Consider the following 288,358-nt stretch of genomic DNA (forward strand, 5'->3'; position numbering starts at 1 on the left):
AATATACGATGCAAAGCGAAGATGGGTGGGTCCTGTAGTCCGCAGGCAAGTCAATAGGTGGATAACCTGCATCCGTGACTGGATTCCCAGAGACCACAAGTGACTGCTGGGCAGATCAAAAATGCTCTGGGCCAATCCCATGACAAAACTCTTTGGCCAGAAATGGAAAGAACGTGCTCGCAACAAAATAGAATGATGTGGTGTCAACTTGTATTAGTGGAGGGATGGACTGACAAAGGTGAGAATTAAAAATAATAAAATAATATCTGCAAAAAGAACAGGAGTACTTGTGGCACCTTAGAGACTAACAAATTTAAGGAAGATGATGTCTGTCTGTATCTGTACGAGTTTTTTCATGAGGTTGATGGATTTCCACGCCATACGGCTAAATGCAGTGCCACAAGTACTCCTGTTCTTTTTGCGGATACAGACTAACACGGCTGCTACTCTGAAAATAATATCTGTTGAATCTCACTCTAATGAGTAGTTTTGTACCAGGATTAAATTTGTACCAGGATTAAATTTGCCACTTTTAATTAACAAGTTTATGTTCCAAACTCATATTTCCTTTATTTATTAACACAATCCCTAATGGGCGCGCGGGCGGGTGCTCAGGCCCCCAAGCTCCCAGTTGTCTATGCCCATGGTGTAAATAGATGGGTTTTCTAATTGCTAGCCCAGACATCTCAACCTAGAATCTGTAGGTTAGATCAGGGTCGGCTCTGGCTTTTTTGCCGCCCCAGGCAAAAAAGCCTCCGGCCGCCCCCCCCCCCCCCAGGGCAGCAGGGGAGGGCGGCCGGAGCCCCGGGGGGAGGGCAGCAAGCCCCGGCCGGGACTCCGCTCTCCCCAGCACTCTGGCCGCCGGGGGGAGGGCGGCGAGTCCCAGTCGGGGCTCCGCTCTCCCCGGCGGCCAGAGCACCGGGGGGAGCGCAGCGAGTCCCGGCCGGGGCTCCGCTCTCCCCGGCGCTCTGGCCGCCGGGGGGAGGGCGGCGAGTCCCGGCCGGGGCTCCGCTCTCCCCGGCGGCGAGTCCCGGCCGGGGCTCCTCTCTCCCCGGCGGCGAGCCCCGGCCGGGGCTCCGCTCTCCCCAGCGGTCAGAGCGCCGGGGGGAGGGCGGCGAGCCCGCTGCGGCTCTGCTGTCCCCAGCAGCCAGAGCGCCGGGGGGAAGGCGGCGAGCCCGCCGCGGCTCCGCTCTCCCCGGCGGCCAGAGCGCCGGGGGGAGGGCGGTGAGCCCCAGCCGTGGCCCCGCTCACCCCAGCGGCCGGAGCACCGCGCTGCCCCCCCTCCAGGTGCCGCCCCAAGCACAAGCTTGGTGGGCTGGTGCCTGGAGCCGGCCCTGGGTTAGATTGTGTTCTCTTTCTGCCTTATACATCAGGCCACTTTGGCAACAGAGATTTAGTGAACAGATCTGTTGATTTTACCTGAGCCAAGGAAGAATCTTATTTGTTGTCCCAATGTTGCAGTGGCTCTGCAGTGCTAAAAAGTACCAAAATCTTATTTTTGAAAGCAATATAAAATGCTAGAATTCAGAATACACACAGGTATCAGAGCTGTTGAACAGTAACTCTTCTGGCTGCAATGGCATTGCAAAGGGAAAACAAATGTTGCCATAACCTGGTGAAACTTGACTCCCTCACAATCCACAGGATGAATGTATAGGAATGACTGATTGCAGCTATTACTTCAAAACTTGTAGGTAAAATAACTGAAAATCATGGTCTTCCTTTTGAGTTTTTATCCTGCTGTCTCAGTAGATGTATGTGAACAGCTCCCATAGTTTAGTTTTCACATGCACATCAGTATAATAAGTAATATTATTTGGCACTTATTAGCACCTTGATTTGAGGATCTCATCCTGCTTTTCAAAAAAAGTATTGACATAGGCATTCTTTCCTTCAGGCTTTGGATAGTATCCTTCCCCTAATGTCTTTTCTTTATAGACGGACAAACTATACATCTTGGTTTTGTAGGCAGGCTTGTGTCAAGAATTACATAGGGATATTGCAAAAGCAGGAAGGGGGACCAGCGATCAGAAACGTACTGCTTAATCATCTTAATGGCACCGTGCTAACAATGGACTAACCTGTAAATCTGTGGCTGGGATTCAATTACAGGGCCCTTTTGCTGCAGCACTGACTGAGCCATACTGATTTTCAAAATGGAGCTCAGCACTGGATTAAGCCTTCCCCGTTCTTCCCGAGGGACCCCTTTAGCTGCTACAAGAGAATGTTCCTATCGTCATAGTTAACGTACACTGCTGCTGGGATTGATGCATGGACTGAGATGGATCTTGGCCCTTTACCTGATCATGAAATGCATTCAGATCAGGAGAATGACAAGTCTCCACGTGCAAGTCTTGGAAAAGTTCCGCCGCACTCATCCAGAGGCCATTGGGAAAGCATACAGGCTGCCCCTTCTACCTCTCCGGACACAGCTATCGGACTCGTGGTAAGACACAACCCGGCCGTCCCAGACACTCATCAGCACGAGGGGAAAGAACAGCTCCATCATGACAGCTCCATCATGGCATAACAAAATGGAAAGGAAACTTTTCAAGTCCAGGGGCCACTTGCCAAAGGCTCAAGCAACAAACTGCTGGTGAGTTCGGTATAGTTTCTATGCGTGACAAAAGGTCTCAAGCAACAGTATGGCCCTGTGGACACGACACAGCTTGCCAATATTTCCAAAAGGCGCTCTTCCGACGGGGAGAGCGCTCCTGGGTGTCCTCAGCTGAACCGATTCACCCCGATCAGCAGCTCAGCTTCCGGCCTCCACCCTGGAAGCCAGATGGGCTTTGTAACTTCCATCTTCCTAGTGCAACCTCCCACGCCCAACAAGGTGCGTTTGAGTTACGCCGCTACCTTCCTATCCTCGCTCCCCCAGGGCAGGCCCGCCGCCCTGCTCAGGAGTTGCCGAAGTTATTGTGCCAGCAGGGGTTAGGCTGCAGGAGAAGTTAGGGAGGCTGCTTTTTGGGGTGGGGGGCGTGCAGCGCTCCCGGGCCGCCTGCGTGGTGCTGCTGCATTGTGGGGGGAGGGGGGCTCTGCGGGCGGAGTGTGGGGTCCGTGCGCTGCAGGAGGTGTCACACGCAGTCCCCCCGCCCTTGCAAGGCCAGCCCGGGTTGGCTCCCTCCGAGCACACAGCTCCCCCGGCTCCCTCTCTCCCCGCTGCCGAAACGCCGCCCCCGCCGATTCGGCGCAGTGGCTGCTTGGCGCCCAGACGGGACAAGAGGGGTCAGTGTCGGGCGCAGGAGCTGGGACAAGAGCGGCGGCAGCAGCAGCGGAGCGGAGCCCAGCGCCAGGCTGCCCGGCCGCTGCTGCCTCCAATGCCATCACAGCAACAAAGAGCGCGCTGAGGAGCGGGGAAGAGGCGCCCGGGCTCCACCAGCACCGAGGGCAGCGGGGGGAAGATGGCCAGGAAGGGGGAAGCCGCCACCTCTCCCTACGGTAAGCCCTCCTGCCCCCCGCCGCCGGGAAAGGGGCGCCAGGCTGAGCGGGCGCTCGGTGCATGCGGATGGGGCGAGCCGGAGCCTCCGTCTGGCCTGTTTACATCGCGGCTCCAGCAAGAGTTTGTTTCCCTCGGCAGCTCCTGGGGGCTGGGCCCCCCGACTCCCCGCGCGGAGCGAAGGGGCTGGGGCTCCCCTGCCTGCCGCTTGCGCGGGGGGCCAGGGGTTTGGGAGCAGCTCCCTCCCCGCGGCGCGGGGGGCTTGTTGCTGCCTCCTCGGGGAGCTGGGAAAGTTGGGGCTCGGTGGGCGCAGGGCTGCGGGCGAGCGGGGGCCACAACTCTTCGGAAAGCCGCCTGCTCCCCGGGGCCGGAGCAGGTGCATCGCCGCCACTGGGCTCGGCTCTGGGGTCTTGTCTGGGGCGGAGAGGTCCGAGCATCTGCTGCAGGGAGCTGGCCTTGGGCAGGAGAAGGTGCACTCGGCCGGGGGTGCAGGCGGGTGCTCAGGCTAGGGGGGATCCGGAGCCCAGGGTTGGGCGGCGGGGGAGGGGGATTGGCTTTGGGGAAGGTGGTGTGCTGGGGAGGGGAGCTGGGGCTGGAGCATTGGATTCGGGTTGGAGTGTTGGGCGAGTGTAGACAGTATTTTGGAGCTGGGGGTGCGGGGTTGTGTACACAGGGTGTGTGTGGGGGGGGTGATGTGGCACTGGGTGGCTTCGCAGTGTTCTGATTTGGGGCGTAGGGGGAGTACTGGTCTGGACAGGAGGTGTAGAGCCTGGAGCCGGTGTACTGGGACTCAGCGAGCAGCTTGTCTCCTTGCCCGAGTCCTGCCAGCCGAAACGTCGCTTCCTCCAGCAGAAGGTCACCGGGGGGCACAACTTTATCTCTGTGCTTGAGCGCTGCTTTAATTGCTCCTGAGTAGCTAATTCATTTGCAGCAGAAGACAAGGTTTAGCAGGCTCCTTAATCCGTTTAAAGGCGACTCCATAAAACCAAGTGCAGTTTTCCTTTTACAATTATGCATGAGATTTCCATGGCAAAATATTTCCCTCTTTAATCTGCAGACTGAGCAGAAACCTCTTAGAAACAAGCCTCCTTTTCTCTGCATCCCAGTGGGCAGGTCATACTCACAGATAATTTACACTAAGGGGCATACATGGAAATAAAACTCTTGCTTTGGTGTAATATGCATATTGTGTGACATGGCTGTAACTCAGAAAACCCAATTTTATGATTTAAGAACATAAGAATGGCAATACTGGGTCAGACCAAAGGTCCGTCCAGCCCAGTATCCTGTACTGACAGTGACCAATGCCAGGTGTCCCAGAGGGAGTGAACCTAACAGGTAATGATCAAGTGATCTCTCTCTCCTTCCATCCATCTCCACTCTCTGACAAACAGAGGCTAGGGACACCATTCCTTACCCATCCTGGCTAATAGCCTTTAATGGACTTAACCTCCATTAATTTATCTAGTTCTCTTTTAAACCCTGTCATAGTCCCAGCCTTCACAACCTCCTCAGGCAAGGAGTTCCACAGGTTGACTGTGCGCTGTATGAAGAAGAACTTCCATATATTTGTTTTAAACCTGCTACCCATTAATTTAATTTGGTGGTCCCTAGTTCTTATATTATGTGAACAAGTAAATAACTTTTCCTTATTCACTTTCTCCATACCACTCATGATTTTATATACCTCTATCATATCTCCCCTTAGTCTCCTCTTTTCCAAGCTGAAAAGTCCTAGTCTCTTTAATCTCTCCTCATATGGGACCCATTCCAAACCCCTAATCATTTTAGTTGCCCTTCTCTGAACCTTTTCTAATGCCAGTACAGATGCTCCCCGGGTTACCCAAGACCTGACTTATGCAAATTCGCACTTATGGAAAAAGTTCCATAAACCAGAAATAGGATTTCTGAGTTGTGGAAATTTTTGCGTAACATATGAGTATATGTTTCCGACTGATGCAAAATTCGAGTTATGCAAGGCTTTCCGGAATGGAAAGATTGCATAAGTTGGGGGGCGTCTGTATATCTTTTTTGAGATGAGACCACGTGTGTACGCAGTATTCAAGATGTGGGAGTTCCATGGATTTATATAAGGGCAATAAGATATTCTCCATCTTATTTTCTATCCCTTTTTTAATGATTCCTAACATCCTGTTTGCTTTTTTGACTGCCGCTGCACATTGCTTGTAAGTCTTCAGAGAACTATCCATGATGACTCCAAGATCTCTCTCTTGATTAGTTGTAGCTAAATTAGCCCCCATCATATTGGATGTATAGTTGGGGTTATTTGTTCCAATATGCATTACTTTACATTTATCCACATTAAATTTCATTTGCCATTTTCTTGTCCAATCACTTAATTTTGTGAGATCTTTTTAAAGTTCGTCACAGTCTGCTTTGGTCTTAACTATCTCGAGCAGTTTAGTATCATCTGCAAACTTTGCCACCTCATTGTTTACCCCTTTCTCCAGATCATTTATGAATAAGTTGAATTGGATTGGTCCTAAGACTGACCCTTAGGGAACACCACTAGTTACCCCTCTCAGTTCTGAAAACTTACCATTTATTCCTACCCTTTGTTCCCTGTCTTTTAACCAGTTCTCAGTCCATGAAAGGATCTTCCCTCTTATCCCATGACAATTTACGTAAGAGCATTTGGTGTGGGACCTTGTCAAAGGCTTTTTGGAAATCTAAGTACACTATGTCCACTGGATCCCCCTTGTCCACATGTTTGTTTGACCCCTCCAAAGAACTCTGATAGATTAGTAAGACATGATTTCCCTTTACAGAAACCATGTTGACTTTTGCCCAACAATTTTATGTTCTTCTACGTGTCTGACAATTTTATTCTTTACTATTGTTTCAGCTAATTTGCCCGGTACTGATGTTAGACTTACAGGTCTGTAATTGCAGGGATCACCTCTAGACCCCTTTTTAAATATTGGTGTTACATTAGCTATCTTCCAGTCATTGGGTACAGAAGCTGATTTAAAGGACAAGTTACAAACCATAGTTAATAATTCCACAGTTTCACATTTGAGTTCTTTCAGAACTCTTGGGTGAATGCCATCTGGTCCCGGTGACTTGTTACTGTTAAGTTTATCAATTAATTCCAAAACCTCCTCTTGTGACACTTCAGTCTGACAATTCTTCAGATTTGTCACCTACAAAGGGCGGCTCAGGTTTGGGAATCTCCCTAACATCCTCAGCCGTGAAGACTGAAGCAAAGAATTCATTTAGTTTCTCCAAAATGACTTTATTGTCTTTAAGTGCTCCTTTTGTATCTCGATCGTCCAGGGGCCCCACTGGTTGTTTAGCAGGTTTCCTGCTTCTGATGTTCTTAAAAAACATTTTGTTATTACCTTTGGAGTTTTTGGCTAGCTGTTCTTCAAACTCCTTTTTGGCTTTTCTTATTACATTTTTACACTTGCAGTGTTTATGCTCTTTTCTATTTACCTCACTAGGATTTGACTTCCACTTTTTAAAAGATGCCTTTTTATCTCTCACTGCTTCTTTTTCATGGTTGTTAAGCTACGGTGGCTCTTTTTTTTTTTTTTTTTTTTAGTTCTTTTACTGTGTTTTTTAATTTGGGGTATACATTTAAGTTGGGCCTCTATTATGGTGTCTTTGAAAAGTGTCCATGCAGCTTGCTGGGATTTCACTCTAGTCACTTACCTTTGTGGAGTAAAACTTTATAACTGTATCTGTTTAATCAAAAATTGACAATTTGCGTTATTCACACTGAGGCCCTTAAGGACCACAGCTGGTTAGCTTTCCTTCATGGAAGTGAATGGTAACCTGAACAAGCACTTGATCCATTAGTGCTTCCCCAGTAGTGGGTGTTTTGCCTGAGAAAGGATTGCAGGATGAGTCTAAGAAAACCAAGGAATTGTTTGCAGAAAGGGTAATATAAACAAACCTCTGGGGGGGGGAGGGGGGGACCCTCACCAGAAATCAGAGAACTTCAGGGAAGAAATGTTATATGTTTCCAAAATATTGACTAATGCCTCTGAAGTTATTTAACTCCTCACAGGGCCTGATCCAGGGAAGTCAATAGTTTTGCAGTTAACTTCAGTGGTAATAGTCTCCAATGCGTAGAAAAGCAGATAGAAGGACACTCATCTGAAGGATCACAGAAACACAGTATTTAGATGTGGGAAAACAGCTGGTAGATAGAATTCATACTCCTGTAAGTGCAGCATATAATTCCCTCACTTATAATCAGGAAAGCTCTGCTTTGGAAAGAAAACTTGGAAACTGTATTGTTATCACACAATATTGTTTTAGCTTCATTTTTAAAATATGTTACTTTGGAACATCTGCTGTCCTTTGGCATGATACTGTTACCTTTATTTACGTGGAAAAATGCATTTGGAAAAATTTCTTGTATTTCAACTTGTAATTTGTCAAAACTACAAATTGAAATATACTAACTAGAAATATTTGCTGTTTTAGCAATTTCACATTCATCATAATTTTTTCTTTCTTTTATCTCTCCGTTTGCATGTGCTTATTTTCTTAGAGGTACTATTTAGCATGTGCCTCCTAAGGAGTCATTGGAAATAATTACTTGGGTCTTTTATAATGAAGAAAAGCGAATTTGAATTAATCTTTCTACCTTACTGGCCTTATACTATGAAATAGTGCAATACCTTCTAAATTCAGGATCTGCAATACTGTATGCTTCTACGTGAAATTGCTATAATAGTCACTCACCATCTCGATTGTTTTTTCTGACTTTGCTAATAGTTGGCTATTTACCTTCCCACTAATATTTTTTGAAGGAGTAGGTGCCCTTAGGCTCTTTTCTTGGAACCCTACTTCACCAGATCACTGTTGTTTTTACCATTTTATAAATGACAGAGGCAAACCTTTCTCAAAAGCTTCGATCTATTGACTTCTGGCATCAATTGAATGCCTTAAAAGAGATATCTCAAGTCAGATTCCTGGCTGACAGCAGACTGCAGGCTCCCTGGACAGCTTATTAGCTGTCTCTCTCTCTCCCGCTGAGCTAACAAGTTCTCTAACTGATGCTGGGTTACTAGATTTGGATTGGCTGATGGAAAGCCAAGATACTGGACAGTGTCTGGATGGCTATTGGAGTGAACATAGCTGGATAAAAGGCTTTAGTAAACATGTAGACTTTTTTTGGGTGGAGTTGAGGGCATCTCTTCTAAAAACTACAGTACATCTTTTTAGCCATATTGTTTCTCTGCATGCGCATGAAGGGACTAGAAGATCATCCTTGAGGCAAGCTGCTTATTAGCTTTCTAAATCTAGGTAATAGGATTCATTCTTCCCTAGAACAGCTGTAAGCTTGCGACAGAGAAATGTGATTTCTTGCCCCCAGAATGGAGAAAATAGGAAGGGTTTATCAAGAACAGTGATGCTGACTTTATCAAGGCTCTCTCTTCAGCAGAGATTTTTTTTTTTTTTTCAGTGTGAAAGGGAAATAACTGTTCCCTCAGGAAAAAAAATAAAAATCTTTCAGTTGCTATCTTCCAGTGGAAAGATATCAAGATGAAATGGAATACAGGTTTTCCATGTGTAAAAGAGCAATTACCTCCCATCCCCCCCATACTTTGGTCTGGTGTTGGATCATCTCAGTAGAGAAGATTGCCACTGGAAATGGAAAAACAAAGAAATTCTTGAGCACTGGCTTTCCCATCATAGCTTAATATTGAGGTTTTTTTAAATAACAATGAGAGAGCTTTTATTTTTATAATAAATTACTCACCTCTGTCACTTGACTAATTCTTGTTCTTGTTGAAACCAATGGCAGAACTCCCATTGACCTCAGTGGTGCAGGACTAGGCCATTAGCAATGCCAAAATTATGTGTTTGTGCCGTCACCGTTATTTCCATAGTAACTAATAGTGAAATAAACCCTAGATTATAACATCACTGAAGAAATGGTCTGGGGGAGGAGGATACAGAATTTAAAAAAATCTTGTTTGACAATATTTTAGTAAATAGCATTGATGAGAGGAGATACATAAATAAGGGCCAATCTTTATTATTTTCACCTTGAGTTAGCCCTCTTTTTTTCCTTTTTTTTTTTTGCATCTGCAAATGGCAGGGAACAAGTCCTCTGAGGCAGTGACTGTCGTCTTTGTTATTTGTATGTAGCCTAGTTCAATGTGTCCTTGATTGAGGTTCTTAGGTGCAATCATAATGCAAATAAATATTATTAATAATAATTTAGGTTGGTTACATATGTAAAATCTGCTTGCTTCTCTAAATCACACCTAAATTTCACTTTCAAAGTGCCTCTGCAGTTGTGTCTCAGCACCAAAAGTACTGTACAATAAACATCACCCTGTAGAATCTTACAAGACATCTTAGGTCATCTAGTTCATTTCCCTGACAATGGAAAATTGATCCTATTGTACATTTACTATTCTTTCCCGTGGTTTTAGAGTTCCAAAGTCTAATAGACATCACTATCATTACTTTTTCTTGAGATTCAGACTACATATTCTCTTTAATTTCATCCCATTACTAGTCATACCTATGTACTACCCGAAACAATTCCTCTCCCTTTGTGGTATTTACACTTCAACAGGCAGGTGCCAGGCACTTCAAGGCGGAATCTTCCATCACCTCTTAATTCATACTTGGCCAACTTCAAATATGATATAAGTGAGTACAATTCCACTGACTTAAATGGATTTGAACATTATAAATTATCTACATTTGGTCCATTTTATAAAGGGCTTCCACTGTGTATAGTATGTCAGATCAATCAATAACTCTTTGGATACCACTGCAGTACATAAGTTCAAAGAGTTCATACATGACTGAATTTTTCTAATTTGTATTGACTTAATAGAGGTTATGCCCAATGGTGGGAGAAGAAAATTCAAAAGGTAGAACTTACTTAGTGTCCTGTTGTTTAATTAGTTTATTATTGCGGATATTTCTTTTTGAATAAGAACGTTCTCCCTTAGTACCTCACTTCATCTTCTGATTGATCCTTTGGTGAAGTCTTGATCCTGCATGTGTTAATATTTCTCTCTCTCTATCAAAATGAATTTAGGCATTTAAACTTCACTGTAGGATCAAGCAAGAGTAGCATATGGATTTTGAGGACACAAATGTTTGTTCAAACTGACATTTATTTTATCATTAATAAAAGTAGCAAAGAAAATTATTAAAAAAACCATGAAAGATAATTAGATCCAAGATTTTTTAATTGTTTTGCCCCACTATGAAATTCCACGTTGAAGAATCTAAATGTTATTTTAGCATAATTATTTTTGGGTGGGAACATGAAAACATTATTTAATACAATCATATTGAATAATTATTTGGTATCTCTGTTTATGTGTTGCAAACTTTATTCATGGTAATATTGTATTAGTGTATTCATTGAGATAATTAAAAGCAACCATTTAAAGCGCGCTCTCTCTCTCTCTATGTGTGTGTATGTGTGTATATATATATATATATATATATATATATATATATATATATATATATATATATATTACACACACTTGCAAATCCATATAATACTAAAATGTCTGATCTGATTACAGTCTAGTGAGACTAACATTTATAGTAATAATTCAAAGAAGAGGAAATAAGTTGCAGACTTTAAGTGCCTTATTTTCAACTATACCTTGTGTTTTAGAGAAGTTAGGAAAGATAACTTTACATTTGTACATAGCTGCTTCCTTTTGGGGTCTTTCAAGAGAGAAATAACCATATGGTAAATGCTGTTAAATTTAGTGGACTGAAATATTTTGATGATTCTTGGCAGAGAAATACTCCCAAAGCCAAATCCTCATCTCGTGTAAATCTGAGTAGCTTCATTGAAGTTTGGTCTCCCGGTCTTTATATATGTTGTGAGCAGCTAATATCTAGAGATGTCTGTCTTTTCCTGCACTTGAAGTAATGTAGAAAGAAGATTAAAAAGCAATCCAAGGAAAAAATATTGCTAGGTTGCATCTTTAGCAGACATGGCATTACTGTAACATAATATTTAAAACAGTCTGCTCACTGATTCATAATGGGACCTTTTCTGTACAGTCCCTCTAATTCCCATTAGCCAATATTGTTTATAAAATGCCCAGGAAATGCCATTTTGGTTGCAGAGTCAGGTGGTAATGTCAGAACTTTGCTACTGTTGGGCCTGGTCCTACTCCCATTGAAGCCAATGACAAAACTCCCATTGACTTAAATCGGACTGGATTAGACCCATATTTCTCTCTTTTTTGGGGGGGGAGATTATAAAGAAGGATTTTTGGTGAATTTTTGAATAAATGCAACAAAATCAGCAATAGCTCTTTAACACCACAGAGTTGGTTTCTGTAGTAGTGAGAAAATCCTTTTTTGTTTTTGTTTGTGTCCTGTGCAGTCTTAGTCCAGTTCATGACAATTTTGTTAACATTTTCAGAATACCATAACTTTAAAACTTTTCTGAATTTTACCAAATCTATCGATACCCTGGGATGAGTCATGCCATATGACACTCCAGGAAGATAGTTATGTTTGGGAAGTTGCAGGGAGGGAATAGAAAATTGGACTCCTAGTATGATATCATCAACTAATTGAGCAGCTACTGCAATTCTGTAATGCTTTTAATAGATGGCTAGGGGACTTAACCATCTTAATCTTCAGTGGGGATGGGGGAAGGATAGGGGAAAGGAGGTGTATGTCCACGTTGCTCAAAAGCATTACAATTTACCTTAAAATTCGGTTACTTTTTGGAGAAAAAATGTTTTGTTCCTAGCTGACCATGTGTTTTTTATTATATACATTATCCGTGTCTCTCTATGAATTCAACAATTAACCCAATCCATGCTTCTAAATGAGAGAGTTGTAGATCGTGAAAGTTCTCACAATAGGAGGAAATATGGCAACAAAATTAATATAGAAAAGTGGGAGTCTACATGGAAGGAGAACTAACAGTTTAACAGGTGCCTCGGCAGTATCGTGAAATAGTGTACTAGACTTTCACCTCTGTGATGAAACTTTGGACAGTCACAAATGAAACTTTGATTTCCTATTGCAATTTTGCCTATTTATTAAAAAAACAACAACAACCAAAAAAAAACAATAAAGTTGTGTTATCTGCTCAGGAGAGTTTCCAGACTGGATTAATGGTGGTGTTGCAGTGCAGGTCATAAATAAGGTACATGTGGCAGAGCTATGCGGGGACCCTCACACAGCACGTGCCCACACAATACATGGCTCTAGCTGGAAGTTACTATCATTTCAGTTTCATAAGCATTAAATGAACTCTCACATGGGGCGGGGGGGTGGGGAGGAGAAATCACAAGGCCATAAATTATATTGGATGTGGGTTTGCTGATCCTTAAAATTAACATAGGGATCTTACTCATATCTGCTATAAATATGAGAAATGCTTAATCTCAGAACAGGATTAGGCCCTACATTAGGAGACTGACCCTAATTAAGACGAATTAACTATTAGCTGGCTGCAAATTCTGAGAGTACTCATTAATTTTCTTGTACCATGGCTTTGTAGCTGACAGATATATTATTTAAACTATGGAAATTCTACCCTTGGTTGGTTTTCTTGTGCTTATGTATTCCAAAGTATAGAAGTATGGAGCATCATTCACTGAATAATCTACATTATCTAGAAAGATTTAAAACTAAATATCAGTTTTTTTTCATGTTTTGCATTACAGTTTTGTGGCTCAAATTTGCACCCCTTACAGTCAATAGGGAATTGTCAGAGGCTTCAATGAGAGCAGTATTAGACCCTCGATTATCCTATTTTTTCCCCCACGTGAGTTAAATGATAGTATTGAAAAAGACAACAAAATTAAAGAGACAAATCCCTCACAGAACTGTGTGAGATTAGACACAATGGATTGCAATTGCTTTTTAGAGAGATTAGTCTATTGTGTAAATATGTATTTCAGGACTGTTTAAAGTATGGATTATGTAAATACGTATTTAAGGACTTTAAAAATGCATCATATTGACATAGCCTACTATAATAGGGTATCATGTAAATATGTGTCTAGGGAATTTTAAAGACGTATTATGTTAGACTATTGTGAATATATGTATTTTTAGGATATTTTTTTAAATACAGATTATTTACCCAATAGAATGTAGAAACTTTTTTAAAGGCAATATTGTTTATCATGTAAATGCATAGTGAGGGCAATTTTTGAAACTTTGGTTACTTGATAACTGCAACCTTTTTAGTCTATTGGGCAATTGTGATATTTCAGGAATTTTTGTGTCACTGTCAGTGGTATCTTCATGGCCTTTATGGATACTCATTATGGCCCTGATCTTGTAAATGGTTAAACACATTGATAACTTTATGGGAAAATTCACATGAGTAAACTTCAATGAGACAACATCCCTGAGTAAAGCTATGCATGTATATACGTTTTTGTAAGATCCGGGTGCAAAAGAATTCTTGATATGGTACAAATAATAGCATAAATAACTTATTTGCCACATCAGACAGCATCTCAGACAGCAAACCTCTTAAGGCCAAATCCTGTTAGCTTTATTTATGACAACATGTCTGCTCATCTTGTTCACACCAATATCCTAGTTGAAGTCAATGTGACTTCTGATGGACCAAATCCTAAGAAGCACTAAGTATTGGATTAAGTCCCATGTAAGTAAGGAAAAAGGATTTGGCTAATATTGCAGAACTTACAGTGAGCCCAAATTATTTACTTTTGTTTCTTGAACCAAATTTCTTATGCTAAATTTCAGCCCAGATAAGTCATAAAAATTCTATGTGGAAACAACCTGGGCCTGATTCTGCCACCTTTGCTCAGGTTGAGTAGTGAGCACTTTACTCCACAAGCAGTCTCAGGGCAGCCATTCACAGAGTAAAGCTACTACGCAAACTGAAAAAGGGTGGCAGACTCACAACCCCTTGGACACTGGGATTTCCAAGTGGAAAAGCGGATGTAAACCTCATTACAATACACTTGCCTCGATATACAGGTAATGTACAATTCAGCTGTGGTGGGTTATTTGTTGCTTAGTGATTTGTCTCACCAGAGTAAGCACAACACCACTGAAAGATCTCCATCAGGAAAAAGAGGGTAATGAGCTAGATTACTTTCTGATGGAACAGACTTGTGTCAGAACTTGTTATATTAACATGCAGATATTAATACATATTGGGGGGGAAAATTGAATTCTCCCCTCCAAAATACTATTTAACTGTGATATACTGAAACAACAATCTAATATCTTTACTCCCATTCAGGTTTGATATATAAATTTGAGCAGTTGCTCTCCCTGCACACTCTCCCTATCAGTGTGGGTACATGATGATGTCACCACTCTGGAGGAAATTAACAAAATTGCAGCCGGCTAGGGCCTGCAGCATCTAATAGAACTCCTTGTATGATTAGCTCTTTGTATGGCATGTTTCAACCTACAGTGGTGGTCTTTCTCTGAGCTGTATCCCTCTGAATATAAGGGAATATACAGAAATGTCAACAGAGACATAACTGTAGCAGAGTTATAGTTAGTGCTGTTTTAATAACCCAATGGATTAATGGCAGTTCTGTCAAGCTTGGTGAATCCTTCCATTTAGCAATAGCTTAATTATTCTCCCTAGACTCTTTTCTTAACCTCCTGCTGAGATTTCTCAACATGACTGTTAAACATTTTATAGATCAGCCCCTAGTGAGTGAATCAGCATTTTGTTTGTTTCCAACACTATGATCACTTTTACTATTCAAGCTAGTACAAGGAAACTTACAAACAGATGTAATGACTGCCACTCAGACCAACATGATGATAATGCAGTAGTGTGACATAGAGCCTGACTGATTACTGCGTGGCATGATTTTACTGTCTGCAGTGTTGATGTGGCCGTGTTGATCCCAGGATATTAGAGGGACAAGGTGAGTGAGGTAATATCTTTCATTGGACCAACTTCTGTTGGTGAGCGAGGCAAGCAGAAGAGCTCTGTGACAGAAGTTGGTCCTATAAAATATTACTTCACCCACCTTGTCTCTCTATGATTTTACTGTGGTATACAGCCCGCTGTGGTCTACTCCTAGATAGTACATCAATATCTTTGTTTCCTGTTTTCCAAACCAGCTGCACATTAAAATGTAAAATAAAAAACAGCCCTGCCTTTCACCCTCTCCCACTCATACATGCAGTGTACTTGTGTTGTATATCTTTAGAAACCTGTTGAGAATCTCAAGACAGGTGAGGTGGCTCATTCATACAATGCACAGGGTGAAACTGACAGTGCATGATATATGCATTTCTTCTATGTGAAACAGGCATTAAAAGAAGAATCACCTTTTTCCAGAATCAGTTTCTCCAGATAGATGAAAGAGTCCTCAGATTTTACTTTTTTATTTCCTGGGCAGGGAGTGAGTCCTCTGAACACTGTTTCTTCCCCTTTTATTCTTTTTTGTAAGGCCCCACTTAACAGCAATTCTGCTCTAAACAAAAGAGGGCTGGACAGTGGTCTCTTCAGAGTCCATCAGCTCAGCTCTCTGTATGGTCCCAGGAGATGGGGAGGATTGTTAGTGAGGTTCTCCCTCTCAGAGCCTGAGCTGTCTGGCTTCAATAGCTTTCCTTGCCCCAGCCAGAGTGAGGAAAAAGGGTTAATCTCTGGACATAAACTCTGATTCGGTGGGTAGCAGTGTGTTTTGTTACCACTAGCCCACTGGACAGGCTTGCTGCTTAAAAATAACAACAACAACCACACCACTGAAAGAGAGAAGCTGGGCCATAAATCCTCATACAAATGGAATGCAGTCACTGTGGCATAAGGGTGCATCTTCAGGAATAATGGTGGATTTGTCTCATTTACCTCTTCTGTTATCAGATTTTAATAGATGAAAGTCAATGCTCTTGCATTTCTAGGAAGCCAAGGTTTTGAAGCCTTACCTGGATTTACATTTGGCTCAGGTCTTGTGCCATGGCTGAACTCTTGTCTGCCTTCCACACCTAGCATTGCTAATAGTTTCAAAATAGAAGAGTGCACTGCTCTACTTGGAAAATGGATAAAGCAATTTTTTTTAGACACAGAGAGTGTTTACTTCTTATCAGCGTCACTACAGATGCAAAGTGTTTCTTGAAGACCCTGCCCTTTGAAGCAATTGATGTGGTTTTAGCCATACTGTCTTTTCAGTTTTCCTTTGCTGCTTATCTTTTGTTTGTGTCCTGTTACAAACATGTATTCTTAGAAATAATAATACATAGCATTTAGATGCTGTTTTTATGTTTAAACACACTGGCCAGATTCTGATCTTGGTTACACTGGTGTAAATCTGGAATTACTCTCTTGAGTGACTCTAGATTTACACCAGTCTAGCTGAGGTCAGAATCTGGCTAATTATCTGGTTAATCTGAGGTGAGAGCAGGGGTTTGGGAATCAGGAGACTAGATTCTTTGTCCTACTCTATTATTGGATTTCTGAGTGTGGGTTTCCCCTCTGGTGATGTAGGGAAAGGAATACACCTTTACCCCGATATAACACGAATTCGGATATAACGTGGTAAAGCAGTGCTCCGGGGGGGCGGGGCTGCGCGTTCCGGCAGATCAAAGCAAGTTCGATATAACGCGGTTTCACCTATAATGCGGTAAGATTTTTTTGGCTCCTGAGGACAGCGTTATATTGGGGTAGAGGTGTATTTACCAAATTTTGTAAAATCAAGGAGGCCTGTGGAGGAAAGATGCTGTGTACAGTAAATGCAAAACATTGTGAGTAGGATTTTCAAAAATGTTCAACGTTGGCTTAACTCTGCTCCCATTGATGATAAAACTTCTTTTGACTTCAATGGGAGCAGAGTTAGGCTAATGATAAGAGCTTCTGAAAATCCCACCTAATGGATATAGGTCATAGGAAACCACCCACTTCTCACTTATATTTCTGTATACATACAATGTAGCATCTGTGTATTAAGCTCTTGCTCATACAGCTACTTTCAGTTCAACCAATTCTGTTATTGTAGCCCTAATGCTCTAAATAGTTTGAGCCCAGGAATGCGAAAAAAACATATTACCTAGACTTTTTTCCTAGCAAATCTTGGTTTTAAATTTAATTCTCATTCAGGGTTTGTTTTTAATGGTACTTTTCTGAAAAGGGGAGGCTGTTGGTTGCAGTAGTTTTGGTCATCTGTAAAATCAACTGTATAGCCTTAGCAAAAGTCCACACTTGCACCATCTTCAGTGGAACTCCTACATGTCCCTTTGGCTGTGAGCTAAGAGCCTGTTACTGATATTGTCACAATAGCAACAAATATCTTTGAACACTAAGAATACCTAATGACTAATCAAAACATTTTGCAACAAGCTTACTGGCCATATATAGCAAACGTTCAAAATGAAATCCTGCATGATAGCTGTTGTTGGAAATGTAGGGTATTAATTACGTTTTCAGAAATGGTGCACAGTTCATGGATGCTTGTACCTAAAGGCTGCTATTCAAGATAGGTTTAGAGATAAAACAATTTGTTTTATTTATGATAGGTAATTACCTTTTGTTTGATACTATTTTGAACTAATATATTCAGTTTAGTCGGTGTGCTGAACATCTCTTTCCAGTACTTTATTTCTGTTATAGTGTTACTGTTAGTAAGCAAAACACTAGCTAGTTTCATGGTGGCCTGAACAAAATCCCAGGACTAGGAGTGTTGTGCAGGGGAAGTGTCTTGGGCTAGTTATGAATCTGGATGTAGTGAAGTAGAATGAAAAGTCTGAATTGTTTTAGTGCATTATGATGGGGAAGTTGCAATTCTCTTTATTAGAAGCTGAAGTTCGTTATAAAGTTATCCTGTAGAGAAAAACTTGGCTTTACTTATGTGAGGGGTCTACTGAAGACCCACATCTGCTGGGGTATCTACAAGACTAACTGGCTGATAATGGCAAGGTTGGGGGATACTTAAGGACAGTCTATATATCTTTCTACTTTAAAAAAGAGAGAACCCATTTTCAGGATATGGCCAATGATCGCCATCTGGCTATTTTGCTTCTATGTTCTACCCTTTACTTCTCTCCTCTGTCCCTCTCCTTGTTTTGCCTTTTTAGAATAAGCTTTTTGCAGCAGGGATTGTGCCTTCTCTTGTGTTTGTACAGTGACCAGCAGATTATAGATGCTACTGGAAACAAATAACAAATACTACAATCAGATGTGAAATGCGGTTTGTTACAATAAATTGGCTTTAAATGGCAAAAGCAAGTGCTGAATTACAACATGGAGGTGCTGCTGATCCAAGAATAGTTATTTTGAATAGACACCCAGAGCTAGATTGTGGCATTTAACCACAGTTCTAAGTTGGTGCAGAGTCCTACTGCCCTAGGGGGAGATCCAAGACGGATGAGGCCTTGAGGGAGTTTTCTTGCTACCTCACCAGGGCCAAGGACAATCTGGTCCTAAGGTTTTCACTGAGGACAAATGTAACTAGATTTGAGCATCTCACCTATCAAAATGCAAACCTGTGTACTAGAAACTGCCTCATAAATAACCCACCTGTTCCATGAAACATTTCAGCTATAAAATCCATATGACACTGTTGCCTATTGTATCATGTGTGCTGATGCCTCTTAGACTGGAAGCTGCTACGGGATGAGGCCCTTTCAATGCTTATGCCACTATGCAGATAAATAATGTCAAAACTGGAATGGACAGCATTTCTTGGAGATGGCTAAGGACAGGGAGGAATTAACTTTGTCTTGTCTGCAGTGTGTTTCTGCCAGTCCAGTTCCCAGTATTTTCTAGCCTTTCTGTTTTCATTAGTTAATTGGCTTGCTTTCCTCCACGTTAGCCAGTTATGTGTCCTTATGCTTCAGTAGAAAGCATGTAGAGTAGCAAACACAGGGCTCTTATAGATAAATGTGGGTTGATTATGCTGCTTGCTCTTGTAATCAAATCATGCTCAGTAATCTATCTTCACTTGGATATGGAAGCACTCCGTTTGCTGTGCACTCACTCCTGAAGTGTAAAGGCACATAGCCATCCACAGCTGCTCAACAGTGAGTGTCTGTTTCTTCCTGTTGCTCTGGTACCTGTTCCAGAGACAGGCAGACATATAAAAGCAATTGCCTAGAGTATATTAATTGGGTGTTTTTTTTGTTTTTTCCTATCTGGATATTATGCCAAAAAAAGCCAGGGAGGCTGAGTATGCTTGATGAAGACTGTTATCCTAATACAATCAAAACAGAAGCATTGATCAGGATAACATAGCTTGAATTGATTTAGAACTATTAAAACACTTAAGCCTTCGGGGTGGGTGATTAGTCTGTCTCTGATGTTATCGGCAGGCTGGGTTTGAGGAAACAGGATTATTCCTGTGCTTTTTAGAAGTGAACCCTAACTCTGTTCTCCAGTTCTTTACCTATTTTATTTGTATTACTGCAAAGGCTAACCAAAGTGTAATATCTGATTTGAGCAATGCAGTGGATTGGTGGTTCCTAAACTTGATTATACCAGGGCTAGAAATCCACCACAGGCAACTGGTCTCCCTTAGCTGAACTGCAAATTCTTTTGCACTGGTTCCTATGGTACTTCAAAGAAAGTGCTGCCGGAATTGGCACCGTGGCACCTGGTGTATTTTTGCTGTAGGAGCTGGTGATAAAATGGCTGAAGAAAATTTTCTTGGGAGAAGGAGAGAATAGGACCATGGTCACTTAGATAAACGAATGTGACCTCCTTCGGGGTCATGGCCCACTACAGACTATGAACTGCTACACTGGAAAAAAGCAAACTAAGAGAGATGGGGTAATAATCATATGCAAGTACTTTCTAAGGTTTCAGGATTACATACCATAAATAAGATTTCTAATAAATAGATAATGGGAAAGACTGAAGTTCACCATAACCCACAAAGCTGCCACCTTCCCTGCCCAAAGTGGTGACTTCAGTCCACCTAATCCTAATAAATCACTCCTGTGCAATGCTCCACAGAAAGGTGAAAACCTGCAAGGCCTTTGCCAGAATACCAGACAGGGGATGTTCCTGCAGAACTTCAGATTTAGTGATCAATTTAATCCTGTAACAAGATTCAACATTATTAACCATCTAATCACACAAACTTCTAGATGCCATTAGTAGCCAAGAAATGTCCTCCTTGCCTTCTTTCCATTGCATCCCTATAAAATGTATTTTGCCTTACCTCCATGGACAACGGATTCCAAACACCAATTGATTAACTTCTGGGGCAAAAAGCCCCCCTGTAAATTTAATCTAAACATTTGTTTTAATTTTCTGGTATGTCCATTTGTTGTTTCCTGTCATTGTTCAATTTGAATATGTTGGTACCAAGCCTTTTGTGGTCCCCTTCTAGGTAGTTTATTCATTGCAAGAAAGCTTTTATCTTGCCTCTAGAATTTACCTTTTCTTATAATAACTACAACCCTGGGGAATATTTTTATCAGGGGAAATCCCAGCAGGGCATATAGCTGATGTAAAGGTTCTGTGTCATTCCTCAACAGGTCCTGTCACAGTAGGTCAGTAGGGGGCATGAGTGAAGTGCTGACTTGCCCCAGCTAATCCGAGCTGTTGACCAAAGCATTCTTAGGCCATAGGCACCAAGTACATCTAGGACAGCCCTGACTCTCCTCTGACTTTGACTTGTACTAGGGATCAAAGCAGCCCCAACAGCATCAAAATAATGGAGTTGCAGAGAGGCATAAAGTCATTTCTGCCCCCTTGGTACCTTGGTTAAGAAGAACTCAGATGCAGCAATGAATCAAGCCCCGTGAGATGATCGTGCCCAAACAGTCACTTTGACATTTCAGTCCCACTCATGAAGCTAAGATGAAGATATTAAAATGTCCCTCCTCATTGACCACAGCCAATTGCTAAGTCAAGGAACCATGGCCTAAAGGGAACAAAAACAGAACAATCCCACCACCAAACGTAGTATGTTGAGCTCTCCAAAGAAGGGAGAAATTCTCCCTTGGCAGGAAGCCCAGTATATATATCTATATATCTCCAACATGTGCATGATGGGAACATATTCCAGTCTGGGACTAAAATAACTTCCAGGACTGTAGTTGTGTATTAAGCATAAATTCCAGTGATCATGCTGTTGCCTGCAGGAAGGGGAGCTCTCATTTATGTGAGCTTCCCAAGCTTAAGACCATAAGAACGACCATACTGGGTCAGACCGATGGTCCATCTAGCCCAGTATCCTGTTTTCCGTCAGTGGCCAATGCCAAGTGCTTCAGAGGGAATGAACAGAACAGGTAATAAATAAGTGATCCATCCCCTGTTGGCCGTTCTGGCTAATGGAGGCTAGGGACTCTTCAGAGATGGTTTTGCATCCCTGTCCTTCCTGGCTAGTAGTCATTGATGGACCTGTCCTCCATGAACTTATCTAGTTCTTTTTTTGACCCCTATTATAGTCTTATCCTTCACAACATCCTCTGGCAAAGAATTCCACAGGTTGGCTATGTGTTGTGTGAAGAAATACTTCATTTTGTTTGTTTGTTTTTTAAACCTGTTGCCTATTAATTTCATTTGGTGACCCCTGGTTCTTGTGTTATGAGAAGGAGAAAATAACACTTCCTTATTTACTTTCTCCACACCAGTCATGATTTTATAGACCTCTATCATATTTCCCCACACCCCTAGTTGTCTCTTTTCCAATCTGAAAAATCCTAGTCTTATTAATCTCTCCTCATAGGGAAGCTGTTGCATACCCCTAATTTTTGTTGCCCTTTTCTGAACCTTTTCCAATTCCAATATAGATATATATTTTTTTGAGGGGGGGTGACCAGATCTGCATGATTCAAGATGTGAGCGTACCATGGATTAATATATAAGCTTCTACCTGATGTGGTGTGCATGTGTTTTTCTGTACAGCTTGATATGCAAAAGGAGGGAGAGATCTTGCTGAATCAGGTGGCCCATTGCAGAACCAGTTGTGTGCAGCTCCCGTGGCCTTGCACAAGTTTTTGTGCCATGAAGCCTAGAAATATTTTTAACTGAATTAGGGTCCTTCATAATCAATGTATTTTGAAATAATTGAATACCTTGAATAATGGCTCTGGTTCTTATTTGTACTGGATGGTACAGTACAACTAATTGGTTTTTCATCACTTGTAGTTTTCCATGAGAGTTAGGATTTCTTGGACGTGATCAGATTATTAAAAAGCAGCTGACTAACAAATAATGTAGTAATACAGTATTTATTTTTAGATTTTTGCAGCAGAATAAGTAGTTTTTGTGCCATTGCTTTGCTGGTAGCTGACAAAGGGCAACAAACTGTATCTGTGAATACCCCCTTCTGTTGGTTTCAGTACAATGTGATATCTGTGCTAGTATCTAGACAGCAGTTACAAATAGCAAGAAGATAATAAATGTTATGTCCTTGTGGCCAACACACTTGAACTCTTGTAATGTTTATCCCAGTAAATAATTTGAAAGAATGAGAGGGATTTGTAAAGTATTGCGGTTTGAATGTAGATGGTATTATTTCTTAGGAGCAAATGTTCTTTCTGGCATGCTCCCTTTAATTCTGGAAATAGAAAATTACTCTTGGACATAAAAGTAAAGAAAAGTTATAATCATGAGAAGTAGTTTATAGGTGGAAAAAAGTGATATATGTATACAGTGTGCATGTGCACATGCATACATCATCTGTATTTGCTTCTCATTTATGCAATTCAGATCCAGTAGAACCTTGCTAATTTGTACTAATGAGTGGGAGACCTTTGTGAATTACTGAATGTTGTGACAAGTAGAACACAGCAAATATTCCAAGCGGCCTACCTACCTGCATTGTGGGAATCCCATCTGCAAGAGACTATTCCAATCAGGTGTCTTAAAGCTCATTTTGCAATCACCAAGGCAAATTAGAAAAAAACCCAAAGTGAATGTTGTGCTGGTGAAAGGCGCTCGTCTGTTTGATTCCTGTGTAATGAGAACAGGAAAGACCTCCCTTTCTACAGAGCGGAGAGATTAAAAAAACAACCCACAGAGATCAGCTGAATGGTTTGGGACAATGAAAAACAAAACACGAACAGGAGTGGGTCACAGTTCAAAAAAGGGATACAAAGGGGATACTAAACAGAGAACTCCAGACTGCAGCCATTGCTTAAAAAAGGTGAAAGGGAGTCAGTAGACGCTGCCAGTGTTTAATTTGTAATGAAAACAGTGCTGGGGTTCAAGCAATTTTTTTACATTCATAACTGATGCAGCAAGCCCCAATGTGCCAGGACTATGAACGTTTAAGCCTAGAGGTGCTGAGGCTTAGCCCTGGCAAACCCTGACACAAATTAAGCACTGGACACTGCCCAAACGAACTGTCTGGCTATGTGAGTTGAAAAGTGGAAGTAAGTAGGCCCCACAATCCCAGCAAATCATACTGCCTCCATCCAGCTTCTTCATCCTGGGCCCCTAGATGGCCGCTTTGGCTAATGCAAGAGGAGGTTGATGAGGAAGTCTCTGGGTTTAGTGGGGCAATGGATAGGGTGTAGATTACCCCACTTTTTGTTTAAGTTCAGCTAGAACTTCAGTGAGATGTTCTGGAGGTGATGGAGAAGGGGCTGCAATCTCGAGTACTGGAGATAAGTGTGCATCAGGATAACCCTCTTACCAGAAAAAAGACCAATATTGGCCCTAGCTGGAGGGAGAGGAATTACTCCAGGGGAGGTGAGTGAATCTCATGTTTTTTGAGGGAGAGAGAGAGTCACAGTTATTGAATGCTTGAGGATGCTGCTTTGCCAGTACCAACCTGTGCAGGATGTGAAACAGATAAGGTAAAGGGCTTCTTCTGCCATTACCAATCCTCTGAACCATAGTAACCAAAATAAACAATATCCACATATGCTTTTGCAAACAAAGCTTTTAAAGATTTAAAACAGCTCTGGGGACTCATTCTTTCTGATGAAGGAAGCCAAGAACTAGTATTGCAGGATTTTGCTGATCGCTTGGTGTAAGTACCCTTTAGATCTGTGGATCCACTACAATTACAAAGTGATGGATTGCGGCTCCAAAAACACTATCTATTTTAGGGTTTGGGAATGACTGAAGGGGAAATAAATGGGGGTTTATAAGGAGGAAGATGCTGATGGAATATGGAAAGGTATCTTAGTACCTAATCCTGTGAATTGTTGAGCCCCAAAGGGGCATGCAACGAATTTGAAAGGTGGCCTTTAGCCTATTTACTTTGTTTTCTCAACCTTTTCTCTCTTTGAAAACAATCAACAGGCTTTTCTTGATCTGTGAAGTATGCTTCTGCCAGGAGATGGACTATGATATAACAAAACAACATCATGCACTTAATTTCACAGTGAGATTTTCATTATCTGCTCTAATGGGATGTGTTTATATTTTCAGGATGGTGGTGTGATTTAGTTAAAATGCACAAGATTGAATGAATTAACAAGTTAATACTTCTTAATTTCTCAGTTTGAAAAAAGAATGAAAAGAAACAGCCATTATTGGAATGTATTTTTATCAGAGTGGGTTAATAGGCTTTAAAAGAGCTGGAGATCAATAATAAAAGAGAGCAAATCATTTGAGATCACACCGTTGTGTACAATAATGAAATCTTTCCTTTATTATGCACTGTTATTGTTAGCATTAGAGGGCATCCTCAATTTCTGAAAAGTAAAGAGCTCAAGAGGGGTATTCTTCAATGCCTGGATTATTAATTACCAGTATATTTTATTCTTCAAAAGAGTTTTTTTTTCTTTTAAATAATAAAACCCTTTTTCACAAAAGGAGAAAATGCTTATTCAGTCAACTGGAGCTTTAGTGCATATTTTTCTGCAGAAATTTGAAACATGGCATCTGTGTGTCTATGCACAACAACAATTGTTCTCTGTATGTAACTGGATACGAAGGAGGGATTTAGGTGTGGAAATGCATAAAACCATATAATGCCACCAGTCTGCGGGCAGATTCCTATTGTTGGCAATCTAGTCTAGGGTTACCATATGTCCTCTTTTTCCCGGACATGTCTGGCTTTTCGGCACTCAAACCCCCGTCTGGGGGGAATTGTCAAAAAGCCGAACATGTCCGGGAAAATGGCGGCTCTGCTCCTCCCCTGACTCTTCGGCTCTGTTTAAGAGCCGAGCGCTATGGGCTTCAGGTAGCCCCCTTGCCTCTGGACCCTGTGCCCCCAGCCGGGCACTTCCCCTCCCGGGTTCCGGCGGCGCAGGGTCCGGAGGCATGGGGGCTGCCCGAAGCCCAAGCGCTACCGGCTTCATGGTTTGCCGGGCAGCCTCCAGACCCTGCGCCCCCGGCTGGGCGCTTCCCCTCTCGGGCTCCAGCTGCGCTGGGGAAGCGCCGGCCGGCCGGGGGCGCAGGGTCTGGGGGCTGCCTGGCAAACCGGGAAGCCGGTAGCGCTTGGGCAGCCCTTTCTGCATGGCTGGGAGTGGGAGGGAGGAGGGGGCGGAGTTGGGGCAGGGCTGGGGGTGGGGAAATGGGCGGGGCCAGGGCCCGTGGAGGGTCCTCTTTTTTTATTTGTTAGATATGGTAACCCTAATCTAGCCGGATTATGGAGTCAATAGCTGGTATTTATGTGGGATGTTATCTTTAAAAATACACTCTGCACTGGCTGTATGTCTGTTTGAAAGAGCAGTGAAATTAAAGTTACAGATCCCAACCCTCCAAACACTTCCACACGTGAGGGACTTCTTGAATGCATTACATTAAGTACATGTGGAGGTGTTTGTAGAATTGGGGCCACAGTGGCATAGTCTTTCAAAAGATTTGGTTTTCTTTTCCAGTACATCAGCAGAATGGGAGCATAGTGAATTTCAATTTATTTCTAGCCTGAATACAAAACAGAATCAAAGATCAGAGCTGATAACACAACAGGAGGAGAGCAGAGGCAGCATTTTAGAGAAACAGATGCACTGTTCCCAAATTACTGCCTGTTTTTTTTTTATTTTATTTTATTTTATTTTATTTTTATTTTTATTTTTTTTAAATCTTTTTAGTTGATACTGACAGCAGTTCATTAACATTAAGCTAAAAAGAGAATGGGAAAATATATTCCATGCAAAGGTTAGAAGCATAGTTTTAAGGCTGCTGATTTGAAGTTGCATATTTTCAAGTAGTGGGGTATGGGAACAATAGAGACCTAATGGAACTGGGAAAGTGAATAGGGGAATTTGAAAATCAAGGTTTGGAGTTTACCAAATGACATGAAAAATAAACTGGGAGAAGGAATTGCAATTGGAGCTGAACCAAGACTTCTGGGTTTTGCCTTGCAAAAGGTTGCCTCAGAATGTTAAATTCCATTGTGAAACTTTTCCTAACTTTGGCAAATGTCTTGAAGCATGCAAAACTCTTTATAAAACTTATTAATAAACAAATTATTTGAACAACTAAAAATGCCATCATTATTAGTGTATTGCTTGTGAGCAGAACCAATGTCTAGTGCTCAGAGCAAGACGAGGAGCCAGGATTCCTAGGGTCTGTTGAAAGTTCTGCCAGTGTGACCAGAGACAGGTCATTCTTCTGTGCTTCTGTTTACAGATTTGATTGATGAAACTAACAATAGTCTGTTATCCTACATAGTGCTGTAATTAAGCCTTGAAACACCAATCTGTAAAGTGCTCACATGAAATGCCCTATAGAAGTTTCAAGTATTATATAAATAATTTATTTATTATATTAATATAACTATATAAATATTTATTAGTAGTATAACTACTTACATTGTAAGCTCTCTAGAGTAAGGACCATCTTTTTATTGTGTTTGTAATGGAACCCTCATCCTCGATTGGGGCTTGCTGGTGTGACTGCTATTCAAATTATACACCTCCTAAGTATTAATAAAATAATAATCTATTAACTTCACTGACCAGTATTGGTAGGTATTGCATGACAGTCGTGATCTAGGCAAACATAAATATCAGTCCTGCAAACACATTAGTACATGCTTAATTTTATTACCATATGTAGTCATGGTAGTGAGGTTAAGCATGTACATCAGTCTGCGGGACCAGTTGTGATAATAAAGCTAAACACATGCATGAGTAGTACCAGGAACTTATGCACATGTCTGACTTTACTACTGTAACACTTCATGGTAATAAAGTTAAACATGTGCGTTGGTGTTTGCAGGACTGGGGCCTTAAGTCATAGCACTGCTGCGCCCCCTCTCTCTCTTCTCCCCCCCCCCCCCCATAAAACAAACAAATAAACCCAGTAACAACCTAGCAGCGGCACTGTGGTAGCAGAAAGTGAAGCTTGTAATGATGGGTATTACTGAATTATGTAGCAGAGAGAACTTTAGAATGGGAATGGAGGTTCCTCATGTTTATGCCTGTTCTACTTCCACATGCTGCTGTAAGCTGTGGGGGTGGGAGATGAGGTGGTCCACTGGCATGTTTGTTTGCTATTTTTGGCTCAGTCTGTTAAAATTGTTGGATTAATTCCATTACTAATAGCTTTTAAAAAACCGTAAGAACTAAAATCCCGTAGATGTTTACTAATTTGTGCACTCTGTTATCTGCACTTTTCCACAAACTGGTGGTGTCGCAATCTCTCAGCAAATATTTAAAAGAAGAGTGCTATAGTGAGGTCTCATACTATTAAGGCTTCATTTATTAATACTTTTACAAGAGATCCCACAGTGCATTTACTAGCAAATGTTGAAGTTGCATGTATAGTTAATACTAAGCTATGTTTGTCCAAATACATGAACAAGTACAATTTATGATGTCTGCTCCCTAACCTGTATTACTGAATTTTCTCACTTTGGCCAAAATCCTGTGCCCAGCAAAGTAACTGAGCTAGAGTTACAAGAGGGCAGGATTTTACCACCTGCAGCCCAGATGACTCCTTCAGTCTAATTGCTGGTGTAGCCTCCAAGGTCTTTGACCCTCTCTGGGGTGTGGGTGAGGAAAGAGTTGGACAAGGGATCTGCATAACTGCCCTCCTTTTGCCTGTCTGTTATCCTGCCCTGCCCCCACACAGCTGGGAGGCTCCCTCTAGTGCTAGCGCTGGGGCAGGATTTGCAGTGAGTTTTCCAGTTCCAGGCCAAGTACAAAGTAATTCTGGTTTCAGTAACAGCTGTCAGAAGGTGGAAGGACCATTTTTTCTATTCCTCCATGTTAGGAGGGATCAGGGCTGGATTTCCAATTAGGCACAGTAGGCACATGCTGAGGGGCGCCGGCATTCTAGGGACTCCTAAAAATTAAAAGTGGGTTAAAAGTTTTTTTGTTTTTGTGTTTTTACAGAAAACACAAAGGTCAGCTGTAGGCAGCGTGGGGGTGGGAGCCGGGGGGAAGGGGTGCTGAAGATGCTGTGCCTAGGGGCGTGTAAGGTGTATACCGAGGCCTGGGAGGGATACTGTCCATTATTACGTGATTTTCCTTTACAGTGTGTGGTTTTGGTTTGCTTTTAATCTCAGCCATATGCGCCGACTGCATGGGTGATGTGGGGCTGGAGCACCCACGGGGAAAAAAATGGTGGGTGCTCAGCACCAATTGGCAGCCCCCCTATCAACACCTCTCCCCCCAGCGCCTCCTGCCCACTGGTGGGCCCCGATGATCAGCACCTCCTTTCCCCTCCCCCCCACGCCTGCCACGGATCAGCTGTTTCATGGCATCAGGAGGCGCTCGGGGGAAGGGGGAGGAGCAAGGGTGCAGCGCGCTCGGGGAGGGGCGGGAAGAGGTGGGGGCAGGGCAGGGTTGGGAAGAAGCAGGGATGGGGCATTGGGGGAATGGGTGGAGTGGGGGCAGGGCCCAGGCGGAGCCGGGGGAGAGCACCCCCTGGCAAATTAGAAACTCAACCCCCATGATCCCTGCCCCTCACAAGTGCTTTTTTTAAAAGACAACAGCAAAGCCAAACATTCAGTCAGGAAGAGTGGACGGACTGACCTGTCTCTTTGGATGCTATATTTTACAAACTGTAGTGTAGCTTTCACTGATTCTTTAATTGCACTCCAATGGTAGCAATAAGTCTCCCCCAACCATCTGAGGGGAAAACATTCTAGCTGGGTGCTGCTTGCATCACTGACATAGGGGTGTCTCAGTAATCCTGATGGAGAACTTCTGCAAGAATAAAAAGAGGGGTAGGTGGAGATCTTAGTGGGGAGGACAAGTAGATTCTTGTACAGTAGTTGTTGCTATTAATGCATCTTTCTTTGTCTCTTGTTGTTGCTGCAGACTTTGCATCTGCGTTGCCTACTAGTCTTTTAAATAAAAAGGTGGTTGTCCAGATCTACAAAGGTATTTAGGCTTCTAAATTCCGTTGGAATTAATAGAAGTTAAGAGCCTAAATACCTCTGTGGATCTGGGCCTTGGTGCTAATAAAAGGGATACACCTCCAGCTTTGGTTTATCCTCTCCTCTTTCTCTATCCTCTTTCATTTTGGGAAATTTATACACTCCACCCCCGTTACTGTTTCCAGCTCTCCAAATCTGACACTATCTCCAGAACAAAAACTAAATAAAAATAGAAGAGCTTGGGGGAGAATAGAGAAAAAACATCTGGTGTCTTGTCCCATGTCCCTACGTCGCACCCCCTCATCATCTGCTCAACATCCTCACTGCCTAACTTGTCACTGTTTTGTTTGTGATCATTGATGGTCACATGGGTAAAAACATAATCATATTTAGGGTACAGGTTTCATAGCAAGCTGATTTTACTCTTTTACCTCCAGCTCTACATCCACTGTGATGCATAACTTTTATTTATAGGGAAAACCACTTTTTGCTTATGGCAAAACTTCACCAATGAAAAATGGTTGTTGGTAAACTTCTGAGCGCTCTCTCTCTCTCTCTCGTTTTGTTTTGTGTCTTTCATAAAACTGGCAGCCACATTTTAGCAGATTTTCTTTACAGCTGAAAATTAATATTTGCAAACCCTTCCAGGGTCTGTTGGTGAGTAGTGATATTTGAATCTGCAGGCAGAAATAATAAATATTTGGGTGGAAAAAAATCTGAGTACAAAAGTAGGCCTGGGAGGGATAGCTCAGTGGTTTGAGCATTGGCCTGCTAAACCCAGGGTTGTGAGTTCAATCCTTCAGGGGGCCATTTAGGGAACTGGGGTGTAAAAAACAAAACAAAAAAAAAAACTGGGGATTTGTCCTGCTTTGAGCAGGGGGTTGGACTAGATGATCTCCTGAGGTCCCTTCTGTCCCTGATATTCTATGATTATAGACCAGGGGTTGGCAACGTTTGGCACGCGGCTCGCCAGAGTAAGCACCCTGGCGGGCCGGGCCAGTTTATTTACCTGCTGACGCGGCAGGTTCGGCCGATCGCGGCCCCCACTGGCCGCGGTTTGCTGTCCCGGGCCAATGGGGGCGGCGGGAAGTGGCGCGGGCGAGAGATGTGGTGGCTGCGGCTTCCTGCCGCCCCCATTGGCCCGGGACAGCGAACCGCGGCCAGTGGGGGCTGCGATCGGCCGAACCTGCCGTGTCAGCAGGTAAATAAACTGGCCCGGCCAGCTAGGGTGCTTACCCTGGCGAGCCGCATGCCAAACATTGCCGACCCCTGTTATAGACCTTGATGTGGGTTATAAAAAGTAGATCAGGAAAGCTGCTAAGTTTGTTGGATTTCAGTGACTCAAGTAGCGATCAGGACAACAAACTTGCAGAATGTATGGAGGGAAAATCATGTTTCAAGAAATAGAACAGGCCTATTTTTTAAACTTAGTATGAGCAGAAAACACTCAATGCTATTCTAAACTGAATACTAGGAATAGAAATCAGTGATGACAAATAAGATTGAAATTTGGAGCATCTAGCTATTATCTGATGATCATAATACTATTTAATTTGATATACAGTACTTACTACTGGCTATGAAAACACCCACATTTTTGACATTGGGAAAGATGAGTAAGAGGGAATGTGAATTATGGTACAAAATCCTGCCTGAATTCTCTAACGAGTGGGACATATTTGAAGAGACAAAATTCAGACCTGGAGGTCCAAAATTCAACATTGTGTCCTTGTATCTGCATGTTGATTTTTATATGTATTTTGAAAACATCACTGCTTCAGTACTCCAACACAGGTTGGCTAGTTAGTAAGACAGGATTCAGCATGGAAGGTGGCTGGGTCTGGAAGTTCAATGAGTGAGGCAGAGGGTATATGGTAAATGAGACTGGGATGTTGGGTGAGGGGGAAATAACACATGAACATATAATTAAAGACTATACTGTATCATAACATGTTCACAAGATCACAGAGTTAACAGGCAGGCAGTCTTAACTTTAAGATGCCCTGATTTCTGAGTGCTATATTCTGCAACTTTAACATTTCTTTAATGTAATTTTTTTACGTAATGAAGCCAGGAGAAAGGTTGATGGCTGGAATTATTGATTAGACACGCTTCTGGGAGTCGAGCACTGCGTTTCTATACCTGGCTGCTACAGATTTCCTGTGTGACCTTGGCCCCTCTGTGTCTTAATATCACCCATTTGTAACCTTAATATATAATAACTTACCTACCTCCCAGGGAGTTAAGGCTAAATGTAGTGGTGGAGATCCTTGAATGGGAGGCATTATTTAAGAGCAAGATATTTTTATTAATTCACTGTATGACTCAGCCCCTCTTGTTTGTAAGTTTTAAAAATGAAAAAAGGAATATAAATGACTGTTGCTCAGTTCACTTATTTCTGCAATTAAAGAATTTCTTAAAGCATTGAGGACTTATTTTCATTAACATCTTAACTGTGTGCAGTGCTAACAAATGCTATTCCTTATCCATAAGGATCTGTTAGGAAATCACCTAGAGAATTGTATATTTCTTTGCAAACATTTAGGAATAATTTCATTAGTGTTTCTTTCCAGAAACCTGAACAAGTAATTATGCATTCTGTCAAAACTGTCAAATTCTCATAGATACTGAATTTACCGAGTTATAATGTGGCATAGTTGGATTCACTTGAGGGGAAAACAACTCTTAGATACAAAAAAGTAGTATTTACATAAGCATATATTCCTATTAGAGATTATTACAGTTATGGTTAAGATCAAATAATATTATAGCTTGTCGTGCAATATATCTTCAAGTCATGCTTGAATTTGATATTCTCTCTTTCTTTGTAATTCATACCATCTGTATGCAGAAAGTAGCAATTTTCTACATACAAAGTGTTAATCCAGAAATGGATTTTGGAATATTTAATTCTCTTCCTCAGTATCATTTGCTGTCAGTATGACAGAAGTCCTATTTTAGTTTGATGCCACATGGCCACCTACTGAGCATAACTGGTGGGCAACTAATTTTTTCTGATGGACATATGGACAAGCATGCTGTTGTTCTTGGCCACAAGATAACTCCTGTCTACCCTCCCACACTTACTTTGAAATGTGTCCTCCAATAGGTCCATAAAACAAGCCCCTAACTGCACCAGTCCATCCCCAGTTGGCTGCATGAATAGGTATCGTAGTTTCCGGCCATGTTGAGGTGCGTCCAAGCTCTTTGCGAGCACTATCTTCACTCCAATTAATCATGCTGCATTAATTGCAGTTTAAAGGGAGGTCCACGTTGTCTTTCCAGCCACAGGGTAAGTACTGTACTGCAATTGCAGCTGCAGCAGGGGAGAGAGGCTGGGGAAATGTACTGAAACATGACAAGATACAGGCTGCAAGGGGAGGATTAATGCATAATAAAACACACATTAAAATTTTAAATGTTTAATTAAAAAAATCTTAAATAATTAAAAAAAAGAAGTGGAAAAGGCCTGTCTGTGCCATTCTGTAAGCAGTAGGTCGGGAAGAACAGAAACACTACCATTGCATAGACTACATCTTCTTAGGAAAAATGTCTGGCTTGTTAAGCTAATTGAGTAATTTGAATGGATGAGCATTTGTAGTTGCTTCACAAGGTTAAAATTCAGGTTGCATGAACTGTATCTTCTTTCCACAGTCAACAGCTAATACACCTAAACTATCTTAATCAGAGCATTTATTTCCCCCCCACCTTTTCTGCAAAGTCTTAAATTCTAGACATAATTTGATCCCACTGTATATGTTTTTGATGTGTAGCTTCAGTATCTTTCAAAATACTTAAAATATCTTATTTATCTTCTTAAATAAGTGAATGGAATTGTGGCTGGGTGCCTGAGATGGACCATACTGATGATGCCACATTCAAGGCAGATTGCAAGAACTAGGGCAGACAATCCCCAATGATGGTGGTTTACTCTATAATTAGATTCACCAAGCCAGGCACAGACAAGCTTACCCAGTACCACACTGATAAACCAGAAGCCAAAACACAGTCCATTTTAGGCATTCCAGCCTTTGGCTCCCATCCAGACAACTCAATCTAATATAGTGAGAGGTTATTGAAAACCCATTTCACCATGTGTGAGGTTCTTTCTAATCGAAAAGGATGAGACACATCCCAGATAAAACACAGCTTTTGAGAGGAGAGTGACAGTTTTAGAAAAGTGTTTTAGAAGTCCCACCTTCATATGTGTTCCTCAGTTTCTTGGATATCTATTATGATTCACAGAAAAGCTTCTTTTTATTTGGGGCTATTTAGGATTATAGCCATAAAGGATTCTTTAATTTGACACTAGGATTCCCATAGTGAGTATTTTATAATGATTTTGCAGTTAATAAATTAATCTGAGAAATTTCAGTAGTCCGCTGACAATTGCTTAGTCCTGTGGTTTTCAACCTTTTTTCATTTGCAGACCTTTAAAAATTTTTGAATGGAGGTGCAGACCCCTTTGGAAATTCAACCTGTGGTCCGCAGACTCCTACCATAGAAGTCTTAGATTGAAAACTGACTAAACAGAATTCAACTATAAATGTTGCACATACTTGGCATGGCATTTGACGTAGTATGAGACAGGGTGCTAAACTGTGAGCTTCTACGGTAATGACAACACTTCTGGTTTTTGACCTGTAGATGGGGATATTCACATACTTTTCATTGATCAGAAAAATCAAATGCCTATTCTGGGATCTGAAACTTTATTTTCATAGTCACTTTTTGCAGACCCCTTAGATATAGTCTGCAGACCCCCCAGGGTCCATGGACCACACACAGTTGAAAATCACTGGCTTAGCATGTTTGCAATTCCTCTGGAACATTAATCATTACGTATTGGTGCTGAGACCTACAAATATACAGAGAATTGCTTTAAATCTTCAATCTGCGTTGGAATTATTGATTTAAATTTAATATTAGTGTTTGTTTACTGTAACCTCTGTTTATTGTAAAACAAAATTCTAGTGGACTCTGCTCAGATGTGACTAGAACTGACCGGACAATCTCATCTAAAGATGACTTCAAACCTAATCCATTTTCTGTGTGCTTTTTTGCTGAACCGTTAAGCCATACTAGTAATATTTGTTTTTGGACTGCTTTCCTGTTTCTCCACACTCGTTGCCTCCCTCACTGGTCAAAACTGCCCCAAAGTACATACTCTTAGAACAAATGTGTTGTGAAATGGATAAGTCAAAATCCCCCTTGCCCCCCGACATCCTTCCCCCCCTCCTTCCCCCCCAGGTCAGATCATCTCAAGTATCTAGCACTGTAATGGAGATACTGTGGGCTGGATGTCTCTAAGGGCAGGTCCAGGGCCGTTCCTAGCCATTTTGGTGCCCTACGCAGTCTCCCCCCCCCTCCCCTGAGCGACACAAGTTACAGCAACGTAAGTGCTGTCCACGCTGGCACTATGTCAGTGGGAGATGCTCTCCTGCCGATATAGCTTCCACCTCTCACGGAGGTGGAGTAATTATGTTGAGGGGGGAAAGCTCTCTCCCATCGGCATAGAACGTCTTCACCAGACTCGCTACAGTGGCACAGCTGTATCAGTGCAGCTGTGCTGATGTAGCACTTCTAGTGTAGACTGACCCTAAGTCATCTGTGTGCCTCCCCATTCCTGGGGCTGGCTGCATGCTGAAGCAATCTCTGGCATAATTTAGAGAAGCCACAATGCCTCCATCCTACTCCTGGGCCTGGCCTGCTACAGAATGCCTTCTTCAAAGACGGAGTGAGTGATGCAAGGGGCCATTGGGAATTTCCCTATCAGAAACTCTTTGGCTTCACTTGGGTGTCTGGAACCTGAGTGCACAGGCCTAATAGCAGGGTGAGGGAAAATGCATCCTAAGAAGAATTTACTAGGTCAGTGGCTCTCAACCTTTCCAGGAGTCTCATTTGTCTTGTGTACCCTCAAGTTTCACCTTGCTTAAAAACTACTTATATTTTTATATCTGATTTTGTAAACAAGAGTGTCACAGCAACTAATACTGAAAATTACTTACTTTCTCATTTTTAACCATATGATTCCAAAATAAATCAATTGGAATATAAATACTGTGCAGTAATTACATTTCAGTTTATATAGAGTAGTATAAACAAGTCGCTGTATGAAATTTTTGTTTGTACAGGCTTCACCAGTGCTTTTTATGTAGCTTGCTGTAAAATTAGGCAAATATCTAGATGAGTTGATGTACCCCCAGAAGATCTCTGTGTACCCCTGGTTGAGAACCATCGTACTAGGTGACACCCAATGCTGGCACAGAGACCAGAACAGTTAAAGAGTGAAAGACACAACAGAAGCCTTGTTACCAGTTCCAGGATAGGCAGTCAATGCTCACTTAATGAGAAGGAGGAAATGTATTGCTTAAAAGCATGAAGAAATAGATAACACAGCAGATATAGCTCTCTCTTTCCATATAGCTGTTTTTCTATTTTCTGGATTGTGAATTTTTTTCAAATTGTGGCTAGCAATGTGGTATATTTATTCTTTTAAACTTTGCAAAAGGCATAGGCTATTGTTCTTGCAATAAATAAATGAAGGTTGCAAAAGACTCATTATGTTTCATGACTATGTCCCACAATACCACGCCTACTTCTCTGTCTCTGGTTTGCATATCATAATGACTTTGCAAGAACCCTATTCAAGCACCGTAACCCTTGCAATTAAAATTGCTCATAAATATTCCCTTGTTAAATTAAATTTCTTATTTCTTTATAGCACTGTTAGCTAGATAGGCTACTTCACTGGAAAGAATATTGTGCTTTGCCATGCTAAAATCCCATTGGTCGTGATGTTGATCCAACAGATTTTTTTATTAGACTTTTGAGAGCATTGATGGTAGCTTAATTTCTCTTTGGTATAAGAACAATCATTAATCTAAGAAGCCCTAATTGCTGTATGAGATTAAAACTACAAGACTGAGACTTATGCAAATTTCTTTCTTTCTTTCTCCAAGATGTTTTTGGGAATTTGCCTTTCTAGACAAAATGTTAAGAATTGTTGATACTGATTTTTATCTTTTAATGTTTTGCTTTCTGTTATGAATACAATGTGATAGTTATTGATAAATGAAGAGAAAATAGAAAAAAAATCCCATTGGAAGGGTGGGAGAGCCTGGGCTTGCCCATGGGTGGGAGAGCCTGGGGTTGAACCCACTATGACTACAGGATGAGCCCCACCTGAGAGGGATCAGGTGATTCCCCTGTAAAGAGCAGCTGGAAACTACAGGAGGGGGGCGGGGAGGGGAAAGGGATGCTTAGAGGGAACAGAGACTATGAGGAATGAGCAGGCTCTAGCGATGTCCTGGGATTAAGACTCTAGTGAGGAAGGGCTGCGAGTAGCCCGCTAATACAGGAGAGACCCTGATTAGGTAAGGGAAAGAGTGCAAAAGCTCCTCAGGCGGGGAGACCTGGGAGTAGAAAGAGAAATGCTTGTTTGTGGGACTTTAATTTTGGACTTCCTGAGTTTTATTTTGAGTTATTTTCTGTTAGTAAATGCAAACCCCAATGAAGTATTTTGACCTCAGAAAAAGGGTGGAATCTGAGTATTGAGCCTTTTGAGGGAGAAGTTATTAACAAGGGTAGCCTAGAGACATTCCTGGCCAGGAGAGGGTACATGGGAGACAGCCAAACCCTGTTACGCAGGGGAAAAGAGGATCAAGGAAACGCTGTATCTCCTTGTGGCATTTCCATGTGTGCATCACAAGGTGAAAGATTTGGCGGGAGGGATCTGTGCAGGAGGCAGGGATGTGAAAAGAAAAGGGGAAAAGAATCTGCAACCCTGTGTATAAATCTCTTCTTTTGTGTTGCCCGTCATGTTGACTGTATTCATTCTACCCTATACAACAGCTGCATGGCTTTCTGAAGAGCTGTACTACTAATGGCCATGCCATGTCCTGATCTGCCCCATGTGGGAGTAGACTGCCTTTAGTGATACAACATTTGGGAGTTCATATTTCTAGTGTTTCTACCTGCTCCAGCTCTGGAAAGCTTTTTTTTACATGGGCAGCTTGTGGTTCTCCTAGCATAAGTGTAGGTGATAGAAAATGTTCCACTTGCACTTCAAATCCATTGGGCCTATTTCTCTGCTCTCTTGCACCAGGTGTAGTCATTTGCACCCGTGATATATGCCAGCATGTGCCAGCAATGCCCCTCTGCCATGTACATTGGCCAAACCGGACAGGCTCTACGCAAAAGAATAAATGGATACAAATCTGACATCAGGAATCATAACATTCAAAAACCAGTAGGAGAACACTTCAACCTCTCTGGTCACTCAGTAACAGACTTAAAGGTGGCAATTTTGCAACAGAAAAGCTTCAAAAACAGACTCCAATGAGAAACTGCTGAACTTGAATTAATAAGCAAACTAGATACCATCAATTTAGGCTTGAATAGAGGCTGGGAATGGCTGAACCAGTACACACATTGAATCTATTTCCCCATGTTAAGTATCCTCACACCTTCTTGTCAAACTGTCTGAAATGGGCTATCTTGATTATCACTACAAAAGTTTCTCTTAATTAGCCTCTTAGAGTTGGTAGGGCAACTCTCACCTTTTCATGTTCTCTGTATGTGTATATATTTCTCCTTACTATATGTTCCACTCTGTGCATCTGATGAAGTGGTCTGTAGCCCACGAAAGCTTTATGCCCAAATAAATTTGTTAGCCTCTAAAGTGCCATAAGTACTCCTGTTCTTTTTGCGGATACAAACTAACATGGCTGCTTCTCTGAAACCTGTGCAAAGTGAGTGTAAAATGCTAACAAATCAAGATGCAACAATTTCAACCATTTCACATTGGGGTAAATGACTTCTCAAGATGGTAAACACTGGAGAAATAGACCCATTATTGCTTGTCATGTCGTCTTTTAAGAATTGCTCCCTGTTATCTTGATAACATCCTTCTTTGTATTTGTGAATCACTATCGGCAGCCCCTCTGCCAGCTGTTCTCCAGTCTACACCTAGTTAGCTCTCCTTGTATATTTTATTTTCTGAATCTTTTATTCTGTTAGTTGAACTCTCTCTCCAGCTTGTGTGGGTAAGGAAGCCAACCTTGATAAGGTACTTTCTTGACAGAAATCTTATGTTGCCACAAATATTGTGGGCAGCAAAAGACTTCCAGGAAAGATGATCAAAATGCAATGAAGATAGGTCAGAGAAAGGACATGGGTGGGAGAGGGGGAGAAGGAAATTATTCAGAGATAAATTTATGTCCCCAAAGGAAAGGTGTATACTGAACAGCTATCAATACATCAGGATTATAAGAGGCTAGTCTGATGAATCAAAGATTAACACTCAATTATTTTTGGCAAAGAAATTACCAAAAGTACAGAAAAGTTAATAGGTTACGTATGAATGGAAGAGAGGAAAAATGACAAGAAAAGCAAAGGTGGAGGAGAAGAAATGCAGATAAGATTAAGAAAAAAGGCCTTTAATATTACAAGTACATGAGGCACGAAAGGTCAGTGAATGTGGAAGAGAGGCCTCTAATGGATAGACAGGTAATTTATTGATAGGGTATTGTAGACATTGATTTGGAAAAAAAATATTAAATGAATCCTTTGCCTCAGTGCTCACAAAGGAGAAGGAAGGAAGGGAGTAAAATGCCTAAAGCATGCAGGATTATAAAAGAATAGGTGGTCAGGAAATTAGAATGAAGATGCACAAAATTTCTGGGCCAGGTGGGATCCATTTAATAATTCTGAGGAAGGACTGAAAGAAATTAGAAGTTATTCAGAATGTCTCATGACCGCAAGGAGATAATAAGGGACTAGAAAGAAAATATCTATGTTTCAGGCAGAGTCTAGGGAAGATCCATGAAACTACAGTCTTGACTTTAGCATTAGGAAAATAATACTTAGTACTTTTCATCTTCAAAGCATTTTACTAATACCACACCTTGTGATAGAGGTAAGTGGAATTACAGATAGAGAGCTAAGAACAGGGAGGTTGTGACCTATTGGGACACTTCCTGGGGGTACCATCTGCCCTTAGTGTGAGGAAGCCTTGTCTGTGCCTGATGTGGGTCAGCTCCTCAACCCCGCTGGTCAGGGGCAACACAAACAGTCCCCTCTGAGCCTCACAGGCTAACAATAGGCACGCTCAAGCCCTCCAACTGTCTGCTTGGGGAGTCCTGCTCCCGTTCCACTGGATACTCGCAGTATTCACCAAATCACTGCTTCCAAAGAAACAGCACACCCCAGTTTACCAGTTCCACCTCCCATCACTGCTCTGCTTAACTCACAGCACTTAATTTGTTTATAGTGAAAACAAACATGTTTATTTAACAAAGCATAGCGATTCAATACTAGCAAGTAGAAATGTGGGAAACAAATTGTTCCATACGAAATAAAATCATAACATGCATGCTTGAGCATAGATTTAATCAACAAGACACTCTCATGTCTAGTAGAGTATTGCACATTCAAGATCCTTGCAGCACTTTACTCCAGGCTGGCTGTGACCATGAGACATACATGCTGTCAGTTTGCCTCCTAGGTGAAGGATTCAGTGTGTTTCTTTGCACTCCAGGGTATACCAGACCAATCCGTTGCCTTTATTCTTATACAGGACACCCTCTTGCTGTTTGTTTCTTCCTGTAGATTTTCTCTCTTGCAGATTTCACAGTCTCTCACTTTTTTCACACAACTTAGTCAACCTGTGGAACTCTTTGCCCAGGATGTTGTGAAGGCCAAGACTATAACAGGGTTCAAAAAAGAACTAGATAAATTCATGGAGGATAGGTCCATCAATGGCTGTTAGCCAGGGTGGGCAGGGATGGTGTCCCTAGCCTCTGTTTGCCAGAAGCTGGGACTGGGCGACAGGGGATGGATCACTTAATGATTACCTGTTCTCTTCATTCCCTTTGGGCCACCTGGCATTGGTCACTGCTCGAAAAGAGGATACTGGGCTAGATGGACCTTTGATCTGACCCAGTATGGCCATTCGTATGTTCTTAATTTGCACCAGCTTACTATGCAAACAGGCGTACAGTTTGAGGCACAAAAAACATACATGCCAGACAGGGAGGGACGTGTCAGATACCTCCTGCCTGAAAGGAACATCTCGGAGGTATGTCAGCTTCTGGTGACCTGCCTTAACTCCAAGATCTTAAGAGCACAATTTTCAATGAAGAAACATAACTCCTTAAATATTATCCATACATACATTTTGCAGTGATTATGACTATTATGCAGATATCAACCTAGGGAATCTCTGTAAAACCCTATGTACCCTCTGTAGGCCAAATAATGAATCAGTGTTCATCCAGTGTTCTGGATGATGGGATGGATTGCACCCTCAGCAAGTTCGCGGATGACACTAAGCTGCGGGGAGAGGTAGATACGCTGGAGGGTAGGGATAGGGTCCAGGGGGACCTAGACTAATTGGAGGATTGGGCTAAAAGAAATCTGATGAGGTTCAACAAGGACAAGTGCAGAGTCCTGTACTTAGGATGGAAGAATCCCATGCACTACTACAGGCTGGGGACCAACTGGCTAAGCAGCAGTTTTGCAGAAAAGGACCTGAGGATTACAGTGGATGAGAAGCTGGATATGAGTCAACAGTGTGCCCTTGTTGCCAAGAAGGCTAACGTCATATTGGGCTGCATTAGTAGGAGCACTGCCAGCAGATCGAGGGAAATGATTATTCTCCTCTATTTGGAACTGGTGAGACCACATCTGGAGTATTGTGTCCAGTTTTGGGTCCCCCACTACAGAAAGGATGTGAACAAATTGGAGAGAGTTCAGCGGAGGGCAATGAAAATGATTAGGGGGTTGGGGCACATGACTTATGAGGTGAGGCTGAGGGAACTGGGCTTATGCTGCACAGTTTTCTGTGCAATGCAAGACAATACAATTTGGGTTTGCACTCCAGAGGAGGAGTGCACTTGAGTACTGGGCAATTCCCTAGATGAGTCTTCCCATGCAGAGCTGATTTTAGTGTCTCTGTCTTTCTGCAGCTGGGTGTGTCCCTACCTGTGTGTGTGCTGGAGGAGGCTTCAGGGCCTGGCTCAGCAGGACAGTGTAAGGGAGTCCAGGGCTCGGTGGTAACCCAATACATCAAGTGGCACCCTGGAATGGGGGGGGGGGGGAGATAACCCATGACAATGAACTCATGTATATTAGAACTTTGTGCATTAGAAAAAAAAGATGCAGTGCATATAATTGTTGTATAGGAAATAGACTGTTGCACAAACAGTTGATCTACTGGGTTGATAGGCATGGTATATGGAGTGCTTTGCTTAAAGTGTGAGTCTGCGAAAATGGCAACTCCTTACTGAGCAGATGTACTCCCTGTGTGTGTTCATAGTCATATCTTCAGTGATGAAATAAGTATTCATTATTTTTTACTCCCATGAGCCTGGCAGAACTACCACCACCATTTGAAAGTGAGCTGGATTCTATTCAGGCTCCTATCTCATCAACAGAGTGTTCCCTAATGCCTGGTCTACACTTAAAAGTTTGGTCCACATGGCTACATTAGACAGGGGCAGGAAAAATCCGCACCCCGGAGCACCATAGTTTTGCTGACCTAGCACCCAGTGTAGACATAGCTGTGTTGATGGAAGAATGCTTCCATCAATGCTGCTGCCATTGCGTGGGGAGGGGATGCTTCTACACTAATGGAAAACCCTCTTCTATTGGCATAGGCTGCATCTACACTATGGAGTTATACTAGCATAGCTAGAGCAACCCGGCTATGCCGTATAGTCTCCACATTGTAGACATACCTTAAGTTTCAACTGCAGGGCTAAATTCTTCCCTGGCTACATCTTTGCAACCCTAGTGGGGTTCCATGGGTTTAACAATGGGCAGAACTTGGCCTGTAAAATGATTGATTGTGTACAGGTCAGAGAAAACCCAGCTTAATATTTTTTCAGGTCCCAAGCTGCACAATGGGCAGGTAGAAGAAACTTTTTTTTTTTACTAGTAAGCTGAAGAAATGTGATTGGGAAGCCACTGAGCAACAATAAGACATGGAGCCCAACAATGCCATTTTTTTTCAGTCCTCTTTCAGAAAAGAACTGGCTAAGACATGGCAAACTGAGTGACCTGTTGTATTAATGTTGATTGACTCTCTGGACCCATATATTCCAAGGCGTTATCATGACCCTAGAACTGCCCAACGTTAAACAGTTTTAAACGTGGCTCAGGCTTAGAATACAGAGATCTCAGCCTGCTTAGAATCATGGACAATATACTATTAAACATACTTTTTATTCAAGATGCAGGGGGGGGGGGGGGGGAAGAAAAATCTGCTAATGCATTTGAAATGTAAAGTATTAAGGCTTTTATTTTAATCATACTCCTTCTTCCCTTTGCTGGAGAGAGTTCCTTTTTTTTTTTTTTTTTTTAATAATGTTTGACAGTCTTTTAGATGATATTGAAGATGCTAATAAGTGTCCTTTGGGGGAAAAAGAGAAAAAGTTAGTTGATATGGGCTGGAGCTGTTTTTATTAACACCTGATCCCATTTCCTCAAAGCCAAAACGATACCAACTCATACAAAAGGGGAAAGAAGAGAACAGCAAAGACAAAGTGCAGCTTCTTTTTTACTTTTTGACTTTTTTACTTCAGCCTCACTGTTGGAAAGCCACAAACATAGCACATGGTTTTGTCAGCCAATCTGAGACCTCGCAAATTTGTACCAGCATCAGGCTGTTTAGGATATTGCTTTTAGCTGTTTTTTGTTTTTTGTTACAGGTATACAGCAATTTTGCAAATTATACAGTGTTTGCTGGCTAAGTCACTCTTATTAAACAGAAAACAAAAGGAAAGAGATAGGACAGTGAAAAAATAAGTTAGGGAAGGAAAAGAATGTGGGGGCGGGGAGAGGGAACAACAAAGTCTCAAATCCAATTTGGGTGTTTAGGATTTATCCAGGAGAGGTAGAGGTGTCATCTAGGTCCTTCTGTCTGGCCCAGTCTGGCCAGGACATCTTTCAGGATTAGGACAATGAAAGCCCAATGGTGTCACAATGGATCCCAGGGCCCCAGGAGAGGGCAGGGGTGATAACCATGATGGTGAAGCTTTCTCCTTGCCCTTCTTTCAGTTAGCAACTGTTGCATTTGCTTCTCCAATTTTTCCCATAAGACTTTTCTTTTAGGGACCCCAAAAGGGAGTGATGGACAGAACAGCTGATTCCCCTCATTATTTTGTTCACCACTGTAACGATGCTGGTTCTGGCAGGACCCAACTGAGAGTGCCAATTCAGGACAAATTGCTTAAAACAGGGCAGTTACAGCCCAAGGCTGGGGGTTTTCCACCTCTAAGGCAAATCAAACCCGCCAGACAAAAAGGACTTTGGTCTCACCCCATTGGCTAACCACAAGTCACACAAGCAATTCCCTTAGACACTCCAGTTTCCCAGTATCACCACCAGTGCCACTCATCCTGGGGACAAATGGTTGTGAAAACCAATACCCCAGTAAAAGAAAAAAGGTTCTCCTGATCCCAAAGGACCAAGCCCCAGACTCAGGTCAATATACAAATCAGATCTTACCCACAAATCACGCTGTTGCCAATCTTTTAGAATCTAAAGGTTTATTCATAAAAGGAAAAAGATATAGATGAGAGCTAGAATTGGTTAAATGGAATCAATTGCATACAGTCATGGCAAAGTCTTGGTTCTGGCTTGTAGCAGTGATAGCATAAACGGCAGGTTCAAATCAAGTCTCTGGAGTACATCCACAACTGGGATTGGTCATCAGTCCTTTTTGTAAAACTTCCGTTTGTAGCAAAGTCCCTCCAGAGGTATGAAGCAGGATTGAAGACAAAATGGAGATGAGGCATCAGCCTTTTATAGCTTTTTCCAGGTGTAAGAACACCTCTTTGTTCTTACTGTGGAAAATTACAGCAAAATGGTGTTTGGAGTCACATGGGCAAGTTCCTGCATACTTTGCTGAGTTACAAGGCGTATTTGCCTTCTTTCAATGGGTCAGTTGTATAGCTGATGGTCCTTAATGTTCCATCAAGCAGGCTAGGCAGAGCTAACACCAACTTGTCTGGGATGTCACCCAGAAGCATAGCATAAGTTTGAAATACAGACAGTATAGAGCCAATATTCATAACTTCAACTACAAAATTGATACACCCATATAGACAGCATAATCATAACCAGCAAACCATAACCTTGTCTTAGACACCTCATTTGACCCCCCTTTATACAAGATTTGGTGCCACTACAGGACTTTGGTTGCAACCATGTTCTGTATGGTCCCAGTTCAAATCAATAACATGTCAACCACTTAGGCCTAATTTCCTGTGCACCAATTCTGGTTTATTAATTTTTGGTCCCACACCTTTCTTGTTTACCAGGGATGATTTGTAAAAACAGTCCTTGAATTATACCAGTAAGCCTTTTTGTATGGATTAATTCAGTCTTTATCTCCCTTTTGCACCTTTTCCCATCAACACTTACTATTATAGGTTATTGTGATATTTTATGAACTTTCACTTACTTCTTACAGTTGAGCTCACAATTAGGGTAAATTTGTAGGCCCAATTATTACAATAGATCCCTCTGGCCAGTTAGGAGAGGTGTTAATGGACTCCAAATGGTCCTTGGCCAGAATCATAGTGACCATAACAAGATGCTTCAAAGTTGTTGGTGGAGCTATAGAAAAAAAGATATGGGACAATTGCAGAACTGCAACAGGAAATGTAAGGTTTTGCAAGGAAGGAAGGGGAAGGAAGTCAATGGGAGTTAAGTGCCTAAATGCCTTTGAGGATTTCAGTGTAAGAGGTTAGATGAGTATTTAGAAAACAGATTGAGGAATACAACTGCCTAGTTTTTATAATAGATACATTTTATTGCTGAAAAGAATGACACAGAAAAGCAAGGCAGATGGGAAAAACCCATAATTGAGACATGATTTTAGTGGTTCTTTGTAAATGTTGGGCACTATCCTTGTAAAAATATTTTCTCCTTTTTCTCACTTGAAATCAGGCCATTTGTCCCCAACATCACACGTACAGCTTCACCTAGGATGGTATGAACTGTACTCTCAGCTGCTTCTGTTCCGAACTGAAAGCTCAACTCCGGAGAAATTTTGCTGAGTCATAATTTGCAGAATTTACTCCCTGGAATGTTTCCCATGCAGAGAGGAACACTTCAAAGCAATCTTGGGCATGCAGCAGTATGGGCTTCAAAGAGCACATTTTAGGATTTTTTTTTTTTTAATATAGATGGTTGAGACTGTTAATTAATGCTAAAAATGTGAAGGTTTTGTATGCTACTGCTCTGATAGAATATTTCTGTAGCACTTTCATGAGGCTCAGAATTCGTTATAGATGCCAGAGGTAAGCACAGTGGTTTTCAAACTGTGGGTCGCAACTCGGAACTGGGTTGAGGAATGGAAGGCTCTGGGTCGTGGCGGCTCTGGTCCGCACCGCCGACTGGGCTGTTTAAAAGTCCCATCGACAGTGCTGCCCAGCTAAGGCAGGCTAGTCCTTACCTGTTCCGACACCATGCTGCGCCCCAGAAGCGGCCAGCAGCAGGCCCGGCTCTTAGGCGGAGTGGCCACTGGGCTCCGTGCACTGCCCCAAGCACCAGCTCCACACTGCCGACCAATGGGAGCTGGGGGGGCGGGAGCGGTGTCTGTGGGTGAGAACTGCGTGTAGCCACTTGCGCGCCTCCACTTAGGAGCCGGACCTGCTGCTGGCTGCTTCTGGGGTCCATGGTGCAGGACAGGCAGGAAGCCTGCGTCTGCACCTGCACTGCGCCGCTGACTGGGAACTGCCCGAGGTAACCCCGCACCCCAATCCCTTGCCCCAGCACTGAGCCCCTCCAAACCTGGAGCCCCCTCCTGCACCCCAAACCCCTCATCCCTGGCCCCATCCCATAGCCTGCATCCCCAGCCCAAAGCCCTGACCCCCTCCTGCACCCCAAGCCCCTCATCCCCAGCTCCACTGGGTCACGGGCATCAACAATTTTCTTCAACTGGGTCACCAGAAAAAAAGTTTGAAAACCACTGGTATAGCACACACATTTCCACCCCGCCCACCCCTGTACCAACATTTCTTAGTTACAGGTGGGCTAGGGAGCTTCGTATTTCTCAGCTGTGCCTTATTACTTGACCACACTGCCTTCTGTGGGCTGGGGGCCAAGGGCGCTTGGATTCTCATTAAGGTTCTGCCACAGACTCAACATGGGCCTTGGGAAGACACTTAATATCTCTGTGTGCCTGCAAAATGAGGGTCATGGTAGTTACTTAATATGGATGTTGTGCGTATTAATTAGAGAGGGCCAGATCCTGAGGTGAATTAAGGTAGTGCAGCAACACTAAAGTTAATGAATCTACTCTGATTTACACCAGCTGAGGAGCAGAAGGTCTAAGTATACCATGTGTTAATTATTATTATTGAACTAGATTTACCTCTATTCCAAACAAACCTGAAGTCAGAAAAGCTAGTGCATAGAGGAATAAATTATGCATTTGCAAGCCACTTGAGTCCAAAGGGCATTAATTCAGTGAGTTTAGGTGGTGTCAGTTGTTAAGGCAGATTGAACAAGAGGAGAGCTTGTACCAAGCCTGGGAGAGGACAGACAGTTCTCCCTCCACATGTAGCAGAGAAGAGGGAGCTGTGCCCCTCCCCCTTCTCTCCACACCTCATCCTTTTAAACTCTTGGCGGAGTTTCTGTTAACAAACCTCGCTTGGGATTTTCACTGTAGGGCAGTTTTAATTTCTGTCCGACTCCGAAAGAGCTGTGCTGAATGGAGACAGCCACTAATGTTATACTCACCACCTGTCCTGATCATGTGTCCTTCCTAATTGCAAAGTGACTCACTGCGCCCTCCATTTCACCAAATGAGAAACTGCATCGTGCTCCAATGGAGCACGCTTTTCATCACCAGACCCCTCTGCCAAAGTGGGATTTTCAAAACACTTAACGGAGTTAGGTGTCCACCTCCCATTGAAAGATTATGGGAGTGAGATGTCCAACTCGCTAAGGTGCTTTTGCAAATCTGAGTCTACACTAGCTTATGTAAGTGTAACGAGGGTGAATCTGGCCCTTGGTGTTTCTCGCTGTTAGTTACTATCTGCTGTTTAAGGTCAGGGATAATAATAAACAATGTTAACAAAAATCTAATGCTATAGAGAATTTTAAACATATTACAAAAACTTAATTCCCATATCACTTCAAGCTTCCTGCTCTCGCTCTCTGAGAATATTTTTGTGCTAAGCTCTTTTTCATCCATTTTAAAGGGTAGTATCTCCCATTTGGGTTTTTACAGAGTGGGAGCTATGGAGAGGTTAGATTAAATCACAAATGAACTGAATAAAGGGAGCAGGTTGTCTTTGTCACAATCACTTTTAGGGCTAATCACTGTCAGAGTGGGATTTAAAAAACCCCCGTGAAATTCAGAAAAAAATAAATCTGCTGCAGTGGCAGGTAATTTTAAAATTACACTGCCTGCCCCACTGACTTAGTTATATGCCTGATGGCAGAGAGAGTTAAACCAAGTCCAATTATCAGCAGCACCGGCCATTCTCCTAAATTAACAGAACTGTGGGATATCTTTCAAGAACATATTGCAAAAATGTAGGAGGGAATATGTTTATGTTAAAACTCAGTAATTTAGAAGCTCTGTGTGTCATTTATTTCCTTTTGTTTTTTCTTTCTGGACCCAGCTCTCCTTTTTGTCTGTTCTCATTAATGTGTGCTTCTGTATGTCTGCTTCTTTGATAGGGCAGCTACGCCACTTTTACTGGTGCTCTCTGTCACCTCTCATTTCTCCTTCTCTCTTCCTGCTCTCCCACTCCTTTCTGGCTGGCTCTGTCTTTTACCCATTCCCATTTTTTGGATTCTTGTCCCCCTCTATTCTTCTCTTTTCTCATGTTGGCTCCCTTCTCTGTAGCTGTCCTGTTTCCAGGGCCGGCTCCAGCATTTCTGCCGCCCCAAGCAAAAAAAACCCCCAAAAAACGGCGGCGGCCATGCGGGGGGGGGAAAGCCGCGATCGGCAGCGGCAGTTCAGCGGCAGGTCCTTTGCTCCTAGAGGAAGTGAGGGACCTGCCGCCCCCAAATTGCCGCAGGTGCCGCCCCTCTCCCTTGGCCACCCCAAGCACCTGCTTGTTAAGCTGGTGCCTGGAGCCGGCCCTGCCTGTTTCCCCACTTCCCTTCTCTGTTTATCTCTCATGCACCGCCCCCTCCTTTCTGAGTACACAGTTCTGTTAGGATAGCCAGTAAGTTTCATTGTGCAACCCACAATCCACTTACAGCAAGTGGCATTTGACAGCTAAAGAAGGGAGAGGAGGCAGCTACTGATGGATCGGCAACCAGGAAAAGGTATACGTCGTGGGGGGGGAGGGGAGTGGACATGGGCAGGGTCTCCAAAAAAAAAAAAAAAAAAAAATCATCCCTGCTCAAGAAAGTCCATGCCCTGGGAACTTTAATTGATAGGAACTTTGAGCTGTGAAAAATGCCCCGAAGTTTTAATATGTTCTAGCCAAAGGTGTTAGGGTGGCTAGGGTTGATACAGTTTGACTTTTCTATTTGCCTGGTACTAGTCTCATTTGTAACTAGGGTTATGAAAACCCTGCAGGGTTCAGTTTATGAAGAGGGTCAGGAGTGAGGGAGGCTGGTGCGGAGTTGGCAAGTCACTGAAACAGCCACAGATCATATGTGCTAAACCTTAGTAAGCCTGAGCTAAAGTTTGTGAAGTGACACAAAGCTCATTTTCAGTGGATTTTCATCTGATGCGAATGTTTTTGCTTAGTACTGGTTGTGTCAAGGGGTCTGATGGAAAAACTCCTTTCAGAGGCTCACATTCTGATGGGCAGCAGCACACATTTCTTCCTTCCTATCCCCAAGTTTTCCTGTGGCTTCCAGCCTCTACTAGCCTGGGGAACAAAGGACTGATATTCTGATACACTGCATGGTACTGCAGGTCCTCAGTATCAAGCCACTGAACTGCATATTGCTTACTAAGAGACTGAAAACACTCCTAATACTAACATGGGTTTGTTTTCCAGTTAGATCGCTGCTCCTCTTTAGCCATGCAAAAGCTATTTTACAGATGATGGAAAACAGTAACTCTAATTCTGTTCGTCAAACTGTGCACATAAAATTTTTAGACCTACCTACTGTGCTGCCTCCGATTTATACTAATACTTTGGGCTCTTCTTCCTAGACCGATGCAGTTTGTTTGGTTCAGTATATTTACTTCAAGGCCAATCAGCCTTTATTCATAATCAGACAATTAAATCAAAAGTCTGTAGTTGTTTTTGTCACACACATACTGAAATGAACTGCTTAGTTATTACAATCAGTGTGTTTTTTGCATTGATATGTGAGCGTTTGCAAATACGAATTACCTAATTAGGTACTATAAAAAATAATCCATCTCCAAATCAAACTCCTGTTAGTAGAGGAAAGAGATTAATGTGATTATCTTACATCAGAGAGGAAGCAAAGGAGAGGGAGAGAGAGAGAGAATGCTTTTACCATATTTTTAAGTATTGCTTTAGAGACTACGGGTCACATGATAATCAGTGTTGTTAATTCTTCACATGCCAGCTGCACTGACTCATCTTGAAATATAACACGTCCATAGAGATTGCTGTTACCCTCAAAGTCTTGGTGTGATGGGCAGCTGTTGTCTGGAAAGCAAGCAGGTGAAGAGCAGATCCGGCCCCCAAGTGCATGGAGATCAGCTTCTATGTAGTATCAGGCAACCTAGGTGTCCTCTAAAGAATTTCAGCTGCAAGCTTTCAGCTCTATCGAGGAAGAGGAAAACAGGCAGCACTAGAGAAAACAAACTAGTTCCAGTAAAATACCTCAGTATTACTTCTAATATGGGGCTGGGTGGTACAGCAGTTAGAAGAAGGAATGGTGTCTTTTTGACTCTGATCTCAATCCAGCAGAGTATTTAAGCACATCTATAATTTCAGTGGGACTACTCGTGCTTAGAGTTACATGCTGTACTGGAGCAGGGTCTCGGTCACTAGCTTGCTGCTAATGTTAGGCAAGTTGCTTGGTTTCTTTGTGCCTCAGTTTACCTGAAATGATAACAATGCTTATCTACCTCTGTGTATTAAGACCCTTTGAGACAGTCACATGAAGTGGGGCATACAAGTGCAATTTATTAATAATAATATCAGTTAAGAGCTTTTATTTGAATGAAACAAATTTCAGCCTCTGAAGAATACCAGGGATTCTTTTCATTTTATGAAAAGACAGTAAAGGCAGAGAACCTGATGGCGAAAATAATAATATTCCCATGTCTTTATTTAATGTATTTAATGGAAGATAACACTTGCTGTGGTGTTCTGAACTCACTTGTAAAATTTAGAAGGCATCCTTTAATACTAAGCAGATTCTTCCCTGAAGAGTTAAGATTTGTGAAAGCTCTGGGATTAATGAAGGTTGTCAGCAGAGAAATAGACGCTAGAGATCCAGGGGTAACAACAAAAACAGGCTTATTTTGGTTTGGTTTAGTTTGTTGATTTAAGATAAACTGTAATAATCCACTCTTAAACCAGAGTAAGAATGAGTGTCCACAGAGGGGTTGGTAGTGGTTTAACTAAATTGGTGTAAAAACTGATGTACGTTAAACCAGTGCAACTTTCTTGTGTAGACAGGAGGAGGTGAGACTCTATGCTTAGCTCATGGCTGCCCATAAGGAACTGGCATTATGCTCACAGAACCAGAGGAAGAGATGCATGGAAAAGTCACAAAAGGGTTGGGCTCTAACAGAGATAAACCCCAGACAGTACAGACAAGTAGACTGCAGTGAATGTTTGAATGAAGATAATGGTGTCATTTGAACGCACATGGACAGTGACTAATACAACTTTAGGGTTAACAATGGGGTGAATTCACCACGATTCCTTGGGATATACTTGCTAATCACTTTTGTACTCCCGGACTAGCTACAATCGTTATCTAGGGTTTGAATATCACCATGTCAGTTGCTAACATGTTTCTTTTAAAAAAGCAAATCTGCTAAAATATTCTGTTCTACTACTGTCTGGGCTTCTCTGCCAACTGTAAAGCTGCATATTGCTGCTGTGTTAATGTTTCTATCCAAATTACACTGATAATCCAGTTGTTTGAACTGGATGTAAGGACCCGAAGGTGCACATCTAGAAAGACCCCAGGGTTGTGGGAGCCCTGGATCTCTGACATTCCCTCCTCACCACCAAAGGAGATGTGCGAAGCACCATCTCACTAAACCTGTAGTCAGGCCCCACAGGAAGTTGTATCAGCACACCCCAGGCTTGCGGCCATCTGAATGGCCCACACTACTAGTTAAGCCTGGAAGCGACCTGGCTGGGCTGTCTGAACAACTCTGCAGGCTTCCTCCTGCTGCTGCCGCCACCATGTTGGACCCTGTTCTGTTCCTGCTTCATGCCTGATCTTTACCCCTTTCCAGTTCCTGGCCTTTCACCTTGCTCCTGACTCTGGCTCAACCCTTGGCATTTGGTATCAGACCCAGGTGCCGATCCTTAGCTTCGATTCCTGGTCCTGACTCCAGCTCAACCTCCTGGCTCTGGTACCTGGCAGCTGACTCTGGCACTCATCCCTCCCTTTTGTTCCCTGACCTGGACCCCTGCACTGCCCACTAGATCAGACTTCCTACGTCCTGGTTTCTAATACTGAAATTGTACATGCTCTGACCAAAGTAGTCTACAGAGCTGGAAAAGCAAAGGATTTACACTCCAGTTTCAATTAATACCATTCCTTACAACCCACATGCACAGATTGGCAGGTCATAGTTCTGGTGCGTCGAAGTGTTTTATATTTTAGCAGGAAATTAAAAAGAGTTTTGACTTGTATCAAACTGTTGTTTTCTTAGACATAGAAAATCTTTCTGTTGGGGAGTGGCTTTGAGTGGTTTTATTCATTTATTAAGTCAAATCTTAATGGCCCAGATCTTTGACTGCAGCCAATGAGTGCAGGACTGATACAGGACTGATACAGAAATGTCTCTAAGCTACTACTGTGCCTCCCCAGTCCTGAGCAAGCTGTGTAGCCTGGTCCCTCAGTGTAAGTAAGCCTACAGGCTGCTCTAACTTGTGCTGATTACAAGGGGCAGATACAGTGGGTGGTCGATCACTGGGTGTAGGGAAGTCCCTGTCATGCCGTTTTTCTCCTAGTCATGCCCCTAGGATTGTTGCAGGGATAGGGGATGGCATAGCCATTGCAATATAGCTCTATGCCGTTGGAGCATCCCCCGACAGTAAAGTTAATTTCCTGTCACTAGCATGCTTTAGGTCCGGTGTAATATGGGGAGAACGTGAGCTGAAATCCTTGAGAGAATATTCTTCTGATTGATGTGAGGGGTTTTGTATATGTGACTACGAATTCTCCGTTTGCTCTCAGATTTTTCTGAAAAACATTTTGTGCTCAGATACACTGTGCAATTTTTTTCTGAAAAAGATAGAAACTGACCTGGGTATCTAAAGGCAGGATTGGCTCCTTAATGTACTGTACCTTGGTTGTAATATACACTTCAGTTTTTAGTGTCTCTTAGATGCTGTTATGAAGCTAATTATGATCCTTTATTTGGGTTTTTAACTTCTTAAACTGATTACAGAGAGTATTACAAATAATTGAATGCTGGGTTTATTCATATACTGTACCATGCGTTAAAGAAATGTGATTCTTGTGAATCTCTATGGGTGGATGGAATTGTGAAATCCTTTTAGCTTGTATATTCTTCGGGGCATGCACTCTGCTTTCCTTTGTGTTTGTACAACACATTTTGGGTGCTATAATTATACAAATCAATAACAATCCTGCTATCTATATAAAATATTCTTAATTTTAAAATCTTTATTTGTTAGTTTTCATAGAATGAGGAATCTACAGCTGCTACAGACAATCACCATTCATTTATTTTATTCCAACTTGAGCTTCCATGATGCTCTTCTTTCCTGTTTCCCTTCCTAGCTTGCTGATTGTTCCTGTAGAGTTTTTTTTAGTGTAGACCTGGGCTTTCTCTCTGTGTTGCATCTAGATTTCCTGTCTTTGTCTCTTTCTCTAGGTCCTCCAGAGCCTAGCTTGATCCCCTCAATTTCCGAGTGAGTTTATCTGCTCTTACGGTTTCATGAACCACTTTTAGTCTCTTGACTGTCACATCTAGATCTCTGCCATTGGGCCTAGATCCTCAGCCCAACTAAGGGCCTAATTAGGGTTACCATACGTCCGGATTTTCCCGGACATGTCCGGCTTTTGGGGGCTCAAATCCCCGTCCGGGGGGAAATCCCCAAAAGCCGGGCATGTCCGGGAAAATCGGGAGGGCTGGGTGGTGCTCGGCCGGGGCCGGCGGTGCGGGGCCGGGGGCATGGTGCCGGGCCGGGAACCAGGGGCGCAGTGCAGTGCCGGGCGCGGGGCCGGACGGGGAGCTGGGGGCGCGGTGCCGGGCCGGGGTCCGGGCTGGGAGCCGGGTCGGCCGGGCCGGCGGGGAGCCGGGTCGGCCGGGCCGGCGGGGAGCCGGGTCGGCCGGGCCGGCGGGGAGCCGGGCCGGCGGGGAGCCGGGGAGCCGGGCCGGGGGTGCGCCGGGCCGCCGGGGGCCGGCAGTGCTGGGCGGGCCGGGGGTGGTGGGCCGGGGCCGGCACCCCAGGGCCCGAGCCGACCCAGGCTGGAGCCGCCGGGGGGGCTAGCCTGGGCTGCGCCTCCTCCCCCCCACACCCCCCTTACCTGCTTCAGGCTTCCCGCGAATCAAATGTTCGCGGGAAGCAGGGGAGGGGGCGGAGACTTTGGGGAGGGGGCGGGGTTGGGGAGGGGGTATGGGCGGGGCTGGGGGCGGGGCCGGGGGCCGTGGAGTGTCCTCCATTTGGAGGTACAGAATATGGTAACCCTAGGCCTAATTCAAAGCCTATTTAAGTTAATAGATTCCAACTAATGTCAATGGACTGTGACTCAAGCCCTCAGTCCTCTTTGTGCCACTCTGTCTGTCTACATCCTGGGGTAATGTGCTTTATGGAGGTGTGATTTCTAAAGCTTGCTAATATATTGCACATTAATTGGTTCAAAAAATCAACCCAATGATTGAAGCACCCCAAAATTAGTGGACGTTTTTGCATGTTTTATTCCTAATCTCGGTGTCTCTGTTCCCTCTCTATAAAATAGGAATAATGAAACCTCTCTGCCTCATTGGGCACTTGTGAAGATCCATTCACAAACGTTTGTCATGTACTCAGATAGCACTGTGAGGAGAGTCATGGGAAAGCCCACGAGGAAATTAGTAATTCAGTGCAGCAGATAAGACTTGGCACCACGCATTTTAGGGCCCAGTTGAGAAACTTGTTTAAGTGGATGTTCAAGTATGTACTTTAAAATTAAATATATTCTTAAAGTGCTTTCCTGAATTGCATCATAAATGAATATTGCAACAGTTGCTTCCTTCACTTAATACCATCCCTCTGGTGAAATAAATGAAGCAGGGTCTTGTGGGGGAAAATGGTATGTACTTTAAGATGGTATCAAATGCATATGCATAAGGGAGGCTGAATTAAAATTGCAGAGGCAACCTTAATTCTGACATTCCCTAATTTTCAGTGCTTGGCTTTTTAACCTGAAGTGTGTTTTAGAGGGGAGGGATTGGTATGGGATTTATATACATATACATCTTCTGTGTGTCTGTGTGTAAACATTATAAACAAGTCAATTGATTTTTCTTAGTAAGTCTAATTTTATTAAGTGTTCCTTCAGACACCAGCAGCATGATTCGTTGCCATCTGTTTCTCGGAGCCATGGCCTCTGACTAAGACAACAATTGATCAGATGGGAGAATTATTTAACAGGGTCTTTACTTAAAAACTTACAGCAGAAGTTATCTCTTGCCAGAAGAGCCATGTTGTGCAGTGCAGCTGTATAACAGTTTCTTAGTTACTGTCGGGAATGTGCCTAGAGCCTGAATAACATTTAGGGAGCATTGACGCAGCACACCTGTACCATGCAGGGGGTCTAGTCATAACAGAGGTTGGTGGTGCCTGCATGACAGGACTACACTGTGTTATAACCAGGGGTGGTAACACTGTTCCATAATAAGGTTATAACACGATTTGATCTTGCCCAGTGGGACAGGACCAAGTGAGGTTCCAATACACACCTCCAGCGTAATAAAGTCTGGGCCTTTGGGTTGAGGTTTTTGACTGGGACACCTAATACATTTTTCTACCTCGTATTTCACTTTAGATACAGACGGCTTCTGAAATATGTAAGTGTTAAAGTAGATTTACCTTAAAATTTACAAATGAAGGAAAAGGAAAAGATATAAAATGAGTTCAGGCAAGAATAGTAGTAATTAGTAAAAGTGCTGCTTTGAATTACTGCATAGAATTAATAAGCATAACAGGAAAAATTGACTATTTCTCTTTCTCATATTTGGGTGTTACAACTTTACTCCAAATGCTATTTAAAGACGTACAGTATGTTGGAAATAGACGTTAGACTTTGGCATACATTTGTCCAGATACAAAGGAAAATGTGTTTGTAATGTTTTAATTCTGTGTGTATTGAGTTTAACAAAAAACAGACGTTTGGGGAAATAATTAAACTGGAAATCAATAAACATAAACAAACAGTATCATTCACAGCTATACTGAAGCTCTAACTTCAGCCCTCCTGCAAAAGAAAATCACGGGGTGTAAAAAGGCGTTGCCTGAAAGCAATCCATTTGGTGTGCTCACATAAATAAAGTTCCTCCTCTTCCGAAGTGGTGGCAGGATTGGGGATCTGGGTATTTACCCGTTTCCTAAAGATAATATGCTTTTGTAGTATGCCACTGTGAAGATCCATGTTTATTGTATCTCAGTGACTTCCAGAGCAAATCTGCTTAGTTTAAAAAGGAAATATTTTGAAGGGATAGATATTTTATATCACTGACAGCCCTGATATAAATATATCACTGACAGAACTGTGATCTGAGAGGCAAGCTGGGTCCATTGCTTCCAGCACATATTCATTAGTAATAAAGCAGACCAGATCAGATCCTCCCTTACACTTGTGCAACTTTATTTCTTCCTGTTAAGGCCACAGTGATACCTGTGGCAGGTTTGCACATGTGTAACTCATTGGCACTTAGTAAGCTATTCTCTTTGCATATACATCTACCAAGCTTTATATTAGAATTGGAAAGGGTACAGAGAAGGGCAACAAAAATGATTAGGAGAAATGGAACAGCTTCCATATGAGGGGAGATTAAAAAGACTGGGACTGTTCAGCTTGGAAAAGAGACTACTAAGGGTGGGAGATATGACAGAGGTCTATAAAATCATGATTGGTGTGGAGAAAGTTAATAAGGAAGTGTTATTTACCCCTTCCCATAACACAAGAGTCATGGGGTCACCCAATGAAATTAATAGGCAGCAGGTTTGAAACAAATGAAAGTAAGTACTTCATACAACACACAGTCAACCTATGGAACTCATTGCCAGGTGATATTGTGAAGGCCAAAACAATAACTGGGTTCAAAGATGGATTAGATAAGTTTCTGGAGGATAGGTCTATCAAGGGCTATGAGCTTAGATGGTCAGAGATGCAACCCCATGCTCTGGGTGTCCTAAGCATCTCTCTGCCAGAAGCTGGGAGTGGACAACGGGGGATGGATTACTTGATGTTTGCCCTGTTCTGTTTATTTCCTCTGAAGCATCTGGCACCAAGCTCTCCCAGAAGCCAGGATACTGGGCTAAATGGACCATTGGTCTGACCCAGTATGGCCATTCTTATGTTCTTAAGAAGGATTAGCATCCGGCTTACTTTCAGCTCTTCAGCGCTGACAGGAGTGAAAACTTACTGTTGTAACTGAAGTTGGTAGATATGACTTTAATACACATAAGGTCTTGGGAACAGGTCTGTTGATTAAGAAAGCACCATTTTTACACAGTGGATCTATGCTTTAAAATATAATTAAAACTCAATAAAATGCTGAGGACAGCAAAAGATCAAACGACTGTAGATTTATATGCAATTATGTTAAAGTTTTATTCCTCCCACACATTTCCGTTTAGGAAGAATAGAATTGTAGTTAAAAAAGAAAAGAAAGGAAAAAGGCTGGCTGGTTGATGTAGTGTTCTCTAGATTGTAAAATTAAAACTGGATGGTCTTTAAACGTACAGGTAACTTTCAATTAAGTTAGGATTTATGTTGCATACGATTGTTGCTGATTCTTTATTTCAATATTTTAGGAGCAAACACATTTTTCTATGGCCAGGATTTCTGATAATCAGACTTGCATTGACTCTCTTAACCCCTCATATTTGGTACAAAATAGAACATCTCAGTGACTGTTCTGTCACTCCTTGTTTCCATGGATACTCCCTTTGAATGCAGTTATAATTAGCATGCTGTAGCCACAGTAGTTTGTCCTCTGAAAGAAAGAAGAACATCCTAGGGAGGATACGCTAAACTGTCAATGCCAGCACACTTAAACTTAAGTAATTTCCATGAACTATGAGGTAAAAAGTGTTCTGGGGCTCAGGAGTTTAGGTGAAATGTTAAACAAACCAGCTAGAGCCAGATAGACCAGCTACAGTTGTTGGCAATACTTGTAAATGTGATTTGGTGCCTTACAGAAGATAGGATCAATCTGAACCCCAAGTTCCCCTTGTCTGTCCCCTGGACTCTATGAATGGCAGTTTATGGGAATTACGTTCTGTTAGGGCTCCTGCAGTAGTGAAATAGTGATGAAGAGTACAAGACTACATTACAATGTAGCTAGATCATTTAAACAGCTATTAAAAGACATTGTTGTTGCATGACTGCTGAAAACTATCTATCAAAGTTTCAGAAAGTACAATTCGCCTTAATATTTTATTTATAGGCAATTTCTGGGTGCTCAACATGGTAGTGAGTACCTCAGAGGGGTGTTTTGAAGTAAAGTATTATCTCTATTTGTTAAATAGGGAAATTGAGGCACAGGGCAATTAAGTGACTTGTCCAGTTCATGCAGGGAAGTGTGTAGCAGAGTAGGGAACAGATTCCAGATGTGTTGACTACTAGTCCTGTATCTTAACCATATGACAATCCTTCTGCACAGAAGGCCCAATACTGTAAGATTCTGAATGCTCTTGGGTCCCATTGAGGTAAATGGTAGTGAGGGCCCTCAGAGGGCCAGTCCATAGCAGATCTGCTATAGCAGAGCAAAAGCTTTGGGGACCAGAAAAGGGCAAGCCTGAGGTTTACACTTCCTGAGTCATTTTCTTAAAGAGCAAAATCAGTTGCTTCTAATACTAGGTATGGTCAGAATTGGTTTTTCTTTCCTGCACGGATCAGACATTTCTTGCATCTTTCCTTGAAATTACCTCTGTGTATACTGATGGCTACATGAGTACAAGTTCCTCTCTAAGAACTCCCACTCTTTATTATTAAAAAGAGCTGACAGAATGTGGGAGTTCTTGATAGTTGACAAACTTCAGCTGTCTCATCTTGGGCCAAATTCAGTTCCTATTAAGTCAGTGACATGGCTGTCGTTTTCTCCAGTGGGAACAGATCTGAGCCCATTTTCTCATCTTTTAGAACTGAAGTAGAAATATATCCTTTACATTTGTATACCAAGTATTCTGCAGTAATGATCTCATTTCTTTTGTAGCTGATGGTGGCTTTAATGTAAACAGCATTATCAAGAATAAAGCATATTAAACTAAAAAGAAAAGTGCTTATGACAGTGGTCTGACTAACTTTTTAAGGTCCAGATGCTCACCCTATGTATATTAGTGGAGCTCCATTGAACGAATGGATCTATGTTGACTTATACCAACTAGCTTCTCTATGGAGATTTAGGGCCAGATGCTTAAAGGTTGAATAGGCTTCAACTCTAGAGTGGTCATTCCAGATTATGTTGGGATCATATTGTTTGGACAGAGTGGGATAGCTTTCACTGCAGCTTCCTTTGTTGTCTCTTTTAAGTGGCTGACTAGAGGACTTCAGTCTCTAGGGCTTCCATAACCACTACATTTTTCTTTTTAAAGAAAAAAAAATAATTTAAAAATATTCAAGAGCATAGAATTATTTATTTTATATTCCCTCTCGCCTTTCTAATTGCAATAAAACTTCCTTAGCTTGCCAACCAGTCCTTAACGTACACTGATTCACGAGCTCTCTAAAATACCAAGGGCTTTCCTTGCTGTTTCCAAAGAATAATATTGTATTACATTATTAGAATCATGAGGAACTGTAAACATTCACTTTACTTAACACATGCTGTAATTATAAAAGGGCTTAGGTGGAAGTGATCTTTCAAAATATTGCAACATGAATGCGAAATAAAATAACTCACTTAAGGGGAGATTTGAGTACACTATTTCTAATAGTATACCAAGCTCATTGGGACCTGAAGTCACTGTGTGTGTTTGAGCAATGAATCACATAATGGGGCCTCCATCTAGGTACTTCCATAATAACATGAAATGAAGGAAAAATAACTAAATGAGCCAGAAAGTTTGTCCAAAGAGGGCGGAATTGGTTGTAACATTCTCATTTAATTAAGTCCTTAGTTATAACTGCCAAACTGATTTTAGATTATATTTTAAAATGTTGTATTGGGGGTTTGTTAATTAATGGCTTTTGCTGTGAGCACTCGAGTGAAGCAGTAAACAGATTGTATAATAAATATATATAATATAATGTTTGGTCTTAATGACATGGAGCAGCAATGAGCTAAGCTCTAATTCATACTACTGTATTTCTTCAGGAAAAACTGAACAAGTCCTAGTTGATATTTCTTTAGAGATGACTATGTGTAGTCTGTTTGAGTGAAATTACACAAACTTAATTAACCAGTGGGCATTTCATGAACAAATTAAACAAGTTTAGGGCCAAATTTTACTCTTAGCTAAACAGGTTTAAATCTGTAGCAAATCAGTGGCATTCATGCATAACTATTCTTAAAGCAGAATCTGGCCTTGAGTGTTAAAACTAGATATGGGCTTGAATCTAAACACCACCTCATTTTAGGGTTGCCAACCCTCCAGAATTGTCCTGGAGTCTCCAGGAATTGAATATTAATCTTTAAGTAACGAAAATGTCATGTGATAAAACCTCCAGGAATACATCCAACCAAAATTGGCAACCTGACCTCAGCTTTTGATATGGATTTAAAACTCAGTGGCTTGGAGCCCATCGCTAGTCATCAACATGATTAAGTGTGTATGAAGTGGGTCTTTGGCTGGCTGGAAGAGAAGTGTTTGACCCTTTAAGGGTTCCCTGTGCAACTGGTAGCATAAGGGGAGGAAGGAGAAAGTTTACCTGGACAGAGTTGGGTAGGAGCAAGAAGCTGTTGGACCAGATTTGAGGGGGGGCACTCCCCTTTTTGCTGACTGGAAGGGGGGATGATATTTGTACCCTGTGCAGTCTCAGAGAAACTTCTTTCAGCTGGACCAGGTTGGCACCCATGAAGTCTAAAAAAAGACTGGCTTCCTTCATGAGCCACTATGGGCATCACGCTAGTCTCCTGTTTTTCTTCCGGGCCTGGGAAGGAATTTTGCCCTCACTGCCAGATTGGCTGAGATGGTGGTTGTTTTTTTTTTTGGCATTCCTGACGGTGAGTTTGGGACCTGGTGGCATGGGGCTGGGTTTTTAGGTTATAATGTTGCAATTTAGTGCATAAAGCTTGTGGTGGATGTCTAGAGCAGGTACTCGGTATGGAAGGGCTACCATTACTGGATATAATGGATTGGAAAAGGATGTAAAGGAAAAGCATTCCCAAAGGGAGCTGAGGAAGGGGATTTGGGGCTCCTACATCTGGCACAGCAGGGAGCTGCCCCCCTCCTTTTAGAACCCCTTTACCCCTCTTAAGAGGAGAGGACAGCATGGTCCCAACTATGGGGTGACTGGAACCAGAGGTGGGGATTGTGTAAATGTAGAAAGCAATGATGACCTGCACTATAGAGTTTATTGCCGGTTACTGGGTGCTCTCAGAATTCTCTCTCAGTCAAGAAAGTCTCTCAGAACACCAAGAATTCTGACACTCACTCACTCTCTCACTCTCACTCTCACTCTCACTCTCTCTCTCACTTCCTAGATAGGAGGACTCCATTTCTGCTCTGCTGTCCTCAGAACACCATCCCATGGTCGAGGAAGCAGAAGCCTTCCTGGCGATACCATCCACATAGCCATGCATTCACCTCCAGAATATGTTTGTATTACTTCAAGAGATTGTATTTCATTTTACTCCTCTCCCATAGTATAGAATCATAGGCCTCTTCACCAGGTCATTTCATCCCTCTCTTCCTCCCTCCACCTGACAAGGCAGGATTACTCCCAACAGAATATTTTTCTAGTGCATTGTCCCTTTCTAGTGTCAAAATATCCCATATGCTTCTAATTATTTTTTTTTAGTTTAACAATTAAACGGAGTTTCAAAAGTGAAAGTATAATGTCAGAAGATAACAACGTACTCTGCACAAGGCATAAGCATTAAGAGTAGGGACCAATCTATGAAAATATTTTCAAAACATTTGAGGCCCATATTTTAATCTATTTTTCAAATTAGGGAAAATGAGTTTTGCAGTAAGGCGACAAGCAAATTCAAGATTTAATGATTTGGTTCACATGTTAGATCCATTTGTTTGCTCTAAATGTGCTAGGGTTGCCAGGTGTCCGGCTTTTGACTGAATGCCTGGTCGAAAAGGGACCCTGGCGGCTCTGGTCTGCACTGCTGGCTGGGCTGTTAAAAGTGTGTTCGGCGGCGCAGCAGGGCTCTGTGCGGCTCCCGGAAGCAGCGGCATGTCCCCGCTCTGGCTCCTATGTGGAGGGGCAACCAGGGGGCTCTGCATGCTGCCCCTGCCCAAGTGCTGCAGCTCTCATTGGTCAGGAACCGTGGCCAGTGGGAGCTGTGGGGGTGGTGGCTGCAGACAAGGCAGTGTGCAGAGCCACCTGGCCGTGCCTCCTTGTAGGAGCTGGAGGGAGACGTTCCGCTGCTTCCGGGAGCTGCCTGAGGTAAGTGCATCCCGGATCCTAACTTTGATAGATAGTTTTCAGCAGTCAAAAGACATTATTGTTGCATAATAGCTGAGATTGTTTAAATGATCTAGCTACATTGTAATGTAATCCCCTCCTGCCTGCTTAACCCCTCGGCCCCAGCCCAAAGCCCCCTCCTACACCCCAAATCCCTCATCCCTGGCCCCACCCCAGAACCCACACATCCAGCCCAGAGCCTGTACCCCCTCCCACACCCCAACCCCCTGGCTCAGCCCGGAGCCCTCTTCCATACTCTGAACCCCTCGGCTCCACCCCCACAGCCCGGAGCCCCATCCTGTATCCCAAATCTCATCCCTGGCCCCACCCCCTACAGCCCACACCCCCAGCTGGAGCCCTCACCCGCTCCCGCATCCCAACGCACTGCTCCAGCCTGGAGCCCCCTCCCACACCCCAAACCCCTCACCCATGGCCCCACCCCAGAGCCGGCCCCCCCAGCTGGAGTCCTTACCCCCTCCTCCACCCCAACCCCCTCCCCCAGCCTGGTGAAAATGAGCGAGTGAGTGAGGGTGGGGTGAGCAAGCGACAGAAGGAGGGGGGATAGAGTGAGCAGTGGCGGAGCCTCAGAGATGGGGCAGGGCAGGGGTGAGGCTTTGGAGGAGGGACAGGGAGTGGGGCAAGGGTGTTCAGTTTTGTGTGTGAGTAGAAAGTTGGCAACCCTAAAATATGCTTTTTTAGGAAGTTGTTTAATTTCAGATTATTATACCTCTCTAATCTCTCCTTTTCATTGACAAAATAGTTTTAAAAATACCCAAACATATTAATTTAAAATTCTTAGTTTTAGTAGTGTGCTTAAGGCAGTAATGACTCCTACAACACTTTTGCCTGTCACTAGTTGTTGGTGCATGGTTCATTTTTCACTGCTGTGGAAGAAAGTGTAATAACAAAACTGAATGAGTTACATCCTATTCTTATTGAAATCAGTAGTAAAACTCTCATTGTAGATTATGTTGGGCTCCCACTAAAGAATTTTTTTTTTTTTTTACAGCCATATACAACTTTATTTAGGACTTTTCCATTTAACAATGTATAACTTTTTTTTTTTTTTTTTTTTTTTAAAAAGGCCCCATCCATTATGTTACTGCTTTACTACATGGCAGGATGTTGCTTCATTTAATGCTTTGCTATTAGCCTTGTTAAAATATTTTTTACACCTGTCATATCTAGCCAGAAGGGAATGTCGTATTTAATAATCTGTAGTTCTTGCTCCCTTCTCCTCATGGATTACTATGATGGAAGCCATTAAAGTTCATATTCCTGATTAAGTTGATATGAATGGTTTGTACATTTATTACAGATGGGATCAGTTGTAACAATCATTGCTCTTAATTAATATTTTAACTTTTAAATTGTGATTTTTGCATTTTGAGGAGTAAAATCTACAGGTGTAAAGAACAACTCTGGTGGTGTGGTGCGTGCTTACACTGTTGAAATAATAGACCTTCCACAAATCCCACTTCTGAGGCAGCTTACTCTAGTGTGATAAAATTAAACCATATATCTTATGGTTACAGCAGTATAGGAGCCCCAGAACAGAGAACATCAAAGAGGAAGTAACTCAAAGTTCTTCAAAGGCAGGTTTGTCTTAAGCATATGAGACAATACTAGAATCCTGCTTGGATATCTCTGGAATTGGATTGGTCTGCAGTGTTTGCATCCCTAATAGACTTGCTAGAACAGTTTGAGTCAGCAAAATCAATGCTCTAGGCTTGGTAGAGAGACAAGATGGGTGAGGTAATGTCTTTATTGGACCAGCTTCTGCTGGTGAGAGACACATGCTTTCAAGCTGCATAGAGCTTTTCTTCAGGTCTCGGATATGTACTAAAAGTGTCTAGGCTTGGTAGTCAGCTATATTATGGCAACTAGCTGGTACAGAGGGACTGAATTCCCATGGAAGATGTGTTGATTTTCAAGGGCTTAGTTTCAGTACTGTTTTTAAAAACTACTTTTTATAAGGCTTTGATTCCAAATACTCCTCTCCGGTTACAAGAACTTTTGATATACCTTCTGTAAAGCACTACTCCTGCTGTAAACTTCACATTATCTTGAGTGTGCTGAAAAATGCTTATGAGTGATTTCCACACAGAATAAAAAAACACCAAATTGAATGCAAAATAGTAATTCAATTCTGGGCCCCGGGAGGATTCAGGAAGGCATAAGGGGGAGCATAAGGGAAGATAGGAACAGGCACAGGTCAGGACTAGAGGGATCGGAGACTAGATTACTAGATCGCACTGTTGCCAGGCGGCGGCAGGTGTATGTGATTGGAGACTCTTTACTGAGGAGATTGGACAGGCCTGTGACCAGGGCGGACCCAGAGAACAGAAGGGTGTGCTGTCTCCTGGGCGCAAAGATACGCGATGTGGACCTGCGGTTGAAAAGGATCCTAAAAGGAGCAGGTAAGAACCCCTTGATAATCCTTCATGTGGGAACGAATGACACGGCTAGGTTCTCGTTAGAGAGGATCAGGGGAGATTATGCCAGGCTGGGGAAGACGCTCAAGGAGATAGAGGCTCAGATTATCTTTAGTGGGATTCTGCCCGTTCCGAGGGAAGGGCAGCAAAGGGCTGATAGGATTGTGAGGATAAATAGTTGGCTAAGGGAGTGGTGCTATAAGGAGGGCTTTGGGATGTATGGCCACTGGGAGGCTTTCGGGGACAGACACCTGTTCTCGCGGGATGGGCTTCACCTGAGTAGGGAAGGAAATAGACTTCTGGGAGGGAGGCTGGCTCATCTAATCAAAAGAGCTTTAAACTAGGAAGTTTGGGGAGACGGTTGGGAGATGCACAGTTAATCTCCACGCCAGATTCCAGTATGGAAAAGGTGAGTAAAAGGAGAGGAGACATAGCCGGGGAGATGAGATTGGACATAGGAAGGACAGGGGGGACGGACACAAGGAGGCCCGCAACATATAGTGCTGCTAATGGGAGACGGGCTAAACGACATACATTAGGGTGTTTATACACCAATGCCAGAAGCCTAGGTAACAAAATGGAGGAATTGGAGCTCTTGGTCCAGGAACTGAAACCGGATATCGTAGGAATAACGGAAACGTGGTGGAATGGCAGTCACGACTGGAACACAGGTATGGAGGGGTATGCGCTGTTTAGGAAAGACCGGAACAAGGGTAAAGGTGGGGGGGTGGCCTTGTATGTCAATAGTGAAATAAACTGTAAAGAAATAATAATGGATGGATTAGATAACACAGAGTCTGTCTGGGCAATACTCACACTGGGTAATAGGACTACTAGAGCCTCTCCGGGGATAGTGCTTGGAGTGTGCTATAGACCGCCGGGATCGACCCAGGATATGGATAAGGAACTATTTAATGTGTTTAGAGAAGTAATTACTAACAGAAACTGTGTAATTATGGGGGACGTTAACTTCCCGGATATAGATTGGGGAACAAACGCTAGTAGCAATAACAGGGCTCAGATGTTCCTAGAAGTGCTTGCTGATCAATTCCTCCATCAAGTGGTAACTGAACCGACGAGGGGGGAGGCCATTTTAGATTTGATTCTAGCAAGTAGTGAGGACCTTGTTGAGGAAGTGGTAGTAGGGGACAATTTGGGCTCCAGTGATCATGAGCTAATTCGGTTTAAAATACATGGAAGGAGTAACAGAATTAAATCAAAGACTAGGGTTTATAATTTTAAAAAGGCCAATTTTAACAAACTAAGGGGACTGGTAAGGGAAGTGGATTGGGCAAACGTATTAATGGATTTAAAAGCAGAAGAAGCCTGGGATTACTTTAAGTTAAAGATGCATGAGCTGTCGGAGGCCTGTATTCCAAAAAAGGGAAAAAGTTTACTAAGCAAGAGATTTAGACCGAGCTGGATGAGCGACCGACTCAAAGGGGCGATTAGGAAAAAACAGAAAGCGTTTAAAGAGTGGAAGAGGGGAGGGATCAGTAAGGAAATGTACCTAAGTGAAGTCAGAGAATGTAGAGATAGAGTGAGAAAGGCCAAAGGCCGTGTAGAGTTGGACCTAGCGAGGGGAATTAAAAGCAATAGTAAGAGGTTTTACAGCCACGTAAATAGGAAGAAAGCAAAGAAAGAAGAAGTGGGACCGCTGAAGTCTATTGCCGGAGAGGAGATTAAAGACAATCTAGGCATGGCGCAATATCTTAATGAATATTTTGCATCGGTGTTTAATGAGGCCAATGAAGGTATTAGGGATACTAGCACCACTATAGAGGGGCACTCGGGATGGGGGATTACCGTATCCGAGGTAGAAACAAAACTTGAACGCCTTAATGGGGCTAAGTCGGGAGGACCGGACGATCTACATCCGAGAATATTGAAGGAATTGGCGCGTGAAATAGCAGGCCCGTTAGCGATAATATTTAATGAATCTGTAAACTCGGGGGTGGTCCCGTTAGACTGGAGAATAGCTAATGTGGTTCCTATTTTCAAGAAAGGGAAAAAAAGTGATCCGGGTAACTACAGGCCTGTTAGTCTAACATCTGTAGTGTGCAAGGTGTTAGAGAAAATTCTGAAAGAGAAACTAGTGGAGGACCTGGAGGGTAGTGGCAATTGCGATAAATTACAACATGGTTTTACGAAGGGCAGATCGTGCCAAACGAATCTGATCTCCTTCTTTGAGAAAGTAACGGATTTATTAGATAAGGGAAATGCGGTGGACCTAATATACCTGGATTTCAGTAAAGCATTTGATACTGTACCCCATGAGGAATTATTGGTTAAACTGAAAAACATGGGGATCGATATGAAAATCCAGAAGTGGATAAGGAATTGGTTACTGGGGAGAATGCAGCGGGTTGTATTAAAGGGTGAACTGTCAGGTTGGAGGGAGGTTACTAGTGGAGTGCCTCAAGGTTCGGTTTTGGGACCCATTTTATTTAATCTATTTATAACTGACCTCGGAACCGATTGCAGGAGTGGGCTGATAAAATTTGTGGATGATACGAAGGTGGGAGGCGTTGTAAATTCGGAGGAGGACAGGGATATCCTGCAGGGAGACTTGAATGAGCTTGTGAATTGGAGTATCAGAAATAAGATGAAATTTAATAGTGAAAAGTGTAAGGTGATGCATTTGGGGATGACTAATAACAATTTTAGTTACAAGATGGGGACGCATTGGTTAGAAGTTACGGAAGAGGAGAAGGACCTAGGGGTTCTTGTAGACCGCAGGATGACTATGAGTCGACAATGTGACGTGGCGGTGAAAAAAGCCAATGCGGTCTTGGGATGCATTAGGCGAGGTATATCTAGTAGGGATAAGGAGGTCCTGCTTCCGTTGTACAAGGCGCTGGTGAGACCTCATTTGGAGTACTGTGTGCAGTTCTGGTCTCCCATGTTTAAAAAAGATGAATTCAAACTGGAACGGGTGCAGAGAAGGGCCACTAGGATGATCAGAGGAATGGAAAAGCTGTCGTACGAAAGGAGACTAGAGGAGCTTGGGTTGTTTAGTCTGACAAAGCGAAGGCTGAGAGGGGATATGATTGCTATCTTTAAATATATTAGAGGGATTAATACAAGGGAGGGAGAAGAATTATTCCAGCTTAGTACTAACGTGGATACCAGAACGAATGGATACAAACTGGCCGTGGGGAAGTTCAGACTTGAAATTAGACGAAGGTTTCTGACCGTCAGAGGGGTGAAATATTGGAACGGCCTACCGAGGGAAACGGTGGGGGCGACAGACCTGTCTGGTTTTAAGATAAAGTTAGATAAGTTTATGGAGGGAATGGTTTAATGGTAAAACATAGTAGTCAAGGAAAGCCAAGCAATGGTGGGTAAATAGTATAATGGCTAACGGGGTCGGGCTGGAGACTCTTGCCTATATGCTCGGGGTCTTACTGATCGCCACATTTGGGGTCGGGAAGGAATTTTCCTCCAGGGCAGATTGGCTGAGCCTCTGGAGGTTTTTCGCCTTCCTCCGCAGCATGGGGCAGGGATCTCTAGCAGGAGGGTCTCTGCCGATTGAAGTCACTAAAAACAGGATTGGGGACTTCAACAGCAGAGTCCAGGGAAGGGGTAGGAACGGTTTTATGGCCTGCAGCATGCAGGGGGTCAGACCAGATGATCATAATGGTCCCTTCTGACCTTAAAGTCTATGAGTCTAAGTGGTATTCTAAAGCTGAAAAGTACAGTTTGAATGGTTTATGAATAGCACCACAACAGATATTAAATTACAGTCCGTATAACCAGGAGGACTATGAATACTAGCTACATAACACACTTTTACTACCAGTTACCTATAAGGTTGAGCAAAATGAAAATCCATCATGCAGGAGCATGTTATGCTATACAAAGCACACGGATCTTTTATAGAGGAGAAGGCAAAAATGCCACATTTATTGAGAATACAGCAGTTAGCATTTGCTTTTCAGACACACACACACACAGAGACACAGACACACACTCCTGCCAGTTGATGTTTATAGTTACCAGTCCAGAGTCTGGATCAATCTAGTGGCCAGCCAGACTGGTCGCAGAGGGGAGCTGGGCTCTGTCGGTCGCGATCCAATGCTCCTGGAGTGTGGCAAGACAAATCCAAACCGCATGGCAAAGCATCCTGTTCTTACAGTCTTTTTTTCCTCTGTTGAAGTCTATGGATTTTGCTGTGTCAATCTCTGTTATCTTCTGATGTAAACATTCCAATACACCTCTGAGAGGGTCATCCGTCCTGGTTTCGATTCAGTTAATTTGTTTTGTCCTAGGGGTGCCAGCCTTACCTCAGGGTTGTCAATCTGCCCTTCCTTCATTATGGATGCGCATTGATAGTGTCCTTAAGTCTCTTCACTCCTCCTTCCTTGACCATCTGTCTATAACAATGGCCTTCACACCTTATCTTTTCCTGATGCATACATTCCTCATTCACACAAACAGTCTTTGACAGTTAAAGGTATACAGCAGTTTTTATGTTGAGCAAGAAAAGGCATTGTAAATTAAGCCTTCCTAAATCTTATAATCAAAACAATTTACATTGGGGCCCAGGCCTTCAACGTTCCTCTAATCTCCTTAACATAGACACAAAATAAGATCCTGTCTCTTACTTTCTAAACCTTAAAACAAAGAAATGTATATTTAACTAGAGTGCCTAATTTCTAATACATATAGGAAACCATAGTAGACATTATAACTTATCCTAAAACAAAATGAACAGGAGTACTGGTGGCACCTTAGAGACTAACAAATTTATCTGAGCATAAGCTTTTGTGGATTCTATGCATCCGAAGAAGTGGGATGTAGCCCACGAAAGCTTATGCTCAAATAAATTTGTTAGTCTCTAAGGTGCCACAAGTACTCCTGTTCTTTTTGCGGATACAGACTAACATGGCTGCTACTCTGTAACCTAAAATAAAAGGGTGACCATAATCAGTCATAAGGATTGTTCTGGTCTGTCATTCCTTTCTGCTATTCAGAAAGGGGTGGCTGACAGGATAAAATCAAATCATACATTAATTCTCATAGTACAATTATAAAATCCTTCTCCTACAAGCAGGCCTCCAGCACATATTGCACAGCAGGATTATAATATATATATGTGAAGGAGAAGAGTTTGAGACTCAAAATGGAGGAGGATTTGAGGGCATGTGATTTAGGAAAATGAGGAGGATTACAGGACATATGATACAGGAGGAAAGGGATTACAGTGCATGTGATGTTGGAAGACACAGATTACTGGAACATAAATTGTAAACCCTTACACATTTTATTTATATTTTAATCAGAGAAACTCCCTGGAGATCTGCTTTTTAACAAGGGACTGCTATCTTAACAGAACAGTCATTTTAGCAGAGTTAGAAAGGAAGCGTGTAGTCTGTTAGCTAAGGCATAGATGATGGAAATGTTATCATGCAATAACACATGGACACATGTCACCCTGGGGTGTTAATATCTCATATTCCAATGTAAGAGCCAAGAAAATCCTGCTTGTTAATTGCAGTTTTTTAAAAAAAATATATATATATACAGAAACCAATTATGTTGGTAAAATAGGATGGCTGTAAAATTGCTAGCTAATAGTGATTTTTTTAAAAAGATTTGAATAGATTACTGAACCCTTTGCATTATTTAATGTCTGTCCAGAATGAGTTTTTGCTTTTCCTCTCCTTTTTAAAGACAGTGGGTTAATGTAATGCTCAGGAAGGAAAGCCTAGCATACACAGGCAATGTGGAAGCTTCCCCTCACCACACTGCCAACCCAAACTGGCAAAGCCCTTTGCTATCCCAGTCTTCAGAGCTGAGACTGCATTACTAAACCATCACAATGAAGACAAATTCTCACTTGAGGCTACCAAACTTTATTTTAATGTACAACCTTCTCAAGATCCCAAGAGGTCAGACTGGGGTAGTGAGCTACTGATCTCTCATTTACTTAAGTACTGTATTTGGGGCCCAGTCTTGCAGCTGTTACTGATCTGAGTAGCCCTGCTCTGACCTCAATAAAACCAGTCTGAATCTGGGTTGCATGATCAATCACTTAGGGCCCAATCCTGCGAGGTGCTGAGTGTCTCCTGAAAAGTGCTAAGTATGCAGGCACCCAGGATTGGGTCCTTTATTAGCAGTAACTTCAATTAAAACTAAAGTATTCTTTAATTTATATCCCATAGGGCATCCTATGTCTTACTCTTATAAATTCCAATCCTTCCAAGCACTTAAGTACATGCATAACTTTAAGTTGCTTAAGTGCTTTGCTACATTTGGTTGGGGCTATAGGCTGATTCTATCCCCCAGTTCACCTCGGTGTGACATTGGATAGGTCATTAATGTACCTCAACCACTTGAGGAAGACGTCAGCCGAATTCAGCACTTGCAATAACCTGCTCAGAAAATTGGCTGGCTGGCTGGCTGAACCTGGGGTGTGAGCGCCTGGGCACTTAGAACATCAGCCTTTGCCCTCTGCTATTCAACAGCAGAATACTGCCCTCCTGTATGGTGTCACTTGTCCCACATGAGGCTGGTTGATGTAGCGCTTAACAAAGCGATGTGTATTGTTATTAGGACTTTGCATGCAACTCCATTGCCACCGTGGCTGCCAACACTTAGTAATGTAGTACCTTGCCATGTTCACCGTTAGAAGGCCTCTGTCATGCTGCTGTCCCAGATCCATGAGATCAGCAGCCAGGCTCTGCGCCACCCACCAGCTCACCTGTCTTCTAGATGCCCTTTATGGTCATCTGCCTGGCACAACTAGTGGTTGGCAATGACAGTTGTTAATCACTCGCTCGTCACTGACCCAACTATCCGTCCCCCAGGTTTTGATCTGCCAAGGCACCTCTGCCAAGGCATCTTGAACTGGTTTCAAATAGGACACGGCAACTGTGTGGCCAGTCTGTATACATGATGTTTTCAAATGTGCCGCGATGCAGCTGTGGTCAACTTCAGATTGTCGCATATCCTTGACGAGCGTCCACTGGCTTATTTCGATGTAGGGCTACCAGCTCTCCATCTGGCTGATAATGATGCCATCAAATGCCTGGGCATATTGCATATGCTCTGAGAGAGATCCCCCCTGATCTTGCAAACAAAGATGGAAATTACTTGGGTGCTGACATAACCCACTCTAATTACAATTTTTCTTTGGGACATTTATCATATGCGACTAAAGAAGTTCTGTTTCTTAAAAATACCTTTGAAGGCAGGGCATTTCCAATGGAAAATATATGGTGGCAGATTCAGCAGACAGTTATAAAGCTGAAGAGCCTATTTTGTTGCATTTATTTCTGCTACTGATTTCTAGAAAATTCTCTTGCTAGTTTCAGTACTTTGACACTGACTAGCAGCACTTCTCAGGTTTAAACTTGGTCAACTGTTGGGAGAGAGAGGAACTTAAGTTATACTTTTATCCTGCCTGCCCATGAGATTCTGTTTTTTTGTTTTTGTTTTGTTTTTATTTTTAACTGTGCATTAACATAAGCTTATCCCATATCTCCATATTCATACTGCATACATGTGTATAATCTGTTAATTTGTAGGGAGAAGTTGGAGGTTAAAGTAGAACTTGATCTTTAGGTATCCCATGCAAATATTAAGACTTTTAAGCTAATAAAGTAGTCCTAGTAGTTTCAGCCAGAAGTCTCTTTTTATATGATTTTAATATGATATTATTGCTTAATGTCTTCAAGTATAAGGGATTATATATAGTGCATAAAATTGAGACTGGGGCTATAAAATGCTAACTTTCTGTGACTTTTTTGTTAAGTGCGCTTTAAGATCATGAAGCATGTTTTATTTCTGAAGATGGGAAGGAAATGTCTGGTTCACTGATAGGAAAACAAGTTGTCTTTTTTTGTTTGTTTTGTTTCTATCTTATCTCATCTTTTTGTAGCTCATTTAAAAATATCTTTTAATTGTTGCATAAAAGAATAACTGTTCTTAAAATCTCCTTCCCCACTCTAGATTTAACCTGTTGGTCTGTTCTCTGGAGGTTTCTTCCACTGCAAGTCTTGTCTCTGAGAAGTGTATCTTTACTCAGGCTACATCTCAATCTGCTAACATTAATTGGTTCATCTAAACAGAGTTTTGCCATTAGACTTCAGTGAGAGCAGGACTGGGCTTTTCATGTCATTTGTGTACAAAGTTTGGAGAAGCTGTCAGAAGTGTTATGGCAACTCGGAGAAAGACTTTCTTCATGTCTAGATAATAGCAGTCACGAGCCTGAACCAGAATCTTAGATCTGACAAATCCCCACATTTTGTGTCTGGTTTTGTATTCCTCTGAATTTGGTTCCCAGTTTTGCATTTTCAGTCCATTTTTGATCTCACTGTGTGTCTGATCTCACTCCTACTAAAGTCAATAGCAGAAATCCCACAAAGGGAACAGAACTGGGCTGGATTTGTAAGCAGCTCTCTTGAACAGGATTTCTTTAGCTTTCCATTCATTCCATATTGTAGAAACAGCCAACATGGGCGGGTGTGTGTGGGTGTAATTTTCTCTTTACCAGTTCTATGCAACTTTGGGCTGGTCCACGTACATTTTTTTTTAAAGTGCTCTTACTATATCAGTTTAGAATCCCATAAACTTTTGAGAATAAACTATATATAAGCACCTTTATACTGCAACAATACTAGGGCAGTGTATTGCTTTAAGTATGTCAGTTTTTAAACTGATATAACAGTACAAAAACTGTTCAGACAAGCCCTATGTTGCACTAAGCAGACACTAATGTAATCTGTAAAGTGTTTTGCTTCCAAGAACACCTGATTATTATAAAATAGATGTAGTGCATCTACTTTGATGTCAAAAAGAAGATAGATCGTCACCCAGCAATGACTGCTTAAATAAGTAACACAGCATCTGCTGTTAAAAGAGCAGCTGACTTTGTGTAAGATTATAGCTCACACAGTGAACTTGGTATGAGGTAATGTGGATCCTTCTATGTGAGGTATGTGTGCAGTGTATACATTGAAAGGGTCCCTATTAGTATTGAGTGCACCATTCATGAGCGTTTTAAGACTTTATGTATAATGACATTATTTCCTAAACGTCATGATATTGGTAACTTGGTAGTTGTTTCTGTTATAAAATGCTAAAATGTTCATGTTCGGAAAGAAAACTTAAGTGATGTTGGAGTATTTAACTTTTAATATTCATATGCCCCAGTAACTGAGCCTAGTTGAAAGTTGAATGGCTAACTACGCCATACAACTTTGTCTGAAACAGCAGTTATGCTCTCAGGGGGGCTGCCTAGCCAGAGAATGGCAACTTTCACAAGCCATGTCTCATTTCTAAAAACACACAGTTCTGTTTAAATTCAGGCATCTGGTTCTGGGTGAATTTTTATAAAAGGGAAAAGAAAAGGTAGATTGAAGACTGTTTTTTGTTAGTGTTTAGTGAATGGAAAATCTTAGAAAAAGGATCAATTCTGACCATTACTCTAAAGGTTTTATTTGATCAAGCAGATGTTTAAATTCAAATCGGCCTGTGTTATCATTTTGTGAATATATTCACTGTTAGCCACATAGAGCTGCTATTAGTGTAAGACTGCACAGAACATCCTACAATAAATAGCAATGGATTCAAAGATGAAGGCAAAATAAATGTAGAGTGTGTTCTAATATGGCTGCCTATTAAAATATTAGACCTAATTAACATAATGTTACAAGCTCCACTTGTAACTACATGCCTAGCGGTTCAAGCACAACCATTCAGAGCTGGTGCATTGTTCATTGTAACCGACAATGTGCTGCACATGGACTATTCAGAAAGGCTAGTGCTCATATTCATGCAGTTTGTATGTGTTATAGAGACATTAATTTTAATACAGTTGCCCTCATTTTTAAGAACATCTGTTAAAAGAACAATAGACTTAAAAGTCCACACATCTCCAGGGAGCCATTATCTGCCTGTATGGTGGTAATTCTGTTTTTAGAGAACTCTGCCTGCTTATAAAAATATATTGAAATGGTAATTATCTAATAGTAGGTTATATATATATATATATATATAATATATATATATATATTTTACCCTTTAAGATTGGTCCATGGTTTTCAGAGCCTGATTTTCAAAATTGTGCACAACTGTGGATAAAAGTGCACATGCAATTGCATTCCTAATTTGCATGTACAATCACTGAGAGTGCACAAGCAGATTTATTTACATATTCAAATAGCCAGTACACAATTTGTATATGTAACAAATAATGGTAACCAGAGACAAAACTTGGCATACAGTTGTGCATATGAAATGGCATTTGCAAACTTTAAAAAATCAGGCCCCCTAAGAAAAGTACAGGGACGATAAAGGTCCATCCAGCCCAGTATCCTGTCTGCCAACAGTGGCCAATGCCAGGTGCCCCAGAGGGAGTGAACCTAACAGGTAATGTTCAAGGGATCTCTCTCCTGCCATCTATCTCCACCCTCTGACAAACAGAGGCTAGAGACACCATTCATTACCCTTCCTGGCTAATAGCCAGTAATGGACTTAACCTCCATGAATTTATCTAGTTCTCTTTTAAATCCTGTTATAGTCCTAGCCTTCACAACCTCCTCAGGCAAGGAGTTTCACAGGTTGACTGTGCGCTGTGTGAAGAAGAACTTCCTTTTATTTGTTTTAAACCTGCTGCCCATTACTTTCATTTGATGGCCCCTAGTTCTTTATATTATGGGAACAAGTAAATAAATTTTCCTTATTCACTTTCTCCACACCACTCATGATTTTATATACCTCTATCATATCCCCCCTTAGTCTCCTCTTTTCCAAGCTGAAAACTCCTCGCCTCTTTAATCTCTCCTCATATGGGACCCATTCCAAACCCCTAATCATTTTAGTTGCCCTTCTCTGAATCTTTTCTAATGGTTTCTAGTGTTCTTATAAGAGGATATAATTGTACTAACTTTAATTTAAATAAACTTGAGTTTTCATTGTGTAGTTCTATGGGAAGGATTAATTAGTCATTCTCTGTGTAATTGTTTTGCACTGCTTTTAGTCATGCTTGTGCCATAGGTTTAAGTAAGGGCAGAATTTGGCTTGTTCTATTTCTTCTCACCAAGTTTCCTTTTGAGAAGATTCCTACCCTGAGAGGCAAGATCTCTGAAGAAAAGAAAAGGAAGATGCAGAGGAATGCCAACTAGTAGTACACATGTGCTTATGCCATGCAAGAGAATGATAGCAAGAACTGGCTATTCTTATCATGTAATGCAAGGAACGGAGTCTGAAATGTAGAGAGATAAAAATTACAGATAAGAAAAATAAGTTGGTTGGTTTGAAACCTTTGGTTTTTGAGATTTTATTCTCAAACCAGTCACTGCATTAAAAATGACTGGGGAAAAAATGGGTAAAAGCATGTAGTCGCTTTCATGTTTTCACTCCTATGAAGGGGGACGTTGATCAGTGCTCAACACGCACTCCCCGTCAGTACCCGGCCTATGCCAGGGAAGCTAATGATCCAACCAGCGGTCCAAATTCGGTGATGAATCTGGTCATATGCCGCCTGAGGCACGTTGTGCATACGCTAAGAAGAAGACTCCTATGAACTGGAAATGTAATCATTTTGGAAAATTAAACATTACCGGCATGTATTATGGAGTAATAGGATACAAATGATGATTATAACCATTCTGCATCAGACATTCATGCACCATTTATCTTTTATGATGGCTAAAGTCTAATTTTCACAAAGAATCCCTACTGCTACAGCTTAGTGAGTAGGACCGAGGACAGGCAACATCAGGCATTCTTAGTCTAACTCACTTGTCATTAGAATAGCTAGACAAGGCATAGATGAGGTGTCAAGATTTTAGGGTTTCATTCCCAGTTCTGCTAGCTACTTACTGTCTGATGCTGGGCAAGTAAGTGAGGGCCAGATATTCAAAATTGTGCATTCACATTTGTGCACCAGGCTTGTACATGTAATTACTGAGATGCATTTGTGAATCAGGTAATCGTGCATTCAAATAGTTATGGGTGTGGCTGGCCATTTGCTGGAACAATTTTTCATTGTACATGTGCAAATGCAGTAATGACATATACATTTTTGCACATTTAATTGTGAAAATCTGGCCCTGATGATACTCACATTCAGTATGGAATAGCATAAGATAAACTGGAAGAAATTACAGCACAGTGAGATATTGATCTGCATCTGACGGACATTACAACACAACCAGGGCTGGAGACTGAGATGAGGGGGAAAGGCAACAGCAGCCCCCTTTCCCCTATTCCTCTAGATTAACCAAAGAAAAGAACTTGGACCCGGAAGTCTTCCCTGTTTTCTGATCCTGAGCTCCTTCCCAGTTTACCAGCAACTGTGTCCTAAATCTTATTCCAAAATGTCATTTGTTCCAATTCAGGAGTCAGCACAGTCTAACTTTCTGGAAGAGAAAGCACCTAAAACCTATACGAAGTACGTATCAAAAACTGACATCCCTATCCTGCTGGATTAACACTTAAATACAAGGTGGAGATGTAAGAGTGGTTTATAAAGTAAGAAAACACCTCATATGATCAGCCTCCCACACAATTGCACGACCAAGACTCGCACGTTTTGTAGAGTAGCAAAATCTAGAGAGGCCTAATCCCGCTGCCCTCACTTTGGCTAAACTCCTGTTGATGTCTTTCATGTTCTATTGATGATCAATTAAATTTTTACTTCCGTGAGTATTGTCCAAGGAAAGATGGTGAGAAGGGAGCCAAAAAGAGAGCATTAGAACACGTGGAAATAATCTGGGCACTCTTTCCACCTCTGCAGAGGAACATATTGTTGCATGCATTTTGGCTTATGTCAAATGCCTAATGCAGACTGGTGCAGGTTCATTAGCAGTATACTGGTAGCCATGTGCTCCTCTGGAAATAGCTTGAATTGCTACATGCCATAAATGAAGAATGGGAGCCTCTCTTGGGGCTAAGAGTAATTTATATCCCAGATCCTTTTTTTCAGAGGGAGAGATGAGGCATTTCAAGGTAACAAGGTTGTCAGGCACCCACTGATTTTTTGGGGGCACTTCTTTTGCTTTCTGTTACAATAATTTTTAAAATGAAATTCCAGCTTTCATGGATCCACAAGGCCTTTTACCTTTACACAATCTCTGGCAGTATACTTATGTAGTGCTAGGCCCTCCAGTTTGTGCAAGGGAGAGTCCTGCAGCTCCGCTACTCCCAGGAAGACCTGCAACTCCATCCTTATCCCCCAAAATTCAGTTTCCATGGAGGGAACCCAATCCCTGTAAAGGTATCCCTTCTCCCACAGGAATCTTTCCTGCAGACCTTTGTACGAGGTTTATACTGCCAGAGCTAGCTATCATTCTTAGCTTCTCTGAGGAAGACTCACTCTGATGTTCTGTTTGAAACTCTGCTGCTGGGGCAGAGTGAGTAACCCATCCATCCTCACCGGCTGCCATGTGAGTCACAGCACTTCTAAGCTGTGCCTCAGTTTTCCTACTTCTGGATGGAGTCTCAGTCCCAGCTCTGCCCCAGGGAGTGCGCTCTCCCAAGCCAAAAGCAGCAGCTTTCTAGCCCCATGCATGTTGGTCTGTGACCCTAGGTAAGGACGAGGTGATGTTCTCTGGCTCCCGGAAAGAATCAAGGCGCTTCGGTCTCTGCCAGGCTAGTCATCCAAATAATTTCCCATCAGCACCTCCATAGGCAACTGGTCATACACCCCAACCTCTTTGTGCCCCTTCTTGGTACCCCATTTCAAGTATATCTTTGGGACAGGCACCTTAATTGGGGATCCAAACACCCCCTCAGGGTTAGATACTCATTGGGTACAAACTTATTGGGGTCAGCTATGTCAGGGAGAACCAGAATTACCTCAGCACTCATGTCTCACAAGTCCTGGACCTTTGTCCATTCACCTCTATGCCCTCAACCCCCTAAGCCTCCCGCCCACACCCGCTACTTGACCTGAGGAAACCCTGTGAATTTGGTACACTAGAGCCTAAGGGTTAAACTCAGCAGTCTGAACATTGTATCTCCTAGAGGAGCTAGTTGGGAGGCCCTCTCCCTCTGGATGCCCTTAGTACCAAAGACTTGAGGAGCTGACATTCCCTCCAGTTGTTTTTTTCACTAGGTTAACCCTTTCCGGCCATGGCCAGACCCCGGAAACTGTGCCTGAGGACTCTGCCTACTTATGCCCAGGCCTCTTACAGACATAATGTCTTGGGTCCTTGGGATCTCTCATTGGTGGTTTGCTTGAGTTGGCCAATACCTCCACTTTGGGTTTACCCAAATCCCATTTCTGAGAAACCCCCTTATGGGACCTCAACTTGGGCCTGTCCCATTTTGGGTTTTCTTATCTGAACCAGGCCTACTATCCATACATTCACCTGCTAGTCAGGCTGCACAGTGTAACCCTTGGGTTCTGGAGCATTAGCCATGTTTTAAGATTATGGGGCACACCTCCAAAGTTGTTCTAACCCCACCGATCAGACAAGCATCCAGGATTGTAACTCCTGCACCTTTTCCCCATTTGCAGAGGTGCTCCCCCATCTGGGTTGCAACCTCCATATATGGCACCCCCATATTCTTTTGCATGCCCCCCAACCGTCTGCTGTAAGCCTCAGGCATCAGTTCAAATTTAAGCAATAAAGGCTTTTTCAAAAAGCTCACTCCCTGAATCGGTTCCATCCATTTGATTATACACACCTCTATACTTTGGTCCTCAGAAAGGGAGTGAGACCTTGGAACCTATCCACAGGGAGAACCTGATTTAAATTGCAAACTTTCTGAAAGGCAGTGGGGTAGACATCAATACCCCCCTTTAAACTGGGGCAATAAGTTAGCATCTGTGTTTCCTGTGATCTTGGCATCCCATGGTTTCTCCCAGCTGACTATTTGCATGTGATCTCTTGCTCCTCAGGTTCTCAGTTTCCGAATAGCTTTCACTGCTCTCTCTCATGTTTGGCTCACTCGGTTTTGCCTTTTCCTGATCAGTCAGCTTCTGACCTTCCAGCTCCAGTTCCTGTTCCTCTTTTTTCCAGCTGCAATTTTTGCCACTCTAGCTGTTAGGTTGGGGAACTTGGTCTTGAGGACACCCTGCGATTGTTTCAGCTTCTGCAGATACTGTGATTGTATCTGTCTTTATCCCCCCCAGCCCGATCCTCTGGGAACCTTGACCGGGTCTGGACTTTAATTCTTCGCCTGGTGATCCCTCCTGTAGTAGGTCAAACAGTTGTGCCTTGGTTCACTTTTACAGTTTAACTGTCCCTTTGCACAGCTCCATTGTCTGCCTCTTAAGGAGTTGATTATATGTCATTTTCCTTATCTGTCCTTTCCTTCTGTCTACTCAGAACATAAACCACTTTCTCTGTTCAGTAGGTTTTGACTAAGCTTGTTTTTACTGTTGTGGTCGCTTTTTGCAAAATACTATCACTGCAGACAGCATCCCACTGCTACCACCAGCTGCCATCGATCCTCTGGGCGTGCTAGGCCTCTGACTTTTACACAGCCTCTCTAGGAGGATACTTCTTTAGTGCTGGCCCTAGACCTCCACTTTTGCAAGGAAGACCCTGCAGCTCTACTACTTCAAAACTGGGTCTTTGGATTCAGCACCTCTGGTTCTCACCATGGTTCCTCCAGCAGTTCCAAATGAGTTAGACTGTCAGAGACTTACCTATTCGGTAACACAGGACCCAGGGCAGCCTTTTCAAAAGAAGACTGCTTTTATTAGCCAACTGGAATACAGTATTTTAAGGCCCTTAGGTTAGACTTGAAAAGCAAGGTTTACATGCATGTCCATGCTCGCAACGTTACCTGCCTCTCTGACTCAAAGATGTCCAGGATTCCATCTCTCTATCTGCCCATTTGGCCGACATACCAGGGACTTTCAGAGCTAAAAGCGTAAGCTGCTAATGCTCTATAGCTCCTATTCTCTGTGTATTGGCACAGAGGGGGACTTGCAACTTCCAGTCACCAGAGTGTTACATAAGCATGGAGTATTATTTCATTTTCTTGTCCACCTTCTGTTGGAGAACCCTACTTTTCTACTAAGTTACTGAGAATTTTAGGGCCTAGGGACTGTTAACCTAGCATGCTTGCATCTGTAAATGCCGCCCCCAGCCCTTCCATGCAGCTGCGTCTCCTGTCTGGGGTCTATACAGCCCCACCATGGTGGGTGGGAGGGCTGGGAGCGGTACAGCTGTGTTGGAGAAGCTGCTGGTGTGGGGCGCTGGCTCCTGGGAGCAGCGGCCTCATGTTCTGCTCCTTTCGCCGCTGCGGTTCCTGGGACCCCTGAAACGTGCAGCCCTGATTAGCTTTCTCTGGCACAAATTCTCACAACAGTGACCCATCTCCATGCAATTGTTTGGCCTGGGCATGAAGGCAAGGGCTCCAGGTAAAAGGCCATGGCTCTTTAATGGTGAATAGAGCCTTAAGTAATGAGTGACAAATGGGTGATAGTTGTGATACAAACTGACATTGTATAACCTGAAATGTTTTTAAAACAGACTTGCTTTACCAGTTGGAACCATCCTAGTGGCCTTCAGTCTGAGTGGTTGAAAGTTATTAGGGTACACCACAGGGCTAATTAGCCAATTGCTTTACAACAGAGATGTGTATGTTGAAGATTAATGTTTATTAACACTTTCATTCTGCAGTAGGCATGATTTTGTTCTTTGAGTTGATAGGCAGAAAGAGAGACAGACTGTCCAGGAAATGCTTCACTCCTAAAGAAGAATACGGGGGAACATCCAATAAGCAAGCTCAGAAGGTGTTCTAAGGAAACTCTGTGTATAATCCTTTCCGTAGTTTGTTATTGCAAACACTATATCATTTCATGTCAAAAGGAATTTTGTAAAATCTGCGCTAACTCTTGATGTTCTTGCCAGCCTTGTGGGATTACTATTCAGTGATCAGCTAAATTACAGTATATTAACTGCCTTAATATACAGTTCTGTGCTTCCTGTGGTGGCAGTATAAAAGGTAGCATGTTAAAAATCTCAGTGGTATCCCATAATGTCTTTAATTTCAGAAGAATTTTAGTGTGGAAACTTTAGAAATTTGGCCACATGGATGAGGCTGGAAACCTATTTGGTCTGATTTTTAAGAGGGCATGGACACAGTGTTAAGTACCCAGCAGCCACCCCAAGAAAGCACTGCCTGCTCCTTGTTTATGCATAAAGTAGCTAGTTGGGTGTGTGATTTGCTGTCATTCATTTTGCCTTGTGACTAAAATGCGGAGGACGACCCAGCATGTTGCAAACATATGATTAATGTAAGACAGTACAGTGAAATTAGGGGCCTGAGCCTGGGCCAGATTTTGCTACCCTTTTGCACAGCTGGGAGGGGGATCAGCATCCTCCACGGCCGCGTGCCTGCCTTCCAAAGCCTCCCAGAGATCTCTCTGTGGGGTTGAGATCTGTGTGGAGGGAGTTTCAGAGAGAACATCAGCCCCTGGATGGTCCCCAGGAAAGGACTATGTCCTCAGGCTGTATTACTTTGCATGTGGAGTTGTGACGGGGTGATATCTGAGGGCAGCAATGCCTAGGAGGAGTTTCTGAAGCCATGATGCCAGGGAGCCCAGGGGGCTGCTCATGGTATAGAGCTGTCACGGAAGTACAGGACTTCAGTGCAGCTGGCCCCGGCCTCCTAAAAAGCCTGCTAGATCCTGGAACTTCACCTGGGTTTTTCCTCCCTTACCATTCTTGCAGGTTTTATTGCAGAAAGTGCTATCTGGCCCTCTTAGAGATGCCAAGTACCCTCAGCTGCACCTAGAGTCACTGGCATTTTTGAAAATCAGGTGCCGAAGTATGGACATAGGAGCCTAATTTTAGGCACCTACATTTGAAAATCCTGGCCAAAATTTGTCAAAATGTACGACTTGAGCCTGAGGGGAACTGAGCACCTGTAACTGCTGATGTGGCAGGCACCTTAAAAATACCAGTCAGCTGAAGTAGCAGATGGGCAGCATCTCACAGTATCAGGCCCTCTGAATTCAAAGTAAACTCTGTTATGTATGTAATGTATTGCAAAATGTATTACATATCACCCCTGTACAGAAATGAAAATGAACCTGTGCTCGTTTGTATTTTTGACATGTCTAGTTCCTGCTATATGACTTGCACAAATAATCATTGCAAAATGTTTTTCTGTGGAAACTAGATGAGGCAGAGTATTAGAGGGATAGCTGTGTTAGTCTGTATCCACAAAAACAAGAAGTCCGGTGGCACCTTAAAGACTAACAGGGCATAAGCTTTCGTGGGTAAAAACCCCACTTCTTCAGATGCATGGAGTGAAAATTACAGATACAGGCATAGAAATACTGGCACAGGTAGAGAAAGGAGTTACCTTACAAGTGGAGAACCAGTGCTGACAAGGCCAATTCAGTCAGGGTGGATGTGGTCCACTCCCAATAATTGATGAGGAGGTGTCAATACCAAGAGAGGGAAAATTGCTTTTGTAGTGAGCCAAGCACTCCAAGTCCCTATTCAAGCCCAAATTAATGGTGTTAAGTCTGCAAATGAATTGTTGCTCTGCAGTTTCTCTTTAAAGTCTGTTTTTAAAGTTTTTGTTGTTGTTGAAGGATGGCTACTTTTAAATCTGTTATTGAATGTTCAGGGAGATTGAGGTGTTCTTCTACTGGCTTTTGTATGTTACCATTCCTGATGTCTGATTTGTGTCTATTTATTCTTTTGCGTAGAGACTGTCCGGTTTGGCCAATGTACATGGCAGAGAGGCATTGCTGGCACATGATGGCATATATCACATTAGTAGATGTGCAGGTGAATGAGCCCCTCATGGTGTGGCTGATGTGGTTAGGTCCTGGTCACCACTCTGTGTTTTAGATGAGGTAGCATTGTCATAGGAAGGGGGTAAACAGCTTTAATTATTATTAAAAATTTACCCTTCTACTTTGCTGTTCCATCTGCAATGTCAGCCAGTTAGATCTTTAAAAAGCATTGTATTCTGGGAGCTTGCATCAAGAGGCATAGGAGAAAGTGCTTTTGAGTAAATTTACAGCAATTGGAGGGAGCTCAGTGTTGAAAGGAAAACTTAACCTTGATATGTACTGCATTATGTAAATTGCTTGCTTAAAAAATTAAGAGGAGGGGAAAAGTTAGTTTTCACTGTGAGACAGAATTAGCTTGACATTGAATCATTTTGCATCTCTCTGCATCTGACTATATTTATAGATGGACAAGTGAATGATCTATAGTTTAGTAGTGTGGAAGAAGAGCTACTACTGTAATCCAATTTAAGATCTGAGAATTTTTAGCAAATATTGTGCACTATGCTACCTTTATTTTGTAAATAATTAAAATATTACACTCCTGAACTAGGGCCTTGATCTTGCAATGAGTTCTACAGGGGCACTGTAGCCACTCTGCACCCACACAGATCTCATTGAGATCACTTGATCACTAACTGCCATCTTGCCATTTTTGTTAACTGTTTTTTTTTTTTTTTTTTTTTTTTTTTTTTGCCACATCTTCACAAATTTTGCACATACCATTTGTTGAGCCTAAATGAGTAACATTTCACCCACAACATGCAATGCTATTAAACTGATGTAAAGGCAAACAGTATACAGTACTTCATATTATTATTTTAAAAAGCTCAGTTTATTAATTCTTAATGCATAAACCAACCACAGAGCACAGGGACCTGTGGGAGTATCAGGAAACTACTGAAGTACCTAATTAACCACAGCAGCATTCTCTACAACAATTTTCAATTAACTTTTAAAGCAATAATTCAATGGTACCATTCCATAACAACATATTGTAAATGAACTTATAAAGAATGCATGGTACGGTCTGCCATATAATGAAGTACTGAGGTAGGAAACAAAGACCTCAGACATTCAGTGACTGCATAGATTGGGTGACAAGTAGACTCATGGCTTTTGCACCAAATTACAGACCTCTACTACCATTGGCTCTGTTGGAAAATCTCCACTAGCTCTTTGTAGCAGTAGGGCTGACATCCTTTGTATAAACACTTGAGCAGATCTGTTTACTTCCAGTAGAGGGAATCAGTGTATATACGTACAGGCCCTACTACATTATTTGTTAATGTGTACTTAAAGGCAACACTTTTTCTAGCCACATGATGGTGTCATTGTGGCTCAAACATCATCAAACCATAAGAAACTAATAATGTTCTAAATAATGAACTGCTGTTTTCTAGGGTTGATTAATAGCTTGCTGGCAAAATCCTAAGCTAGTGTATATCTGTGCTTAGCAATGTCTGTTGTGTGCTTTCTAATATGCCCCTCTGTACTCTAAATTTACTTTGACAGCTGATAAATAGATATGTGTTGTATGATAGTCCAATATAGGATTTGTTGAAGCAGACTTTGAGAGAGGCAGTGCAAATGGAGCCAGGCGTATATAAAAACTGTAATCATTTGGCTACCCTGCTTCTTTAATTCCATTCTCTTAAAGCATAGCGAAGAAGCGGGGAAATTGGGCACTTACAGTTGGTAGAATGAAGAGAGTTCACTCACATTGAGATTGGCTCACACGCAGTGGTGAATATTTTAAAATAGGTAAAAAATCTTAGAAAATCATCGTGTTCAATAGTAGTTAGATATGCTGGATTTGATTAGTAAATATTACAATGATGCTTTGTTTTGCAGTGGCAGAGTATGTAGTTTCATATACAGACTGTGTAGAGCTTTATTCAGGTGGCCATAGTGAACTACTGGCTGAGATGTTTTTGCATCTAGCCTTGTTGTGTAAAATTGTCATGGGAATCAACAGTGCTGCCTGTGTGTGTGTGTGTGTGTGTGTGTTTTACAACTGAAATTTCAGAATTGGTGTTTTAATCATATTCACTACAAGTAACACTGAAACTAGATACCAGTCAGGATTGCACATTGGGAATTTACTCTCAAATACTGTACATGGCTGAAGGGAGGTGTGGCTAGATTATTTCATAAAAACAACTTCAAGAATTTAGATTTGACACAACAGCTGCAATTTCACACAACAGCTGCAATTTCTTTTGCTCATTTTCTAATGCAGATATCACAATACCTAGAGTAAACAAACCAGACATGTTGGCACTGGCTGCTGTTCACAGTGCATTTTGTATTGTATTTCACATCTATGGTAACATAATGTGAACATCAACCCATTTTGTGTATTTGTATTTGTTATCTTATTTGTTATCTTAGTTAATAGCTGTTGATGGACTTATTTTCCAGGAACTTATTTAATTCCTTTTTGAACCTGTTACAGTTTTGGCTTTCACAACATCCCCTGGCAATGAGTTCCACAGGTTGACTGTGCATTGTATAAAGAAGTACTTCCTTTTGTTTTAAAACTGCTGCCTATTAATTTCATTGGGTGACCCCTGGTGCGTGTGAAGAAAATAACACAAAGAAAAAATGTTCCTCCAGTTCTTAGCCCCGTGACTCAAACCTGATGAATCTATTAGAGAGGACATCCAAAAGTAGCCCCTTCTGGGAAAGCTCCGGAGTCTGTAGCTTTTTGCAGGCATGTTAGTATTCTGGCTTTGCATTTTCCAAAACCTGCTTGCTCTGCCTCCTTTCAGTTACCGTCTTTCCTTTCACACTAAATGGGGAGGATGGGAAGAAGTCATTAAAAGACTGACATTTAGTGTTTTCCCTCCTCGTGTGAATAATCACACTGACTTAGGTGGAACTACTTGGATTTGGCCAGCCGTGGGTTATGTTTTCTGTCATAATAAAACTGGCTGCAAAAGCACAATTATTTTTTGGAATGTAGTATCTTGTTTTCAGTTAGCAAATAAACAATCAGTCCATTTCACAGAGAGCAGAATGTGGTGCATGCACAAATACACCCAGACATTTTAGTCTGCTCCCAGATCACAAGTACTAGCATCATGATCTAAGAGCTATTAATGTGGGAACATTTTGTAGGCACTGAAATAAAACATCCAATTTTGTTTCCAGCATTCTTAGATGCTGTACAGCTAGTTAGATAAATGAGTATTCAGGCCCTACAGTAGATAGGAATTTTAGAAGAAAAGTGGGTGTGTTTTGATGTGTTCATGTGGAAACCAATACCCAAATGTTTTTCTAGCTCACAGCTGGTTCATAGCACTGTTGGTATTTTGAGTTCTGAGAGCAAGGCAAAAAGTTTGTGTGGAGTTTTGAGTAACCATAGTAAACTGTTGGGAGCAATTGCTCATGTGTGCTTACCTGGAAATAATCCAAAATTTTGTCAAACTTAAAAAAATAAAAAATAGGAAGAATCCTTATATCCATATTTGACTTTCATGAATGTACATTGCTCTAAATCCAACTCATGCAAGTGTGTAACCATCCACAAGATTCTCCTTATGAATGGATATCTGGATTTGCAGATATAAAATCTGTAGAAACAGCTTAACTTAACTGTGTGAATAATAATAATTCTAGCTTATTTTTGTAGTTTATTTCAAGCCAAAGAATTCCAGAGTACTGTACAATCTATGGAGCTGATTCTCCTTTTGCTCACACTGGGGTAAGAGCCTGATACAAAGCCTGCTGAATTCAATGGAAAGGGCATAAGTCAGGAGTAATTCCAGTTAAGTCATTGGAATTTCAAAAATGTAAAAGAATTGTAACTCCACAGTCTGGATCCCTCTATTAATATACAAAAGCTTCATTGTGAAGCATTGAGGGTTGCTGCACATAAAGTGTACCTAACACACCCCAAAGGCAAAGAAACTAAAATTAAAACACCCAAGAGTACATACTTTCTCCTCCTCCACCCACCTATACCCATCTTAACATTGCCACAGCTACCGTACTGTACACCACTGCCCACGCACCACAACCTTAACTTTGCCTCCCTTTTGCACATCTCCACATACCCTTTAGGAGACAGGTTTTTGTTTTCCCCCCCCAACACTAGTATTTGTGGGTGTCCAGTGAAGCAGTCGGTTATGTTAGGAGAGGGTTGTTTAGTTAAAGGGTTATGTGGAGAAAGGCTGGCAACCCTACAGGGCAGATTTATGTCATGTGCATAGCAGTCCTCCACCCATTTCTTGGGAAAGAAGGCAGGAGGATTGCTGGTTCTTTCCCAGGCTTCCTCTCCACAAGGAAGCACTTCTCATATCAGCAAGCCACTGGTCTACAGACCTTGTCACTGATCTCCAGTGCCCTGTCTAGACTCCTGTCCACATTCTCCTTCTAGGTTCCTTACAGAGGCCACGGTCTGGGTGCCACGGCACTACATCATGTAACAGCAGAGAGCTAAAGAGAGACAAGTTTTTAAAGTGTGCTTATACAATGCTAGAAGTCTAAATAATAAGATGGGTGAACTAGAGTGCCTTGTATTAAATGAAGATATTGATATAATAGGCATCATAGAAACTTGGTGGAATGAGGATATTCAATGGGACATAGTAATACTAGGGTACAAAATATATTGGAAGGACAGAACAGGTCGTGCTGGCGGGGGAGTGCCACTATATGGGAGAGAGAGCATAGAATCAAATGAAGTAAAAATCTTAAATTAACCAAACTGTACCATAGAATATCTATGGATAGTAATTCCATGCTCGAATAATAAGAATATAGCAGTAGGGATATATTACCGATCACCTCACTGTGAAATGCTCAGGGAGATTACAGAGGCGATTAAAATAAAAAAATAATAATGGGGGATTTCAGCTATCCCCATATTGATTGGGTACGTGTCACCTCAGGACAGGATGCAGAGATAAAGTTTCTTGACACCTTAAATGACTGCTCCTTGGAGCAGCTAGTCCTGGAACCCACAAAAGGAGAGGCAATTCTTGATTTAGTCCTAAGTGGAGCACAGGATCAGGTCCAAGAGGTGAATATAGCTGGACCGCTTGGTAATAGTGACCATAATATAATTAAATTTAACACCCTTGTGGTGGGGAAAACACCACAGCAGCCCAACACTGTAGCATTTAATTTTAGAAAGGGGAACGACACAAAAATGAGGAGGTTAGTTAAACAGAAATTAAAAGGTACAGCACCAAAAGTAAAATCCCTACAAGCTGCATGGAAACTTTTTAAAGACACCATAATAGAGGCTCAACTTAAATGTATACCGCAAATTTAAAAAACAGAGAACCAAAAAAGTGCCACCGTTGCTAAACAATAAAGTAAGAGAAGCAGTGAGAGGCAAAAAGGAATCCTTTAAAAAGTGGAAATTAAATCTGATTGAGGCAAATAGACAGGAGCATAAACTCTGGCAAATGAAGTGTAAAAATATAATTAGGAAGACCAAAAAAGAATTTGAAGAACAGCTAGCCAAAGACTCAAAAAGTAATAGCAATTTTTTTTTTAAGTACATCAGAAGCCGGAAGCCTACTAAACAACCAGTGGGGTCACTGGACGATCGAGATGCTAAAGGAGCACTCAAGGACAATAAGGCCATTACCGAGAAACTAAATGAATTCTGTCGGTCTTCATGGTTGAGGAGGTGAGTGAGATTCCCAAACCTGAGCCATTCTTTTTAGGTGACAGATCTGAGGAACTGTCCCAGATCGAGGTGTCATTAGAGGAGGTTTTGGAACAAACTGATAAACTAAACAGTAATAAGTCACCAGGACCATGTGATATTCACCCAAGAGTTCTGAAGGAACTTAAATGTGAAATTGTAGGACTACTAACGGTAGTCTGTAACCTATCATTTAAATCAGCTTCTGTACCAAATGACTGGAGGATAGCTAATGTGACGCCAATTTTTAAAAAGGGCTCCAGAGGTGACCCCGGCAATTACAGGCTTCAGTACCAGGCAAACTGGTTGAAACTATAGTAAAGAACAAAATTGTCAGACATGTAGATGAACATAATTTGTTGGGGAAGAGTCAACATGGTTTTTGTAAAGGGAAATCGTGCCTCACCAATCTACTAGAATACTTTGAGGGATGTGAACAAGGGGGGTCCAGTGGATATTTTGATTTTCAGAAAGCCTTTGACAAGGGCCCTCACCAAAGGCTCTTAAGCAAACTAAGAGCTTAAGGGATAAGAGGGAAGGTCCTCTCATGGATCGGTAAGTGATTAAAAGATAGGAAACAAAGGGTAGGAATAAATTATCAGTTTTCAGAATGGAGAGAGGTCAATAGTGGTGTCCCCCAGGGGTCTGTTCTGGGCCCAGTCCTATTCAGCATATTCATAAATGATCTGGAAAAAGGGGTAAACAATGAAGTGGCAAAATTTGCAGATGATACAAAACTACTCAAGATAGTTAAGTCCAAGGCAGACTTCAAAGAACTACAAAAGGATCTCTCAAAACTGGGTGACTGGGCAACAAAATGGCAGATGAAATTTAATGTGGATAAATGCAAAGTAATGCACATTGGAAAACATAATCCCATATAAAATGATGGGGTCTAAATTATCTGTTACCACTTAAGAAAGAGATCTTGAAGTCATTGTGGATAGTTCTCTAAAAACATCCACTCAATGTGCAGCTGTAGTCAAAAAGCGAACAGAATGTTGGAAATCATTAAGAAAGGGATAGGTAATCAGACAGAAAATATCATATTGCCTCTATATAAATCCATGGCATGCCCACATCTTGAATACTGCATGCAGATGTCATCACCCCATCTCAAAAAAGTTATATTGGACTTGGAAAAGGTTCCAAAAAGGGCAACAAAAATGATTAGGGGTATGGAATGGCTGCCATATGAGGAGAGATTAATAAGAATGGGACTTTTCAGCTTGGAAAAAAGAGGACTAGGGGAATATGATAGAGGTCTATAAAATCATGACTGGTATGGAGAAAGTAAATAAGGAAGTGTTATTTACTCCTTCTCATAACACACGAACTAAGGGTCACCAAATGAAATTAATAGGCAGCAGGTTTAAAACAAACAAAAGGAAGTATTTTTTCACACAATGCACAGTCAACCTGTGGAACTCCTTGCCAGAGGATGTTGTGAAAGGTCAAGACTATAACAGGGTTCAAAAAAGAACTAGATAAATTCATGGAAGATAGGTCCATTAATGGCTATTAGCCTCTGTTTGCCAGAGGTTGGGAATGGGTGACAGGGGATGGATCACTTGATTACCTGTTCTGTTCATTCGCTCTGGGGCACCTGGCATTGGCCACTGTCAGAAGACGGGATACTGGGCTAGATGGACCTGGTCTGACCCAGTATGGCCATTCTTATTTTCTTACTGGGTTTCCTGTCCAGGGTGTGCAGGACCAGGCTTGCCCTTTAAAGTACTGTAAGTGCTGTAGCAAGTCAAAACCAGGAGAAAATAAAATTAATATTAAGGAAGGCAAACCTTTCCTGTGGGCTCAATGCCACCTTTCCATTGACCGTTTTATTTCTGAAGTTGCCAAGGCCTTAGCCTTAGCCACTACAGAAACAAAAATAGATTTAAAAAAAAAAATATTTAAGTATTGACACTTACCTGCTTTTCATGAGGTCTGTGGGATTCCTTTAAGAGTCTTTCCTTTTGGCTCCAAAGAGCTGCATTTGTGGAGCCAGCCAGAGGAGAGGTTTTCAGGTCTACACGCTGCTCAAATACATTGTCACTGTTGAATCTGTTAGCCCGCAAGGAGGCGGGGGGAGGGAAGGACGCAGCCCACTGACAGCTGTAGGAGTTATGCATGCAAGGTGAAGACAATAAATGAAACTATGAATTCAAATGTATCCATACCCTCAGGACCATTATCAAATCAGCGTATCTGAATCTCATCTGGTTTTCTGGGACATCAATTCAGTTAATCAGGGCTTCATTTTAATATTCTCCATTAAAGTAGAGTAGTATCCATAGATCATTATCTTCAGGTTTTCAACTATTTTCCCATTCAGCCTCATAGTTATAAATAAAACTTGTTAACTTTTTGTAGCAATTACCACTTGACACATGTCCAGCTGATCACTAATGTTTGCATACTTCTATTAACCCTGTTATCATGTCAGAAGTGAAATGTGCACCTTTGGGTACTTTGAGACTAAAAGCAGACAGATGTTCTATGGTGGGGGCTGTGAATTACAAATCTCCATAGGACCCCAAATTAATCATTGGTATTGCAGGGTATCTCCAACTCCCAGAAGTTAATAGTACTGTCTATTCCTCTGTGTTTGGGGAGTACCTTACGCTTTCTGGGCACTACCATCATATCAATAAATAATTAATATTAATATTAGAAAAGATATTGCAATTTAAGGTATGGTATTTTCAAGCTGTCTTCCAAAGTTAAAAACACAGAGTAATTTTTCAGCTCTAACAGCACCCCTAAAAAAAGAAACAACCTCCCAAACAACTCCCCCCCCAACATTTATTGCCATATATAAAAACCCTCTACACTTGCAAGTAGTTAACAGCAAAATTTTCTTTCTACATAGATACAGTTTTTACTATATCAAAGCAAGACAACTAGTGAGTGGGATTAATTACTCCAGGAGATCTGAAAGCTTCTACTCTCCAGTTGCCTGGAATTGATGAAAATGAAAATCTTTTGAAATCCACAATAAATTGACATTGGCACTCATCATAGAAATTTTTTCCACCAAATGTATGGGCCGTGCTTAACTGAGAGTCTCATTTTGACTTAAACTAACAAGCCCCATAGCAACAAAAAAGATGTCATGGAATTACAGCTGTTACAGAATTAAAAAAAAAATCTGGAAGCGTGTGTGTATGTGTGTGTGCGAGTATGTGTATCTATATAATATAGATTTGTATAGAGTATACATGTGTATATAATAGCAAGAGAAGCGCGCACGCACATACACATACAGAGATTTGCCCAAGAACAGCAGAATTTGCACCTTTAGTGACCTCCCTTACTCTTTCTTTGCTGGGCATATCGATACTTATATCTTGCCATGTGTTGCCAGTTTTTGTCGCGGATTCTTTTTCTAGTTTGATAGCGGCTCCATAGTACTAGTTGTAAGTCTGTTGCTCTTATGTAGTAAGCCTGACTTTGATCCCCACTCTCATTTTCTCAGATGAACTCTCATTTGATGTTTTCCCACTATAAATATGGTACAACTTAATAAGAGCTTTAAGAGAGCTTCCCTTTACTCTGTGCCATTTATAGCCCCAGACTGGTCTGGAGTAGGTAGGTGGAGCAGTGGGTGATATCATTTTTCTATTAGCAGAAAGCCCTGCCTCCTCTGTAAATTTCCATTCCTACTGGAGGAGCCTATGCCACTCCAAGCAGCTTTATTTTTAAACCTGGTTGAATAGTACTTTTGTGGATTAAGCCTACTGGGGAAACTGCTTCCAGCACAGAAGTCTGCAGTTAATACCCCTCTTAGACATAGCTTGCTAAACTGATCAGGAAGCAGTAATATGGCTAGGGAAGAAGAAAACTACTACGGGAAACATGGTAATTTACCTACCTCCTTGTGTTCTCAAAAAATGAAATGCTTCATAAGGGCTCTAGCCAATGCCCTTTGAAATCAACTGGAGTCTTTCCATTGACTTCAGTGGGTTTTGGATCAGGCCCTAAGTGGCTTTAGCTAACTTCCTCCATTATTTGCAAAATCATGTAATCTTTTCCAGTATGGAGCTTGCAGCTACAATTAATGGCAGATAAAAGGTAGAATTTGTATAAATATAACTGATTTTCATTTTAGACAAATGATTTAACTTAAAAAATCACTGCAGTGTAATGAAGTGTGACAGGCGTAATTTTGTTTATTATTTAGACTTTTTTTAGAGTTGGAATTGGGAAGTTAAATCTCATTTGACGTATTTATTGTAATGGAACAATAATTCAACCTAAAATTCCTATTATAAAATAGGCTATGAAATAGAACTGTCTAGTCTGTGAAGCATGATTATCATCTCCATTTTTAATTCTAGCAAGAAAATGACTGTAATTATTCCACACCAGTGGCTACTTCCCCCATGCCTCCCAAACTCTTAAAGGTTTTAATCAGCTTTCAGAATTAAATGTTTTGTTTTTGTTTTCAAAATGTTGCTGATATGACACTTAGCAACTGAGTTGTATTTTTTTTTAAAGAAGGGGTTACCTAGAACAACAACAAACCCCTTCCTGCGTCTACTCTCTCTATTCCTTCTTTAGAGACAACTTCAGTAATTGGGGAGTGGTTTTGATGTATAACTTGGAGAAGGAGAGTGAGAACAAGCAGTGTGTGCCCATGGTTAGTTGTTACGTGAAACTATAATCACAGATATATGTGTGTTTCAGTGAAGAAATTCCTATAATGCTGAAGCATACTTTTGTCAAGGAATTTGATTGTGTGTTTGGCTTTTAATGTATTTAGTGTTTCTTATGTAAACAGTTATATTCCATAATGGATTTGTGGCAAAGTTTAGAAAAAGAAAAACAAGACAGGCTGAGTGCTGATGTACTGCTCTGTGCCCCAGTAAGCATGGTGACTTTGGTGGTGAGCTGTAGTCCTTGGAAGAAATTTGCAGTAGTGCAGTGGCTTTATTTTTGTTAATCATGTCACTGTCGGATAACATTCCCCAGTTTGTTTGATTGCTGGAGAAGAAAATCTTCATTTGAGTTAGAGATCATTTTCTGGAGCACTTTGTCTATTTTTATCCTCTTGCCTATAAATTAGAAGGTATTGACTTTCATTGTAGAAGTATTGTGGAGATCGCTTACACTCAGATGTGATCCACAAATGTATATATCTTCCAAGGTGCATTTTCTTTGCACCAAATCAGAATCTATGCGGGTATGCTGTAGCTAATCCAACTGAAGCCTATTACCATATGGGTGTACTGTTAATAGAGATGATCTTGTTTGTAGAAAGTAGCCCACTTGCTGGTACACATTGTATTGTATCTTGCCCCACTGGCTATGCTATCAAACAGTTCCACTGAATACAGACATCCTGAGAGCACAGGAAATTGCCCCTATTAACAAGCTTCATCAGTACAATGTAGGCCAAATGGAGGAATGTCTATAAGCAAAGTAAATCCCTACTGGAAATTCATTATGCCTTTGAAAACCTGGCCTGCTCCTATTTTCAGGGGCTGAGAAATCTTGCCTGCCTGCCTGATAGGTGGGGATGGGTTGGAGGACAGACCTGTTAAATATATTTATTAAGGGCTAGATCTTGGCTGATGTGTCAGTACAGAGGAGGAAGGGAGAGAAAGGCCTCATTTCCCATGCAAACACCCAACATCTGGGTTCCAGCTTCTGGGAGAGGCAGAGACAGAGCAAGGGTTGATCACCTGGTACCCTACCCCAGCAGGTGGGTGGGGATTGGGCAGCTCCTAGTGGGTGGGGGGAGGAGGGTGAGTAATCTGTACCTAGTAAAGCAGGGGGTACAGATTTTCCCCTTTCTAAGTCCCATTTCCTTTTGCTGGGATGCTCTTGGGTAGTGGACACTGCCCTTTACAGAGGCCAATAAACTTGGTCTAGTATCTTGTAGGTAGTAAGCCACAGTGTGCTGGTATGTAGTAAAGTTACAGGTTCTAAATCATACCAGAAAGAAGTTATTTTTTTAAATGTTTAATCTATGGAAGGCCTTATGCCGCAAACTGAGGCAATGCAGAGTGCAGGCCTCTACACAGCACAAGTTATCGGGTTTCTTCTCAATTTGTCCTTACCTTCTGTTCTGGGCTCACTCTTGGTTTAAGTGGCCTATGTGTGACAACATAACCTGTGTCCTGTACTCGCTAGCAGTATTACTACATACACAGCGACTCCAGAGCTATAAGCTGCCAGAGTTCTTTTGTGGTAAAAATTATATTTTAGGGGTTTACTGAGGTGGAAGAGAACAAACAGAGTCATGGGGTCTGCTGTGTTTATTGTACTGGGCCTGTGAATATTTTGATAAGGTTTTTCTGATATGAGGCTTGAGACCAAAGTCTGAATTTAGTTAATGAGTAAAGGCAGCTTTTAAAATATATTTCTTTGAGCTCCTGTCTAACCATGGCCCTTTGTATTTAGCTTTTATTTTGTTAAAATTTCCCAAGAACTTGAGTGTTTATTACAAAAAATAAAATTAACTTCACAGTTTCCAGGGTATATATTGGGGTACAGAAGGACAGAAAAAAGCAACAAATAGAGAAAAATAAGAATATTGAAAGTCAAAGCAGGTTAATTCTGGGCTTTATTTCATGAACTGTGCATTAACAGTACATATACGTATGCATATGCATCTGTATCTTTCACTACATTGCTTTACTTAAACAGACAGCCTTGCATTTATACTTGGACTAATGTATTATTAACATAAAGACATCTACTTAAAGTAATGGATTGGATTTTCTTAGTATAATTAGTGCTTTTCAGGTACTTGACTGGTTCAAAATTGTGTGGAAATTGGTAAAATCTGAAAAATACTATTTGTAAAACCTGGGGACTTTTTGGTAAAAATGAAAACGAAGGGCCTTATTTTTAGTCTGAACTGCACCAAAATGGGCACAACAGGTTTGTCTTGTCACATAGTCTCTCCTCCTTCACCTGGAGAATTCCCTCGCAAAACTTCCCTATTTGTTGCTCCTCTTCACTAGCCAGGGACATCTCCTTGGGAACGGTGTGCTGCATATTGTTCCTGCAACATAGTTAAGCCGACCTAAATCCTAGCTGCCACCTCTTGGGGAGTTGGCTTAATCACAGTGATGGGAGAACCTCTCCTGTCAGCATAGGTAATGTCTATACTGAAGCACTGACATTAAACTGATGGTTTCTAATTCAGCTTTGGTTGTAGAGCACTGCGGGATGCTCAGTGAATAATGTTCTGTACAGCAGAATTGTAGTAGCAGCTTGCAGTGCAGTGCTCCCCATAGTCAACAGAAATATACGAGACACTCACATTGACACAGTGCTGTATCTGTAACTTGGCACGTCAGTGGGTTTGTTATAACACGTGACTGGGCTCACAGTGTTGAGCACATGTTCTGATGAATAATGAATATTGCCTACATGCAGCAGATATTTTTTCAAACTTGAACATTTTGACTAATTTAAAAGCTAAACGAGCAGATGGCGTCAGTCCATGCTAGACCAGCTTTCCCCTCCACAAGATTTGTAGAGAATGGTGGGAACCAGCTAATATATTTCCCCCAAGACTGGGGGAAACTTTGGAAAGGGGGGAAAAAAGGTTAAATAGTAAATTTCATTGTTGTTGCTCCTTTGCCAAGACAAAGCACATTTGGGAGCTTTGTTGGTCAGGTGCCCGTTTAGAGCAGAAGTTGGTGACATGAAGTCAGAGAAATTCTGCTAAGAAAACACCTATGTATAAAATATAGGAATCTGGTTCCCTTGACTAGCAGTGCCAGCAAACTGCACATGGGCAGCTCTCTTCTGCAGGAACGGCAGATTAGGCACTACTGCCTTGTTCCAAGAAGCAGCTGCCTTGGCCCCCATCTCTCTCCGAGACGCACACAAAACTCAAACAGAATCCAACTGCTTAAACATACTCTGGGCCCATTTTTCTCCTGCTGCCTCTTCACTTTACACCTAGTAAACTGCAAGTCCAAGGCTCCCCTCAAATGATGAATGGTCTGGAACAGGTGGCAGGCCATTAGCCCTCCTTTTGTGTATCCACATCTGCAAAACAAAGACGGCTCAGGCTATGTTTACAGTAAAGGTGTGCTGGGATAGCTATGCTGATAGCATGGTGTAGTACATTCCTAGTGTAGGTGCAGTTTATACCAGCAGAAAAATGCTTTTGCCAGTATAGCTTATGCTACTTCCCCGTGAGCAAAATAAGCTATAATGCACTAATATGCTGGTATAACTGTGTCTACATTAGGGCTTCTTCCAATATAGAAATATCTTAAAAATCACCCCCCCTAGTGATTTTCCGATATCAGCAAAAGTTTCTAGTGTAGAGCTGGCCTCAGAAAGGTCTAACAGACCATACAAAGAAGAGTGCTCTAACTCATGCAGTAGTACCCTTAACAACAGTTAAGGGCAGTTGCTGTGTGGCATCTCAAACTTTCTATGGATAGTTTCATGCTGTGGGCTTATGTATCAATGATCTCTAGTGTGGGAGCCATTAGTATCTTTCACCATAACATTATTACTTTGCAGCTTGACACTGCAAGGTGCTGATCACCCTTTCCTCCCTGGTGGGAAAAGAGGTACTGTCCGTCATGGAAGATATTTTTTTTATTATTTCCAGCATGATCATATTTTATGAATACTTTATAAACCCAGATAATATTAATTCAGAGGTTTTAATGGAAATGCGGATGGAATCCTAACTTTATCTTCAAAAAGGAAGTTTGAAATCTGCCGTTTGCAGTGCCAGTCAGGCTTTTTAAATGCAAATGCAGCTGAGCTTTTAAAGTTTGGACTCTTTGTTTGTGGAAAGAGCTCTGAGATACTTGAGTGAACAATACTGTGGATATGTAGCTTACAACATGCTGTTATGAAATGATTGACGAGAATGAGGCAGAACTGAACAAACAGTTTTCAAAGATGGCAGATTTACTGGCCCTGAGTCTGAAGAGTGGGGTCCATACAAAACCTCATTGCTTACATGATTTTAGACAATGTTCAAAAAGAGAATATTTACACATATGCATACACATGGCCAGCTCCTCAGTTGGTGTAGATTGGCATAGCTCCATTGACTATACATATGTATTATGTAATACAAATGTGCGTGTAAATAATTCATTCCTTTTCGCTCCACAGCTAAAATCATATGGACATAATGGTTGTAAATGTGAGCACTGCATGGGCTTGATGCTGCTTCTTAGTTATTTTATTAAGGTAGATGACTTATTTCTCTGTCACTTAGAGGGATGTCATTGCTTATGGCTTAACTTACTGTAAGTGTTGTTTATTATAGGTGGGGTTTAACTTTCAGACTTGCCTTTATTATCTTCTGTATTACCTCTTTTCGCTGCCACTGAGTCATAGAATCATAGAATATCAGAGTTGGAAGGGACCTCAAGAGGTCATCTAGTCCAACCCCCTGCTCAAAGCAGGACCAATTCCCAGCTAAATCATCCCAGCCAGGGCTTTGTCAAGCCGGGCCTTAAAAACCTCCAAGGAAGGAGACTCCACCACCTCCCTAGGTAACGCATTCCAGTGTTTCACCACCTTCCTAGTGAAATAGTTTTTCCTGATATCCAACCTGGACCTCCCGCACTGCAACTTGAGACCATTGCTCCTTGTTCTGTCATCTGCCACCACTGAGAACAGCCGAGCTCCATCCTCTTTGGAACCCCCCTTCAGGTAGTTGAAGGCTGCTATCAAATCCCCCCTCATTCTTCTCTTCTGGAGACTAAACAATCCCAGTTCCCTCAGCCTCTCCTCATAAGTCATGTGCTCCAGACTCCTAATCATTTTTGTTGCCCTCCACTGGACTCTTTCCAATTTTTCCACATCCTTCTTGTAGTGTGGGGCCCAAAACTGGACACAGTATTCCAGATGAGGCCTCACCAATGTCGAATAAAGGGGAACGATCACGTCCCTCGATCTGCTGGCAATGCCCCTACTTATACAGCCCAAAATGCCGTTAGCCTTCTTGGCAACAAGAGCACACTGTTGACTCATATCCAGCTTCTCGTCCACTGTGACCCCTAGGTCCTTTTCTGCAGAACTGCTACCTAGCCATTCGGTCCCTAGTCTGTAGCAGTGCATGGGATTCTTCCGTCCTAAGTGCAGGACTCTACACTTGTCCTTGTTGAACCTCATCAGGTTTTTTTCGGCCCAATCCTCTAATTTGTCTAGGTCCCTCTGTATCCGATCCCTACCCTGTAGTGTATCTACCACGCCTCCTAGTTTAGTGTCATCTGCAAACTTGCTGAGAGTGCAGTCCACACCATCCTCCAGATCATTAATAAAGATATTAAACAAAACCGGCCCCAGGACCGACCCTTGGGGCACTCCGCTTGAAACCGGCTGCCAACTAGACATGGAGCCATTGATCACTACCCGTTGAGCCCGACGATCTAGCCAGCTTTCTATCCACCTTACAGTCCATTCATCCAGCCCATACTTCTTTAACTTGGCGGCAAGAATACTGTGGGAGACCGTATCAAAAGCTTTGCTAAAGTCAAGGAATAACACATCCACTGCTTTCCCCTCATCCACAGAGCCAGTTATCTCATCATAGAAGGCAATTAGGTTAGTCAGGCACGACTTCCCCTTCGTGAATCCATGCTGACTGTTCCTGATCACTTTCCTCTCCTCTAAATGTTTCATAATTGTTTCCTTGAGGACCTGCTCCATGATTTTTCCAGGGACTGAGGTGAGGCTGACTGGCCTGTAGTTCCCCGGATCCTCCTTCTTCCCTTTTTTAAAGATGGGCACTACATTAGCCTTTTTCCAGTCATCTGGGACCTCCCCCGATCGCCATGAGTTTTCAAAAATAATGGCTAATGGCTCTGCAATCTCACCCGCCAACTCCTTTAGCACCCTCGGATGCAGCGCATCCGGCCCCATGGACTTGTGCACATCCAGTTTTTCTAAATAGTCCCGAACCACTTCTTTCTCCACAGAGGGTTGGTCACCTTCTCCCCATGCTGTACTGCCCAGTGCAGCAATCTGGGAGCTGACCTTGTGCGTGAAGACAGAGGCAAAAAAATCATTGAGTACATTAGCTTTTTCCACATCCTTGGTCACTAGGTTGCCTCCCTCATTCAGTAAGGGGCCCACACTTTCCTTGATTTTTTTTCTTGTTGCTAACATACCTGAAGAAACCCTTCTTGTTACTCTTAACATCTCTTGCTAACTGCAACTCCAAGTGTGATTTGGCCTTCCTGATTTCACTCCTGCACGCATGAGCAATATTTTTATACTCCTCCCTGGTCATTTGTCCAATCTTCCACTTCTTGTAAGCTTCTTTTTTGCGTTTAAGATCAGCAAGGATTTCACTGTTTAGCCAAGCTGGTCGCCTGCCATATTTACTATTCTTTCTACACATCGGGATGGTTTGTTCCTGCAACCTCAATAAGGATTCTTTAAAATACAGCCAGCTCTCCTGGACCCCTTTGCCCTTCATGATGTTCTCCCAGGGGATCCTGCCCATCTGTTCCCTGAGGGAGTCAAAGTCTGCTTTTCTGAAGTCCAGGGTCCGTATTCTGCTGCTCTCCTTTCTTCCTTGTGTCAGGATCCTGAACTCGACCATCTCATGGTCACTGCCTCCCAGGTTCCCATCCACTTTTGCTTCCCCTACTAGTTCTTCCCTGTTTGTGAGCAGCAGGTCAAGAAAAGCTTTGCCCCTAGTTGGTTCCTCCAGCACTTGCACCAGGAAATTGTCCCCTACACTATCCAAAAATTTCCTGGATTGCCTGTGCACCGCTGTATTGCTCTCCCAGCAGATATCAGGGTGATTAAAGTCTCCCATGAGAACCAGGGCCTGGGATCTAGCAACTTCTGCTAGTTGCCAGAAGAAAGCCTCGTCCACCTCATCCCCCTGGTCTGGTGGTCTATAGCAGACTCCAACCACGACATCGCCCTTGTTGCTCACACTTCTCAACTTTATCCAGAGACTCTCAGGTTTTTCTGCAGTTTCATACCGGAGCTCTGAGCAGTCATACTCCTCTCTTACATACAATGCAACTCCCCCACCTTTTCTGCCCTGCCTGTCCTTCCTGTACAGTTTATATCCATCCATGACAGTACTCCAGTCATGTGAGTTATCCCACCAAGTCTCTGTTATTCCAATCACATCATAGTTCATCGATCGTCCCTCTTTCTCAGCATGAGACAGGAGTCCTCCCCTCTTGCGCTCTCCTGCTTGTGCTTCCTCCCAGGATCCCATTTCCCCACTTACCTCAGGGCTTTGGTCTCCTTCCCCCGGTGAACCTAGTTTAAAGCCCTCCTCACTAGGTTAGCCAGCCTGCTGGCGAAGATGCTCTTCCCTCTCTTTGTTAGGTGGAGCCCGTCTCTGCCTAGCACTCCTTCTTCTTGGAACACCATCCCATGGTTGAAGAATCCAAAGCCTTCTCTCCGACACCACCTGCGTAGCCATTCGTTGACTTCCACGATTCGACGGTCTCTACCCCGGCCTTTTCCTCTGACAGTCCCTCTGACACTGACATTCTCTGTGTTGGAACTTTGGTTGTAGTGCTGCTCTGTCCGACTAAGTGTCACAGGCAACCAAGTAAAGACTATTTGACATGCGGCACCAGAAATGTGCACCATCCTACATTTCCTTTCTATAATACCTGTTGCAGAAACAGTGATGTTTTCAGGGGTCTTTTATTTTACATCTTTTCTGAATTGTTGAGAGAGGCAGAACTGAGAAACCGGTTTAATTTAGTTCTCATCATTAACCTGTAGAAGATAGGAGATTTCAGGAAAGTTATCATCACTGGTCACAGAACTGCTTTGCGAACTTGTGATAAATTGACTTATCCTAAGCATTTTTCTTTAGTGGCTCATTTGCATATAGGTGTAAATGGAAGAGTTTTACTTTTAGCATAGTTATTTTAAAAGCGGCCCTAAAAACAAGTAAGCTAGGTGAACAAACTGCCTATTGAGCTCACATTTTCCCCCTCAATAGTTTCTTATGTTATTGCCAACACATTACATCGCAAGAGGTACACCGGAAACCACTAGCTTTGCTATGCTTGGGATGACTAAAAGATGCTATTTACGTACCGGTTTGCACCAGTGAAATTAGCATTTGCTATATATGCTAGTTTTAAAAACATTGTTAATAATAAAAATAGTCTCTAAAATGAGATCTAGTCATGTTACATTAACTTTTTTTGGTAGAATAAAAATATAGATGACATACGTTTAATATTGGGTTTCTTAGGATCTGTCCCCTTAAAAGCAGGCTCAGGAGTTGTGTGTGTGCTTATTTTAGGGTAGAATTTGGCCGAAAGTTAAAACAAAAATTTCTAAACATAGGTCATACAGAACAACAATCAATACTGTTATAGTGCTTATTAGGAAATAATGTTGTTTTGCACCTCCAAATCCACACAGAATGTCTCCATTTATACCCATATGTGTTCCCCTCATAGATCAACAATGAGTCAGCTTTACTTATTTGGAGAAAGAATAAAATTACCTGCTCCAAAAGCTCATGCCCTTGCATATTGGTAGAATCATTATCATTTTTAAATACAACTGTAAGGTTCTCTATATTTAAAAAACAAAATATTGACTGCAAAACATACCTCTCTCTTCAGTAATATGAACTGAAATGTATATGGTTTTCCCTGTATTAACAGTGGCTACTTCTTTCATTTTCTATGTATTCTCAACTGACAGTAAAGCAAGAAGTCACTGTAAACATGTATAAGTCTGCAATTATTATTGAAGTCTTACATAGTGTGACAGACCCAGACCAGTGGGGTACAGGAGTCTGGTAGAGGGCAAATATACTGGTCACTGGATGAGTAGTTTTCTGTTCCCAGAGTGACCAGAGCAGGGACTGCACTAGGGTAATCAGGAACCTGCTAGAACCAGTTAAGGCAGGCAGGCTAATTAGGACACCTGGAGCCAATTAAAAAGGAGCTGCTATAATCAATTAAGGCAGGCTAATCAGGGCACCTGGGTTTTAAAAGGAGCTCACTTCAGTTTGTGGTGTGAGTGTGAGGAGCTGGGAGCAAGAGGGGCAAGGAGCTGAGAGTGAGAGGGTGTGCTGCTGGAGGACTGAGGAGCACAAGCGTTATCAGACACCAGGAGGAAGGTCCTGTGGTGAGAATAAGGAAGGTGTTTGGAGGAGGCCATGGGAAAGTAGCCTAGGGAGTTGTAGCTGTCATGCAGCTGTTACAGGAGGCACTATTGACAGCTGCAGTCCACAGGGCCCTGGGCTGGAACCCGGAGTAGAGGGCGGGCCCAGGTTCCCCCCAAACCTCCCAATTGACCTGGACTGTGGGTTCTTCCAGAGGGGAAGGTCTCTGGGCTGTTCCCCAACCCACATGGTAAATCTCTGAGGCAAGAAAATCTGCCAATAAGCACGGGACCCACCAAGATAGAGGAGGAACTTTGACACAATAGGTATATATGTATTCTTTGAAATATACAAACAATTCACAATGTCTCTTTTGGAAATCCCTAATCTCTATACTGACAAAAGTTACCCACTAGAAACTTCTGAATGAAACCAGCAGACTTTGGGTGTGCTTCATACTCAGCAGACTAGGGTAGCTTCAATGGGCCTAGTGACAGTCACAATAGTAAGTACCTACCCCTGAAGCAAGGGCCTCAAGGACTGGACCATGTGACAGAATGTATACAATCTAATGCAATGGGAAGGGCTGTTCTGTAATTGGGGCATGAGAATTTTCTCATAATGACTTGTATACAACAGTGTCTACACTATCCCCATACCGACGAGTGGTTGTTGACTGAAGTGCTACATCTCTCGTGGAGATGGAGTACAGAAGTTGATTTTACAAGCCCATTGGGTTGGCGGAAGGGACTCGGTAGTGTAGACGCAGGTTGAGTTAATAATGTATAACGCGGTTTATATCAACCTAACTTTGTAGTGTAGACCAGGCCTCCGAGTATATTGTCTCACTCTTCTCTCATAATCAGCCGTGCCATACAGAGGTGCCTAAATTTGGGGTTTAGGATGATGCTTTACCTCTTTGGATCTGGGCCTTGAGAGTTGAAGTTGTCAGGTAGATTTGACAAGGGCACTAATTGAAGTTATTACTAATGTTTCACATGGCTAATTTACATCCGAAATGGGAAGTCAACCAACAGAATTATTACAAATCTTCTTAAAATTTTTGTTAAAGAACATAGCAGTTAAAATTAACTCTGGATGAAATATAATGTTGGGTTAAAATAGTACTGGTAACTTTTTTAGCTGTTAAATTAAAACATTGGAAAACAGAAAAATGCCTTCTCTTATGGTGCTGTTTTGGAGAAGGTGTATAAACTTGGGGATTGGTAAGCTGTTTTGAAGATACAAACTGCTTATATCAGGTATTCCGGCAGAGAGAGAGAGAGAGAGGAAAGTACAATTAAAAGTCTAACTGTGTAGTTTATTTGGGAAAGAAATTTTGAGAAGACAGTCATGAATCTTATGTACATTTTTTTCATTTGTATGAAGCAGACCTGTTTGGCACATGTATATAATCTTATTGTAATGGATAAGATAGATATGGGAATTTGTGCTGTAGTAATATATATATTGATAGTATTGTGTACAAAAGTTGTATTTTGCTTCTTTCTTCATGGGAAAAAATTAGTAGTAATGTATTTTAAAATATATTTTAACATTTTTAGAGAGAAGTAGGTAATCTTTCAGATAGCACAAGACCAGGCTGCTTGGGGATTTTGGGTTCCCATTATGTCTTGGAGTGGCTGAGCCTCAGGTAATCAAGACAGGTACTTATAGAGGGAGGAGAAGCAAAGAGAGACCAGGAAAGCTAGCAGAACTGCTTTTGTAGGAATTTTCTACTGACCTTAATAGACAATGAGATCCTTTCTAGATAATGTTTCAGTGGCCCTATAGAATTCTATGGCAGGGATATGATTTTCTATTAGAATTTATAGAGTGGTTTGCAAATTTCTTGATATAGATCTTATTATCTATTAAATTCTGTGGGTTTTAGAATTAATTTTGTAGAAGCTTATTTAGTATCTATAGAACTTTGTTGAGTTCATTCCTATGAAATTCTATAGGGTTTTTTTTTGTTTGTTTTGTTTTGGGTGGGGGAGGGAATGAGAGGAGGAAAGAAGTCCAGGGAAATTGGTACATTCAGAATGAGCCTTGATAAAATAGTAGTGAACCAGTAGAAAAGAGAAAGTTTTGGAGGTCATGAGAAAGATGCTAAATTTTTCAGTGAGAGATTTTAAATTAAGGTTTTTCATGCCTCTTTTTTTCGTTGAAGAATGTTCATTTTTGGTTTCTTTCTAATAACACACTCCCTCTTCCAAACCCTCTGGGGTTTATTATGAGTTTAATGAACAAAACCACAACTTCAGCAAAAGCAAATTTTCTGCTTAATTTGAAACCTGAATTAATCTGCAAAATACCAGGTATCAAATGGTTTTGGTTTTTTTGTGGTTTCTTTTACTGAGCTTGGGCAGGGGAAGGAGTTGTAAAGAAAGCATTTTATTTCAAACGAACACTTGCAATTATATTCTCAGTGGGTAGTTTTAGGAATAAATAGCTACACGCCCAAAAGGAATTGAAACCGCATTGAACATTTTCTCTCTTATGAAGTATGAATCTAGAAGAAACACATTGGGAAGAGTGCCCTGTTTAAAATAATTGCAGAAATGGCCACATATAACTTCTTTAAAAATCACTCTACTTTCCTTATTTTAGCCAGATGTATTTTATAACATATGCTCATAAGACATCTTTGATTAATTTGTTAACAAACGCCTGATAACAGTGAAGTTGTGGCTTTTGCAAAAGCCACATCTGTAGCAAGGACTATCTGGTTATAGTTACTGGTATCCTTTATATCGTAGCTGATGTTTATTTTTTGTTACTGTCATTCTCAAGCCCATATATCAACCCAGATACAGTTAAAGTTTTGTTATCAAAAATGTGCTTCTGCAGGCTTGCCATTCTCTGGGGTGAGGCTTGCTGTTGACCATACAGCCCAGTCTTGTGCTCTTTCCTCATGCACTGCTCCCACTGATGTCTGTGGTGGATTTTGTTGTCACAACAAGGCCTGTAGGGGCCAGGTAGAATAAAGGCATGTAAGTGGCAGGATGGTTTGCCAGGTGGATTAGCAAAAACCTTAAAAAACAACAAAAGCTGCCTTTGTTGTTCTTTGAGGCTTTCGGCAGGATATTGAGCAAGAAACTGTTTTAACAAATAAACAAAACAATTCATCTGATGCTGCAATAAAATAACAGAAACTCCAGCCTGCGTCATCACTTCCCTCCTGTATGAGGTTTGGCATCTTTCTTACTCCAGAATAGGGGTGCTGGAATAATTTGTATACTGGGGGTGCTGAGATCCATTGAACCAAATTGTAAACCCTGTATATGATGGAAACCGCTTTCAGGCCCGGAGGGGTGGCAGCACCCCAGTTCCAGCACCCATTCTGCAGAATGTCCTCTCCTTCTGTGTTTCAAGATCCAGGCCTGATTCACCATTGCGTGACACCCAGTGAAGTCATGCAATGCAAATGCTACCTATTTCAAGTAGCAGGATAGAATGTTCCATTCACTTTGCACTGGTATAGATGACTACAGAAGATGCAGGGCAATGGTAAATCGGTAGACCCATAGAGGTTTCCTTCCTGTCTGCTGGACAACTTGACTGGCCTGCAGTCTCCAGGATTACCTCATTATCTCCTGTGAGCACCTGTGCAAAGAAGGGCAAACTGAGCTAACGTTAATCCCCTTGTAGGCTAATGACCATATATTACCCCTGCATACTGCCATGATGTGGCATTGGCTCCTGTAAAAGCCATCGATTCCAAGCAGCATGGTGTAAGACCAAGGAGTGCGCATAATTCTGTTAGCCTCCGTATAGATTCTGTAGTTGCATGGGAGCTGCAGACATGGCTCCAAATCATTAGCTTTCTTGAAGGGTGATCCAGTGGTTAGGGCATTCGCTTTTTATTCAGGAGACTCAGGTTCAATGTTCAATTCTCTGTTCTGCCACAGCCTCCCTGTGTTGACCTTGGGCAGATCAGACTCTCTCTGCCACATTCCTACCTGTAAAATGGTGTAACAGCGCTTCCCTACCTCACAAGAGTGTTTTGAGATTGAATATATTAAAGATTGTTTGGTACTAAAGTAATGATGGCTATATAAGTACCTAAGATACCCAAAGCTCTGACCTCTTCTGCAATCACAGAGCTGGTCAAAGTAAGTGATGAGATACTGGTATCGCTCCCAAGAATTAATTTACTAGAACGGGTTACACTGGGCATCTTGGAAAGATGTTCCTGAAGGACTGCTGTTAAAGAACATAGTTCATATTTTTACCAGGATCTGTTTTTTATGATATCTTATTTTAAATGCAGGTGAACCAAGGAAATTTGACCCAAAGTTCAGAGGACCTATTCATAACAGGTAAATATTTTCATTTAGTATATTTATACGCCGATTAGTTTTACTGTAAATAGAGAATTAAGAATGCCATTAATGGAGACATTGTTTGATTTGGCTCAGATGTCTTTTTTTTTTTTTTTTAACCAGGAGAAAGTGCTGGTGGTTATTCTTGCTATAATTCAGGACTTCCAATTGCTAGGGGGAGTCAGTGGGTGTACACCTCAGGAACTTCCAACACCACCCCCATATCCAGGGACAGCCCTTCTTTGTGCAATATCTTCCTTATAATATTACATTGATTTTAGTTTGACTATTTCTGAGTACTACTTGGCATGAATCAGGCTCATAATCATTGGACTGGTACCAGGGCCCAATCTTGCAGCTCTTACTCACCTGAATATTATTTACTCACATGAGTCCTATTGAAGTTGGAGGGCCTACCTATGAAAGCAAGGATTACAGAACCAGAACCCAAATGTTTCAATCTAATCATATGTTTAAGCAGCCTACTAACTGTGACCTCTCATGAGCCTGAGGAATTGTGACGTTCTGAATCTGGTAACCAAGAAAAAAAGCAGCGTTACAGATTTTGAGCTTGATCCTGCAGTGCTGACTGAGGTGCAATTTCCATTAGAACTAATGGATGCTCAACATCTTTCAGGATCAGACCTCACTGCTTTGCAACAATTCTTGGGCAGCCTAACAAATTAACGTACAATGCTTGGTTTTATCAACCTGTTTACTCTGTGATTCACTATTAAACAAATATGCAGTTACCATGACAATCTCTGCCACACCAGGTATTTATGCTATTCTAGTTGCAAGTTCTACTGCAGCTTTAGAGAAACCATTATGTCATGTAAGCTCAATGGATTTTTAGAATGCTCTGGGGAGAAATGCAATCTAGGGACTTGATATTTTTCCTGATGTCTTACAGCCCTTTTTTTTGTTTTGTTAAAATTAATATGAAATTTTACTTTTTTCCTAATCTTTATTTTTTCTGACTAAACAAGCAGCAAGTGGGAAGAAAGATACTCCTTGGCAGTTTTTTCCCCCCTTCTGTTCCTGATCATCTTTTAACAGTAATGCCCTATGATATCAAAGAAGCATCCCTATAATTCCAGATTCTGGACATATTTTCCTAATAATTTATATAACTAAAAAGTTTCCAGTGGCCACATTGGTGGTATTATTGGCTAAAATTGTTCCTGACCCCAAATCATCCCCTTGTGATAAATTGGTTAGTGTGCATGTGTGAGATTGTCTCCTATTGGATGAAATCAGAATAGTTCAACTGTGTGTCCTACGACCTATTCTTCTGACAGCTAATGGAGATTTCTCTTATATGAAACACACACACAGGATGGTCTAGTGCAGTGGTTCTCAAACTTTTGTAGTGGTGACCCCTTTCACACAGCAAGCCTCTGAGTGAGACCCCCCCTTGTAAATTAAAAAAAACTTTTTTATATTTAACACTATTATAAATGCTCGAGGTGAAGCGGGGTTTGGGATTGAGGCTGACAGCTCGCGACCCCGCAAGTAATAACCTCGTGACCCCCTGCGGAGTCACAACCCCCAGTTTCAGAACCCCTGGTGGTTAGAGTACTAGCTTAGCACTTGGAAGCACCAAATTTAATTCCTTGCACTGTCACAGACTTCCTGTGTGATCTAGGGCAAGTCAAGTATCAGAGGGGTAGCCGTATTAGTCTGAATCTGTAAAAAGCAACAGAGGGTCCTGTGGCACCTTTGAGACTAACAGAAGTATTGGGAGCATACCATCACCTACAGTTCTCAGCTTAAACATCTCCAACGCATCATCAGTGATCTACAACCCATCCTGGACAATGATCCCTCACTTTCACAGACCTTGGGAGGCAGGCCAGTCCTCGCCCACAGACAACCTGCCAACCTTAAGCATATTCTCACCAGCAACCACGCACAGCACCATAACAACTCTAACTCAGGAACCAACCCATGCAACAAACCTCGATGCCAACTCTGCCCACATATCTACACCAGCAACACCATCACAGGACCTAACCAGATCAGCTACAACATCACCGGCTCGTTCACCTGCATGTCCACCAATGTTATATATGCCAGCAATGCCCCTCTGCTATGTACATTGGCCAAACTGGACAGTCACTACGCAAGAGGATAAATGGACACAAGTCAGATATCAGGAATGGCAATATACAAAAACCTGTAGGAGAACACTTCAACCTCCCTGGCCACACAATAGCAGATGTAAAGGTAGCCATCTTACAGGAAAAAAACTTCAGCACCAGACTCCAAAGAGAAACTGCTGAGCTCCAGTTCATTTGCAAATCTGACACCATCAGATCAGGATTAAACAAAGACTGTGAATGGCTATCCAACTACAGAAGCAGTTTCTCCTCCCTTGGTGTTCACACCTCAACTGCTAGCAGAGCACCTCACCCTCCCTGATTGAACTAACCTCGTTATCTCCATACTGATTTCTACCTGCCTCTGGAGATTTCCATTACTTGCATCTGAAGAAGTGAGGTTCTTACCCACGAAAGCTTATGCTCCCAATACTTCTGTTAGTCTCAAAGGTGTCACAGGACCCTCTGTTGCTTAGGGCAAGTCAGTGAGCCACTCAATGCCTCAATTCCCAGCTATAAAATAGGGATGATAGCACTTCTCTATCAAGAGGACTTGTGAGGATAAATATATTAAAGACTGTGAAGTGCTCAGATACTGCTATGATGGGCACCATATAAGTAACTTAGATAAACAATATACATAAGAGAAAAATGGTAGAAAACATAATTATGTTACAGAAAATGTTCTCGAAGATCCCTCCCTCCTAAAGGAGTGTAAGACATGTATTAAAGTGCAATGAGCCATAACAGGCAATAGAAGTTCCCCAAATATGGAGCTGGACCTAACATCCTGCACCAAAATTCCAAGCTAATACAATCCAGCTAGTGGCTCCAGTGAACCAAATGAATCCTCAGAGAAACTCCCTGCAGAGTCGACAGCAGTCAGAGGGACCTGCTCTGGCCTGTTTGTGGCCCAGGGACTTCGGAAGCCTTCTACTTCCTGTAGGAGAAGGAGAATAACAAAGGAGGTATAGACAAATTTTTTGCCTATATGAGCAAAAATTCTAAAAATATGTGTGCAAAGCAAATCTCATCTCCATTTGTACACACCTGGCCACGGGACATGTAAATCTGTATGTATATAATGGGTGGGGGAAAATGTGTCTCTAGTCCCTTCTGATAAATCATAGAATCATAGAATATCAGAGTTGGAAGGGACCTCAAGAGATCATCTAGTCCAACCCCCTGCTCAAAGCAGGACCAATTCCCAGCTAAATCATCCCAGCCAGGGCTTTGTCAAGCCGGGACTTAAAAACCTCCAAGGAAGGAGACTCTACCACCTCCCTAGGTAACGCATTCCAGTGTTTCACCACCCTCCTAGTGAAATAGTTTTTCCTGATATCCAACCTGGACCTCCCCCACTGCAACTTGAGACCATTGCTCCTTGTTCTGTCATCTGCCACCACTGAGAACAGCCGAGCTCCATCCTCTTTGGAACCCCCCTTCAGGTAGTTGAAGCCTGCTATCAAATCCCCCCTCATTCTTCTCTTCTGGAGACTAAACAATCCCAGTTCCCTCAGCCTCTCCTCATAAGTCATGTGCTCCAGACCCCTAATCATTTTTGTTGCCCTCCACTGGACTCTTTCCAATTTTTCCACATCCTTCTTGTAGTGTGGGGCCCAAAACTGGACACAGTATTCCAGATGAGGCCTCACCAAAGTTGAATAAAGGGGAACGATCACGTCCCCCGATCTGCTGGCAATGCCCCTACTTATACAGCCCAAAATGCCGTTAGCCTTCTTGGCAACAAGAGCACACTGTTGACTCATATCCAGCTTCTCGTCCACTGTGACCCCTAGGTCCTTTTCTGCAGAACTGCTACCTAGCCATTCGGTCCCTAGTCTGTAGCAGTGCATGGGATTCTTCCGTCCTAAGTGCAGGACTCTGCACTTGTCCTTGTTGAACCTCATCAGGTTTTTTTCGGCCCAATCCTCTAATTTGTCTAGGTCCCTCTGTATCCGATCCCTACCCTGTAGTGTATCTACCACGCCTCCTAGTTTAGTGTCATCTGCAAACTTGCTGAGAGTGCAGTCCACACCATCTTCCAGATCATTAATAAAGATATTAAACAAAACCGGCCCCAGGACCGATCCTTGGGGCACTCCGCTTGAAACCGGCTGCCAACTAGACATGGAGCCATTGATCACTACCCGTTGAGCCCGACGATCTAGCCAGCTTTCTATCCACCTTACAGTCCATTCATCCAGCCCATACTTCTTTAACTTGGCGGCAAGAATACTGTGGGAGACCGTATCAAAAGCTTTGCTAAAGTCAAGGAATAACACATCCACTGCTTTCCCCTCATCCACAGAGCCAGTTATCTCATCATAGAAGGCAATTAGGTTAGTCAGGCATGACTTCCCCTTCGTGAATCCATGCTGACTGTTCCTGATCACTTTCCTCTCCTCTAAATGTTTCATAATTGATTCCTTGAGGACCTGCTCCATGATTTTCCCAGGGACTGAGGTGAGGCTGAATGGCCTGTAGTTCCCCGGATCCTCCTTCTTTCCTTTTTTAAAGATGGGCACTACATTAGCCTTTTTCCAGTCATCTGGGACCTCCCCCGATCGCCATGAGTTTTCAAAAAAATGGCTAATGGCTCTGCAATCTCACCCGCCAACTCCTTTAGCACCCTCGGATGCAGCGCATCCGGCCCCATGGACTTGTGCACGTCCAGTTTTTCTAAATAGTCCCGAACCACTTCTTTCTCCACAGAGGGTTGGTCACCTTCTCCCCACGCTGTACTGCCCAGTGCAGCAATCTGGGAGCTGACCTTGTGCGTGAAGACAGAGGCAAAAAAATCATTGAGTACATTAGCTTTTTCCACATCCTCGGTCACTAGGTTGCCTCCCTCATTCAGTAAGGGGCCCACACTTTCCTTGATTTTCTTCTTGTTGCTAACATACCTGAAGAAACCCTTCTTGTTACTCTTAACATCTCTTGCTAACTGCAACTCCAAGTGTGATTTGGCCTTCCTGATTTCACTCTTGCACGCCTGAGCAATATTTTTATACTTCTCCCTGGTCATTTGTCCAATCTTCCACTTCTTGTAAGCTTCTTTTTTGCGTTTAAGATCAGCAAGGATTTCAATGTTTAGCCAAGCTGGTCGCCTGCCATATTTACTATTCTTTCTATACATCGGGATGGTTTGTTCCTGCAACCTCAATAAGGATTCTTTAAAATACAGCCAGCTCTCCTGGACCCCTTTGCCCTTCATGTTATTCTCCCAGGGGATCCTGCCCATCTGTTCCCTGAGGGAGTCAAAGTCTGCTTTTCTGAAGTCCAGGGTCCGTATTCTGCTGCTCTCCTTTCTTCCTTGTGTCAGGATCCTGAACTCGACCATCTCATGGTCACTGCCTCCCAGGTTCCCATCCACTTTTGCTTCCCCTACTAGTTCTTCCCTGTTTGTGAGTAGCAGGTCAAGAAAAGCTTTGCCCCTAGTTGGTTCCTCCAGCACTTGCACCAGGAAATTGTCCCCTACACTTTCCAAAAATTTCCTGGATTGCCTGTGCACCGCTGTATTGCTCTCCCAGCAGATATCAGGGTGATTAAAGTTTCCCATGAGAACCAGGGCCTGCGATCTAGCAACTTCTGCTAGTTGCCAGAAGAAAGCCTCGTCCACCTCATCCCTCTGGTCTGGTGGTCTATAGCAGATTCCAACCACAACATCACCCTTGTTGCTCACACTTCTCAAGTTTATCCAGAGACTCTCAGGTTTTTCTGCAGTTTCATACCGGAGCTCTGAGCAGTCATACTCCTCTCTTACATACAATGCAACTCCCCCACCTTTTCTGCCCTGCCTGTCCTTCCTGTACAGTTTATATCCATCCATGACAGTACTCCAGTCATGTGAGTTATCCCACCAAGTCTCTGTTATTCCAATCACATCATAGTTCCCTGACTGTGCCAGGACTTCCAGTTCTCCCTGCTTGTTTCCCAGGCTTCTTGCATTTGTGTATAGGCACTTAAGATAACTCATCGATCGTCCCTCTTTCTCAGCATGAGACAGGAGTCCTCCCCTCTTGCGCTCTCCTGCTTGTGCTTCCTCCCAGGATCCCATTTCCGCACTTACCTCAGGGCTTTGGTCTCCTTCCCCCGGTGAACCTAATTTAAAGCCCTCCTCACTAGGTTAGCCAGCCTGCTGGCGAAGATGCTCTTCCCTCTCTTTGTTAGGTGGAGCCAGTCTCTGCCTAGCACTCCTTCTTGGAACACCATCCCATGGTCGAAGAATCCAAAGCCTTCTCTCCAACACCACCTGCGTAGCCATTCGTTGACTTCCACGATTCGATGGTCTCTACCCCGGCCTTTTCCTTGCACAGGGAGGATGGACGAGAACACCACTTGCGCCTCAAACTCCTTTATCCTTCTTCCCAGAGCCACGTAGTCTGCAGTGATCCACTCAAGGTCATTCTTGGCAGTATCATTGGTGCCCATGTGGAGAAGCAGGAAGGGGTAGCGATCCGAGGGCTTGATGAGTCTCGGCAGTCTCTCCGTCACATCGTGTATCCTAGCTCCTGGCAAGCAGCAGACCTCTCGGTTTTCCCGGTCGGGGCGGCAGATAGATGACTCAGTCCCCCTGAGGAGGGAGTCCCCGACCACCACCACCCTCCTCCTCCTCTTGGGAGTGGTGGTCGTGGAACCCCCATCCCTAGGACAGTGCATCTTTTGCCTTCCAATCGGTGGAGTCTCCTTCTGCTCCCTTCCCTCAGATGGGTCATCTAGTCCACTCTCCGCATTAGTACCTGTAGAGAGAACATGGAAATGATTGCTCACCTGTATCTCCATTGCTGGTGCATGGACGCTCCTCTTTCTCCTTCTGGAGGTCACATGCTGCCAAACCTCCTCACAATCCTTCTGTCCCTGCTGCGCCTGCTCTGAATCTTCAGAACATTGTGGCCGTAGAAGCCTCTCCTGACGTCTGTCCAGGAAATCTTCATTTTCCCTTATGCAACGCAGAGTCGACACTCGTTTCTCCAGCCCTCGAACCTTCTCTTCCAACATGGAGACCAGCTTGCACTTTGTACAGACAAAGTCGCTTCTGTCCTGTGGAAGAAAGACAAACATGGCACAACCCGTGCAGGTTACAACAGCTGATCGCTCACCTTCCATATCACCGTCCTCTTAAGAGCTTCCTCAACTGTTGCAGGAACTACTCAGAGAAACCTGCAGATGAAAGCCTCAGTGAGCTCTCCCCAGGCAAACTCCCGCTGTTAGCCTCTGCTGTTCGCCGCTCAGCTGGTTCGCTGCTGACTGCCCTTATATACCAGTCAGGCCCACTCAAGGCCCACCTGGAACAAAGCACTCCCAATTCACACTTTTCAAACAAACAAGCAAGCAATCAAGCACACGGTCAAACTGACCAACTCTCCCAGCAGCAGGCACTCAGATACTCACCAACACAGCCCCCCTAATGCAGCACTTAGCGTACCTCCTCTTGGACAGCTCCCAGGCAAACTCCCGCTGTTAGCCTCTGCTGTTCACCGCTCAGCTGGTTCGCTGCTGACTGCCCTTACATACCAGTCAGACCCACTCAAGGCCCACCTGGAACAAAGCACTCCCAATTCACACTTTTCAAACAAACAAGCAAGCAATCAAGCACACGGTCAAACTGACCAACTGTCCCAGCAGCAGGCACTCAGATACTCAGACTGACCTGGTCCTAACTTCATAATTAATCTGTTTTGTATTGATATGAGAATAAAGCTGTGTTCTTTTTTGCATATGGGAGGTACCTGAGACTCCCAGCAGCCAAGTTGTTCTTGTCAATATGTGAAGGTGTGGTTTCAGAAATAATTGTAGCAATGGCACATCCCATGATGGATGCTACAGAAGCTGATAACTCGCTGATAGAGAGGACTATAGACTATTTTATATGTATCCCTGCATCTGCCTTAACTAATCACCCTAAATATCAATTTTCAGTACCTTAGTCCTTCTAAGTTCTCAGTTGGGCAAAGGGATCTGCAGTGTGGCGCTCCATTGAGTTCCATTGGACTCTGGGCAAAGGAGCCTAAAACAGAGGCATTGGAAGATTTCTTCCTCTAATACTCCATCTAAGTTTAAAGAGTGGTTCTTCTCCGCAAAATAATTATGCGAAATTGGCATTGTGAGGCTTCATGTTCATTGTGTTTCTGTGATTGCATATAAAATGTACTCAGTTCACAATAAAAATATTTTGGTTTGAGTCTAATTGCTAGGGAACTACTAGATTTGCAGATGTGAAAATCGCATCATGGACTGTGAAATCTGGTCTCTGACTGACCAGCTTGGAAGGCAGAGTGGTGAGCAGCAGCTGCTGGCCAGGTGTCAAGCTCTGAAGGCAGGTGGTATGGTATTGCCACCCTTACTTCTGTGCTGCTGCTGGTGGCAGCGCTGCTTTCAGAGCTTGGCACCTCGCAAGCAGCTGCTGTTCTCCTGCCACCCGGCTTCAGGCATCACTGCCAACAGCAGCAAGGGTGGCAATACCGGGACCCCCCCTACAATAAGCTTATGACCCCCTTTTGGTTGGGGCCCCCAGTTTGTGAAATGTTGCAGAGAAATCACACACATTTTTTTTTTTTTTTTTTTTTTTTTTTTTTTTTAATGGGTTGGTCATGCACAAATAGCAAATTTCACAGATGTGTTACACATCTGCAAAATTTATGCTGTGACCAACCCGCCAAAACATGTGTGATTTCTCTGCTATTTAAGTAGACCCCTACTAATTGCCAGTTCTGTAAACACTAAATCTGAGAGTCAAGCTGAGTTCTTAGTAATTTGTGCTTTGTCATCATAAATACCGGATGGGCTGAGCTGAGAAGTGCCTGTTTTCTGCTGCATGCTTTCCTGGGGATTGGATGGATGTGCAATGAGAAGTGGCTGCTGATAGAACCAGCTGATAGAACCAGCAATAACTCTCCTCTGCAGCTACTATCCTGCCCACATCTTGTAATAATAAGGGGTTTAGAACACAGGCATGGCAACGGGGGAAAGGAGGCAATGAAAATCTTCCAAGTAATCCAGCTGCTGGGGGAGGAGGGTGTAGGTTGAGGAGAGGTGAGGTTGCTTCATTGACCTGGCTCCATTCCCTTTGCAAGCCACACTCATTACCTCTGTACTGGGACATTTGTTTTACATCCTGTGGCTTTATCTTCAGGAGAGCAGCATGTGGCCCAGAGACTGTGGTACAGATTTTTCCACTGTGGGTTAGTTAGCTGTGATTATTCTTGTATTTTCATTTCTTTTTGTCCCTTTTTAAAAGGAGGGAGAGTGATTGGCAATCACTGATTGCACATACTTAAAATGTTAAACAGCAGTGGATGAATAGAATGTTAAAGTAGCTTTAAGTCGTCCTAACATACGTTGGCATAGAGCCACCACAGTAATTAAACTGCTTTTGCATGTCCACACTATGCTCCTTGTGTCAGCGGTGCGTGTCTTCACCATGAGCGCTCGCACTGATTCAGCGTGGGGCACTGTGGGATGGCTTCTGAAAGGCAGCAACAGCCCATGTAAGCAACGCAGTGTCTACAGTGACACTGCATCGACCTAGTTACATCAACCTAAGTGCTATGCCTCTCGTGGAGGTGGAGTTATTGAGTTGGTGTAGTGGGCGAGTTACAGCAGCGGGAGCTGCATTTTAGTGCATCTGACGAAGCTCATACATCTGACGAAGTATTCACTCACGAAAGCTTATGCTCCAGTATATCTGTTAGTCTATAAGGTGCCACAGGACTCTTTGTCGCTTTTTACAGATCCAGACTAACACGGCTACCCCTCTGATTTTAGTGTAGACACTTACCGAGTTGGGTTGAAGTAAACTGCCTTATGTTGACCTAACTCTGTAGTGTAGACCAGGGCTAAGTGTATAGGCTTTGCTAATACTGTTGTTTTTGGGGATGTTGTGTGGGGATTTTGTTGTGTTTAATGAAAAAGCTATTTGAATTAAAAGGATTAAAATGTAATGGTTGTGCTGAGTGACTCTCAGCCAAACAACTGATGCTAATTCCAAGATGATGTTATCAAAAAGACATCTTTAATCGCTGTGATAACACACTGCAGTCCTCTAAATTTATTCAGTTCTCATTCTGCTCTTTCTGAGACTGTCTGCCTGCCTCTGTCCTCAGTCAAAATGTGCAGCATAATATGGAAATGTCAGGAAAAAGAAAAGGGTAGTATCCATCCTATAACTAGAAGAAATATTAGTTCTGAAACATTTCCCCCTTTGTTACAAAACCTCCTGTCAGTACAATCTGACCCCAGTGCATTTAGTGGTCAGTGCTGCAGGGGAAAACATGTCTGTTAACACTCAAGTGGGTTGAGTAGGTTACAGAGAAAGTAAAAGTGGGCAGAATACAGCAAAGAGATTACGTGGAATTGCTAATTTTTTTCTGAATACAATTTCAACATTGAGAATATATTTGACACTGGCATTTACCATCCTCTTGGTGAACAGAGTAAATAACAGAGAGCCATCAATTATTTATCAATTTTATTTTTCGAAGCAGAAAAATGATGGCAAAGATGAAAACTGCAGCATACTTATATTCAAAGCTGTCCCTTAAACACACACCATTCTTTTTCACCTACAAATATATTTCTTCTTTTCCTTTGCCTTCCAAAAATGGATAGTTTGGAAATAAATGGAAAATCATGAATGTTAGTTTAGGGAATAAATCCTAATATAAGATCTCTGTTCACAAATTTGGCAATGAGACTTTGTAAGTCTGTATCTGTGTATGTACAGAGGAATTTAAGTGTTAGATTTTGGAATGTTTTACCGTATTGAATGCAGTACATATTACTACCAAAATATATTCATGAAGGATTTAAATATCACTTCACAAAAGTTAGTAAAATCCCACGCTGCAGCAAAATGACCCTGTGGTATCTAGGTTCAAGGGCTTGAATTGAGGACAGCAGTAGCCTTCAATCTCCATTTCCTGGATTTTTATCATCCTTTTTGGGGACTAGATTGCTCATAGGAACGGTAATGACGTGTAAACATGCATTTACATAGGGGATATATTTGTAATGTAAATGTTGGATTTAAGGGTTTCATAATGGATAGTTTGGATGGAGTCAAGAAAGGTTGCATAAGAAGGACTTGGCCAATGGGGGAGGTAAGAGAGGAAGTTGCCTGCTCCTTGATCTCGTGTTTTCTGTGTTTTTATCATTTTATTGTTTTCCTCAACTCTCTTCCCCCGTTCACTTTCTCTCCCTTCCCCAGTCTGTCAGTCTTCTCCTCCTTTCTCTCCTCTCTTGAGCACTCAACTTCCTGCCTCTCCATTTTCTGCTGCCACAATCTCCCTCTTGCATTCACTCTGAGTCCTCTGTGTCCTTCCTGTCAATCCCTGCCACAATCTGTTGCTCCCCATGGTGCAGCAGAGGTGAGCCCAAGCATGGATAGCAGCCAAGGGTGGTAGACAGCCACCTATATATAGTAATACTGGTAAAAAATGAGTTGTCTGCAAGCTCATCGTTCATAGCATTGTCCGTATCCTGTCAGTCTGGATCTGACTCTGCCTGCAGGGGAAGGTGTAGTTGGAGGTGAGTGCTCATTCTGAGATTTCTCAGTGGGCAGAGTGGAGTGTGCTTGTGGTGGGGTGGTCCTTAGAGTGCATAAGCATTTACCCAGCATGGCGTCAGTTCCACCAGCTCAGCTGGCTGGCAGCTTTCTCTCATTAACAGTATGTTGGGGGATTTACAGGGTTCCCGGTGAAACACAGAGGCACACTGTGAAAACAGGGATGTTCCCTGTGTTCAGGAACACATGGCCATCCTATACATTCTTTAAATGGGTATGTGGTTCTTTGTCACAATGCTAACCAGATTTTTCACAATGCTAACCAGTGCTTCTCTAGTGCTCTGCTTAAACAGTGTGCCCAGCAGGAACACATGGCTAAAGGTAAATAGCTGTACATTTATTCTTCTTCATAGTTATAATGGATGAGAAATGGGGAAATTAGTATTGACAATTGAGCATACTTAGATTCATGTGGTGTGTTTTAAATAGTGGGATGCTGAGTTTGACTGCTCTCTTTGTAGGGCTAAAAGCCTGATCTAAAGAGTGTGGCTGTTTTTGCCCTGTATCGCTGGTACAATCTGTACTTAAAGCCAGTGTAATCCAGCCTCAGTGCAAGGAGGATCCTTTCTCGGAAGAGAACTGGCACAGAGGATATTAGGCCCCTCCATCTCCCTACTTGCAGGCAGCATGGCAGAGAAAAGGTACTGTGGCTGCGTAAAGGAGTCCTGGACGGGACAGCTCGATTTCATACTGATCCCAGCCTGCAGTTTCAGCCCCTTGGGACTGTTTTTAGTCAATGTAAGTTAGAGTAGCCCTTAGGCTGCTCCAAGGGCATGCACAAGGGGGCAAGCAGGGGCACAGGCCCCCCCAATAATCAGTGGGTTCCTGGGCTGTGGTGGGGAGAGTGAGAGACCAGGGTTGGAGGAGCTCGCTCTCCCTTTCGCAGCCCTGGGGCTGGAGGAGCTCACTCTCCCTGCTGCAGGCCCGGGGAGAGGAGTTCTCTTGTTTTCCCCGCCACAGCCCCGGGGCTGGAGGAGTCCGAATTCCTGCACACGCCCTGCTGCTGCTCTAACTCAGTGCAGGGGGAATGGCCCTCCCTGAAGAAGGAACAGAGGAGTGCAAGGTGAGTTTTAAGACACTGTTGTGCACACATACAGTACATTGCTGACTTACACTGCATGCTGTTCAGCTTTAGCTGGGTGTCTGTCCTTCAGCTTTTAGTCAGGTAATAGTCAGAGTCCCACAGATAGAAATCAGAACATGTCTTTAGTTTCTTCTCCACCTTTAATTTAGAGTTGTTCAGTTGCATGGGGTAGCCCAGTTCTAGGATGCACATGTAGAATTAGAATAAAAGGTTGCTATGTTGTCATCAATGATCTATAATAAAAGATCTGGTGGCTGTGAGGGAATTTTTCTTTACTGGTATTTAAACTGTGAGACAGTGTTTATATTATTACGTATATGGGATTATATTTTAAATATGGATGAACTTCATCCCTTTCAAGTTCTAATGCCAAATGTCATTTTAAAACATTAAAGAGGTAATTTAAAACATGTATCAGCTGAAGCAGGAAATGAAAGTGATCAATGTAAGTAGAACAAATTCCAAAATTAGATTGTAACCTTTTCAGGGGAGGGCCTGTGTACAGTGCCGAGTGCAGTGGAGTCCTGCTCTGACTGTGAACTTTGGGCCCTTCTAAAATACAAACTCTTTGATTCCAAGGGCAGAAGTGACCCTTACGTGTAGTCTGACTTCCTGTTTCACGCAGGCCAGAGAATTTCAGTATAACAACCAAGTTTACCAAAATTGTCCCCAAACATCAGAATTGTGTAAGATTAAATTAAGGTTCCATATATTAGGAACTGTCTTTTTTGGAGCTGTTTTCATGGGCAGATTTTTTGTTTTAGGGATTTCACAGGCATTGTTGCACTTTTGAATGCCAATAAGGAAACATGTAAACTATTTAATGTACTATTTCTTCACCGCTGCAGCCAATTAATCTTTACAAGCAATGTTTAATAAAACTTGCAGAAGATTTTTACTTAATATTAAATGAGTTATCTGAAAAAAATAGAGCTCCTAACACAGTACAAGTAGTACCTATATTTTCTGTGGGCCTTCAGAGAACTTCTGAGACCCAGCAATTCGAGCAACCCTACTAACCTAAATAGAGATGTCCTCAGCTGCTCTCTGACAGAATGCAAATAAATGATTAGGGCCCAAGTTCTCTTTGACACAACCTGTGCAGAGTTTAGCTGTTTGGCATAACATGACTGGCAATCTACCCATCCACAAAATGTTGATATCCAGGGCCAATCGGGGGGGAGAGGGGTCCAAAAGGGCCATTTGGCCTGGGCCTCAAGCTCAAAGGGGGCCTCAAATTTAGACACTTGTTAATATTTTGGCATTTGATAACTTTCACAACTTGTTTTTATGCGCATCCCTATCGGACCAAAATGTCACACACACACACTCAGCTTAGAGCTGCAAATTTAAGCAAATTAGAGATGTGATTTGGTAAAAGACATAATTTTTTTGTTAACTGATATAGATTTTGTCATACTAAAGAGTTAAAAATGTTCATAAATATTCATAAAAATATTTCTGTTCTGATGGCACAATATTAGACCAAGTGTCGTCAATTTGTGTTTTTATTATGGCAAGGGGCCTCAAAAGCTGGAAGTGGCCCAGGCCTCTCTGGACCTCTGAGTGGGCCTGTTGGTATCTACAAAAAGTTTACAATGGGAACTCTAATTGACAAGCCCCTAAGCCAGTCGTTTTCAACCTGTGGTCCGTGAACCCCTGCAGGTCCGCAGACTATGCCTAAGATTTCCAAAGGGGTCTGCACTGCCACTGGAAAATTTTTTTAGGGGTCTGCAAATGACAAAAGGTTGAAAACCACTGCTCTAAGAAAACTAGTTTGAGATTAAATATATGGTTATAAAGGATAAATGATTTCAATTAATTAACACATCCCAAGGTGTCGTTTCCACCTTTTTACAAATTGCAGAGATGGTGAAGGAGAAGCTATATTTTATTCTGACAAGGTGTGATTTGTTAAGTGTTGAAAACCTTTCTGTTCAACTTAAACCACAGTTGAGTGACTTTTATGTTTTAGGCATAGCATTTTCTTATTATTTTTACAATGTGTTCTTCCCTGGGGAATACTGGGCCACAGTTCCACATTGTACCATCATGGGAGTAGGGAAACGTGGTACACATTCATGATTATAAGTGACACTGCCATATATCGCAGGCTTATTAGTGCTGCATTGATCTTCCCCTATCCAACTCTTGAATCCTTAAAGGAATTAATGGGTGAAGTCTGCCAGAGTATATGAACAGCAAACTCAATAACTGGAGCCAAAGGAAGGCCTTAAAGATCACAGACACCCAGAGAAAATATTGTTCAGTCCGCATGGTTATGGAATGGTAAGAAAAGGCCACTGTCATTCAGTGATTTTATTGGGTATTCTTAAACTCAGAAAACTGCATCTGCCAACAAGAGTTGGAGGGGTTCACGATCTCTCCGGATCAGGCCCTATAGCAATGGTGAACACACTACCTAGTTTCACAATGCTAAAGACAATTGGTTTTCTCCCAGACACTAAATTGAACTCTTTTTACTGATGTTTTGGGCTGCTTTGTCAAAAGAACTGGGTTTTATTGATTGGTCTCAGCGCGTCATTCTGTGAACAGAGGCGTCTGAGTATGTCACAGGGGAGGCTAGCCACTCTGTGCTCATAAGAAGTTCAGTAATCCATGCTGTGCTTGTTTAGGAATAAGTTTCACTAATGCCATTTTGAGATATTTTAATAGGTTCCTAAATATAACCTTGATGACAATGCTGTTAGGTGCAAAACCACAAATTGCTCCAGTTTTTCTTCCAGCACTTAGACTATTTTCTTGTATGAAATGCACTGTCTTCTTTCCATCCAGATTTTTTTTAAACTGCAACAAGAGACTATCACTGATGTCATAGCACATTTTTGAAACTGCTGTTATATAACTGAATCATAAAGCTACTTTTGAATTCTCTCTCATTTCGGAGTTGGTCTGAACTATTCCCCTATCGTCCTTGGTTATTTTTCCTCCCTCTTTTATGTAGTTTCTTTATTTTTCTCATGCGTTCCTCTTTGCTTAGTGGTGTTCCCTGTTATCTCTTGAAGGACACAATTTCTCTTTGAGGTGGTTGCTAGCTCTTGCTATCCTTGAAAGCAGCTTTAAATTTAAAACCCACAGTCCAGCTGACTAAAGATTGTAAGACCCAGCTACTTGGCTTTTCGGCATATTTAACTTGGTAACATGTTTGCAGTTCATGAACCCGTTTTCCTTTGTGCATAAATGAATGTCTCTTAGCTATACACTCTTAGGGTCATGGAACTTCAAAGAAGAGCTGAGGTCTGGTGAGAAAGGGGACTCCCAGCTTGGGAATCAGGAGCAAAACTTTAGCATACTATATCCACAATAAAGTGGAGGGGATCTACAGTAAAGGCTTTGATGTGTAACTGTTTTTTTTTTTTTTTTCTTTTTCTTCCTGCCTATCCCCTAGTAAATTCCACCAGTTGTGATTTTATTTCATTTCCTCTATAGCAATGCCTCTTCTTGGGCTCTTCTTTCCTTCCCTACCACGATGCTCTAGGAAAACGGTGATTTCCTTTTCTTCAGAACTCTTTATGTTCCTTCTTTACTTATCTCAAGCATACTTAAGGATAGTTTCACGGTGAAGCACAAGACTAGTTGCTAGAAGATCTGGGTTCTGTCCTTGTCTCTGCCTCAATTTTCCCATATGTAAGATAGGAACAATAGTGTTTGACTACTTTAAGGTTTATAAAGCACTTTTGAGATGCTGTAGAAGAAAGGCAAATATTTTATCATTCAAGGTTCAGACCTTGGCATGGAGCCTTCTGTGCAGTAGAATTTTACCTTTGATGCCTTCCTCAAGCACAGGTGGCCTGACCCACTCCTATTCCTTCCTGGATTTAAATGAGCGTGAAATTTGGGGACCGAACCGAAAAAGGAAAAAAAGTAAATCCAGTTTGATCTGACCTGAAACCCCCCCTCCTTTTTTTCCCCAAGATTTTTCATTAAATTGAAAAACACAAAAAATAATTTTGAGTCAACAGCGATTTGACCTTTTTTGGTGTTTTTCGCCCTTATTTGTGAGAGGTTTTTTATATTGAGCACATTTCAAAATTCATGTTTTGAAACGAAAAACTCAAGCCAAAATGTTTTGAAATGGTCAAAATGAAAATTTTGACTTTTTCTAGCAAAAAAAAAAAACAAAAAAAAATTTTTTTTTTTTTTTTAGTGGCCCACACAAGCCGCACCCTGGCAGGGCCCTTCCCCCAAGCAAGAGGCAAGCCGTGAAGAGACCATCAAAATTTTAAATTAACAGCCTATTTTGGAGCAGCTGTTCTAAAACTGAAAACAAGCAACTAGATATCATTACTGATGTTTGTCAGTGTTTAAAAACAAAACCCTTAAATGCTTGGGCTGGGTAGATAAAGGAGGAAGAGACTGCATCAGGAAAGATGCGGGATGAGAGTAAATGTTTTTTACATGTGGCCACATAGAGGCATGTTCTTACTAGTCTTATTTTCTTTCTTCTTTTACTACTAATTTAATAAGGATTTGTAAACAGCAGTTGAAAGCTATAGAGTGCCGTGTTTAGGGCTCTGGGACAGCTTTGTCCTTTTGTTACACTTTTTAGTTGGCAGTGGGTAGTGCCTATATATGTGGCTGTTGAGTAAAGGTAACCGATAAATCCCATATCAATCAATAACATTTCACTTTCAGACTCGGTTTGCTTCCTTCTGCCTTCTCCCCTTTTCTCTGGTTGTTCTGTAGACTGATAGATTTTAAGACCATTATGATCATGTAGTCGGACGTGCATAACACAAACCATAGAACCTTGCCCATTAATTTCTGCATAAAGCCTATAACTTCTGTTTGATCTATAGCATATCTTTTAAAAATATATCCAGTCTTGACTTAATGACTTTAAGTGATGAAGAATCCACCCCATCTCTAGGTAAGTTGTTCCCACAGCTAATTACCCTTCATGTTAATTTTGTGTGTGTGCCCTATGTCTAGTCTGAATTTGTCTAGCTTCAGGTTCCACTCAACAGATCTCATTTAAACCTCTTTCTGCTAAATTGGAGAGTTACCTTCTATGAGAAATCCTGTCCCCATTTGGGTGCTTGTACACTGTGTTCAATTCACCTCTTATCCTTTTCTTGGATAAACTAAATAGATTGTGTTCTGAAATCTCTCACGATAAGGCATGTTTCTCTGGTATTTGAATCATTCTTGTAGCTCTTTTCTGAACCCTTTCCAATATGTCAATGTTCTTTTTGAAGTGTGGGCACCAATAATGGGCTCATTAATGCCCTTTCTCTCTACAAAATTCTTGTCCTCGCCTCTGATCCACCTAGGGTGACCAGATGTCCTGATTTTATAGGGACAGTCCTGATATTTGGGCTTTTTCTTATATAGGCACCTATTATCCCCCACCCCCATCCTTATTTTTCACACTTGCTATCTGGGTCACCCTAGATCCACCTGTGGGGAGTTGGCTGAGACTGAAAATGTATCCCATTAAAACGCCACAGACTTTTTCCTTAACACACAAATCATAGTCCCCAGAACAATTGATGTTCTGAATCAATTATATTTTGATATGCTTATGGCTCTGATTTGAATTTGGAGTGAAATCCTGGCCCCACTGAAGCCAATGGAAAAATTCCCATTAGCTTCAATGGAACTAGGATTTCACCTCAAGACACTGTCTTCCTGCATCCCACTTACCTGACTGCACTAATAAAATAGACAGGAATTTTTTCTTCTCTTTATCTGTGTAACCATCTAGAAAATAAACTTAGACCCATATGATGTGTGAATGGCCTTCATGATGATTAGATTTACAGGCTGGTTTGGTGGTGGTTTTTATTGTAGCTTCAGACAGAAAATATGTCTGTAGACTAAAATGCCTGTTTTAATATACATTGTCATTACACTACAACATAGTTATCAGAATTGGGTTTAACATTCAGACCTCTTTTGGTTGAACTAGACTGTGAAAAAATATTTAACCATCAGAATATGAAATTTGTTATTACTTTCTGATAAGATCCAACAACTTACTGTTTTGTTAGAATTTATATCAGCTCAATCCCAGGCTCTACTGGGAAATGAATCTTAGTTTGGTGTGCACTTGCGCTGTACAAGGTTTATACAGCGTTCAGCCTCCCTATGTTAATCTTTTGGGATATGTTTAATATTTAATACTGGTAGTTGCTGAGAAAATGGAGTTTTTTGACATAATCCATTTCAGTCTGCTGATGAGTAGCACAGACGTGAACATAAAATGGGGAAATGATATGCATTGGACTTGTGATGATTACAATATTTTATTAGAATTGCCTCCAATTTTTTAAACTTCTCAGAAAATATAAAAGCAAATGTTAGCAATAGACGAGAAGATTGCGTGGTGTGTCAGTGTCACAGCCTCTCCCTCTGGAAACTTACATTTCAGTCCTGAAATTAGGTCACAAGTCAAATGAATTCCAAGGTCCCAGCCTATTTAGTTCTCATGAACATTTAGCCACATTACACAAAATGCTGCACTTCAGCACAGTGGGCTTCCTAATGGAATAAGTGGGGTCTTTCAGGTCAGAACAGGGGTGCATTTGCAGAGCTGTGGGAGGAAGCTTGTACAAAGCATAGCCACGCTATGCTTGGCTCTAGCCAACTGTTTTCAGTTCTCCTCTTCACTGAGCATTAAAATTTCATGCACACTAGAAGACTGAGGGAAAACAGCATGATTATGTACTTTGTCTGCAAGCATAGACTTTAAAATATTAAGGATCACATTTTACCCATAATTTTTAAAATAAGCTAACAATAGAGACACTAATTTTGTAGCAAAACATGAACAGATACAAATGCTTCAGGTCTTAACCCTTTGTATACACTTATTTATCTGTGTAGACACACATATGATCATACATATATACACATACAAAATTACATTGAAAATAATATTGAAAATCGTCTTCCAAACAGATGGGTCGAATCCTTCCCATTCTGTGGGTCTGATTTCCCTTTTTTATCTCTAATTTAAATATAGGAATATCTCTTGAGCATGTATTTCTGATGTGCTCAGAGTCAAAAAAAAAGAAAAAAAAAAACTAATTGGAAACAAGCAAAAGTTCTCTGTCTCCAGGATAACACTCCAGCTAGTATTAATCCAGGGAGTGTTTGACTGAAGTGGTACAGTTGATTTCAGTCCTCAGTCTTTCTTGCCACAATAACTTTGGGCAAGATCCTCAGCTGGTGTAAATCAGTATCTCTCCATTGACTTTGGTGGAGCTATATTGATTTACACCAGCTGAGGAGCTGGCACAGTGATTATTTCTGGATGTTTTAGACAGACCCAATAAACAGTGTGAATACCACAGAGAGCTGTTCAGCATTTTCATAAATAGTGTATTTCACATTCTGGGGGGGCAATCCAGACCAGTTGTGTCATTGCCTCTAACCTTGAGTGCCTCAAAATGCTTTGCTGTTTGTCGCTCCCAACCTGGGCTGCTTAAAACCAGCCTACCTGCATGCAGGTCACACCCTGATGGTCTGTGTGTTGGTTCAGCATCTCTGACCCAAGCATCCGTTCTGCAGACCCACTCTGGCTTCTACCAGCCTTGGTTGCTATTTGCAGGGTGATCCCAACACACTTCCAGTCCCAAATTTCCCTAAAACTGTGTGCTCTGCAGTGTCCAGCCCTCTCGTGAACAGATCAGAGAAGTAATAAGGTTTGTTTGTTCCTCTAAAGACACACAAATACATGACAGCTTATTAACTTAAGTAGGGCTAAATAACCCCTCCCTTTAAACACCACACTGAGTTGGTTTATAGTAAAATAAAACATAGGTTAAGGCATGCCGAATAAAAGGAATAAAGTTAGAAAGGGTTACTAGCAAATAAAAGTGAAAACACTGAAGTCTAAAACTTAATCTAGCAAGATACAGGCTTTGTTCAAGATGGTTTCACTCACCAGTCATTCTTCTTCCCAGTCATAGCTGACTTTCTCCTTTCCATAGAAGCACAAGGGCCTGGCTTCTTTTCTTCTTAGGTGAAAAATGTTTGCCTAAGCAGGTTTTTCATCTATGTTCAATTCCAGAGACTTCAACCCCACCTTGGTTGAAGGACCCATCTTTCTCAGCTGGCAAGACCTCTGGCCTGTTGTCTGTGCAGTGACGGTGCCAAAAATGGCTTCTGTCCTTGCTTATATCTTCCAAGTTCAAAGAACTGGTTTCAAGAGGCAGGATGACCTCATGCTGTTCTTCCCTTCTTGTGGGCTTCCCATCCTCCTGTATGATTTCTGTGTAAATGGGGCTTCCATTGTTTCTGATTCCACCATGCTTAATTTACAAAGGAGACAGGTAGAGAGCTGGGACATTGCCTCCTGTATGGGCAGACTATATAGCCTAATATCAATGAGTATCCATAATTCCTTATATAGATTTAATACATACAGTTCACAATTATATGAATCACAGTGCGTCATTAGCTTTCAGAAAAGACCTCACTCTGTATACTTTTATAATACAGCAATATTGTATACAATCATAGACTTTAAGGTCCGAAGAAACCATTATGATCATCTAGTCTGATCTCCTGTACAACGCAGGCCACAGAATCTCACCCGCCCATTCCTGTAACAAACCCCTAACCTATGCCTGAGTTATTGAAGTCCTCAAATCATGGTTTAAAGACCTCAAGGTGCAGAGAATCCTCCAGCAAGTGACCTGTGCCCCACGCTACAAAGGAAGGCGAAAAACCTCCAGGGCCTCTGCCAATCTGCCCTGGAGGAAAATTCCTTCCTGACCCCAAATATGGCGATCAGTTAAACCCTGAGCATGTGGGCAAGACTCACCAGCCAGCACCCAGGAAAGAATTCTCTGTAGTAACTCAGATCCCACCCCATCTAACATCCCATCACAGGCCATTGGGCATATTTACCTGCTAATAATCAAAGATCAATTAATTGCCAAAATTAGACTATCCCATCATACCATCCCCTCCATAAACTTATCAAGCTTAGTCTTGAAGCCAGATATGTCTCTTGCCCCCACTACTCCCCTTGGAAGGCTGTTCCAGAACTTCACTCCTCTAATGGAACAGGAGTACTTGTGGCACCTTAGAGACTAACAAATTTATTAGAGCATAAGCTTTCGTAGGCTACAACCCACTTCTTCTTCTTCGAGTGCTTGCTCATATCCATTCCATTAGGTGTGTGCGCGCCGCGTGCACGATCGTCGGTAGATTTTCTACCCTAGCAACACCGGCGGGTCGGCTGTGGAGCCCCCTAGAGTGGCGCCTTCATGGCGCTGAATATATACCCCAGCCGACCCGGCGCCCCCTCAGTTCCTTCTTACCGCCCCTGACGGTCGTTGGAACTGTGGAGCGCGGCATAGCTGTTCTCCACTCTCCCTAGCTTAGTTAGTTATTCGCAGTTGTAGTTATAGTTATAGTTCTAGTGTTTGTAGTTTAATAGTTAAATAGTTTTTAAAGTTGTTAGATTTGTTATAATAGTCCAGGGGACTAAGGGGGTCGTCGCCCCCTTCCTCCCCCGGCCGCGGGCCCGGGCTCATGCCCAGAGCTCCCGGCTTCAAGCAGTGCGCCTCCTGCGCTAAACCTATGCCCACGAGCGACCCGCACGACTCCTGTCTGAAGTGCCTGGGAGAGTCCCACCAAACAGATAAGTGCAAGATCTGTAAGGCCTTCAGACCAAGGACCAAGAAAGAGCGGGACTTTCGGCTCCGGCAACTCCTGATGGAGGCGGCACTTAGCCCGGACACTCCCTCTACAAGCCAAGCCCCGGCACCTAGCGCCTCGGTGCGCAGTGCCCCGGCAGCACCGGCCATGCCGACAACGCGGGCGGTGTCGGACAAACCTCCCCGGCACCGGACCTCGTCGGCACCGCAGCAGGCACCTCGGCGCCGGTCATTATCCCCGGGGCATAAAAAAGCCCATAAGACGGGGACCTCTGTACCGAAGACGCCGGCTCCCCCAGTGCCGGGGGTAGAGCCGAGTGCGCCGGTGGAGCACTGGAAACAGGTGCCTCCAGCACTGTCGACTCCGGCACCGAGGCCGTTGAGTCCGGTGCAGATAGCGTCTCCACCGAGACCGGCGGTAATACAACTCCCGTCGACTCCGGAGACCTTCGTGGCGGCGAGAGACTTGATAGCTCTCACGGAGCCGGCACCGCCTCAACCACTGGCACCGACGGCACCGTTGACCCGCCCGGTCCAGTCAAGGGGGAAACCTGCCTTGATGCGCCCTCCATCACAAGGGCTGGAACCTCGGCACCGGTCCAGGTCCAGAAGCAGGTCCCCACGCTGCTCGCAGTCCCGGCACCGAATATCACCTCGGCACTGGTCGTACTCGCGGCCAAGATCTTCGTCGCGGCACCGGTCTACGTCTCGGCACCGCTATGATCGTCGGCACCGATCAACGTCGAGACGTAGTTCTCGGCACCGCTACGGTCGACGCTCGACGTCGAGAGGCCGCTCCCGGCACCGGGCATACTCCAGGTCCTCGTCGAGGTCCAGATCCGGCTCCCGGCACCGACGAGGTCATCGGCACCGATCGCGGTCCCGGCACCGTTCGCCGGCACCGCGCAGAGATAGATCATCTCCGGACCGGTACCGTGCGGCACCGCAGCCCACGGGGGTCGTTTCATCTCTCTCGGCACCGCCATGGCCGTCAAGATCGGTGTCTCGCTCCTCGGAGGACCTGTCGAGATCGGCATACCCCCCTCAAGGGCAAGCCGAGGAACGGAACTTGGGCCATTGGCAGGAGATGGCAGAGGACCACTCTCATGGACCATCTCACTGGTCATTTTGGACCCCGTGGGCGTACCACCAGGAGCAAGGGGCTCCAATACCATCGACCTCTCGCTCGGGTCACTCGGTTAGAAGGGCCCCAGAATCCACCATCTCTCGGCCTCCGCCAGGGGGCATGGAGGCTTCCGTGTCCACGCCACCTGACACCATAGACCCGAGTACAGGTGATGCTCCGGCCCAAGAGCAGGGGGATCAGGACCCCCCCTTGGATCCAGTACCACCGGAGGCGTCTTCCTCCTCCTCTCCGGATGAGGCAGTGGCGGGCACTTCATGTACGGGTCCCCCTCCGATAGATCTTCGGGCTCACCAGGATCTCCTGCGTAGGATGGCCCGTAATATGGACCTGCAGGCGGAGGAGATAGTGGAAGTACAGGACCCTATCGTGAACATCCTCGGAGCGGATGCCCCATCGAGGGTGGCGCTACCCCTGATCCGCACGATACAAACCAATGCGGATACGATATGGCAAACTCCTGCCTTTATCCCACCCACAGCGAGAGGGGTGGAAAGGAAGTACTTTGTCCCGTCTAAGGACTACGGGTACTTGTATACCCACCCCCAACCGTGTTCACTGGTGGTGGCATCAGTGAACGCACGAGAGCGCCACGGCCAGCAGGCTGCAGCGCCTAAATCAAAAGAGGCTAAGCGGCTCGATTTGTTTGGCCGTAAGGTTTACTCAGCTGGAGGGCTGCAACTTAGAGCGGCGAACCAACAGGCGCTATTGAGCCGTTACAATTTTAACTCCTGGAACTCTATGGGGAAGTTTAAGGAGTTGATTCCCCAAGAGTCCAGGGAAGAGTTTGGAGCCATGGTAGAGGAGGGTAAGAAGGTGGCTCGGACCTCCTTGCAGGCCTCCTTGGACATAGCAGACTCAGCTGCGAGGACCCTGGCTTCGGGTATCGCTATGCGGAGGATCTCCTGGCTTCAGGTTTCGGGTTTGCCTCCGGAGCTACAGCAAACCCTACAGGATCTGCCCTTTGAGGGACAGGGATTGTTCTCGGACAAGACGGACTCTCGCCTGCAGAGCCTCAAGGACTCGAGAACAATCATGCGCTCCCTGGGGATGCATGTTGTGGGCCCTCAGCGCAGACCATTTAGGCCGCAGCCTCAGCGCTTCTACCCCCCCCGCCTCGTCAGAGACAGGACTTGACCCGGAGGCGAGGGCGAGGTGGTAGAAGAAGGTGGGCCGGCCCTCAACCCGGCCAGAACCAAGGGCCACCTAGACCACCTTCAGGCCCCAGGCAGAACTTTTGAAGGTGCGGTCGAGGACGGCGCCCCAGTCATCTCCCAGGATCCAGCCCCCTCCTTTCGGGATCGTCTCTCCCACTTCCACCGTGCTTGGTCCCTTATAACTTCGGACCGTTGGGTCCTCCGCACAGTGGAGAGGGGATACACTATCCAGTTTTCTTCTATCCCCCCCTCCCACCCTCCTTCCCCGTCCCTCTTCAGGGACCCTTCTCACGAGCAACTTCTTATACAGGAGGTTTCCACGCTCCTTGCTATGGGGGCCATAGAGGAGGTTCCAGTAGAGTTAAGGGGCAGGGGATTTTATTCCCGTTACTTCCTGATCCCCAAGTCCAAAGGAGGTCTGCGGCCCATCTTGGACTTGCGCGGACTCAACAAATTCGTAGTAAAGTTGAAGTTCCGCATGGTCTCTTTGGGGGCCATTATCCCTTCCCTCGATCCTGGAGACTGGTTCGCCGCCCTCGACATGAAAGACGCATACTTTCACATCTCAATTTACCCACCTCACAGACGCTTCCTGCGATTCGTGGTAAACATGGTGCACTACCAATTTGCAGTCCTTCCCTTCGGCCTATCCTCGGCCCCAAGAGTGTTCACGAAATGTATGGCTGTCGTGGCAGCGTACCTTCGTCGGCAAGGGATACAGGTGTTCCCGTACCTAGACGACTGGCTGGTACGCGGTCGCACCAAGGAGCAAGTTCAAGCTCACGTCCACATAATAGTGCACACATTCAACGAGTTGGGCATCCTACTCAACAAGGACAAATCCACTCTAGAACCTACCCAGAGAATAGAATTCATAGGCGCAGTTCTAGACTCCAGACGTGCACAAGCCATCCTGCCAGACAACCGATTTGGCACCATCACGAGCCTCATTCAAGGGCTCCAGGCGTTCCCAACTACCACGGTGAGGTCGTGCCTTACCCTGCTGGGTCACATGGCCTCCTGCACGTACGTAACCAGGCATGCCAGACTTCGGCTTCGCCCACTCCAGACCTGGGTGTCGTCAATATATCGACCAAATCGGGACAGCCTGAACATGGTGGTCACGGTCCCGATCTCGGTCCTGACCTCCCTCACCTGGTGGCTAGATCACAATGTGGTCTGCGAGGGGATGCCATTTCACGCCCCACAACCCTCTCTGCACCTGGTCACAGACGCTTCATCTCTGGGTTGGGGCGCCCATCTCAACGAACACCATACCCAGGGCCTGTGGACTGCACCCCAGCTAGCCCTGCACATCAATGTTCGGGAACTGATGGCGGTGCGCCTGGCGTGCCAGGCATTTCTCAACCTCCTACGTGGCCGATGTGTGTTAGTCCTCATCGACAACACCACGGCCATGTTTTACATCAACAAGCAAGGAGGAGCACGTTCGTCAATTCTATGCCAAGAGGCCATTCGCCTGTGGGACTTCTGCATCGCCCACTCAATCCATCTCACGGCATCGTTCCTCCCTGGAGTCCAGAACACTCTAGCGGACCGACTCAGCAGGTCCTTCCAGACGCACGAGTGGTCTATCCGTCCGGACATCATACATTCCATCTTCCGGAGGTGGGGGTTTCCCCAGATAGACCTGTTTGCATCTCGAGACAACAGGAAGTGCCACGTGTTCTGCTCCCTACAAGGTCGAGCTCCGGGCTCCCTCTCGGATGCGTTTCTCCTTCCCTGGAAAGACCACCTGTTTTATGCCTTCCCTCCGTTTCCTCTGGTCCACAAGGTACTGTTAAAATTGCGCAGAGACCAGGCACAGGTAATTCTGGTCGCTCCAGCGTGGCCGAGACAACATTGGTACACCACACTGTTGGAACTCTCGGTTCAGACACCGATCCCGCTTCCGTTGTGTCCGGATCTCATCTCTCAGGACCACGGCCGGCTGCGTCACCCCAACCTGCAATCACTCCACCTCACGGCGTGGCTGCTCCATGGTTCACCCAGGCAGAGCAGCAATGCTCACACTCTGTCCAACAGATTCTGCTGAGCAGTAGGAAGCCCTCAACACGCACCACGTACCTGGCCAAGTGGAAGCGGTTCTCCTGTTGGTGCGAACAACGAGCCATGTCCCCGTTGCAGGCACCCATTCCTCTCATTTTGGAATATCTCCTCTCCCTAAAACAGCAGGGGTTGGCGATATCTTCAATTAGAGTTCACCTGGCCGCTATATCGGCCTTTCACCCAGGGGAACTCGCGTCCTCGGTATTCTCTAACCCGATGGTCGTTAGATTCCTCAAGGGCTTAGACCGGATGTACCCACAACAACGTCAGCCCGTTCAGACGTGGGACCTCAACCTGGTTCTCTCCAAGCTCACAGGTCCTCCATTCGAGCCACTGGCCACCTGTTCACTTTTGTACCTATCCTGGAAGACAGCCTTCCTTGTAGCCATCACCTCAGCAAGGCGCGTTTCTGAACTCAGGGCGCTTACATCCGAGCCCCCTTATACAGTTTTCCATAAGGATAAAGTGCAGCTTCGTCCACATCCTGCCTTTCTCCCTAAGGTGGTTTCTCCTTTTCATATCAACCAGGACATCTTTCTCCCGGTCTTTCATCCTAAACCACATGCCACTCGCCAGGATCAACGTTTGCATTCCCTGGACGTACGAAGGGCCCTGGCCTTCTATATTGACCGCACAAAGCACTTTAGAAAGACGACGCAACTCTTCGTTGCAGTGGCCGACCGAATGAAAGGCTCACCGGTCTCCTCACAACGCCTATCCTCCTGGATTACGTCTTGCATCCGGACTTGCTATGACCTGGCAGGTGTCTCAGCACCGCACCTCACCGCTCACTCCACGAGGGCCCAGGCTTCCTCGACGGCTTTCCTGGCACAAGTTCCGATCCAGGACATTTGTAGAGCAGCGGTTTGGTCATCAGTCCACACATTTACAGCTCACTATGCACTAGTGCAGCAGTCCAGAGACGATGCTGCTTTCGGATCAGCGGTTTTGCACACAGCAATGTCTCACTCCGACCCCACCACCTAAGTTGGGCTTGGGAGTCACCTAATGGAATGGATATGAGCAAGCACTCGAAGAAGAAAAGACGGTTACTCACCGTTGTAACTGTTGTTCTTCGAGATGTGTTGCTCATATCCATTCCAAACCCGCCCCCCGTCCCCACTGTCGGAGTAGCCGGCAAGAAGGAACTGAGGGGGCGCCGGGTCGGCTGGGGTATATATTCAGCTCCATGAAGGCGCCACTCTAGGGGGCTCCACAGCCGACCCGCCGGTGTTGCTAGGGTAGAAAATCTTCCGACGATCGTGCACGCGGCGCGCACACACCTAATGGAATGGATATGAGCAACACATCTCGAAGAACAACAGTTACAACGGTGAGTAACCGTCTTTTCGGATGCATATACATGCTATATGCATCAGAAGAAGTGGGTTGTAGCCCACGAAAGCTTATGCTCTAATGAATTTGTTAGTCTCTAAGGTGCCACAAGTACGCCTGTTCTTTTTACAGATTCCTTTGTTTAGGGTAGACCTGTTTAACAACTCCCCCTTACATACCTGGTTTGTATGCAGTGTTATTGCAGCCCAGGAAATGACAAGTGGGTGAGGTAATATCTGAAAAGAGCTATGTAAGCTCAAAAGTTTGTCTCTCTCACCAACAGAAGTTGGTCCAATGAAAGATATTACCTCACCCACCTTGTCTCTCTAATGGGGGCCAATGGGGGCAGCGGGAAGCGGTGCGGGCGAGGGATGTGCTGGCTGCGGCTTCCCGACGCCCCCAATGGCCTGGGATGGCGATCCGCAGCCAGTGGGGGCCACAATTGGCCGAACCTGCCACGTCAGCAGGTAAATAAACTGGCCCGGCCCGCCAGGGTGCTTACCCTGGCGAGCCACGTGCCAAACGTTGCCAACCTCTGCAGTAGATTATGCTGATCTTCATGATAAGATCATCTCACTCCTTTCTTGGGTACTGTGGTCAGTACTGAAACAGTTGACAATTTAAATGTCAACATCGTTATCATCAGGCTTCAGAGTCAAAACCTGAAAGAGTCTGACGTAGAGGAGTGCTGGCAAGAAACAGGTTATTTCTTATTGCTAATGGAATTTTAATCAGTGCCTGTATCTTTGGCAGCACACTGCGATCTATATTGTTGTAGTATATTATACACACCACTGAGATGAATGGGCAGTTTTACTTTTCTTAGAGCTCCTGTTGCAGGCTCTCAGGAGACATCACTTCATGGCTTTCTTCTGGTTCACATTTTGCAGATTTCCTTCGCAGCCATAAAGGCTAGAGAATTAATTTTTTAAAATTAAAACTTTCTGGCGCACAGTATTCAGCCACCAGGAGGAAGTACAATTCAGTGAGACAACATGGGCCAGCTCATTTCAACCCCTCTCATTAAAGATTCTCTGAAGAAAACTTAAGAAAATTTAGTGTTTAGGCTGATAGGTTAACAAAGCACCGTTTGCATTAAAACCTTATTAGTACCTTTCTTGCGGACTTTCTAGTCTCCATAATAGGAGCGTATGCTCAAAAGGAAGTATCCCTGAACACACTGAATCTGCCAACTCAAATATTTATTCAGTTTTCCTGAATAGTGCCCTTCGGTCTAGCCACACTGTTTGATAAAAGTACCAGCCACTCGATTTAGATCCATACCAGCTGAGATGATCTCTCAGTTCCACTCTATATGCATCCGAAGAAGTGGGCTGTAGCCCACGAAAGCTTATGCTCAAATAAATTTGTTAGTCTCTAAGGTGCCACAAGTACTCCTGTTCTTTTTGCAGATACAGACTAACACAGCTGCTACTCTGAAACCTCTCAGTTCAGGCTACAGTCAAGTAGGGGATCCTGAGTTCTGTTCATAAACCACAAAACAGACAAATTCTTTTTCCTACAGCATGGCTTCTTAGAGTGATTTCAAAACATAGGCATCAGTCCTCCAGAGAATTCTGTGTGAGCAGACCCCTGCTTTCAGGTAGAGCTCCATTAACACTGAGCTCTGAGCAGCATTGATGCCTTAAATGGTCAGCTTCAAGTTTGTCCACAAAGGATGAGTGATGTTTCCCATGGTCTATATTCATACATGTAGATGGTGAGCTCTCTGGGGCAGAGGCTGTCTCTTTGTTATATGTTTGCACAGGGCCTAGCACAAAGGGATCCAGGTCTGTAAGTGTTGTTGTAATACTGGTACAACTCTAATATTAAGAATAATGGTTTCTTGCTACTGCAACATCTTGGACAGAATTGCACGCGTGAGACATTATGAACTGTAAAACCAACGAGGAGTCCCTGTGGCACCTAAATTTGTTAGTCTCTAAGGTGCCACAAGGACGACTCCATTGTTTTTGCTGATACAGATTAACGTGGCTACCACTCTGAAATCTCTCATTATGAACTGTAGAATTGGAGGATGAAGCCAGCAGAAGCAAGTAGTCCCCAAGCAGACTCATTAGCCACGAAATGCATGGTTTGTCAGTGAATAAGTGCTTCCAATCTCTGATACTCAGTATTCAGAGTCCTTATTTATCTGAATTCCGTTAACACCTCCTATGTACTATGCAACTTCCATGAAGACACAGGAACAAAGTGTTTTCTTACTTTGCGCTGCCACATATAACACAGCGAGTAAGCCAATCCATTTCTGAAAGGTGGTAGAAAGCAAAGCACTACCCATAAACTAAACAAAATGACAACAGTAGGCAATAAAATCTGGCATGGGGGCCAGAAATATGCACTTATCAAATGAGATTATTTTATTACTTCACCTGGCTAAAATGAATCTGTTGGGTTTATCAGTGATTTATTTCTATGGAGACAGCAATGTTCAAGTAGAATAGTTAAGCTAACAACAAAATTTGGGCAAGATCTTGGGGTGCAACTGAACTGCAAAAAGGTAAAAACATTGTAAATTTCAAATACAGCCATACTTTCACAATGACTTTCATGTTGTCCAGTACATTTTAATTCATGACACAAATGAATCCTTATAAATATTGTCTATATGTGTTATCATACTCCTGTTACAATATCCTGTTGCCCGTGCAGTCATTGTTGCTGGGAAAAGGTTTGGAATCCATTTGAAAAAATGGTTATATTTTTCCTTTTGTAATTTTTGCGTCATGTATCCCATGAGGATGGTGGGTGTGTACAGGTATATTCTAAAAACGTGGCAGTGATATTCATGTGAAAGAGTGCAAGGGCCATATGATAAATTACATTTATCATGCACTCTCTCCTCAACACTCTGCCCACTAATCCATCTCCCCTAGCATTTATTCTACAATTTCACCCCCTGAGCAGCTTCCTGCAGTTTCATTGTCTTGACTACAAATACAACAGCAAAATCAATTCGCCATCAAAATGTTTCTATTTTCCCCCTAAATGTGATCATTTCTGCTCTAAAACAAAACCAGTTCAAAGCCCAGCAAAGGCAATGCTCAGTCCTGGTTACAGCAATAAATGTACTATCTCAATAGCTTGTGACCCTTCAGGGCTCAAAATGGGAGTCTAATCCTTTTGGGGAGGGGTGATTCCCAGCATTCCATTTGCTCCAGTTTTGAAAACTCCCAGTGACTTTAAGGGAGTAAAATGGTACGTGTGGAACAGTTATTTTAGGTCATTTGGTGAGGTATCTTATATATTTGGTTTAATTTTTCTCTCCTGCTGAGCCTTGGATTTCTAAGGTGAAATCCTGGCCCCACAAAGTCAGCAGGACTTTTGCCATTGATTTCAGTGGAGCCAGGATTTTACCCCTGGTAACAAAGGCACCTGGCTGCACAGGCAGAGGGGTGCAAGAAATAGTCCAAGTAAATTTATTTTAAAACTCTCCAAACCATGCCCAAAATAGTTTCTGTGCAGTTATTATAATTATATTATAGCAGCACCCAGAGGCCAGGATCAGTTGTGCTAGGCACTATAAAATCTGTGTCATACCCAGAACAGAAAATGGTGTGAGATGGTAGAAACATTTGACACTTGAATAATTGCAAAACTGTAAGGGATGAACTGGCACAAACAGGTATGGGCTCTGATCATACATAATCATAAATACCACGTGGACAAGAGGGTTCTGACAACAAGAGACTTATAATTAAAGTATTGCAGTGTTCTAGTTCATCTCCCATTAGTATTTTTACCTGAGTTATCTTTTATTAAACACTGTGCCATTTAACAGCCACTCTGGAGGGTGAGAAACTGAGCCTGAGTAAAGTATCAGAATTTGTGTGAAACAGATGTTAGCCTTACATTTAAAAAGGTTTAGTGCTTCTGCTGGTGTTAAGAGAAGGAAGCAGGTGACCCTATTTCCATTCATTATTTATCCATTTTGTGATTCTAAATAAAATCTAAATCTTCAGATTAAAGCTCTCCTCATAACTGTAATGTGCTGTCATCTATTCTCTGGGCAGACACTTATTACAGGGCACTTGAGAAAAGCTTCATCTATGACAACTGGAGCAAATGATAGCTTAAAGCAGTGGTTCTCAACCAGGGGTCCAGGGCTCCCTGGGGGGCCATGAGCAGGTTTCAGGGGGTGTCTGCCAAAATAGACCAGAGAGCAGGGTCAGCATTAGACTCACTGGGGCCCAGGGTAGAAAGCCGAATCCTGAGCCCAAGCCCCTTCTCCCCAGGCTGAAGCAGAAGCCTGAGCAATTTTAGCTTTGTGGGGCCCCCTGTGGAATAAAGCCCTGGGCAATTGCTCTGCTTGCTACCCCCTAACGCTGGCTCTGGCTTTTAATCTACTGAAAAACAGTTGATGTGTACATGGTGGGCTGTGTAATTTTTATAGCATGTTGGGGGGGGGGGGGGAGTTTGAAGGAAAAAGGTTGAGATCCCTCTGGCTTAAAGAACAAGCGGGGCTCCATTGTCGGTTCTTTCAGTTTGCCTCAACACATCCCCATAGTCACACAGACCTGGAACCTAGGGCTGAGATTGTTTGTTTCTCTGTGGAGAGGCACATAGATCATTCATGCTTAGTTCCTTTTTCACACCCAGAAGTGTCTCTCCAAGTTTTCCAATTGTTTAAAAGTTGTGTAATCTTTTCCCCTCTTCCCAATCACTGGGATCTGGATCTACTCTTCACCCCCTTCCTTTCAAACCCATAACTAAGCGTCCCCTATCCTTCATATCTCTCAGATTGGCCTCTCTCTAGTGCGGATCGCTTTGGCCAGAAGAATCCGAGAGCTATATAAGCCCTTATGTCTAATTCTCCATTCTTAATTTTTAAGGACAGTATTTCTGGGCTTTCTTCATTATACCCATCTTGCTGATTGAAGCGGAATGATGGGACTTTTAATAAAACTCTGGCAAGATCTCTTCAGCCATTTTTGGGGGTTTCAGGGCAGAGGTGCTGGAACAGTTTGTATAGTGGGGGTGCTGAGAGCCATTGATTCAGACTGTAAGCCCTGTATGTAATGGAAACCACTTTAAGTCAGGGGGTGTACCCCCACAACCCCTAGTTCCAGCACCTATGTTTCACGGTGAATCCTCCCCACACACACACACACACACTTTATCCACTTTAAAAAAGAAACTTTAATTGATCCTTTCTAGATGGGGCTATGGCAAAAATAGATGTTTGAAACTCACCATGGCTAAACCTCTGATTGAGAAGTAATGCCTCTTCTTGTGCTTAAAAAAATGGTTTTAATTTACCAGAGTTGGTTTGTAATTGTATCCTGAACATGTGCAATAGACAATTTTGTTAAATACATAGATACGTACAATAAATATACATTAAAGAGTACCGCTAATTAAGTCTGCACTTTTCAAAACAGACTGACTTTAAAGATCCTCAGCTTGGCCTTGACCAGCATTGGCTTCAGTGGAACTATGCCAATTTACACCAGCTGCAGCTGGTAGCCGTTGGGACGTTAATTCACATGTCTGCTTGTTTCAACTCCTAGGCCAGGTTGGAGGTGGTTTAGTTTGGTAAGGCAATCCTTTACTTTCTTTTTAACTAGAAACACTCCTTAGCCCACCTCTAGAGTGATTGTTGTTTAGTAGTCATCGAAAGCAAGGACTTGTGAATGTAAGTTTATGAAGGAGAATTGGAAGCCAGATAAGTTCAGACTAGAAATAAGGCACAGATTTTTAATGATGAGGGTAAATAACCATTGTTAGAACTTATGTTGGGTCGAGGTGGATTCTCAGTCATTGACCATTTTTTAAATCAAGGTTGCATGTTTTTCTAAAAGGTATGTTACACTTGAATAAGAAATTAATTAAGGAAAGTCCTGTGGCCGGTGTAATTCAGGAGGTTAGACTATATGATGTCTGTGGGCACTTCTGATCTTGTAATGTATGAATCAATCATTTACAAAGGAGGAGTTATTTTGGACACTTTTCTAATTCTTTAAAATGTTCCCTTCTGTCTTTAGGCACTGTACCGATGTTCTGTGCTGTGTAATCTTCATAGTCGTCATTCTGGGTTACATTGCATTAGGAATTCTGGGTAAGTAAACCCAGCCACGGTAGTGGCTTCTCTTGCAGGGGGAGTAAATAAGTGAGTCATTATTTTTAATTGAAGAGTCCATTTAATTTTAAACTTTCTAATCAATGAGCCATGTGTTTCCTAGAAGCAAATCATGAATGATTTGCTCACATTAAATGTCTGTTATAGTCAGGGAGAGGTTGAAAATGGTGTGTTTATTGATGGAAAAAACAAAGTAAAATATATGCAGGTAAAAATGCCATGGTTCAATCATTTTGCTATCATAAACTGTAATTGAGATAGGAAAATCCTGGCACTTGTCACTCGTCAAAAAACAAAAGCTAGAGAAAAACATTCATTTTTAAGAGGCTTTGCATTCTTTAAAATATTAGCAAGAGACTCTATGGGAGCAATGAATGGAGCAGAAAAAACTTCATTTAATTGTGGGGGACAGAGCTGTTTGCTTATCAGGATATTCTGTGGTAACCGTTTAGTTTGCTTGTCTGAGAGAACTTCACTGAGACTGTCTAAATGAGTGAGGGCAAATGCCAGCTACCATAAAAGTACAGTTACTATGTGTTTGCATATTTGACTGAACTTAATTTCCTAATAAAAGACCATATGGCCCTGGCTTAGACACACGAAATGTCATCACTCTTTTTAATTCTGTGTTAGCAGTTTGGCTTTGTACAGTAGAGAAAATACTATGTGTAGTGTCAGAAGATGACAATAAGCAAGATTGATTTTACACAACCAGTAGAAATCAGTAAGTATACGGGAATGTACATCATCCTCTCATTAGAATATACTATTGGCACAGCATCCCAAAAGTCATAATTCGTTCTGTCTCTCTTCAGCTCCCTGTCTCTCTCACTTTACCTTGTAGTATTTAAACACTGAACAGGTAGTTAAGATTTTGCTGCTTCTCTCTCCAGGTGCTCCTGTGTGCATGTGGTGTTTGTTCCCTTGTTCACACATACTAGTTGTCCCTTCATGGAACATCCTGCTTTCAGAAAGGGGGAAAGGGAAGGAAATAAAGTGAATAGACTCAGGGCCGGCTCCAGGCACCAGCCGAGCAAGCTCGTGCTTGGGGCGGCAGATTGTACAAGGCGGCATTCGGCCCAATCCTAGGGCGGCACGGCCGCTTTTTGTTTTGTTTTGTTCCACTCTGGCCGCCCTGTAGCGAGCGGTGGCGCGGCGGAGGGGAGCGCCCTGCAGCAAGCCTGGCAGGGCAGCCCGCATCCTTCCCTCCCAGCTGACCGCAGCGCGGAGCCCTCCTGGCACGCGGCGCGGCGGTTGAGAAGCCCTGGCCGCCCCTTCTCTCTCTCCCCCCACCTCCTCCTCCTCTCCCCCGCACCCTGGCTCCGGCCGCGCCGCAGGTGCTTTTTTTTTTTTTGCTTGGGGTAGCAAACAAGCCAGAGCTGGCCCTGAATACACTTGCAAGCAATAACAGTCAAGGGGGTCATTGCAGTTGAAAGGTAGCACCACGCACTGACCCCGTAACAGGCAGTTGTTGTCTAATGAATGGAGCATGATACTGGCAGGCAGGAGACCTGTGTTCCACTCATGACTGTCACTAAGTTGCTGTGCCACGTGAGGCAAGTAACGTAACTGCTCCGTGCCTCAGTTTCTCTATCTGTAAAACTGAGAGGAATTATTTAAGCTCAGTACCACTGTGTACACAAGAACAAATGGATATAAACTGGACATTAGGAAGTTTAGACTTGAAATTAGATGGTTTCTAACCATCAGAGGAGTGAAGTTCTGGAACAGCCTTCCAAGGGGAGTAGTGGGGGCAAGAGACATATCTGGCTTCAAGACTAAGCTTGATAAGTTTATGGAGGAGATGGTATGATGGGATAGTCTAATTTTGGCAATTAATTAGTCTTTGACTACTAGCGGTAAATATGCCCAATGGCTTGTGATGGGATGTTAGATGGGGTGGGATCTGAGTTACTACAGAGAATTCTTTCCTGGGTGCTGTCTGGTGAGTCTTGCCCACATGCTCAGGGTTTAGCTGATCGCCATATTTGGGGTCGGGAAGGAATTTTCCTCCAGGGCCGATTGGCAGAATCCCTGGGGGGGTTTCGCCTTCCTCTGCAGCGTGGGGCCTGGGTCATTTGTTGGAAGATTCTCTGCACCTTGAAGTCTTTAAACCATGTTTTGAGGACTTCAGTGGCTCAGACACAGGTTTGATACAGGAGTGGGTAGGTGAGATTCTGTGGCCTGCATTGTGCAGGAGGTCAGACTAGATGATCATAATGGTCCCTTCTGACCTTAAAGTCTATGATTCTATGATAATACCTACCTTTGTAAAGCGCTTTGAGATCCATGGATGGAAAAAAATCTGTATAAGGGCAAAGAGTTAACTAATAAGCTCTTAATACAGGTCCTGTGCCTGTGAGCCATACATGGATCCAGTACTTTAATGGTTTCATTAGCTATGGGATTCTTCTTGGGGACAGTAGTGGGTAGAGGGTGAGGGAGAAGGGTGTCTCTAACTGTACTTCATGCATTATTTAGTCACATTCAGACTAGCTTGTCTGAAGTCCTTTGGCTCCCTTGCACAGCTCAGACTCTGATGCTTCCTTAACATCAATGGCATCCTACTTGGGGATGGGGATCTGTCTGGTCTGTATATGCTGCTGCTACTGGAGTGCATATAAATGAAATTTTGCATATGCTCTCTCATCTCTGCCTCCTCTTTTGATCCTGCTGCTTGTACTATTTGCTGTAGAGTGATGCTACGATCTGAGTTGCCCCTACTTTAATTGCCCAGCTACATTGTCTGTACCTTACTGGCCTCTTGTTTCATTCCAAGCTGGTACCAGCACTCATTTGAGGTGTGTGTGTGTGTGTGTGTGTGTGTGTGTGTGTGCGCGCGCATATACAGACCTGCCAAGCAGGGCTGGCACCAGCACAGCAAGCAGGTGCTTGGGGCGGCCAAAGGAAAGAAGGGGCGGCACGTCCGGGTCTTCGGTGGCAATTAAGTGGTGGGTCCCTCAGACCCTCTCGGAGGGAAGGACCTTCCGCCGAAATGCTGCCAATCGCAGCTGCTTCCCTCCCCTCCCCCCCCCCCCCCCCCCCCCCGCTCAGGGCGGCAAAAACACTGGAGCTGGCCCAGCTGCCAAGCCTCCCACTTGAAGCAGGAGTACCCCACATTTGGAATATTTTACTTCCCTGTTCCCCCTCTAATGTTCCTCCAGCTCTTCCTGCTCCCTGTTCGCTCAGCTGGTGTGTTACTGTTCTGTTCCTGTCCTTCTTTCACCACTCAAACACAGAGCCCAAGTGGAGGAGCTGGGCACAGATCATGGGAGCATTCCTTGTTCTCTTTAATACGTGAACACTTCCCTGACAGGTGAGTGGCCCCTACTCTGGATGTTGTGTCAGACAGAGTATTGGCACACTGATGAACACACAGAAAGAGGCAGAAGTGAGCACTGGCAATTTGTGGTTGTGCAGCATTCTTGTGCATTCAGATCTTCCTGCCAGCCTGTACAATCTCCCTCCAGCACTGCACAAATCTCCCTTAATCCTTTGGCTAGACTTCCATGGCAGCTTTGCATGTGCTGTTTCCAAACATCATGTTCTGCATGAAATACGTTGCACAAGCCGAGAGAGGCAAAAGATGAGTGGTTGGCCAGATTCCTCTCTTCCCTGACTCTGTGGTCTCAGACAATGGGATCAGTGTGGTATGTGATGGTGAATTTGTCCATATAGGGTACATTTGCACATGCCTTGGAATCCTATTATGAAAAAAACCTTCTAACCAAACCCTTAGGTATAAAACATTGAGGGGTTTGGAATCCAACCCTGGATCAAGATCCAGATTTTGTGGCTGGCCACTGTCTCTTTTTCTGTGACGGGTGGATCCAAATTTTTGCATCTGAACACCCCTATTACATATCCAAATCTAAACCCCGTATGGTGCCTGCTTTTTCTTTGTCCTCAGATTGTGATTCATCCTTCTTATTTTAAATGAAAGATGAGATCAGCATGGGTCCTACTCCAAAGGCCAGCCCTGCTCCAAATGCATGAGTGTCAATAAAGTTCATATGAAGAGAAAATAGATTATAAATCAATTCTCCGTCATGAGTTATGCCTTAAGCATCTCCTGTCCTTTGGCTTATTATAGAAATAAAAAAGTCGATTTTCCAGGTTTCTTGACTATGTGAGAATAGCTTCCTCGTTTCACATGTCATTTGGCTGGATAAAGAAAGGAAATACTCAAACTAGGGCTGTTGATTAATCGCAGTTAACTCACACAATTAACTAAAAAAAATCAATCACGATTAAAAAAAATAATCATGATTAATCACACTGTTAAACAATAGAATACCAATTGAAATTTATTAAATATTTTTGGATGTTTTTCTACATTTTCAAATATATCGACTTCAATTACAACACAGAATACAAAGTGTACAATGCTCACTTTATATTATTTTTTATTACAAATATTTGCACTGCAAAAATGATAAAAGAAATAGTATTTTTCAATTCACCTCGTACAAGTACTGTAGTGCAATCTCTTTATCATGAAAGTGCAACTTACGAATGTAGGTTTTTTTGTTATGTAACTGCACTCAAAAACAAGACATTGTAAAACTTTTGAGCCTACAAGTCCACTCAGTCCTACTTCTTGTTTAGCCAATTGCTAAGAGAAACAAGTTTGTTTACATTTACGGGAGATAATGATGCCCACTTCTTAAATAAATGGTATTCTATTGTTTAATAGTGCGATTAATTGCAATTAATGTTTTTAATCACTTGACAACCCTAATTCAAACCCATCACTTGGAGCTGCTATTGACTGAAAATCTGTGGCTCACTTTCTACTCTCTGCTACGTGCGCACAACTCCCACTGGCCTCAGCTGGGCATGCACTTATGTGACCGCAGGTATAATTTGGCTTGGTATGTGTTTCAAGAGGGCTGAAGTGGGGTCTGGGAAAAAAGTAATTGAATCTCCTTGAAAGATCAAACTTAGTGATTTATGATAATAGCCTATCTCCATCCTGCTTCAGTGGTGGTTGCTGTTGAATGATTATACTGAACAGAAATATGTATTACATGAGTTATTCCTTGCCATAATTGTGTTACCTTTACAGATGATTTGATAAATGAAAAGGGGGGGGGGGGTAGCTCCCTTTTATGGACACCCAGCCAGTTAGCTATAAAATCCTTCTTGGTAGCTGTTCTCTACTTGCTTTACCTGTAAAGGGTTAAAAAGTCTGACTGCATGCATAGGTAAAAGGAAGGGAGTGGGCACCTGACCAAAAGAGCCAATGGGAAGGCTAGAACTTTTTAAAATTGGGGAAAAAATAAACTTTTCCCTTTGTCTGTCTGTTCTCTGGCGATTGGGGACAGAGCAGAGACAGGGCTGGGACAATGTTGTAAAAAGCTTTAAAACCAGGTATGACAAATCATCAAATCATACCTTGAACCTACTTGTTTGAAACCTCAGATATGTAAGGAGATCAGGGAATGACTAGGATGATGCAATTAGGTTTATTTCTTTAATTCTTATTGGCTTGTGGACTCCTCTCTGCTAACCCCCAAATGCTTTTGTTTTGCTTGTAACCTTTAAGCTGAACCTCAAGAGAGCTATCTTGATGCTTAAGTTTTGTAATTTTTTTTTTAAGATCTAGCAAAAAGCCTAAGTTCCAGATCTATTTTCTTTCTTTTTGTTTTTAATAAAATTTACCTTTTTTAAGAACAGGATCAGGTTTTTTGTGTCCTAAGAAGTTTGTGCACATGTTGTTTAATTAGCTGATGGCAACAGCTGAGTTTCTTTGTTTCTGTCTCCGCTCTTCCCCGGAGGGTGTGTGAAAGGGCTTGAAGGTACCCCACAGGAAGGAATTCCCAAGTATGCCTTTCTGGGTTCCAAAAAGGGGTTTTATTGCATTTTGGTGGTGGCAGCATCTACCTATCCAGGGTCAGAGAGAAGCTGTAACCTTGGGACTTTAACACAAGCCTGGAGTGGGCAGTATTAATTTTTAGAATCCTTGCGGGCCCCCACCTTCTGCACTCGAAGTGCCAGAGCTGGGAAACAGCCTTGAGAGATGAAAAAAGAATGTCAATTTAACAGTCAATGAAACTTTTATTCCTTAGAGAACTAATTCAGTCCTTCCTATTTATTTGGGAGATTTTGGGCTTAACAGGGAGAGACTTTATATATTAAAAAAAAAAAAAAAAATCTACCAGACAGCCTAAAATCTATGGTAGTTTTCATTCAGTAAAATGCATGTGAAGGGCAGCTAATGAATTATCATAGAAATTGCTCAAGGCTTCAAAGAATGGAGTAATTCAAAAGGAACAAAACTGAGTATGATTTAGATTTACTCCTGAACTGTGGTTCATATACTAACTGGATCACAGCCTCCTGAAGCGTTTCTGGTACAAAGAGAAATCACTCCCCCCCCCCCCTTCCAATCAATAGTTTCACCATATGTAGTTCAGACCCTCTTAGAGCAACATTATTATTTGCAATAGCAAATTTCTCCAGATGTCTCTTACATTAAAGGAACAATGGTGTTTTTATCCTTTATTGTGCTTAGCCAAGCCAAGAGTTATGATCATGTATCGAAGTAAACCATCTCCACAACTTGTAAAATCTTACCCTCAAGAGTCCACTTCATGTTTATAAATTCTTCTTACATTTTATCATAATTTTGTCTTCTAGTCCAGGATTGATGGATTTAGAGTCTAAATGGGAACTTGAGATCATCATGCTTGTTCTTCATCTAAGATGCGCCTTGCTTTCATTTGGTTTCCCTCTTCCCTCCCCCAATTTCTATAGCTCCAGCTATGAAAGACTTATTCTTCTAGAACAGAATTCTTCTGATTTGTGTTCACGGGCACAACTGGGGACTAACCACTGGGCTGGTAGGCCACCTGCGAAGAAGTGAACAATATGTTGCTTATGTAGTAGTCCTGCTTCTAGTAATGTTTATGCAACAGCGGTGTCATCAGCATGGGTTTACAAATTCAGTATCATATGTCCTATTATCTGCTTCACTGCATTTGTAAATTGTTTGTGTTAAAAAGCCATAAGCACAGTTGGGTAGGCCTGTTCTTCCACATATTAAACGTTAAAAGCATACCTTTAAGGGAAACAAAATAATGATATGAAAGCCTGTATTCCCAAGAAGCACACTGTTGAGGGAATGACTCAGATAAGCTAAACAGATTTGCAGTTATTTTTTAAGTGTCAGTGGAAGCTGTTCTAATCACACTTTCTCCTTGACAAGGAGTTTTCCAGTATTTGCATCCACTGGCTCAACCATACAGCAAAAAAATAAAAATAAAAATGTATTTGATAAACATTTAAAATGATAGACATTAGCCATTTCTGATATCATTCTTGTGTACATCAGTGACAGGATAATGACATAACTTCAGCCATCCCGAATGTGGATCCCTGTCTGTCAACTGCTTTGCCTGTGTCATATGCTGCCCCACTGCTACACTGATTGCTGACTCAGCTGGGTTAGTTGATGTATTTGTTTCAGCCCAGCTGTGTATGCCAGCATTAAAACTGTGATTTTACAAGCATCAGACCACACACAACCTTTTGCTGGCATGAAAGCTCTATATATTTGGATTCAGTTTCATTTAGTACTTGGTATTGGGTCACCAATAGGGCAGTGAAACAAAGACTCAAACACTACTCTTTGAGGCTAATCATGATAATAACCTTCCACTGTCAATGGAGGCTGCTGATTTAGGTACAATTCTACACTGAATAGGATATTTATCATATGGGATTCTTTTCCCAACATTGTTCTAACTCAAAGACAGTAATAGTTGTTTTTACTCTCCTGTTTTCTGCTGCAATATTAATCAAATGCTAAATCTCCATCCTCTATAACGGACCAATTCTTCTCGGTTTCTCTCTGAAAATTAGTTGAGATGTACTTTCCCCAGCAGATGTGATTTCAAACTAAAGGAAACCAATTTTACAGCAAACCCAGATAAATCTGTTTTCTAAAGCTGTTTTCTAGATAAGGGGCCCAGTTTTGAGTCCAGTAAAGTTGACGAGAGCAAGTGTTGACATAGAAAAGCTTGTTTACCATATTTTTTAAACCAGGTTCATCCAACACTGGTTTAGTGCCCCAATATGACTGAGGCCTCAGGCTTGTAGGAAAGCTACAACCAAGAATCAGTAGGTATGGGCAATTGGATGAAGGCAACTGGACAAGAGTCCCCAAAGACTGGAAATACTGTTCAGAATACTTCACAAAAACAAAAGTATGAGCAAAATGTTCCAGCACTTGTACCTCACTAATTCTCACTAATGCCCAGGAAGCCCATTGCAAAGGATCACGTTTGGAGAATTAGTGAGTTAATGGCCTAATCCAAACCCAGTGAAACCAGTGAGAGTCATTCCAATGACTTCAGTGGGCATTGGATGATGAGTAATGAGAAATGATAAAACAGTAAGGATACATAACAAAATGTACTTTGTTTATCTGTATATAATTGTATTGCCAATGATGTTTCAGTGCATACACGCATCCAATTTTTGTCATCTGCAAGCTTAATTAGAAGACATAAAATGCTCACTGATGAAATTTGGAGATGACCCAAAAAATGGGGGAGTCACAGATAATGAAGAAGACAGGTCACTGATACAGAGCCTTCTGGATTGCTTGGTTAGCTGGATGCAAGCAAGCAATAAGCTGTTTTGATACAGCTAAATGTAAATGTATACAACTAGAAACAAAAAATGTAGGCCATGTTTACAGGATGGGGGATTCTATCGTAGGAAACAGTGACTTTGAAAAAGATTTGGGGGTTGCGTTGGATAATCAGCTGAACATGAGCTCTCAGTGTGGCACTGTGGCCAAAAGGTGCAATCCTTGGATGCATAAACAGGGGAATCTCACGTTGAAATAGAGAGGTTATTTTACCTCTATATTTGGCAGTTCTGTGATGACTTACTGTGTCCAGTTCTGCTGTCCACAATTCAAAAAGGATGTTGATAAAGTGGAGATGGTTAAGAGAAAAGCCATGAGGATTAAAGGAATAGACTCAGAGCTCAAATGTGGATGACTTGATCACAGTTTATAAACACCTACCTGGAGAAAAAATATTTTATAATGATCTCTTCATTGTAGCATACAAAGGTGCAACATGATCCAGTGGCTGGAAGTTGAAGCTAGAAAAATGGACACTGGAAATAAGATGCACATTTTTAACAGTAAGGGTAATTAACTATTGGAACAATTTACCAGGGGTTATAGTGGATTCTCCATTACTGGATATTTTTAAATCAAGACTGGATATTTGTCTAAAAGCTCTGCTCAAGGAACTATTTGGGGTAAGTTCTCTGGCCTGTGTTATACAGGAGGTCAGGGTAGATGATCACAATGGTGATCTGGCCTTGGAATCTATGAATCAGTTCTTTGTAAAAATAAGAGCCTTAAGGCAAGAAGAACAAAGAATGATCTGTTGCAGGATGGTTGAAAAGGGAGCTGCTATCATAGAGACCATTTATGATGGAGTCGAACATTTTGCTTTTGGACAGACAGTGGTGGGGAAAATGGGTTGCCTCATGGGCCACTAGGCACCGGAGATTCTGGATATGTCTACACAGCAAAGAAAAACCTGTGGTCTGGCCTATGCCAGTCGACTCGGGCTTGTGAGGCTCGCGCTGCGGGACTGTTTCATTGCTGTGTAGACTTTTGGACTCTCATCCAGTCCCTGCTATCTCAGGCAGTCTCCTTACAGCACTCTGGTCTTTGCTGAGCAGTGGGGAGAGGGTTGCTTTCTGTGTGTAAATGGTGTTCTGGGATGATTAGCAAAGTTATACTGCATTTTTTGTCTTTTTTTTCCTAATTGTGATTGATGAGGGGGGGTGGGGGGGGGAGGAAATAATTGTAGATAAAATATCCTACCTAGGAAGGGGATATTGTTGGCAGTAGCAGATAATTATCTATACCCTGCAGAAGACGTTTTGCTACTGAAATCTCAGCACTATTTTGAATATGATTTGACAGGTTTTATTCATGCTGCCTTCTGCTATGCTAGTGTGAGGGGAAATACAGTCAAGAAGGGAACAAATGGTTTCTTTTAGTAATTTTCAAATACTTTTAAAAACTAATTTTTGGCGGTGGAAAGGTTGATAAGAAAACCCATCTAAGAGCATACAAATAAGGGATTAAACCCATTTGGTGTCAGCAGCGAAACTGATCCATTTGGCCTTGTCTTTTAACTGCATAAGATGCAGGAAAATATTAACACTCCCTATTGCCATACAGTCACAAAGGAGGAAAGCATACAATAGAACACAGAAATAGCCTACTCACTCAACATTTAGATTATTTCATAAGCCAGATTTACATATATCTAAAGACTGACTTATGGATTCATATAAGGAAGATCATGTCTAACAGGTTACATTACTGAGTGAAATCATGGGACTTCTCACAGGTGAAGAATTTTCATACATTGCAGAATCTGGGCCTTAATAGATAAGGGAGAAAATAGACAGAATTTATTTGAATGTCTAGAAGATATTTGAGACCAACTAGCAGATTATTTTACAAACTAGAAAGCATGGTGTAATTGAGACATATATTAAAATGAATTAAAAACTAGCATAAGATCCAGAAACCAAGAGTGCCAGAAAAATAAAACCATTTAGGGTGAAAGATAACATGGCAAATTCTGAGTTGGTATGCAGTGGTGCAGCTATATTAAAGTCAATGGAGGGTATGTTGCAGATCTAGCCCATAGTCTGCAAGGATAAGTATTACATCTACTGTTCTGTGATTTGCAGAGGTTCTCTCTCCATTCCACCCATCACCGTAGTATCTAAGTGCCCCTGCTACTGCAATGACCTTAAGGAAGATTTAATTTCTAGTATCAGAGGGGTAGCAGTGTTAGTCTGAATCTGTAAAAAGCAACAGAGGGTCCTGTGGCACCTTTCTGTTAGTCTTAAAGGTGCCACAGGACCCTCTGTTAATTTCTAGTGTGACTAAATTTAGCACACAAAATCAACAGAAAAGTGGGGCAATTATAGGAGAACAAGTTCAAAGTAATTTGTATAGATCAGGGCCTAAAGTGGCTTCTGACATTCAGTGTACACTCTGAGAGGAGGACACTAGGGGCTAAAAATAATCATAATGGCTATAGCCTCCTCTATACACTACAGAGCAAAGAAAAGGCTGGAGAATGATCACAGTTAATAAAACTAAATCCAACCACATTTTGCAGCAGTTGTATTAGTAAGCCAGATCTAGGGATGTACGGGTATAGGACATACTGTGTGGGCTAATATGCTGGCACTCTCCTGCACTTGTAAGGTGATATTTAGAATGTGAAATGAAGTTCTGATTATTTTGTTATGGGGAGGATATAGATAGAAATTGTGATCGTCAAGGGCAGTCAAAATTATTCAGAGCTTACTGAGGAGTTGTGAAGATTTGTCAGGTCTGACCTCTGTAGCTTAGAAAAAAATGATACTAATGATGATTTTCTTAGTGGTGTACTAGATCCTGAATGGGAACAGAAATAAGCAGTTTGAGAAAATGAGATTTTTCAGGAGCAAGAAATCCTCGCCTGAAGTTGAGGAAGGAATAGAAGCAGCATCCTCCAGTTCAGGCTGAGGTTCTGTACTCGTACAGTTGTGTCTCTACTTCTATGTACTGAACAAATCAGCATAGCCAGCTACAGCGCTGAGAGCTGAGCGCGTGGTTTTATATCCTGAAATGGGGGTGGGGGTTGCATCCCTTGTTAAAGTGACTCGATGGCCGCTAGATTGTCATCACCAAATCTTGCCTTCTCGCACACCCATGTAACCCCATTCGTTTCAGTGGGGTCGTGGGTATAAGCAAAGGCTCAGTTTGGTCGGTGAGGTTTAGCTCCATAGCACAGTGTGGCTTTAAGCCAACAAAGCTTTTGCAATGCCTCCTCTTTCTCCTTTTAATAACCATTATTTTCTAAGTGCATTACCTCATATTTGGCCACATCCCAGACGTGTGTGTCCTGAAGGAAAAAAAGAGAAATGTTTTACTGTCTGACTGATTCATCCATATTTTATTTTATTTTTTCCTTAAGAAATCTACTGTTTAAGGAAAATCAATTCTCTTCAGTAGCTATTGGGAGAGGTTAAAATGGTGCATTTTAATTGCTAGAGAACTTGAACTATTAGCAAGCTACTGCTGGACACTTGGAATGTGGTGTTAAAAGATCTGTCTATCTCTTTATATATTTGTAGCTTGGGTGCATGGTGACCCCAGGAAGGTGGTCTATCCAACTGACAGCTATGGACAGTTCTGCGGCCAGAAGGACACCATAAATGAGTGAGTACTCAGAGGATTCATCTGGCTTTATTTCTCATGAGGCATGCATGAGAAATGAGGTATCAGCCCTCGGCCTCCTGGGAATTAAATTGGAAAGCTGCAGAAGAAGCAACCTCCACCCCATCGTACTGTATTTATTCCAATTAAGGTTTCTGAAAAGCTCAGTTGATCAGTGGAAATTTAGACCTGAGTTATTTCTGTAATGCAGCTGTTTGCATAGTATGGAGATTGTGAATAGTAAAATACTATTATAAAGTATGGCTTGTACCATTAACTGCAAAGAGATCCATCCTAAACAAATTAGAGGATTGGGCCAAAAGAAACCTGATGAGGTTCAACAAGGACAAGTGCAGAGTCCTGCACTTAGGACGGAAGAATCCCATGCACTGCTACAGACTAGGGACTGAATGGCTAGGCAGCAGTGCGGCAGAAAAGGACCTAGGGGTTACAGTGGACGAGAAACTGGATATGAGTCGACAGTGTGCCCTTGTTGCCAAGAAGGCTAACGGCATTTTGGGCTGTATAAGTAGGGGCATTGCCAGCAGATCGAGGGACGTGATCATTCCCCTCTATTCAACATTGGTGAGGCCTCCTCTGGAGTAGTGTGTCCAGTTTTGGGCCCCACACTACAAGAAGGATGTGGAAAAATTGGAAAAAGTCCAGCGGAGGGCAACAAAAATGATTAGGGGGCTGGAGCACATGGTTTATGAGGAGAGGCTGAAGGAACTGGAATTGTTTAGTCTGCAGAAGAGAAGAATGAGGTGGGATTTGATAGCTACCTCCAACCAAAGAGGATGGATCTAGACTGTTCTCAGTGGTACCAGATGACAGAACAAGGAGTAATGGTCTCAAGTTGCAGTGCGGGAGGTTTAGGTTAGATATTACGAAAAACTTTTCACTAGGAAGGTGGTGAAACACTGGAATGGGTTACCTAGGGAGGTGGTGGAATCTCCATCCTTAGAGGTTTTTAAGGTCAGGGTTGACAGAGCCCTGACTGGGATGATTTAGTTGGGAATTGGTCCTGCTTTGAGCAGGGGGTTGGACTAGATGACCGCCTGAGGTCTCTTCCAACCCTGATATTCTATGATTCTATCTATGATATTTTAAAGTGTTTTTATAAGAGATGAAGACTCTGACTAGCTGCCACTGGTTTTGACTGCTCAGGTTAGGATATTTAATTAATATGCCCTCTGAGAAATCCTTATGTTCATCTCTGGGGAGGAATAACCAAAAGTATGGCAGACTGCTTCTCACTTCGTACAAACCAATATTTCCTGCTCAGCAGGTACTAAGTGCCAAACAGCAGCTGAAAGTAACGAGAGAGCTCTCACTGTCTGCTGCTAGCTACCTGCTGCCTTTATGCTACTAGAGAGAGCGATGTGTGGTCTGAACTCAGGTCTGGGGGGGACAGACAGCTCTGACACTGACTCCCTCTTTGGCCTTGGTCTTGTGTCTTAACCCAACTTTATTTTCCAGTCTCTTAAATGTGGGTGGCAATTCCTAGCTCATCTGGGGAGCTGCAAGGATTAGTTAATCTGTTAGTATCTGTGAAGTACTTGCAGATGAAAAGAGCTATATGGGTCAAAACATTATTTCTATGAAAACTGAAGCTGGAGCCATGAAACCACATTACAGGAAAGTTTTTCCTTTTTTTTTTTTAATTTGCATTGAACACCCCTCACTTCATTATCACTGATATTAAATCCAGTTCCATGCAAGCAGCAACCAAAAGCACACAGCTGATGCAACTCTTCTGCTGCCTCTTATTCCTCTTCCCATTCAGCTTGCAGGGATGGAACAGAGGAAGCAAGTGTGCAGGCCCCTTGCATGGAGATAGGGAGTAGTGTGGAGGAACACCCAAGATGGTGTCCCCTCCCAGGCAGGGAAGGGAGCGGAGGAGAAGTGTGGAAACAGTCTGTGCCACTTGCTCTTGCAGATTCCTGCATGGAGCTGGAGAGAGCTGCAGAGAAGTGGCTGGAAAAGTTCCACCTTCCCCTTCATAGGGAGGCAGAACTGTCAGGAGGAATTGCCCCAGGTCGGAGTCCTACGGGGATCAGGAGAGGCAACTGGACCAGGCGCCAACCCTTCCGTGGGCCTGTGCAAAGCAGTAGGAAAGCAGGATTTGGACTCTCTCTCTCACACACACACAGACACACAGACACAGACACACCTTGGAGAAGCAGAAACAGGTAGTGACATTGGTGGCTGGGGGCTTCCCACCCCTTGGGGGAAGCAGAAGGATTCTTTTGCATTCACCCCATTTTTTGTTGTCCATTGTGCATGTTCTGTCTCTCTATCTCTGTTGCTTGCTCACTTATTTTCTCTCTCTCTCTGTTACTTGGCTCTTCCTCTTTACTTCTCCCTTGTATGTCATCCTTTCCCTGGTTCATACAAACACAAATTCTCTTTCCCTCTCTCCTCCCTTGCTGGGGATGTTGCGGGGTGGGATATTGCTACTGAGGCTGGGAATTGGCACTCAGTTTCAATGTTGAGGGAATTGCTATAAATGGATAAGCCAGAAGTGACATAGGAACATTTGGCCAGTGGCCACAAGAGAGCTTATAGCAGCCCTAGCATCAGAAGCAGCCCAGGGAGTCCCTCTAAACAACCACAGACCAGCTCTTCTTGACTCCTAAAACTCTGAGATGGAGAGGATTTGACTAGGTGCTTCACAAGCCCCAAAGACCAGTCCTGGACAGCTGTAGTGTCAAGCATGAGTAAGTAAAGGGAATCCCTGATAAAGTTTCATCCCTAATGAAAAGCTGTCAAAGGGGGTCCTGCAATGCCTTCATTGTTCCCACTGATAGTTCCCACATAGCCCCATGGGGGATGGGGTTTGCTGACCTGGGACTGTGGGTTTGTGGGCCTCCAAAACGGGCTTTGACACCTACGTGCCGGTTTCCTGTGGAGAGTGGTGGCATCTCTTTATTGTGACTCTTGCGCCTATATTAATAGTTTCAAACATACCCGTAATATTTGTGGGGAAAGTCGTATTTCAGAAACCGTGAAATGTAAAACCAGGCCTGGCTCTATAGATATCTGAAAAAACAATTGCGCTGCAATGAGTTTTGTACAGTCAAATTAATTCCACCTTGTGTTGCCTTCAGAATCCCTCTAGGGGAATTCTGCACCTTTGCATCTCATTGTATCTACCCATTGATCTCCTCCATATAATCTCTAAATTTGTTTTGCCTTATATAGAACAAAATGCAAGCACAGAATACAATTTACTTTAAAGGACGCAAACCTAACTCTATGTGGCCACTTTCCTCTGCCATATACAATTAATCTTTATTGTCTCCTGTTAATGCCAGCAGCCATCAAACACCTCAACGTGAGAGTAAAACAATGTGTTAATGACATGGGCTGTGCTGAGTCACTCACAAAGAGTACATACTCCCAGGGAACTCTTACAGAGCAGTGATATTTCAGCCCAAAATGTTACTCAGTTGATTTGAAGAAATAACAGCTAAGGATTGGGAGTTATATTTGCAAGGAGTGTTTGACTATTTCCTTAACTAGTACGAGACTGAATGTGTGAGAGTGAAAACATCCTGCCCTTTTAAAATGTCAGGCCAGATGAGCTACTCCCAGTTGCACAGAGAGTTATGGTTTGCAACACTTCCATGTTATGGGCCAGAGTGAGCCTTGAAGGCATAGCCATGCAGTGGGGTGGGAGGCAGCTGTGTTGCAATGGGGGTTCTGGAGGAATCGCACGCTGCAGGGGATTTGCCATTACGTTTTGCAAGGCTGCAGCATGCAGTCCTCTCGCACCCAGCTAACTTCGCTGCCTAGTGTGGAGGGGGCAGGACTGTGGCCTTGTCCATACCTGCTCACTTTGAGGAGGTCTCCACTAGAGCTGACCGCAGGGCGACAATTCCATTTCACAGCAACTTTTGAGATTTCAAAATTTGTTTTCATTCCACATTGGAATGAAGCTGTTCCAACCAGCTCTAGTCTCCACTGCTGCTGATGCAAGTCTACTGCAGTAGCTGCATGCCCTGGCCACATTGTGCCTGGCCCTGGCGTAAGGGTGAAGGGTCAGAAGGCTATTTCCCCTTCCCCCTCATGCACACAGTCTCGCCCTTACTTCTGACCAGTACTTGGGTTTGTGAAAGTCCCTTTCAGGTACTGTGTTCCTGTTTTCCCAGGCAGCTGCTTCAGGTTTTGAGCAACAAAAAACTCTTGTTTGATTTTTGGTGCCACCTTCTGATTAACACAAAAACATCAGCTGGTACAGCTTGCTGTGTGCTAGTAGTAATTTCATATGCTGTATGTACAAAATAGGTTCAGCATATGCAGGTGAACTACAGAGCATTAAGAGGTGGTTTGCCATGTAAAGCGCAAGCCTTCCAGTTCTCGAGCCAGGTTCTGGGCCATCTCGAAGAACAAGTGGCTGTCAGCTAAGGCTCCTGTGCAGGAAAACACTCCTCAGAATGACTACTCATCAAACAAAGCAGTTCGACTTAACATACATTTAAGCTTGGGCACTTCAGTTTCTGCTTGATTTTCATTTCTCACCTGGGATTTGCAGTAGTCTTTTAGGATAACAGTATTTAAAATTGATAGTGTACATTGTAAATCCATATATGGTATGTGAGTACTATGGTCATAAACATGGTATATAAACATCTATACATAGGAATAAAAATAACTATTTTAATTCCTATTTCTCTCTAGGAACAAGACCAGTTTGTTTTACTTTAACATTCTGAAATGTGCCAGTCCAATAGTGCTAATAAACCTACAGTGCCCTACAACACAGGTAAGTGAAATACAGGGAGAAAACATTCTCATTGCCTCTTGCTTATTGCTGCTTAAAACTTGACAGAAGTTATTTGATCGACTAGTTGCATTTTGTAGAATGTAGTTTGATCATATTGTAGAGTGCAGTGTGTGTATAGCATGTATCTGAGTATACAGTGTAGCAGATTCAGTGTCTATTGTTAACAGGGCAGGAGAAAATAAATAGAAATGCATAGAACTGTTTGTTTTGGATTTAGAGTTGAAAAAATTCCCAATGTGAGTGTGACTGGGTTTGGCTAATTTTCCGTCATGAATATAGCACGAGTGACTGTGCAGCAATGTAGTTCATGCACATTATTATAGCCATTTTTCAGAAAATCATTTTGACTGGCACACAGATTTTTCCAAACCAGCCATGTTTAAAAAAATGCATATTTTCTTGTTTACAACTGACAATAGTGTTCGTTTGTCCAGACATGTTACATGCCTTCTGAGGAATTGGTAGTGGTCAACGCGATTGTTTAATGTTAAATAACCCTTAGGTTTGGCTAATCACTTGTTGAATGCTCACTAATCAGTATCCCAGTAGAAGAGAGGCATACATAGCTTGTGTAGACAGAGACTGAGGGCTTGTCAACACTTACAGCATTGCAGCTGTGCCACTGCAGTGCTTCGTGAAGATGTTACCTATGCAGATGGGAGAGTGTCTGTAGGTACTCCACCTCCCCAAGAGGCAGTAGCTATGCCGATGGCAAAAACCCTCCTGTTGACATAGCACTGTCTGCACTGGGGATTAGGTCGGTATAACTAATTGCTCAGGGGTGTTGAAAATCCCTGAGCGATGTAGTTACACCAGCATAAATTCCTAGTGTAAACCAAGTAATATAGTCTGGTCCTGTCACTTTGGTAGAATATTAAATGAATCTCTGTGTTGATTTGTGCTGCTGTGGTCTTGACTTTGTTACCTAACACACTGTGCCACAGTCTCTTATGTTACAGGGAACACTGCATAATGTTAAAAAATATATAGGTCAATGCTATTGCTTTTGTGCAATGCACTCTTGGATTGGGGCTTGTGCTGTAATAAAGTAATCACTACTGTGAGGCAAGCAAGGTGGAATATTCGTCACAAACAGGTTGTGTTTTAATTTGTCTATTTTCAGGTTCACAACAGATCTGTGAAACTGGAGGGGGTTTTTGACATTTTCTAGTCTTTGGATGATAATTCAGATTAAAGGTTTTAACTCTCTGGCTGTTGTGAAAATGCTGAAGAACCACTTGGGTTTAATACATCACACTGTGACTTTTCGAGGAGGTTGTGGTGGTCCCCCAAGCCAGATCATTTACCTGTGTGAGCGCAGGCCTGAGAATCAGGGAAGGCCTGAGTTCTGTTCCTACTTCTGCTGCCACCGACAGGCCTTGCTAATACTATGGATTTTAGAGGCCTGTACAGACAATGTTTAAATGTTGCTTTGCAACACTAATGCATGGCAAATATCAGTGCCAGTTTTACAGATGGGGAAACTGAAGTTATAATAAGTGATGCGCAGACAGCGATTCATTGTCCGAACAAGGATAGAATTCAAATTTCCTCATTCCCTGATCCAAGGCTAGTCCACTAGACTCTTGCACCCACCAGGTTCTGGCCTATTGTATAAGATCCCTTTCTGGTATGGACATTCCCGTTCATAATGTGAAAAAATCACTTAGGGCACTTGTACGCTATGCCCTTAAGGGGAAATTCACTTCCTTCTATGGTAAGTCTCTGAGGAGGAGGAGAGGGTCCAGACTGGGTAGCTTTGCAGGGGGTGCAGCCTCTCTATGCCACAGAGGCAGGCTCACAGGAACATTGAGGAGGGCAAAACATGATCATGGACCCAGTGATCAGGAAGTCCGGCTTAGAGGGTGTGCTGGAGCAGCAGTCACTACTCCATACATGCATCTGAATAGCAGCCTACCTGTGGGTGGATCCAGTCATTCCCAGCTCTTAGTTTCTCACACACATCTTGCTTACTTTGGCTTTAGTTGGGGAGATGTGAATTTCGCCCTTGGCATGTGCACCTGACTTGCTTTGACACCAGCGGGAACTCTGTCATGGGTAAAGGGCAATTTACAGTCTTAATTTGGTACACCCCTTAGAAGCATGTAAAGCCAGCATCATTGAAAGCGGATTTGACTGAAACTACTGTATAAGAGGGTGAAGCAATTTTTAGCTTCATCAGATTTTATTGATCAAAGTGGTCTTGTGTCTTGTGCCATGCCACATGTCTGTGCTGCTGCACCAGCATGTTCATATACACAGCTGTCTGTGCTTAGGGGGTTAGATCAAGGCCTTTCTGGGGATTTTTTTCATGTGTATGTTCAATAAAAAGTTTTAAAAAACAAACTTAAAACTGTACATGTGTATCAAAATGTATGGAGACCACCAAGACATATGGAGGCAGAGTGATTGGGAGATACAGAACTTGGGGAGAGATTTGAAAAGGTCTATCAAAAGCACTAAAAAGTGTTTATCTAGAGATTCTAACAATAGACACTGTCCCTTTCTAAATGCTACAATAAGCATTGCTCCAGGCAGCCTGATAAAACAGGGCACTTTTATAGATGGCCATTTTTTTGTCTTGCTGTTTTGATAGCATGAGTGGGTTGTTTTGGGAGGGTTTTTGTTTGCTTTTTGTTTTATTTTTTTCCAATATATAATTATGCATTTATTCCTTCCTTACAGCTTTGTGTCTCAAAGTGCCCAGACAGGTTTGCAACATACATAGACATGCAAGCTTCCTACAGATATAACAAAAGTTATTGGGAGTACTACAGGCAGTTCTGCAAACCTGGTTTTAATAAGCCTTTGAAGGTGCGTATATATACATACATAAGTATAGATGGGATACATTCTGCTTTAAACTATAGATGAGCCTTAGTGTGCCTAAATCAGTCTAACTCCATCAAAATCAATGGAGCTGTGCCAAATTATCTCCGCTGAGGAGCTCTTCTGTAAGTGTATTTCAGCTCTGAGTTTGTCAAGAGTCAAGATCTGCTAGCTAGACAAAATCCCTAAATCTTTAAGTGATTACTGAAGGCTCAGTTCAATGGAAAATATCTGCAGACTTCCATGCTGTGGATATTTGGTTCTATAGGGTATGTCTACACTGCAGTGTAAGCCCAGGATTTGTGGGACTCAAGTCAGCTGACCCTGGTTTGGAGAACCCAGGGCTTGAACATCTACACTGACTGTTAACCCTACATTAAGAATTTTCCAACTTGGGCTTAAACCTGTGGCTCTGGCATCCACACTCCAGTGCACAGACCTGAGTCAAACCATGCATATACCAGACTCGCTAGCGCCCTCCCAAAATGTGGCCGCTCTAGTCCTTTGACCATGGTGAACTGTCCACCTTGCACATTACAGCAAGTTTGAACAGCCCGCCAACACATCCTTCCTAGCTGTCTTTTTGGTGCGTGTGCGCCCAGGTATGGAGCCAGCAACATGGAGGAGACACATTTTCAAGAAATTCTCTTGCTTGCACTTTCGCTCTCGTGTTAGAAAACAGGCAGAGCTTCTGTGAGATGCTGGTGGACACTTTGGTGGCATTTTCTGACCCACCAAAGGCACCTGACAGAGCTTATAGTGGAGGAGGAGGAGGATACCCAGGCATGGTAGACTCACACTGGCTGATGCTGCTCAGTACACTCAGTATAGCCACTGATAACGTTTGTCAGGGGTCGGCAACCTTTCAGAAGTGATGTGTTGAGTCTTCATTTATTCACTCTAATTTAAGGTTTTGCGTGCCAGTAATACATTTTAATGTTTTTAGAAGGTCTCTTTCTATAAGTATATAATATATAACTACACTACTGTTGTATGTAAAGTAAATAAGGTTTTTTAAATGTTTAAGAAGCTTAATTTAAAATTAAATTAAAATGCAGAGCCCCCCGGACTGATGGCCAGAACCCGGGCAGTGTGAGTGCCACTGAAAATCAGCTTGCGTGCCGCCTTTGGCACACGTGCCATAGGTTGCCTACCCCTGCTCTACGTAGACCAGCACTTCTGGCACAGGGCCACAAGCACAGACTGGTGGGATCACATCATCATACAGACCTGGGATGGTCAGTAGTTGGATCCAGAATTTTCACATGAGGAAAGCTACCTTTCTGGAGCTTAGTGGGCAGCTTGCCCCAAGACCCCAGCATAAAGACACCTGCATGAGGTCAGCCTGTCTGGAAGCCGGTTGCTATAACCGTCTGGAACCTGGCTAACCCAGACTGCTACAGGTTGGTTTCCAGCCAGTTTGGCGTTGGAAAGTCGACTGTGGATAAAGTGGTCCCAGAGGTTTCTGAGGCAGTCAGGCATGTGGTTTACCCCAAAGTGGCAGGCATAAAAGATATTCCTGAAGTAACTGCTGGCTTAGAGAGAATGGGGTTTCCTAATTGTGCTGGGACCATTGATGAGACTTATGTGCCCATAGGTTGCCATCCTTAAGGAGCATGAATACATAAACCACAAAGGGTACCACTCCATTGTTATACAGACCCTCTGGACCACAGAGGTTAATTTATGAATGTCAATGTGGGTTGCACTGGAAAAGTTCTGGATGCCAGTGTTTTTTGACAATTGGGAGTCTATATTCACGGACAGGCTGGGATACTATTCCCTCCAAATGACGTTGTCATAACCAGAGTTACCGTCCTCACTGTTGTTCTGGGGGACTCCACATGCCTCCTTTTGCCTTGGCTTATGAAACCCTACCATGATTTAAGGGGACTTAAAGATGGTTTAATGATGCTATCAGCAGGTATAGAATGATTGCTGAATGTGATTTTGGCAGATTGAAATCCCATTGGAAACACAATGTAGAGTGACTGAACAGCACATGTAGGAATGGAGTGGGCTGGCTGGCTACCAAGATAGCCCTGGAAAATATGTCCTTCCCTGAAATGTGACTACCTGTCTGGAATTCCTGCTCAGGAGTTTGTAGCTATGAGCATCCAGGATTGGGTCAGAATCCATGAGGGAATCAGTAGGATGCTGTGTCAGCTTCCACATGGCTTACCCTGTTATGGCTGCATGCAAACACACAGAACTTAACAGCCTTCCTCCTCTGCCCCCAGCACGTTTCGGGACAAAAATTCAAATCCAAGTTGAATTTGGCACAATTGATTTTGTCACCTATGGACTGCATGGACTGTCTCTAATTGAAATGGAGTGGACAAGCTGCTGCCATACAATCCGCCATTAGCAAGATACGTGTTGCTAGCCGTTACGTGACTTACGTCCAATAGTTTTTGTGTTGGTTCATAGAATGGAAATTCCTCCTATTACTGTATTAATAAAATTAAAATGGAGCCAGAAACTCACTGTGCTCAGGGACAGCTTCTGTGTCTGGTGCATGCTGTGCAGTGGGCTGTTTGTTGGGGGAGGGGGCACCAAGCAGCTCCAGAGTTTGGCCCCAGGGTGTGCAGCGGTTCCAGCTCCAAAACCTCTTTTGGGGCTGGTTTCAGCAACAGACTTCACTGTCCTCGCTCAGCACCTGCTGCTGGCTCCCATCAGTCCCCATCAGCCATCCCAACTGACCACATCACTGTGCACCACCGTTGGCTCCGTGCTCAGAGCAGTGCCCAGCACCTGGTCCAACTCCTCATTAAATGGGCATGATGTCGACGAGTTGCCCGAGGTGCAGTTCTGGTCCCTGATTTTCCCGTACTCCGTCTTGAGCCACTCAGTCCACTCTATGCACTGGTCACTAGTGCAGTAAAGTTGCTACAGTGCCAGTTTCTTTGCCGGTATGTCTGATCGTTCCTGGTACTCTTACTAATGCCCACTGTTGTGCTGGACTCTCAGCAGAGACTTATCAAAATCTGGCTGTGCTCCTGTGACCATAAAGCAGTGTGCTGTGCAAAAGGCTGTTTCTGTTCGGTCTCCATTGCAAGCATAGAAGGCTTTCCAATGGCGTGATTGCAGCTTGCTGGTCAGAAGTGGATGGAAGGGTTAATGCTGACTCACCAACCTGCAGGAATGCACCAAAGGGGGTGGGGGGTTGCTTCTATTTTCACTGGAGTCTGCTGGAGATTCTTGGGATAGAGGAGAAAGGAAGTTGGTCCATGACATTGTGGGATACTTTTGGCAGACTCCCAGGACCTGGGTCGGGGGGGCTGCAGCTATACTGCAAAGCAAAAGGGGTCAAACTCTGGGTCCTGGCTTGACTGGGCTTGATCCCTCCTCCCCCACCGGGTCTTAAGACCCTTGGTCCAAGCCCAACGCTGACAGATTTGTGTGTAGACGGAAGAGGGGGTTGGGCTCAAGCCTGACTCTAAGCCCGAGCTTACATTACAGTATAGATGTACCCAGAGAAGCCAATTTTCTCCAGTATATAGGTTTAGGCTGCACTGATCCACAGTGGAGAAGGAGAGCTCAGACTAATACTAACAAGTTCCCCTTCATCCTAGAGAGTTTTATATCTGAATCAGCAGGCATTGTAGTAAGTCACCTGCAGCTTCTCACTCCATTTTTTTTAGCCAGGGAATTACCCCAGCTTTGCAATAAGATGTCCATTTTGAAATACCAGGGGTTTGCATTTGAACATACCTTAATATTCCTCCCACAATAAAAACACTTGCAACTCTAACATCATCCTGAAGTTAAATGTACTAATTATGTTATAACAAACTTTTTTTTCTATGAGAGACAAAAACACCTGCCCAAACACCACTGGTTCGTAGGCAGGTCTGATGCCTTCTGTTTTTGTATTTTTACCATTATAAAAGCCAGAAGCATATTTTATTCCTCATCCATGACTGTCCAGGGATGCTTAGGTCTCTTGCTTCCGTCCTGTGAGTGTCAGGCAGATGCACCAGTCAAATCATGCCAAGAGATTAAGATACAAATGAGGGGAAATGGGACATTTTCTTGATTGTAAAGATTTCTCAGATTGAGTGGGTTTTGTTTGTTCTGAATTGTATTCCCCAATTCCTCTTTGGGTTTATTTTCTTTTAGTCTGTTGCTCAAGTGATCCGTGATGAAGATTGCCCTTCAATGATCATTCCAAGCAGGCCTTGTGAGTAGTTATATTTTTTGCACATGTCTCAGAGGATTGGTGTGTATGTTATTAAAGTGCAGCTCCACTCTGAAAGGAGATCCTGACGTTGTCATGATGGGGCTCTGCATTGACTGTCAGTGACGGCCAAATCAATGTTACACCATGTAAAAGTATAAAGATGTTTTTTTTCCAAACTTCCAGCTGTGAAAACTCAATCTGGGATCAAGTCAAGCTGGGTTCTTTCTGCCTCATGAATCATCCCCAGTAATGAGGACTCTGCAGACTAAATTACACCTTCAGAAGCATGAGGGCAAGCAACCCTATTGTCTTTGGTTAATGGCATAGCTGCAGTAAGGGCATAACATGGCCCTGTATTTGGAGTTTAGATGAGTCCAATTAGGATCTAACCTTCTATAGCTGTACAGGCTCTGCAGGGCTGAGAGGTAAAAAAGGAGCATTGTGTCTCTGAATACATACACTGGGTTCCAGTGTTAATCTCCGTTACAGAAGTGTTTAATTATTTAGCCACAATGGAATAGCTTCAAGAGGAGACTGAGAAAGCCCCACATCAGAATACTGCTTACCTGAGTAGTTAGAGCACTTTTCTGATCCCTCTTCAAATCCTTTTTTCACATCAGGCAGCTGTGGGAATTTAACCTGGGTCTCCCACATCCCAGGTGAGTGCTCTAACCTCTGGGCTAGAAGTCACGGCGTGGGCAGCAATAGCAGCACCACCACCTGCTCCTCCTCTGGCCTGATCTGGTAGCTGGCCTCTGAGCACACTGGGCCCCCAAGGTGAGATAGGCAGGGGAGTGCCTACCTTTACTGGATTGTGCTGGGGCTTAGGTGGGAGATGGGTGTCTGAACACCTACAGGGAGATGACAGTGCGCATGACCAGAGGCAGAAATTTAGACACGGAAGGACTTTTACAATGAAAATTTAGGAGCTAAGTGAGTGTAGGCTACAAGGTTAAGCAGCAGCCAAGTGGGGATTTTTTGGATTGCAGTGGTCCCTAAAACTGGGACTTAGGCACCTAGGTCTAGGGTTTAGGTGACTGAATACCTTTATGGATCTGGGCCTCACTACCGATCTGAAATGGTTTACACACAGCTAAACACGAATTTGATGGCCAAAAAACATAATTTTAAAGTGGAGTTTGATAATAAATAAATGTATGTTATTACCCACCTTTTTCATTACTTAACAGTTCTTAAAAGATGCTTTCCTGACTTCTCCACGAAGAATGGGATTCTGACGGTGGCAAATCAGACGACATTCAAAGATGGAAGAGGGAAAACAAGAAATGTAACTGATCTCAGGGAAGCTGCAAAGTAGGTTTTTCCTTCCTCTTGTGCTTTTCTTTTGTGTGATACCTTTTGTTTATGTTCCAGGTCAATAAGTTAATGTATAGGTAGAAAAGAAATCACAATCAGTTATAGCAAATGACTGACATTAACCAACTGAGACATTGTAATGAAGTGACAGATCTGTACTTCAGTGCTTTTAAAATTCTATACCAGGAAACTAGCAAAGGATTTTTTTGTAGAGTGCTTTTCCATTTAATTTGGAGGTGTGTTGTTTGACTGATTGTCAGCCTGATTTTGTTATTTGATTGGTTCTCTCTGTGAAAGGTTAGCTTCACACAAAGCAACGAGTATAAATTCTAATGCTTCAGGGGACAAGCCACCCACTAAGGCTACCCCTGCCAACAGTTCTGGGAGCAGATCCTCACTGACATCAATGGAGCTTACACCAGCTGAAGATCTGCTCTCTGGTTTTTAATACCTGTCCCAAGGAGTGGGTATCCTAGCTAATGTTGTGGGACTGGTGGCATGTGGGACCTCTCAAGCCACTCCAGATAAAAAAACTAGCATCTCCCATGCTGGGCCTGAGCCAGGAGGAGAGGGAACTGCTGGCCCAGAGTAGCTTCTCTAGCCTCCATCCAAGTCCCCATTCAGACTGGGACCAGAGGGCATCCCCCCCTTCCCTTCCCTCAAACGTACCAACGCCCCCCCTCTTGCCTCACCAATGCTGACTCCAAACCCCACAATTTATCAAGCCCCCTACTCCAGCTGTCCCCAGCTATCATAAAGCCCTAGCTTTATTTCTTCCTAGCATTGTCCTAGGAAAATGTTTTAATGTTGGCGACTATTCTGGGGTTAGGAAAAAACCTCCCCTATGGGCAGGCTATTGTTTTACTTTTGCTATGCAGGTTTTTTTTTGTGGCTTTGGTACTGGTAATGCTAGAGCCATTATTGTATGGCTTCTGGGGGTTTATGGCAGATCTTACTACCAGCTGACTATATTTTTGTGACTTAATAAGTGATTGCGTCTTGTGATATTAATGTTATTTAGAATTTTTTATTATATTTTTTTTCCAGAGCTGTACAAGTGTTAACAGTTTGGGGGGCCTTTCACCCTCAGTGGAATTTCCTTGCCTTAATATTACTGTAACTGATGTTCATTTGTGTACAAAACCTGAGCTACAGCATCGTATTGTAACTTTATTACTGGCAATGACATTTCAAACTCTGTTTTGCCTAAAAAACCAAATGCTACAAATAAAGGCATGTTCTAAAAATGCTTTGTGGCATAACTTAGATTTTGTTAGTACATTAAGGACCTATTTGCTGCTTAAGTAAGATCTGTAGTATCTCATATAAGCCAAACTTTTTTTCTGTTTTGTTTAAGTGGTATCAATAATGTCCTTGATGCAAGATCAGTTGGGATGAAAATTTTTGAAGACTATGCCAGTTCCTGGCATTGGATTTTAATGTAAGTTTATTTACAGATATTGCTGGCTCCTACACTTTGTATCTTCCCAGGTGTGAATGGAGAACTACTATTAATTTATGTGTATGTCTGACATCCTACTGTTAAACTCAAGAGTCTCCTCTTATCACATACTTCTATCATGCACTTTTTGTAGATCTTATACACGATGTGAGGCTAATCCAGTATCCTGCTATGTCATCCATAACTGCACCCTGACATCAGTCTGTGGTAGATCTACAAGAGATGTGGGCATCTTCCCACACACAACATTGATGTGGGTTCTTCTCTCTCTTCATGGCCCATCTGTTTTGTTATTCCAAACCCAAGCATCCTTATGTAAAAAAACAGTTTAGTTTGCTAAGCGACAGCAGGGTAGTTACTTGTCATGTCATTTACAAAACAAAGCAAATGAATAGTTAAGGCCATCATAAAGCTTACACTGCTAACATAGTAGGTGAATGTATTGCATAAAAAAAATGCACAGTTTATCAACTCTTAATTTGCACCTGAAATAAATTCTTCCTGTTCTAATCTCGCAATATAAATTGAACACTAAAATGTTAAAGTAAAAAGAATGACTCTGAAGCTGAAAACTCAAGCACATGCTTAACCTTAAGCCAACAACAAGGAAGTCAATGGAACTACTCCCAGCATGGAAGGTTAAACATGTGGGAGTTTTTGCAGGATCCGTGCCTATATAATGTGCATATTAATGAAAACTTGTCAGGCTTGAATGCAGTACTATGGACAGATATTTGTGTTAAGAACTGTGTTATACTTCTGATAACATACTACATATACTAGATTATTCTAAGAACAGCAATTATTAGTAGTTTCTACAGTCAGTTGATAAATATACTGATAAGTGTACTCATTTTTCAGAATGATCCGTACTTCTGAAACTGTTGGATGAATTTTCTTTATACTTTGCCAAAACTTCCCTGTTTGGTTTCAGAGTAGATCTCGCTGTTCTCAGACTGAACATATTTTCCAGCTATAGAAGGTGTCTTAAAGTATGTCTGCACTGTAGTTAAACACCTGTGGCTGGCCTGGGTCAGCTGACTCTGGTTGTGGGGCTATCAAATTGGGGTGTAGATGTTTGGGCTAGGTCCCAAGCTCTGGGACCCTCCTCCACCCCTGCATGGGGTCCCAGAGCTCAGGGTCCAGCCCGAGCCGAACATCTACACTGCAATTTTAAGCCCCGCAGCCCAAGCTCCATGAGCCTGAGTCCGCTGACCTGGGCCAGCCATGGGTGGGTAATTGCTATGTAGACATACTCTAAGCTTCTTTCTACACTGCCCCAACCAATAGAGGGCAACTTCCTCACATACTCATAGTGCTTGATTCTGCTCCTGCTGACACCAATGGCAAGAAACCCCCACTGATGTCAGTAGGGGCAGGATTGGGTCCATAACTCCCACTGAAATAAATGGGAGCAAGATTGGGTACAAAATTATCCACACCTAAAATCATGAATTTATTTTCTACATCAATAGCTGGGCCATGAGTTTACAAGGAGACTTAACTATACAGGAAATTTGAAGCTAGAGGGAGACAAAGTAACGTTACGCAAAAGTCAAAGTTTCTAATATGGTCGTTTTTCAGAATGATCTGTACTGTTGAAACTATTGGATGGATTTTCTTCGTACTTTATCAAAACTTCCTCCTTCGTTTTCAGAGTAAATCTGGCAGTTTCCAAACAGAATGCAGTTTCCAGGCCAAAGTTGTGGGTATGATACTGTAAGGTTTTATAGTGGAAGCCAGTTGGTTACAACCTTAACTATGGAGAGATTCCTGCTTTTCCACAATACCTAGGAAGATCTGCAGCTTTCAGTACTCAGACCCCAAAGCATGTCTATTCACAGCAGCTCTGAAGAATGTGATTCACTTCAGCCACATGCATGAGTACTAGTGAAGACAGTGAAACTAGTTAAGCATGTACTTAAGTTAAGCATGTACTTAAGTGTTTTCCTGAATCAGGGCCCCAACCTCCAAATAGTCCAGCTGTTTTTGAGGAGGAAAGTTTTGAATAATGAACCATTCAGTGAGAAAGCAGGAGATGTCCTTGAATGAATTTTGGAAAGGGAGTAACCACACAGGGCAGAGAGGAGATTTATGAATGTCTTGTGCAGGTTATGGTGAAGAGCTCTCCAAAGCAAGCTGTGGCTCTTTCTTTTTCACTGTCGTCTGCACAGTTGTAAGGTTTAGAAGCCCAAAGAGATGGCTTACCCATCACAGTCATGTGGTCCTGAGTCTGATCAGTCTCACCTCTTTGATAACCAGCTAGGTAAGGGGGACATTTCAGAGAGCGATCACTAAACAAACTCTAAATTAATTGTTATGGATTTTGTATTTCAGTGGGTATGTCTTCAAAGTCCAGGGTTCATAATCATTTATTTTGTTTTGGACCTTTGCTAACGTCATCAAGAAATGAAATATTTTACTGGTGTGTCCCACTTGACTGTGTGTTGGGATTATATGTGAGAGGAGACTGGCTGTTCTCTCCTATGGCTGTACACACAGATACCTGTGTGCGTGTAAAGAGTTTACACAGCCATCATTGTTGTTTTTTTCTTTGTGACTTGCATGCTGGGAATGAAACCAGAATTCACACTGCCTTACCACTGATTTGAGTAGGCTAAAGGAAGACACTCACTGGGTAGCTGTTTTTCCCCCAATTGCACTGCTGGTAGGTCATTGCCAATGTCAGCTTTTCTCTTTCTTTTTAATGCACGTTTTCTTCCCAACTCCGATGCACTGCACGTGACTTGTTTGGAAGGATAGAAAGGAAAGTGTTTTATTCTCAAATTCAAAGTTCCTATCTACTTTTTAAAATAATGTTCTTATTTAAGAATCAAAATTGAACTAACCACACGTGTACACCTCCTTCCAGTTTGACACTTCTCTACCCTTGCCTAGCCACGGCCTGAAGACGTCACTGTCTCAGAACCTCAGCCGGTGTAAATCAGCACAGTCACAGCAATGAAGCTATACCAGTTTACACCAGCTAAGGAGCTGGCCCATCATTTATAAATGTGTCTATGAAATGTAATCAGACTGCCTAGAAACTTATCGCCCAATGGATGGGTTTCCAATAGTTGATGGTATCCAAACTTCTAAACACTCACCACTCATTAGACTTTCAAAAGGAGGTTTGGAATAAAATTTTAGACCTGTCATTCTGTATTGTGTGAAAGAGTGACCCTCCTTTTGCAGTAAATAGAATGCGCAAGGAGGAGGGATGCTCAAGCCTGTTTCCCTTATGTTCATGTCGCCTCCTGTCTTTCCAGCGGTCTGTTCATTGCAATGGTTGTGAGCCTGCTCTTCCTTGTGCTCCTGAGGTTCACAGCGGGGGTCCTCTTCTGGATTTTCATCCTTGGCGTGATTGGAATTATAGGATATGGTAGGTGTTTGCAGTTCCTCATTAAAGCGTGTAGGAGCTGAGAGATTTTGTTCTTACTGCTGATGTTTGTACAAGGAAATCTGTAATAATCAGGTGAAATATTGCATAGGTTTGACAGGGTGTTGAGGGTTTTTTTCTTTAAAGAAACGTATACTATGGCCTTGATCTTGCAAACGTTTACCACCACGTGTACACCCACATGTAAGCACTTGCAGGATTAGGCCTTCTGTATTTGCACCATGATTTCTTTTTTGTTCGTGTGGGTTTATAAGCCACTAGTCTTATGATCACCTGTAGTTTTTACCTGTATGGCATGTTGAAGGCAAAAAAAACCAAAGGCTCATTCATGTTTACAGACTCGTCAGAAACACTCAGCTCTTACTGGTTTGTTTTTCCAAAGGTATCTGGCATTGTTACTGGGAGTATGATCATCTTCAGGGGACACCTGGATCTGACCTCACGATCTATGATATTGGCTTCCAGACTGACTTCAGAGTATATCTGCAGCTGAGGCAAACATGGTTAGCATTTAGTAAGTGCCTTTTAAAATTAGTCTCTGTTAATGCTTAACCAGGAGAACGAATCATCAGCTGGTTGGTGCAACCTATGAAGTACCCCTTGTTACAGATGCTGAACAAATATCTTCCTTTAGATAAGTTTCTGGGATCTCAGTGCAGTGAAGGTTTTTATTATATTGTGCAGTTTTCAGGGTTACTAGTTTATCTGGCCTAGAATTTGGTCCATTCACATTACTAACAAATGTGGAAAACATGCAAAACTGGTAGAACACCACTCTTATTGTGCTGGGTTTAGAAGGCCAATGCTCAAACCACTGAGCTATCGCTCCCCCCCTCTTGGAGGTGGTGAGGGAGAAGGATTTGACTTGATTAGCAGAGAGCAAGACACTCCCTGGGGTCCTGGCCAGGTTGCAGGGGAGAGGGGATTTGCCTTTCCCCATCCATCCATGTACCATTCCTTCGGTATGGGCACCACATGCAGTGTGAAGGGAGGAAGGGATAGGATGTTAGATGGGGACCGAATGGACCATTGTCTGCATGACTGGCCAGTTCAGAAGAGGTGGCTGACCATGATTGGTCAGCTGCACTCTACCCTCACTGGCAACTGCCCAAGCAACACCCACTCTTTGGGAGTTATTGGGGCCTAAGGTTTGCAGAACTGGGTCTCCTGCATGCTGTGGGCCTAGCCAGATCAGCCCTCATGGGAAATAATTTTTCCTCTGGATAAAATTGGGTGACCCAAAAAAGATGGTGTTTTTTTTTTTTAACTTCCTCACAGCATGCGGGAGGCCTGGTTTGGTGGGCACCGCATTTATGGTGTTGCAGCTTTGTGCTCAGTGTCAAGCGTGGGGTATCTCCGGGTGTAAACATAAGCACAGGACTCGGGCATCTGCTGGCCAAACTTTGGTCTTGCTGAGGTAGGGGTGGTCTCTTAGGTCTAGTGCAGATTGAGGCATTTCCCATCTCTGCTCTCATGCCTTTGAGCCAGGAGGATGATAGGAGATCTCATCAACTGACTGGATACCAGGGATGATTTAGGCAATGTCTCCCTGACCTCCCTGACTCCAGGTTTTGTGGTTTTGGCATAAGGCTATGTCCTCCCACATTGGACCCTTGCTTTGCCTGCTAGGGCTTGGGATACCATTGACCCCATTGTTAAGATGATTTAACAAAGCTGCACAAAACCTATGTGCTGTGTCCTCTGTTTACCTGCATGTCTGGGACAGTGAACTAATGGGGGCCACTCACCACATGTTGCTGAGGTGAATCTCTTTAAAGTAATGCCCCTAGAGAATACTAGTGTTGTACCATGTGTCCCTATTCTCTCCTTGTACCTCGCTGTGATGCTGGCTTGCCCTGTATAAAACTGGGCCATTGACTTCAATGGAATTACTTCTGCATGACACCAGTGTGTAATGGAGATCAGAATCAAGCTCTCTTAATTAAAAGGCTGAATGTCCATCTATGTTTTATTCTTTTTCCTATGTCCAGAGACTATAAATTAGCAGCAATATAGTATAATCATTGAAAAATGCTTGTTTCTGAATAACCCAAAGTTTACTTTCATGGAGTGTATTAAGGATAAATGATATTTTATGCTAAGTGCTACAGACATATATTTTTAAATAGATGACTATATTTGTGAACTGTCTGACATTGCAATGCTCCACTTTCCTTTGTAAATTACGAACACTAATGTCCTCTGTCAAGGCTAGCAGCTTCTGTGGGATTTTCCAAGAATGTATTAAATGGGGATTGAAAGTTGGCCTTTGCAGTCACAAAGAGAGCAAGCATGTTCTAGCATAGGGTTTCTTGGCATTCATGACCAGGATTGTAAAGTACAAGGTGGAAACCAATGTAGAAAGGCAGTGTGTTGGTTTGATTTTTGAGGAGTTTAATTTTCATGCTTGCAGTGATAATACTTTGTATTGTGGAAGTCTTCATCATACTGATGCTGATCTTCCTGAGGAATCGGATCCGGATTGCTATTGCACTCTTGCAGGAAGGGAGTAGGTATGTTTCTCTGATTTATTGATTTTTTAAAAAAATTATAATACCCTCCTTGTAATACTCTGTTGGGACTTGATTCTGCACTGCCAGGGGCAGAATATGGTGGATAGAAGCACAAGGGAAAAAGTGCTAAACAGTCCAGGGAGTGCAGGGGAGCCTGATCCTGTATGAATGAGAGTGTGGCTTTATGGCTGCTAGGTTACTCCTGCCTAGTAGCAGTAGGAGGGGCTCATAGGAGAACATGTAGCTAGGCACATCATTTGCATGCTGAGGGAGTGCACTTAAGCCTTTATATCCTCGGACACACCTATTCTCTGCCCCTACATCTTCCCATTTTTTAAGGTAGCAGACGTACAAAGGTCTTCAAACATACGTTCATTCAGCACAGAGGACTATATCTAGCGCTGAATCTTGCTTGTGCCAACGTGGAGCTTCCTTTCATACTTGCAAAGGGAGCATAAAAATCTTGTGTGGCCAGCTGTGCACCAGACAAGGGCTTGTAGGATCAAGACCTTGGCATCCATCATAAATAGGGTCAAGTCTCATTGGCAACTAGCAGTAGGATTTTCAAAAGTGTTGCAGTGACTTAGGAGCCCAGTCCTGTTGATTGAGGCACTTTTGAAAATCCCACACTCAAAAACCTTCTGAAAATTTGATTATGCAGAGAAAGTACCATTTGAGAGTAAATATCTTTTAAATGTCTCCTTTAAACATTGGCCTGGTTACTGTGAGGGGTTTAACTGTATTTTTTAGAGTGAGGTGTGTGTGCGGGGGAGCTTGATATAATGCATTTGGAAGGCTTAGATCCACCCTACAACTTAGCTGACTGTCATATAGTGAAAAAAGCAACTAACGGGTCAAATTTTGCCTTCAGATCCAGGTGTGTTATACGCATTGATTTCAGTTATTGCTCAGATGAATTAGTGCCAGCGATGATATGATGTGCAGAATAGAGTAGTTAACACTTCTTCCTGTTAACAGTCTCACAGGCAGTTTCCAGGTAGTAATTTATAACTTCCCTGCATATACTTGGTCCTTCTAGTAAACACAGTGCATCAAATTCTCTCTATTGCACCAATGCAACCCAATTGACTTTGATGGAGTTGTGCCAGTGTAAATGAGGACAGATTTTTGGGTCAAGTGGTAGGCTACACATGTGTACCCAAGAACAGAATTTAGTGTAGAGAGCTAGTAGATGGTTGGTAGTCACAGTGCTACCAAATTCATCAGAGCAGTGCCGATTCTGAATCTGAATTGTGACCTCTTCCCTTCCCTGATTTTTCTTTTACAGTCCTGGGCATCCCAGTGCCTGTAGTATCAGGACTTAGAGAGTCTTTTGTGGAATTAGGAAAAGCTGAAGTTCCATAATCAACCTACTTATTCCCCTTTCTACAGCTATGCATGCAGGAAATAGCAGTCAGTTTTGGCAGCACTACACTTTATCCTTTGGATCCTGTTCATTATAATTCAGAAACATTTTACACACTAAGACACTTTTATTCAAAAATGTGACAGATAGAAACACTTCAGAAATTTCATAAACTTCCTGCTGGGAGGTAATAACATCCTCTAGTTTTTTTTAGCTACACTGAAAGGTCACTTGAGGGCAGTACTTTTACACTCATGTATAACACCTGAGGTGATACACTGTAAGTAATTACTGCACACCTAACAGACCATGCCCTGTATTCAGGATGATGGGAAATAAGTTGCTAATGACTGGGAATCAAATTATTTTTTTCAGTACAGTTTAACTATTCTTTCAGTAAAATTACAATTTATAATAGTAATAAGCTGTTTGGAATCCATTGATAGAATAGTTAACAAGCAGTTTGTTAGAGTAAACGGTCTGTGGCTTCACTGTTAACTAACAAGCCTATCATTAACTGCTGGAAACTACTGATTTGTGATTATTTCTTAAATAGCATAAAATCGTGCATGTCTGTATGACTCATAATGCGCTTGTTGTGCCTGTAGATCCAGGTATGATTTGGCAATAAGAAAACACTACTAGAATGTTGCCATTGACCTTGTTATCGCACAAGACAGATTAACTTATCCCCAGGGTCTTCTTATTTAACAGCAGGAGTGGAGTAAATTTGTCTTCCATTTGCTTTCTGTGAACTGGCTCCTGGAAGGCAGCTGGCAGCAGGAGTGAACAAGTCAGGGGAGAAGCACAATGGGGGAAGGAAAGGGAGGGTGGAATGGTCAGAGGAGCGTGTCAGGGGGCTGTGGAAGGAGAGGTTCAGAAGGAATGGGATGAGGTGGATTGGGGGAATGTAAAGGAAAATGGGAGAGCAGTGTAATCAATCCACATGCTTTAGACAACAGGCACACTTTCTATAAGTCACATGCAGTGAGCTGCCTGTACAATTATTTCCTATCCCATCACCACAGTATTTAAGTCAGAACTAACCATCCTCATTATTCCCCTGTGAGATAAGTGCAGTCATTTTCTACAGAGGCACTGATGGCTTAAGTAATGTATTTAATGCCACAGAGGGAATCCTTGTCAGAGCAGGGATTAGAACGCTCAAGTTCCTAGTTACCTGTGTCCACGCTCTGTCCACACCTTTTATTCATTGGGACTAGTGTCTGGTTTGTCAGCTACTAAAGCATAGGCCTCTGTCTCTTGAACTAAAAAAGAGCTTCCTTAGCTAGTAGCAGTAGAAAGCCCTTTATCCTTTCTGTGGGCCAGCAAATTTAGGCAACATCACATATATATATATATATATATATATATATATATATATATATACACACACACACGCACTCTTACACAGAAAAATTATAAATACATTACAGTGGTGAGGTAGCAAAATGGACTGTGACTCAAGAGAAAAGTAGAATATCAAGGGTCCAGAGCATGCAGTGCTCAGTAGAGCAGAAGGTACCCGAGCAGACTGGATCTGTGAACACTAGGAGGAAGGCAGGAGGAAGGATGTACAGGGGCCCAGAGGAAAGAGCAGGTCTAGGAGTTGAGTAGTTTGGGAACATGGAGAAGACAGGCAGTGGGAGGGGCAGTGTCTGAGGCAGACAGCAGTTGGAGGGATGTGGGAGCAGAGCGGGTTTATGACCCGGGATTGAAGGAAGGTAGCAGGGATAGGATCACGGAGGGCAAAATCAGTGGAAAGAAGGGGACTGGGAACAGAATATAGCAGAGATTTGAGGAGGGAAGCCAGATGAAGGAGGGGGAGGAGAAGAGACAAAATGAGACGGTGACAGAAGTGAGGTAGTAAGGAGATCGTACTGGCAGTGCTCTGGGATCCCAGCACTAGGTGACCCCACCAGTATCAGTGAAGAGAGAAGTAAAAGGGTTAATGCTAAAGGGCTAATAAAAAGTAATTTTTTGTTTTGTTATCATTCGAGATTTCAACCTTATTTTGTTTCCTTTGTAGGGCTATTGGCTACATAATGTCCACATTATTCTACCCCATTATCACCTTCATTCTCATTGCAATCTGTATTTCCTATTGGGCAGTGACAGCTGTGTATCCTTCTATATGTCTGAATATTTGTACCTCATTATCGCGGTAGTATCTGAATAGCTCACCAAATAACTGTGTAAATGCTCACCTCGGCCTTCGTTCTCAACGAGCAGTACATTGGAGGTAGAGGCAAAATCCTTACATAATTGTTTGTTTCCACTAAGGTTCTTCTCTTGATAGCTGATGTGGGATGAAGCCACTGTAGAAACCCTCACTTTGCAGTATTGAAATCCCTTTGTGCTTTCTTAGGAGACTCTGAAGAAGACTAACACCAACAGATTGTATTTTTCACAAACATCATCACCTGGAGACATACTTCACACCCACCCTATGTGCCCTACTGTTTACACAAGGAATAACTAAATGCACTTTTTTTCTGCCCTGCTTCTCCCAAAGTGGCTGGTGTGGCTGTGCAGGGTGAGATGCAGAATTGGGGACGGCAGTGAGGTTAACACATGTGATGTGTTAGTGTGTTTGTAGATCCAGTGGACAATACAGTGGGAAATGTCCTGCACCTGGATGTGTTGTATCTCTTTCCCTCTCATATCTTATCAAGTGGGTGCCTGAGGTGCTGTACGTAGCTCCTGTCTCATTGAGCTGTTCTGTTCCATCATGCTGGCTGAGACTGTATTATAACACCTTCAGAGAATCAGAGATGTTAGAGCAAGCTGTTAGGTCACCTAGTCCATCTCCCCACCAATAAAGGATTCTGTACACTGGGTTATGGTGTACAAGCAGGACATTATATTTTATTTAAAAAATAACAGTCTCAGGGAGGAATTTCCCCCAGTGGGCTCAAACAAGGCCCTGTGCACTATTTAAGTCCTTAATATGGGTCTTAAATGGTACATAGGGCTTTGGGTGAGCCCCCTGCACGGGGTTTATTCACCCATAGAGCGTATGGCCTGCACAAGACTTCACGTTCCTTAGCCCTGCATTCATTGTTTCTTAGTTAATTTGGGAGCTCTTATTTGCTCCTTTGCCATGGTTTTCACTGGCAGCTGCACAGCCTGATCTGCTCCCCACCCGCCATAACCACCAACAACCTCTCTGTAAAACTGCCTGCTACACAGAGGTTTGCCAAGCAGCAGAGGGAGGAGTCAGGAAGCCTTCACTGGATGAAGAAGAGTCTGTTATTTCTGCTCTGAGCAGTATTAACTCATTCTCTCTGTTCCCCACTGCAGCAGTCACCGAGCACGGGAACTGGCCAAGAGCCGCTGGCAGTAGGGTCACCGACTAGTGCATGCTGCCATAGTGATGCGTGCAGAGGGAACTAAGAGCAATGTGGAGGTAGCTCCTTCCCTGAGTCTGGGACGTGTGCAGACTTCAGGGCAGGGTTTTCCACAGTTCTCTAGCTTATGAGGAAAATGTAGATGTTACTTGTTAGTCCTTCTGCTTATACGCTGGCCACATGCATAGGAAGAGGTGGTGCTCTAAAACTGAATCTCTCTCCAACCCACACAGGTTTCAGGGTTAGTGATCCCCTATTATATTGTTTAATGTGTGATGGAATTTAGGGACCTGTGATTCTGTGAGTTCCTCCTTAATACAATTCACTCAGTTTCCTGTCTACATCAGGGGAACCTGTGTATAAAGTAATGGCTAATCAAACACTGTGCAAGTATGCAAACCTGACCTGTGACCCAGAGGTAAGCATAACTAATAACTGCCTATGGAGGGGAGAAAGAGGGGGCATGCTAATTATATTAATTTATTGACATTCAAGATATGTGCAGTGCTTGTTTAAAGACCATGCATAGTTATATTCCACTCATTCTTTGTGTTAGGTCGCATAATACTTGTTCAAAGCACTTTATAAGCACCAGGTAATTAATTCTCACAGCACCCCGGTGAGGAGGATAAGTATGAATAGCCCTGTTCTACAGGTGAGAAAACTGAGACACTGAGGTAAAGGCTTAAATTTTCAGAAGTGTCCACTCATTTTTGGTGCTTCAATTTTTGGATGCTCAGTTTAAGAGATACCAAAAGGCATCCACAATCAGTGGCCAGTTTTCAAAATTTGGGACTTAGACTTTTCCAAGACTGCTGAGCAAGTTAATGGCAGAAACCCAACTGGGCACCATATCTCTCAGCTTGCAGTCATATGCTCTTGCTACTAGACAATACTGCCTATCATAGCAATGAGGATAAATTAAGAAAATTTACAAAAAGCTTAGCAAATTTTTTGGCATTTATTGGGAGCAGTTAGGTCACGTTGGGCTCTAACTTTGTTTTGGGAGTTCTTCAAACACAAAAAAATGTTTATGAAGCCTAACATCAGTAGAAATGTTTCCAGATATTTTAAATGCCAATGGAAACAGCTTGTTTTAAGTAATAGGTAGCATTCCCGAGAAATGCATGCCTCCCAAGCACTACAGCACTCTGCTGATGTCTCTGAACCAAAGGAGACAGAGATTCAGGTCTGACCATTCTGTTTTCATTGTCCAAGCTGGGCAAATGGACAGAGTAAACAGCACAAATAGAGAAAAGTAAATTCAATTCTAAATTTTTTTATTGTTGTTATAATCTAAGCGGAGCCAGATAAGAAATTCTGTGACCGGATCCTCAGCTGGTGTAAAAAGTCATAGCTCCATTGACTTCTCTTGAGCTAGTGATTTAAACAAATTGAGGATCTGGCCATGAGTTTTAAATAAATATGACTAGCTGCTCTGTAAGGAAACTGAACAAGTTGTGTATCAGGAGAGGGGATTTGTGTAATTCAGATTCTGAATTGTTAAGCCCCAGTCATGTAAAGACTTGTGTATGTGCTCACGTTTATCCATAGTGAACGGCCCATTCACTAATCACAGAGCATTAAGTCTTTTTTAGTATTGGGTTTCTAATAAGGCCCTACTTGAATCACGGAATGATTGTCAAATAATTGCAGCTGAGTTGCAGACCAGACATGGAAAATCGTGGAAAAGTAATAATGGACCTTTATTAATTGTGGTAATTTGGAAAAGCCAAAGAAGATCTATTTGTTTAAGAAATTTTTGCTGGAACAATATAAACACTCAAGTATTATGTTATATCTGCTAATTTTTTTGATAACTGGACATTTTGCTGCAACTATATGACAGTCATTAATGCATGGGGCTAACAGTGGTGCTGTCAGCCCTGGGTGGCCGGCGGCCGGGGCTCCCACTGTCAGCCCCAGGCTGCTAACGAAATTGCGGTGAAAGCCTAATATTGTGGAATCTGCAATTTCCCCAATATCACAAATTAAGTAGGGCTTAGTTTTGAATTATTTAAATGAATTAAAAAACATTTACATTGAAGTTAGACTTCCACTTGTAGCAGGATTGAATGAGTTAGTGAAACGTCTAGCAGAATATATGAGATTTTTTGTGCTCAGCCATTTAATTTCAGAAATTGTCCTGACACATCCTCTTCATTGCTTATGATTATTTTTGTTGTTTTTCTTTCTAAACAGACTTTTAACACAACCAATGTGACCAAATTATGTGTTGGTGCTCAGTGTACTTTTGCTTTCTATGGGGGAGAAAGCTTCTATCACAAATACATCTTCATCTTTCAACTCTCCAATGCTTTTGTCTTTCTGTGGCTGGTAAACTTTGCAATTGCACTGGGTCAGTGTACCCTTGCTGGTGCCTTTGCCTCTTACTACTGGGCCTTTAGAAAACCTGCTGATATTCCAACATGTCCACTCTTTTCTTCATTTGGACGAGCAATACGGTAAGGATAAGAATCTGGAGTTTAATCTCTTTGTGTTTCCTAGCGCTGCTCATACTCATAAGGAAACAATTTCATTATGCTTAGACTATCAAAGGAAAACATTTATGTACAAAAGCTTAGTCATTAAGGGCTCAATCATCCTAGTTATTACGGACCTGCATTTTGCTTTTGACTTCAGTGTGAGGAGCAGATCCAAATTCATTAAGTGCCTGAATTTCAAAAGAGTAGAAGCTCTGAGAAATTGCATGCCTAACTTATACAAGCAATGCCTGCACCTGCATATGCAAATCTGTTATAGCAACCCTCTAATGGCTGTTAGACACCTAAAAAATACAAATGATCTTGCTGCAAACACAATAGCGATGTGTGGATGTATACATTTTTGTGCATGGGTCTGGACTTTTTGTTTTATTGAAAAATCAGGAGCATATTGACCAATCAGGAGCATATTGACCTATTGTGTAATTATTAAAAGCACTGTACAGTTTAAACTTAAACCCAATATTTAAATTTGTACATTAAAATTATATCAGTAATAATCTTTAGTTAAAATTAGCAAAGGAAATCACATTATGGATATAAACATTTTTACTACAACACAATTTATAGGCCTTTTGTAATTGTTGTATCTCTTATTCGTGTTGTATCTAGCAGGGCAAATTGTTCAGCTAAACACTAGGGTTATTCAGAAGCATTTAGCAGAGGCAACATTTCACAATCTTTCGTCAGCATCCAAGTTCTTAGCAAATTTTGCATTGTTGTTAATCTTTTTCAAAAGACTGTTTGCAGATTTCACAGTCCATAAGATATTTTTTTGTGATATTTGCGAAGGTCAGTTCAGTTACGTATTGCTGTTGTCTCCTGTAACACGGTAAAATACCTCTTTGTTTTGTATTAGATATCACACAGGTTCACTAGCATTTGGATCGTTAATTCTTGCAATAGTCCAGTTGATTAGAATAATCTTGGAGTACCTGGATCACAAGCTGAAAGGTGAGATTTCTGAACTTGCTGTAGAATATTAAGAATTCATCTTGTTTTCCTTCCTTTACCATGATGGTTCTTCAGCTATAAAACATCTAAGAGGCAAATCCTGGGCTGGTATAAATCACTATAGTGCCATTTGAAGTCAATGAATCTATGCTGATTTACCCCAGCTGAGTGTTTTGTCCTTGAAAGTTTAATATAAGAATTTTATGTAGGAGATGGATATGATATAATGTAGGGCTAGTGGGCTAGATTCACTCTGGAAGGGAGAAAATTGCAACTCCTTGCTCCAGTGATGGGACAGGATTCTATCTTGGGGGAGAGCTGGCAGCATTTCAAATACTGACCTATCTCCGGGGATCCAGCCATTGTGGGCAGCCTCTCCATATTTTAAAGACCACTCATCATGTGTCTGCATGTTCTGCTCTCCCTCCTTTTCTGCAGGTACACAGAACTCCTTTACGAGATTTCTGCTCTGTTGCCTCAAATGCTGTTTTTGGTGTTTGGAAAAATTCATAAAGTTCATAAACAGAAATGCCTACATCATGGTGCGTATTTTCTCTCTCAACATGTTCTAGCATCATGCCTGGGGCACTACAATCAGTATCTTAGATATAAGCCTCAAGGCATAGGCGTCGACTCCATGGGTGTTCCGGGGTTGGAGCACCCACGGGGAAAAATTAGTGGGTGCTCTGCATCCACCTCACCTCCTCCTCCACTTCCACCTCCTCCCCTGAGCACGCCACGTTCCCGCTCCTCCGCCTATCTCCCGTCGTCAAACAGCTGTTTGGCAGCGCTTAGGACTTTCCAGGAGGGAGGGGGGAGGAGCAGGGATGAGGCACACTCAGGGGAGGAGGTGGAGAAGAGGCAGGCAGGGGTGGGGACTTGGGGGAAAGGGGTGGAATGGGGGCGGGAAGGGAGCAGGGACTTTGGGGAAGGGGTGGAATGGGGGTGGGGCGAGGGTGGTGCAGGGGTGGAGGTGGGTTCGAGCACCCACCGGGAACAGTGGGAGTCGGTGCCTATGCCTTAAGATATGCCTACACTGCACACCAGTGGCGGGGATATGTAGGGTACATGTAGCTACATGCTGCAGTGACAAGTAGGCTGTTTCCACACTTATGTATAGCTACATGAAGCAGTGAAAGGCTCTGGCAGCTCCCAGATGCCAGAGCCTTTCCCTGTTGCTGGAGCCTTTCACTGCAGTAGGGAAAGTCTTCAGCAGCAGGGAGGCAGCAGGACACTACACTGCTAAAAATAGCCTAAACTGTGGCTCACCATCTAAACTGCTGTTTATACCTGTGCTGGGGGGCGTGCAGTGTCTGTACTCTACAAGCCTCCATAAGGAGCGTGCAGTATAGATGTATCTGCAGTCATCAAAACTAGGGTTACCATACGTCCGTTTTTTCCCCGACATGTCCGGCTTTTCGGCAATCAAACCCCCATCCGGGGGGAATTGCCAAAAAGCCGAACGTGTCCGGGAAAATGCCGGCCGGGCACTTCCTCTCCCGCGGCTGCTCTGCTCCTCCCCTGACTCTTCGGCTCTGTTTAAGAGCCGAGCTGCCCGAGTGCTATGGGCTTCAGGCAGCCCCCTTGCCTCCGGACCCCAGCCGCCGGCCGGGCACTTCCCCTCCCGGGCTCCGGCGGCGCAGGGTCCGGAGGCATGGGGGCTGCCCAAAGCCGGTAGCGCTCGGGCAGCCCGGCTCTTAAACAGAGCCGAAGAGTCAGGGGAGGAGCAGAGCCTCCGGCCGCGGCGGCTCTGCTCCTCCCCTGACTCTTCGGCTCTGTTTACAAGCCGAGCGCTATGGGCTTTGGGCAGCCCCCAGGCCTCCAGACCCTGCACCGCCGGAGCCCGGGAGGGGAAGTGCCCGGCCGGGGGCGCAGGGTCTGGAGGCATAGGTCCTGCCCGAAGCCCGAGCACTACCAGATTCATGGTTTGACAGCCAGCCTCCAGACCCTGCGCCCCCGGCTGGGCGCTTCCCCTCCCGGGCTTCAGCTGTGCTGGGGAAGCGCCGGCTGGGGGCGCAGGGTCTGGGGGCTGCCCGGCAAACCGTGAAGCCGGTAGCGCTCGGGCAGCCCTTTTCGCGTGGCTGGGAGTGGGAGGGAGGAGGGGGCGGAGTTAGGGCAGGGTTGGGGTGGGGAAGGGGCGGAGTTGGGGCGGGGCTGGGGTGGGAAATGGGCGGGGCCAGGGCCCCATGGAGGGTCCTCTTTTTTTATTTGTCAAATATGGTAACCCTATCAAAACTTTAATGTTTTGCTTTTTAGCTATGTCAGGCTTAACTTTGACTACAGTCTGTCACTGTTTGACTCTAGAAGGTAAAGAATTGGATTTTAGTGACTTTGGGGGAATTCATATGTACCTGCCCCCCAAAATGATAGTATCCTTTTTCTCCTCCCCCATCCCTCTTCCCCCCCCCCCCCCAGTACCCATCAGAAGTGGAGATACAGTATGACTGGTTAACATTCCCCCCCACCTGCAATTCAAACACTGATTTCAATAGGAATGTCACCACATCCTTCAAACACTGTATACTACATACCAACATGATGTTTTTGTTAAAATGTGCTGCTGTGAATAAGGAATTTACAGAACACTCAGCACTTGTACTCGCCAGTAAAATCATAGAGCCAAATTCTGCTCTCAGTTCCAGCGGTGTAATTCCAGAGGAGCTGGATTGGTTTCAGGGGAGAGATTCCAGATTTACCCCGTTGTAAATAAGAGCAGAATTCACCTGTGTTGTCTTGTTTTGACCTGAAACAATTTCAGTAAAAGTGTTTTGCAGTCAAAGAGCTGTTATCTCAGAGGAAGTGACTCTAATGCTTTCATTAAAACCCTATTTGCTCCAAAGGGATCTCAGAATTAGTGCAGTCTTCAGGGGAGGAAATTGTTCTTTCTACAGCCTTATCTGCATGGGGAAAATTGACCAGCATAGCTATTGTGGTATAATTTAACTATTCCAGAATATCTCCCCCACGTGGAGACACTATTCTGGAAAGAAAGTGAATTTACTAAATTGCGTGAGCTGGTAAATTACTCTGGAATAAAGTCACTTTTATTCGAGTCTCCACTCAGGCAGCTATTCTATAACAGCTAGTACAGAATAGCTTATTCTGCAGTAGCTATGCCAGTCAATTTTCCAACATAGACAAAGTCTTGACTTTTGTGTGTGTGTGTTTTTTTTTTTTTTTTTTTTTTTTTTTTTTTAAAGCATTTAATAACCTATATTAAAATAATACTGAGGTTGTCCAGGAAAAGCAAGGCATGTCCCTATTAAAGGTGTTGCCCTTTGGATACACTGTACATTTAGACATGCAAATGTAAATCCAAATTAACTCAACTAAAGTTCATTAGAAGTAGCAGTGAGCAGAACCTGGTCCCTGATAATGCTGCAGTTTTGCAGAGCTCTGAACAAGTAGGGCCTGTTTTGATCTTGCTCCAATCTTACACTGACTTCAGTGGAGTTACTCCTGATCTACTTTGGTGTGAGATCTGAATCATGTCCAGGACATCTGAGCTGTGTAATAAGCAGCATTAAGGGAGGGGGGGCCTGCCTTAGACGGATTTTGTTAGTTTGTGCCTCCACTAGCAAAAGGCCTGAGCTGCAGAGTTGAGATCTGGACTGAATTTCCCCAAAGGTCAGGGGCATTTGGAGCCTGGGCTTTGCTTCAGGTTCATCTGTAGCCTTAATCTTATTTTAAAGTGGCTTTTTTGCATTCAGTTATTGTGCCTAATCCTTGCACAAATCCCAGCAGTGGCTTTAGGCTTGTTTGTGGATGGATAGACCACAACGCCTCTCCCTATATACCCCTCAACTTGCTATCCTCAATTCCTCAACTGTAGGCAAGCTGTGGCAGAGACAGTGTTCCCCAGCTGCTCTATTTGGAAACCTAAGTATTGTCTCCACCTCCTGCCTTTTCCTCCTGTAAGCAGGTCACCAGAGGCTGCAGAGCCCCACAAACAGATGATTTGGAGAGGTGGGTGGGCTGAGAGATATTCTGTGACAGTCTGGGGAGAAGTAACAGGAAGCAGGCAGTGTATTGTGGGACAGTTTATGGATATGTGGAGGTGGGTGGGTTTGGTCACAGATGGGAAAGAACTATGTAGGGCCCTACATGTGTTCGTTTGCATAGGGCCCCAGAAAACTTAGGGCTGTCCTTGATTAGCTATATAGTTAACAATCTACTGTTACTGTTTTGCAGATTGCGATATATGGTAAAAACTTCTGCACCTCAGCAAAGGAAGCGTTCTTTCTGCTAATGCGGAATGTGGTGAGGTAAGCAGCCATGTTTCTTGTTGTTGCTATTACACTCTGAAAACTCACTTTTTCCCCTAGAAAATTAATTGTAACGGGTCCTGCCTTCACACATTGCTCTCCCTTTTAGCAGTTCCTCATGCATCTGGCAAGCCATAGCACTAGTCAATAGCCTGAGCTAGGATGATTTTATTTAACCTGACAGACAGCTTTGCTGCGGGTTAATTGGTTGACATTGTAGGTGGCTAGGCATCCCTGGGAGCTGCAGCAGGGCTGTCAAGAAAGCAGTGTTGCCTACTGACAACATTTCTATTGATTTCTTACACACCTCATAAGGCACCCATCACCGTGGTATCCAGGTGTAGCTTGCAAGGGTTGAGGTTGGATTCACATTTTTTAATAAGAGGAACAGCTAGATCTAAGCCTCAGAATCCCTGGAAGGAAACTTGGGGAGGAAGCAAGGGAGAGGGAAGGGGGCTGGGAGGGTAACAAGAAGGGAGGGAATGTTTTTGCTTTTAAAACCAAAATCTATAATAGGTATCTCTCCTGGTGTTGAACCCCAGCCCCCTCGCTCCATCGCTAGGGCTGCTGCTGAACTCGTTATGCTAATCAGCACTCCTCTTCCGTGCTCCTGGCTCTTCCTGTAATATCTGAAGATCAGAAAGAATGGGAGCAGGTTGCTGATTAGAACAAGCCCTTAGGAGGAGGCCATGTTGGAGCAATAGGAGGTAGCCTAATTACCAGCAAGAGGCACATTTAAGGAGGTTAGGTAGTTTAAATTATTCAGGAAAGGATAAGAGGACCTGGATGGTGAGAAGCAGGGAGGGAGAGACACTGAATGAGAAGAGAATGCGGACAAAGACTGGGGGAATGGAGTTTCTAGACAGAGGCAGGAGGAGAGGACTGAGCTGTATGTAAAGGTTCCAGGACTTCCTTGTGGGTGCAGCCATTCAGTTAAGCACCCCTGCCCATTGCATACCAGAGTTAGACAAAGGGCTGCACCTGAGGAGTCTCCACTCCTGTTATCAAGAGTAAATACCAGAACAGTGTCACTTCCAGCTTGCAATCCCATGCCACGGGGTGCTGTAATGGTTCCTCGCTCTCCCGTGGGGAGGGAGGCCACTCAGTCCAGTCCCATCTGGCCAGAACCAGAATCCACAGGACAGTCAAGAGCCCACCATAGGGCTGGGCAACCAACAGTCACAGTCAGACTTTAGCCTGGGTTTGGGCGGCTCATTCTGCCAGCCCTTAAACAGAGTCTATAGCTGAGCTGGGGCCTGGGCTTGAGGAGGCTCAGGCTGCCAGCGATAAAACAGGTTCAAGTCTGGCTTTAGCCTGGGCGGGGCTCGGGCAGCCTGCAAAGCAACAGTCTGTAAGGGAGCTGGTAAGGGAAGCTCCTTCTTCAGAGCTGGAGCTTCCTTGCACAGTGTAGGGAGTCGGCCACCCCGGGGTGTGGTGGCAGGGGAATGCGGGCCCACCGTATCCCAGTCCAGGGCCCTGGCAGGGGCAGGGGTGGCTGCCCCTGTGTCGGTGGGGATCTAGCCCCAACATGCCGACTGAGCCACCCCGGCTCTGCAGCCAACTGTTCCATGGCTGCCCCTGGACCACTTCCTGCCTCCCCAGGGTCCGGTACCTGTGGCCTCCAGGCCTCTTCCGGCTCCTTGGGGTACACCGTGGCAGGCACTCCGGGCCAGTCCTCATTGGCATCTGGGGATCGGGAACAGCCAGGCGTAGGTTCCCCTCGGGACGCTGCAGAACAGGCGGAGCGTCCTTCTCTTCCGCAGGCTCTGCCGCAACTGTGCTGCAGGGCCTGCCTTTTATACTTCCGGCCACGCTCCGGTACTTCTGGTGAGGGGGGCAGGGCGATCTAGGCTCTGCCCTCCAAGGGGAATGTAATGGTCCCTCACTCTCCTGCTCAGAGGGAGGCCACTCGGCCTCACTACAGGCCCCCGTAAAGCTAAGTTCAACTTCAGCCCTGGGTTTTGGGACTCAGGGCCCCTGAGTTCAGCCTCCATGTGCTGGGGCTTTGGCTTTGTTACCTGGGCCCCAGTGAATCTAACACTGGCCCTGCTTGGTGGACCCCCTGAAACCTGCTTGCGGCACCCCAGGGGGCCCCGGCCCCCAGGTTGAGAACCACTGTCTTACAGTACGTGTTAACTGTGTGTGCTAAACAATCTGTTGTATATAGCTGTGACACTCTGAGTACCTTTCCAAGAGCTTTGTGGGCCATGTCTGCATTACAAACTTTGGGCAATGCAAGTTACATCGGTATAAAGCTGCTGCAGATAGTATATCACTTCTGCGCGTGCGTATTTGGCTCCTTTTACAAGTGCTGCATGTACTCACCAGGGGTACTTGTATCGATGCATAATGCAATGCACAATGGGTAGGTATCCCAAATTGCAACCCACCACCATCCAGCACACTGTCTTTTGGGGAGATTAGTCAATGCAGGGTTGGGCAGACATAAGTCACATGAGTGATTGGGGCCAGGGGTCAAGTTCCCAGCGTGCAGCTGTCTCCATCCCATAATGTCACTTGTATCCCATAATTTTCTTGCCCCTTTTTAAAACTCCCACAAACTTGTGCAGCCATCCTCTCTGTTCGCCATCTCTGATGGAAGCATGGAGCCTATACAGCTCTGCACTATTGTCATAAGCATTGCAAGCACAGGATGCACAATCCTCCAGCATTTGGAGAGCCATAAGAATAACCCAATCAGGGCAGAACATGACAATTTCTTGGAGGACAGGTTACTGTGAGACACAGCAAGAACCATTTCAGGGTTGTTGGTGGCATTCATGGAGGAGCTGCAGATGATGGAGTGTCACTTCTGAGCTTGAGAAACTAGCACTGATGGTGTGATAGCATCGTAATGCAGGCTTGGGATGATGAGCAGGGGCTGCAGAACTTTTGGATGCACAAGGCCACATTCCTGGATCTGTGTGCTGAGCTCACCCCAGCGCAGGGACATCAGAATGAAAGCTACGCTGACAGTGAAGAAGTGAGTGGCAATGGCACTGTGGACACTTGGAATGCTGGATTGCCACCAGTCAGTAGGAAATCATTTTAGAGTTGGCAAATCCATCGTGGGGGACATTGTCATGCAAGTGTGCAGGGCCATTAATTGTCTTCTCCTGGCAATCTGCAGGACATAGTGGATGGATCTGCAGCAAAGAGGTTCCTGAACTGTAGTGGAGCGATAGATGGCATACATGTCCCTATTTTGGCACCAGACCACCTTGCCACAGAGTACATCAACAGAAAGGGCTGCTTTTCTATAGTTATGCAAGCATTGGTGGATCACCAGGGATGCTTCACTGACATAAGTGTGGGCTGATCAGGGAAGATGCATGACACGAGCATCTTTCAGAGCACAGGACTGTTCCGAAAGCTAGAAGCAGGGACTTTCTCTCCCGACCAGCAGATTATGATTGGCAATGTTGAAATACTTGTAGTGATCCTGGGGTACCCAGCCTACCCCTTGCTCCCCTGGCTCACCTTGGTAGCACCAAGGAAAGATTCAACTACTGGCTCAGCAGGTACAGAATGACAGTAGAATGTGCTTTTGGTAGATTGAAAGGATGCTGGCATTGTTTACTCATACTGTTGTAGGGTTACCATACATCCGGGTTACCGGATTTCCCCGGACATGTCCGGCTTTTTGGTCCTCAAATCCCAGTCCGGGGGGAATTTCCAAAAAGCTGAACATGTCCGGGGAAAATAGGGAGGCATAAGCCAGGGTCCGCCCGGCCCCAGCACGACCCACCGGGTCTGCAGCGCAGCCCAGCCACCCCAGCTACATTGTAGCGAGCTCGGGCGGGAGGAGTGGAGGGGGCGCAGCCGCAGAAGGTGGTGGAGGGGCCGCCGCTGCCCCCATAGGACGGGCGGAACGCGCGCCCCAGCCGAGCCCGCAGGACCACGGGGAGGCCGGGCTCAGCCAGCGGCTCGGGCTTCCCTCGTAGGCGGGGACCCCCTGGCCACTGGGGGAGCGCAGAGGCTGCAGGGGTGGGGGGGTGCAGGGGCTGCAGGGCGAGTGGGGAGCAGGGGTCACAGAGGCTGCAGGGGTGGGAGGGGTGCAGGGACTGCAGGGCGAGTGGGGAGCAGGGGTCACAGAGGCTGCAGGGGTGGGGGGGGTGCAGGGGCTGCAGGGCGAGTGGGGAGCAGGGGTCACAGAGGCTGCAGGGGTGGGGGGGGTGCAGGGGCTGCAGGGTGAGGAGGAGCAGGGCAGCCAAGGGCATAGAGGCTGCAGGGGCTGCGGGGCAAGTGGGGAGCAGGGAAGCACTTAGCAACCCCCAATCAAGACGAGCGGGAGGAAGGAGGGGGAATGCGGGGTGCTCAGAGGAGGGGACAGAGTTGGGGCAGGGACTTTGGGGAAGGGGTTGGAATGGGGGTGGGGTTGGGGGTAGGCCAGGGGTGGGGAAAGGGCGGAGTTCGGGCAGGGCCAGGGCCCCTGTGGAGTGTTCTCTTTTTTCAGTGTTGAAATATGGTAACCCTATATTGAATCTCAGTGGAAAAAACCCCATCCCAGTGGTTATAGCTGCCTGCGGTGTCCTACATAATATCTGTGAAGAAAAGTGGAAAGTTGCCACCAGGGTGAAGGGCAGAGGTGGAGCAGCTGTCTGCTGAGTTTGAACAGCCAGACACAAGGGCTATTAGAAAAGCTCAGCATGCAGCTATAGGGCTCAGGGAAGCTTGGAAGAGCACTTTAACAGCAAGCAACAATCATGTGTTGTGGTGTACTGTGCTCTACCTGGCCCTGCCGTTTTGAGGCCTGTTAGGAATTGTATGGTGCTTGGTGCACATCTATGAATATAACACTGTCAGTGCACCTATTCATTTTTACAGTGTACATTTGTGATTATTACCCTGTGTTTGTCACTGGTCCTAAGAGTTGTATCACACTGTACAACAAGAAGTGGCTGCTTTCAGAACTGCGAGGCACTATGCAGCATTAATAAAGATTAATTATTTTCCAGTTTTGTTTAGTAACAAAACTAGTGCAAAGAAAAATCTGTGCAATCTAACAGCAAATACATTAAGAACTTAATAAATTAATGGATCAGAACTTAACAAGGGGAAAGAACATTCATGTCCATTTTACCTACACATACTGCAACTGTGGATTTCACAGGTTAGTGTATGTGAAACTGTTTGTCCTTAATGTCCCCTGGGGTGAAGTGGTAGGGTAGGGATATGGCCCCTGACACCGCCTGGAATGTTGAGGGGAATATAGGAAGATGCTGTAATGGAGTTCTCTGTGGACTGCAAAGGGAGGTGATCCTGTGATTGTTGAATCTGTAGCATCTGGAGAAGTGTCATTATGTCCTGGTGAATATCCCTCTCCTGGGCCAAAACCCTGTATGATCTTTCCTTCTCTAGGATGTCTGCAATGTTTACCTTCCAGGCCCTTTGCCATGATATGATTCAGCACTGACTTGTAGGATCTCACTAAACATGTCATCCCTAGTCCTCTTCCTTCTCCTCTGTAAGTGGCTCAGGCATTCCATGGGTGTGGAAAGGGAAACCCCTCAAGATCACAACAGCAGTAACTGCAGATAAAACACACAGAGGTACCATTGTCAGTATAGTCACAATGTAAAGTGAAAGTTAAGATTCAGAACTTCCCTCCTTTCCTTGTTAAACCAGACATGCTTATGCACACTTCTGCTGTCGAGTACTTGTGCATGGCACCACTCACAGCACTGGCCAGAGTAAGTAAGGCCCACAAGGGTGAGGGAAATGAGGAGGAAATTTCTCAGTTGCATGAAACTATATGTAGAGGGCAATAGCACACTTACCTGAGGTTCTTTCCCCTGCATCGGGCTCGTCCATGCTCAACTGCCAGGACTGACTGGATGGGTGGAGTCTCAAACAGGTCCCGGCTTGTGTCATAGCTGGACCTCCCGGTCACATGTCCCCCATTCTCCTCCTCACTGTTCACACCGGGATCCCGTGACTTGGGCTCCTTGGAGGTATCCACAAGATGTTCTACAGGGTGGTAGTGGGGTCTTTGCCAAGTTCAGCATGCAGCTCTTTGTAAAAATGGCAGGTCTGTGGCTCAGCACCAGATTGACAGTTTGTCTCCCTGGCCTTCTGATATGCCCGCTGCAGTTCCTTTGCTTTCACAAGGCATTGCGGCTGATCCCTGTTGTACCCCTTCTCCTGCATCCCCTGAGCAATCTGCTCATAAATGTCCATGTTTCTGTGACTGGTCCATAGCTGTGCTTTCACAGTGTCTTCTTCCCACAGGCCAGGAGATCCAATATCTCCTGTCTACTCCAAGCCAGAGCACATCTGGAGTGTGTAGCCAGCATGGTCAGCTGGGCAGTTGCACACAACACTGGAGAACTGCGAGGTGTGCTCACCAAGCTGGATAATCAGGAAAACACATTAAAATCCTGCACATTTTTGAAAAGGGGAAGGGGACCTTCCAGTCTCAATGACCCTGGGCAGTGGAGCTATCAATTGTGACCAGAGCAGTCAGTGTCTGGCATTGTGGTATAGCTGCTGGAGGTCTGTTAGTTTGACATAAGTAACAGTCACATTGCATCGACCTCAGTACATCGACCATGGCTCAACACTGGTCATTGCTGTAACAAGCCACTTAGATCAGTGGGAGACAAATTTAAATGAAGACACATGCACAACTAGGTCAATGCAAGGTGGCTTATGTCAGCCTAACTATGTAGTGTAGACAAGGCCTGTAGCTTGAAAGCTCGTCTCTTTCACCAACAGAAGTTGGTGCAATAAAAGATACTATCTCACCCACCTTGTCTCTTTAGTAAATTTTGTGGCAGAGATCTGAGATCAGATCAGAGCTCTAACGTATTTTTCACAAGAGTACAGTGGGAGATGCTGAAAGGTAGTCCCAGAGGTATGTGTCTCAGGGGGAGTTTGGAGAGCAAGCCTGACTTGTACTCACCCTACAGCGGCAGCTCTTGTCTGCAGAGCTGGGCATTACAACTTGGCACACAGGGTCGCAGCACTACTTAGGTTTGGCCTGTCCGCCCCACTGTAGATGAAGGCAGATGGGCCAAACCTGATTGGTACTGTGACTCCGTGCACCAGGTTGCAACACTACTCGATTTGGGGCCTAATCAAATATGTTTTTACAGCCATTTCCAAGATTTCACAGACTTTACTTAAATGCATGATTACCATGACCTCCATGAAAAAATGATAGCCCTAGCTATCGCTTCCACTTCTCTCCCTTATGCTACTGCTGTTAATCACCAAGAGCAATAGCTAGGAGCCAGGCAAATCTTATATTATTTTGAATTAGGATTTTCTACTCTGTATATTCTAGCTCTAATTCCTAACTCTGACAAGCTAATGATGGTTTGTTTTCTTTAATTTGGTTGTTGAATGTTTATTTCATGCTGGTACATTACATTACCATATACATAGCCTTCATTGTTGTCAAGTGTCTTGCAATACAAGTCTCATTTCCATGCCATGAGTCAGACAGGATTTTGATCAGAGGCTCCCTACAATAAGCCCCCATTCTGGCCTCCTTTCCTTCCTGTTGTTTTCAGTCTGATTACAAGGAAGACTGAGCAATGCAGGCTTACTGTCAATTTTTCTGACTCCTAGCATTCATTCACCTGGGGCTGAATTCCTGCTTTGAGATTGCCCCCTACTGTGCTGTGCTGAGACACCTCAACAAAGCCTTGAGGTTTCAGTGCATTCTGAAAGCAGAGACAATGTGGCTAGCAAGGAGTGAATGAAATGGACAAAAGTCTACTGACAGCATGCACAAATGCTGGGTCTCCTACGTTTTGGAGCCCAGTTCACCTCCTGCTAGGGCTGGCCTGCCCAGGATCCTGCTATGAAGAAAAGGCTGAAATAGAAAAATATGCTAATTTCTTTATCAACAAGAGCAACACCCAATTAATAGTTTTCAAGTGCTGTCAGCAGTTTTGCTGTCCTATGGCCCTGTTCAGCACTGTGCTGAGTACTCATAGACTTTAAGGTCAGAAGGGACCATTATGATCATCTAGTCTGACCTCCTGCACAATGCAGGCCACAAAATCTCACCCACCCACTCCTGTAGCAAACCTCTAACCTATGCCTGAGTTATTGAAGCCCTCAAATCGTGGTTTAAAGACCTCAAGGTGCAGAGAATCCTCCAGCAAGTGACCAGTGTCCCATTCTGCAGAGGAAGGTGAAAAACCTCCAGGGCCTCTGCCAATCTGCCCTGGAGGAAAATTCCTTCCCGACCCCAAATATGGCGATCAGTTAAACCCTGAGCATGTGGGCAAGACTCACCCGCCAGCACCCAGGAAAGAATTCTCTGTAGTAACTCAGATCCCACCCCATCCAACATCCCATCACGGGCCACTGGGCATATTTACCTGCTAATAACCAAAGATCAATTAATTGCCAAAATTAGGCTATCCCATCATACCATCCCCTCCATAAACTTATCAAGCTTAGTCTTGAAGCCAGATATGTCTCTTGCCCCCACTACTCCCCTTGGAAGGCTGTTCCAGAACTTCACTCCTCTAATGGTTAGAAACCTTTGTCTAATTTCAAGTTTAAACTTCCTAATGTCCAGTTTATATCCATTTGTTCTTGTGTCCACATTGGTACTAAGCTTAAATAATTCCTCTCCCTCCCTGATATTTATCCCTCTGATAGATTTATAAAGAGCAATTATATCTCCCCTCAGCCTTCTTTTGGTTAGGCTAAACAAGCCAAGCTCTTTGAGTCTCCTTTCATAAGACAGATTTTCCATTCCTTGGATCATCCTAGTAGCCTTTCTCTGTACCTGTTCCAGTTTGAATTCGTTCTTCTTAAACATGCTCTCACCTCTCATTGATTTCGTTAGGAGTTAAAGGTCCTTAGTCCCTCACAAGACTGGGCATTTAATAACCAGAATTCTAAAATGCTACCCTCCTTTATCGTCTCCATGTTGATTTCTTGCATTGTTATATTGTTGGCCAAAGGACCAGTGCAAGACAATGACTTTTCTGAGCCAATTTCATCAACTTTCCATGGATTTCATGGAATATGAAAAGAGTAGAGATGTTCTGTTTTGAGGTGCTCAAACACCGTTTGTCCTCTGTTGAATAGAGTTGCAGTGCTGGACAAAGTTACAGATTTCTTGTTGTTCCTTGGGAAACTTCTCGTTGCTGGCGGTGTAGGTAAGTCAGTTATTTCAATGTGATGTTGATTCTTATTCCCTACTAGCCTAGAATGCTAAACTTCTGTGCTCAGACAACACATCAAGGACTTGCTCTTGCAAACCTTGATACCATAAGTACTAATCACATGAGCAAAGAATTGCAGGATTGAGCCCAAAGAAGCATGTTTTCCCTCTCTTTTTTTTCATCTTACTTTGTGCATTTGACAGTATTTTTTGTATAGTCACTTCCACTGTTCTTGTGTGGGTGTGTGATGGCTGACATCTTAGTTGACACACTGGGGATTGAACTGGGGACCTCCAGAACTAAAAGCATAAGCCTCTACACCTTGAACTAAAGTAGTTTGCCTTTGACTGTAACAGACTCATATCCTCTGTGGATCTGGCAGAGAGGGGAACCTGTAGTATACCATCCCCAGTGTGTTACAGGTGCACATTCTTCCTCAGACCGTGCAAGAGGGTATTTATCAGCAGCAACAGCAGCACTGTAATTGAAACTGAACTGTCAGCAAGCTGCATGCAGGTGTGTGTACGGAGAGACGGGGTGGGCCTAAGCATCTTTTGTAGTGTTGCATTCAGGCCTGTCCAAAGGACCCTTCCGAACACAAGCAGGGGAGCAGACAAAATCTAACATTTTTACAGTTTTTACTTTCATACTAATAAAAGTCAGGACATACTCTTCAGTGTGCTGCGGCAGAAAACCGATTTTTTTTTTTTAATTGGTCCATTTCAAAAATTCAAGTTGACGGTGTCCCCTTCAGGCCTTTTAAATTGTCACAAGAGTTTCAAAACATGATTTCATTGATGCCCATCTTTTATATTTTGTGTATTTTTAAAAAAAATCCTAAATGGATTATTTTTTTACCAGCAGATGAAAATTAGAATTGAGACCAAATCTGTAATGTTTTTGTCATTACTATAGACTGACTTTCAAAATGGGAAGGCAAATGTGATTTGAAACTGTCTTTGAAATGTGAGCCATGAAATGCTGAAATTGATTCATGTTTTCCTCCTCCTTAAGGATACATTCTGTAGAATAATTCATTAACATGTCTTTTCTGTTCTGCGTAGCACAGATATGATGATGAATTAATGTATGTAGCTCTAGATTTATCATTAAGTGTATTTATCAATAGCTATGCCATTTCTATTTTTAATTTCAAATAGTTAAATATTCCTCCAAGAGGTGAAAGCTAAAGCCACAGGCTTTTGCTCACGTATGCTTTTTAATTTTTTTTTTCAAGATCAGTCTGATGGTCTTTTATATTATCATATATTTTTTGTATCATATATTATTTATTAGTTTTGATATAAAACCCAGTCTCACTCATGAAATAAAACAATTGAGTCAGGTCTTTCTGGCCCCACAAGTATCTTTATGACAATGCATTTATATGCCATTTCTGTTCTAGTCCGAATACAGATCCTGGGGATAATTGATATCTAGAGATTTATTGTTCAAAACCTCCTGAGTCTGTTTTCAGCTGTGCCTGTCTTACCCATTCTTCATGAGTGTTGAAGTCCCAGATACCTATGTGAATAACTAATGGCCTGTATTCTGTGCTTCTTACAGGTGTTCTAGCCTTCTTTTTCTTCACACATAGAATACCAGTGTTCACACAAGAAACCCCAACATTAAATTACTACTGGGTACCCCTGTTGGTAAGGATGCAGTTTACATTCTTAGGACACTGTGGGAGTTTTGAGGGGCAGCTCTGGGTCAGTTCTTGGGGAGCACTTACTGGCAACTGCATCTCCACCATCCTGTCAATGGGCGCAGCATCCTCTTCTGTGGCTAGCCAGCTCTGCCAAACTCCATCCCTCCCTGGCTCAGTTCAGGTAGCTTTGTACCATTATGGTGCTGCAGTGAGCCTCAAGGGACTTGGTACCTTCCGTGTGCAGGAGAATTAGGTTCCATGCCAGCTCTGCACAAACCTCCACACACAGCACTGGGGTAGACGATGGGGAACCAATTGCAGCATGTCTTTCTAAGGGATGAGGTCTACAGAGCAAAGAGAAAGCACTTGGCTCCTATGTAAATGCTTTCCCTGTGGATTCCCTCATAGATCTGGGGATATCTGCAGGTTGGATGGTGGGCCCTCTTTCTTGAAGGGGCAATCTGAGAGAACTCCATGAACTGAAACAGAGTTTCATAGCCCTTTAGTGGGTTTTCCTGCACTGGGAACAACATGATTCCAAGTTGCTGTCTTAGAAATTGGTAACAGGTGTATGTCACCACACACTGACTTTAATCTGTGATCTTTTGCCTCAGCAGCAAGCCTACTGCAGAGTTATGGAACTGTAAATAAATCCTTTCCTGTTGGTTTAGCAGACTGTCTTGTTTGTTCTTGTTCTTTGAGGTGATGTTGCCATGAATGTGTCAAATGTATGTGTTTGGGTTTTTTTGCAGACTGTCATTATTGGCTCTTACCTAATTGCACATGGGTTCTTCAGTGTCTATGCAATGTGCGTTGATACACTTTTCCTCTGCTTTTGTAAGTATTGAGTTCTCTTTCATTAACTCTCTTCTTCTGATGACATGCAGGTAAAGAGTCACCTTGTCAGTTTCCTTACAGAATTCACGTGACATGCTGGCATATTGTGGGAATAAGGAATTGCTGCTGTTCTTAATACAGGTGGTTTAATTTTACTGCCGAGGGGCTTGTAAAGCTCTGTGATCAGATATGCCTTCATTAGCCTATTTGCCAAGCTAGTGAAATGTATCTGGGGCTCACTGGGGTATCTGGCTTTTTGTTTATTAAATGTTTCCTAATTTTTACTAACACTTTGCTCCTGGGTGTTTTGTAACCAGACGTGTCCAGCAACAATTCACGCACACGTCTTACTAATGCCAATGGGCTTTGCACTCAGGTGTTCTCCTTCAGCAAATGCTTTATGTGGCTGATAACGTCACTGTCCTTTGGTTACATACTAATAACCACGACAAAAGCTTCATGCTGACTTAACATGAAATTACCTTAAAATACTATTTTAAAACTCTCAGTCCCGTGTGACCCCCATAACAAACAGTTGCTGACTCTTGAAAGGGAGGCGGTTAGGGGCATGTTTGACTTCTTGTTCAGGAATGCTCAAATTACCAGAGAAATCAATTGGTCTCAGTTTAGACCCTAAGTATAAGAACAAGGTGTGCTCGCTAAAGGGAACTCATTCCATTTGCCAGACTTAATAAAATTTAAAACCTAAAGATTGGATTCTACTGTAATGGGAGCAGTAGAGTAGACCTTGGCAGGTCAGAGCAGGAGTACATTGCACTGGTTAACATTGCATCTGGCTGCATTATTTGACTGTGCTAACTAGTCAAATAGTCCCTATGGCCAAGGGTTCCTAAGTGCATATTGTGGCAGTGGGACCTTGAAGCAGGTAAGCACGACTAAGGGCTTAATTGCCTCCCCCACCTCCTATCTGGATACATTCTCTAACTCCTCTGAAATCTAGCCCCATTGTTAGAAACAAAGTACAGTAACTCCTCACTTAACGTTGTAGTTATGTTCCTGAAAAATGCAACTTTAAGTGAAACAATGTTAAACGAATCCAATTGTCCGTAAGATTTAATGTAAATGCGGGGGGTTAGGTTCCAAGGAAATTTTTTTGGGGCAGACAAAAGGCATTATACTTTATACTGTACTGTACTGTGGTTGGGAAGTGCCCCTGGCTTACCCCACACAGGCACAGCCCGCTGCAGGCAAGGACGCTAGGAAGCACCTTTGCAGCAGCAGCAGCAGCTTCCCCAGAGAACAGGCTTGGATTTTGCCGGGAATGCTCCAGGCCCGCCTCTTCCTGTCCCCACTGCACTCCAGGCCCACCTCTTCCCACCCCCACTCCACATCCCTCCCCCCCCCCCCAAAGTCCTAAGCACCGCCAGACAGCTGTTTGGCAGTGCTTAGAACTTTCTAGGAGGGAGGGAGAGGAGTGGAGATGCGGGGCTTCCCGCTCCTGCCCCTCCCTCCCAGAAAGTCCTAAGCCCAAAGTGCTGGGAGGGAGGGGGAGGAGCAGGGAAGCCCCACATCTCCACTCCTCCCCCTCCCTCCCAGAAAATCCTAAGAGCCGCTAAACTGCTGTTTGGCGTTGCTTAGGACTTTCTGGGAGGGAGGGAGAGGAGCAGAGACACAGCGCTTCCCCACTCCTGCCCCTCCCTCCCAGCACTTCGCGCTTAGGACTTTCTAGGAGGGAGGGGCAGAAGTGGGGAAGTCCTGCATCTCCATTCCTCCCCCTCCCTCCCAGAAAGTCCTAAGTGGCTCCAAACAGCTGTTTGGTGGTGGGGGAAACACTGGGAGGGATGGGGAGGTGGTGGAGAAACAGAACTTGTGCAATGCTCCCTTGTAAAGTCGCTGCTCTTCCACAGAATCTTACAAGCAGGCAGCCAAACAATGTTATAAGGGAGCATTGCACAACTTTAAATGAGCATGTTCCCTAATTGAGCAGGGACGTAACATTGAAACAACGTTAAGTGGGACAACGTTAAATGAGTTACTGTAGTGAATTGGACCCCAAGCTTAGCCCTTGCTGCCTGGAGCCTCCTTTCCCTTGGAACAGGCCAGAACACCAGTGACACAGGACTTGGAGCACACTGGCATGCCGGGGGTGATACAGAATAAAGTAAATCAAAACCATTTCCTGACCTCCTCCTACCACCTTTAATAACCATCTGTATTTATTTATTGCAATGGGCCCTGTTTCTCCTTTCACAGCAATGTAAATCAGGAGTAATCCACTGATGTGAGAGAGGAATCAGAGAGGAGGTGTTTAGAGACTCACAAAAATCAATCAGTTTCCTTCTCCATTTGATCACAAGACTTAGATGAACAAATACTTTGTCTTGGAGCAGAGAATTAGATGTCAGGAGACATGAGTTTTTTTTATTTTGAGCTGTGCCACTGACTCATTTTGTGACATTTAGGCTGAATCCTGCAAAATGATCTGCACAAGCAGCCCCATGCAGATCACATGGCTCAAGGTCTCATTTTTCCTATCAGTAAAATGTTCATCTATCTTTGCAAACTGGTTGGGATCCTTGCATGAAAGGGTCTGTACACATGCAAAATATTAGTTTATTAGTGCAATCAAGGCACAGCAAATCTATTCAGTCTTGAGCATTCTTTAGAAGAGTACAAATCATTTTTTTATAATTTGAGGTATAATATTAATAACCAGCAGTAACTCATGTCACAGCTCTGAAGATATCTCCTAGTTTTCACTAGATCATTCACTGTTTAATGTCTCTTTTGGGGGGAGAGGGAAGGTAGAAGGGAAATGCATTAATATTAATGGGAAAATTAATATTTTCTTGTATGGCAAAACTCTGAGTCTCTATGCCATTATTCAAAACTTACATTTCACTCTGCTTCCCATGTCATATACAGCTTGTATTATGGGAGCAAAATTGTGCACTTATGGGGTCAGATTTTCAAAAAAGCTCTGCTTCCTTTTAGGGATGGATTTTCAAAAGTGCTCAAAACCCAGCAGTTTCTTGTATGGCACTTTTGGCCAGATTTTCAAAAAACTAAACACCTACAATACCAGGCTCTTCTGGCCATAGTTGTGTGTGCTGAGCACTTCTGAAAATTCCAGTGCAATTTTTAAACAAAAGAACTGGAAGAATTAAAAGGATTGATGTGCATGACTTTAGAATGTCAATGTAGCCCTCCACTGATGTTTGTCGGTTTTGGTGTAAAACCTCCTCTGATTTGGAAAAAAGTGGAACTTGGAGCTTTTTCCAGTGTCCACCAGCAACTTAACACTGCAGCTAAATTGTCTGGTATCAGATTTTCTAATGTTGGTTTTTCTGCTTTCTCTCTTGTTCAATTCTCTACCCTTTTATGTTCGTTTGTTCATTTTTTGTTTGATTGCACTGCTGCTTGCTGCTTTGGCTGCTTTTGCTGATGCAAATTCAGGTGAAGATTTGGAAAGAAATGATGGATCCACAGCAAAACCGTACTACATGTCAGCTAGTCTGCACCGAATTCTGGGAAAGAAGGAACTAAGCCCTAAGAAGGCAATGGGATAACTTTAAAAAATTGCTGAAAATCAAAACAATGTCACTTTTAAGTGGGATGTGTATAAACTAGGCAAAAGTTAAAACTGTGAATGATGCTTCTGGTTGATGGGTGATTCTTTTTCTTTTTGCTTGTATCTAAAATCAATTAGCAATTTGGTAACATCTAACTAGATAGGGAAATGCTTAAACTAAGAGCTGTGAAACAAGGCCACGTTTTAGTTTATAGAGTGCCTATGAAAAAGGAAAATGTAAATTTGAATCTTTTTATCCATAGCTAATGGTGTTTTAATAACTTTTGTAACACAGGTTGCTGTTTCAAATGACAGCTGTTTTGATAACATTTCTTTTTTTATAAGTGTATCTTTGTAAATGATATTCAGGCAATTTTTGAAAGCACTACAATGTAACCTAATTAGCCATAAAAATAGATCAAGAGACTCTAGCAAACCAGCAGATGGTACTAAATTTGTAAATATGGTGCTATGGTTGTATTTTTACTGTACAAGCTGGTTGGCAGCGATTTAAACTGTGATTATATATGTACTAATAGTTCCCTACATAGATCTTTTGATCACCTCTATTACAAACTGTATATGTTAATAAATGAGAAAGGGGTATCACACAGGTTCAGTCTCAAAGAAGGTAGCTAGAGTAGACTACAGCTAAAACTGCTTTATAGTGAAATCTGTTATAACATAACCCCTTTTAGAACAGAAGTTGGGTTAAACATTAACCTCCATTGAAGGAGTGTTCCACTGTACCTGAAGAACGTGGTTTGTGGTTCCCACAACCTTTCTATTTCCATCTGGTGCAAGATGAAAAATGTATAGCTTTCAGCTGATGTGAATGGGAGATGCCCTTGTATTAGTATCCCCTGTGCCTAATGGTTCTATGATTTTATTCTACATGATGTTGAGGTTGAGCTCCACCTGCAGTATGGAAAGGAAAAACTGAAATGCAGCCATTTTCCTTAGAGGCAAGTCTTCATGGCCCTCTATAAGCTCCAAGGAATTCTTATTTCCTGTGTCCATCCCAGATGGGCTTCCTCCCTCCTTCCACAGGCTGAATGCACTGTCTCTGTGGGACTCTCCGCTCCTGTTAGCCCATGGAGTAAGTGGCCAGGGCTAGAAATAAAATCTGAGTCTCTCACCTGATAAAGCAGAGCACTAATTATTTAGACCAAGGAGCCAGGCCCATAATGTTTGGTGTATGTTTAAATCATTAAAGTTGCTTGGTTATAAATGCAAAGACTAGTAGTAGCTTTATACTATTGGTGTAATACATGTTAGTTTTACACTGAGGGCTTATTTACATGGTGCCAGCAAAGCGCACTAGAGGGGTGTGATTTGTAAAGCGTTTTAATGTGTTGCACCCTAACTGCCCTGGGTAGACCTGCTGATACACTCTAAAAGGACTATAGAATATCAGGGTTGGAAGGGACCTGAGGAGGTCATCTAGTCCAACCCCCTGCTCAAAGCAGGACTAATCCCCAGACAGATTTTTGCCCCAGATCCCTAAATGGCCCCCTCAAGGATTGAAGTCACAACCCTGAGTTTAGGAGGCCAATGCTCAAACCACTGAGCTATCCCTCCAGGAATATGTTACGGCAAACTAGGTTCCTTTTAGAGCACACCAGCAGGGTCTACACGGAGCCGTTAGAGTGTAATACATTAGAGGGTTTTATAAATCACACCTATCTGGTGCTGTGTAGGCAAGCCCTAAACCCCAAATTCTGCAAGCCTTCTGTGCATGGAACTACCACTGAAGTCAATGACAGTTCCACTTGTGCAGGGCTCACAGGATCAGCCCTACGTTTTATCTGGGGATTTGTGAAGAGTAATACAAAGAATTCATGATTACTGTAAGTAGGAGGAATGGGGTAACCTTTCAAGATGATGTTACTTTTGTGACTGGGGCTAAAAATACTTTAACCTATTTAAATACTAATGTAGAATAATTGTTGTAAAGTTTAAGGGGGCCCAATGGGCCAGCATCCCAGGAGCATCTAGAAATCCAAAGCCAGTGAGGCTACGTTCTAGCCTTCATGGGCTACAGAATTTTGAATTAAGTATTCCATGGCAGTCCTCAGCGTCAGAACACAGGGGCAGGTTCTTTTCCAGTTGGCTGAAGATTCAGTCATATGGGAAAGAATTTTTAAGAGCCCATACTTTGCTCTCCGGAGGCAGCTCCATTTCCAAGGTCAACCAAGAAACAAGGGTTGGTGTAATACATCCTGCACTTGGGTGAATGGGAGGGGAGTAGGAAATTCCCATCATGCCTGAGTAATTTTGTTTATTAATACTAGCCATAGGTTGAATCAGTTGACTACAGGTGAGTTATTCCACCCATATGTTGGAGTAACTCCTGGGGAATGGAAGGATCTTAAGATCACATGGCCTATGCTTTCAAAAGTGACTAGTGTTTTTGAAGGCCTTGATTTTTGAGTGTCCCTCTTGAGACACTTTAAAGGAGCCTGGCTTTCAGAAAGTGCTGAACACCCACTCTTTGAAAACCAGGCTCTTTTACAAGGCTTTTCAAATTGGGTATCCAAAAATTGAGAAGCAAAAATGCAAGTTTCTTTTGAAAATTTAGGCTAGAATGAACTGTTTGGGCTGCGTGCAATCATTCCATCACCTAAAAGTCTGCTGATCTGCTATTCTAGATCAGGCCCCAATGTAATATAGGATGGTACTGTAATTAGTTCATTAATTTGCACCCAGAAAGACTGAGCAGAGCCATCTATAGTTCTGCAGTGGATTGAAGAGTTTTACTGGGTGCTCTATTGAAAAGGCGTATTTCTAAGTAAAATGCGCTTTTTGCCATATGAATGTAACCGTAGAGTTTAATATGACATAATAGAATATGAATATGACATAATAGAAATAGTAATAGTCATATGATTAGAAGTTTTCTTAATAAACCTATGCATTTGCTAGAAGAATTTCTAAAAGTTTTAAACTGAATTGATTGTTTATATACCATAGATATATATCTAAAGTTCCTCCATTCATTACTATTTTGTGAGAATTAATTTAGACTATAAATTTACAGTGTTTCTGAGAAGAGCATTTAAAAGCCATTTTTTAAAATGAAGCAATTAAGAGAACTGTGAAAATGCAAAGCAATATCGCTTAAATTCTCCAGTCAATCAGCTGAAATACTTTTTAAAATTATTTAAAATTAAAATTGGTAAAAGAGAACTGAATATTTTGGAATAATGTAGGCAGAAATTATTACAAATATTAATTTGCAAAATAAATCATACTTTTTTAAAATAATGATTCCTAACTAATCCTTTGGGCCAAATTCTGCCAATTTATGACCTACGCAATCCCTGTGAATTCAGTGAATTTGGCACTTTACTCTGTTATTTGCTTAAACATGAAGATAAAACTTAATTACTGTGTACTTCCTCACTTTAGGGAAGTGGAATATTGGGCTAAGTATGGTATGTTAAGATTGTTTATTATATAGGTTTTGATCCTACACCCACTTAAGTGAGTGGGAAAATTCCCATTGATTTCAAAGGGTAGAGACAGGCCCATATAGTGACAAAAGGCTGATTATTATTCTAGCTGTTTACAGTATAATAAATGCCAAAACATCAAGTATTGAAATAAACCTAGAAAGCTAAGAGAGCTGTTGTGCATTAAGAGTTCAGCAGGTGGTGCTATTACTTTTCTTATTGTACTGCTTTGATCATTTACTTTGTACCATTCTTCCTCCTAGTGGAAGATTTAGAAAGACATGATGGCTCTGCAGAAAGACCCTATTATATGAGTAAATCTCTCTTGAAGATTTTGAACAAGCCGAATGTAGAAACCAAGAGACATTAGAAAATACCCAGTGTTGTAACCACCCAATCTTGTTGGATTTAGTCCTGGTTTGATGCATTGTCTTCCCAACACTGTATTAATTGTCGGCTTTTATTTGCATGTTTTATACCAAAGCTTCTATGTAAAGCCATCAGAATTGGTAAGGAAACTGTTTAAAAAACAAAAAACCCAAGATGCAACGATTTTTATACTGAGATTTGTTTTTTTTGTTTTTTTTTTTTTTTCCAAGTTGTATTTAGCTTTTAATTCTAGTGGCTTGGATGTTTTGAAGATGCTGAATATTCTTTTAAATATAAGCATTTAAAAATATGAAATGTTTTCCTGTTGCATATTCTGGTATAGGACAGTAAAAAGATTTCAGAAATCATCCTATTAAGCTTATTCTAAAAAGAGGTTCTTTAAATATCTTTCTGAAAATAAATGATCATAAAAATGATTAGACTTAACAGTTTGTCTCTGTATTGTAGTATAGAACTTCAGTCTTTAAACTATTGCCAGTCACCCAGCCTCTATGACAAAAGTGCCTTACTGGCTGTTATTATTACCCAGCTTATATTTTAAAGTTTACATACATAATTTAAACCACAAATTGCTAGATAGGAAAAACAAGACTCTTCCAGCTTAGTTGAAATGAAGTGATATAAAATCAACTGCATTTTAAATACATTTGACAATTTTGCTAAATACTGCAGCATGCACAATTTCCCTGTTACTGTTGTCAGATCATGAGTATTTTATGCTCCAAAAAAGAAAGTAAAAGAGAATGTTTTTGTTACAAAAAGAAAATCATGTAAGACTGTTTGGTTTGCTTTAGTGAACTTTTCTAAATCTAATTTAGGGGATGCTGAACTCTTTAACTGGGGGCCCTATTTTGTCTTCAGCTTCAGAGATAGCCCATTGTATTTAGATAATTGAAGGTAGAATTGGGCCCTTGGTATTTAAAATAGAATGAAAAGGGAAGTTAGTAGATATCTGTTACACCAATGTTATATATGTTTTTTAGGTTCCCAAATGTAAAGTAGATGCTTCATTTTAAGACTGATTATTTACTATTCTGGAAGTGTTTTATAAATGACCTTTAATTTTCTAACTTTTTATACAGATTATTGGAATATAAGTGCTTCATGTTTAAAATTACTAGTGCTATTAATATAAAAACTGATTGTCTGTTACTATATGTTACAGAAGGGTCCATAAGCATTTATTTCAAATATGTACATGTAAAATCACAAAAAGACAATTTAAAAGTTGAGAAATGAGAGAGAAGTAACTGTCATTTTCACTTATCACATTTTTCATTTTAATGTGACTTTTAGAGATTTATCATTTTCATGCCAAAACCAAACTAATGTGAGCACATGACAGTCTGAGCTCTAAAACCTGTTTGCTTCTGCTGTGCAGAAATATTGGGAATGTATTGTTTAAATATCTTTGATAACTAAAATGTTTAATATTTAATGAAATTTGTTGTTACTTATTGTTTTACAGCTCTTGGGGTTTGTTCTAATAAAGATTTAGATATAAAAGAAGGATGCCTTTGTGCTGTTGCTTTTATTTTGGTGTGTGGCTTTTTAGGTAAATCCCTTCATGAAAACTCACTGGAAAAATATTTTAGTTAGATTTATACCGTACTACACCACACAAGTGCACCCATCTCATGTCCTGGGCGCCACTGACATCTCAATACATCTCCTTAAATAAACAGACTCCAGCAATTACCTGCAGATAGTACAGCCTTGGCAGCAACATGATCACCAGCAAAATCACTCCCAGAATGATGCATCATTGCAATGTGGCGATTAGGAGTATTCAGCTCTTGGCTCAATCCAAGAGCTCTCCTTAATTTGATTTATTTATATGTGTTTTAGCACATGCTTTTTCAAGCCTCTTAGTATCTTAAAAAAAAATTTGAAGGATCAATATCCATAACATGAAAGCTACTAGACTGACACTAAAGTAAATGAGTGGTGAACTGAAAATCCAGAGGTGATAGGAAGATTTAGTATTATTATTTATATTGCACTAGTGAGTAGGGCTCTCGATCAAAGATTGGGGCACACTGCAAACACATAACAGAAAGACAGATCCTGCCCAGAAGATCTTACACTCTAAGTAAAGAGCCTAATGTCCTTACTTCAGTTACTCCATTATCATGAAGGGGACAGGAAATTCCAGTTAATATGGATGGACAAATTTCCCTTTAATAAAGTGGCAAAATTTCTGTGAGAAACTAAATAGGACAAAGCTCATAAGACCTGTGGCTCTTGCCACAGCCTCAGGATTGGATCCAAAGCATTCTCATTCAAGGGATATTTGACTTTAGAAAAGGTGACTGAGAGGCAGGAAATGTTTGGTATGGAGTGTTGTATTGTTCTCTGGTTTATTACACACCATTTATTAAACTATGTGTGGGTATCAGACCCAAATAATCAGTGATTTTAAGAACACTGTGGCAATCCAAGATGGAGTCTGGAAACTGTCATCTTGTGACTCCATCATGTGACCCTCTGTACACAGTCAGTCTGGTCTGGATAAAACTGGCCTGAACGGGTTTTTCCCGCTACTGGGCGAGCCCCAAGATTCCATCACCTCAGACTGTTTCCTGCCTTTCTACGGATTGTACCATGTTTTCCCGCCATAGATTCTATAAAAGAACTGTGATCGTAGGCTGATGGTGCCTGAGCTTCACACTCACAGGGAAGAGCTGCTGCACCACTGGGTTTGTTTGTTATATAGCTATTAGTCATTTACATTTACCCCTTCCCTAGCTGTGTAATAATATCCCCTAATACATTTACCTGTTTGTTTTGAACCTTATCTCTTGTCAGTTATATTTATTGGGCACCACACAAGGGGAGAGGGGAGGAGATCTGCACTAGTCCGCCAGTGACAGATATGGCAGAGAGCCTTTTTTTGTTTCTATTCCGATACCGACACCACTTTACGCATTCAGAGTTATCTTGGCTCCCCTTTGAGATAACAGAAATAAGCCCAAACCTGGGCATCTACAGAAGACATGTTGCAAGACCCATCTATTTTCCAAAGCTTTCCCGCAATAGCAGAAGACTAGGAAACGCTAACATTTTTTAGAACCAAAAAGAACAAAACAACTTGAGCTTCTGGAACTTGATAGATGTGAAGAGCCTACCCTGTTCATTGTCAAAGCTCCTGAGGCACCTATATTTCAGAGCCCGGGGCATACACACTGCTGCCCCATTCTAGATGTCGGGATGCCTATGTCCCACTATACCCTAGAACAATTTGTGAATGGGTGTAGGGTTGCCAACAGTCCCTTATTACAAAGGACGTCCCTCGGAGGTGCTGAAACTAGAGGCAGCACTTCCAGATTGAAGTGGCTTCCATCATATTCAGGGTTTACAGTTTGGTTCAATGGCTCTCAGCACCCCAACTATACAAATTGTTCCAGCACCCCCGATGTCCCTTCTTTTTCCAGCTCTGTACAACAAGATTGGGAGTTGATGAGTGCTGCAAAAAGCAGCAAGAAATACCCCTAGTGAATGTAGGTGAGAACTGCTTAGTAGTAATTATTAATAATATTATAATAATATCACAAGGTGGAGTGAGGCTGGAGGGGAGGGATAGCTCAGTGGTTTGAGTATTGGCCTGCTAAACCCAGCATTGTGATTTCAATCCTTGATGGGGCCATTTAGGGGTCTGAGGCAAAAAAAATAGTTGGGGATTGGTCCTGCTTTGAGCAGGGGCTTGGACTAGATGACCTCCTGAGGTCCCTTCTAACCCTGATATTCTATGATTGGAGTGCTAAGAAATCAGTCTCTTATTTTTGAAATACAATGTTGGCAACCTGAGGTGGAAGATAAGTATTTGGCCACCTATGTCGCATGCAGGGCCTGATCCTGTAAAGACACATCCTCTGCTCACACCTACCAGAGCAGGCCCCATTCAAAACCTAGCCGCCAGAAGAGCAGGTGCTGCTGCTGCCTAACTTATGACCCAATGGTCGAAGCATTTGCCTGGAGTGTGTAAGACGCCAGTTCAACTCCCTTTTCCACCCCTCATTCTCCCGAGGGGGCAAATGGCTTCGAGTAGGGGGTCTCCCACGTCTCAGGACAATACTCTAGCCATTGGGCTATGGAACAGTCTGATACCCCTCACTCTCTCTGGTTGAAGCTGTTCCATATGCCATAATTAATGGAGCACAGGAAATGGACTGGACAGTCATTGGTAGAGCCCTGCATCCAATCCGCGATCCACAAAAATAATCTGTGAATATCTGCATCCGTGGGTGCAGATATCCGTGAGTTTGCAGGGCTCTACACTGGGGGCTGGGCTGAAGCTCCGAGGCATGCCTCCTGCCAGAGCCCGGGTGGGGAGCCCCCATGGCATCGCAGACCCTCCACCTGCTCTCGGCCACATGGGGAGCCTGGGGAGTGGGGACATGGCAGGGGGCTGCTCTCAGCCCTCCCCCCCACACACACACACCACGGGCAGGTGGAGGGTCCACAGCGGCTTCCCATGGCTCCCCGATTGGGCTCCACACTGGCCTGGCTGGGGGGAGGGGGGAGACCTGTGGAGCTGCCTGAAGGCTGCTCAGGCCCCCCTGCCCTCAGGTGGAGGGTCTGTCACAGCTCCCCACAGCTGCCTGCCCCGCTCTAACTGGCTCTAGGCCAGCATGGAGCCCAACCGGGGAGCTGTGGGGAGCCGCGACAGACCCTCCACCTGCCTGTGCAGGGAGTGGGGGTGGGGCTGACAGCTGCCCCCCGCCCAGTGTCCCTGCTCCCCAGACTTCTCCCCCCTCCCCCCCAGGGTAGGTGGAGGATCCGTGCTGTGGTTCCTCAGCGCAGCCCACCTGGCTCTTCCCGTCAGAGTCCAGCGTGGATACAAAATTTGTATCTGCATCCGCGCTGCTATCTGCAGAAATAGTCCGTGGATATAAAGCAGATACCAGCAGATTTGCAGGGCTCTAGTCATTGGGCCAGAGAGAGAGAGGGACTCTGGCATCCAGTATGTTCACAGAGGCCAAATAGGTGCTTCATTTTATGATGCATTTACTGTTTTAAATAAACTTCCTCCAGTGTTCTAGCCCCTTCAGTGCCCTGAGTAGAGTGCAGCAAGAGGCACTGGTGTCATCCATCCATTGAATGTCTAGAGCAGTGCCAAGGGCTGCACATACTCAGAGACTGTCTTTTTAGTCCTCTGGACTAAGGCACTTAGAAGTCTCAGTCTCAGAGCAGCCTCAATTTGGAGTTCCTCCCCCACCTCAGGAGCAGCACCAGGGGCTCAGCAGGGGAAAGCAGAGGCAGAGGGAGTGAGGCAGAGACTGGCTAGTGTGGGATTTCAAAGAGTGAGCAGGTAGGGGCCTCTCACAAAGGAGAAAAGGGGAAGCTGTGGGGCCTGTGTCTTGGTGAAGTAGCATGTGGTAGGGGAAAGGGAAAGCAAGGGGGGGCCTGTGACTTGGTGAGGGGAGGTGAAAGGGGAAGCAAGTGCATGGCATAGGTAGGGTGTGGGGTTGCCTGCTCATTTTCAGGAGGAGAAGGGAAACAATTGCAGCAAGAAAGCTGTTGTGCAAAGGGCAAGGGCCCCAAATCCTTCAGCTGGATGGGGATTGTATTTGGGAGAAGCGATTGTGTGGGGGGAGGAGTATAGAGCAATGGTATCTAATTGCCAGCCCCAGCACCACCACTCACTTTGGGCACCAGCCTCTGCTGCTAATTACAGCAGAAACACAAATGCTGAAGACAGCTGGTAGATCTGCGTTAACTCACCACTTCAGATGTTCTTCCCATTAAAACAACACTTCAGACAGACTTCCTTCTAAAGTGCAAGCCTGGAGCCTGATCCTGCACACACTTACTGTCAGGTGGAGCGCTTACCATGGTGAGTAGTTCCCGTGACTCTTGGCGGTAAGCAACAGATCTGGTAGTGAGTGTTTGCAGGATTAGATCCTTGATCAGCAACAGTGGCCATGTATGTGCTTTTACTTTTACAGATGGTACCTCAGGAAATTGCTCTTTAACCAGGATCAGCAATATCGCACACTATCTAGTTCTTAAGCCGAGACCATGATTTATAAATTGTATCTTGGCTTGAGATAGTAATAGTAATATTTTCTCTGGTCTTGATGTACAAGTCCTTAGTGGATAGCAGTACTATCCCATCTCAGAACTATCCCTTATTGCAGCAGGTACTGATTAGCATAACCTTGGGTAACCATCACAGCTAGGAGGCAAAGGACTAAATAGGCAAGGAGACTAATACCACCATTTTACCTGCTCCAAGTCCGGGCTGAGACACATTGACATTGTAGGAGGAGGACGCTGGCTATACGACTGCCTGGGCCATGTTTGTTTTCTGGCCAAACAGAGGAATCCAGGGCCAGATCCCCAGCTGGTGTAAAAAGGCACCTCACCACCGAAGGCAATGAGCTTTGTTCATGTATACCAGCTGAGGGCAGGCTCTGGGCCTCAGTCTTTGGCACTGTGCATAGAACAACTAACTACAAGTTTAGAGATGGGAAAAATAAATATGATTTCCTCTCTTCTGGCTTTTACAGGCTTTACTCTGGAGTTGTATGTCTCTGAGTTTTGCACAGTTTACGTGCTAGAGATGAGAGTAAAACTGCCACATGAGCAACATTATTACTCATGTACTGCCTGCTATGAAATCATGTGCTTCCCAGCAGGGAAGGAGAAACAGGGTAAGCATAATTCAAAAGGGATGGGCTGTGTCTCGAACTGGATTTTAGCAGAGGCAATGTAGCAAAGCACACTGGCATTTCTGTAGAGGAGGTAGTGGCTCATTACAGATGCAGGAGCAGAGAGAAGAGCAGGCAGTTCAGAGTCAAGGATAACACCAAAGATCTGGACAGTGAAGGCACCAGGGAGGTCTAAGTATCAAAAATTGAGTTTTGGTTCAGGAAGCGCCTGGTTTTGAGATGTGGCTGGGTTGAAGTGCAGCAACCCAGGCCTTGGCTAGGCTATGCTGACAGTGGGGAGAGGAAGAGGCAAACCAACACAGTGGAGATAACCTTCAATTTTAAACTTTACAAAGGAAAAGCCAGAAATTTGGCAGGAACAATAATATATGAATAATAATAGAATATAAATAACAGAGTCGCATCAAATACTTTCTCAGGGAAATAATAAACTGTAATTTACCATCACAATAAAAGAAGTTTTTGACACTCCACTGAATCACTTCACCCCAAGAGGGAATCAGCTCCACTTCTTCCTGGCTCCAGCTTCAGCCCAATTGTCGTCCTTTGCTTCGATGCTATGATAACCAGACCTTTTCCCAACAGGCTCACCTGTGAACAACAGCTCTTCAGCCAGTTCCCCGGGCACCCAAACTATATTCCTTCTGTCTGTGTCCCAAAGGTCAACCCCACCGCTCTGTGGCCAGGTTCCTCGCACACTGCCCTTTGAGATCCAGCTTCCTTTGGCTTACCCCAGCACTGCTTCTTATCACCTCTCTGACTGCTTTCCCACTGCCTCCTTGGAGTGGATGCTAAGCCCTTTCCCCCAGCTCAAGCTGCCCTCTCATTGGCTGTCTCTCTCCAGGACACCATTCTATGCTGCTGCATCACCATTGCAGGCCCTAACACCACCTCTCTTGGTAGAAACTGCAGCAGGTGCTAGTGCCAGGGCCAGGGTTACTGCAGAAGCCCTGAGTTTATTCAGTGGAAAGAATCAGAGAAGAATCACTAATGGTTGAAAGACACGTAGCTGAGCATCCCTGCAATCTGGTATGGGTTAGGCTGGAGAAGCAGTGACCATAAAGATTTTTAGTTTTCTTCTAAATGGGATTTCAAACGAGGCAGGAAAAGATGTCAGCAAGAAACATTTTATCGGAAAAAGAGCGAGTATGTTCTGATACAATTTGATTATTGAATAACAAATCAAAAATGCCGTGTTACTCTTCCCTCATTTGTATGCCACACAGAGGCTCTTAATTCACATTTACACCATCTCTCATTTTAAGGGACTGTTTCAACTTGAAAGTCACACCTCCATCTGAAAATGTTCTTATCTATTCCAGGCAACTCCTAGGTTATTTTAACTGAAAGAAAGTAGAGCATTTTTTTAAAAATGTGCTTACATTGCGCATAGTCAGCAGCATTATTGTGTTGTTGGTCAGTTGCTGGTATGATGACATCATCACTGCCATGTGCTTCTCTGGGGGAGTCAGGTGTCTGTTGTTTCTTATCCTTTCCAGCAGGGTGTTTACCAGTAACAGAAGCAGGCAAACTGAAATTGAAGAGGCAGCAGGCAGCCATGCATTCAGAGAGGAAAGGGAGAGAGGCAGGCAGGAGTCAGTCTGGTGGTCATGCTCTTGGGTCTGCACTAAAGATCCTTTTAAACAGAAAGAGGTGAGCTGGAAACCCTTATGAAACTCTTCTTAAACAGGAGCTCCCCAGAAAAGAGTGTTTTTTGAAATTGGTGAGTTTAGAAACACAAACAACAAGTTGCCAGTGTCCCTTTAACCACAGAAGTAGAAGCACAAGCCCAAAAAAGGATCCATGAATGCTACAAACAAGGAGAGAAGAGGCTGAGGCCTAAATTCCCCCACATGCAAGAGTGGGCTTAGGGGAAAGAAAACTCTGCTTTGGAGCCAGCTAGGGCTTGCTGGCTATGCTGCCCCCAGTATTTCCCCTTAAGGCAGTTTCCCACTATGACTTTAGGGCAGGTGGGGGCATGACTTAGATCCTTAACATGCCCACGTCCCATGTGGAGACCCAGGAGGGCAGCAAGAAATTGCTGTTGAGATTTCTGTCCCTTCCTCTTTCCAATGGAACAGAGGAGATCTGTACATGAGGATCCCTGGGATTACTCAGGCTGTGTCTATACTACATCTTACGTTGGCATAATTTATGTCACTTAGGGGCAGTGAATAAACCACCCCACTGAGTGACATAAGTTACACCAAAATAAGCACCAGTGTGGACAGTGCTATGTCGGCAGGAGAGTTTTTCCTGCCAACGTGGCTTCCACTGCTGGTGGGGGCTGGAGTAGTTAAGCTGATGGAGAGCTCTGCCCCGGTGGCTTAGAGCAGCTACATTAGAGAGTTTACAGAAGCGCAGCTGCATTGGTGCAGTTGCGCTGCTGTAAACTCTCTAGTGTAACCATAGCTCTAGCCCCAAGGATTCCTGGCCTATGAAGCTGAGGAAGGGAATGGTGACCCCATGACACCCGGCCAGCAGAGGTGAAAGATGCTGTCATTAAGCTTTTAAGAGGCCATGGTTTCTCTTGCATCACATTGTGGAAGCATGAAAGTTATGAACTTGGTCAGGGACCCCATCTTTGTTTGCTCTGTTAAAGCACCTAGGAGACTTTTGAGCATAATAATAATTAATAAATTAGTAATATAACAGCATGTATACATAAGCACAATGTTATCCATCATCTCTGAATTCAGCTGATGGAAAGCCCTATGTAATCAATCATCTTGGATTCAGATGCTGAAAGAGTGCCTTTGTAATATACAAGCTATCATTAGGGGATTTCAGAGAGAATGAGACCTGGTCCCCCATATGTACAGAGTTATTTTTAATTAAATCTGCCTTTTTTTTTTAACTACATCAGCATCTTTTTGTCTGTCAGAACTGGCTCTGGCTATTGGTTGTTTTGTCCTGCATCAGAAAACTTCAAATTTACTGCAAATCTGCCTTCTTCCTTCCTTTTAAAGCATGCTCGTAAACAGACTTTCAGCCTGATGAGTTTTATATATCACATAGTTTTCTTAACATTCATATTATATTTAAATCTATCATTGGCTGCAGGCCATAGAAACTTTAATCCATGTCCAGATGACTTTTAAAACCTAGACTCATTTTCTCTAGATTACTGATGTTCTGAGCTGCAGGCTTTCCCTGGTGATCGTATTTCTGCAGCAAAGTTAGTTGCCGCTAAGTGCATATTGCCCAGGGGAAGCATCACTCCCTATCATCTTCTGCTGGGGTCAAGGTTCAGTAATTTGTGGGGTGCAGCATATGCCCCGCCACATTGCTAGCCAGTTCTCCTTGCTAGCACATGGCAGGGCCAGAGATATGGCTTGTCTTACTCCTCACCGACTCACTCCTACAGAGGAGGATCTGCACACTGTCTCTGTGCTCCCCAAGCCCCAGAGCTGTGATCTGGCTAGCCCTCAGGCTGCAGAAGGAGGGGGAAAGTCCTTACTGACTTGCATAGCAATGTTAGGGCATGGCTTTGTGTGGGCCTTAGTAAAGACTTTTGCTTGACTCCCTTTTCATTTGCTGGTTGCAGAGGTGGACTAAAAGCCTGATTCTGCTACCCTTATTCGTACAAGCAATCCTCTTACAATGGGACTATTTGTGGAATAAGCGTGGCAGCATTTGGTCCTAAATTTGGGATCAAAACACATCTGTACTCTACTGCATCTGCCTTTGTCTTGCTCTGATCTTTCCCATGTACTACCCAGGCTTGCTTTGTCCTGTTACTTTACAGATGCACATTGCTGTAGGGTTATTTCCCTCCCAGAAATCTACGCATCTGCAGATGGCTTGGGGAGGGAAAGGAAAAGATTGTTTTATACAGCACTGTATAATGCAGTTTCTGGTTGCCATCATTTTCTACACATCTGCCCAAGTCAATTTCCTGTCTTGGATCAATTTTCATTTCATGAACTCCCAAATTCTCATTTCTGCTGGTTTGGCTTTGCCGGTGATCTCTTTCAATTTTGCTGCCTGAATGAGTCCAAGTTTTTACCATTTGGAAAAGAATCTAAGTAGTCTCAGGGGAAGGTCTGATGTATAATTTGTTCCAAATGATAACCTCAAAAGTCACTCTCCCACTTCTGTCTTTTGTTTGTTTTTATTTATTTATTTGTTTGTTTATACTTTATACAGCTACAATTCCTTAAGACAATTTTTGAGTAAGCATTTCAATAGTTCATGAAGAATTTTTACTATTAAACCCACAGATGTTCTGTGTTGTAAAATCCCTTATGGCACTTAAAACATTTTAACCATTATAATGCAATAGTAATATTTAATGGTTCTTCTGGCATTTGAGTTTACAGAAGTAGATGTCCATTCTGAAAGCTTTAATACTATTTTGTCTCTTGTTGCATGTTTCAATTACTCTTTCTGAAAGTAACGACAAGCTATAATGATAAGAAATTTATAACTTCACACATGTAAACAGAGATTAATTTCATAGACTGTATTTTCAAGCATTTCAGTGAATTACAAAGATATCTGGACAAACTCCTCCTAGACAATTTGAAGATCATACTATGTAGTTTAAAAGGTAATTCCCCCCATAGATTTACAGTAGAGTTTCAGAGTTTAATACTGCTGCATTATTTTACATTTTATAATACTTCTAATCCTGAAAGATCCAAATTCACTTTACAAACTATAATTAATAACAAAACATTAAAACAGTATACTATGCCACTGTACATACCATATTAATATAAAAATGTATGTCCTTGAAGTCCTATCATTGTCATTTTAATAAAAATCAATATTTCCACTAACAAAGATCTAAAGAAAAGAAACAGATGTACTAATCAAGTGCACCGTCAGTAGAAAAACTGGAAAACTGACAAATGTAAAACCTGATGTTTTATGGAAACAAAGTCAGACTGCAACCGATTTTTTTTTTATTCCGCACTAGATATGAGCCCATAATTTATAATGAAGAAAAAACTGCCCTTGGCCCCTCATGAATCTTTCTCAAAGGCCTCTGTCTTGCAAACACTCAGCTCCTATAGAAGAGATGAGGACACTCAAGGCCTCACAGGATTAAACTCTGTTTTAGGATCGGGCGATTCCAGTAAATGTTCATAAAAGTGCAGCCTTCATTAAAGAGGGATTGTAAACAGTTTCCCATATGGTCCTGAGAAGTGCTAATGGGATAAAATGATATGTTATAAGCTAGTAATTGATTAAAGTTTTTATACAAAATGTCACTGTTAAATGGATTAAAGCTCCAGTGATGGCAGCTACATCTGCCTTGTCATCTTCTTTCACCAGTAACAGAAAGGGGGACAGAGGAGAAAGAAAAGTACTTCCAAAGAAGACACCTCACAGCCTCTGGTGAGTGTACCCGACATGTATTTTTGGAGTCACTCAACTTTTACATTAAATTCGTAATACAAAAAAAGAATATGTGTGTTCAATTGCATATGGAATAATATTTTCAAGACCATTGAAGCCTAGTCTAGAATACTGAGCATAGTGCATCATTTTCCCCCTTCCCTTTCCGTGTAATTGTTAAATAACAAGATTTGTTTTGGTTTTGAACTCTGAAGAAATAGAGCTAACTTGTTGACTCACACACAGCAAGTGTAAAAATAGTTTTGGAAGGTTCTGTCCACCCTAGAAGGTTTAACTGGAACATGTGCAGCAGAGAAAGCAGTAGTATTTATTTATAACTAGTCAATTGCTCTTTGCCACACTACCTTTAAAGTTCCTGTTTCCATATTCCATGCTTCTGCTGATTGCTTCTGAATGTACAGAATGCATGGCTGTTAGTGGCTCTTATGCTCAGCAAACTAAATCTTGCATGCTGTTTGAATTACATTTCTAATGATATTTTCACGTTAATAGTTTTTTTGGCTGACCTACTAACTTGTATTAAAACTCAAAACAGTTTCTTGTGCAGTTTTAATATAACAACTTTCTTAAAAGCAATGGCTTAATTTAAACCAGGAAAAAATCATCACTTTTTTAACATGCTGGCATGTTGTTACTTATTCTAAGCTGATCGTATTTTGGTAACAGGGTTTGTCTGGAGGAGGGTAGGAGCTCTTTTCCCATGGGGACAACTTGGGAAATAATATTGATGTGGTTTGTGATGGCAGCTGTTTATCATTGTTTGGGGGTTGGGGCTAGTTCCTGTTGAGATGTTGTGGGAGGGCTTTAAAAAAACAAACTTAGATTGCAATGTCCAAAACAGTTATAGCTGACACATGGTAATATATATACCGAACAGGGAGAAACTGTTAGAGTGGGGTGGGGAAAAGTCGGGGGGGGGGGGGTTGTATTGAGTGAGGAATATGCAGTTTTCATGCAGAAGAGGAATTTAAGTCAGCCTAATAGGGAGGTGGTGCAGACCAGTGGATAGGACACAAGATGGAGCCAATAGTTCTGGGTTCTTTCCCAGCTCTGCTGCTGACTTGTTGTGTGATTGTTTTGGGGGCAGGTCACGTAACCTCTCTGGTTTCTTAGTTTCTCCACCTGTAAAATGCAGTGTCGCCACTTCTGGCAACTTTCTGATAAGTCTTGCGCTATTTGAAGTTTTTTTTTAAGGCCCCAGCTGTTGGAATCAAGAGACTTCACAAGAATCTCAGCTTTCATTTAAAAAACCCTTATGCTAGCCCTCATGGTTGCAGAAAGAAGCTTAAACATAAGCAAATGCACCCTACAGATTCATCAAACCAGAAGGCAAATAAAAAAAATTCAAAATTCATTTTATAAATCTCATGATTCTTAAGCCAATTCTGTGATTTTCATGGCCTGTGTGGGGTCAGCAACATTAAAAATGGGGATGCTCCTTTGTAAAGTTCTTTGAGCTACGGACGTATGGGACTGTGTTAGTGCTAAGTATTGTTATTAATACAGTGCCATCAATGTGCAGGTGCTTTACAATACCAAAGCAACACTGAGAGAGAAGCAAGTCACTGTCCCTTGTGAAGCTTGCAGCCTAAGAGCCTGATACTGATTAATTCAATGGGAGCAGGATTGATATCTACGGGCACAAGTACGTGCTGTATGGATTGCCAAATACGGAACAACAGAGTTGTGTACAACCATGACACACAAAGGCCCCACCCACAATGAAAGTTAAAATATTCCCCATTCACTAATGCGGACAGATGTCTGGCTCCACACACAGCTTTTGCAATGGTATAACTGTTGGTTAGGGGTATGATTTTTTTTTCAATATAGTTATACTGGTTCAATCCCTAATATGGACACAATTGTACTGGTATAAACATGCCTTATACTAGTGTATAGCTGATTCTCATTCCCATATGAGTATAAACATATTTTATGCTGGTATGATTGTTGTACCACTTGAACTATACTGATATAGTTAAAGCAGTGTGTTTTTTGTGCGTAGGCAGGCCCTCAGTAAAAAGTTCACCTTCGAATATAGAGGTGATTCCCCCCATGGAGTGGGTCAATGGATAAAGTGAAAGCTTGAGCTCAGAAGCCTATTTCCCCATAACAGAAATGTGTTGTACTCAACAAAACATTTTGCATATCCCTCCAAAAAGGACAGGCGTGGAGCATTTAGTATCTAAACACCAGTACCAAAGTACCAAAAAAGAGGTTTATGGCTCCAGTTCAAATTCCTGAACCACTTTGATAGTTCTACAATGCAGTGAGGTCCTGCCCTGTAACTTGACTATATGGAAATAGCACTGTGGCTCACCAGGGTCTATTTTTGTTTTTTATTGTTTCTGTATTAGATTTGTTCAGGTTTAGGTCTCTTCAGTCTAAGTGGCATTTCACTCTATCAGAATTCCCTCTAGGCAATTTCTGCTGTAATAAAGTTTGTTACATTTAAAAAAAAAAGTTAGAGTTCTTAAGTTTTGATGACAATCCATTCATGCATCCAGCCCTTGGTGACTGTGATCCAGAACTCTGCTTATCCGCCATAATGCCCTTTGCTTGCACTTTTTCTCATGTGCCACACTTCAGCTATAGTGCATTTTCATTAGAACTGGATGGTGCTTTCCTGATGCCTGTACAAGTTAGAATTTGGAAAAGTGGAAGAAGACTTAAACTTAACCCAGATAACACTGAGCTGATGCTGGTTGGATGGATAAGTTTCTGGAAAGCAGGACAAGAATGGTGTCTTCCCCTTTATTGCAGGTGTGTCTTTCCTGTGTAAATCAGGTTCACAGTTTCGGGATATGTCTGGACCTGTGCTTACTGAAATAAACTGGAAGTATGCCTGGTGGCTGGAACTACCTTTAATATTAATAGTTTCTGCATTTATTACAACATTTTCTGTCTGATGTGGATCTTATCAGGGTCATCCACACCTTTGAGATCCAGACTGAATTACTGTAACATGAATCCCATGGGACTGCACTTGAAGGCTTCATTATACAGAAAGCACTGGCTCAAAGTGTTAGCAGGATTGGCCATAGGGCACATATTACTTAAATGCTCTAAAGTATATACTAGCTCCTTGTCTGCTTCCACTGACAATTTAAGCCTAATGCAAAGCCTCACTGTTCACTCAGGCTTCTGCCTGAAATGGATTAGCTGTGATGGATGTTTTGTAGCTAGGATTTCTGAAATAAGATGTTGAGATGTTTATCCTTGGATCTGATTTAATGTCAGAAGATAGCTGTAAGTGTAAGGCATATTCTCAATGCATTCATTTATAAGCAGTGCACTGTGTGTGAGCACAGTACAAGCTGGAGGTTTCTGGGTAAATAAAGTAATTGGAGGTTTTTTATTTAAATGTGTTTTTTTTTATTTAAATCTTTTATCAGTTTCTTTCACTTGAGCTCTTTTCTTCCTGGTTTCAGACCCTTGCTGTAGGAACAGGCTCCACTTGGGGAAGGAAATGAAGCCAGCAGTTCAGCAGAAGGGTTCCACCCAGTGTCTCTCATCTTCTGACTCCTCTGGGAGAGGATCCATGCCCAGGGCTAAGGTCCAGGAGCTGTCCTACAGTGTCTAGGAGAAGGGGCAGAAAGTAGCTGATGGGAATTGTGGACTACTCCTTTGATGTTTGAGGCATGGAAAGTGGAGTAATGGCAGGGAGAGGTAGTAAATGGGAACAGGAATCTACAAAAAGAGTGTGCTAACAGGGAGAGAAGAATACATAGGCTGGTGCTGTCTTACATTAATGACATAGAATCATAGAAATGTAGGTCTGGAAGGGACTGCGTTAGGTCATCTAGTCCAGCCTCCTCCACTGAGGCAGGACCAAGTATACATAGACATAGACCATCCCTGACAACGGTTTGTCCAACCTGTTCTTAAAAACCTCCAGTGACAGGGACTACACATCCTTCCTTGGCAACCAATTCCAGTTCTTAACTATCCTTAGAGTTAGTTTTTCCTAATATTTAATGTAAATCTCCTTTGGTGAAGATTAAGCTGATTACTACTCATTCTACCTTCACTGGACATGGGGAAGGGAAGCAACACTTCCCTTGCCCAGAAGCTGCCTCCAGCCTTGGTACTTCCCCTTCTTCCAGTCTTCAGAGAGGACTCTGGTCCTGTCAAGCTCCCAACTGCTGAATGTGCACTGTAGGAGCAACTGTGGTTTTCAACCACCCGCTCCCTCTACAACGTGTGTTTTGTGGCCAATAGCCATACATACCCTTGGGCTGCCTACCACCCCTTAACACTTCTACAGTGGGCTGGCTGGGAGCCAAGATTAATGATGAGCAAGGAGCTGCCAAGTCCCTCGTAGCCTCTCCCTGGCTTTTCATAGACTGATTCCTTTGCATATGTTGGACGGAGAGGAATGGGAGAGGAGCAGGTTTTCACCCTAAGGGAATGAAGATTTAAAAAAAATGTATATATAGCACTCATAAGGGAATGTCAGGCTTAGATTGATCAGTGCTCTGTCCCTTTAATGATTGGTAGTCCACAGAGGGTGTCAAAGTGCCTAATAACCAAGAGAACACAGGAGAATGGTAAGTTCTCTGCCATGATGCATGTGTAACCCCTTGCAGTTTAGAGAGCATGGCCTCTTTAAATCTTTCTCCTAAGGGGGGAGGGGGAGCAGTGGGAGTAAGGAGGGAAACTCCAGGGCGGTACTCTGGAGTTCCAGAGAGAAAGAAGGGCTGCAGCCTGCAGGCCCTCACAAAGTGAAGCAGCAGAGAACCTGCCTGAAGCCTGGGAAGGACAGGACAGCTGATAAGGGACACCCCAGGACAGGAGCACTGTGCCAGGGAGGAATCGCCCAAGAAGGACAGGCCGGAGGTGGACCCCGTATCACTGCTGCCCAGAGCTGCATGAGGCTGTAAGTACTGGGGCTTGTGACTCGCATTGGGAACAAGGAGGGAGGTTTGCTAGCTAGTTAAGTGGGGAGGTGGTCACTCTGTGTGGCTTTGCAGAGAGCCGCAGAAGAGGGCACCGGAGGGGTTTGTTGGGGAAAGTTCACTGGCACAGAAGACAACCAGGAGCACCCAAGACTCACCACTGGACTGGAACTTTGCTCAGGACTCCTGAACTCTGCGTGCAGACACATTGCTCAGTGTCTGCCCTTCCAGACTGTGCTACCACTGGGCCTGTGGGGCCTTGGCTTGGATGCAACCCTGTTCTACTGCTCCCCCTATATTTCCCCTTGTTGTTTTTCTTCTCTCATCCCTCTGTAAATAAATGTTTCCCTTTCTTACATCCATTGTACTTTTCCTGTGGGTGGGTGTGTTCACTTGGGGGTGGGGGGTTGGAACAGGTGCCCCTGGGGTGAAAGGGATTTTTTCCTGCTGCATTCCTGCACGCGCTCTCTTGGCCAGAGCTGCCTGCAGAGCAGACTCCATCTTGGCTACGAGGGTGCTAGAGTTACACATGGAAGGCATCTCTTGCACCTGGATAAAGATAGTCTATTTCCTCAGAAAGCCAAGTCAAGAAATCAACTGGTATTATGTGGAAAATCCCAAAAGCAAGTATGTTAAGAACGTCGTGAAGAGATGGGACATCTAGGAGCAGAGCAAGTAATCAGTCTCACGAGAGATTGGTTCCATTGACTGCAGATGGTGAGGGACATGGAACATTGTCACCAGAATCTGTTTGTGTTAAGCAAAAGAAACCTCAGCAGTCTATACAGTTACAGCGGAACCCTTTGAGTTTGTATCAATAAACTTCTTACATCTTTATTTTACCATTACTTTGCTAGGTCTGTCCATACCTACCACCAGTAAGTCAGGCAAGCTTGTGGTAGACAAGATCTTCAACTACTGTTTTTAAAATTGGTTTCCCCAAAAGGATTAATCACAATCCAGGTGCAGAGTTTGAACATATATTCAGAAAGTTAGAGCATTACTGCAAAATTGAAACACCTCACACAATCCTTCACTACTCATGGGGAAATGGGCAAGTAGAAAGGTTAAGCTAAACTCTTCTGGCTATGTTGAGGGCCTTGCTAGAAAAAAAAATCAAACTAGAACTTCCTTAGAGTAATCTATCCCTATAGTTATTCATGAAATGAAGCTACAGGAACCTCACCTTTCTATTTATTATATGGAAGATTTTCATGTTTGCCCATTGATATCACATTTACTTACAAATTTTGAATCTGCACCCGAGGACCAAAAAGTTTCTTTTACCTCTGAACTGGCAGCAAAACATTCTCAAAAATCACCTACTTTTGATAAGAATCATCCTCTTACCAAGTGAAAGGATACTTGTCAGGAATCTCTCAGAGAGAGGGACCAGGCTATTTAAGATCCTATAGGGAAGAAAAAAAATAATGTACTACTTAAAAGGAAAGGGGATAATGCAAGTCTGGGAAGAAAAGGCAGAAGATAGAAAAGGATGTTAGTTCTTCATTTCAGTCTTATTTTTCTATGACTTCTTCCCCTTCGATATAATTCCATCTGCTAAACCACCATGGAGGAAAGACACAGAATAGGACAAACTAGTGCAGTAAAATCAAAATGAGGACAGGACTTCAGACTCCAGTGATTCTAAGAGCAGGAGTGAAGATCAAATACACTATCTGATGGTATCTGAGAAATAAAGATGTTGATCCTGTACACATGGAAACTGTTGATCAGACTGATGCGACATTCATATCAGCTATTCAAAAGATGGGATTGCCAAAATGAGACCATGGAACCTGAAACCAGAAGTGCACACGTGGATAGATCACCAGAACAATCCACCAACGCTCAAGTTTGTCCATCTAGGGAGAAAAGCACCCCAAGACACTGACGTAAGTATCGAGGGATGCTAACTGATCAGTGTCTAAGTCCAATCATCAGTCTGGTGAAAGTGCCGTGAGGTTAGCCTCATGTTTTCCAGATTCCACACCAATTATCTATTTCTGTACCTTATCCTGTATTCTATCCAAGATGGATGTAATAGTGGTAAATGAAGTGATATCGACTAATGGTGAGGATATTGCCCTCAAATGTTTTATGATTCTATATAATTTGTGTTTGTTTAGAAGATTTTTTTTTCACAATAGCTCACCATATGCTCCGTACCTTGGAGTTTTATTGTTGTACCGTTTATCATATAACAATTCTTATAAGATATAAAATCTTTGGGAATTTGAACTGTTCAGAACTGCCTCTCTGGTTGAATAATAGAGCCACTATTGCCACAAAAAATTCTTGCTTAATGTGAAATAATCTTAAGAGATGCAGATGTTTCCACCATCAGTGCCAGCGGCTCTGAAAGATGAGACAGATTTGCCTGAGAACAACTGTTAGTAGCAGTAGTCCATAAGTTTCACAATGCTCAAAGTCAGATGGATGGACTGAATGTGTTATGGGTTAATGGCTATGTCAGGCCAACTTATTTATTTTATTTTTGTGTACCTCTCATAAAGAATGCCAGCAGTAAGTCCCTTTAAGGATTGGAGGCCAAAGGGGACAGTTGGAGAAGCAGGATGTAGTTGTAGTTTGGTGGGTGGTCAGAGATTCAGCAGCACTTGGGTTTGTACAAGGTGCTTGGTGGGGTTTTTATTTTAAGTTTAATAAAACGCCAGTTGTAAAACCATCCCTGGTCTGAGAGTGAAACATGTAGTTTACCTAAATCAGGACCAAGTGTGGAATACAGTAATGACCTTCCCCAAGGAGGGTGACTAACCATTGATAAGCCAAAAGGGATAGACTAGTCATTCTCAAACTTTTGTATGGGTGACCCCTTTCACACAGCAAGCCTATGAGTGAGACCCCCCACCCCTTATAAATTCAAAACACATTTTTTATATTTAACACTATTATAAATGCTGGAGGTGAAGCAGGGTTTGGTGGTTGAGGCTGACCGCTCTCAACTCCCCACATAATACCCTTACAACCCTGGGGGGTCATGACCGCCAGTTTGAGAATCCCTGGAGTAGACTAATGAATAATATGATAAGAGAGAAAGTAGGCTGAATAATTACAATAGACTTCATTCTGAGAAAAATCAAAAGGTCTGTAGAATAGTCTCCCAAGAGAAGTCACTGAGCAGCAAGGGCACAGTGCATTACTCATTTAACACCAGAATAGATAAAACAAGTGATAAAGTAGGGATCAATCCTGCAGGCACTTCAATTACATGGTAAATCTTTCCATTTGACTTGTGCATCCATAACATAGGTCTACAGGTGTATTTTCCCCAAAAGCAGCAAAGAATGACTAGCATTGTGAAGCTATGATATGTTTGCACTGCCATGATTAGAACCACATTTACTGGAAAAATCTGTACATTGTTTTCAAGGAACATGCACTCTTATCACAAACATACTCCACAGTTTGGGGATATAAAATTCAAGTAATCTGAGTAATGTAATATTGTCTGTGTTAGATATACTTTGTCTGACACACAGTTTTAATTCTTCAGCCACCAGAAGTAGAAGAGATCTTTACCCTGCAAAGGCACAAATTTCCAAAAAGTGTTGATTGAAGTACACAGATACCTGCTATATTCCTCTTATCTAGAACTACCTGGGAACAGACATAAGCTCACACATGTACTATACCCTGCATACATGCTTAGTTGGAGCCTGGTGCAGAATTTGTCACTCTCACTCCTGGCTCAATTTCACTGTAAAAGGTAGCTTTAGTTAAAACAATGCCTACTAGGGCAACACTTAAAGAAAGGCAGGGGGCTGAAGAGGCAATTAAAGTTATCATTCTACCACAGTTTGAGAGAGAAGTCTTATTCTCAAGACAGTAGATGTTCGATACAGGTATATCATTTTATTCAGAGCCTCAGTCCTGAACTACCTCCACCTTACTACTGCAACCCAAGGCCACTCATCTGCAAGCAGAAATGCCCACTGAGAGAGTACAGTGTGGCCTAATGTTGGGGACGCTCAGTGTAGAGAGTTGGCGAGAACAAATCATCGGACCCTGTTAAGTGGTAAAGAGTTACTGCACTATCGTAGTGTCCGCTTTATCTACTGAAAGATGAGACTTTTTTTTAAACCAATGGGGGGGGGGGGGGAGAAGAGTGGGAAAAAGAAATGAGTCTAAAGCAGCAAAAATATAAACCTTAAGTCTAGCGTGAATCAGTTTATTAAGTTTATACACACACGCTGAGGGGGAAAAAAAACCAATAGTATGATGTATTAACCTCACAAACAGCAAATCTGGTTTTATAGTTTTCTGTCACTAGATGTCACTGTTTTGGGGGAAGGCTCTCTATGTGCATAGCTAAACCAAGTGGATAATCGGAATAACCCATTTTGGTTTGTCTTTCCTGTTTAAACAGAACCATTTAGAGACAACTAGGGCAAAGTTTTCTTAAAGAAACCGAAGATTTTTTTTAAACTGCACTAGTGATTTGATTTATTCTACAGATTTGAGATTTTTAAAGATTAAATTACCCAAATATTGTTTATGAAAAGTCCATTAAGTTATTTTTCAGTTTCTTTGGGGGATTTCTAGAATAGCCAAGAGTTTAAGAAAATATAAAAGGGTTAAATATTTAAGATTAATAAAGTCAAGAGTGACAAAAAAATTCCAAGGGACAATATGTTGAGATTAGCTAACAAATCACAATACTGGCAGCTATGCAGGGAGTTAAGTTAAAAAGTTGACAAGGGATAGATTATTTAGAACAAACTTGCAAGCCTCTCTCCCCCTCTCTCTCTCTCTCTGTAATTTGGATTAAGATTGCAAGATCTTCAGAGTAGGGAATTACTCTTTTCCCCTCCCCTCTACTTGTCTGTATGGGGACTATAAAACACTGGGTGCTCAGAGCCTACTCCTGCACAATTCAATGGTGCAGGATCAAGTCCTCAGTTTCTTAGATACTGAAGTAGAATATGAACACAAACAGCTGAAGTATTTGTGCAAAAGAGTTAAAAGTCTGCACCTTAAAAAAGCATAACTCCCTTTTAACATTAAAAACTGGTATGTTGAATACTATAAATTTATGGGTCATGATTTGTCTGTATTACACAGCATCAACTTCATGACATTTTCTATAATGCACTGTTTTAGGGTAGGTGAGTAGTGGTTTAAGGTGGGTGCAGGAAAGAGGATAGGGAGAAACGAGGCAAAGAAGAAAGGACAAGTGTCTCTATGAAGAGTTTTTCAAGGTTTCCGTTTCTTCCCACAGAGAAAAGTTTTGTGAATGTTTTTGGGTCCACAGCTCCCACGTTACTGCCCTTCCAATAAAAGGAAGCAGCAAGGGAGAGATATTTCCAGAATGAGGAGAATACAGCAATAAGGATGACTGAACACCAGTGACTGCAAAGGCCAGACCTCCTTTCAGGGAAGCAAGTACTTCCCAGTCCAGGCCATAGTGAGGGCTTGAATTATGAGGAGAGTTCTCTTCAGCAATTCTACCAGACAGAAAGATGGTAGCCAGCTGGAGAAATTCCAAAACTAGTGGCAGAACAGGGTGCAGAATTTGCATGCTCCAGGGGAGGCCTGCAGGAGGCAATGGCTGCTCTGCAAAGCTTGAAGTCTCGCTGGAACTGCCAGCATCCACGCAATCATTTTTCTAGCCTTGCATATAGACAGTTGCTCAAACAATAGCAGCAGCAAATGTGAATTCCCCCTCCCCAGAACCTTGTGACTTGGGTGTGAGCTTCTGAAGCTAACCCCATTTCACTTCAATGAGATGGTGACCAGGGCTGGCTCCAGGGTTTTTGCTGCCCCAAGGAGCAAAAAAAAGCAGCTGTGATCATGATCAGCTCTACTGCCACCGCTTCAGTCTTCGGCAGCAATTTAGTGGCTGGTCCTTTGCTCCGAGAGGGAGCGAGGGACCTGCCGCCGAAGAGCCGGATGTGCCGCCCCTCTCCATTGGCCGCCCCAAGCACCTGTTGCTGGGCTGGTGCCGGCCCTGATGGTGACCACTGAAGTCAATACTAGGAGCTGCTTCAGCAATCTCCTCCTCCTAAACCAGATGATAGGGTCTGTGCTGTTTCTCATTTACTTCACACATGGTATGAGAAGTTTGTTTTGAACCGCTCTTCATTCCCCACCCAAAAATGTTTACCTAGTATTTTTTTCCCCTCTCCACAGAAGATCCTGGGCAGTATTGTGCTCTGCGGTGCAGATATGCATTAGTTATAGTTTCATTTTGTGGAATATGTTTGAAATATTTCAAACAAACAATGTAAGCTTATCAAAAGATGTTTTAAGTTAATTGACATGGCTGCAGAATCCTGGGGAAGGCAGAAGTTAACTCCATCATTTAGGTCTAATGTGCCTACTTGTACAAGGGGCCTGATCTTAAAATTGAAGATTAAAACTATGCTATCCTTTATAATTACTCATAGTTCAACCATAAACAATAACGTGTTTGTTTAGCAGGCTGCAACAGAGGGTTTATTCAGCTCATTTTGAAAATATTTGCAAATGAAGTTTATTTTGCCAACTCACAGACATAAGCTTTAAAGTATAGGCTGTATATAACTCAAATACAGGTAATACTTTTTATAACAATAACTTACAGATACAAACTAATGATAAACTACAATTTCACAAAGAATTGTAAACATTTTGCACAATTATCAGTCCTTTCTTTTAGGCAAAGTGCTCTTGATGATGAATAAATTAACAAATACATAACTAGAGTGGACTACTTCCAGACAATACAAAAAAGGTGTTTAATAAGCCTTGTAAACAACATAGTTATTTATGCAGAATCCATAAAAGTGTCTTGCAGGCCAACTATACTTACGTACTTGGGCAGCAAAATGGTCTTGAAAATGCTTTGGATGTTAAATAAAAAATTTACATTAATATCTTTTCAATGATATTTTAATACACAATAAATGACTCTTAAGAGAGTACATCCTTACTAGCTTTTATCCCTGAAAGAAAGGAATTAGGTGTGACTTATTGGCAGTTGTGTCATTGAATGGGGTAGCAAGGGCTGGAGTCCAAGTGCTGTAGGTGAATGAGCTAAAAAAATAGAAAGATTTATTGGTCAACTGCATTGAAAGTAGAAAACATTGCAAGCTAGTAAAAAAAAAAAAAAAAAAAAAAAAAAAAAAAAAAAAAAAAAAAAAAAAAAAAAAAAGACACTGTACTATGATGACTGTGTCACAAGGGAACTGCACTAATTTCACTAACCTCAGCAAGGGCTCTTCTCTAGCACAGTGGTTCTCAACCTTTCCAGACTCCTGTACCCCTTTCAAGAGTCTGATTTGTCTTGCATGCTCCAAGTTCCACCTTCCTTAAAAACTACTTGCTTACAAAATCAGACAAAAATACAGAAGTGCCACAGCACACTATTACTGAAACTTTGCTTACTTTCACTTTTACCATAAAATTATAAATAGACTGCAATATAAATACTAGATTTCAGTGTGATACTTAAACTGGTTTTTCACTTGAGCCTTGTCTGAAGAAAAAGCTCTGCCGCCCGGGGCTGAAACATGTAACTTAGCTTTGTAGGGCCCAGGCAATTGCCCTGCTTGTCATCCCCTAATGCCAACCCTGCACTTGCAACCCACCAAAACCCATCCCATGACCCCCTGTGGGCTGCAACCCTCAAGTTGGAAAAACAAACAAACAAACAAACAAACAAAAAAAGCCACACACTCCTAGATGAGTTGAGTACCCCCTAGAAGACTTGAGTACCCCCAGGTGTACGCACACCCCTGGTTAAAAACCATTGCTTTAGCACAATTACAGGATCTAGCCAGTTTTAATGGCATTACAATTGTTTCCAACTTCTTCATTCTGGGTCACAAGCTATTAGGGCCATTTCCATCCATGCATATTATCCTGCAGCTTGAGAAGAAAGCAGACTGATCCTGTCTACATGGCAGATGCAACCATCTCAGGAAACCTGGTTACAATACAACTGTTCCCTAACCTAATTACAAATATGGTTCAAATTTGTGTGGTGTTGAAACAACTGAAGTCCAGCCTACATTACAAACTGGAACTAGATTCTGGTAACCTGGTTCATACGTGCTGACTCCATGGGTGCTCCGGGGCTGGAGGACCCAGGGGGAAAAATTAGCGGATGCTCCGCTCCCACTGGCAGCGAAGATCCCCCGAGCGCCACATCCCCGCTCCTCTCCCTCCCTCCCAGCGCTTCCCGCCCCCCCCCCCCCCCCCCCCCGCCGCCTAACCACTGTTTGGCAGCACTTCGAACTTTTCGAGAGGGAGGGGGAGGAGCGGGGACATGTTGCGCTCTGAAGAGGAGGCGGAGAAGAGGCAGGGCAGGGGCAGGGCTTGGGGGAATGGAGACGGGGCTGGGGCAGGGCGGGGACTTTGGGGAAGGGGCAAGAGCCGTGCAGGGGCGGGTGTTGAGCGCTCACTGGGTAGAGGGGAAGTCAGCACCTATGACCTTGTTTGGCGATCACTGTAGTAGCCAGGTTTCTCTGTATGCCAGTGTGGAGAGAGCCTTAGTCTGCAATGAAGTTGCTAAATGTTCCCTAATCTCTAGTTCTCCTTTCAAGTCTTCAAATACAAATTCCAAACTAATAGTGTCTAAAAATCCTGAATTGGAAAATAAAATGTTTACTCTAAACACTTTTTAATTTAAGATTAACTAAAAATGAGCAATAATTACATTTTTAAATTAACAGCAACAAATCAAGTGTGTTTAATATAATTTCTCATCACCAGCATTATTATTATGTAGAACAGTTGTTTTCAAACTTTTTTTCTGGTGACCCAGTGGAAGAAAATTGTTGATGCCCATGACCCAATGGAGCTGGGGATGAGGGGTTTGGGGTGTGGGAGGGAGCTCTGGGCTGGGACAGGGGGTCAGGCTGCAGGAGGGGGTCAGGGCTGTGGTCTGGGGATGCAGACTCTGGGGTGGGGCCAGGCATGAGGGGTTTGGGGTGCAGGAAGGGGCTCCAGGTGGGGGGGGGGGGGCTCAGGGCTGGGGCAGGGGATTGGGGCATGGAGGTAGGGCATGGAGTTACCTCAGGTGGCTCCCAGTCAGCGGCACAGCAAGGTTGCCAAGGCAGGCTTCCCACCCGTCCTCTCACCACGGACCTCACTGTGCCTCAGAAGTGGCCAGAAGCAGGTCTGGCTCCTAGGCGAAGGCGTATAAGCAGCTCTGTGCAGCTCTCGCCCGCAGGCACTGCCCCCCCCCCAGCTCCCATTGGCTGGTGCTCAGATGGGGGCAGTGCACGGAGACCCGGGGGCCTCCCGCCTAGGAGCCGGATCTGCTGCTGACTGCTCGCAGTGTCAGAACAGGTAGGGACTAGCCTGCCTTAGCTGGGCAGCATCGCCGCCGGGACTTTTAACGGCCTGGTCAGCGGTGCTGACCAGAGCCGCCGCAACCCAGTGCCTTCCATTCCATGACCCAGTACTGGGTCGCAACCCGCACTTTGAAAACCACTGATGTAGAAAGTACACAGTGATCTTTATATCCAAATCCTCAGCTATGCTAGTACAACAAAGGGAGCAGCTACAGTAATAGGTAGGATCCTACCAAATTCACCACCATGAAAAACATCATGAACCATGAAATCTGGTCTCCCCCTGGGAAATCTGGTCTTTTATTTACTTTTACCCTATACTATACAGATTTCACAGGGGAGACCAGTGTTTCTCAAATTGGGGGGCCTTACCCAAAAGAGTTGCAGAGGGGTCATAAGGTTATTTTAGAGGTGTTGCAGTGTTGGCACCCTTATTTCTTCGCTGCCTTCAGAGCTGGGCAGCTGGAGAGTGGTGGCTGTGGACTGGGTGCCCAGCTCTGAAGGCAGCGCCCCGCCAAAGTTAGGGTGGCAATATGATACCATGCCACCCTTACTTCTGTGCTGTTCCTTTCAGAGCTGTGTGGCCAGGGAGTGGCAGGTGCTAAGAGCTCAGCTTAGAAGGCAGCAGTGCAGAAGGGTGGCAATACCATCCCATCCCATCCTTACCGCTGCGCTGCTGCTGGCGGCAGCACTGTCTTCAGAGCTGAGCTCCCAGCCAGCAGTAAGGGTAGCAGTACCGCAAACCCAGCTCACACACACACCAGAGACACAAAAGCCTTGTGACACTGACCCAGCCACCCCCCACTCCCCAAACTCCTTTTTGGGTCAGGACCCCTACAATTACAACACCGTGAAAATTTAGATTTACAATTTTTAAAATCCTATGACCATGAAATTGACCAAAATGGACTGTGAATTTGGTAGGGCCCTAGTAATAGGTGTTAAGAGAGGTTAGAGAGAATACTGGAAATGAGAAGTGATAGTCAGATTTTTACTATACTATTATTTACATTACCTGATCAATCCTCTTGCTTCACCTAAAGAAAGCATGGATAATTTTGTACTTAGATCTGAAGAGAGTTACAGTAAGTTACTGTACCTACCATCCATATAACTATGTAGAGCAGTTAACATTGTCCCATCTTGGGGTACATATGCTGAGTATGCCATTTCTTCTAACATTGGTGGAGACAGCCTAGAGGGCTGAACTGCTGTGACAGGAGCAGTCGATGAATGATTAGGACTAACATGTTTCTTATGGCGTGCTCTACAGTTTTGAAACCACACCTGAAAAGGAGCAAAATTTAAATTATGTTTGATTGTATTTAATTTTGACATTTAATTTAATAAAATCCTCAAGTTTATAGTTCAGCTGAAGCTGAATTCAGTGTCAGTGTCACAGAGCACATGGAACTGTGACTAGATCACCATTACATTGCTGACAAGAATGTTGAAATATTCTTGGTATGCCAGGTTGGATTTTTTTTTAAAAGTAATCTAGCCTCCATTTTTTTTTTTTTTAAAAGAAGTTTGAACCTGTTAGCCAGGGATTATAGAAGTCAGCCATTCTTATAGAAATATTCTGAAGTTTTTAACCCAGGGATGAGTGAAAAGAGAAAGGAAAGCCCTTACACTATGGTTGGATCAAAGTGGTATTGTTTAATGAAGGGGGTCCCCCAGACCCCCTTCTGGATTTGAACTTCCTTTAAGTTTTAGATAGCATGAGGATAGGTTTTAGCTCAGGACCCATATCGAGGTTGATCAGTAGATGTCCTCTAAATCTTAGTCAGCGTTTGTACAATGTATTGCAGCAGCTTTGGGGGAAAGTGAGTAAATGCAATTACATCTTGCTCAAAAATGAAATCAATAAGTTTCATTTTTGTCTCTAGCAAATTTTGTATCAACATAACATTCATTGAAGAGACTTTTTTTAAAAAACATAAAACTAATTTAGGTGTCTGTATATTGTATCCCCCACCCAAAGTAAGTGATGAATACAGTACATTTTCATCTAACAGATATGAGTGTTCTAAACAATCTTTGCACGAAAGATTTGATCTGCAGTTATGTTTAAACTACCAGATTAGATCTCTTTCCAACTAAGGAATTAGAAATTTTCTTACTTGCAGTACTACGCACTTTGAGTAAGTCAGGTTTTGTATAACTTGGACTTTGTGTTAGTGAGATAACTTTAGTACAGTCACCTGTATCACACGCCTGCTCAAGCCTGTTCTTTCTGCCAGTTTTTGGAGCGTTTGTGCATCTGGATTGTTGTCTTGAGCAAACTGTGCTTGCATAACCTGAAAAGGTAAAAGGTTGATTTTTTAAAAAATTAAGTATTGTAAGTGCTAGCAAATCAGATATTACAGGCTTCTCTCAAATTCATGGTCATATCCCTTCATCAGTGTAAGGGAATAATGCTCTTTAACCCCCAAGCACGTTGTCCCAGTTTATCCTTTTAAAATCATCATTTTCAGAGATAATCTCTTACTCGGAGTAATAAAATGGCCACATTCAGACACTTAGAATTGGAAGAGGCATTTTTCTTTGTTCTGATTTGCAGTAGTGGTGGGAGAAATGCAGGTATGACGACTGCACTAGAGAGGGATTATGGCAGAGAATTCACTGCAGACTAACTTAAATGTTGTTGCTAGATAAAGTGTATAAACTGCAGACCACTGAATACATAAATGGGGGCACAGAATGAACTTTCCATGGTTGACAGATTTAAAAAGACCAATCAATCAATCTAGGTCCTGTATTCTAAAGAGGATCCCCACTTAATCCTTTTCCAGCTGCCCTGAAATATGTATCAAGTATCAGAGGGGTAGCCGTGTTAGTCTGAATCTGTGAAAAGCAACAGAGGGTTCTGTGGCACCTTTAACACTAACAGAAGTAGTTGGAGCATAAGCTTTCGTGGGCAAGAACCTCACTTCTTCAGATGCAAGAAGTGAGGTTCTTACCCACGAAAGCTTATGCTCCCAATACTTCTGTTAGTCTTAAAGGTGCCACAGGACCCTCTGTTGCTTTTGAAATATGTATGTAATTTTGAAGTCCTGAGTTTATGCCACATTTACCTTTAATCCATCTCTGAATAATACACAGGCTGCATATAACAGACCTACTACTGGCTAATCTCACTAAGCAATGCCAGACATAGCTCAGCATAGGATTAGGATGATATGGTGCAATGTTTTGAAAACTGAAAAACTGATCATTTGTCATTAAAAATGAATGGCATCTTTTGCAAAAGTGGATGTCAATTTAACTTGTGTCTTGACTAAGTTCTAATTTTGCCTAAATTCCTCCATTAGCTTCAACTGGAAAATAAATTTTCACTTTCTGTCCTAAACTGTGCATCATTAAGCATTTCTGTTTTACCCTTAGAGATGGACTGCATTTTTGTAGCTAGTAAATGATTCATTTGCTCAGAGACAAACTATATATACCTCTACCCCGATATAACGCTGTTTTTGGGAGCCAAAAATCTTACCGTGTTATAGGTGATACTGGGTTATATCGAACTTGCTTTGATCCGCTGGAGTGTGCAGCCCCGACCCCCCGAGCACCTCTTTACCGTGTTATATCCGAATTCATGTTATATCGGGTCACGTTATATCGGGGTAGAGGTGTAGTTTGTAAAGCACTTTGGAGTCCTTTCATATGAAAAGTCTCCAATTATAAAGGTGTGAGAATTTTCCTAATTTAACAAAGTGAAACTGCATGGCCTTTTGCTGGTGACTCTGTAGTGGCAGAAAGGAAAATCTAAATTTGCTCATTTTTGGACTTTGGGGACCAATGATGCATTTGCAATGTATGTTGGGTTACCAGGTAGCAATTGGTAAAGACAGGACCGGGGCGTGTGCAAAAATGGGCACCTATATCAGAAAGTCCCCAAAAAAGGGGACTGTCCCTTTAAAAACTGGACATCTGTGTTTGCAAACTTTTTCATAGCGTGGACCAAACTGAGTGTTTCATGGACCACTTCCTCTCTCTTTTCCAATATCATGGACCAACTCCTCTCCTATGAATAGTACCATAACATTCCAGTGGCAACTATAGCAATTGCTTCCTTTAAGAAGTGTGGTACAAAAGAGGCCCACAAGTGTTTTGTCTTTTTTGAGGCAAGGTAATCACACTCCACAATTTGGATATTCATTTAATGTCCCCTTTCTATGTATTCTGTTTCTCTTAGAAACCATAAGAAGGGTCAGCCTGTTACCATCTAGCTCCGCATGGACAACAGTTTGTAAATCGGTGTGGTACTGCTAGATGACACACTTTTGTTTCATATGTGTAAGGAAACATGTGTAGGTTAGATGCAGTCTAAACTAGCAGGTTCTCTTCTTAGCTCTCCAGTTCACGCAAGAAGCTCGTTGACATCTTGTAGAGGTGAATCCAAAGCAGAAATGGTTTATCAAGATTTAGGACAGCCTTAGAAACAGAATCACCTTTTTACTACATCATATAAGCCCTCAAATACCACCTTGACTATATTCTCCAGTCCAACACTTTAGATATAGATAATTACCCACTCCATTTGGCCCGCACCAGCACTTAGATTTGCCAATGAGTTTGCTTTGAGTATGAACAACAATAGAACCCAGAGAATAAGAGCATAAGAGACTTTATTGATAAAGTACTTTGGTTTATACATATTACCTTTTAAATTGGTTGTAGAGATAATATCCAATGGGCAAAATCATTCTACCACACATTAGTCAATTTTCAGTTTTGCTATAACAATTCACCCATCCCTCTAAGATTTCATAAACCAAAGCTATAAACCTGAATCTATTCCATAATTTGACTTAGCTCATTTACAGAGCTAATATTTTACATCAGCAGCTATTTTCTAGTTTGCCTTAAATAAAAACCCATTCTGTCACTCAGAGTTTTATATGAAAAAAAGAGATAGTTTCTTACTTGTTAATTGGGTTCTCCATGTCCCAATATGCCAGCCCATATTGTGGGTATAAGTCCTCCTACCAGCAGATGGAAACAGGAAAAAAGTAAAGCTCTTGTGAAGTCAAAGTTTGTAAAGTGCTTTGAATACAGAGCACTACGTAAGAGTCAATTACTGTGTTATTCCTCCTATAAAGGAAGTTAGCTGGATGAACCTCTTCAGACTTCCGGAGCATTAAAAATTCTATTCTGTTCATATTAAAACTCCATAAAAACGTTTAAGGGAGAAATTAGACCCATCTTCACCAACATGAGAGATGGCAGGGTGGGATGCCTAGGCTGATCGAGAATACTACCTCTCAATTTTCCGCCTATTGAGCGTGAACTTGAAAAGCACCTTCCAATTCCAAAACAGGCATGTGGTGGGTACCAGAGAAGAACAGATGGATGGATTACAACATCTATAAGCCTAGACTTCCATAAATGCGTTTCTAGAAGCTTCCCACATCAGGTCTCTTTAGTGATATAAAAGGGTATGCAACACACACCCAGGGAGTTGCTTTACATATTTTTGGAAGAGAACCTTTCCCCACATCCACAATCTCCATAGAAGCACTTGTCAAATTATTCTGAATCATAGAAGCACTTGTCAAATTATTCTGAATATGGCTATCTATACCTGCCACCATGTGCTGCTTCAATGCAGTTTTAAAACCAGAGATGATGGTGAAGCATTAGAAGCTGTTCTTAGAAAGTCAGATCCTTTGTGAATGCCCCAACATAGAGAGTTCTTTTGATGTAGATAGAAGGAAACCTTAATATGCCTGATATAAAGATAATACTGCATGTGTTCTTTCATGGCTCCAGAGGGAAGCTTTCTGACCCACGAGGAAAGACCAAGCAGGACCAGGTGCCTGGTGGGATAGAACAATCTGAGCCCAGATCAAAAGATCACATCTAAGGGAGAGGTGGTTATTTAGAAAGAAGCATTAACTCCAGAAGCCAAGGACAATGCTAAATTTAGAAAATGCAATCTTCAAAAAGGCTCTGCCCATCGAGGTTAAGGGCAAAGTACCCTAAGGTTGACTTGGACAGCAAAAGTAATTCAATCCTAAATCTAATTGGCCCTGAAACCTAAAGAACATTCCTCTCAATCATCCTGAGGAAGTAGGATACGATCAGTTTAACCTGAGAGGGGGCTTAAAGGTCTCCTTTGAGGCAATTCAGAAGGTGCGCTGATTAGTGCAATTCCTATTCTCTTGGTGGGTTCTGGCTCCAGCTCAGCCAGTTGTTTTGGATTTCAGAATCTTAGAAGTTTGAATAGCAGCAAGAGAAGGGAAATTGCTTCTTGCCAAGAAGAAGAGTACAAGATACTTCTTTGTTCCCTCCTCCCCCACATTGCTGATATATACAATCTACATATTGCACTTCTGTTTGGATTATCACTGCCTACTCCTTCAACTTGGGGCAAAAATGGCAAAGTGGGTTTTTGACAGCAGACAGAGACCAGTCTCCACCAAGAGCCAACAGCCACATTATTACGCCTTGGCTTAAGTGCTTCATGTCCAATACCACCACTCTATTGGGCCACTCTAGGGACAATTCCTACTGAATACTCTCTTTTTACAACTGCCAGGGAAGGAGGATAGGCTGGCCAGACAGAGCTCAGATCAAGGCAGCAGAGAAGCCAAATTTAAGAGTGGCTACATATAGTGTGCTTGGCAAGCTTTTTACATCAGGCTGTTTCTTTAACAAATCCAAACCACCAATAAGAACACACTAGACTATAACAGTAAAGCACTGTTAAGGAACTGAATTGCATCTTCGGTTTCAGAAACTGAGTCTGCAAAAGAAACATCTTGCTGACCTGAGTATCAGACCTGACCTGAGAGACATGAATTACTGAGCTGAAAAAGATTCTCAATCATTTGCTTCAATTTGTCACCCAGAGTTCCCAGAAAAGACTGCATCCTACTCTCTACCAGGCACATATATGCTTCTGATTCTACCTGCAGCAATCCATCAGTCAGGCCAGGAATGACAGAATGGCTGTATGGAAGGAGACACATAGTAAGGACTACCATTTTGTCTTGGTGATTCTGGTAGTCACCACAGAAGACAAGGCCCTAAATGTTCAGTGCTGACCCAGAATGAAAACCGGAAAGAGTGTGTTACACCATGTGCACAAATATGAAATGGGACACAAAGGGATGCCACCTTTGTAGCCTGTAGGAGCTGAAGTCTATTCCTGCTGTTACCCCTGTAATGATTGGGTTGACACTGGTCATAGATTTTATCTTGAGAAGGCTAAATCAGGTTTTTCCTCAAAGATCAAATGATCTGAACTATTCCATGACTGAAAAGCTATTTATTTTCTTGGGGGATAGGGACCAGTGAACAACTTCACATCAGAGACTAAGTCCAAAGATGTAAATCTTAGTGGGCCATAATCAAGGCAATCATGATGCAGGAGGAAGCCCTAGTGACAGAGGAGATTCAGCCAGCCAGCCCCCTTTAGAGCAGACTTGACCACACAAGAGTTTTGATTCATCAGCCCCCACAACACGCGGAGTCTCCCATCTCTTCATCATAAGAAGTATATCCACTGACTGAGCTGGTATAGAGGGATGTTGGAAAATGCTTCATACTATATAGTACGTCCAAACCAAAAGAGTAAATTGTGACCATGATATTCTCATACTGCTTAAGTTTCAAATACACTCTTTCAGTATTTAACTTTGCCCCAACCCCACCCTCTCTACGAAAATATATTTTTGACCTAAAACAGGTAGCGCTGAGTAGTGAAATGAAGATTCTGAAAAACAAGCCAACATTCCACTCTTTAATATAGAGGAGAATATGCTTTAATAGGTAGTCTCAAGATCTGAATGTTTTGGAAAAGTCACTTATTAAGGGGGTGGGGACAAAAAGCAAGGAATATTCATTTGACAGTCATTAATACTTGTTTTATAAGTCACATATATTTACAATCTTCAGTATACTTAAGCATACCAGAGAGAGATTGGTCCTTCCTCCACAAAAGACAAACCAGCAGAAAGTAGTTCAATTATTCCACCCCCCCCCCCTCGCCATATAAAATAGGGACGGGTTAATTTGACTGGAGCCAACCTGAGAGTTCCTGTTTATGCTGATGTGAACATAATACTTTCCAATTCTGAGGACACAATCTTGATGGTCATTAAAAGGCTGATTGTGGTGGTATAATGAAATCTAAAACTCCAACACACTAGTGTCCTGAGAAGGCATATGAAGTACATTTCCTTTGTATATTTTTTCATAATACATAATTCTGAAGATATTTTTTCTTTACTGTAATTATGCATAGTGATATAAATGTCTGATTAAATGGATTTCATCAAGCAGTCATACTAGATCAACATTTTGGTTTCCACTTTGCACAATTACTAGCTGCCCTGAGGGAAACAAAAAGCTAGAGGAGTAACTATTTCATATTAAACTGCTAAAGCTAACAAAGTATTCCAGAAACATGCCATGTCTTGATAATTTGTTAAATAGTTTAGAACATAGAGGATAGTTTGCTCATATGTAACTATATTTATATCAATTTGCAGTCATTCATTGCATAAAATCTTTATGCATTTCTGAACTGTCAGTTTTCAGTGCTCACAATGCTGCCTCTACCTGGAGTTGATCTGCTGTGAAGCTGGTCCGAGCTCTTTTTGCTGGTTTCGGATGATTAACATCTTGTTCTGTTAGTAATGCTCCTTCCACACTAATCCCATTCCCTGATGTGGAAAAAAAAAATTCTGTATATTGATGATTCAGAATGATATTAGTCATAAGTCACACTACTCTGGAAAAGATTTCTAATGTTTGTTAGCTGGTTATTATGGAATTGTACAATGGGTCCTGTTTTGTTCAAAATTACTTTGGTATTAATTTGGAGTAATTCCATGGACATCCAGATTTCACTGACATAAGAGAGAGCAGGATTTGGTCCAGCATTACATCTACAGTGTCTCAGACCAACTAGACATATTTTACTTTGCTTTCTTCGGAACGATAGAAAGTGAGTTGAACATATTATAATGAAAGAGTTACATATATTGGGTAGTTTGAACATTATTTTAATTGAAATACATGCACCTTTATCCTTAATAAAGCTAGAGTACTGCTTTTCTTATAAAAGAAGATGAAATAGCAGCAAATTTAGTTAAGGCTAAATGAGAGTCAAACTAGGAATTTAATAAAAGCAGCATATTACCATTTTCAACTTCTCTTTTTAGATTGTCCAACATACAATCATAATGTACTCTACAAAGGACTTTCTCTTCAACCAAAGCAAATTCCTCTCCAGTGGAAAGCTGTCTTTTGCAGGAGAAGCAGGCAAAACATGCTAGGTGATACACATTTCCCTTAGCCCTTCGGACCCAGTCAGTAGAATGGATGTGCCTACCACAACGAGAACAACGGGTTCCATACCGCCTACGGCAAAGAAGGGAAAACAAAAGGCTAACTCACAGAAATAATCATCTAAAACATGACCACCACCCTAGGAAAATTAGTAAACAACGTAAATTGTTGATGGGGAAACAGTCCATGGGATTCGTAGTAAGTGCACTGACTCTGTTCATTGGTTAGATGACAATAGAATTTATGTTGTTTTTCTAGAGAAGCAATTTTAAAAGTTTGCATCTGGTTGTTTTAAAAAAAAGGGCTACCATCCAATTACAAATTTAATACTTTCCTTAAGTCAGAGGGCAAAATGTATTTAATCACTGAAGTGGAATCAAATATTCACTTACCCCACCACTGTCTAAATACCCCTTTTAATCCATTGTCAACTGTCTCCCTGTCCTATTTATCTAGTGTTCTACGACCTCCCAGTTATCCAAACATATTCCACGTTGCCCAAATAATTTGGGTCTTAGTTCAATTGCTAACTGAAAGTTAAAACAGAGAAAATATATCTAGAAAGCTTCTAGAGGGAAAGAGATTAGATTCCAGGAAATAACAAGGGGAAAAAAGTACAGCATCTAATTTTGTTATGATCTTTAGAAGAACTTCAAATATCCAACTTTATCTAGAATCTGGAAAATAGTGACATATATAGATAGATAGATAGATAGATAGATATTCTTTAGGATTACATGTGACACCTTCCAAAATAGATGCTTAAACTGAGGCTCCAAGAAACCTAAACAACTAGCCTAGTTTTTTTTCAAAAGGGCTAAGCACTCATCAGTAGATTTTAAATTACTATTTAGTTTAAATTATTCTCTTTTGGTATTAGAGCGGTCATCAGATGATCAGTTTATTTCATGGCTGAATATTCCCTACCTGCTTTGGATTTGGGGTGAAATCTTAGCTCCACTGAAGTCAATGGCAAAGCTCCCATTGACTTCGAAAAGATGCCAGGACTTCACTCCTGATTTTGTCAATTGCAAATTCCCCTCAATTCCCTTTGAAGCCAGTACAAGTTACCATAATCCACATTTCACAGAATCTTACCCTAATCTTGCACTGCACGCCACCACACCTCTGAAACCAACTGCTCATAAATCAACACATTATAATTATGGGAACATGCTGTTTACAGGTTGCATGGAGATACAAAACAATAAAATAGGATTTTTAAAAAAATTAATACTTTTCTATGGTGTCCTAAGGGTCTTGCTTGTGTTACAAGGAATTCTATCCACTTTTTCTTGGAATAGAACATCAAAGCTCTACTTTGTAATCTTGAACCAGCACTATTAAAAGAAAGTATTAATCTGATGACTTTAGAGTCTGTATTATTGCAAGGGCCTTGACTTCTATTGTGGATGGTTTAGTTGCCTCATGGGCTTCAACAGTGAGGGATCTTTTCCCTAAATGCTCTAGTTATTATACACAACATGGCACATTAAATAAATAATATATTACAACTATTATGATGTAATTACATTTAGAGAAACTGCTTAAGGTTTCCCCAATCCCTTCTTAAGGAAATTGAGGCTCTGGTGCATAGTGACTATTGAAAATAGTGAAGCTGAAAGACAACCTAAATACCAGCCTAAGTGAACATCCGGGTGTCTCATTCGCTTGTTGCCCCAGAAAAATGAGCTCCATTTTTAAGAGTCATATGATGTACCTGAAATAATCAAGTTTGCAGAAAATATCTTTATCTTTGATGTAGCAGCTGGTATGCCTTCCTAGAGAGGTTCTGCAAACACTGCATGAGAGACAGCGTACATGCCAGCAGAGATCATTTACCTATGAAAGGGAGAAAGAAGACGACATACCAATTTGGTAGCACAAACTGTGAAGGAGTGTTTTTGATTTATGTAAATAGGGAGGCAAAAGTCCATACTCTTATATGTACCACAGACTATCAGCATATACCATACATAATCAAAGTTTGTATTTATTTTTTTAAGGCAACACATTAGGATTCTATAAAATAATGTTCCAAATTTCATCTATGTCAATTAAGAACTACGCTTGAAGTTAATAGAGATCCTCAGTACGAGCTTTTGTGGTTTTGTGTTTAAGGTATAATAATGGGAAGTAGGGGATCTAGGTTCGGTTTCTGGCGCCAACATGGACATCTTATGCCTAGTTCTGCTCTCACACCAGCTGAGTAATAAAGCAGAATTTGGCCTCAAGTGACTTAGATAATTTTTCCAACCTTCTGTGCCTCTGTCTGTTCCCCTATCTGCAAAAAAGATCTGACCAACAGAAAACGCTAAATTCAATTGATGTATAAAGTGCTTTGAGATTTAAGTGCAGAGAACATTTGCCAAATAAAACAAGCCACGAATTACATCTCAACTTTGTTTTACCAGTTGAGTCTGCACTCTTGTAATTAAGTTTATGGGCTAAGATTTTCAAAGCAGTTTTTGAACTATAGAAACAATGGAAATAAGTCCTAATGTAAAATCTATAATGCTGTTTGACTTAGGTCAACCTAGCTAAGTCATTCAAAGCTGTGAAAAATTTCATGTGATGTGGTTAAGTTGATCTTACTCCTCTCCTTCTTCCTCCCTAACCCGTAGATGCAGCTGGGTTGATGGAAGAATACTACAGTGATAGAATAACCCCTTTTGTTGGTGTAGCAAGTGTGTACACTACAGTGCTACTGCAGCTGTGCCACTGTAGCACTTGTTGTGTAGACGTACCCTTAGTCACAGAAAGTGAATAGTAGGTTATCAACGATTCTGAAAAGCTCTATACATTTTTATTATTAATAGTCTATCTAAAGTGTTTTGGAAACATAAGTTGTTTGTCTATAATGTTAGTATTGTGCATTTTTATTATTTGATAAAGTGTAGAACAGATTTTCTACATTGGTCTCATTTAATATTTGCAAGGACAATAAATTAATTTGGTCAAAAACCAATACTGAATGTTAAGGACTCCCAGTTATGATAAAAAGTAAGTAATAACATTATGGATAATACAACATTTTAATGAAAGTGGCAACCAAGCAACAAACTAGATCAGAAATGTTCATTCTCAGAGCCAGATTCTAATATCAGATGCCTCAAACAAAGATCTTCAAAATCTGTTTGCTGCATGCAGCACAGTAGCAGATTTGATATAAGTAGCGTTGTGTCTTTAGTCAAAGATCAGAATGCTGCCCTCCGAGTCGTAGTTAGGGTGACCAGACAGCAAGTGTGAAAAATCAGGACTGAGGTGAGGGGATAATAGGAGCCTATATAAGAAAAAGGCCCAAAAATCAGGACTGTCCCTATAAAATCGGGACATCTGGTCACCCTCGTCGTAGTTGACTTATCACAATAACCTACAAAATAATGTATGCATATGAAGGATGTTTTGAGGAGAAAAATTTCAGCCTATTATACTAAAATATAAAGTTGTTTGCATATTGTCCAGCATTCTCTCTCAATATATAATCATATTAGCAGCAGTCTTTATTGAAACAAAGACAAAACAAATTAACAGATTTATCAGATCATAATTTAATGCTGATCTACACCTCTCAATATCCTTGTCCATGGTAAGAAACTGTCCTGTTGATAATGGCTGTCAGCAATTGATCCCCACAAGCCAGGTGAAAATGGTTATACTGCTAGAGGAGGTGGAACAAAAGCATCTGGGCTGAACCAAGTCTCTAAGAAAATGGTCTGTACTAAGTATTTCCCACTATTGCGAACAATGGTTTTGGCTTTACTAGTGTAAGAAGAAATAAAGATGAAGACACATTCTTTTCTAGTTACTTTTCCCTCTATCTAAACCCATCAATGAATAATAAAGCGGCATAAATATATAATATACATCCCCTACCCTTACCCCTCCAACCCTCAAGATAACATTTGAATTGAAAGGGCAAACAGAAAGTGTAAAAAGAGAAAAGAAATGTAAAATGCCTCGAGCAGTGTTAATTGTTCTGACAACATTTTGAGAGTGTTGGGTAAGTGGTTGTTTATTTATGGAGCTTATGGAGTCAAGTGATTAAGTGACTTTTTTAAAAATGATAGGTAAATTGTCTAGCCTCATGGCTGTGGACAAAAGCAGGATATCCTGACCCGAGTGCACCCAAAAGCCTCTAACCCAGACCCAAGTGTATCCTAAAGGCTCTAACCCAGACAGCAAATGAAAAACTGGTTTCATAACCAGTCTCTTGATCTTTTAAGGTCCGATTCATGATTTTTGAACAATTGAGACTGTTAATACTGCTCCAGTGCAATGTAGCTCCTTCTCCCGCTACAGAAGCTACTAAACGAACCCAAGACGTTTAACTTATTTCTATAGCTCGAGAACACTTCTGAAAAGCAACTTTCCCTTTAGAATGTCAAAATGCACAAAATGTCTTTTTATTAGCTACTGACAATGTAACTGGCATAATACAGGACAGGAAAAAGAAACTGCCCAGGGCCTGAGTAACTTACTAACTTATTTTTAAAGAAAGTGTTTCCTGAGGCAACATATTCCTGGAATTCCCAAAACACTTAATTCTAGAATTCTCTCAAAGTAGCATCAACAGTTTGCCTTTCAACTAAAGCCCCCCCACTTCCTGTAAACACTTACTCATGTGCTTAACTTTGCACATGGGAGTAGTCCCATTGGCCGCAATGAGACTGCTCTCACATGTAATGTTAAGAACATACATGTCTGCAGGATCAGGGACAAATATCGGAAAATAAAATGCCCAGGCTGCCAGAATTTTCGGGGTATGGATGAGGAACAATTGTATAGAAGGTGTGTCAAGGATGAGGCAAATTTCATTAGGCAGAAATTAAGTCATCCATAATGCAGATAGACTGTACAGATCTTCCATATCTATGCAGCTCCCTGTTCAAATCCAACTGTGGGCAACTTCAGGGCCAACTGTGAGCAGAGAACACATTTTTAAGACTTTAAATTCTATTTACACTCAGTGGTCCCACATTTATGGTATTACTTGAAATATTTTTGCTAAACAACCTTTTATCTGTTCTAGACAAAGCCTAAGTTGTGGGTAGAGATCACCACACCATAGTGTAGTATTTCACTTTGTGAATTTGCATGTTGAACTCCATGACGTTCAGACCATTGGTTTTCTCTTGAACAAATCCTATTCAAACTCAGGTTAGTGGCTGGTGATTTGTACCACATTACCCACATGTCATTCATCACTTACAAAGTATGCTTGGTAGTGCAGCTCCACAGATATTAAATGAGGGATTACTGTACTTTGCATAACCCAGCTGCACTAATAAGGAACAAGATTGTGAATTAAGCACCCCAATATTCGTGGTTGAAGTGAAACCAGTAAAACTCATATATAAATAGTGTGGCTTATGGAGAGATTGTTCTGTACTAGATACTGTAAATTCTCAACACTTAATACAAAATATAACTCCCTAACAGTTACTGATTAGTCAGACTGAAATCAAAGTGTATGATTAATTTTTCCTGGTACTTTCACAATACAGATACTTAGCAATTTGGCATTTTACTCACAGAGGTTCCCGTATTAGCAGCCATATGCTTTTGATGTACTTGTTTTTATGTAATTTCAGAACTAGTTCTGAATCAACAATGGGAGTTGCCCATTCAATTAATTATGCTTATTTAAAATACTTTAAATCACAATGTTAAACATGTATTTTTTGTAAGACACCAGGGATAACTCAATTATATCAATGGGAGTTTTGCCATTAACTTCAGTGGGGCCAGCATTTCACCGGACCCGGGTATTATTTTGCAGTTCTAGTCAGATGCAATTTGAAATGGCCAATATCTGAAACCATGAAAAATGAACATACTGGATTTTAACATGATGGTGGCAAAAACAAAGAGAGGTCAGTATTTTAGTGTTTTCAAATTTAACTATAGACTGCTAGCAAAAGTTATCTTTTCCAGAATGGAACAGTTCAAAGTGAAGATAGGAAGGCAAAGAATCTGAAACTCCGTGTTTTAGGTTTTGCTGATCATAAGATACAAATGGTGAATTGTTTGAAGTAAAAGCAAAAAAGTCGATAGTCTCCTGAGTCAAATTCCTGATATGATTTCAAATGCAAAAGGCTTTGTATTCTTGCCGCTAAGGCTCTGTAAAGGTTTGCATCATAGACCGGGGACGGGAGAGGGAGGGAAAGAAGTAATCCCCCAAGAACCATTATAAAAAGAAAGAGGCGGTTTTAAAAGGAAGCGAAATTATTCACTGAGCGCTCTCCGCATTACCAGCCCTGCTGCCGAGCCTGAAGTGCGAGCAGCCCGTTGCTAAAGAGGGATCCCACACAATAGTTTGCAAGAGCCAGATACTCTGCTGAAACGAATCAGGGGGTTTCAGACACAATCTGTGTTCTTCTCACATTGGTCTCCCCAGCGCTTTGTACACAAGGGAATCGAGGGGGGCTACATTCGCCTCCAGTCTAACGCGAGCCCGGGAGAGGAATGGGCTGAACTAAAGCCCTGGCGGCCAGCCAGTCACCCCCATTTCACCAGGCTGGGGAGGCGACCCCCGCCCGGAGGGCATTGCAGGCAAGGCAGCTGATGCTAAGGAGCTGGAGCCGGGTAGGGTTCAAGAGGGGAGGGCTCGCTGCTGAAGCCAACAGCGCCCTCGGACTCCAGCTAGCTGCGGGCGGCGCTGCCTGGGACCCGCGGAGCTGCAGCTCCCCGGTTCCCTGCGCGGCCAGGCTGGCGGGGCCCAGCGGTCGCGGCGCGCACTCACTCACCTTGAGCAGGTACTTGTCCACGATCTCCAGGCCGCAGCTGCTGCACAGACACTTGCTGGGGGCGCAGCCGGAGGCCGAGGCCATGGACCGGGGCGAGGAGGAGGGGGACAGCGGGGCAGAGGAAGAGCAGGAGTCCTCGTCCCCTGCTGCCTCGGGGCTCACCTGGGGGAGAGCGGGGGGCCTGTTAGCGCGCTCGGACCGCCCCGCGCCGCCCTCTCCCCCCAGCCCCTGCGCCGTCACTTACCAGCTCCCCTTCCCCGGCGCCTTTCCGCCGCCTTCCCCCAGCCAGGGCCGCCGCTCTCCTGCACTCCTCGGCCATGAGCCCCGGGAACTGCAGGGGGAAACGGGAGAGCTGAGCGCGCCGCAGCCCCCCACCCCCAGCTCCTCCCCAGGCGGGGGGCTGATGAGGCCACCTGGAGCCGGAGGCGATGCCCGCGGGCTCCTATGGGAGGTGGTGGCGGCGGCAGCTCCGGGCTGGCCCCACCGCGAGTGCGTCCCCGGTGCCCTAGGAGCGCGCCTGACCCCCGGGGTGGGGGCAGGAGGTTAATACCCTCCCCCCTTCTCCTCCTCCAGCCGGGCTGGTGGGGGCTTATTTCTTTAATAACTGCAATTAAAAGGGCACGGCTGGGCCGTGCAGAGCGGCCCCCGCGCTGGAGAACCCCAAAGGGAGAGAGCTTTAATGGGACACTTGAAAACTAATTACAGCGGGATTTCAGCAGCCTGGTGTTTGTTCCAGTGACGCTTTGAATGAAAATGCTTCGGAGTCAAGGGAGCCAGCGGCTCTTGGTAAACTTGCTGCAATTAGAGCCGCCAGTGACTTCCACTCGTTTCTTTAAGGTGTAAATTGCCACTTAAGAGCTCAATGAGAGACAACAGTTGAGCTCCTAAAGGATTATTTTTAACCGGCGCAGAAAGCGGATCGAATAATGGAAAATATCCAGCTGAATTTAATTTGGTGCCATTAAAAAAAATCGCACCTTTGTTCAATCGCGGGTCAACATTTTTTAAAGCAATACAATCGGGAGCGCTATTACACAAATCCTTCCAGCTCTACGTACACGTTGCGTTTCGGAAAGTGTGTGTGTGTGTGTATGTGCGTGATTGTTTTGATACACACACCCCGCAGTTACTTCCTAGTTTTCCAAGCTTACTGAAATCACACTATAGCTACAGGGGGGAAACATCCACTTTTTGGTTCCTTAAAATGAAATAAGTAAAGATTAAAGGTTAAATCTTCGTATATACACAGCTAGTACAAATCTACAGATCAGCGGATGTGCTATTGCTTAAAAATCCCTACGAGTTTAATATTCACTACGCGTGATAATTTTCCTAATCAAAACTACTATTTTCACAGTATTTTTTAAACTTTTAACCAAAAATGGAAGTTTTGCTTTGGTTATAAAATAACCGCTAGCTCCTGAATACTTTAAATATTCCTAGGCAAGTTAATATAGTCACAGCCTATTTCTCGCTCGCTCATATAGATATATTAAAGGTTCGGTCTCTAGTTTGTGGGTACACATTTGCTAAACTAAGGTCTATTTAATATAACCAGCTTTTACAGCATTGGTGACTTAAATTAGGAGTACTGGTATCCGTTTACAGCGTTAGTGTTCAAATTATCGTGCTGATTTGAATGTTCATTTATTCAGACTAATTTAAAGGCCCTAGTGGGTCTAAAAGCTAAACAATTCTCTCCTCCCCTCCCCCGCCTCTTCCTTGCTGGCGGTACACTTTAGCTATCTAGATGTGCTTCGCAAATTATAATCCACTGCCACGTCTAAAGAGACTCGAAAAATTATGTAGCCCGAAGGTTGGTAACATTAGCCTGCATCTGTGAGAAACCGACCACTCGCGTTCCCGGCAGCGCTTCTGGGTTTTGCCTAGGATCAGCTCACCTTCTCAGTGGAAATACCAAGCGCAGGGACGTCCTTGTCTTCCAGTTTACACACAAACATCTGATCGCTCTTCCAATACATGGCACTGCTAGGACCTCTTATCACATACCAACTCCAGAAAGGGCAGCGCTTCCACCGACAGAGAAAACACAAAAGCACCTTTAAAGGGCGGAAAAAAATAAAAACTCCAAGGCCCGTATGTTGCCACTACTTGCAAGGCTGTTCTTAAGATCCTGTTCCCAACTTCACTGGTGTGAGGCCCTTCAGAAAAAAAAGTTTTGTTTTCAAGTGGGTGGAACCTCGCAAAGAAAAAAAAAAAAAAAAAAAAAAAAAAAAAAAAACCAACCTCGCAGCCTTTTGCTGGCTTTCTAGCCTCACCTCCTTGTGTAAAACCCGCCTTCTATACATGTTAAGATCTTTATCGTTACAAGCAAACCTGTTCCAGATTTTTGCTCTTAAAAAAAAAAAAAAAACCCACACAGGCACCGCTAACTTTTTTTTTTTTTTTTTTTTTTTTTAAAGCTCCGTCTTCATCGTTTGCCACAGCTTCTCCTCCAAATCTAAACAAAGGTTCGAGTTACACCTCTTTCTGTATTAACAAAGAAGACAAATATCAGGGAAAGCAAGAGTATGTGTGAACTGTAGGTTTTATCTATTCTGCTGAACGCCGAAGCCTGATATGTTTGTTTCGCCCAGAGAAACACAGCAAATTCTAAAACCACCTAACTATTTTTTGTTCTTACCCATATCGCCAAGTTCCTATCATTAAAACCTTTCTCATTAAGATAAAAAAAGGAACATCTGAGCAGCCTAAAGCTTATGGCATTGCTGTAGTTTTGAAATCAAGCCTAAAAGAATAAAATATGTTGCTAATTAGCGTCTGTATCTTTTATCGTGACCTGGACAGAGCCTGTTGTGAGTTGGCTGTCCACTACCCAGAGAGTTTCTGACAAATTAGAGGTGATTCTAATCGGTAAATGATTCTGTGTAGATTATTTGTGCGTTTTTCTTATGATTCTAGGGACAATCCCCATAGAGTTCCACCAAACCAAATAGTACCGATGCGTTCTGAACCCTTTTATTAGACTAAAGCAACAACTTCTGCAACTTGCAGGTGAGGAGGTAATACCCTGTGTCTGCTTCTGTGTAGGTATTTAACTAAATCATATCCATGTGGTTTTAATTAAAGTTTTGTTTATTTTCCCATTCCTCTCTCCCGTTGTTTTGTTTTAGTTCTGTCTAAAGGTAAATGTATAGATGCAAGGCATTTTTGTCAACGCTATGTAAAACAGACTACGAGCGGCTGATTTCGCTGTTTATACATTTGGAAACAATGCAAGTTTCTCTGACGATCGGGTGAGTCTTCTTATTTTCAAGAGATCCTGCGAGGAGATAAACCTCGTCAACATTGTTGCTTAATGCACACCCCCAGCTTTCTGAAAATATTATCCAGATTACAGACCGATGTTGCGAAATCTTAAATACCTGAATAACTTTCACACCGGTGGATAGTTTCCATTGAGTTCAGAAAGTCCCTGGCTACAACTACTCATTCACTTGCAAAGATGTTTGCATAGATCGGGCCCTAGGAAATTTCTCCTTGGACAAAAATCGACCCTAAACCCGATCGGACCTTAGATAGGAAGAGTTTCGCTTTCAACCTAATCCTAATATCCATGTCAGCTATTGGCAGCGTAAACTCGGAAAGACAGCAAGGCAGACAGTGTTTTTTTCTTATTATGACTAGGTTTATGACAGTTAGTATGATAGAAAGCCTAGCCACCCGAAATTGCTGAACTCTGAGAGCTGGGGGACTGGAGCTAGGGTTTCGAACAGAATTTAGGGCTGTATATTTAAACATTCCGCCTAATGCCTTGTCCGGAGAATCATCCTGAAGTGTCGTTAGCTCTCTACAGATTCAGACGGAGGATGAAGAAACTTCTGCTCGCAAACTAAAATCGAGAGGGGAGCACAAAGCCTACCGAAGAGCTCCAGGAAAGGTTGGTTTCTCTAACTTCAGAGATTTGGAATTAAAGAGGGGGGCTTTCACCTCATCTTTCTCCCTCAATTACAATATAAAATGATTTGAAATATATAGTATATTAATATTTAGACTTGTATTTACTTATTTTGAAGGGGGGACAACTAATGCTGGAGGATTTCAAAATACCAACTCCCTTTGGAAAATACCTGCCGGTTTGGGAGTAGAGGTTGAGTTAATCGTTTATGTCTACATTGTAAACAAACATCGGTTTTATATGTGACCTTCGCTTTACAAATGACTTGTCGGGCAACTTTGCCACCAGAATGATGTTGTGCGACCACTTTTACCAGGCGTTCACGTGCTGCGGATTCGCCAGTTATCTCTCTGGTGGTAACTGGGCTACACTGTTACATTTACTTTCATGTTAGGACAGCACACAATAGAAATCTAAACAAGTAATATAGGTGGTAGGTTCCTGCTTCCCAGGAAGTTAATTTTCCCAAAGCGTTTGACTTCAGCTCCCCTCTTATTCTATAGTTTTTAGGCTCTGTAAGCGAATCTCATTTTTTTCCCATGGCCTTTAGGGGTCCTTTGGTTTACCTATAGCTTCTAAACCAATGTCACTAAGGCTTAGGTCCCAAGATTAAAGAGAAGGAAACTCCTCTACCCTTGCTGGAAAGAGGATTTTTAATCAAGACGGGCGTTGAAGTACACTTGATGAGTATTATTCCAAGCTGGAAAAAATATTACCTTGGTTGTATGTAATAAATGGATCTGCACCTATATAATACACGAGGCTGCCCTTAGAATACCTTCCTAGACGTGCACGGAGGAGATCCACCCCAAACACCATAACCTCAGCAACGGGCGCTTTAGTCCCGTGGGAAGATAAACGAGTGCTCCTCTCTCCCGAATTAAGGACTGGCACACGATGCTCCGGGTAGAGTCACTCGGCTGCTCTGCATCGATGGAGACCCCGGGAGCGGAGGGCATGAAAGGACAGAGCCCATCTTGCCGGATGCAGGCAGGCACAATATAATTGTACAGTGCTGAGCCGTAACGTGTAATCGCCTAATAATGTATGTGCCACCTTGACATTCTTAGCGAAAGCATCAAACTGATATTTTCCCCCTTGGCTTTCACCGCAGGGACCTTTATAAACCCCCTTCATCAGTGGGATGAAATTAAGCCTGCATTGATGGTAGTCCCTTGAAACTCGATATTTAAAGGCAATAAATCTGAATTAGCAAATTATAATTGAAGTAGTGAGGTCCCACTAAGTTGACTAGGCAGCATTTTACATTTGCTTCTCACAGGGAATAACCACATGTTTGGGTCCTGAAAATAACTTAACCTGAAGGTGCAAGCAATTATTGAGCTGATCCTAGCATGCCAGGACCTCCCCTCCTTCCTTCCTTCCCTCTCTCTCCTTCCCCCCAAGTTGTTACGAACTGCTGTGTGGCATTAGACTTTATAATCTGTTTTAAATGATTCGATACAAAACAAGCATCTGTTCTGAGGAGCTCGAAAAAGGCACGTCATCGAGGGAAATGAGGTGTCGATCTTAGACCTTAGAATGTCTGAAGGAATTTTGCTTCGACTCAGGTCCCTTTCTGTATTTGAGGTGCTTGGAGTAAGCTGTGTTTACTTGTCTGATGTCCTTTCTTCACTCTGAAGGAATAGTCCCTTATGTTCTTGTTGCACCTCACTGGGAACTGGAGGTTAGCTTGATCTAAAACATCTATACATTTTTTTGAGAGAAAAATATCAGAAATTGGAGCCAACACAATCAGTACATACTTTGCTCTCAAATAGATTTTTTTTTCAAACGTGCAGAAGCAATTAGCAATGTATTTCCAGAACAAAATAGATTTCCCTGTATGTCATTATTATCCATGGATTTTTTTAAAAGATATCCGCAGTCTTGAATGTCAATAGCACTTACCTCTAGAAACACCTCAATCATTCAAGTTTCTTGGCTTCCAATGTCCTAATGATTTCTTATCACCTGTTCCGCACAATCCCCTTCTTCTTGTTTCTTTGAATTAATGCACTAATGTCACCTTTTGGCATCTATTGGAATGGCTTTGAATTGCCAAGATAAAAAGACCTAGGCTCTGGGAAATATCTTCGCTACATCTCATTTTGGTTCTGGAATGCAGCCCCGGGAGCTTAAAATGTAATATTTGAATTCCGTTACAGTAGGATAAATTCTTATTGAGAGAGACAGGTTCAAGGGCGCTCTCTTTCTCATGATCACTGTCAGGTTGTTCAGAGCACAGTAAAACATTTTGTGCTATATCAAAAGACGGTCCCCCCATGCAGTATCGTATATAATATGGGGTGCTAAAGAGAAACTTCTTTGTCTAGAACACGTTATTTGGGACCGAAAAACACGGTTACGTTGGTTTGCTTTAAAAATTGTGAATGTATTTTATTTATTCGGAGTTTATTTAAATTCTACACGGATATTAAAAAAAGACTAACGAGAAGGACCATGTTCAACTCAGTCTAGCTTGTTTGCTGCTCTTTTGCCGCAGAGGGCGTGTGTGTGTGTGTGTGGGGGGGGGGGGGGGGCTTTTTCGCACTCCTGAGCAACTTAATGGTATCAGTTTAGGCTGTAGTGTAGACCGGCCAGGATTTCGAATGTAGGAGGAATTCTAAGGGTGGCTCTCAACATGTTTCTGGTTGAATTGTTAATCTTGTTGGGAAAGTGGTTCCAATTTTCTGTTATCTGACATATGTCTTCCATAGCAGAAACTCATTTGCAAGCACTGCACATAACCCAAGTGATATTACAATTCATGATCAAAGGCATCGGGAAATAATGCCTTAGCGAAAGCAGACACATTGGAACGGACGTTTTAGCAGACCTTGGGGCGTGTGTATATGTGTGTGGGGGGGGGGGAGGGTGCATTTTCTGTCACCGAAAAGCGTCAAAAGAAAAAAACTAGCCCTGTAATTCATGCAAATGGTTGACAGGTAATATAGAACGGTTATAGTGATAGTCATGATCCTTCAAAAGAGTTGAACATCTCAGCTGAGCTGAATATTGTAATGCTGTGGCGAGAGAGATGTTTCTGAGGGGAAAAAGGCAAGAAATGCTGTGATTTGGGGAGTGCATAAACATCTGTCCGGGACTCCTCCCTTGTTCATCCCATTCAGTGCTGTGTGTCACTCCCCAGCTTTATCTCAGCGGAGCCGCCGCATTCCCTTCATGTGCATCGCTTAGTAGTAACGCTAGTGAACACTTGCAACGGCGCTTTTTGAACAGTTAAAAACTTTCCGACGTGTAGATTGCAGAGAGTTTCCGACTTTACTTTGTTACTGTTTCCTACCTGCAGGAACATAAGCAGTTTCCCCAAACATTCGAGAAATACCAATCCGATGGCAGTGAACCAGTTCTCTATGCTATTGATCATAAAAGGACAATGTATCTAGAAGAGAGACCTACCAAACTCCGGGCCGGATAGAATTCATAAAAGGAACTCTTAGGCTGACTGTCAATAGAAATTGTTGATTAATATTGTCTGGGAAAGAGAGAGAAACCGACACCGGACAAAATCCTTCATTGGCCGGAAAACCTAATGCATCGTTTTCATTTTTAACTCCTGTGATTCTACGGAAAACGTAAAATCAGACTAGTTCGGGGGCGGCGGGGGGGGGAGAGGGAAGGATCGCCTCTAAAAGGAGAGAGTATTACCTCCCTTGAATTTAGGGGGGGAAAGTCAGTGGGGGCAGGGAGAGATTTAATCGGTTTCTTATACCGCTGAGCATTCAGAAATAATGCCAGGAAGTGTGTGGGTGGAAGTGTTAATCAATTGCATATAGGGAGAAACTTCGTAAATATTCTGCGATAAAATACAGCATGAAGAAAATGCTGAACAAAAGGATTTTTACCCGACTCATCGTTTTAAAGAGCTGATGCTATCATATAGAACAGATTAACACGTTTCTCAAAAAAGACTACTTTTAATACCATATGCAAAGTAATTATAACCATATTAGATGTTACTGTTTAAAATTTTAGTGAAACTATTTTACACATGAAAAAATGGTGCTCCTTGGAAACTAACATGACATTACAATCAACTTGTGAAAAGCTGGCATTAAAAATCGGTTAAAATAGCGCTGTGGTATGCTTCAAAAGAAAGAATCAGAGAGGAGATGGATGGTAATGAATAGACATGACTCAGTAGGTGGCTAATGTACAGAAAGGAAAGGCACTCCGGGCTAGAAAGAAGAACTGATCCTGATGCTGTTTTAGACTTTAATGTACCTTGTGTGGTCTTTGTGATATTTGAGGTTGCTCTGCATAGTCTGTCTTCTTGGAGAGTATTTAAAAATGAATGTGAGCTTCTGTTTGTTCTGTTGCTAATTAAAGCTTTGTTTAAAATCATGCATTTTAACTCTTGGTGGGCTCTATTTAATTCTAAATCACACAGTCTCGCAACAGACCGGGATGGAGTGAAGTATCAGAAGACTAGGCAGAATAATTATTCACTTGCTGGAATTTCATATGGGGTTTAAATGAGCAGGGATAGCGTGGACTGCATCATGAATAATGGATGGACCTAATTTAAGAGCAGAAGTATTTCTAGTATATTTCTCTCGAGTCTTGTTGAAAGGGAATTATTTTTGTGCAAGCCCAAGTATATTTCTATCCTTTCCGACGGAAAGTCACCTTCTATAATGGCCGGGAGAAGGACTTAGATAATGACAAAGGGTTGACTGTAGCAACCCAACCTTTGTATGACCGCATTCTCCTCTGTGCCATTGGCTTGCTCTGGAGCCGTTGGGTACGCCTCTCTCTGCCTCAGTTTCCCCACCTGTGAAAGGGAGATGACGTTACCACTCTATACAAATAATTTTGAAAACATCAGCGCTTCGTAAGTGCTGAATTAGTGCTGGGCCATGTGAAAGGCGAGATTTCCTGGCGGTAACTTCTCCATCAGGTCTTAGCATTCCTAAAGTTACTGCAATAGCAGTGTTAACTGGCCACGCTGGTGGGTGAGCGTGTGCGGCGATTTAAGGAGGCGGTCAGAGGCAGGCCTGCAAAACTTGTCCCGAACTCCAGAATAAATACTAGCAAAGATCCCAAATTCTCACAGCGCCTCTGTGTTTCCCCTCCCCTAGTCATGCTGCCCATTAGCCCTTTAGAAAAGGTGTCTGTACCGGGACGTTTATATGCTAAGCAATGCTCACTTCTTCCTGTTCTAGGGGAGTTAATCTAGTGAAAAGCAAGAGCATCTTCCACCCGGCGAATTGTCTTCCTGCTCCTCTGCAAGCAGATCGGGCTGAGGGCAGCAGCACCTGTTCGCCATGACCTAGTAGCCCCCTTCTCTCCCATCCATGGTGCCAGCGTGCTGCCAGGTGACCTTTTCTATCAGGGAAAAAACGAGCTAGCAGGGCCTCTTCCCATGAACTCTTTCTTCTCTGGCTGGTGTGAACTCCGGCCCGGCCCGGCCAGGTGATAGGCAGGCAGAGTTGTCGGTGCTGTTGAATGATCTTGCGAGTCTCTCTTCTCACCTGGCAGTATCAGGAGCTCTCACCGTACAGTGATTTGCGAGGCCGGGCCCTAGGCGGCCCGCCAGGTGGCTGCATTAACACTGTCAAATGCTCTCAGCTGCTTTGGACATTTCCCCAGGATACTAATGTCAAGGTACGCCCACACCTTGAATACTGCAAGCAGATGTGGATCTCCAAAAAGATGTATTAGAATTGGAAAAGGTTCAGAGAAGGGCAGAACAAATGATTAGGGGCATAGAAGGGCTTCGGTATGAGGAGAGATTAATAAGATTGGGACTTTTCAGCTTGGAAAAGAGGCGACTAAGGGGGGGATATGATAGAGGGCTATAAAATCATGACTAGTATAGCGAAAGTAAATAAGGAAGTGTTATTTACTCCTTCTCATAATATAAAAACAAGGGGCCAGCAAACGAAATTAATAGGTAGCAGGTTTAAAACACAAGAAAGTATTTTTCCATACAATGCACTGTCAACCTCTGGAACTCCTTGCCAGAGAGTGTTGTGAAGGCCAGTACTATAAAGGGGTTCAAAAGGGAGATACTTAAATTCATGGAAGATAAGTCCATCAATAGCTATTAGCCAGGATGGGCAGGAATGGTGTCCCTATCCTCTGTTTGCCAAAAGCTGGGATTGGGTGACAGGGAATGGATCACTTGATGATCCTGTCTGTTCCTTCCCTTTGGGGCATCTGCCATTGGCCACTGTTAGAGGACAGGATACTGGGCTTAATGGATCTTTGGTCTGACCCAGTATGGCCAGTCTTATGTTCTTAGGATACCTGGTAAAATTGTGTCAGCCATCCACCCCTTCATTGTCCACCATCTCTCTTTCTAGGGAAGAGGGGGGCAGAGTCCTAAGGACAGGCTCCTTTGGTATCAGAGGACCAAGTGGGTCCAATTCACAGGGCCACAAGGTCACTCCCCCCTCTTGTAGCTGTCTGGCAGAAGTAGCGGAGAGCCACCTTACAGCAAGCTTCCCTCCCTCCCCCACCCTCCTGTCAGTAACTGGGAGTTTGTCATGCTACTTAAGTGTTTTGTGCTGTGCTGGCTTAACAAGCCCTTTGCTTTACCAGCAAACTTATTTTCCAGGGCTGAGCAATTAATTCACAGCAAACAATTGATTTGGTGCAATTAGGTTCTCCTCTTGTAGGGTAGCGGTGGAGAGGCTGCTACTTTCTCTAGTTTACAGTCGAATGGGTTTTGGGAACATGTGGCTATTTTGACCCTAAGTGTTCTGAATTCTGTTTGTGTTGCTTACGTGTGATTGGTCAGGTAAATCAGGGTGGTGTGTCTGTCCTGGGATTAGATGAGACAGCAAGCGGTTCCAGAGCCAGTAGTGATATTGGCCTTGGAATGTGCTTTCCTCCAGCCACTGCACCAGTAGCTTGGATGGCTCCAGTATTGAGAGAAGGAGGTGTGAACAGGGTGGGAATGAAGTAGTTTAAGCATCTGAATGGACAGTTGAAGATGGAATTTCAGATGGGTTTTAATGTCCTCCCATGCTGTTGTTGTAGTGAAATTCATTCGGCTCAGGGGCGAGAAAGAGAGTGAAATTTACAGGCCGAGTCGAAATATGATTTTAATGGAGGAGTATTCCTCCCCTCCCCCGACCTATTGGATATCAAAAATAGATAACAGCTACTGCTGGTGGGTTTGTTTTTTTAAATGCCCAGCTGCATTCCCTTCACATGCAAGGACACTTTTTTATTATAATCTTTTAGGCGTGTGCTCACATTTTATTGTTTAATGGAAGAATAAAAGTTCACAACCCAGGAAGCTCTAGTTGGGGATTGTGTAATGACACTATAATGCATTATATTAAAAATAAGTGCATCACCTTTCAGAAGTTCCTTAAAACAAACTTGAAGAGAAGGTAAATCTGCCGAGGGGGTCTGAAAGTACAGCGCATAATCAATACAGCCAGCCCCCACAACTCTCTAAGGTTGGGGGACTAGAGCCGGGAAACCACACCCTGAAGGCCTCTGAAAGGTTCCCCTGAGGTATCGTATCTATTCCCTTAATCCCATTCACCTCTGTTTATGTGGTGAATAAACACTGCGCGCTGGCAGGAGACCGCTGCTGACAAATGGAAATATTTCCTGGGGGATGGGAACTGGAATTCTTACTGCAATCATCCCACGAGGTTTCCAAGACCTCTAATCCCAGCCCAGGGGAACACTCAAGAACAGTGTCTGTACCTTTCCCCTCCTTCAGTGCATCTCAGGGCTGCGTTTGGGCCTGGGTTGAGGGTGAGAGGTTCTTGGCTAACAACTACCCAAGGAAAAAAAAATGAAACCCGGGACCGATTTAAAATCCTCATTTTACCTGCTGGTTCTCCCCTGCCCTGCTGGCAACGCTCTCCCTGAGATGTGGGTTTGCCTGGAGGATCGGGGCCTTAACTCTGCCTAACAGAGAGGAATAATTCCCTGCCCCGGGAAGCGCATGTGGCTGTGTGAGAGCAGCCCTGTCTCCCTGCGGCGGCGTGTGCGCCGGCAGAGGCTGGCGCTCGATCTACCTTCTCAGGAAGGGAAGGGGTAGGGACGATGTTTATTTGAACAAACGGCGAGCAATAAGCAAGTCTCGTTCTGCCTTTCGGCAGCATTAGTCGCCCCCCGGCGAGCCCCGGGCAGAGGGCCAGAATGCCATAAGTTACGTGGGACACGTAGTGGAGCTGGAGTTTGCGGTCAAGGCAGGCGTGAGTGCTCCCACTGCTCCAAGTTGCTGCAGTCCCGTGGAAAGCCCCGCGATCGCGTCCCAGACCTGTCCGCAGAGCCCCTGGCGCGTCCCCTGCTCCGCACCGCTCGCCTGCATACATTGCCCCCGGGTTCATCAACTTCCGCGCCGAGGGGGGTGGAAATGGCATCCCCTCCGTGCTTGTGGATAGAGGATGAAGAATAGCCCCTGTGTCTTAACTCACACTCACAAACCTCCCTTGCCTGTCTCTAGATCTAAATACTGGTCCCAAAGACATGAAATCACAACAGCTGAAGTTCAAGGACTTTCCAGCCCTGCTGCTCTAACTTAGCGGGACACGTTGCCTCCTTCCAAACCCCCTTTGTTTTTCACGGGCAGACTTGAAACCTGTGCAGTGTCAGGGGCTCTGCACAATCGGGAGGAAGCCCTGACCCAGCCACAGCTCCTGAAGGTGGATTATTAATTATCAGTTTAACGTCAAGTCGGTTTCACAGGGCTTTATACTATTTAGATCTATTTGAGAGTGACCCGTACAGCTGCAGAATGTTGTCAGTTTCCTTATGTATCCTGCCAATTTGATCATCTCTGAGATCAACAGCATTTACCATTAGCTTGTTATTGGTATGTGTGTGAGACTTTTAACCAGGGGATGCAAACTAAAGCAGCTATATCAACCTAATCTGGAGAAATGATTTAAGTGAAACAGCGAAGAGAAGTAGATAGCATCAGGGACGTAGAAAGAAAGAGAGATTGAGTCACAGAAAAGAGTTTTTTTTTTTAATACAAGAAATAAAATGTAAACAATGGAGCTATCGGCGTAAAAACCGAGATGGACAAGAAATAAACTATAATTGTACAAAAGTAGTTATATAAATAGAAGTATTTTTCTCTCTTGCTGTACCGTTTGATTTTATTGTTGATTAAATTTTTGTACCTAGTTTTTAAACAATTTTACAGCTTTACAAAATAAAGTATGATTTCAGAATATTTTGTCCTAAATTCCCCTGTACAAAGGGTAGTGATTATAATTTCATGTTTTCACTTGGCTCATTGTAGCGAAAAAAAGTACGTTATAATGACTACTGTCTTGAGATAAACTGCTTTTTTTGGAGTGTGTGTGTATGGGGGGAATCAAACGTACAATATCACTCAATGTGTTTGTGTTTATATTAAATGCAATGGTTTTACTTGCAGTTATAATATCCTGCCTGGGTGGGCTTTTTATCCCTAATGCTAAAATGTACTAAGCCAGGGAAATTCAGTATTGGTACAATTCATGTAATTGTACAATTCGATACTTTTCAGGTAGCACTGTTAGCATATTTCCACGCCAGACATTTTTAATAACATAAAGGGACTGCAGTGGCAGCATACGAACAATCTGTATGTGTTTACGTAGGATTTTTTAGATTATTCTTTCTTTAAAGTGCACACTTCGAATGTATACAGCTATTTCACCATGATGACAATTTGACTAAATTATACACGAGCAAGAAAAGTAATTAGAGAATAACGGGCTTCTTATTTACAGCAATTTATAGGAGGAAAATAATCTTTGTTCTGACCACCCTCTTGGCTCCTAAATCGCAATACTCATGGTGACACACAGGAAAATGTTCACATGCCAAAATGAGTTTGGAAAAATCTCAGTAGCATTTCAGATATAAGGAAATGCATTTGTTGTTCTCTCTCTTTCTCCTTCCTCTTCTCCTCCCCCTTCCCTTTTGGCAGTGGGAACCTTTTAAATGTACATCCTATAGTTTATTGTTTCTGTTGTTACTTTGGTCACATGTGTTTCTGATATCTCTTCTGCGTTCAACATACTCTGTTGTGTTAGAAAGATTTTACACTCATCTGGCTAAGAAAAAAAAAACTTGCCAACACTATATGATGCCCAGTTGAACGTTGGCCAACTACCTTCACTTTTTAAAGCCTCTTTCCCCACCCATCAGACCAGAATCTGTACAATAAACTGTAATGGAATATGTTTATTCCCCCTGACAGACCTCAGCAATGCATTTACCCAAGTCGATAGCAATTACACTGAGTGCTTGCTGGAAGGAAACAATATTAAAATAATAAAGATGTCTAAAGAAAAATATTTGGAGACAGGCCTATAAAAGTGAAACTTAATAATCACTCAAACAAAGAACCACCTTAGATTTGAAGAGAAATCTACTCCGTGGAAATGGGCTGCAGCAGTGAAGTTGAGGACAATTTCACAGTGCTGTGTGAGCCAGATGGGCCAAATCCTGACCTCAAGGGGAACTTCTGTTGAAAAACCCAGGGCCCACCCAGAACCACGCTTTTTTGAAATCAAGGATCCGGCAGTGGAACTTGCTCTGTTGTGCTCGAGGGCCGGGCGGAATCCCTCGCTGTTATGGGACGCTGAGCATGTAGCCTAACAAAGAGAAGAGACCCACCGGGAGCCACTGCTCTGTCCAAGCAGGGACCCGGCGGTGGGTGATCTGGGGCGCTGAGCTCTGCCCCGTGGAGTGGTGCCACTGGACTCTGCCAGGGTCGGGAAGGTGCGACTAGAAAGCTCACACTGGGTTTCTAAAAGCCCAGCTAGGCTCGTTAGCCTTCCTCTGTGGAGCTGCTGCCATGCACGTGGGAACTACGGGCGGCATCTCCTTGTTTGTGCTGAGGGGAGAGCGGTGGGGGTGACCGCTTCTCGCCACGGTTCAGGTGCGTCAGGCCGATGGCTCAGAGCCTTAGCTCAGGTTTCACGTGTCTGCCCCTTCGAGCTTCGGCTCCAGCATCTCCTCCACTAACCACGGGACCGTGAACTCCACCTTCCTGCCATCGGCCTAAGAAACCGGGGGCAGGAACAAGCGCTCCGATTCTCTCAGCTGTTCCCTTGCCAGCCCGTGCTGTGCCCGGCTGGATGGTGTGAGCGCGGAGGCGCAGCCTACCTGCCCCTCGGAGAAATGGGGAGAGGAGGGGGCCCGGTTTGCTACCGAGGCACAAATAAAAGCAAACACGGACCCCCGCTGTTTGTGCAACAGGGGCCTCGCCTCGTGCAGCCGCCGGCAGGCAGGAGCTGCGCATACCCAGTTTACTGGGCGCTGCAGCATGTGCTCATTTCAGCCTTGGGTTTACACAGGGCCGCTAGAAAACTCTGCAGCCACTGCGGAGTCTTGTGGGACGGGGAGACGGATCCCAAGGCAATGTGTGTCTCAGCCTGAAACGAGACCCCCAAAATCCCCTGGGATGACGATGATATTACTGACATGCAAGTACAGGACGGCCTTATGGATCCGCATGTGTCTGGTTTCAATTATTCTGTCTTGCCTGAGTAATAGCTAAAATAACTGACATGATGTAGCCATTCCGGTAATACCCCATGTCTCCCCTGACTCAGATTGATACATGTGCATAGCATGGGCCACAAGATGCCCTCTAGATTTGCTCACGGAAAGCTCCCACATATTTCCCCCCCCCCCCGCATGATTTTCCCCATGGTTTGGGATGAGCCGAGCCTTTTGTATGGACACTAAAACGTCTGACCACTCCACCCCATTGTCCCACAACTCCCAGCCTCTGCAGAGGCGAACAATCCCCCAAGGAACTTGGTGCACTGCTGGAGACTGATTTCTAACCTTCACATTGGAGAGAACTGCTGTGCAGTGGCTTGTGGCATGTAGGTATTACTCAGGGTACCTGTGACTCTGCAGGGTATGGGAATCTTGACTCTCTTCCACTCCTCCTCCTCTCCCCCCCCCCATTTTCTTACCACAAAACGAATCTCCATGTGCATTTTTGGAGTTCTGTCTGGACAACCTCGGCATAAAACACAAATGCACAGGTTCCTTGGCAACTAAGGTAAGTGGTGGTCATGGTGATGGGGCCTTGGACCTGTTAGGATTTTAAGTTAACACAGCAAATTAGCAACTGAGCCAGGAAGATGCTCCATTTCTGAGGATGATAATGGCTTATTATCTGATCTCATCAACGGATGTTGCTATGTATCTGTTTCAGTTAAAATGCCTGTTTGTATAAAGAAGACATATGTGTATACATTTACATTTTGTATGTATAGGGGTATTTGCTACTAGAGTAGGCCTTTAATGAACAAATCTGGGGCTGTTATATTATGGCCATAGGGATAATTGCAGTGATAAATTCACACACATATATTTATGGCACCACCGTCTCTCATCATTATATAGCCTGGTGGAGAATGTGGGTAGGGACTGCCTATAATGCTGGTCAATATTGTTTCCTTGTGTTCCTGCATCTGGCTGTCTGTATCCAGTTGTCTCTTGTCTTACACTCTTTAGGGGCAGGGACTGTCCTTTGTTCTATGTTGTACAGTGCCTAGCGCAGAGGTGGGCAAACTACGGCCTGCGGGACCATCCTGCCCGGCCCCTGAGCTCCTGGCTGGGGAGGCTTGCCCCCTCTCCCCCGTAGTTACGCTGCTGCATGGGCAGCGGGGCTGCGAGCTCCTGCTGCTTTGAGCGGCATGGTAAGGGGGCGGCGGCAGCACATGGGGCGGTGGTGGTGGGGTTAGGTGGAGGCCCGGGAGGGGCAGTCAGGGGACAGGGAGCGGTTGGATGGGACGGAGGTTCTGGGGCAGTCTGAGGTCAGGGAACAGGGGAGGTTGGATAGGGCGTGGGAGTCCTGGGTGGTCTGTTGGGGTGTGTGTGTGGATAGGGGCTGGGAGTCAGTCAGGGGACAAGGAGCAGGGAGGGTTGGATGGGTTGGGAGTTCTGAGGGGGCAGTCAGGGGGCAGAACGTGGGGGAGCAGATAGGGGGTGGGGGCCAGACTGTTTGGGGGGCACAGCCTTCCCTACCTGGCCCTCCATACTGTTTCCCACCCCGATATGGCCCTCGGGCCATAAAGTTTGCCCACCCCTGGCCTAGCACAATGGGGTCCTGGTCCATGATTTGGAGTAAATAATAACAATACTATTCACCATCAGAGCACTCCAGGGGAAAATACTATCAGTCTGCATCATGGAGGGGAAGAGAAGCACCTGCAGGGGAGAGGAGGGAGGGTTAAAGAAAAGCAAGGAAAACACAGAGCCCCAGGAAGAGGGATAGATGGGAAGGTGGGAGTGAGCTAAACCTAGACTTAATTAACCACATTAGTACTTCTTTGTAGGTGTCTCAGCAGGAGTCAGTGGTGCAAGTAGATTTTAATTCTTGTTGGTATGGTACCACCCCGTGCCCCTGCCCACCCGTCACAAAAAATGTTCCCTGACTAGAGCCCTGTGTGGATGCAAATATATACCTGTGGATGCGGGTATCCACGGATAGAAATTGGTATCCGCTGAACTGCAGGGCTCTCCGGGGAACTGCAGCAGCAAAAGAAGTAGAACATGGGGCTGCCACTCCCAAGAGCCATTGCCTCATGCCTGCAGCTCTGGCCCGGCTGTACTGCCGCCAGCCTCACCCCAGCTCTGTCCTCCGGCAGGGCTGTACAGACCCCAGACAGGGGACACAGATACGTGGAAAGGCTGGGGGCAGGGCTGGGGGCGGTACAGCCACACCGGAGGTGCTGCTGGTGCAGGGTGCTAGTTCCTGGGAGTGGCAACACCACAATACTGATTTCTATCCGCGGATATCCGCATCCATGGGTATAAATTTGTATCTGTGCATGGCTCTACAATTCATTCTTGAACATGTGTCTTTCTGGTACAGCTTACCGGCAATAAACATCTTAGTAGTACGGCGTACCTGAGCGTACCGGCTTACTTGCACTGCTGGCAGGAGCGTTGGAACTAGGGGTGCTGGGGGTGCAAAAATCAGTTGAAAATGAGCTATTGGTGGGAATAGCCAAGGTTAAATGTAAGCAGCTCTGTCGAGGACTATTTCTAGCCTAGGCTTAGAATCTTGGGGGAGAAAGTCAAAACTATAGACAAGTTGGCATTTGATGGTGACTTGATTTCTTATCTCTGTGCATGAGCTGACTTGCAGAGTATTGCAGCTTTTTCTGTATCTTTCACAGGACTCTCTTTCATTTGCATTATGCCTCTGAATGCCAAGCCAAATGCAGCCTGGGGCAGATACAGGGGTCTACCTGTTTTAATGAAACAATACTTCCCTCCCCCACACCTGAGCAAATATTTTTTCAGATAACATTATCTATATTGTCTTGGGGATCAGATTCTGCTTGCCATAATCAGGCAAGAGAGCCAACAGACCTCACTGGGCCTGCCTTGTCCCCATTTCCCATAATCAATGGTCAGAGATGTTTGCAGGAACATTATATACTGAACAAACGGACACCTCTGAGCTGTGATTGCACTTGCCAGATATTTCAGACAATTTTTTCAAAAGTATTAATGACTTTGGGAGCTTCAATTTTTGGGTGCCCACATGAGAGACCTTAAACAAGCCTGGCCTTGAGAAAGTGCTGAGAGAGCCCACACTCTGTAAATCAGTCCTGTACAACGTGTGTCAAATTGGGCATCTTAAAACTGAGGCACTCAAAATCACTAGTCACTCTTGAAAACCTTGGCTGTCATATAGAGCTTTGAAAGAATTCCTCAGTTCCTCTGATTACTACTCTACCTGCATAATGAAGATACAAACAGACATTTTCTTAGAATATATATTACTACTTAATACCAACCCTGCTCTGGAATCTTCTGACAGAATGTCAGATGTGAAGGGCTATTCTTCTGAGGCATGTTAAAGGGCAGATTAATTTAATCTCTAGGAAGAAGTAGTCAGAGCCCTTTCCCCAGCTAATTTCCTGCCCTACATGCTGGTGTAACTTCCATTAGCTGTTTATTAAAAGGACCCTACACCCATTAAACAGCAGAAGTTTTTAACTAGACTCCCTGACTAGGAATTATGTTGGTTATAAAGATTAATTAGATGGAATGTTGGGAAGGAAGGCCAGGAAAAAGATCATCCAGGTAGCCAAATTAATCTCTAGTGTTCCCATTGAGTTACATCAGATATACAGTAGAACCTCAGAGTTAAAAACACCAGAGTTACTGACTGACCAGTAAACCACACACCTCAGTTGGAACCAGAAGTATACAATCAGGCAGCAGCAGAGACAAAAAAACAAAAACTAAAAAAAATGAACGCCAAATACAGTACAGTACTGTGTTAAACGTAAACTACTAAAAATAAAAAAAGGGGAAAGCAGAATTTTTCTTCTGCATAGTAAAGTTTCAAAGCTGTATTAAGCCAATGTTCAGTTGTAAACTTTTGAAAGAACAATCATAACGTTTTGTTCAGAGTTACGAACGTTTCAGAATTATGAAAACCCTCCATTCCTGAGGTGTCCGTAATGCTGAGGTTCTACTGTGCATGTTGGTCAGAATTGCCAGGAGAAAAAGATTCCATACTCTGATGCCTGTCGGCTACAACCATCAAAATCTATGTATGTATAAACAAGTAGGAAGATGTATTTAAAAGGTTTATGCCTCTGGGAGTATTATATATGTAATGATGCTGTATTAATTTAATACACAATATAATACTTTTAAAAAGTGGGCAGACTGCAGGCAGGTGCCTAGTTCTGATTTTTGAGTGTATTTAAGGTAGAAAAAAAAAGGATCTTATTGTTCTCATTATGGTTTTACCTTGGCTTACACCCATGTAAATGAGGAAAATTGGGCCTGAGGTGTCTGATTCTGTAGGAGGATGAAGCACCCAGACAATGTGTTTGACACTGTAGGCAGTGTTTTATGTTTGGAAAGGATTTCTAATATTCCCGGGAGGGGAAGGGATAAGGGGAAACCACCTGCAACTCCTGAGGGCAGCTCTCATTGGCTGCCTGCTTATACCTAGCAGTTGTTGAAGGAGTTAAAGTTTTTATTTTTATTTTTTACAGTGGCTTTAGGAATATTACATATAAGAAGAGCACATTGATCAGGATTTAAAATACACTGAAAATGACTTCTAATTCTTGGACAGACAGTGGCTCTGTGCAAAAGCAATACATTGAAATACCTTAACCATCGATGTCCTAAGTAGGGGCCCAGTCCTGCTTCCTTGACACCCAGCCCAAGTGCAATAAGGAATATTTAAATACATTTATTTAATAATGTGGAGAGAATGACTATTTTAAATCTACGATTCACACTGCATACATGGGGGCTGATTCTACAGACTTTTGCATGTGAGTAGCTTTACCTGTCTGAGTTGACTTCAGTAGAAGGACTCACTTAAGCAAAGTTACTTGTGCTTAAGTCTCTGCAGTATTGGGTTGTTAGCGTGATCGGATGCATTGTTTTCAGTAGAACTTCCACATGTGGTCATGCAATCCCTTGTTTTTACTACCTACACCTGGGCCAGGAAGTAGTTTGAAGCCATTCTCTTTGGGGTAGAATGTTAAAGCTGTGCGCCCTTATGAAATACGTGACATTTTACCTGGACTTTTAAATGTAACTTTCTTTTTTGTTGCTTCAACTCAGCATTACAATTGGGGAGAAGAGAGTAACACAGGAAACTGCTGGGGTAAGTGTTTGTTTTAACTTTTGTAAATAAACCATTCTAAAAACTAGTCCGCTCCGGCTAGTACCTGAACAAAGCTTTCTACAAGGCTGCATGTCTCTGCCTTGCTATTCCTGTACCACCTGGGTGTAGATGCCTGGGCTGGTGAAGAATTGTTTATGTAGCTTACTGCGAGAGGAGAAGTAGTAGTAATGGGATGAAAAGAAACTTTGTCTGAATATAAGGAAAGGCCATCTGACAGTGAGCTCTGTCACGCTCTGAAAGAATCTCCCAAGGAAAGGGAGGAATGCTATCACTTGGGACACTTTAAGAGGGACTGGGCAAAGCACTAGTAAATATACTGTGGGGAAAAGTCATGCTCTCATTTAGGGCCAAATCTAGCTTCCATTGAATACAAGAGAAAGATTCTCAATGATTCCGAAGGATTTTGGGTCAGGCCTTACACAGCATTAACTTCCATCTCCAATTTTAAGACAAAAATATCACAGTTATTTTGGGAACCTGGGATTTTGATTAGACAAAATCATAGTGAGTTCAGAAATGGAAGGTACATTTATCCTTTCTTAGCTGCATTCCATCTGGTGTATTGGCAGCTTTGTGCTAGCATTTTTTTGAGACATTCAGATAGATGAATATGCACCACGCTCTGGCATAGGAGTATATATGATAAGCTGTTTTGTCTCAATGTCAGTGTATTATGGGATGTGCCGGTCTTATTGCAGAGCTAAATCATTTCAGAGGCACGAGAAAGAGCAGAACATATGGAACCCATTCATTGATGGGAGCTATGAAAAGTACTATTCGGCTATGAAACCTATGACTAGATATTGCCTTGAGGAGGAATGGATTCTGACCAGACAACTATTATTCCTAAAGACCTACAAGGGAGTCATTATCACTGAGGGATCGTTCCCATAATGAACGAGTAACTAAGATAAGTTTGGAATGACGAATACTGCTACAAATGAATAAATTTGCTAACACGTGCAGTGGCCATCTAGCCACAACTATGCTAATGGGAGTGTGGGAGGCACAAGTTTGATAACCATTCCTCCAGCAAGAGGGCAGCCCAGCTGGTCCATGGCATTTTCTCTTGTAGGGAACACAGGACGATTCGTGGAAGCACTGGGGTCCAATTGACAACACGATTGTGAAACTGACAAATGGGCTGGCTCATTAAAAGGGATGGCTTGGTGGGAGCATGCGGGCAGATAGTAAGGAGATCTCCCACCCACACTCGTTATTAAGGCCATTTGGGGAGATGCAGGAAATAGCAGGTGGGCATGGTGCCCTGTTGTGCATGCCTGTGTAATCTCACGTTTGCCTCCCTAGTATGTGGATGTACTCATTCAATTATCATGTCTATTATGCTGGCATTGGTCTGAATGTCTTTCTTCCTTTGTTGCGTGATCAGAACTTTTAGGCCAGTGACTGATGGGGAGGTGATCCTGAAGTGTGGATCCAAAGCATTGCTGCTGGCTCTGCCAGGGGTCTCTTCTGCCTGTCAGAGTTGGGGGGTGGGGAGATACCCATTAAACATCACTTTGGATCGATGTAGGCAGAAAGTGAGGGGTTCTCCATCTCTGGGTGAGAATGGGCAGCATTTCTGGTGTTGATGCCATGTTTGTGCAACAACCCTTCATTCGGGTTTGCACACACTCCATTGTACTGCAATAGGCTCCAAAGCTTTCCTCTTTCAAATCCTGACCGAAAACATGTGTTCTGTGGAGCTCCTCACTGTAAGCTCAGCCACTGAAGTGCTATAATTCATTATATTCAATAAAAAACCCAATCGACACCAACCCCCCCCACACCTCCTCTGCACTGACAAGTGTGTGCATAGAGTCATAGAATCCTAGAATATCAGGCTTGGAAGGGACCTCAGGAGGTCATCTAGTCCAACCCCCTGCTCAAAGCAGGACCAATCCCCAACAAAATCATCCCAGCCAGGGCTTCGTCAAGCCTGACCCTAAAAACCTCTAAGGAAGGAGATTCCACCACCTCCCTATGGGTATATCTATGCTATGAAATTAGGTCAATTTTATAGAAGTTGATTTTTAGAAATCGATTTTATACAGGTGATTGCGTATGTCCACACTAAGCGCATTAAGTTGTCAGAGTGTGTCCGTGGCTAGCATCGACTTACGGAGCGGTGCACTGTGGGTAGCTATCCCACAGTTCCCGCAGTTTCTGCCGCCCATTGGAATTCTGGGTTAAGCTCCCAATGCATGATGGGGCAAAAACATTGTCACGAGTGGTTTTGGGTACATGTCGTCAGTCTCCCCTCCCTGCGTGAAAGCAACAGCAGACAATTGTTTCATGCCTTTTTTCTGTGCAGACACCATACCACGGCAAGCGTGCAGCCTGCTCACCGACACAGCCTGCTCACTGGCAGATCAGCTCACCGACACTGCCGCTGTTGTGTCCTGGATGCTGCTGGCAGCAGACGGTGCAGTAGGACTGCTAACAGTCATCATACACTGCTTCCGCTGCAACTCTGCTCTGCTGCTCTTGCCTCGACAGTGAATTTCTCCATGTTGTCTGTCACGGGCTCCCAGGTACGTGTGTTCTTCCTCGGGAAATGTGCATGGTGCTAACCGTCGTCCTCTACCGCTTTCACTGCAGTTCTGCTCTCCTGGTGCCATGAATCCATCTCGCAGGTCCTCTCATCATTCTGTATAAATATCTATTCTTGTGGCATCCATCGTAATCCACCAATTCCTCTGCAACTCTGCTTTCCTGCTCTCCTTCAGACGCCATACCACGGCAAGCATGGAGCTCACTCAGCTCATCGCTGCAGTTGTGAGCATTGTAAACACCTTGCGCATTATCCTGCAGTATGTGCAGAACCTGCAAAAGCAGGCGAGGAGGCGACGACAGTGCAATCATGATAGTGATGAGGACATGGATACAGACTTCTCTCAAAGCACGGGCCCTGGCAATTTGGACATCATGGTGGTAATGGGGCAGGTTCATGCCATGGAACGCCGATTCTGGGCCCAGGAAACAAGCACAGACTGTTGGGACCGCATAGTGTTGCTGATCTGGGATGATTCCCAGTGGCTGCAAAACTTTTGCATGCATAAGGGCACTTTCATGGAACTTTGTGACTTCTTTTCCCCTGCCCTGAAGTGCAAGAATACCAAGATGAGAGCAGCCCTCACAGTTCACAAGCAAGTGGTGATAGCCCTCTGGAAGCTTGCAATGCCAGATAGCTACCAGTCAGTCAGGAATCAATTTGGAGTGGGTAAATCTACTGTGGGTGCTGCTGTGATCCAAGTAGCCAATGCAATCACTGAGCTGCTGCTATCACGGGTAGTGACTCTGGGAAATGTGCAGGTCATAGTGGATGGCTTTGCTGCAATGGAGTTCCCTAACTGTGGTGGGGCAATAGACGGCATGCATATCCCTATCTTGGGACTGGACCACCTTGGCAGTCAGTACGTAAACTGCAAGGGATACTTTTAAATAGTGCTGCAAGCACTGGTGGATCACAAGGGATGTTTCACTGACATCAACGTGGGATGGACGGGAAAGGTGCAGGACATTCGCATCTTCAGGAACTCTGGTCTGTTTGAACAGCTGCAGGAAGGAACTTACTTCCCAGACCAGAAAATTACCATTGGGGATGTTGAAATGCCTATAGTTATCCTTGGGGACCCAGCCTACCCCTTAATGCCATGGCTCATGAAGCCATACACAGGCATCTTGGACAGTAGTAAGGAACAGTTCAACTATAGGCTGAGCAAGTGCAGAATGGTGGTAGAATGCGCATTTGGACGTTTAAAAGCTCGCTGGCGCAGTTTACTGACTAGGTTAGACCTCAGCGAAACCAATATTCCCATTGTCATTGCTCCTTGCTGTGTGCTCCACAATATCTGTGAGACTAAGGGAGAGATGTTTATGACGGGGTGGGAGGTTGAGACAAATCGACTGGCAGCTGATTACGCACAGCAAGATACCAGGGCGATTAGAAGAGCACAGCTGGGAGCCCTGTGCATCAGAGAAGCTTTGAAAACCAATTTCATGACTGGTCAGGCTACAGTGTGACAGTTGTCTTTGTTTCTCCTTGATGAAAACCCGCCCCCTTGGTTCACTCTACTTCCCTGTAAGCCAGTCGACCTCCCCTCTTCAACCACCGGTTTCAGAGGCAATAAAGTCATTATTGTTTCCAAATCATGCATTCTTTATTAATTCATCACACAAATAGGGGGAAAACTTGCAAGGTAGCCTGGGAGGGGTGGATGAGGAGGGAAGCACTGGATGGGGTGGTGGATAAGGGGAGGAGGGAAGGACAAGGCCACACTACAGTTCAAAACTTATTGAATGCCAGCCTTCTGTTGCTTCAACAATCCTCTGGGGTGGAGTGGCTGGGTGCCCGTAGCCTCCCCTCCTCCCCGCGTTCTTGGGCGTCTGGGTGAGGAGGATATGGAACTTGGGGATGAGGGCAGGCGGTTATACAGGGGCTGAAGCGGCGGTCTGTGCTCCTGCTGCCTTTCCTACAGCTCCACCAGATGCTTGAACATGTCCGTTTGCTCCCTCATTAGCCTCAGCATTGCATCCTGCCTACTCTCAGTGTGCTGCTCCCTCCTTTCATCGTGTTCATTTAATGCTTTCCTGGACTCTGCCATTGTTTGCCTCCACGTATTCTGCTGAGCTCTTTCAGTGTGGGAGGACTGCATGATTTCTGAGAACATCTCGTCGCGAGTGCGTTTTTTTTGCCTTCTAATCTGTGCTAGCCTCTGGGACGGAGATGATAGGGGGAGCATAGAAACATTTGCAGCTGCGGGAGGAAAAAAGGGAGAGTAGTATTTAAAATGATACATTTTAGAGAACAAAGGGAAGACTATTTCACACTGAATCAAGCAATTCACATTACATAGCATATATGCTTTTGCTACAAGGTCGCATTTTGCCTTTTATATTGAGTGTCTGCTGGTTTGGTGTGAGACATCACACACGCTTGGCTGGGCAACAGAATTCAGCTTGCAGGTAGCCATGGTAAGGCAAAGGGTTTCGGCTTCTTCAACCTTCATAACATGTGGGAACGGTTTCAAACAGCAGCGCCCTCCTTTCCCATACCAAGCAAAGCCCGTTGGGTTGGCCATTTAAAAGGAGGGGCTGCAGTTTTAGGTTGAATGTGCAGCACAATCCAACCCCCCCACCCCAATTCTCTGGGATGATCGCTTCACCCCTCTCCCCCACCACGTGGCTAGTATCAGGGGAGATCCCTGTCAGCCAAACGCGAACAGCTCAGCATGAATGGGCCTTCCCCCACTGCGTGGCTAACAGTGGGGATGATTTATTTTCAGCCAAAGGCAAACAGCCAAAGCCCGGGCCCATTCGCTGCAGGGTTTTGTTCTTCAGTGATTCCAGACTACTTGCTCCTGTATTATATTTACAAAGATACACTCACCTGAGGTTCTTTCTCCGGCATCATGGTCCGGGAGCCCGCCTTGGGAGGGTTGGGAGGGTATTGGCTCCAGAGTGATGAACAGTTCCTGGCTGCCGGGGAGAAGGGATTCTCCACTTGCCTGCTGTGCATTATCCTCAACCACCTCCTCCTCCTCATCTTCCTCATCTTCAAACTCCTCATCCCTGTTGCGTGAGACACCCCCTTGCGGGTGTCCACGGACAGTGGTGGGGTAGTGGTAGGGGCCACCCCTAGAATTGCATGCAGCTCATCATAGAACCGGCATGTATGGGGCTCTGACGCGGAGTGACCGTTTGCATCCTTTGTTTTTTGGTAGGCTTGCCTCAGCTCCTTAACTTTCACGTGGTATTGCTGTGTGTACCTATTGTAGCCTCTATCCATCATGCCCTTGGAGATTTTGGCAAATATATTGGCATTTCGTCTTTTGGAACGGAGTTTTGCCTGCACGGATTCTTCTCCCCATACAGCAATCAGATCCAGTACCTCCTGTTCGGTCCATGCTGGAGCTCTTTTGAGATTCTGGGACTCCATAGTCACCTGTGCTGATGAACTCTGCATGGTCACCTGTGCTAATCAGCTCGCCACGCTGGCCAAACAGGAAATGAAATTCAAAAGTTCCCGGAGCTTTTCCTGTCTACCTGGCCAGTGCATCTGAGTTGAGAGGGCTGTCCAGAGCGGTCACAATGGAGCACTCTGGGATAGCTCCCAGAGGCCAATACCGCCAAATTGCACCCACACTACCCCAAATTCGACCCGGCAAGGTCGATTTTAGCGCTAAACCCCTGGCCTGGGAGGAGTACAGAAATGGATTTTAAGAGCCCTTTAAGTTGACAAAATAGGCTTGGTCGTGTGGACGGGTGCAGGGTTAAATCGACCTGATGGTGCTAAATTTGACCTAAATTTAATAGTGTAGACCAGGGCTAGGTAACCCATTCCAGTGCTTCACCACCCTCCTAGTGAAAAAGATTTCCCTAATATCTAACCTAAACCTCCCCCACTGCAATTTGAGACCATTACTTCTTGTTCTGTCATCTGGTACCACTGAGAACAGTCTAGATCCATCCTCTTTGGAACCCCCTTTCAGGTAGTTGAAAGCAGTTATCAAGTCCCCCCTCATTCTTCTCTTCTGCAGACTAAACAATTCCAGTTCCCTCAGCCTCTCCTCATAAATCATGTGCTCCAGCCCACTAATCATTTTTGTTGCCCTTTGCTGGACTCTTTCCAATTTTTCCACAACCTTCTTGTAGTGTGGGGCCCAAAACTGAACACATACTCCAGATGATGCCTCACCAATGTCGAATAGAGGGGAATGATCACGTCCCTCGATCTGCTGGCAATGCCCTACTTATACAACCCAAAATGCCATTAAGCCTTCTTGGCAACAAGGGCACACTGTTGACTCATATCCAACTTCTCGTCCACTGTAACCCCTAGGTCCTTTTCTGCAGAACTGCTGCCTAGCCATTTGGTCTCTAGTCTGTAGCAGTGCATGGGATTCTTCTATCCTAAGTGCAGGACTCTGCACTTGTCCATGTTGAACCTCATCAGATTTCTTTTGGCCCAACCCTCCAATTTATCTAGGTCCCTCTGTATCCTATCCCTACCCTCCAAAGTATCTACCACTCCTCCCAGTTTAGTGTCATCTGCAAACTTGCTGAGGGTGCAGTCCACACCATCCTCCAGATCTTTAATGAAGATATTGAACAAAAAGTGCTATTCATTTTTTTCTATTGCTTGTCTCTCTTGAGACCCTCCTTATGACAGGATCTATGTATTTGTGCATTTAGCTGCTACCCTGATGGGCAAAAACACATTCAGCAGAGAGATAGATGTTTCTGTGTCTATTATGTTTCAGTACAACACTAAGCATACATTGCAGGTGCATAACAAGTGACTAATGCACATTATCTCTGAATTAGTCTGGTTTCCCTGCAGAATTATGAATACCAAAAAAGAGGGAGTTGTCAGGATAGGTGAACAAAGAACCCTTTTTTGTACAGCTGTCAGAACTTCCTTCCTTCCTTCCCCCAGGCTAGTGTGTCTTCATGTACATGTACAGACCTGCAGGTGGCTATCTTACGGTCCATTTCCTGGACACTACTGTGCTAATAAGCGATGGTCACATAAATACCACCCTATACCGGAAACCTACTGACCGCTACACTTACCTGCATGCCTCCAGCTTCCATCCAGGACACACCACACGATCCATTGTCTACAGCCAAGCTCTAAGATATAACCGCATTTGCTCCAATCCCTCAGATAGAGACAAGCACCTACAAGATCTCTATCAAGCATTCTTAAAACTACAATACCCACCTGCTGAAGTGAAAAACAGATTGACAGAGCCAGATGAGTACCCAGAAGTCACCTCCTACAAGACAGGCTCAACAAAGAAAATAACAGAACACCACTAGCTATCACCTTCAGCCCCCAACTAAAACCTCTCCAGCGCATCATCCGAGATCTACAACCTATCCTGAAAGATGATCCTTTACTCTCACAGATCTTGGGAGAAGACCTGTCCTTGCTTACAGTCAACCCCCCAACCTAAAGCAAATACTCACCAGCAACCACACATCACTGAACAAAAACACTGACCCAGGAACCTATCCTTGTAACAAAGCCCGATGCCAACTCTGTCCACATATCTATTCAAGTGACATCATCACAGGACCTAATCACATCAGCCATACCATCAGGGGCTCGTTCACCTGCACATCTACCAATGTGATATATGCCATCATGTGCCATCAATACCCCTCTGCCATGTACATTGGCCAAACCGGACAGTCTCTACGCAAAAGAATTAATGGACACAAATCTGACATCAGGAATCATAATACTCAAAAACCAGTGGGAGAACACTTTAACCTGTCTGGCCATTCAATGACAGACCTGCAGGTGGCTATATTACAACAGAAAAACTTCAAAAACAGACTCCAACGAGAGACTGCTGAGCTGGAATTGATATGCAAACTAGATACAATCAACTCCGGTTTGAATAAGGACTGGGAATGGCTGAGCTATCTCCCCTTGTAAGTATTCTCACACTTCTTATCAAACTGTCTGTACTGGGCTAGCTTGATTATCACTTCAAAAGTTTTTTTCTCTTACTTAATTGGCCTCTCAGAGTTGGTAAGACAACTCCCACCTGTTCATGCTCTCTATATGTGTGTGTATATATATCTCCTCAATATATATTCCACTCTATATGCATCTGAAGAAGTGGGCTGTAGTCCACGAAAGCTTATGCTCTAATAAATTTGTTAGTCTCTAAGGTGCCACAAGTACTCCTTTTCTTTTCATTTACAGTGTGCAGTGTAGTAAAGTTATGGCCTTCATACAGTAACCATTTCAAGTGAATAATGAGCCTGTGTTATTCATACAGGCCTCTGATAATAGTTGTTAGGTGAGTTTTTAACTATAGGCCTGATCCTGAAAAGCGCTGAGCACCATTTGCTCCATTGCAAGCAATGGGAGTGGTGGGTCCTAAGCACCTCACAGCTGAGCTGTAAGGAACATTTATTTATCTAGATGTTTAGATTCCTGATCAGGATTTACAAGAAAGGATTTAAGATTCACCTAACAATACTGTGTTTATTTTTATATATTTTTTATTTAACAGCAGAAGTATACAGATAGAAATAAATTAAAGCAGGAGTCATGAATCTTAGTATGAGACACATAACATTAATAATAATCAAGGCCAAAAAAAGTGTATATTATAACCTGAACCCAGAGTTATTCTTGGGTGTTATTTTAAGAAAATAAGATAATAATCTGTCATAAGCCCTGCTTTGGCTGCAATTCAAATCAATCACAAAACTCCCATTGATCTGAATGGGAGCTTGATTCAGCTCCTTTCTAATACCAGCTATTTGCGGGTGTGTTATGTACAGAAGTTCTAATGACTACATAAAACCTTATGTAATTGAAAATCAACAAATGTTAGCAGAGAAAGAGAGAATATGTACACTTTTATTAGTTTCATTTGGCAATTGGATTTGATCTTGGTCACTATCTGCACCCACTGCAGAAAAGGACGGTACAGAGTTAATTAAAATAAGGCAAATTTGCCTACATCTGTGTTTTAATTTAAACTAATTCTCATTGACAACAAAATGTATTTGTCATTTTGTCATTTTCAAGAGCCATTTTTATACACTCATTAACAAATAATCATATGTCATTTCAAAGACAGGTAAAGATCAGGTGTTTACTAGTTAGGGTTCATGTTAATTCTTCAAGCCCTGGTGCTTTGAGGTGCTGAGTACCCTCTAATCTCATTCAATGAGTGGAGAGTTCTTGTTGTTTTGCAGGACCTTTTGAGCCCAATCCTCCTTCCTTTGAAGTCCCTGTCAAAACTCCTATTCTCATCACTGGTGCAGGACCTATTCATTCACGTACCTCCTTTCTGTTGTTGCTGAAGACTGGTACTAAACAAGATTAAGCACAAGTACATGGATCTGATGAAAAGCATTTTAAGGACACAATGATGTGATCAAACAGAAAACAGGAGAAGCGATACTTAAAATATATTCTGAGTTGCAAATATACACTTCCTACTATTTAAAACTCCTCACTCAAAGCAGTCATTTTAGGGAAGGCTTTAAAAAGTTAACGGATCCTGCTCAAGAGGGACAGAATAATATCTTCCTCTGAAATTAGTACACTAAAGGAAAAGGTTATGTTAAGATTACACTGGTCTACAATTTTTGAGAAGTCATCTGCTTCAGAGATAAAATGTGCTATTTATTATGTATTTTGATGTGCTGAATTCAAATATGACAATTAAAACAACTGATTGGCTACTGTTTCTAAGATATTTAAGTTTTTACATTTTATGTCTATGTATATTGTGTAGATAGTAGAGTTTTAATCATAAATTGTAAACCTAGGTCTTTTCATGTGTTTATGGTTGCTTTACATGATAATATTTCACCTGTCCTGTTTATGTAACACTTTAAAAATCAGCAAAAGGGTTATAAATAAAATTTATTATGAAACAAAAGGCAAAAAACTGTTCTGTACATAGTTTAGTCCTATTCAGTGTCTACTTGACGCTTCTTGGCTTGTCTCTTGTATTCATTAAATGGAGCATCTCTTGTCACTGTCCAGCAATAGTCTGCAAGCATTGATGGGCTCCATTTGCCCAGATAGCGTTTCTCCATTGTTGCAATATCCTGGTGAAATCGCTCACCGTGCTCGTCGCTCACTGCTCCGCAGTTCGGTAGAAAAAAATCTAGATGAGAGTGCAAAAAATGTCTCTTTAGTGACATGTTGCAACCAAGGCTTTTGTGTGCCTTGAGGAGGTTTTCCACCAACAATCTGTATTGTCTGCTTTGTTGTTTCCGAGAAAATGTATTGCCACTAACTGGAAGGCTTTCCATGCCGTCTTTTCCTTGCCACGCAGTGCATGGTCAAATGCATCATCTTGAAGAAGTTCACGAATCTGAGGACCAACAAAGACATCTTCCTTTATCTTAGCTTCACTTAACGTTGGAAATTTTCCACGGAGGTACTTGAAAGCTGCTTGTGTTTTGTCAATGGCCTTGACAAAGTTCTTCATCAGACCCAGCTTGATGTGTGAGGGTGGTAACAAAATCTTCCTTGATTCAACAAGTGGTGGATGCTGAACACTTTTCCTCCCAGGCTCCAATGACTGTCGGAGTGGCCAATCTTTCTTGATGTAGTGGGAATCTCTTGCACGACTATCCCATTCGCAGAGAAAACAGCAGTACTTTGTGTATCCAGTCTGCAGACCAAGCAAGAGAGCAACAGCCTTCAAATCGCCACAAAGCTGCCACTGATGTTGGTCATAGTTGACTATGTTGGTCATAGTTTATGCACCTCAAAAGTTGTTTCATGTTGTCATAGGTTTCCTTCATATGGACTGCATGACCAACTGGAATTGATGGCAAAACATTGCTATTATGCAGTAAAACAGCTTTAAGACTCGTCTTGGATGAATCAATGAACAGTCTCCACTCATCTGGATCGTGAATGATGTTGAGGGCTGCCATCACACCATTGATGTTGTTGCATGCTACAAGATCATCTTCCATGAAGAAGAATGGGACAAGATCCTTTTGACGGTCACGGAATATGGAAACCCTAACATCACCTGCCAGGAGATTCCACTGCTGTAGTCTGGAGCCCAACAGTTCTGCCTTACTCTTGGGTAGTTCCAAATCCCTGACAAGGTCATTCAGTTCACCTTGTGTTATGAGGTGTGGTTCAGAGGAGGAGGATGGGAGAAAATGTGGGTCCTGTGACATTGATGGTTCAGGATCAGAAGTTTCATCCTCTTCCTCTTCCTCGTCTGACTCAAGTGAGAATGATTCTGGTGCATCAGGAACCGGCAGTCCTTCTCCGTGGGGTACTGGGCGTATAGCTGATGGAATGTTTGGATAATGCACAGTCCACTTTTTCTTCTTTGACACACCTTTCCCAACTGGAGGCACCATGCAAAAGTAACAATTGCTGGTATGATCTGTTGTCTCTCTCCAAATCATTGGCACTGCAAAAGGCATAGATTTCCTTTTCCTGTTCAACCACTGGCGAAGATTTGTTGCATAAGTGTTGCAGCATATGTGTGGGGTCCACCTTTTGTCCTGCTCTCCAATTTTGCAGCCAAAATAAAGGTGATAGGCTTTCTTAACCATAGTGGTTATACTGCGCTTTTGTGATGCAAAAGTCACTTCACCACAAACATAGCAGAAGTTATCTGCACTGTTCACACAAGTACGAGGCATCTCTGCTCACTTTGGCTAAACAGAAATGTGTCCCTTTGCAAAATCAAACACTGACAAATAAGAGAGCACGACACTGTATGATTTCTAGAGCTGATATAGGGCAATTTGTTTAGCAGAGTGATGTAAGCTTCGTTATGATTGCATCATCCATGACTTCTAGGAATAACATGATGCAATTCATATAATGTATGACGCAATACCAGCTTCAGATTGCATCATTCATTGTTTTGCCTAAAATGCAAGTACTGTCCAAACCCAGTCATAGATTTATTCATAGATCCAGTCAAAGATGTATTTTAGTCATTTCTGGCTTAAATTGAGATCCCTTCCCTTTATAACTCACTTATCCTCCTCCATTCCCAAGTCAAGGGTTGTATATACTGACCCAATAGCATATCTTGAAAATTAGAGCCAATCAAGAATTTTAAGCATCATTTTTGTTCTCAGTGACCCAGAATTAGTAAAGTTTGACTACATTTATTTCAGAAGCATTTTGGCTGTAGAGCAGTGTTATATGTGTGCAATTTACAAAACTAATAAACAGTCTTGGGGACAGATTTTATAAAATGCCTTTCAGAGCCATTTAATTCATCATGTATTCAGCATTTGATCCTGCATCATTGGATGCAATCGAGGTTTTGCCATTGACTTCAGTGGTAGCAGGTTTGTGCCTTATATAAGAGATTAACAATCTGTAACATGCCTCTGAAAAGTTTAATTTAGACCTGGATCGGCCTCAAATTAGGTCTCATCCTGTTCACACTGAAGACAAAGAGCCTATTGATTTTGATGGAAAAAGGACTGGGCCCATTGCCATTCGCATGGAACGTTACCCAAACTAAAAGTTCTCTACTTAGTTTCTAGTGCCTCTAATTGTTGTTGTTCCTGTCACTTGACTCTCATTTGAGTTTCAGTGGGTTGGAGGTCTAGCTCATTATCCAGTTTCATAGCCTTGAATGGAAAATGTGTTCTAATACTTTAAGTCTTTATGGTGGGATTTTAAAGAACACTCAATGCTGGCCTGACTCTGCTTCCATTGCAGTCAAATGGAGCCCTACCATTCTGTGGGAATAGCGTTAGGCTAACATTGAAAGAGTGATTTTGAAAATCCCACCCAATATCTACATCTCATCCTTGATTTTTGTCATAGACGAATTTTGGAACAGGATCTTTTTATGTTTTCAGGATATCCAGAATTGGAGTGAGCATCTTTCACTCCTTACTACTAGAACACTACGTGTCTGTATGCTGTTTTTCTGGCATACATATATGTGTAAGGTACCAGTAAGTCAGAATAGGATGTTTGGAATGGTTCCTTTCACATAAAGAAATGGGGTGTGTGATTGTACAATTTAAATCTATATTTATGCTGCTTTTACAATATGTACATATACCTAGAATCATAGAATATCAGGGTTGGAAGGGACCTAAGGAGGTCATCTAGTCCAACCCGTTGCTCAAAGCAGGCCTGATCCCCAGACAGATTTTTACCCTAGTTCCCTAAATGGCCCCCACAAGGATTGAACTCACAATCCTGGGTTTAGCAGGCCAATGCTCAAACCACTGAGCTATTCCTCCCCGCTGTTTTATTTGGCCAGAGAGAATTTAGAGTCTAGGATATTTTGACACTTTTTGACTTATTCTGTACACAACAGGCCAGGTTATAGTTAAAATATTCCTCTTGACTTACAATGTGGAAGTAGACCGACAACTATCACAATGTTTTAATTGATTGCATTTTAGAATAGCTTATATTTTACTTTAGGATTAGGTGTCTTTTCCAAGAATTTTTTTTTAGCCAAGTGGTTCAATCCATATAATACAGTATTTACATTTTAAATGCTGTTCAAAATCTGATTACACATTTCGCAACTATATCTGAAAGTGTACACGTTATAATACTTTTTATGTTGTCCCTGTTTATGAGTTAAATCCTGCAGTTTTTGGTCTGTCAGAGCCCCCATTGATTTCAGTGGGAGATTTTGACTGAATAATAGCTGTAAGATTCGGTCCTCTCTGTGAAGATTTTTAAGAGTTTCTAATGGAAACACACTTGTATGCCAATGAAATACAGATGTGGTTTTTTTTTTCCTGAAATTGAATGTTTAGGTGGATATTTTAGAATATGTTACAGAAAATCCTCTGAGATGCATTAATGATATGAAGTACAGCTGTGCGGGAACTGGACTCTTCATTATGGGGAGTCTCATAATTTTGAAATTTCTTCAATTACAGAATGAAAACAAAAAAAAAAAAATTAAAATTTTCCATGCACTGAAATTTTTGGGAAAAAAATCATTTCAGGTCAATTGAAATGTTTTGATCTGATTTTATTTTTTTTATTTTCTATTATTGATATTCTAAATAGGCTTGGCAGAATTCAATTTCTATTTTCTTTATAATAGTGGATAATATAGGTATTTATTTTTAAACATTTATTTATTTTTATTGATTTAAATTTTCACAGTTGGGGGAAACTATGGAAGGTCTGAAAATGGTGGGGGTCAGACAATAATTATTTAATGATAGTAGACGTTAAGATTTACTGAGTTAAAGGTTTATGGTAATTAAAACACACACTATCAACATCAGATGTCAAAATATTCAAAGTAAATATCCTTAAATCAAACTCTAAGTTCTCAAGCAGCATTTTTCTTACTTTCCCTGTCTGTAAATTTTGATTATAATCAATGGAAATATTTGATATCACTTTGTGTGTGTATGATGAAATTGATTATCACACTTGCTGATAAAAACCTCATCCTTCCAAGCCTAATTATAAAATAAATCAATACATTAATAAAAATGAAAAGTAATTTTGAAATGGAAAACCAGAACAGTCCACTCTGAAAAGTGTGAAATCGAATATTTCACCTTTATCAAAATGCTTTCAATTTTCATGTCAGAATGAATTTTCATTAATGGCAACGTGTTTTTGTGAACGATTTTACTTTTGACGAATTGGCATTTGCTGACAGAAACATGTTGCACTGGAAGATTTCCAACCAGCTCTAATATCAAGGTTTTTTTATCTTTCAAGCACGATGCCCACATTTTTGATCACGTGCACTTGTGGGTGTTCCCAAGCACAGTCTGTAAACCCCCCACCATGTGTGAATACAGAGCTGGGTTATGTGTGAACACACAAGTGGGGATTTGCCTGCCTAAATATTGACATAAATCTCTTGAAAAATTTGGGCTTAAATTTACAAGAGAATTTCTTGAAGATTAGCAGATAAACATGGACAGATTGTGGCTTAATCTCATTTCAGTTGCTCTATAGTTTTTAAAACCATTTTACATTAAGAACATACAAAATATCAGGGGTTAGAACCTGGCCTCGCTGAAGTCAATGGGAGATTTGTTGTTGACGCCAGTTGGCCAAGACTTCACCCCAGTATTATACATTCAGAAGAGTAGGGACATAGACATTCTCCTCAAGCCCTATATCAAGCTATAAAAATACATTAAGTTTAGAACAGGGCAGTGGATTGGAAGTCAGGGTATAGTTCTATTCATACTTCCACCAGACACTAGTGTGGCTTTGGACAAATTACTTAGAGCTAAAATCTGCTCTCATTACACCAGTGCAAAGCTGGGATCATTATCCCCCTAACTTCATGGAATTATTTCAGCTTTACACTAATGCAAAGCAGAGCAAAATTTGGTTCTATACCTCTCTGTGCCTCTATTTTCCTATCTGTAAAATAATTCTTCCCTTGGACAGAGGGGTGTGTGGGGTTTATTTCCTCTGCGTTTATAAAGTGCTTGGAGATTCTCTGATTTAAGACATGCTTTGTCCTGATCGAAAGCCTTTTAAAGTCAATGGAAAGACTTTCTTTGCCTTTAGTGGACTTTGAAACAGGCCTTCATGAAAGTGCAATGTATTAAGTCACTTGCTTCAGTAAAATAGTGCAAATGATGTGAAGTTTCTCAAAAGCTTCCAAGTAGCAGTCATCTGCCTTCTTTTTTTCTCTTTCAAGATGCAGCTTTTTTTTTCTTTTCGGTAAAGATGTGGCTTCTGACTGGGGCGTGAGATGTTAGATTTTAAGAGCTAAAAATCTATCTAAAAGGGAACCTCTAAAAGGCATAAATCTGTGTGTCACAACATATTTTTTCCTCAAGACAAGCTCAATCCTATTGTCCTCCTGCCTGCAAAAACAGAACTCTCCTTATGACATTTCCCCGAGACTTTAATGAGTTTAGTCTGTAGGATTTCCTTTTTTGGTGACATTATCAGAAGAAATTACCCTGTACCATTACCTATGGCCAATGAGGCCTGACAGGCCTCCTTTCTCTTTCCTCTCCCAGGCTGCATGCGATTCTCTGAGACAGGAAAGTATCGTCTAGACGTGACCCTTTGAAGTTTCCTTTACCTCCATCGACCAGCTCACTGAAATGTCAGTGCTGTACTTCCCAGTCCAAAACACTCAGAGCTTGTTGATGCTGCCGTGCTTATTATAACCATTTACTGTACTACTCTGCACTGGAGGAAACGCCAGGCTGGCTGTGGAATTTGCCTGGAATTCATTCCGCTCTAGCCCTGGGTGGCCCTGGGCCGGCCTGTGGTTTTAGGCTGAAGTGGGAGGGTGTGGGACTGCAAAATGAGAAGGCCCAAGACTGTGTAGCTCTATAAATGATGTAGTAGAATTATTTCTCAGGAGATGCGAACCTTCAAAGCAGTTGAACGAAAGAAAAAGCATCTCCTGAAAGAACTGTCACTCAGACGGTAATAAAGTAACATCTGAGTAAAGTGCCAGATTTAGGCTTTTTGTGGTTATTTTCTCAGACATCCTACCCACTTGCCAGTGCTGGAATCTGGCTGTCAAAAGTCGGGTCCTCACTTTAATTTCAGTGTGACCTCCCACCTTGAAAACTATGCAGGATCAATCCTAACTCAGCACTGGGGTTCTAGTATATCTAGAACTCCCACTGAGGCTATTGAAATACATAAGCAAAACCAGCATTTTTAGACGAACAAAGCAAAACTCACTGCATTCCTATCACTCAAGTACATGATTATAAGCCAGAAAGTCATGGGTTCTAGTCCTGGCTTTGATATCTGTTTCTTCTGTGGCTTTGGGAAAGTTGCTTTGTCATGTACGGACTTAGATATGAGTGAATGAAATGATGTTGTGCTCTAGTCCTCGGTCTACTGAGTACCTGCTATTATGGGTAGCTAAGGCCGTTCTCCTACATCAAATGGCAGCAGCTAGTGGTTTTGGAGCTGATGGATGAGGATTCTAATCTCTCTCTGATGTATCTATTAATTTGGCCGTTGTGAAGGTGTGCTTGTATTTCAACTCCTGTGTCTGAATTTCCCCCTCTTTAAGAAGGGAAAGTAATATTTACCCCTTCACAGAGGTATTGTGAGGCTTAATCCATGTTTTTAAAAGGTTTGGAAGAAGAAGAAAAGCGCTATATTATTAACTCATGAAATTTAAGACTCTTGTCCTTCTGTGAAAGGCTGCACGTGATTTCCATGTAAACGGTTAGCATCAAGCAAAATAACATTTTCCTGATCTAGGAACATTTTCAGTTATGACACACTAAGAGTAGAAACGTGTGACAGTCACGTTGGTATACTCTCTGGGGAGGCTGGAGGGCTGAGTGCCAGCCCCAATGGGGAGCTGCAAGTGTATTGACTCCTGCAAAGCCGGTAGCCTGGACAGGCAAGCCCCTAACCTCTGTATAGCCTGAAAGGCAACGAGCCTAAATGTAAACTGTTTCCAAACACCCAGTAATTGGGTTGCACCAATTTGTTCTGCCCTCCAATCACACTTTACGAATGTCGAATCTAGTGAGTGAGGATTGAATTGGAAAACAGTTAAGTGAGCTTGACAGACTCTGCATATTCCGTGTTTGTATATATGACAGTTCAATCATTTATAAACTTTCCCACAAAATCAAACAACACCCTCTTTAGGGAGTGGTTTTCTAGCTATTATGAAAAACATGCTATGTGGCATCTAGGGTATACAGAACTGCAGCCAAATAACACTTTTGTTAGTGAGTTTTTTCCTTTCTCTAATTTTTCTTTTAAACATTTGCTCATCGCAAAGATTTCAGAGGGACATTACTTACAGGGTATTTTCTTTGTTTAGTTTTCTGCTGGCCTTATTTAGCACTGGGCTACAGCCAGAGCCATGCATTTTTCAGATTACATTATGTGACTCCCCATGGTTTCAATTTACATCCACTTTATCATTCTGTATCTCTCATAAAATTGGTAAAGCTTCAGAGCTCTCTGCTATAGAATTATGCTAAGAAATAGGAACGCTCCACATGGCATCTTGGGCATTGCAAATGCCACCGTCTTGGATCAGATTGTCTATTCAGCAAAAAATCAGAATGTCTTTGTAAACGTTAATCCCTTGTTCGATAATTTTGGGCCGCTCACATAGGACACTCCTGTGGACTCACCCATGGGAAAGGCTCAGGGAGATGTCTGGATTCTACAGAGTTTTCTGCCTCTGAGACTAGGCAGTTGTGGGCTCACAGGGGATATGAAACTTTGTGCTGCTAATTGGGCACTCATCATCATCATTCAAAGGCATAACTTCTGCCTTTTTTATTTTTTCCTGGCCCAAACTGCTGGATTGCTGGGGAACATGCCATGGCTCTGTTCCCGTTCTGCCTGCTCAAAAGCACCACCCTGCTGAGCCCCATCCATGTGGAGTTAGCTTGGAGGGGTTTCCCCCGGCCTATTCACAGTGAGAGAGGATGCTATGGCCAGCGGTTGCTGATCCTTGCAGGGCATTTTGCCCTTCGCTTCTCTGGGTGTCTGTGAGCAGAGGGCCCTTCACTTCCTGCTCCCACTTGTTCAGTGACAAACAAGAATAAATCTGTAATGGGAGGAGTCACTGTAGATTTGCTCTGCTGTAACTGGCCCTCAACCTGCATCTTTCCCAGGGTTTCATTAACTCCGTTATCCAATTCACAGCTTTGACAATTAGCATGAATGGTTTTCTCCCACCACGAGGACTCAGGGTAAAGATTGATCTGGGTGTAATTTTCAGTAACTTCAGTAATTTTATTGGACCTCAAAGTGTTCTGTGGTTGGAGGAAATATTCTGTGTGAAACTCATAGCTTCATCTGGTAGTGATTTGTCATTTACAATGTTTTGGGCTTGCTGCCAGGTCAGCTGTTGGCAAAAGAAAGGAAGACAAGGGAATAAAATGATTATCAAGAAAAGGCTTAGAAATGTGGTGAATGAAATAAACTAAGAATAACTTAAAACTAAACTAGGAGATAATATAATCAGTCACAGAAACAACAG

The 288,358-nt window shown here is 43.0% G+C and overlaps 3 protein-coding genes across 10 annotated transcripts; 2 read left to right on the forward strand and 1 right to left on the reverse strand.

The window, feature by feature from the left end:
• Positions 1-3,214: 3,214 nt before the first annotated feature.
• On the forward strand, positions 3,215-207,577 carry SLC44A5 (solute carrier family 44 member 5). 5 transcript variants are annotated; one of them, XM_054038221.1, is made up of 22 exons: positions 3,215-3,441; positions 107,629-107,677; positions 141,778-141,851; positions 154,056-154,140; positions 158,821-158,905; positions 161,612-161,740; positions 165,878-165,938; positions 167,129-167,252; positions 168,613-168,696; positions 171,987-172,099; positions 172,500-172,631; positions 174,531-174,630; positions 178,026-178,118; positions 179,677-179,764; positions 181,549-181,811; positions 182,710-182,804; positions 183,243-183,346; positions 186,996-187,069; positions 196,127-196,197; positions 197,770-197,858; positions 198,607-198,691; positions 202,109-206,035. In XM_054038221.1, the coding sequence occupies exons 1-22, from the start codon at positions 3,405-3,407 to the stop codon at positions 202,219-202,221; spliced, it is 2,148 nt and encodes a 715-aa protein (XP_053894196.1). In that variant the 5' UTR covers positions 3,215-3,404; the 3' UTR covers positions 202,222-206,035. The 5 variants fall into 5 exon arrangements, with proteins under 5 accessions (XP_053894196.1, XP_053894198.1, XP_053894197.1 ...); XM_054038223.1 differs by lacking the exon at positions 3,215-3,441 and adding an exon at positions 48,825-48,861; XM_054038222.1 differs by lacking the exon at positions 3,215-3,441 and adding an exon at positions 92,981-93,157 and having other exon boundaries at positions 205,942-207,577.
• A 21,910-nt stretch (positions 207,578-229,487) lies between these two features.
• Positions 229,488-250,525, reverse strand: LHX8 (LIM homeobox 8). 4 transcript variants are annotated; one of them, XM_054038183.1, is made up of 9 exons: positions 250,260-250,518; positions 248,603-248,689; positions 248,359-248,520; positions 243,330-243,451; positions 241,653-241,681; positions 240,878-240,981; positions 234,514-234,609; positions 233,413-233,596; positions 229,488-230,045 (listed from the first exon to the last, which is right to left on the reverse strand). In XM_054038183.1, exons 1-9 carry the CDS (start codon positions 250,338-250,340, stop codon positions 229,969-229,971), a joined length of 942 nt encoding a protein of 313 aa, XP_053894158.1. In that variant the 5' UTR covers positions 250,341-250,518; the 3' UTR covers positions 229,488-229,968. The 4 variants fall into 4 exon arrangements, with proteins under 4 accessions (XP_053894158.1, XP_053894156.1, XP_053894157.1 ...); XM_054038181.1 differs by having other exon boundaries at positions 241,461-241,681; positions 250,260-250,517; XM_054038182.1 differs by lacking the exon at positions 229,488-230,045 and adding an exon at positions 237,236-237,294 and having other exon boundaries at positions 233,489-233,596; positions 240,864-240,981; positions 241,461-241,681; positions 250,260-250,525.
• A 20,697-nt stretch (positions 250,526-271,222) lies between these two features.
• LOC128841534 (uncharacterized) lies at positions 271,223-273,062 on the forward strand. Its single transcript, XM_054036601.1, has 2 exons — positions 271,223-271,444; positions 271,640-273,062. Exon 2 carries the CDS (start codon positions 271,659-271,661, stop codon positions 272,352-272,354), a length of 696 nt encoding a protein of 231 aa, XP_053892576.1. The 5' UTR covers positions 271,223-271,444; positions 271,640-271,658; the 3' UTR covers positions 272,355-273,062.
• The last annotated feature ends 15,296 nt before the right edge of the window (positions 273,063-288,358 follow it).

Source organism: Malaclemys terrapin, chromosome 8 (assembly GCF_027887155.1).
Source record: "Malaclemys terrapin pileata isolate rMalTer1 chromosome 8, rMalTer1.hap1, whole genome shotgun sequence".
NCBI classification, from domain to species: domain Eukaryota; kingdom Metazoa; phylum Chordata; order Testudines; family Emydidae; genus Malaclemys; species Malaclemys terrapin.

Excerpts from the sequence above, each read along its gene's own strand:
- SLC44A5 (XM_054038221.1), top strand. The coding sequence starts at position 3,405 with ATGGCCAGGAAGGGGGAAGCCGCCACCTCTCCCTACG. Across the intron at positions 168,697-171,986 it reads TCCTGGCATTGGATTTTAAT|CGGTCTGTTCATTGCAATGG; the intron begins GTAAGTTTATTT and ends CTGTCTTTCCAG. Across the intron at positions 178,119-179,676 it reads TATTGGGCAGTGACAGCTGT|TTTCCTGTCTACATCAGGGG; the intron begins GTATCCTTCTAT and ends CAATTCACTCAG.
- LHX8 (XM_054038181.1), bottom strand. The coding sequence starts at position 250,340 with ATGTATTGGAAGAGCGATCAGATGTTTGTGTGTAAACTGGAAGACAAG. Across the intron at positions 248,521-248,602 it reads GCGCCGGGGAAGGGGAGCTG|GTGAGCCCCGAGGCAGCAGG; the intron begins GTAAGTGACGGC and ends GCTCTCCCCCAG. Across the intron at positions 234,610-240,877 it reads TCACAGCAGATCAACTCCAG|GTTATGCAAGCACAGTTTGC; the intron begins GTAGAGGCAGCA and ends TTACCTTTTCAG.
- LOC128841534 (XM_054036601.1), top strand. The coding sequence starts at position 271,659 with ATGGAGCTCACTCAGCTCATCGCTGCAGTTGTGAGCATTGTAAACACC.